Raw genomic sequence first — 288,358 nt, 5'->3', positions numbered from 1 at the left:
CTCACACCGATGAGAACAGACAAGGCTTGGACTTCAAAGACTGATGTTAATGTATATATGATTCATTGGAGACGGGAACCCAAACGAAGGGGGCGGCTGTTGACTGGATCATAGACGCCGTTGCTCTCAGCTCAAAGATAATTCACTTGATATGCATCACCGTCTTATTTCCCGCAGTTCCCCCGTCCTCGTCAGCTCGGCCTAGTTTGACTGTAACAGCAACATTGTTAACCTCTTCATCCCAGTCCATTTCTTCCATTGTCTTGCGCCTCAAGGAATATAGAAATAGGTCGAGCAGTTCAATGGAGTATGTTAAATTGAAGTGAAATATGAGGCTGAAGTACAATCGCCCGCGCCCCGTCAAACAAGTGTTAATGGCAGAGCCATAAAGAGCTGTTTTCAGAGTATGGTGTATTTGCCAAGGCACGGTATTTGTTTGTACTTATTGCTTTTATTGCTGCAGACTCGTTTAACTTCCTTGATTTTCTGTTGAGTTAGACATGGAAGTAATCAGCATTTCATCATTAATATTTACGGTTGTCACATCTAGATGAGACAAAACCAGAAAACACCTCCTCAAATTAGCGTTACGCAATAAAAACAAAAAAAAATCATTGTGGGACCACAACCTATCTAGCCAGTGTCGGCCTGCCTCATTGCTGCATCATGCAGGAACAGGGCCGGCCAATGGGGGGCTCTAGTCATAGTCCAGCAGAGCCCATCCATCTGCTCCAAATTAACAAGCTGTTACCTGCAAAAATACCCTTGAGGCTTGGATGCTGCCTGTCCAACTCTCTTATTGGGCACAGAACAATATCAATCTAATTTGCAGTTATGAGTTTAGATTTCAGCTGCAGGTAACCACATGTAAATGTAGTGCTTTCTGCAGCCCCTGTGGTTGTAGTGTTTGGGGACATGGTGGTGCAGCCCCCTGCCTACTTGTGCTTAAAGCTACACAAAACCAAGAAAAGTATAGGAAAATGTTGAGTTCTTGTGGGAAGGCTTTTTAGTTTGTTAGTGGGCTTTAAAATGTCAAATACAAATACTGACATTCAAAGGTCGTCTGAGCATGTCAGAACATTTGATTTTAATTTAACATACTGCAAGGTCTCTTGATAAGGAGCAGCAACAGCTAGAGCACCATTTAACCATCTTACCTCTATAACAGCATTGTATCACCTGTCTGTCATGTGAGTCAAATGTCTATACAAAACCTGAAAAGGTGGGAGAAGCTCGATGTACAGACTATTCTTTTAATGTAGTAGTGATCGTAAGACAAAGTGAAGTGCGTGAAGATGTGATGCTGTCTGGGAAATGTGCGCTCCCTGTGGTGCTGAGCTTGAGCAGCTTTTCTGACAGATTTGCCTTAACTACTTAAACACTATTGGCTACTACATGGGAAGCCAACTAAATTTAGTACAGAAAGCAAGAGCCTCGGTCACATGATCAGGAATGATGATGGTGTGCAGCGCCGGTGTATGCACAAGCCAATCTGCTGGCACGTAAGTTCCATATGTGCACAGATGTTAAAGCTCCACATGTGGTGCAAAAGGCTTCAGGTGGCATTTAATGATGCTTTTAGAATCGGGCTTAAGCTCCGAAGACAGACGAGTGCAAGTTCTATGTTTTTGACTCGATGTCCCCTCATTTCGTGCTCTCCTGAGGAATTGAATCAACAAATTAAAATGTTGATTAAATGAATCTGTGCATCATCATCAAGGCCTTAACAGATCCTATCTGTAGAAACATTGGAAAAATGTCTTTCTGTGTTTTAACCCCTTAATTATTGCTGACAATACCGCTGTCTTGATACTTTAGTACTACATTGTATTTTTGTTTCTGTTTGGAACATTTAAATAAGGATTTGTCTTAGTTTACAGACACTTGATGACCTTTTGAACTGTGTTTTGGGATAAAATGATGTTCAGGATGATTTTATCAGACATCTCTGAGCAAGACACTGACCCCTAATTGCTCCCTGGGCAAAATGTAAACTACCATGGGTTAAAGTCGCTTGGGATAAAAATATCCGCTAAATGACCTGTAATAATATAAAACCTTTGGTTATATCGTGTAGCTAATGTCCAAATGGGGTGAGTACTTATGCAAGGCACTACTGTACAATGTCAGTGCACGGGATCCATATTGACTCGACTGTACTATTACCACATACATATTGATAATTTGATATATCATCAATTTGCTTCTGTCATTCATAAAAGTGTGTTTTACTGTGATAACACTGTATTGACCTCTGAGGTGACGGTGTTATGAAAATGACATTGACTGACAATGACACTGCTCATCTTCTACCTGCGCTGCATATTCACACAACATATGAAGTAGAGTCTTAATGGATTATCCCTTCCATTACCACCTGTGAAACGGCTCTCCAGCTGGGTATTGCGCAGCACTGCAGTGCTATTGACGTTTCTTTATACAAGTCCATTTGTCTCTTACAACCCCTCGAAAGACTTCAGTAGTCCCCGGGGGACCTCAAGGTCCTGGCTATGAAAGCATTTGCAGTTACATTTGATTGGGAGTATTGATCCGGATGCTATTGTTGTTGCACAACGTTGTATTGTGAACTAGAGTCCAGGTGGTGTAAAATCCATCCAGTGGTTCTCAGTCCAAACAAAGATTTGGCCTTGCACATGTGTATGGATTTGTCATTAGATATCCATCCCTCTTGATGCAGTGTTAAGTTTACTTGTCATTCTCAGCCATACGTATTCTTCTCTTGTCTTTCTTGCATGGCTGTAGCATTCCCTCAGGTTAGCTTGTGAAAGTGAAACCGCCGATACGCTCAGTGCAGACTGAAGCTGACGGGTCCAGAGGCCCACAGAGCCGTTCTTTACTTTTACTGCGTTGCTAAGATGCAGAGGGTTTTTGTTGGGTTGTTGGAAATTCAAATTGAAGCAACAAAAGTAAAGTGCACACAAAGACATAAAAAAAGATTAAAATAATTAGAAATAAACAGTAACAAAACCAAAACCCTGATAAACTCAATGAAACATTATTTGTATTTGTCACCATTTGTATTTGTATGTTTGTAAGATTTTATATATACACAGAAAAAATGATTTATATATATTCAATTCAATTCATTTTATTTTGTGTAACCCAAAAATCACAAATCACAAATTTGCCTCAGATCAGTGTTAATTTCGTCGACGAAAACTATGACAAAAATGTTTCGTTAACGAACCTTTTTTCCCTGACTAAGACGAGACGAAACCAATCTTAAAAAATAAAAACTAAGACTAAATCTATTCTAACTTTCATTAACGAGACGAACATGTTGGTGGTTGACAAAGTCACGATACTTTTTTCCCCCTAAATCCGCACGCAGCTGACAGACAACAGACAGACAAGTACGGCGGATATTAACGCGCCATGATGACGTCATCCACGAACCCAGAACGCTCGTATCGGCGCAGCGGTGGTTCTTGTGCACCGACTACGGACCGCGACGACTATTTTACGCTTCGGCTTCGTTAGTTTAGCTCAGCTGCCTGTTAGCTGCCTGTTAGCTGCCTGTTAGCAGGCTGAAGCCGCGCTGCTTCACAGAAACATGAAGACGCGTTTAAAGACTGTCGGACCTTTATGCTCTGTTCTCTGGCGACGGCAGGCAGCGTTTCCTCGCTGGATGAGACGCTCCGTCACAAACGCCTCTAACGTAATAAACTCATTGCAGGTTCTGAAGCCAAGAAAATAATGTATTGCAGCGATTGTAGGACGTTAAGGTCTCTTTTGTTGGGACAGTGGAAACAATAAAGGACCATGAAGTGTCAAAAGCATTGCAAATAAACAAAGACAACAAAGTGTTGCGTTTAGGTCCCTGGTCCTCATGAAGTTGTTACACCTTTGACAATTTGTTAAATTGCCTTGCAAATAAATACTTTGCTATTTGTTAAAATCCAAATCCTTTCATGTAATGATTTTTCACATGTCATTTATATCAGCTCACACAAACACTTCAACCATTCGTTCTTGGCCCGGCTCCTCCGTCACATTTTACCCATTGTGCCCACGGGTCAAAAAGTTTGCCGACCTGCTATAGACCTGTCCTAGGAGGGACATTTGATGGACCTGTCCTAGGAGGGACATTTGATGGACCTGTCCTAGGAGGGACTTCTATAGGCCTGTCCTAGGAGGGACATCTATAGACCTGTCCTAGGAGGGACATCTGATGGACAACCAAGTACTGCAAGCTAGACTATTATGCAGCTGTAGACACAACACAGGGGGTCCCTGGGCCTGAGGAGGGAAGAAAAGGAGTTTAATATGGCTATTAAATGTGACTAAAACTAATTACATTTTAGTCTAGTTTTCGTCGACTGAAACTAAGAAGGATTAAAATGACTAAATGTGACTAAAACTAATATGCATTAAGACTAAATCAGAAATAGCTGCCAAAATTAACACAGCCTCAGAGAGCTTTACAGTCTGAACACATGCAACATCCTCTGTCCAGAAACCCACACAAAACTCCTTCCATGGCGAAAAAAGGGAAGAAACCGTATTGAGAACACGGAGGATCCGTCTCCTGATGGACAGACTACAATGATGTCATGTGTACAGAATGAACAATGTAAAAGATGTATAATACATTCAGTTCCTATAACAGAAATGATTCAAGTAATTGTGAGTAGTAAGCAGGTGTACGGCAGGACCACTGCAGGGACAACCACCATCACATAGAACCTCCATCACATAGAACCACCATCACATAGAACCTCCATCACATAGAACCACCATCAGATAGAACCACCATCCACAGAAGCCTGTTGGGAGGGACAGCACAAAGACTTTAGGAAAGGGTAATGTCGGTTTATGATGACAGTAATAGTAATATGATTAATATTTAAAATAGTAATAATGATGATCATAGCAGCAGTTGCTATATTGCACAGGTTTCTGTCTTCCGGGAGCAGAGATGGCTGTGCAGCCTGACAGCAGCAGAAAGGAAGGACCGGCAGCTTTGACATATTCTTTAATATCTAAAGGTTACAGTTAAATTAGCTTGTAGTCTGTGCAAGAAAAGAATAAGCAGCAGGTTGCCAGGCAACAGGAGCAGCAGAGGAAAAGCTGATGACGCAAAGCAGGAAGTAAAACTTGGCTAATGCTGACCAGAAGGACAATCTCCCGCCGTGGGATGGGAAATATTATCTTCCAGGCTCAGGATGCAGAAAGAAATTGTGTGGGGACCAATGAGGATGGAGCAATGTTGTGGCAGGTGTGTAAAGATGAAAGGGGGGGGGGAGCACCATTCATGACAAAGACCATTAAACTGCCAATGAGGCAGCAGATTTCAGGATTTGGGGAAGTCTCCCCCAGACTCCAGCCGACAATGAAATAGCTTTTCCTGTGCCGATGTGAGGGTTTCTGGACAGAGGATGTCACATGTGTACAGACTGTAAAGACCTCTGAGGCAAATTTGCGATATTGTGCTATACAAAATAAAATAAAATGAATCTTATAATAAAACAACAAGCCCGACAAAGTTTTGTACACAAGATAACGTAATGCGTGTTGGTAAAATGTAACGGCTCATTTAAGGCCCTGTCACTTTAATCAATCAGATTATATTTCTTTAAATGTGTCTGCTGGCAGGAGGCTTCATGATGATCATCACCCAATGAGAATAATGATCTCAACTCTTTCAGGGTATGTAGACGAAAACAAGCCCAAAGCATCAGATTGATACGAATGAATAGGATCTATGTATCAGCTTATGTATCATATGTATGTAGATGACCACACAGAACTAGTTTATTATGTGTGTGAGAATCATTATACATCCATTGTTCTTAATCAGACATTTGATCAATTGAAGCAGTGAAATGTGGAACATCCAGAAGTTTATTAAGCAACAGAACTTTACGAAGAGCACGACATGCAGCGGCTTTCCAGATGTTCTCTGCATTGGGAAACCAAAAAAGCTGACCTACGCCATCTTATCCTGAAAAGGATCCGGCTAACTCAGTTAGCCACGTTTGAGGAACAGGGCCCTGGTCTGATCCTCTCCATTACAACACTCTGTGGACATCCAAAGAAAACAGACTAGCTTGAGGGATTGAATGTTTTATCTTGTTCTTTGAGTGTGGTTGTTGAGGGCCAATCATGCAATCAGGAATCAGCTATTAAGTCTCTTGTGAATGAAAGTTGTATTTTCTGTTTATTCCTTGCAAGGAAGAAGAAGACTACAACAGCTATACATCGACAGGCAGTGGCAAGCTTCTTCTTAACGTATAAAGATATTTATACATTGAACAGTGTTAACACCTTGGTTTTGTTATGCTAAAGAGTGGAGACAGGCGAGGAGGTCTCAGACCTGAGGGAAAACTCAAGGTGCTAAAGGCTGCTGCATGCTTCTGCGTCTTTACGTCGTGTCGACGCCCTCGTTTCACTTCCTGGTTGTAAAGTCTTGCGTGTGTTGCAGAGCGATTCACCTCCAGAACAACAGGTGGAGTCACGTGTTTTGCTGAAGACGACCTAGAGAGTCACGTCTTTGTGTGTGGAAGTCGTTGGTTGCTGTTACGCCTCCACCCCGGCTCAGGAGAGGAGGAAGGCGTAACTGCCCAAGACCACGCCCACTGGGTGATTCTGAACCTGTGTGCGAAGGCCCCAGCTTGCTACCACAATAAGTAAAGGACACTACTACAATGGATGGCTATGGTGGGTTTATTTCCCCTACAATAACAATACAAACATTTTAACAAACAATTACACCCAAGTACAAAGACACGGGACAGGAGGACTAACAGGTAACAAGGCCTGTGGAGTAGGGCGGAGCCAGCGGTCTGTCAAAGCAAAGAAACAAAACAAAGGACCCTGAGCTTCCCTAACCCTCTAAACCTACCTACCACAATCTAACCTATCACACCACTTACCTCACTGCTACAATACACTGGGTGACAGCCGCTGGCTTCTAATCTAGTGTATCTAACAGAGGTTTTCCCTACGGGTGTATGTAGACCCCAGGGTATCTTACCTAGCCCTGCTCCACAGCGCTCTTGGGGTAAGTACATAAACACAGACCTTAATGTGTACAATAGACCACAGTTTAACAAACAACATAAACCATATATTCTTTCAATATCTAAATCAATGTCACTCTCAATCTCTCCCAAAACACAAGCCCCCCTCTTTTCAAGCTCTCACAAACAAACATTTTAAAGGAGCAGAGCTGAGAGCTGGATTGGCTGGAGGAACAGCTGGCCACGCCTGCATCGTCAGCAGCAACTCACCACACCTGGGAAGAACGACTGAAAACAAAGACATGGGGGAGGAGTCAACACTAATGGAGCAGCCGGACGTAACACCATCTTTAAGGATGTGACACCATGTAGGGTGCTGATATGTTCAGACTCAGCAGCAGTGTTAAGCAGTGTTCTGGATGGTAGGTCTGACAGGGAAGACCTACTGGGAGAATTGATGGGGATATTGCTGGGGTTGGAGAGACAGGGAGTAGAGGTGAGGTTCTGCTGGGTTCCTGCGCATGCTGGAGTGGAGGGTAATGAGGTGGCTGACATGGTGGCAAAGAGTGCTGTAAGGAGGACTGAGGTGGATGTAAGGGTGTCGTTAGGGCGCAGGGAGGTTAAGTCATTGATACGGGAAGCAGGGATTGCGGAGTGGGAGAGACAGTGGGGTGATGGTGGTAAAGGGAGGCACTTCCGGGGTATAAATAGGTCAGTGAAGGAGGTTGGGGGAATGATGGGGTGCAGGAGGGAAGAGGTAGTGTGGAGTAGGTTAAGGTATGGGCACACAGGGTTGAATGGCACGTTGAGAGTGGTGGCAAAACATGACACAGGTTTGTGTGATAGATGTGAGGTGGTGGAAACAGTTGAGCATGTACTGTTTGTCTGTGGGAAGTATGATAAGGAGAGGGTGGTGTTGTATGGTAGTGTCAGGGAGACAAAGCGGGGCTGGGACTTAGGTGGGGTGCTTGGGGGTGGAAAAGGGAAGGAGGCAGTAATGAAGGCAGTATTTATTTTTCTTAGGAACACGGGGCTGTACAACAGGATATAGAAGGGAGGCCGTGACCGGCCTCACACTCCAGTGCAGTAGGTGGCGGTATATGCACCTTTAAGTTGGTGCGATCTGCCAGTAAACAAAAAAGAAGAAGAAGAAGAAGACCATCTTTATTCAAAAACAAATGGCCCTGAATGGCATAGGATGGGCACCAGACTTATCAAGTATAATACAGTTGAGGCAGAATTATAAATGAATAATACGACTTTAATTGAATTGAACTGAACTTTTAATTTAACTCTTTCAAAATTCTGTATAAGTGAGTGGGTGTATATATGAGTCATCCAGTGAAGAAGAATTATGAATGAATAATATTTTAATTGATTTGAACTTTTAATTTAACTCTTTCAAAAATCGTGAGTGTGTGTGTATATATATATATCTGAGCCATCCAGTGATTCATGTAGCTCCAGTTATACAAAAAAAATGGAAACACAATCTTGACTAAATGTCCACGCCTCTGTCGCCACATCACTGGTGAGGTGGAAGCCGATATCATTTAGAACCGTCTTCCTGCATGGAGTGAGGGGGCTGGCTTATCGGGGCGTTGTAAATCCTCCACGTCTTTGCGGCGCGGCTTCAGGTGCTCGGACACGTTCACTTTGATGTTCTCCTCAGTGGCTGTGGGATCGAATTTCATGAGCCCTTCTGCACGAGCAGAAAAAGACAAATGATTATGCAAAGTCAATCTGCAGTCATACACCCAAGTCCCCAGATTTGTAAGCAAAAATATGTTTCCTGTACATCCACTACCAATACTGGATAAATACAAAACCATCAACTAACACTAAGGCCCCTTGCCCTTCAAATTAAATTTGGCCATGAGGCTGTTGGTGAAGAGCCTAAAGAAAAATAAATTTCAATAAATTGAATGTGAACTTATTACAAATGCAATAAATCCTTTACACTAGTTGATCAGTGTCCCCTAGTCTTCTTTTGGAAATTGATCTTGATGCCTTAAGCAAAAAAAATAGGACAAATCCAACTTTTAAGGACCCCAATTTTCTTTATGAATCCTTCCTTAAAATACAGGGGGCATAAGTATACAACCTCTATGGAAATTTAACAAAGAGGCAGGCAGATTAGGATGGGTGTGTAAACTAATGGGCATAACTGTATAAACGTGACCTATTCTGACATGCTCATGTAGATACCCGTCCAACACTTTGTGGGCACAGTTCTTGGTGTTCCGCCCACCAATTCTTGAAATTTGCAGCACCTGTTGAAATACGTCCATAATATAGTTGACTGACACTCCACAGTGTGTGAGTGCACTGTATTATTTTATTTTAGGGTATCCATTACTTCGAGACGTGTAAAACCTACTAGTGTATCAAAGGTCTGTGCGTCAGAGAGGCGTTGCTCCTGTAACTCAAACTCCTCCATGGTGTCAATCCTCTCAATATGGACAGCTGAAGAGGCAGGCTGTGTTTCCTTCAGGCGATTGCGGATATCCACCAGTAGGTTCAGGAATCTTTTCTGGAACACTGAAATAATTAAACACATTTATTGATTATAACCATGTTCCTATTACAATAAAAAGGTTAGCTTGCTTACAATTGTTTTTGTAATCAGCTTCAGTGTTAAAGAAAGAAACAAAAGTCCAAAGAAATATCATCTGACATGATGGAAACTATGAAAAGCAGTTTCTGTGGACAGGGAACAGTGAAGGTGGTACAATTAAAAGGGTTTTCTCCACTGCCAATAGATCAATACTTACCATCCCAAGGCAATGGGAAGGCCCATCTCCCAGTCTCAGTCACTGCATCTGCACCACAAAAAAGTTTTTAAAATCATCCAATGAATTCTAAATTACATGATTTCTTGTTAAAAACCACGTGTGCACTGTGTAATGTGAACAGGCAGCCTGGGTGATAGGATCACCACCTGAATAGCAAAATAATCCTAATTGAGCGTGGTTAAGAATGCAGCCGGGTTAACTCACCATGCCTGTCATAGTGGAGGCTGTTGAGATCACCATGCTGTGCTCTGTCATATCTGGACCTGGCCGGGAGACTGGGGGCATCACCATGGGATCGGTCATCATGTCTGGACCTGTTTCGTGACCCGTCATGTCTGGACCTGACCGTACAAGATACAAGATTGATTTATGTCACATTTGGTTATACAAAGACATATGGTAGTGATATGAAGACTGTGTGCCTCGCACCATCACTGTGCCGTGACCCATCATGGCTGGACCTGGCGGTGTGCCTTGAACTATCACCGTGCCAGGATCTGAGGCTGGATCCACCGCTGGACCTACTGCTAGACCTAGTGACATCAGGGATGTGATTGGCAAAGGTAAAAAAAAGCAGGAAAATATGTGTAGCACGGAGTGACCCCCGCCCCTTCCCCCAGGGTATATGGTTTGAGTACTATAGTGTTGGCTACCGTATGCATTTACATTACCTACACTTCAATACAGTCAATTTATGGGAACTATTGATACATTGACATAATACATATATTGCAAACATAGCATATTACAAAACAGCCTATAAAACTAAACAGACTAACCCCTACTGGTGGTCCAACCACTAGAAGTCAGCCACTACTGACGTTGTGCCCTGTCCTACTTCTTTACCTGGAGCGATAGCCATCCCTCGCATGTCGAGATCCTGAAAAAAACAGAATATTCATGCATTTCAGAAGACCTGACAAAATACAAAAGTAACTGTTTAAAGTGTGGTGTGATAAATACTCCCTGGGTGTCGACTGGTCTCTACTCAGAGGTGCTGTGCATGCATCTTGAGAGTGAAGAAAACAAATAATTTTCTAAGATGTACATTTATTGAAATTAAACAAATCATTCTTGCACTGTTGGACTTACTCATTTGCACCATCACACTCACACAGAGCACCTTACTATGCACAAAGAATCACAAGCTCAGTCCCTGCCTCAGTCATTGCAAGCGCCTCATGATTAATCACCCACTACGTGGTTACTGTTTTTAGGCTTGATTTAGATTGTGTTATTTAGTACAATTTGTATTTTAGTATATTCTCTATATTCTACTGTCCTTATTTCTTAGTTGTCTTTTTTATATTATATACTTTTAATTTTTAACTTTTTTCTGCTGTAAGGGAATGTGTGTGTGATGTCTGTATCCTACTGAGACCTTGAATTTAACTTAATTCAACAGGCAGTGAACCAACACCGTGTCCTAAATGGACTTAAACTTGTACATTGCGAGGGGAAAAGTAAATACTCACTAGGAGTGGACATTTCACTGTCCCAGGGACTGTCCGCACTCTCCACTTGGCCAGACATGGCTCCATCTTCATGGGATGAAACACATGAATGAGCCCGTGACTCATGTTGTACACAACACATTTCATGCTTCTCAAGTTGGCATCAGTACTCACAAGTATTGTGCAACATGTTTGTGTCCTCAATGGGCTGCAGCTTCCTTGGCGCAGTAGGGAAAGTGCTTCACGACGCTTATCTAAAAGTTAGACAATTTATCTTACAAACAAAAAATTAAACAATATTTTTACTGTAAAATGTATTTAATTTTCTATTCATCAACGCAACACTTGCCTGAAGTAATTTTTATCTTTAATAATGAAAATGTCATCCAGTCATCCTGGGGTTTCATTTTGTCCTTTATAGCTTTTTCAGTATTTGTTGCGCTCATTTTACGTGTCCATCTGACGGTCTTCTTTTCTCTATTGATCCAAATGTCAGGAACTACACCCTCCTTCTCTTGGGTACCCTCCCTCCAAACAGCCCGCGTGTACATGACCTGGAAAGGAAAGCACATGAATGTTACTTTAAGTTTTTAACATTTTAGTCCAAAAAAATGTTGCGTTTGGACATGCACAGAAGAGCAATGAGGGTTACATTGGGAGTAGGATATTGTGGCAGGAGGACAGAGAGAGGCCCAGGGAGGTGAGAAAGGACATGCAGGAGTCACTGGAAAAGATAAGGAAAACAAACGGATGGGAACAGGTGATGATGATTCCTGATGGAATTTAGCAAAAAGAGTAAGAAAATTCAACCTTAATATGTGTGTTCCCAACCATGGCGAAGGGGTATGAGGACAAAACCACCAGCTTCTTGTGGGAGGCAGGCTACCTTCCGGAACAGATCCCTTTCTTGCAGTAGTGCGTTTTTGATCCTGACATGACCATTTCCTATGCATGCTATGTTCAGAAGCCCAGAGCTACACGGTTGGTGAAATAATAGTGAAGTGGTGGTGCAGAATTTCACAAGCAAAAGTCCCGCCTGCATTTTTCTGTCAAACAAAAGCAAAGCTGTTGTCCCTATAGCGGCTTATACACAAAAAAAACAATCAAAAGCCGCAGCAGGCTAAGACATGAGGAGATTTATACTCAAGACGCGTCGCACTGAAGTATTTTATCATCATGTTTATTACTTCGTTTCACCAGCAGAAACACGGCAATCACTTACTCGATAGATGTCTTTCATCGGTCAAGAGAGGATCAACAGTGCATAAAACTTCATAATGACAATAATTACCCCAGTGACGGTGACGGTGACGATGACGGTCAATAGAAAGTTTGTTCCCCATGCTCACCCTGCAGCCATGCTCCAAACAATCCGCCGAGCCCCACAGGTGAACAGACACACGCTAATATACACACCACACCCCCTTATGGTGTCGTAGATGCAAATGACGTCACACCACACGTGCACATACCAACAATTTGGAAGGAAAGAAGAAATAATACAAAAGAATAATAAAACCCAATGTATGGCTCCTACAGTCCCTCAAAAGAAACCAACTGTCCTTATTTTTACCAGAGGCAAACACTTTAGGGTGTCTCTGGCTTTTGTCCACTTCTGAATGCTCGATTTCAGCCAAACGTCTGGTAACTTGTTCTAAGGGACTTCTCCCGCTCCTCACATGTTTCTTGACTTGTTGTAGGTAGTTCTCAAATGGAAAACAAGAAATGTCATTCAAGGAACAGTTGAAGTGGCTGGCATCCTCTTGGAGATGAATTAGTCCATGTACATTGTATAAAGGTCTTGCCATACAGGTCAGCACAGCACATGACAAAATGTTTGATTAGCTCATGAGCATATTGGAGATAAGCATTTCGAATCCGCTCATCTGACTCCAGCATCATCGACATGGATACGGTCAAGGACAAGAAATGTTTGTATTTTTCAGGGGACAACACAGTTTTCAAAACCACAGGACCTGTGTACAGCAAAAACTGCCGTAGTTCAGTAGCTTTCCACCTATCACTACTCACAATTACTTGAATCATTTCTGTCATAGGAATTGCATGTATTATACATTGTTCATTCTGTACACATGGCATCCATTGTAGTCTGTCCATCCCGGGAGTGGGATCCTCCTCTGACGTTCTCCCTAAGGTTTCTTCCCTTTTTTCCCTCTTGTAAGGGTTTTTTCATTTTTTGGGGAGTTTTTCCTGTGCCGATGGTGGGTTCCGGGGCAGAGGATGTTGTATGTGTACAGACTGTAAAGCCCTCTGAGGCAAATTTGTAATTTGCGATTATGGGCTATACAAAATAAAATGACTTGACTATCAATTTCATGCATAGGGTTAGGGTTAGCCCTACTTCTGAAAAGTGGGATGCCATCAACGTTTACGCTGAGGTGCACATCATTACTCTCCATCTGACTTAAATAACGGCAGATTCCCTTTTCTAAGCCGTAGTACTTGTACTGACCACCACATTTAGGCTCTGTGGTGTAGCAAGGAATATCCGACAATCCACAGGCAATAGGTGCCCTTGCTTTCTTAATATGGACAACAAACCATTGCACATGGCCAGAGACTTTCATGGACCTAAGTCAAATATACCTCTTTTTCGCCACTGACATGTAATATATGCAAGGTCCAACCTGTAAGCTATTCACGAATGTTGGCCAACATGGAAAAGATATATAACAAAAAGGAGCAGAAACCAGTGTGTGGTGTTAAGTTCATTACTGGAACATAAGAGCATGAATAAATCAATGACACGCCGTTGCGTTGTCCACGTGAGACCCTGTCTTCACTTCACTTATTGCAATTTCCACATAGTCAGAGTCTGGACTAGCATAGCCTAGACTTAACTTTGCCTAAAATAATGAATCACGCTGAAAGCACGCAGGCAAACTTCGCGTTTACACGTGCGTGCATGGCGGTGTTTAAAACATGACTGCCAAAGTCTAAGTAAACATCCAAAGACAGTCATTAGACTTAAAGAGTGTATAACAGAATTAATAACACCACATCGAGCGGTTTGAGACGGAAGACCAGAAATGAATCAATAGTAAAACGACTCGTCCACTAAACTGATTGCCGTTGACCAATTTTCATGGTCGATTACGTTGACTAATTGCAGCAGTGTTTGTATGGGCAGTAGTAAGTTAGAGCTTAACATCAGAAGGCAAACTCAATGTTACACAGCCCACAGAACAGAAGCCAATTTAAAGCAATGACCTTTATTTTATTTAAGTAATGCTCCGTTGCCTTCTTGTTCATCCCGTCGTCGTGGGGGGGAAAACTCACATATGCTCAAACGGTTCATTTCTTTTCTTATATCCTCTTGACGCCTAACGTTAAAACTAAATGTGTTTCTTCCCATTAGTAATCGCCGTGTCTTCCTTTAGCGTAACTTTAGCGTAACAGCTAAAAAGGCTGCCACCCATGTGACGAACTTAACGAACATGAACGCCGGCCTACCCTGTTAGCAAACTAAGAAAATCATAGAAATGCAGGGTTTCCCGCAGCACTGTGCAGCTAAGGCGGCCGTCTTGGCAACATATGGCTCCCGCCTTAACTACGTCGTCGTTGTCCAAAAAACCAAAACATTGCCATATATCGACATAAAGGCTATTGTTGGATGCGCGTGCGCTCAGAATCGGCCCGCCGGCACACTCCATGCAGAATGCTAACTAGCTCGTTATGCGTGCGAGCTGGTGAGCTCAATGAATTGAATTTAGAGCTGCAGGGTAAGGGTAAAGATGTAGTCAACATGATGCTTTCAGTGAACAGGTTTAAAAGCAAGCTACTGCTGATGTCAAGTAGGCTGCAGCGCAACTTGCGCAACTTCTCTCACATGCACGCAGAACTACAACGTCAAGGTGTAACAGAGCTTGACAGTGCACGTTATGAGGAGCATGTTCAGAGCATCTTGTCAGAGTTTGAGAGGCGTTTTACGGACTTTGCATCCATCGAGCCTGTAGCCAGCTATATGTGTTATCCATTTGGTCCAAGTATTGATGTTGGTGACATTGCCGCCAAAGTCAAATCACTTTTCGACTTGGAAAAAATCCGCTCTTGAGGATGAGATTCTGACTTTGGAAAATGACATTGAGATCAAAGCCAGATCAACATCTGCTCAACCTGGAGAGCATGTAGTGTTCTGGAAACTACTGGTGGAGGAGAAGTATCCCAATCTCAGAAGATGTGCCTTGAACCTGACCGCTCTTTTTGGATCAACTTATTTGTGCGAGTCTGCTTTCTCGCACATGAAAATCATCAAGTCCAAGTACAGATCAACAATGACCGATGACCACCTTGCAGCCTGCCCACGCCTTGCAACCAGCTCCTACACTCCTAACTACGAGAAGCTAGCCTCCTCCTCCCAGTGCCAGGTCTCCCACTAAGGCAGAAAGTGATTTCCTTTTTTTCAAACTCCGAGATCAACCTGTTTTGTATCTAGTTCAATTTCTGTTTGGTTCACATTAAGGTCAGTTATGACTATTGCTCATCATGCAGATTGGTGTGTGAGTGTGCATGTGTGAGAGAGAGAGAGAGAGAGAGCGCGCGGGTTTGTGCTACAGCGCATTGTGCAAACTGGCAACTGTGTGAGGAATGGGTCGCTGTGTGTGTGTGTGTTTGAGAGAGGAAGGGGTTTGTGTTGTGATGTCTAGTAGTTGTGTGACAACAAGAAAAATTGTTGTGAGGTTAGTAGGGCAGGCTGGAAACGATGTGTGTGGGTTTGCGATGTTGACACTGGACTGGTGATCTCGGGAGGTTGGCTACTTAAAAAGTAGATCTTGGGTCAAAAAAGGTTGGGCACCCCTGAATTAGGGGTTAGGTGTCTTGCTCAGGGACACGAACCACCAACCTTGAGGTTCCCGGCACACCCTCTCTACCCCCTGCGCCACAACCCTGGGGGCACTATAGGGATTTCTTGATACCCAAATGCGAGACACCTATATTATCAAATTTTTGAATATGATAAAGGCCTCCAAAAGGGAAGATTCCTAAGCGATAATAAGAATTCCATGGAATACAATAGGTTCCTCTACAACTAGTCGTAGCGAGGACCCTAATAACTGACCACTATACAGATGAAAATGTACAGAAGTTAGCTTGATTCTGTAATTAACTGGAAAATAACCGAACACATATATAATTAATGTGGTATGATGTATGATTTGCCTCATTGGATTAAAAAGGTTCTTAAACGGTATTAAAGTGTATTGAATTGTTTTCTCTTATGATGCAAACCATGCCATCGTTGCCCTCGAGCACAGATTTCTTCAACACTATACATGTGCACGTTGTTTACACGTACTTACTGTAACCCTATGCACCAAAACTGAGCTCTTTGTTCATATGCCCAGTGTGTAACTGCTGCCCTGAGCTGCAGTTCATAACGTCCTCGACTCCTATTCAGACGCAGTGTGCTCAGTGTATTTAAGTGCTTTAATAGCTGCCCAGGGTCGGGACCCTTGTCTGTTCTTTTCTCTCCTCATCTTCAACCAGCAGCGCGTGGTGTGACTCATACTAAAACATTGACTGTCATCAGCGGCTTTTTCCGTCCCTGTATAAAAAAAAAGGATTTATTTTTTGAAAACACACACACTCGAACTTTTGGCACGCAAGCCTTCCAGCTTCCTCTATTCAAATGCAAATGTGTTAGAGACATTTTTGAAAGCGTATCACCTTGCAATTATAAGCTCGTCAACCATGTGGCTTAGTACACGCCGGGAAACCGAATGCACAACGTTACACATGTGCATTTTTGCATAGATCATTGCCATACACGTACACTATTTTGTATTTTGTACAAATTACCTTGTCATTGCATCACCTACTATTTACTAGCTGAAATTTAGGCTACCTTTTTCTACATCTGTTTACCCCTGTGCATCCCTAGGCACAATAGGCAGGCCGCAACACCACCCTTTAACGCTTTCTTGTTTGCCTCAGCCTCAGGTTCTATGCCACTCTGGATTCCCCGTAACTTGCATTCCGGATTCCGCCTGCTCACATTGCAACCCCGTGTTCTCTAAAATAAAGACTGTTGAACCTTTTCTTCTCTTGGGTCCAGCACCACAACCAACATGAACCACGTGGACCCAGCAGAACCGGATCAGGAATCCACATTCCAAAGAGCCATTTCAAGCCAAGGAGCTCTATTTGGACAACATCAGCAATATCTGAAGACCCTTTTTGAAAACAGCCAGCCTATGGTAACTCAAATTGCTCAATTGTCAGATCAGGTGACTCTGCTAACCACTCAACTTACCCCTGCAGCCATTTCTGCACAGCCCAGTCCACAGCTCCCTCCACCTTCATCCCCAGTGCCTCCTTCACTCAGAGTCCCATGCTCTGGACCCGGAACTCTACTCTCTACTCTTTTTTGGGCGCTTTAATTTTACATTGACCTATCGGCCTGGCTCCAGAAATGTAAAACCGGATGCCTTTTCTCGCCAGTTAGTCTCAGAAGAGTCTCCGTCCAGTCAGGACACCATCCGTCCTCCAACATGTGTGGTTGCATACAAACCAGGTCAGAATGTATGGCTTTCCTCCAAACATATTCCAATAAAGACTGAATCGAAACTGGCACAACGTTACATTGGTCCTTTCATTGTGGAAGAGATAATTAACCCTACAGCTCTGTGACTGAAACTGCCTCGCACCATGAGGGTCCATCCCACATTCCATGTATCTCAGTCGAAACCGATGTCCACCAGCCCACTGTGCCCTCCGCCAGCTTCCCCGCCTCCCACCTGGATGTACGTCACCGTGGCAGAGGTTACCAGTACTTTGTGGACTGGGAGGGATACGGTCCAGAGGAGAGGTGTAGATCCTGCCTCAGTTTCACTCATCCGGACAAGCCCGGTGGGTCGCCTGGAGGCTCCCGTTGAGGGGGGGGTACTGTCGTAATCTGCGCGGGGCCCCTCCCACCAATTGATCTGCACAGCTGGAGGGCATTCACTAATCAAGCTCCAGGCTTTATATTCTCCAGCCTTCCACTTAGTCATCGCCAGATCGTCAGTTCACCAACCCAGAACTAATGCAATGGCTTAATCGCGCCCCAATCTTGCCACCCTGTAACGCTCTATTTTGCCTCAGGTTCTCTGCCACTCTGGATTCCCCGTAACCTGCAATCGGACTTGGCCTGCTCACAACATTGCAACCCCTGCTTCTCTACAATAAAGACTATTGAACCTTTTCTGCTGTGTTCTGCTCCTGGTCCAGCACCACAACCAACTTGACAGTAACCTCATCTTTTATTTCAGGTCATACCATCAACATATCCTTTTTAGCTTTGGAAATATTATCTACAAACAAGTGTTTTTGAGGGTTCGCTGCAGTCCATAACTATTCGCATTTTGGATCCAACATTTTGGGTTTCTTCAGAGATCTGACTGGACTTGTATTAATTATCATGACGCTTTGGTAGCTCATTCTGAAAAGTTACATTTGCATTCTTTCTACTGACCATAAGGGGTCGACTCCTGGTTCTGTAGAACTCTACTAGGAATCGAGTGTTTGAGGCTCTCAGGCAGACATGTTGAGGTTTTATTAACCTTTTCCCTAAGTCAGTATTGGATGCAGACTTAGCCCAAGGGAATTACCCACAAGTCATTGCAATGTGACGTTTAACAAACGGATAACCTGTGAATGCATGGAGGCGTGTGTAGCCGGGATGGAGCTACCACTGTTGGGTTTCGTCAAGGACGCAAGGACACACGGGTCTACAGGGGCAATGTTTTGTTTTTCCATTTGCAGTGAGCAGGTTTCATTTATTTGTACTGTTGCTCTCCGCTCCTCGGCCTTCAGTCTCTCGCTCTCCAAGTCCTGCTCACTGCTTTCACAGGGGAGACAATCAATCCGGGATTTTGTTCAGCTGTGTTTGGTAATTACCTGCCGGCACCGTTCCCTGGACCGCTCCCCCCTCTGCAGCTGAGCTAACCACACCCGCTACCACAGCGTGATAAAAGGTTACACAAAGAGGACGGCATTTAAAACGTCAAGTATTAAAGCTGGAGAAAAAAATGCATGAAATCAGACAATATTTATTCATTGAGGCAATTTTGACCATAAAATGTATCCCATTATTAATGACCTCATTTCATGAGGAAAGTTCCTGAAAGTGGTTCAGATCAGAGAATGAAAGTATTAAATACCCTCAATTGTAAATCATATTTTTGACGTTGTGATGTCCCATTCATATTTACACAAGTCCTCACAAGTCCTGGAGGGTTCCGGGTTTCTGGGATTGGGCCTCCTCTCTGGATTTGATTTATGCCCTCAATGAACATGAGTTTATGGTCTCAATATCTTGTTTAAAGTATTCTTTAATACATGATGTTCATTTAATAAATTATCATTGGTTTAGAGGTGTGGTTCTCAGCTGCGGGACCACCCGTTTATACCACGCTACCCCCAATAGGGTCCAAAATGGAGCAACTTCCAACAGAAATATTGTGTACTCATCACAAACAAATTATGAATGCTTCACTCCCTTCGAAGCGTTAGTCTTGGCTACAATCCCCATTAATCTGTCAAAAAGATCAATACACAACTATAACAACTATTACGAGTTTGAAAATACAATATGCAAAGAGTCCGCCGAAGCTAAAGGCTAACACGGAAAACAACCTGGAAAATCACAAGCAGAGACCGCGGTGAATCCAGCGATATCTTTAACATCTGACAAACCATGCCGACGTTAGCCACTGGCTTGGAAATTCGATGCCCTAAGGGAGCAGTTTTTCCTCGTCATTGGAATCAGACATTTCAAGAGGGGTTGAACATTCAAGAGCTGGACTGGTAAATCAGGGCTTTTGAATTGTCCCGTTTCTCGGCTGGGAGGCCTTCATAAAAGCCTGTGCTAGAGTAGTCAATCTTTCTTCTCTCTGCTTGGCCCAAATACTCTACACACCAAAGGAACATTGTTATTCCCCACCTACATACAAAGCACAGCATGCAAACGATTTTAACATTTCCTTGTCAGCTTTTGTTAATTGAACACACATCGGCCACGGATGGAGAGAAGCTTGATGCCCGGAAGATGGAGCAGACAGTTTACTGTAGGTCAAACGATGTCACGCACCACAGACCTGCTGCAGGTAGAGAAGACAAACTGATCCAATGTCTGCAAGCTGGGATACAGCAGCACTCTATCACCCTAAGCCTGAAATGGAGTTGCATTTTAAGCCAGCCGAGTCAGTCATAGATTGCAACAACGTTGTGATGAATGGAGATTAAAAAAAAGGGTCCCCGACTCTCAACGCTTTGACTTCATTGAGTGTCCACTAGTGTCATAAGCGATTGGTATAGTTGAGTGGAGGGATGGAGTAAGAAGCAGGAAGGAGAAGGTAAAGCAAAAAAATCAATAAAGTCATCAAACATGCATTGCGCACTGAAATGACTTCTTTACTCCCATCAGGAAAGCGAGCGGGAGGTGAACTGCAGTAGGGAACATGGACGCCGACTTCTATGTGTCCTTCAACCACACTCACTCAATCACTGAGCTAACCTGCTCCCAGCGTGGGGACTTACTCCTCTTTACCTCTAATTTGGACTGAACTAGAGAAATTCATCTAGCGCAGGGGTTCCATCAGTGTGGTGCCGAGCGGCCTCTAGGGCGGGTGCGAGAGGAAACGTGTAATGGTGGTCAAATGGAGTAATAATTCATATTAAATATAATTTGTAAAACATCAGTATGATTTTTATACAAAATAGAGACATGACTTGTACAACTACTCTTGGTAGAATTAAATTAAATGTACAGCTTAATAAATGAATACACTGTAGCTCCTCTTTTTGCGTACACACTAGCTAACGTTAGCCTATTTTGTGCACTTTTGACTTTCAGGTGGACATCTGATGCTATCAGTAGCGAGAGAGGAGACAGAGGGAGGAATCCGAAGAAACGGAGAGTTAATACTGGCTGACGTTAGCTCGCTCTCTCTCTGCATGTGAAATCCTCAGATGGAGCCTCCCTTTTTATTCATATCTGTTTCTGAGACCATGGTTTCATGTGTTTAAGTCCCTACCTCTGATGATCATTCGTGATGTGTAACTACTGTGTAACACTTAGAATTCTAAATAATTTAGCCATGTAATATGATGCAATCTGCCTCTGAGCCTGTGCGAGTGTCCTCGTCTTTCTTATTGCTCCTTTTAAAGTGACGCAAATGGAATATATTGAAACTTTGTTAGTGTTTCAGGGTACTTATGTCGTTTTTTTGTTTGTCCTGATTCAGAATTAATATGATACAGTGTTGCAGTTGCCCCTTTGTTCGTTCTGTGTTCCCACTGCAACATTTAACAGCAGACTAAATATTGAAAACAAACACCACCCTTTAGCAAACTATTCTGTCATTGGTCCAAGTTTAATGCAGCTATATGAATAGACGTTAGAAGTGATAGACGTGTGGGGATATTACGGTGGCCCTGAAGTGCAAAACACAACAACATTAACTTCTTGTGGAAAGGGTAGGGCCTATCTTATGGGGCGCCGTTTGTAAAATGTTGCACGTTCTAAAATCCTGCGCATTTTTGCTACATTTAGCATTATCATATGAACAAAAAAGCACAAACGATGTTTGTCACTTTTTCAAACATTTAGAGAAATTCATGTACATTCATGCAATAACTTTTCCAAGGATAATCTTTGGCAGTAACAAAGTTGTTAAATAATATAAATTTTAAATCGAAATGTTATATCGAAATGTTAAATCTAAATCTAAATGTTAAATCTAAATGTTAAATGTAGAGTGAACATTTTTACCGTAATTATTGTAATGTTGTGTCGCCAAGTCTTAAATGTTAAATGTAGAGCTAAATGTAGACTCTACATTTAACATTTAGATTTAACATTTACATTTAGATTTAACATTTATATTATTTAACAACTTTGTTACTGCCAAACATTATCCTTGGAAAAGTTATTGCATGAATGTACATGAATTTCTCTCTAAATGTTTGAAAAAGTGACATGTGAATATTGTCGTGCTTTTTTGTTCATATGATAATGCTAAATGTAGCTAAACTGCGCAGGATTTTAGAACTATCTTGCCGTTTTAATTTAAATTTAATTTTCCGAGCAAAAGTCTTCCACATAGTTTTAAAAGATGAATATTGAAGAATTAAAACTAAATTGAAGTTTGCTTCATGTATTTTCTAAAGATCAGACACTATAGCGAAAAAATGTAATTCAGCCGTTTCCTCATTGTGAAAAGGTTTATCATTCTGCACCATCACTTCTCTTCTTCTGAGTTCATGTTCTCTGATAAATGCTCTTTGTTCTGCTCAGAGAAACAAACACACTGAATCTTCATATGATCAAAGCAGAGCCCCGACCCGTCAGTCAGAGCTTCAGGCAGACCGACAAGTGTGTCCCACTAACACACACTAACACACACACAAAGGATCAGTGTCATTGTGAGGACAGCGGAGCTCACATTATGCTGACAATGTCTGCTGCATGAAACACACACACACACACACACAGTACACTTTCTTTATTGCATTGAATTATTACAATGAACACATCTCAATGGTTTACAAGTGTTGCCACCCTCTTAATTGATTTGATTCTTTTCTTTTGGAAAGTGACAGACACATTGGTGTTGAGTTTTTAGCCAGGTTTGCACAGCATTGCTGGGATCAATCTAGACAACTATCAGACTGGTTTTGCATTATGTGCAGACATTAATGATCCCCGACAATGAACCATTGTAAATCTTATCCTCTGACCTTTTTAAACTAAAGTACTGCCGATGGTGCTGACTGCTCTTTGCCTCAGCTGAGATGCGTATTGCAACGGTGTGGAGGCCCCCACACAGATCATATGGAACCTTTCATGGTTCCATATGATCTGTGTGGGGGGCCACAGTTTGACCCATTTTCAGTACAGCAGGGAAAACTGATATAATAATTATTTGCAAGACATTCAAAATTGGTTTGTTCGTCATAATTTGAATAACACTAAAGACATATTTTTTTATAATAGAAACAAATATGTTTTATAGATTATTTCTGAACTGCAGCACTTGCTTGTTTAAAGTCAGACTAAAATGCTCTTTGAGCCGGTGCTTTAATGCCGCCAGAACGCTTTGGAGAGAAGCACTTGCCCTCCAGTCTGTTTTTAGCATTATTCCGCTAATCCACACATGTGATGCTGTCGGAAATCAAATGTGTGAGGTTTATCCATGGATGTACCTGACTTCTGATTAACACTGTCAGCATGCACAGCAACACTTTCTGTCCACTGACCTTGACTAACCGGGCTAAGCTAATTAACATTCTACTGGTGCATCATCATGTGCACAAACAAATCAAAGTACTGGCCACAAATATACGTCATATTTTAAAACTATTTATTAACAAATAGACGATGTTGGAATATTTAAGGTGGGCAGCATGGTAAACAATATACCTGCTCGGCAGGAGCATGTTAGCATTGTGGCTATGTCTGCATGCTGATTAAAACATTTAGGTCCGAGCACCACTGTGCCCACAGACCCGGGCTCCGTTCCTTGTACCTGGATAACTGAGTTAGCCAGATCATTTCCATTATATAGGTCAGGCTTTTCGGTTCCAAGAAGAAAGTTTGGAAAAATCACCCTAGCAACACATTTTCCTCCGGAAAAAAGATCTCTTCCTCAATGATGAAGGAGCGTTGTTAGTTTGATTTACATTTTACAGGGAGAGAGTTCTTCGAGATCGCCAAGATCCGTTACCACATCACCGTGACTTCCTGTACGAGCGCTATTCGTCCCGCCAACAAACAATCATTTAGTTGAAAGACCTTCTCGAGCCCTACTTTGTGAACACCACACTCAGAGGTCCTATACAAAGCCTCGAGTTTTGAGCATTTTTTTACAGTGTTGCGATGCGCAGAACATCAGAAAAAGCCGCTGCATGTGCTGCTGTTTGTAAAGTTTATTTGGTGCTGAAGAAACTTCTGGATGTTTTGTTTCACGGCTTTAATTGATTCATTTCTGATTATGAATAATACATATATACTGATCCACCCATACACAGTTAATATTGTTGTTTTTAAACGAAAACTTTTGTGTGTGTATATTACACGTTTATCGGGGGTAAATGTTGAACCTTGGAAACTTTCCACTTTTCACTATTGGTCTGCATGTCCACGGTCTTCATCGGTCGATGCGTTTGAACTCGGGCACTGAGGAAGACAGTGTGTATTTGTTGAAAGGCTTATAACAAGATGGGCCCTGTAGTCAACTGACGAATTTAAAAAAAACTAATTTTGTCATTTATCATTTGTCCAATATTCGCAAAGAAAAGATCCTAATTAAGCTCCTTCCTTGCTGTAACAATTCAATTGTTAGTGTACGGTATAATCCTGGACTGTCATACCAGCACTTTCATCTCGGTACTTGTCCTGGAATAGACTGGGCCCTGACACGGCCATCTCCAGTTCTGCAGTAGTGGCTCATTTACAATTGGGGGCAGTCGTGTGCTTTTGGAACAGGATGTCATACAGATGTCTGACTTCCCACCCGCTTTCTGCAACTCTACTCACATACATGCACGTACAATAGAGCAACCCACACAGGTTGATGCAGACATGCATGCAGAGATACTCGCATACCCACGCACACTGACCCAACAAGAAGCATTTCTTTTCTTACACAACCGTCGGACGCAGTTCCTCGCCAAAGCCTCGGCCTCTCCAGCTGGATGTCTCCAAGCACCTTTGACACTCGAGAGGTTTACAGGGTTGTGGGCAAAGAGACAGAAACGGAGCTCTATGTAGGAGAGGGATCCGGGGGGGCCATGCTCCCTAACCCCCTCAAAGCTTCCCCCTCGCTGAAGGGCCTGTTTACAGGAAGGATCACACTTACTGTGTGTTTTAGACCCGCTCCGCTCCCATTAAGAAAGGACACATTATGTCTCACAGCTCATTCGCAAACACCAGAATGTCAATATGTGGAATAATGAACAAGTGAGGAGCCCAAAGGTTACGACCCAGTTAAAACCTTTAGTGTCTCTTCTATCAAAGCCAGTATAACAGGGCTCCTTCTGAGAGAGCTCCCTGATCTCGCCCTGACAAGAGCCACGTCCCTTTCCCAGTGTGTGTCTTCTTTTCTACTGTTCATTTACTTTTAGAAAAGACAATTGAAATGTTCTTCAATAATTACTTTAATGTCCATATATATTTGAACAGAAATGAGAAATGTCCAACTGCTGCTGCGGCCTCCTCTTGTCCCCTTTCCAGTCGAGGCGCAGCTCATCTCGACAACTGACCAGCTGAAAATCATCTTTGTTACATTTGATTTATTGACTATACACGGCACGTGTCAGGTCGGTATACAACCCTCCTGCTTCTGTCCTGTTAATGAAGATCCCTGGCTATTGGTGTTGTAGTTGCAGGGTAAGAATTTGAGTCTATGACAGATGGAGCTCCTTTATGATTAGAACAAACCTTTCCCAGCCGAGTCGTGGCACAAAAGCTGATGAAGGAGAAATGATAACTACAATAGCCACAAAATGTGTACTTGAGCAGAACATGAAGTCTCTCTCTCCCTCTGTGTTGTTATCAGAGCTTCTGCTTGCTCTGATTGACATATTCATTTATTCTGAATGTATGTGAGGTAGCTCCACTGGGTAGCTCACGGGTTCCAGCTTTGGTTTCACATGCAGCTACTGCACAGTGTAGAAGTCAGTGGTAGTGCTGATCGTGCACAGTTCCCTCTGTAAATGAGTGAAGCACAGTATATTTGAAGATATCTACACCTAAAGTCAAACCTCGGTGGACATTTGGTTACAGGGTCTCTCGCTGTGGTTGGTTGGAGCGCTCAGCCTCAGTTGTTGCATCTCCCAACAGTTGCTTTCACTACACACTGATCAGCAGTTTTACAGCTACTGTGTAATTACACAGAAACGTGGATGTCTGATGTGCCTGAGGCTCATGAAGTCATTCTCACAATTCTCTTGGGGGGGGGGGGTTGTGTTTTGTGTTATTGACAAAAGTCAGTGAGGCGAAAAGAGCTGAAGGACTCAGCTGGACGGCCGCCAGTGTCCATATGTCACTTACATCAAAGCACATATCTATGTCTCCCCAGTAAAACGGTTCACTTCTACTTTGTGGAGATGATAGAATTATATTGATGTTTATTTTATGGAAAGATTCCAGTGTGTCACTTTTAATTTTATCTGGCATATTGGCTTTGCTCCTGAGCTACGTGTAGTTACCTGTTCCTTAAAGTCATCCATCCATCCATAAACCTTATCCGGCACACATGGTCGCGGTTTGACTTCAGCCAACTTCAGGCGATAGACGGGTTCATCCTGGACTGGTCACCAGCCAATCACAGGGCTACACAGAGACACACAACCATTCCCACTCACATTCACACACCTACGGGCAATTTAGAGTCAATTAACCTGATCCCCAGAGCATGTCTTTGGACTGTGGGAGGAAGCCGGAGAACCCGGAGAGAACCATGCAGACACGGGGAGAACATGCAGACTGCACACAGAAAGGCCACTGGGCGGAGTGGAACCCAGGACCTTCTCGCTGTGAGGCGACAGTGATAACCACCACGCCACCGTGCCGCCAGAGACTAACATATCAAGATCAATGAACCATCTATACACTGTTGTCTATGCCCCTGTCATCCATCTTGCCATGCTCAAGTGTTACAAATTGAAAAAAATAACCTGGGTCCGTTCAAAGCGGGCGCCGTGTTGCAGTCTGTCCTGACCAACAGCTCACCAGGGTGTCGCAAAATGGAAAGAGTTGATATGGTGAAATGACATGCCGGTGTGATTATTTGAGCAGTAAATTATTGAATACAAATATTTAATTCAAGGTCGATATACTGACTGATGACAAAAAAACAACGGGCTTGTCAAACCGCTTTACATTTGATGTAATATTTTCAGCAGCTTTGTGCTCATCATGAAGGGGTTTCTAAAATGCTCCTGCCTCATCGATACGAGGTAAAGCCTGGGAGATGACATGCGTTCAGAGAAAAATGGTCTTAGGGCTGGGCTGGATGACATAACATTCAGTCAGATGATGTATGGCAAAGGTTGGGATATTGGTATGAAAAATAATCTCAGCCTTGTGTGACACAAAATTAATTAAGCAAAACATATGGACACAGCTACTTCTAGACAGAATTTGCAGCTGCACCCTGTGGAATGCAGGTCAGCACTGAGTGTCATTACCCATCAATGTGTTGAGGTACAGTCTGTCTGATGATCATCACATTATTTTCAGCCGTCGACTGGCCAATAAACCTTCCAGTTTCAGTGACTGCTGAGCCCCAATCCACTTGGAAATTAAATCAATTTTGCCTTCTTTTAATGAAAGAATCCAAAAATAAGTGTGGTGTAAATTTGTGGATTTAGCCCTTGTGAGAAATCAAAAGTATCTTGAACTTGCTTTGTGATTAAGTATTTACTAAATGGAAAGAGAGAAGAACATGGTATGGGTCAGTCCAGGCACCTGTCTGGAAAACAGGATGTCATCGTGGACTTGGTCAGGTCACGAGTTTCCCAAGAAAGGTCACATACGAGTTCTTGAGACACTCACAATGTGCAGCTCAACAAATTTTCCCTTGACAAGCAATAGTTGCCTCCACTTCAAGCACGGCATGTGTGTGTCAATGTGCTCAGTTCCCTTCCTCGAGCCACGCTTCCAGCATTGCTTGTGGTTCCTATTTGTAGACTATCCACTTCTTTTGACTGGATACTCTGTTGTGGATTTTTGGTTTTTACTCTACCAAATCTAGACATTGCACTTTCACATGGAATTAAAGAAACAAATTGCTTCTGCAGTTCCCAATACAAATCAAAGAAGGCCTCCAGTTAATCTCCAAAGACCTTTCTTTCATCAGTCTATGTGCCAATGGCCCTGTGGGTAATTTTATCCACATCGTTTTTCTTGCTAAAAGGGACAGGAACTCCGAGCGGTGGGCTGTTTTTATCATGTTAGAGATCGTAAACACAGAGTGGTGACAGACGGGCGTCAGAAATCATTCCTTTATGTTATGGAATTGAGCGATTTCACTTGATTTCATTTCAGAAAAAGCAGATTAAAGTTTTCCATGAAAATGTCTATTCCCTGCTGGCTGGTGCTCAGGCGTGTTTTTGTCCTTGTCTTGTCGTGAGCGACTACGACTACGACCACACCGCGAGCTACCAGAGAACGTTTCCTCAGCTCGATCAGTTCTACTGAACAAATGGGACCCAAAAAATTATATAAAGTATAACAGGGACGTTTTTCCACTCACAAAGCATGTAGGCGTCATTTTTATCATAGTTGCTCTTCAACTGTGAGTGACGGAATCTAAAACAAATCCAGAAAATCACATTGTATGATTTTTTTGAAATGATTGCATGACATAAGTATTTGAGTTAGTAAACTGCAAAATATATATTTTTAAATCATACAATGACTCATACAAGTGGGAAAACCTGCAAAATCAAAACTTCTCATTCATTACAAAGCGTGTCCAAGCTTTTGACTGGTGCTGTAAATAGTGGTAGCGGGACAGGCACGCTCTAATATTTCATCTGCACATGACCAATATGTATTAGTGCGTGCGGTCAGGGCCGTTTAAAGGAATTTGGGGGCCCCAAGCAAAATGGACATGGAGGCCCCCCCAAGCCCCGCCGCACGCACGCAAAACCTACAGGAACCACAGCACAGCCATGAAGTTTAAGTTCACCCACACTTTATATAAATAAAAAGGGTTTACAGTGCATAAACATAATGTGCATGAAATTTGAACATTTAACAATTGCACACTACCATAAAATCAAATATACATTAAAGAAGTGCACAATAACTAAATCCAACATACTTAAAAACACACGCACACACTCACAGTAACATTTTTAAGTTCTCACAAACATGTGCAAATGATTTAAAACTGCTGTTTGCGAGCCTTGTTTTGTGCAAAGGCAATCGCAATGTCCTCCATGTCCAAAGACTGGCGAACATCGCGCTCAATTGAAGTAAGTGCCAGTCCTGTGAGCCTTTCTTGGTGGACCTCATGTCATTTTTTATCAGCTTCATAGCTGAAAAGCTCCTCTCACCAGAGGCCTCAGACACAGGGAGAGTCAGGAGTGGATGCAAAGCAATGCTTAAATTACTGTACAAATCCAGTAGCTTCTCACTGTATATGTAATTAAGCATGTCAAATGGGGAAGTGTAGAGAGATGAATTGATTCAAGTGCCAAGTCATCAGCATCAATGTCATGGAGAGTTTGTTCCAATTTTTTGCATCGTTCATGAAGCTTTCCATTCTTTATTGTCTGCTTCATGGTGTCCTTTGAGAACAGAGAGTCATAAAGGTCATAAACACCCTTCTATCTTGTTCCTTATCCTCCTCTTCCTTTTTCTTCTTTCTTTTTTTGCTTCCTGAAGCGTAACTCCGCTTCATGATGCCGGGCTCGGGTTGCCAACTGTCCCGTATAACGCGGGACATCCCGAATTATGGGCATTTTTGATTTGTCCCGACCGTGACAGCTCCAGTTCCGTTTTCCAATCACAGCCTCCTAAGTCAATGACGCGCAAAAAACTCCCGGTTGTTGTAACGCAGTGCCGGCGACCGCTAGCACCCCCCCCAGTCAGCCCGGCAGCCCCTTGAGGGGGGATCCCGATAACGGTGTCATTGCACTTTACTGCATAGACTATCAAAGGGGCGCTCACACAGTTTGTCTCTTAGCCAGTCGTTTTCTTGGGGCCCCTGGCCAGCTCGGGGCCCCAAGCAATTGCTTGGTTTGCCTGTCCTGTCGCGACGGGCCTGCGTGCAGTAAAACCAATCCAATGTTATTGTTTCTACAATGACATTTTGACGGGCCGATGTTATTTGTCGTACACTGATCATTTCATCATAACAGCATTGATTTTTTTTAGCCCGCCGGCCAACTCGCAAAGCTCCCATAAGGTCAAGGGTCAATGGGAAATTAAACTGTTCCATCTTACTCACACTGTAAAGAATGCTGCTATGGAAGTAAATCTGTGTCATCGGATTTTGAAAGAAAAAGGTGATTGAATTTCTAGCACTGAATATTTATGCATTGAAATCATGTATCTGAATGTTTTTCAACATTAAAATATTCAACTGCAAAAATTTCAACTGCAAATAATTCAACGCAAAAATTCAATGCAAAAAAATTCGAACCGCAACATCCAGGAACCTAAGGAAGAGCAATCGATTCTAGATTCAAGATCGGGAGCGTGCGTCAAGCAAAAGGAGCGAGCGCCCCAATACAACTTGGGCTTGTCGACTATGATGACCGGATTTCAGCCATGTCCATTAATAACGGGGCATCGTTGAGTGTTTTAACTTTAACTTCATGCCATCAGTGTGGTTTGTGTCTGTACGATTCAGTAATAGACAGCTGATGCTGGGATGCTTTGATAAGCTATTAGGAGTGATTGGCGGATCACATGATCACATGATTATATACATGATTTCAATGCATAAATATTCAGTGCTAGAAATTCACCTTTTTCTTTCAAAATCCGATGATACAGATGTACTTCCATATGCTGCACCATAAACACAAAAAACTGTAATTCGCATTTACCTGCAGAAACCTGAAAAAGCACAAATCTCCTAAATATAATTAATGAAACGCTGCAGATTGCATCACAGCCCCCTCCATTGTTGTAATCCAGCCCAGGTGCTGCAGAGCTGTCAAGGTCCTCCATAGGGAGTGGCAGTTTAATTAACGTCACATCTGCGTGTGCTGCTGGTGCAGCTACTCGCTCTGCACTAGAGGATGGATGCGTGGGAGCTGTGATTTTTGTGTTTGCTACAGGAAGACTTGCTCAAGCTGCGTTGGTTTAATCAAATAAACATTAAGAGGGAGAAGATGTAGAAGATTCTAAGGAGGAATGGTCACCAAACTTCATTGTTGTATTTCATGAGAAAACGCCATGATGGCTGCCACGGTGCTCTTTGTTTTTTGTTGTTGATTGTTAAATGTTTACTGTTGCGATTCCCAGAGCTCTTTCTCCAGAGATGAGCTCATGAACATCCAGGGGACAACTCCAGCGGAGTTACTTCCAACTTCCTTTTTTCTATGGAATTACTGCACATTCTATTTAAATGTGCGCTCACCTTTCGTTACACGGTGAGACGCCGCAAGGGGAAGAAAACAGGCCGGCTCGGTAGTGAGACTCCGCAAGCGAGGTTGTTGCACTCCGCTGCCGGGCATCTTTCTCTCCAACGTGCGCTCACTGTGCAACAAACTGGACGAACTTCAGCTGCTGGTGAGGAGAGACGGAGACTTCTCTACAAACAGCTGCACCTCCAGTCACTGTCCGTCAAGCTCCTCCATCAAGTTTGCGGGTGATACCACCCTCATTGGACTGATCTGTGGTGGGAGTCTGACCATCTGCTGCAGCCAGAACAACCTGGAGCTCAACGCTCTGAAGACAGTGGAGATGCTTGTGGATTTCAGGAGGAACAGAGCCCCACCCTCCCCCATCAGCCTGTGTGACTCCCCCGTCACTATTGTGGACTCCTTCCGTTTCCTGGGCTCCATCATCACCCAGGACCTCAAGTGAGAGCTGAACATCAGCTCCATCACCAAGAAGGCTCAGCAGAGGTTGTTCTTCCTGAGGCAGGTGAAGAAACTCAACCTGCCAAAGACGATGATGGTCCACTTCTACACGGCCATCATGGAGTCCATCCTCTGCTCCTCCATCACCGTCTAGTACGCTGCAGCCACAGCCAAGGACAAGGGCAGGCTGCAGCGTGTCATCCGCTCTGCAGAGAGGGTGATCGGCTGCAATCTGCCGTCCCTGCAGGACTTGTTCGCTTCCAGGTCTCTGAAGCAGCTAAAAAGATGGTAGCCGACCCCTCTCACCCCGGACAAAACCTGTTTGTGCCCCTTCCATTTGGCAGGAGGCTGAGGTCCATCAGGACTCCGACCACACGAACAGCTCATCAACAGAGCCCAGTCCCCCACTGACTGACTCTGACATCACACCGGTCACTCCCTTCACACATGCACCTGTCACTTTCACTTTCACATACACTCACAACACAGTTGAGGAGTATGGCCATCTGTTGCTGGTGCGCTTCATTTCTAACTTGAGATTTTTACTTTCATTCAAGGAATGAAAGTATGTCCATGTGTGTCCCTGAGAAAGACCCCTAACCCCTAATTGCTCCCTGGGCAAAATGTATGTGTCAAAAATGAAATGTAAGTTTTTTTGGATAAGTGTCAGCTAAATGACCTGTAATATAATGTAAAAACTGCAATAATGTTGTACCCGGAGAGTCTGTGCTCTTCTACATAGAGGCACATGGTGTTCTGGGTCATCTGATAATCAAGATGTTTGTGCGGCAATGTTTATAATCTTGTGGTGCCACAGATGATCGTCTACGTCCGAGGCCGACTACCAGCACCTGGGTTTTGCCCAGAGCCCCCCCCGATTTGCATGGTTATCTTCCAACTATGTATTCCTGCTCCGAAGATGACAACCTTTGAGTTGGTTTTGCGCATGACTTGTATGTGTGTCAACTCTGCTGTTTGCAAACATTAAATGTCCTGATTTGATGATTTTACACCGGTGACATTCAGAACAGTAATGTTCAAAGTTTTGCCTGATTGCTTGGGCAATTACAACCGGCCTGTGAGTCACTCAGTGTAACTATGTAAATAAAGTCAGACTCCTTAGATAATGGTTTTGCTTTGCAGCAACTTTATCTTTCTAAAATAAAAAATAGAAGCTGCTATTCTATTACATTTGGTATGAATCTTAATGTCTGCTGGTTTTGGTGACCCCTTTTTGAGGCAAAACATGTTACATTAGCACAATAGATAGCACATAATCTAGCTATGACCTTCTCTGTGCACATTCAAGCCCTTGGGCAAATAAATTGGACTTGTTTACTTGATATACATACACGTTTGTGTTTGACTTTTTCAGCCACACCTCGAATGTTGTTTTACACATTTCATTGCAATGGGCAGCAGTGACAACACTGCCCTCTAATATGAAGTCTAAGGCTCTGGCCAGATCAATATTTCTCAGCGAGATCATGTAATCACCATCGATAGCTGCATGGACTCATTTACAAATAGTCAGATGGCCTCAGGAAACCAATGTTCCGATACGGAGTTGGTTATTGGCTTTTTTGGTGGCCTGTAGTATACTGGCCCTGTCCTTTGGCGTTATTGAAATACAAATAATGATTCAATTTCAGAACGATTTTTATAAATAAAAAATCCTTAATTCACGCTGAACAAACTAGTACAGGGGTCTTCAACGTTTTTCAGGCCAAGGCCCCCCAAACAAAGGCGCTCTTTAGACATGAGCATGAATGGATGTGATTGGCTGGTGCCTGTGATGTCGTATCAGCATGATGAGTGAACCGGTGTCCAGCTGGAGAGAGCTGCTGTGGGACTGAGAGACAACGTCTTCATCAATGTATCCGTTCGCTATGTGTTTAAAGACAATTCTGATTCTGATTCAGAAGACATTAACATTTTTGGAGAAAAAAATTAGTTGAAAAAAAAAAGTTGCAGTACCTCCGTGGACCCCCTGTTGAAGACCTCTGCTTTACTCAAAGGTTTTGTTTTTTTTCAATCAAAAGCAGTTCCAGTTCTAAGCTATTTTCACTTATTTGGTGGACAATCTTCAGTTGATGGTGAAATGAGCACGAGACGTGATTTCAACGTTGAAATCTGGTTGAAATGAGATCTGAACGGCTACGGGCATGTTCAGACTTGACTCTTGACTTCTTTTATCTAACTAACACATATTAAAAACCAAAGCGCCTGACGCCTTTTGGAGTCCAATTTTCTCAACTTTCCAGAAAAGCGCTGTGATATCAAAAGCCTTTCTGACAGCTGACCAATCAGGAGAGGAGAGTAGGTACATAACCTACTACCTTAGTTACCGGTGTCCCCAAAATATACCAAGATGGAGAAGGTACATGGTACAGGAACAACTCGTGTTTTGGAGTTATAAGACATGAGTCCAACTGGGAACAGATCTTTTATACACCCATAAACAGCGCCTTACAACGGCTGTTCTCGAACCTCCTCAAATGCCAAAGCTAAGTTTTAATTACTACAGCAGCAAGCTAACAATAAGTAGTTGATAACCGACAGATAATCTTTGATACCCATTGAAAAGGTCCTCAAAAAGCAATCAAAAAGAGCAAAAGGAAGTGTTTTTCTCTAAAGAAAAACAAGTGTGAACTAGCCTTTAGACCTCATTTCCACCGGTTCAAACATGTCTCAAAAAACGCCAATTTGTTCATAATGTGTTTCGTTGTAGCGTAAGGTTAAACAAGAGACAATGTTATCATTGAGATTTTCAAATAACTTAATTTAATATATTTATTATTTATATTTCTATTATATTTTTTAAAGATATTTCAAATAAATTGTCAAGTTGCTTCAAGGACATACTAATGCGGGCAATTAGAAACATTACTTTTAAATACGAAAGTGCCCACAGCTTTGACCGGATGCAGCACGAAGACGGAACCAAAGCGACATGAACGAGTTGATTTCACACTGAAAGATACTCAGTATGAAACAACGCCTCTTGCAGCCAGGAAGGATAAAATAGAAGAGATATTATTTTCTCCAACAGTCCGCTTGACCACCAAAGAATAACAGCACTCGTTTGGGAAGGACAAAATGAGGACTTCGATGATTTCATGTCTCCTTTAGAAAACGTTTCCTGGAAACACCAAATCCTTTGCAACTAAAAGGTCTGGCTGGACACACAGGAGTTAGTCACTGCCATGAATGGTAAATAAATAATAAGTAGTTATCAAGTTTTCAGTAGAAATGAGCTACCATTGCATATGTCATCTCAACCATGTGGATGTTCCTGTGGAATAGTTACTGGGCAATTGTTGCAATAGTCCTAGGTAACAGGATTAAAATAGCAAATACAATGCTGTAGATTATGATGTCCACAATAAAGGCGTGAAGTGTGAAAACTTCATTTTCATGTGAATTACAGCTTGACTTCTAAGTAATTCCAGATAGGAATGTGCCCCTCCATTTCCATTCCTGACTACTAGAATTTAAAGATAAGCGCAGAAAGAAATATACATACATGGTCAGCAAATACAAGGTAAATTACTTTGTACTTGAGAAAATCTCCAGCAAACACAATCCGTTTTTTATGCTTCCAAAATGTTAAATGGCATTTTGTGAAGATGCTAATTTCAATTTTGATACGGTGACGTTCTTCTGCCAATCATGCAAAAGATGTGCCGAGAAAAGCAAATTTCAATGGCTATTATCTATTTTCATAGGCCACAAATGAATGCAAACAAGATAATTATGGTCCAAAAATCAACAGTCAGATTTTAGTGTGCAGACCCACCTGAATCTATGTAACAGACAAAGAAAACAGTCTGGTCTCTTCCTCCCCTCGAGTCATCAAACAGCAAAGAGGCTAACCAGCATTATATCAATATCCTTACAGAGAATTTTCCAAAAACTGATTTCAGCCTAGAACTGCTGGTTCCTTTTATTGTATTCATGAGGTGAAACACGTCTCGTTACATAAAATGCTCTGCATAGTTCTCCTCCACCTCCGACTCTGTCCTTTCATGTTAGCCACCTGGCATACAACTGCGGCTTTAACCATTATTTTAAACTATGTGGACTGTGTTCTCCATGGACATGAAAGCCTTGTGAGTGTGTCACTGTTCACCTTACCTTCTTTTGTGGAGGGGGGGAAGGGGGAACCTGGATATACTGAAATCGAAATAGGTTACATCTGACAAGCTGATCCAGCATGGATTTTCTCAGTCGCAGGATGGTAGCTTAAAAGCTACTGTTTTTACCCTTTGCCATCGAAGATTAACCAGAGAGTGGAGAGGACAAAAGCTAAGGCCAGGCTAAACTCCTTTTCTCTCCCGCAAAGACGAGCCAAACCTTCTGTTATTGGGGATTGCCGAGGTATAAGGAAGGGAAACAGCACTGGGTCTCCACATTTAAATTTGCGCAATTACTTTTTATGAAATTTTAGTTTTGTTTAAACAAGAATATTTTTGCTGCAACACATTTGTCCAAGTAATCAGTTGCGATTCTTTTCAATTACTTGCGGGATCATTTAAATGTTTGGACACTTTTTGTCATTGAAATGAATAAGAAAATGTGTCCCAAGTTTTGTCTGTAAAGTCTCGAAATTAATTAAAATGAGAAAGGCCAATACCTACAAGGCACTTGCTGGTGAGGCACCATTGTATCTTAAAGAGCTTGTAACACCTTATTGCCCTACTGCTGCGCTCCATAGATGCTGGTTACTTGTTGTTCCTATGGTTTTAAAAAGTAGGCTGGGGGCCAGAGCCTTCAGTTATCAAGCTCCTCTTTTGTGGAACCAGCTTCCACTTTCAGTCCGGGGGGCAGATTCGGTCAGCTCTTTTAAAGTAAAACTTAAAACTTTCCTCTTTGATTCTGCCTATAGTTAGGGCTGGCTCAGGTTATCCCGGACCAGCCCTTAGTTAAGCTGCTATAGGCTTAGACTACCGGGGGACTTCTTAGGACACACCGAGCTCCTCTTTCCTTCTACAATAATCCATGTTTCATTAATGCACATCACTAATTCTGAGTTTTTTGTGCTTTTTTGCCTCGCAGGTCTCTGTGGATCGTAGTTCCGTCTGGACCCTGGTACTGACTCCTGCGTGGCCCGGCGGACACCTACCGCTTCTAACACCATTGATATTCCCATTTCTATTGCTGTAAACGGAATCACTAATGTTGTTTCTTCCACTGAGTATTTGTGCTTTGTTGCACACACAGGTTTCCATGAGTCATGGTTCTATCTGGACCCTGTTTCCTGCCTCCTACCATAGCCCTACTGAGACCTGCTGCTGCCATCATCATTATTATTAGATTAATATGTAAAAAATAATAATTATTACTATTACTGTCTAATAATCAGATGGTGGTGGTTGTCCCTACAGTGGTCCTGCTATAGGACTTAAATGTATTGTACATATTTTACATTGTTCACTCTGTACACATGACATCCAGTATAGTCCGTCCATCAGGGGAGGGATCCTCCTCTGAATAAGGTTTTTTCCCTTTTTTTCCCCATTTAAGAAGTTTTCATTTTTCGGGGAGTTTTTCCTGTGCCAATGTGTAGGTTTCGGGACAGAGGATGTTGAATGTGTACAGACTGTAAAGCTCTCTGAGGCAAATTTGCTACACAAATGAAATGAATTTAAAGTTAAATGAATTTAACTTTCTCTTCTTATCCTATTTTTCAGTTAATCATAGTTATAGATTTATTTTTCTTGTTTCAAAAGGAAAACTATCCAAACAGGCAGGATATTATTGACAGTGTGTGACAATAAACAACAGACCATAATGAAATTATTAAATAATGCTGATTGCCCCTTTTTAGCTATTAGCTAGCTGTGACTGATGCTCAATACCTCAACACCATGCAATCACAATCTAGTGACAAACCGTGTTTAAAAGCAAGTACAGTTTTTTGGATGTTTACAGTAACCCAATAAATAGACTTACCCTCAGTTACCCTCATTGCTGATGCCATGCACGTTTTGTTTAGTTCACATGCAGTCATCTTAAAGTTTAATTGGGAATTTTATGTCAGGAGGAATATTATTACCCCTGCAACACCTGTCCACCAAGGTCGTCCTAAATAAGGTCCTTTACACAGAACAAGAACGCTGTTTGATTTGCATGCGTAATACATGATGTTAAATGTCTTTCTTCAGAAAACAGTGGTCCAGTTTCTATAGCACAACTGGTATGTTGCATGTACTGCAGTAGCAGTTCTCACAAAGAGACACCTCCTGATTGGGTCTTTTACTGTAGCAGGAGGAGTGGCATGAGGAATGACAATAGCTGGAGTTTGAGTATTAATGAAGGGCTAAACTTTGGACAATGTTCTTGTGACATTTTGGCCTATTGGTAGAGAACGTTGCTCCAGGCAGCATTTTTGAAAATAAAGTTTAGTCACTGTGGTGGAGTAGTTCAGAGAATTAAAGGCCATTTTATCCCTTTGAATGTGACATGTTTTCTCCCGTCTACCTCTCTGAACCTCTCAGGGAGGAAGTTGGAGGAATGACCTTTTCTAGTTTTCTTGAGGCTTTGCTCGAGCCAAATGCCCTTCAATATTTTGCTGCACATCTGAGGTAATTGAATTTAAAAGATTGCGTGTAAACCGAGGCCTGTGGTAATGAGAGTCGAGCTGCCTGCACCCAAAAGGTCTGTCAATTGATAGAAAAGGTGGGCGATCCCTCGGACAATTTGCGTCAGACAGACCCTCCAAAGGGCAAATTCCCATCCTGCCAGATCCTTTGCGGAAGCCAAAAGGGCACTGAGGGACGAGTGGTGAGTTATGGCCTTCAACCCACTGATCATCACAGCCGCCTGTTTTATCAGTCATCATCCTGATATTCCATAAGTCAGAAGCAAAAGAAAGAAAAAAAAAGAAAATAGGAAATTTGTCAAAGTGTCAAAACATATGTTGACATTTTTTCCCAAGAAGGGTTGTGAAACAGTATTTTTTTGTTATCAGGCTGCTCTTGTAAATCTCTTAAGTCTCTCCTCTTTCAGGGTGCTGCAGCACGTGTATTAACAAGAACTAAGAAAAGGGATCATATTACGACAGCAAAAACTGGTATTGTATGGGAAATTGAACAGAACCTTCCAATTCCTTTTTCACCTGATGTTTATTATTTCCGTGTAGGTTTTTGATGATAAGATATACATCAACCTGAGCACTTGGACGGTTCCAGGTCTCTTGCCGTGGTGGGATCCAGATGAAGTTGCAGGGGGTGTGTTGGGAAGGGACATGCTGTGAATGACCAGAGAGCAGGGCCGATAGAAGACTAGATAGCACTGTGGTAAAAGAGAAGAGCTGAGCACTCATACAAGGAAAATGCTACCAATAATCATACCGGTACCTTAAAATTGATAGAGATTCCAATGGCATCCTTCATATAATACCTCTAATGGCGAGCTAATCTCTGCTGCACTACACAGTGCTTATACAGCGGTCACTGCTGAAAAGTTTGTACCCCAATACAGTGCTAGGATAGCCCTTGCAACTGTCTGTCTCGTCCTTTAAGTGTTTCCTCCTGTTTGTAATCACCAGCAACTAGACAGTGTACTTAAACGATGTGTTTCCCCTGTTTCATTGTCGGTTTGTCCGTTACTGTTAACAAATTTGTTCCACTGCGTTCGGACTATTTTGTGGACTCAGCTGCCTTCTTCCTTTGGTTGACTTTTGGATATCTGTTGTTATTACTGGACTATCCTTCTGTTCCTCCTGGTCTATCTGTATGTGGGTCCTCCAGCACGCTTTCTCAAATACAGTACAGCAACCTGTAAAAGAGATGTTGATGCCCCAGCCGGCCACCACTAAAGCAGCACTACCGATGCTCACCCTGATTTTTATTTCACTATGGTTAGATTTTGGTTCTTTTATTTGTACCCGTAGGAAGACTTTGTTTCATCTATCATCAAAGCATCTATCTCGGCGGACATTACAAACAACACAGACAAACATGATAAAAGTTCCCAAGCCAACAAATCAGTCAATAAATAAAATAAGTACACAAATGTTTCTGTAGCAACAAGCATGTATTTGCTTTGACATTGACAGTTAACAGTTTCACACACACAGTACCAGGGGCGGCCTACTGGAGATGGACAACATTGGTTACATTCTGTGAAGCAAAGACATAGTTGATGGTCCACCCCCAAGGCAAGGCAATTTTATTTGTATAGCGCTTTCCATACACAAGGCAGACTCAATGTTCTTCACATCATAACATTTCATACAATAAAGTGAAATAAAATGCAGGAATTAAAAGACAATTAAAAACAGCAAATAAAATTATAAATTAAAATCTTATTTAAATTGTTTAATTAAAGGCACAGGTTAAAAGTGCAATGTAGGTCAAATTTAGCAGAAGGCGAAGCTGAACATAAAAGTTTTCAGTCTTGTTTTAAACGTGGTCAGAGTTGGGGCAAGTCTTAAATCTTCAGGTAGTTTATTCCAGCTGTTTGTTGCGTAGTAACTAAATGATGCTTTGCCATGATTTGTATTTACTTTGGGAATCACTAACAGATTGGTGTCAGATCTTAGTGATCTTGAAGTAGTAGTAGTAGTAGTAGTAGAAGCATATCAGTGATATACTTTGGCCCTAAACCATGTAGTGATTTATATGTGAGCAGTAGGATTTTGAAATTAATTCTCTGACATACTGGGAGCCAATGTAAGGATTTAAGAATTGGTGTAATGTGCTCACATTTTTTGGTCTTTGTTAGAACTCTAGCAGCAGCGTTCTGAACAAGCTGGAGCTGCCTGACAGTTTTTTTTGGAAGACCTGCAAGGAGACCATTACAATAGTCTAGCCTACTAGTTATAAAGGCAGTACAAGTGTTTCTAAGTCTTGAGCTGACATGAGCCCTCTAAGTCGTGCTACATTTTTGAGGTGGTAGTAGGCCGATTTTGTTACTGATTTGATGTGACTCTCCAAGTGTAAATCTGAATCCATAATGACCCCCAGATTTCTGGCTTTATTTGATGTTTTCATCAAAGGGACAGAGAGTGAAGGTGTTGGGTTACTTTAAACCTTTCTTTTTTAGCACCAAATACAATGATCTCAGTTTTGTCTTCATTTAGTTGTAGGAAATTTTGACACATCCAGTCTTTGATTTGCTCAATGCACTGGCACAGAAGATCTATGGGGCGATGCTCGTTTGGTGATAGCGCTACATAGATTTGGGTGTCATCAGCGTAGCAATGATGGTCAATTTTATTTTTTTGCATGATTTGTCCTAGTGGGAGCATGTAGATGTTGAATAAAGTCGGCCCCAAGTCGGCCCCAGGACATTTTGGTTTAAGTAGATGTTATTTCATGCATTCTAGTGGATTTTTGGGTGGTTTGCCTGAACTTATTCTGATTCATGTTCATCTGCTCATGACTTGTGGGGCCTTCTAGACTTGAGCTGAACATTCAACCAGAAAACTATTGCTGTGCCTCAATGACTGTCTATGTTTCACAATATAGCCTGATTAATAGACCTGCGTTTAAGATTTGACCAATTTAGGTTGATTGACATTTTGATTACAATGGTGTTACGTCTCCCTTAGTCTAGGTGTAAGGGAGCGCAACCCCCGCAAACATGAGCCCTGATGAACGCGGCGACCAGAGGTATGGGGTCGTGGTGTGAGTGACGACTACTGGCACAGGCAAACGGTGTAAACAAAATAGGAGGTTTATTCTCTCCTTAAAAGGAAAAACCAAACAAATGTTCAGGGGAAAAGGGGCTGGGCGAGACCAAAGCAAAGAAACAAGCAAAAAGGGTGAACACTTCCCTAACTGACCTAATCCCCCCCCCCCTTTACTCTTACTCGGGCACGGATGAGGCCCGCTAACCAAAAGTACAGGGAGTGGTCCGCCCAGGTCTTGCCTAGTGTATCTAGACAGGCAGTCAGCTACGGGTGGTGTATACCCATGGGTCTCTTCCCTAACAATATCCCCGTTCCCCCCCCCCTGCAACACAGTTAGAAAAATGTTTAACTCAAATAACAAACAGTATACAAAACAAACGTAACATACACACTAACCCAAAGAGCCCACGCTCTGGGACTACCTTTTAACAACCAAACTCTCTCTCTCTCTGAACAAGATACTCACAAACCCCAACGACGGAAATAAACACAGAACCATGAGAGAGGACACCAGCGAGCCACCAGAAGCGCTCTGCCATCAGAGCTGCAGAGCCCCTTCTCTCAAAGATCTACAATGACAGGTCTTTACAGACCTGCACCAGCTGCATCCAATAATGAAGGGGAGGAGTCCAGGTTGGTCGTATCCAATCGGCTACACCTTGGGTGAAGGGTAGCCATCTTGCCTGCAGATTTCCTGTACATGGAGAGACAGGACCCAAACCAACACAAACACCCCCAAAACGTAACAATGGTATTCAACTCATTCTTAACTGAAACCTCACCTATACGGTCAATTGTATTCTTAAGAGCACTTAATCATTGATGTTCAGCAAAAAATGACAAATGCTATGTGAGCAGCCTTAATAAACGATGCTATGATGTTTTGAGCGTGCAGTATACCAAGAGGTTAACACGGTGCTCTCCTGCTGCTTGTTGTGACAGCTGAGTTTACATTCACCACTAAAACTCACACGCACAAACACAACTAATCATTTCTTTCCAGATTTAAAGAGAGTGAGTACTTAATTGAACCACATGTCATTAACGTACCTTAGACTTTGCTCCTGAGTTTCTCCCGTGGTTGTCTGTTTGAAAACCTTCTGTTGCTAACTTGGGGACTCTTTGGGGTAAACAGGATGTCTATGCAGCGAATTGGTTTACAGATGCGCTCCTTAGCGCCATCTATCGTTGGGGAGTTTGAAAAGGAACGAACGCGCTTCGGCCCATCATGGTTCATGGTGTAGCTCAAATTTACTGAGGGTGTTCACACTTCTGGGAGAGACCCAGAAGAAGAAAAAGAAGCAACACGTGGAGATGAGCAGAGACTCCAGGACTGCGTGTGCCATCGGTGTGGAGTATTTTCAGGGATGGACTGAACGGTAGTTGCCTAACGTGCTCGGAGTGTGTGTGAGTCAAGACTCCACGCCACCGTTTGTGTTTTGGTGAGCACAAGGCAATTTCGGTTCTGGTAGCTAGGCCAACGCTGCGGTCCCTGTTGCCAGAGGACGTGTCGCTGCCAGCTGCTGTGGTCGGGACACAGCTGCTCACAACAAGCGAGGGATTCATCAATTGCGGCCTGGCCCTGATGATTCTACCTACCCACGGATATCAGGACCGTCAGGATCCAAACCTGGGTCTCCGTGTAGCAGGCAGATTGCCTACCACTACGTGCTACGAGTAATGATGACTCAGATGCAGAGACACGAGTTGTTGGTAGGGAATCAAAAAAAGGTTTCTTTACTTGAATAGAACAGAGGATTCCATAATTCAATTCATTTTATTTCGTATAGCCCAAAATCAGAAACCCACAAATTTGCCTCAAAGGGCTTTACAGTTTGTACACATACAACATCCTGTCCCGAAACCCACACATCAGCACAGGAAGGGCCCCACAAACCGTTGAGCTAGCTTGGGGGAAGGTCTCACGTTCATAGACGCTCTGTCCCAGACGTAGAGGGGGTGCAGGTCTGCGGTGGCGGTTGGCATGGTGTTGATACTGACAGACAGACCTCTGCAGGGTAGACCGGGCCTTGAGCAATACAATCCTGCACCGTCTGACAAAGCTCTGGGCTGAAGGAACACAAACCTCTGCCTCTTGGTCGGGGAACAGAGGAGGCTGAAACCCAAACGGGCACTGAAGGGATGGAGTCCTGTAGCAGAAGAGCACAAAGTGTTATGGGCATATTCAGCCCAGGTCACATACCTGCTCCAAGACGAAGGATTAGAGGAGGCCAGGCATTGGAGGGTGGTCTCCAGGTCCTGATTAAGTCTACCCGTCTGTCAATTGGACTCTGGATGGTGCCCAGAGGAGAGGCACCGTAGCCCCAATGAGCTTGCAGAAGGCTCTCCCAAACTGAGCCGTGAATTGGGGCCCACGATCCGAGACCACATCAAGGAGAAGACCGAAGACCCTGAAGACGTACTCACACGCCTCAGCAGTCTCAAGAGCCGAAGGGAGTTTGGGCATGGGGAGAAACAGACACGCCTTGGAAAAGGGGTCGACAATAACAGGGTTTCCCTGGGAGTGACCTGTAATAAAGTTCATGGTTATGTGGGACCAGGGTCGTTTGGGGATGGGGGGAATGGGAACTCTTAATTAGCGCAGGCCGCAACAAAAGCCATGTTAATTCCCGGCCACGAGAACCACATCTTGATGAACTGAAGGTTGAGGCGGTAGCGCCAGAACTGGAACGGCTGTACGGTTCTCGTTCATGACGGCTCTCTCGCAGACGGTTGTCGAGACGAATAGTCTGGTCAATCAGGGACTTCAGATCCCCAACATGATCCTTAGCTGCCAGTTCATCTTTGATACCGCTAGCAAGCCCCTTCCGGAACGCTGCCATCAGGGCCTCCTCGTTCCACCTACACTCAGCTGCCAGGGTGCGGAAGAGCACAGCATACTCAGCCACACTAGCGTTGCCTTGACGCAGCTGAAAAAGGCGATTAGCTGCATCGCTACCTCCCAATGGATGGTCAAACACCCGCCGCATATCAACCGTGAAGGTGCTGAAGTCATCACAGGAATGGCCCTGCTGTTCCCAAACAGCTGTTGCCCATGCCCGGGCCTTTCCGGTCAGGAGAGTTATGATGTAGGCTATGTGAGCACGATCAGAATGAAACAAGAAGGCTAGAAGTTCAAAGGTGAGAGAGCATTGGGTTACGAAGGCCGGGCAGTCCCTTGGGTTGCCTAGTCATACCTCTCGGGAGCAGGTAGCCGTGGTTCTGCAGGGGTCCAAGGTGCTGAAGGTGGAAGCGGATTACGTGTTGGTACTGGGACTCCAGAGGGGACCGGTGGTGGCAATCGAGCGGTCAAAGTCTGTTGTAAGCCCTGCAGGACTTGATCTTGGCGAGTGAAGGCAGCCTCATGGAGGGTTAGGCGAGCACCGCCGATGCTGGTGTCCGTGGGTACTGAAATGATGGGGAAGCCTTTGTCTCTGCTAAGTCTGGTTCCATGGCCGAGTCTTGCTATCAAGATCGTCGGGATCCAAATCTGGGTCGCCGCGTAGCAGGCAGATTGCCTACCACTGTGCTACGAGTGATGATGACTCAGATGCAGAGACAGACAGACGAGTTGTTGGTAGGGAATCAAAAAAGGTTTCTTTACTTGAATAGAGCAGAGGATTCAATTAGGTTTGACAGCAACTCAAAAATACTTCCAGACAACTAAAAACAAAGTCTGGGCAATTAACAAGGTAACTAAGGGTGTCCAAAAGAGGCAACAAAATATCTCAAAAACCAAAAACGGATTAACAAAGGTAAAGAATCTAGGCATCTAGGTCCTCTTAGAAACTCACGTGGCTAAGCTCAAGGTGTCAACTTCCCAGACTCGGCAAACACAAAGAAACTCAGGTGGCCTTTTAAAGGCTAGCAAATGAGGCACAGGTGAACACAATGAAAACAATCACGACAACACACATGCGACAGGAATAACTGGAACACTCAGGACCCCACATGGTCCTTCAGGGTACTGCATTCCAAAGACCCTGACAACGGAGATACAATAAGAGGTTTCCATTATGAGCTCCAACAAAATTTCGGCAACGACAATAGACCAAGAGTGCACTCAAAATATACTTTTAGACAGTTGCGAAAAGGAAAAAACTATACCCCGGAGTTCTATATTTTTATTTTCTATATTCTTTCTTTCTCTATTGAGAAAGGTTCGGATGTGTTTTCTGCAGTTGCCAATAGACTTTCTAAGACTGAGATCCTGCGTTGATTTTATTGATTTGTGTCTTATTCTTGAAGCGTTATACAAGAGTTACAGGTCAAGTGTATTACTCTATGGTCTCCAACTTAAAAGTGAGTATCATATAGTACCCTAGACTGATATTTACAATTTGAGATGTGACTTTTACCATAAGACGTTTGATAACAGTTAAGGCTTCATCTTCAAGCATAAGGTGGGTTTTAATACACGAGCCGGTGGTAAAAGGGTTACAGACATATAATTAGTCCATAATTAACGGTTTCCAAGATGACAGTCACTCACTTGACTGTGAATCACCCAAAGAATAGGCCAAATAACGTGTCTGTTCTGTTCCCACTACTTCTACAAGTGTTTTGCTCTGCCTTTTTTTCCGTCCTATTCAGTGCTGCACTTAACACCAGGATGACATCACAAACATTGTCTATGCCCGGGAAACTTTTCACACTTAAAAAGTCTCTACAAAATATATCTTTTTAGGCAACAGGATAGTTAGGTTAGTAGCAGTAGCAGGTTAGTAGCATTACCACTGTTGCTGTAACGCAAGTTCCAGATCTCACGCTATTCTAGTTTATTAATATTCGATCCCCTTATTTTGTTCCGCTCGGACGGGCGGTGTGTTTCCCTTTAAGGCTAGATGTCTTATGGCGAAGTATAGAACGTTCGCACATGGGGCCCATCTGTAGACTGGACAGCTCGCTCATAACATTGTGTATGTCATTTAAATAATCATAACTTGCTCAATTTTCCACAGATTTTTAAACGGTTTGGTTTGTTATAAACAATGTAGTTATGACACTGCATGCTTATGAATAAAGTTCTGTTTAATTTCATTTTCGTACGAAAAACCATGGTTATAGTTATTAACGGACTGAGTTTCCACTTGCATAATATCTTTTTTCGAATTCAACTTCTGATGTGGTTTGACTTAGTTCTGAAGTTTCCTTCTGCAACAATTTTAAAGCAACACAACTTCTTGGTTAGGTTCATGAAACAAAACTTATTAGTAAAGTTGAGGCAACAAAACAATTTTATGTATTTAGGAGTAAAACATGGGATACATTAAGTATGTTCATTTTATAAAGTAAATGTTTGCTACACAACTAGCGTTATTAATGTAACAGCGTGGGTTGAGTAAGTGAATCTTGACATGGTTTTCCACACAAAAGTTCTTTAGAATTATATACTATTCTTTGTAGCATCCAACTCCTAAGCTGACTTTCTCAGTCCTTATAATATGTCAGCTGCGTTGGATCAAAGAATGTCTTTACATTGGACGTTGCGCTATGCATCTTTTGTGGATGTTAAAGAAAGCCCACTCCTAACATCAGCAAGTTAGGAGTGAGAATGGCTTTTCTATGAGACATTATATTGACATGCATGGTATCTTCCCGTTTTTATCTTGTGTTAGCTATCAATTATTATACATTTCAGCAGTTTAATATCCCATTCCATTTTATTTAGAATATGGGATGATATTGTGCAAATGAGTTTGTACTCTACTTGGAAAGTGGAAGCTAATTAGTGTATGTTGCCAAAGATTTCTTTTTTTGCCAGATTCATTCATATTGTTTCATTTAGTCATCAGCAACCTTTTCACACCATGTGCATCCTAGTGTGTGACCGAGCTCACATTAGCGGATTGCTGTAGTAATGGCAAATCATCAACATGTATAAACCCACAGTGATATCAAGAGAGTGCAGAACTTTGTTAAGCTGATACAATACTTTGAAATTCAAAGTGCAAGGAGCATTGGAATGCCTGGATGGGACCCTACACTGGGCGCAACATCTGCCTCTGCAGACATGGTTCTTACATCATTCCACAAATGAATTACATGTTATTACTCCCACAGAAAGTCGTTTAAAAAGTTAGTCTCACTGAGAAAATGTATGACAGTGTGGTAAATGGGGAAAGGCATGCAAAACCATCACAATGATCCTGTGATCCTGGTCTGACCAAGCACAGAAGTCCTCAGCTCACCCGCCCACATGCAGCCATACACACGGGAACAATAGAAGCAAACTGCTCTGTTCCCGCTGATGTCTGGACAATCCAAAAGAAAAACATCTTCGTGCTTGTAATGGGCAGCTCTGTGAGCAGGCAGCTGTGATTAAAATGACATCAGCACCATGGAAACCGAGCACCGTGTCATTCCCTCAAGGAAAATCACAGGCCTATTTACAGCCGTATTTCACCCCAGATAATTCAATTTGAATTTTAGTGCCGCAATTAAGACCTGAAATGTGTTCCACTGAGGGACAAAGGAGGGCAGGCCAGAGCTGCTTAACCTGTAGATAAATACACTACAAGATAGAAAAAAGTCACCATAGATAGACAATCTGCTATTACTTCTGCTGTAGTCATCTTGATATGTATCATCATCGAATAGAAAATAACAAATATATGTAAAAATATGTTGTAGTTTCGACCATTCATCATATTTCTATTTCTTTAATGTTTACTGGCAGATTACAGACATGAGTTGACTGAAACAAACATTCCAATCAATTATGTCAGATGTTAAAACAACACTGATGTTGCGGGAAAAGGCAGCGTGAAAATACAACATTTGATTTGCAACTAGGTCACGTGGGTATCAACTTTCCCTCAGCTCAAAAAAGAGAAAATGCCGGACTGTCGGTCTATTATCTGTGAAAAACACAATATTTTAAGAAAGCGTCAGCATTTGCATGCATTTTGATGGCATTTCTAGCGAGAAGTATGCGTTATATTTTAATAATCTTCTATCAGACAACGTAGAAGAAGACCTTCCGCTTACTAGTTTCTGGTGACGTAGTTGCAAGGTGATGTAAATGAATGGGCCAAATAAAATGTAGTATCACGATTTTGGGGAGAAAGCGTGATACTACCACGTTGGTCCACAACGTGGCTGTTACACGTTTTGCTGTGAGCTGGGTTGGTCTGAGCTATCCAGACCAACCCAGCTCACAGCATTTGAAATGAACTTGTGCTCGGTGGCTTTCCCAGGTGCACTGCAACGCTACCATGCCTTGTGGAAACAACCGAGCTTCAGAGCTCAAATGCTTTACCATCCTCCACCTCCCAGCTCGTAGGCGTCCTCCAACACTCAAATCAACATACTGCCTATTGTTCTTGACCAATTACTCCTCGTCCAACATTTGCTTTGGTACCAGAACTCTTTGTGAAGGCAGGCAGGTTGGATCAGTAAACACCTGGGCTGTGTATCTCTCAGATATGGAGGTAGACTTATTATAATTATGTTACTGCACAATACTCATCATCCCGTACGTCAATTATCTTTCAAGGTCTACATCATTTCTCCCTGATTACATTTGTTTTTAAGGTCCCACAAATATGTTTTTAATCACTATATGCAAACAATCCAACAGGACGTTCACCCAGGGGACCGTTATCTGCGCCGAAAGATAATGAAGATGTTTTGTTTGGAACATTCTTTAAATTGTCTAGGAGAAAATACGTTTCCACTAAGTGTAATCAAGAATGCAGTTTAGTTTGTGGAGGTTAATCTTAAAAAGGCTGGTTTGCAGAGAGCATTTTCTTCCTGCTGTCTGGTTTATAAAATGCAGTCAGCATTGTGACTCTTTCAAGCTCAATGTTACAAACATCCTAAAGCAATTGGAGAATTGGTCAGCCGACAAAAAGATGGATGGTGTATTGATACGGCGCAGCGGACTGATCCCTCGGCCTTGTGCAGCCACGGCTGGGATTTTATCTTTCCTCCGAGTCCCACAGAGATGTTTCCACATAGACTGACCAGACTTTACTTCGGAGCCTGTCACAAGCGGATGCCTCGGGGAATAGACCTGAGGTAGAGTTCAGAAAGGGAAGCAGGAAAGTAGTTTCATAAAAACTAGATCATATCAGTCCGATTAGGTTTTTGCATGGCATTTTGAAAATGAAAAAGGCAGCAATTACATTTGCAGTTTGCGCCGCTTATCACATTGTAATTAGACTCTAAAGCAGCCCAGGAAATTAAGTCAAACACTAGCTGTAGTACTGGTTTGATACGTTGCTGATCTACCTTGATGGTGTAGAAGGCACAGTGATTATTTGAGGAGAGTGGCATGAAAGTCAATAAAATATCAATTTGAAGGTCACAACCTTTTGTTGATCTGAGCAGATGGACTGGTTTGTGATCTGAACCTTTCAGATGGAGGGTCGGTGTGTGTATCTAAACGAGTGGAATACAAAGACAACATGTTCTTTACTTGAAAACAACTAACAACATTTGTCTGTTACACAACGGCGTCTCTCTGGAATTCTATTGACTGACACTGACCACTGCAACAAGAATTTGAAATACATATCAAAATAAATGTTGCTTCTGTACACTAAACCTGATGGATTGGAGCCATTTGTGCGAAGGATAAAATGGGGCATATATATATATATATATAAAATACAGTATATATTATTGTTATATATTGTTTTTTTCTCCAATGTATTTCATAATAATTCTGTAAATGTAGAATATATATATATATATATATATAATACAGTATATATTATTGTTATATATTGTTTTTTTCTCCAATGTATTTCATAATAATTCTGTAAATGTAGAATATATGTATATATATATATATATATATAATACAGTATATATTATTGTTATATATTGTTTTTTTCTCCAATGTATTTCATAATAATTCTGTAAATGTAGAATATATGTATATATCAACCCTCAAGACAGAGTGCTCTGTCATTTGGCAGAAACCCAGACAAAGGCTGGTCTTTTAGTCTCAGTCCAAGTTCATCTGTTACTGTGAATAAGTGAACGCGTAGTTTGTGGCAACGAGCAGAAGCAACTTCAAACAGGAATATCGTGGACGCATTAGGGCTGGCCGATATATCGGTTTAAACGAATATATCGATATATTTTTTTAATGTGATATGGAATTAGACAATTTCGCATACATCGATATATTTCAATTTGCGCTCTGCAAGCAAGCTGCCGACCCGGAGCTCTCTGCACTGCTGCTCGCCCTCGCCTCGCCCATCCTCTTTCCCGCGCAGAGGGGGGAGGGGCAGAGACACACGTCAACAAACATGGAGGAAGCAACAACGTCTGCGCAGCGTGCGGAGGAGGAGGAGGAGGAGGAATTGGTTCGTTAAAAAAAAAGCAGTGATTTAAAGTATCTGATGAGAAACAAAATAACTATATGTAGGGAGGGCCATAAACAGGTTACAGCCAGGGGTGGAAGCACTTCAAATCTTTTTCACCACCTAAAACAACGGCACAAACTGCAATACGAAGAGTGTGTGAAACTGCGCGCTACAGAAGCCGCATGCCAGAAACGACCCGGACAAGCTCCAGCCCCGAAACGAAGCTCGCTGCAAACCTCATTTTCCCGCAGTGTGCCTTATGAAAAGAAAAGTGACAAGTGGTGCACGATGGCGAAAGCGGTGTCCTATCACATTGCTAAAGACATGGTCCCTGTTGCAACTGTTGAACAAGTCGGATTCAAGATGCTCCTGAAAACGATGGACCCGAGATTTGAGCTTCCCACTCCCAAACATGTATACTGAAGTCAGGCAGAGCCTCGCTGATGTGACAACCCATTTCCCATTGACCAGCGATAAGATATTTTTTTTATTTATATGTGCACCTTATGGAGCTTTGTTTCTAAAAAGGATACACCTGTTATACACTTTATGTTTACATATTATTATTTGAACGGCTGAGCATTTGTTTATTGTTTAATTTATTATTTATTCATTTTTATTTATTTGAACTCCTTACTGAAATTACTGGTTTCAAGTAAACGACTAATGACATGTCATATTTGGCTTTGACATTTGCGTTCAGGTTTTCTTCCCTTTAATGTGGAGAAAATATCGGGATATATACCGTATATCAATATCCAACCAAAATATACCGGGATATATCGCCCAGCCCTAAGACGCATCACAAGCAAATATGGTAACGCTTCACACCGTCGAAACAGAGTCCACAATATGCTCTAATCCGTTTGCAAATACTCCAAACACAACTCCAATTTATAAAATATGATATTCTAATTGGTGCAGAAAAGGTGCAAATGGAAGTGCATTTGTAAAATTTCTCTCAGCGAAGCATGAAGCTAACAAAGAAAACGACACCGCTAATCGCTAGCCGAGACTACGCTGATAGAAGCATCACTTCTCTCAGACAAACCAGGCGTTGACCTGAGTAGTAATCCTGACTATCAACGTGAAACTACGTGTTGTTACGTCTCATGAGTTGAGGCGTCGGTGCAAAAAATAAAGACGACAACGATTTCCAACTTAAAGTCCTGTGTTCATCTACGTCGGAGGTCACTAACTGGCGGATTGCGGTCCGCATTGGGACCAACAGCTAACTAAAGACGGTTGTGATCTAAACGTGACTGCGCACTTTTCGAGCGGCGCAGCTTAGGTCGTCTTTACGGTAGTGACTTGAAGCACCGACCAATTACATTCAAGTTAAACCTTCCCATGTGATACTACGCGACCAATCGAGTCCTTGCATTCCAGGCAGGACGCTGTCGTCTCTATGCTGCGGACAGATGAGAGAGATGGAGGTAATTACAAATAAAAAGATGGTAGGAAGAAAAGAAAGATAGCGATTTGAGAAAAAGACGAGTGAGACGGAGAAAGCTAGAGAAAGGGGAACAAATGGCGCTCTCTAAAAAGAGAGAAAGTGGACAAAGAAAGTAGAGCATTTAATCCATAATGGACAGACTCGTTTCTGTTCATACTTCCAACTGCCATCTAAGGCGCAATGAGCTAAAATGTGTTTAGATTTATTATTTATAATTTGCTGAGACTGTCAAGTCCAAACGTGAAGAAGAAAAGGGGAAATTCAAGCTTATCTTCCAGTTATTGTATTTTATAAGCACATACAATAATTTTGACATTTTATTTATATTATTTTTTTAAATGCAGCCCTAATTTTATTTAGTTAATTGCGAGAACATGATTTATATTTGCAGTCAGTTCTTACGTGACATTAGATATTGTCAAAATAGTTTTAGAATCATATTGAATTCATTTAATTTGTTAGTCGTGTATTGATTACATGCAAATGTTGATACAACCATATTCCTCTATTTAATCACACTAAGTAGTCACACTATGAACTTCCAGACCTTTGCTTATAGAATTGTTCTCTAACTGGACCTCTACATTTTAGTTGAAGACCCCTGATTTGCATTATCAAAGGGTAAACTTAATTCCAACAAAAAGAACGTCACAACAAAAAATCCCCATAAATCTCTGGTTTAATCCTCCGTAACATGACGTCACCCTCCTCGTCTTCTCCCACTCTTTTTCTCCCACGTGCCAGCTCCCCTCAGGGTAATCCGCCTCATCTTTTCCAGCTGGGCAGCAGCTTTGGGTCCGGCTGCCCTGCTGACTATGGCAATTGGCGTTTTCCTCCCAGAAGTCATGATGGGTTGTAGTCCCTGCTGCAACCACTGGGAGGGGATGTACCTCCCATTGATGACCACCCCTGGCCATGACATCACAAGGTGTACTGTCCGCACACTGGGCTTTTACTTATCTGTGCTTTTACTCTGTTATCTTCTTGTTTTATAGGACTTAGAGGGCTATTAGTGATTTTGTTTTAGGCGATTTTATTTTTCACCAGTCACATATAAACATTTTTACACAACAGAACGCTCACAGTGGTTCCCCTATATCCTGACAATAATTGTTTGTATGGACAAAGTAGTTATTAAACTTTTTATCATGGTGTGCCAGCCTCAGAGCAGAGGCCAAAACAGCCTCAGAGTGGGACAGGTTTTAAATCCCCTCTCCGGGAAACCATCACCTTATCAAGGTGGAAAGGTTTGTGTGTCCCTATGAACCCAAGGGCTGTGATCATCGATTTTGTAATCGTATAGTCTGATCTGAGGCTGAATGTTTTGGACACTTGGGTAGAGAGAGGGGCAGAGGTGTCAAATGATCACCATCTGGTGGTGAGCTGGGTCAGAGGATGGGGGAAGACTCAGGACAGACCCAGTAAACCCAAGCCTGAACTGAGTAGGTCTGGAAGGGGCCCCCCTCCAAAAGATTTTCCTCTCACACCTTTCTGTGGAGGTAGGGGGCATTGAACCAGAGTGGTGTATGATCAATACTTCCATTGTTGAAGCTGCTGCAGTGGGTTGTGGCCTCAAAGGGGGGGAACCGCGTGGTGGACAGCGGTGGTCAGGGAAGCCGTCCGACTGAAGAAGGAGGCCTCCTGGGGGTTATGATATTTGGTGGGACTCCGGAGGTAGTTGCAGTGTACCGACGGACTGCCGTGAAGGAGGCAAAGCAGCGAGTGTGGGAGAAGTTCAGTGTAACTATGAGAAGGACCAAAGTGTTTCTGGAAGACCATCGGCACCTCAGACGGGGGAAACAGGGAATCATTTCAGGTGCTGAAAGCAATGGGTCTTGGGGGGCTGTCTTGGATGACATGCTTGGAAGTCTGGGACAGTGCAGAGTGGCAGACTTTTTGTTTGGGAGGAGTTTGAAAAAAATGTGTTTTTAACAAAATCCCACGGAAAATCTAGTTCACGGTTTTCTTGCCTACTGTAAGTCAGTAATGCGAACAAGTATAAGTGCTAGGGAGCGCTAGAGAGCCATTTCTTTAAACAGAAATGCACGACCCCAAAATTCCAAAAAAAATTGATCCGCATGTCAAATTACGTATTTGAAAATGGCAAAGGCCTCAAAAGTACAATTGAAGTCACTTATAAACAGTCGAAAAATAATCTGATTTTGCCCGACTTTCATTCGGCTCAGACCCTGAATACAACCAATACAAATGTGTTTAGGTGTTTTCTATGGCACCTTCATCCCACCACATTTCCAGTACATTGGCACAGTGAGTAAATACCAATTAAACCTCAAATGTTGATTGACAAGCGATTTTTGTTGTGGACAAAAATGAGATTGTGAATTCAGTTTGTATAATCTTGAGGCCTTTGAACTAAGACTTTTTTTAATAACCTCACTGTTTAGTGGTGTTTGTAAATCACAGTCAAGGTTGTAGTGAATAGTGGGGAAGTCTTGTGTTGGATTTCAGTAAACAGGGCAACAAACTGAAGCAAATCAATCGCAGACCTGCACCCCTCTACTGATGGAGTCAACCCACTGGATCTCAGTTCAGCCCGAAACATAATGTGCTGTGACAGCCTTGATAAAACTTTTAATTACAGCCCTGTAAGCTTTTCTACAATGCCTGAGACAAATTGACTTTGCGCTAAAAGTCAGATGGTATCAGACATTTTTACTGCAGTCTGCAGCAAATAATCCTTTGTAAATTTGATCTGCACCCCACAAATACCAAGTAAAACACACAGTGAAGCAGATTTTTCCTCCTGTCTGCCCCCAAAGCTCTTTGTTTACACCTATTTATATGTTAGTGAGAGAGCTTAACACGCTGCAACTAAAGAAAAAGTACGTATGTCACATCAACTATAAGGCTGAAATTCAATAAAAACATGTTAATTAAGAGGACATTAAGACAACACATTCAATCATTTCAAAATGCAATTGCGGCTTAAAGAAACTGCAAAAAAAACACTAAATGAATGAAATGAAAAACTAAATGAATGTACTCATACACAAATAAAAGTGTGTACAGTGGGACACATAAGCCACAAAGACAAACACTCAAAATGTGGATTTCATTTTAGACTCCAGTGTTTTAATGATGTTAGAAATATTGGCTTCATACAGAAAAAACCTTGTACATGTACTAACTGACCCTCTCATGGCTGTAAACGTCTGCTGCCATGTTGCAGTTCACGTCAATGTCTGTTGAAAATATAATTTCTATTAGTGTGGCCTGTGAATTATTAATCTATGGCCAAACATTTTAGACCTTTAACCACCAAACTCCAATCAGTTCATCACCAAATTTGGTAAAAAACGAGCCAGAAAAAGGATCATGGAACAAACACAAGAATGCTTCACACAGTTTGGAACATTACATTCTCGGCTACAATACGAACTAACCCGTTCCAACCGCTTAGAAAATAAGATATCCAATTAATTGAGAAATTGTGCACACAAGCTGACTCATTTTGTAATACCAGGGGTTGTTGGTATGTTGAAACCTTTTACATAATAAAAATGGCTGTTCAAAGCAACCATACAAAATAAAGTTCCTACGGTGAACACGCTGGCTTATTTACAAGTCATAACTCTCTAAAAATGTATATATTAATTATAAACTCCTTCCTGTAATTTACAAAGCATTACTTGCCTTGCACTTCAAGATATCAATGATTCATTGCTTGCATAAAAAAAATACACAACTAAGAGGGAGGAGGAATTTTAGATTGAAAGAACCTGCTTTCTGTCAGTGGAAATCCCACAGTGGGAAGATTTCAACAACAGATTCTTATTTTGTTGCATGGAATATTGAGAAATTAAATCTATGTATTAAAATACAAAAAATAGTCGTTCTCCAAGACAATGAAAATCATCACCTGAAATATAAATAATAGGAAACTGAAAATGCTTTAGTTATTATCTATCAACTATGCTAAACCCCAATGGAAATATTCTGTTTAAAGACATCGGGTAGTTTTTATGTTTTAACTCAGCACAGCAAAACACAAAAAGAGAATTTGGAGGGGATTTAGAGACACTTTCAACTGCATTAATTAGATGTAGCCGACACTTTCACGGAAACAATAAGTGCATTCAAAATGTTGTGTGAACATTTAATAAATAATGTGTGAATCAACTTCAAATATATTGGTCTACCGTAAGTGCTAATTTTAGGGGCAATATCAATACATTTTGTTTATGGGCTAAAAAGCAGTCTGAATTTTATTTTATTTTTGAAGAATGGGATTGAAAAAGTTGTGAAAACAGTTGCCATCAATGAAACTTCCTCAATTGTTTTCCCAACTATTGATGGTGCTTTTTGTTACCATATTACATACAACACTAAATGGAATATGGAAACACCTTTGCCGAATACATTCTGACCTTGAACTCACATGACTTCCAAGGTATTCCTATTAAACACAAATGGTTGTCTTTGTCTCGTGATAACACTGACATGAAAGAACGATTGATGTCAAATTAAAACATTTTCCTCTTTCCACTACATTAGAGATTATTTTTTCTGCTAAATTTTTGTCGACCAATCCCAGGTTCTTAGTTCCCGTACAGGCGAGACAAAAAATCAGCATCCTTCCCCAGTTATGTGCTTCAGAATACAAGAATGAATCAAAGAAAAAGATGGAGACAGGTGCTCTTCTCGTCTTTGTTCTTCACCAACACAAATCACATCCTCACATTTTCTGCCAAAAGATTGTTTGCCACTGCAGCTCTATGATCGGTGGCCATTTCATCATTGAGCCCCTTCACAGACCCATTGACTGCTCCTGATTCAACCCACTCACCAGTAAACACTTGCAAATTTTCAGCTGCTTGCATTTTCAGTCCCGGGTGTTTCTATTCAAAGGACTAGAGCAATGCAAACAGAGTCGGAGGGGTTTGACTTTTGAAGATGCAACAAACCGTCACACACCTGTGATTCATCGTAGTCGGTCTCCTGAGCAGAGATACTGCGCTTTGTACTTCACATACTCTCGATGTATTATTCAGCAGTTCACGGTGAGTGGTTGCTCTTTCAACGGCACCAAGAGGTCAATGGCTCGTGGTGCACCATTAGCGTCCCGAGCCAAGGCTGACGGTTTGTGAATATGTGTAAAAGGGAAGTAGGGACAGACAGAGAGAGTAACAGAGACCTCTGCAACAGTCAAATGAAAACATTTTTCAGGTTCTTCCACGGAGAGATTAATTCCATTTTCATGATAAAACCGTGATCCACAGAGGGTCCACCCCCCCCCCCCCCCCCCCTTTATTTACAAGCAAATAAGATGAAATAAATATTTTCTGGTGCACACAATCAAAACCGAGGGTGTGAAACCAAAGTGGTAACCAAGGCCGCAGTATTATGTGTTGAAAATATGGGCTTTTTCTTGAGGGGGTGCTTAATGAAAAGGTGGTGGTGTGAAAAAAATCCAACAGGGTTCTTTCATTGGCTGAAATCAATGTGCTCAGTGAACTGTCTGTAATATCATTTATTCTCCTTACAAAGTGGATGTTTTACACTTTACGGTCACCCTCTTGAGTGGGAAATTGATCACATATTGTCATCTTGTCAATATTTGATCTCATCTATAAATGTGAATGAGCCTGTAAGTTGGCGCTGATGCCCATCGATTACCATGGTAACAAAGAAATAACAATTCTTCTAAAGACTAATGCACGCCTGGATGTCCTGAGTCTCCATATGTGCAACATTACTGTTATCCTGTGTAAACACGGACAAAACAAACAATAATCTTTTTGGATTATGTGGGCTATTACTCCCATTGATACCCATTACTGTGTAAAACGGCCCCACAGCTCTCATGAGAAACTATACCTTCTATAAGGCTGGCCTTTTTTTCCTTATGTGGAGTGAATCTTCTCAGCAACACGCACGACTTACAGGCTTTTGTAGACTTCTTTAATTGAGGGTAGTGGTAGTGCAGAATTACAGCGTCCGCTCTGAATGTTTCAACATAGCCTGGAGGCTCAGCAAAAATATCTTTTATCTGTACGTAAAAAGAAAGTTGTAACTGGGATTTTAACAAACCTTTAACACATTTGACCCTGGATGAGCATTCTTCATGCCAAAAAGACAACATTTGCTAAATGCCTGCATAGTCCCTAGGAGATGAACTATTTTGACTTTAACGACCCCACTACCTTTTCACAGGTGCTATTGAGGATATACATTGTAAACCTTACTAATACTAAAGCCTGAAGAAGAGAACACTCATCAGTATAATATTTTTTGCAATCTTTTATGTGTCAAGATCAAAATGTGGCCTTAGATTGTAGTCTGACCAGAACGGCTGGACACGTTTTGTCACATAAAAAGGATTATGTAGCCTTAAAAGCTGAGGATTTGGAGGTAAGGATGTGAGAGGGAGTATATAGAACCCTGCACTGGAGCAACAGTGCAGATACACACCAAACACTGGATCTAATGGATGTTCACACTCGCATCACCGTCACCCAGCAACAAACTGCAGTTTCACAGCCATAGGGAATAACATCTGAGAAGCTGCTCAGTGGCTACACAGCTACCCCATCACTGACTGACTGAATCCCATCATAGGACACACACACACACACACACACACACACACACACACAAACAGCCTCTGGGGGAACTGCAAGACTGTCTCTTCTACCAACCACCCACATCAGTTTTGACCTCTACAAAGTCCCTGGGGGAGGTTTCGTTTTCATTGATCTCCACACACACACACACACACACACTTGCAATCACACACACCATGGGTTTGATTGCAGATTAGGGGAGGGAATCCACAATCAATACAATACTGTTCTCTGCAGCACACAGACATCTGAGGCAATGGTGTGTTGGGAATCACCAATGGATGAAAAGCTTTAATTTAATTTAAAGTGTGACGTGTTTTTCCAATGACAATAAAGCATTTTGCTTTTGGTGTTTTTGCTCTAAACAAGATAAATAAAACTGAGCTATCGAATTTAAATGTTTACTGAATTTATCCTATGAATCTCAAGCATCTTCATGAGCCACCAACCTGTTACACTCAAATATCTTATGCATACAGAACCGCGATGAACCAACTTCGAACAGGAATATTGTGTACTCATCACGACTGAATATATGAATGCTTCACATTGGAGTCTTGGCTACAATATGCACCAATCCGTTTGAAAATCCTGTAAATTGCTCTATAGTTATAAAATGTGACATGCAAACTAGTCCAGAAAATGTGGCCACGACGGTGGCCGAAGCACCATCGTAACAAAGGAAACGGCACACTGAAGACCAAGCAGACGGTATCATTTCTCTCAGACAAACCTTACCAAAACCAGAGCAAAAATCACAAGCATCCAACCATACAAACCATAAATGCCCCTTTGACGTTTTGAACGAAATTATGAAATGAGTAGAACTACTCAGTGACCAGAAGACTGGTTTAGTAACCTCCCTTTGAGAAAGACTGTATAATAAACAAGATGTGTCAGGGAAAGATTGTGACTGTAATTTTGTTAATAATACAATACAATAATAAAATGTACTCAGGAAGAAGCAGTGAGCTACTGCTGAAGTAACGTACTGGTAATCTAGCCATGGCAGTGCCCCCATCCAAAAATGATAAGCGTGTTAGCAGCTACATTTAATATAAATATGACTAGTAATTTGTGTACACAATACACACGTACACCCACACCTCTCCATCAAGATTAATGAGGGTTCGACCACTAATCATGTGTAAACACTATAGCCATTTGCCTTCAATAAACATTTATGGCAGCTACACGAGTTAATAGACACTACATATCTAATGTGTGAGATTTGAATTTGTTAAGACTTAGTTTTGAACGCATTACACAGAAAGTGGCATTTCTTGTCTTGGGTAAATAAAAGCAATTATTTAATGGCCCACCCTAAGTTACTGATCAATGTGTACTCAAAGAGAATGTTAACAAGGAAATTTACCGTATCAGCATACCCTTCTTTAGAAATAGCTCTTTTAAAAAAAAGGTGCAGCAATGACTCAACCAGAGCCCTATCACTACCAAAAAAATGTATCCGACCAGCGCAATGGGGAGGGGGGCAGCAGTAGCCGGTGGAGCGACCCGTGCCGGCCCCACGACGGACACCTTTCACCCCGGCCCGCTACCCACCGGCGCCCTTCCCAACCCACAGAGAGCTTCTCAAGCGCCGGGGCAGGAATGTTGGAGGTACGGGCAGCCCGGACACCTCCGGAGAGAGTGCCCGTTGATGGAGGTGGGGCAGGTGATTCGGGTTACCGGCGTTCCATCCCCCTGCCCTGGAGCGACGTACCGCGTTCCAGTAAGAGTCCAGGGGGTGGGTATATGCCAGGCGATGGTGGATTCGGGCTGTACGCAGTCTAATCATACACCAGAGCCTGGTTCGGCCCGGGGACGTTCACGAGTATCCCATAGTGTCCGTGGAATTTAGGCATAGGGGAAAAAAGCATAGTGTGAAGGTTGCGGTTAGCTCCGGCCTGACGCACCCCATAATTTGGGGAACAGATTGGCCGGGGTTCAATAAGCTAATGGAGCTGTCCGCAGGGGTGCGTTCACGACCGACAGGGTCATGTGGTATGTGCACTGTGCTCAGAGGTGACGCGAGGTCGTCCGAAGCTGCAGACGGGGAGGGGGAACCAGCGGAGCCTCCCGTGGAGACTCCACCGGTTCCCGGGTTTCACTCCATGGAAGATTTTCCACTCGAGCAAACTCGGGACGATACTCTACGCTCAGCTTACGAAGTGATTAGGATTGATGGTCAGTTGGTGCGCCCTGACGCAGCGCAGTCATATCCACACTTTTCATTGATTAGGGACAGACTGTATAGAGTGACTCTGGCAGGGCAGGAAAACACCCTGATTTTCCAGGCGGTTCACTACAACCCGATGGCGGGGCATATGGGGTACGGGAAAACACTAGACCGGATAATGACCCAATTTTATTGGCCAGGCTGTCCGGAGTGTCAATTAGTGAACCACCCGGCATCTACCGTCGGTGGAGGTCCTGTTCGAACGAATCGGAATGGACCTCATCGGGCCATTTCACCGGGGCAAACGCGGATATCGCTTTGTGTATGGATTATGCAACGCGATATCCGGAAGCAGTGCCATTGCGCAATATCTCTGCTGAGAGCGTCGCGCAGGCTCTGTTTCAGGTCATCTCCCGGGTCGGAATCCTGAAAGTGATTCTGACTGACCAGGGAACCACGTTCATGTTGCGTACACTGAGAGAGCTTTACGGGTTACTTGGTTTAAGTCCATTTGGACTAGCGTGTACCACCCGCAGACCGATGGCCTGGTGAAACGTATGAATAAGACTCTGAAGTCCGAGCCCCGGTAAGAACGAGATCCAGTAAGTCCTGGACCTGCGAGCAAAGCTCCACACACTGGGTAGGATGTCACAGGAGAATTTGCTCCGGGCCCAGGAACGGCTGTATGACAGAGGACACTGCATGAAAAGTGGGATTTTCGGCAGTATGCGGCACTGTAAATTGTCGTGGAATTTCAGGTTTGCGGCTGTTCACGGCAATTTGCGGGCAACGACGAAAACTGCCGTAAATTGTCAGAAATTGTTGTGGGCCTCCCTTGGCAGTTGTCCCCCCATGACCCCCCTCCTCCTAATTCTAGGGGAGGCTTTGACATGTAAATGAAAATGCTGTGAGCTATACAAATGCAAATCAGGGTCGCAGAGGGAGTTTTAGTCCAGGTGACATTTTTTTAAAAGGTAAGAAAATCTCTGGTACAAATAGATCAGGCTCAGTAGCCTAATTATACACTCTTACTTTTTAGCTTGAATTGATTTATTTAATTCAAATATGCTAGATTACCGTATACAACATTAGCAATGGCAAATGTTATGTAAAAAAGATACACAAAATAATTTCATTTTATTTTCATTTCATTTAAAAAAAAGATTTAATCACGGTAAAATGAGCATTCCATGCAAACAACATTTGAATCAGCATGTGGGGTCTGCAGAGATCACAGTCTCCTAGAGCTCAACTACAGTGCATAGTGGCAGGACTACAGTGACCTTTTCTTTGGTCTTACTTAAATGCACAGAGGATGTATTAACCACACATCTTCTAGCAATGCGCTCAACTGGCAGAAATGATGCTGGGTATGACGTGTCTGTTCCCTGCAAGCCCCAAACTTCTATTGGCTTTCCATAAAAATGTCTGTCCGGGTGGAGATGAAACCAGGAAACTTGTGCAAGAACATGTTTAAATGCCGTACCCTTTGACACAACATTAACAACTATAAACTGCTTTATAATGGCCGGTCGCAGTTCTGCTAGAGGGTCAAGGACGGGTTCCTCAAAACTGTTAGTGTTTCCACACCACTTAGCATGAACATATGCTGACCTTTATGCTCTGCATCTATCGATTGAGTAAGTTACATTCATATATGTTACCCGTTTACATGTCATGGCAAAACATTCAACCTCAGTGACACAAGGGTACATGTGATGATACATTGTCAACATTGCATGTCTGTCAGACTCAAGAGTGTCTGGTGGAATGGAGAAAGAGGCACCACTGTACAGTTTTCTAGGGAAAGTCGTTCTGCTGACACCAAAACACTGCTTTACATAAAGCATATCAGCTGTTTCAAAGTCCCAACCATTTGTCTTCCTAAAATACTGGTCCTTCCGTATAACAATAACCTCGTATGTGATTGGAGGACCCTTAGACTCCTCGTCCAATCACGTGTGAGGTCATAGGCATGACTGATACAGCAGTACTTGCAAGACGAGCATACAAACAGTGTGTTACTATATTCAGAAGAACTGTATCTCCAGTTCCTTTGTTTGGTTTTTGCTGCTTTGTGAATAATGGCTGGACGACGTCTCGCGTTCAACTGGCCTTCAACTCCTCTCCGCGGTCACCAACTTTCGGCCAGTCCGCAGACAGACGTGAAGAAGCTGCTGAAAGTTCTCAGTGGATCGTCTCGTCAACTCCAACAACAAACCGCCGATATCAACGAGCGGTTCGCTCCACTGGAGCGTTCGGGACTCTGCGGGTTTCTGTCCATGGAGGAGAGGAACCGACTCAAAGAAGAGGAGACGGGCGCACGATCCCAAGATAGCGGTAAGAATACGTTCGATGACTGCAAGCTAAGCTAAAAGTAGTGTAGCCTCAAGCTAAGCTAAGAGTAGCCTAGTAGCCTTAATGAGCAGAAACAGCTTTATTAAAGTGTATTTTCTTTGCCGTGTCGTTTACAGGAAGTGGTGCGCCGTCTCCACAACTCCGAGACGAATTACAGGCGCTACGAACCGGAGCAAGGGTCAGATTTAAAGAAGATGCTTTAATTCTGCGGTATAAGGAAATATATACATATAGATACCATAGGATGGATACTGATCATAACTGTAAATTTGGTTTTCACAGACTAATCTCGCCTCATAATGAGGCGGTGACCTTGTATTTGCTCTGGGAAAAGTCCAGATTTAGACGACGTCATTGTGTGTAAGTGACACTGTTTCTCCTTCCTTGTTAAATGTTACTGTGACTTGCGTTTGATTTTTTTGTATTCATACCACACTCATTTAATTGTTTTCCAGCCGCCTGTGAGACGTATTTTGAGACGGTACGCAGGAGCTTCAGGTTCAGCCGGAACACTCATTGCGGGCGGAAGCTGCGAAGGATTCAGCGCGGAGTCAAGCGAGAAGAAAGAGGGTAAGAGTTTATTTGCTGACTTTTTTCAGGTGCATTGATCGATGTGTTGTGTCCGTACGCATCGCACAGTACTGATTCATTGTTGTTTTTACAGCTGCTGGAATCGAGACAAAGTGTGCTGGCTGATGACGAGGTGGAACTCTGGAAATCCGCCACCGTAGAGCTCATGTCGGACGAAGAGGATGGCGTTGTTGGCGGGGTCTCGGGGTGGATTGTACGGTCGCCGCCATTGCGTAGTCAGTCCCGGTTAGAGGCGACTCAGAAATACCGAGCAACACACACTAGGCGCCTGCCCAAGTGTGGGCAGATCCTCACTTTGGATATAGTTGTTGTTTGTGTGTTGTTAATAAAGCGCTTTCTTTGCATAAACATGTTCCTGGCAAATGTTCATTTTCTCTATAAATTCATTGATGTCCTGGATGGTATCCTAATAATAGTGTAGTAGTCTACATAGGATAACAATGAAATGAATATACAGCATAATATGAATATATAAATATATATATGAATACAATGAGGTGGGTGACCAATAGCGACAGATCCGCCAACCAATCATGAGTGATTTTATTCAAACAAGTAAAATCACTCATGAGTGGGGAGCCACTTCGTCATACCCCTAACTTCTCTCTCCCCTTTATTCTGCAGACCGACGCGTCGAACAGAGGGCTGGGGGCCGTTTTGTCCCAGGAGGTGGGGGGGGTGGACCGCCCTGTGGTGTACATCAGCCAGAAGCTGTCTGAGAGGGAGGCCAGGTACAGCACAGTGGAGAAGGAGTGCCTGGCCATCCGGTGGGCAGTCGACTCCCTACGCTACTACCTCCTGGGACGCCCTTTCACCCTCTGTTCGGACCACGCCCCGCTCCAATGGCTCCACCGCATGAAAGATGCCAACACCCGGATCACTCGGTGGTATCTGGCTCTACAGGCTTTTAATTTCAAGGAGAAGGAGTGCCTGGCCATCCGGTGGGCAGTCGACTTCCTACGCTACTACCTCCTGGGACGCCCTTTCACCCTCTGTTCGGACCACGCTCCAATGGCTCCACCGCATGAAAGATGCCAACACCCGGATCACTCGGTGGTATCTGGCTCTACAGGCTTTTAATTTCAAGGTGATCCATAGGCCTGGGGCGCAGATGCCTGTGGCTGATTTCCTCTCCCGCTCCTGAAAGGGGGGGGGGGGGGGGGGGGGGGGAGTAGTTTCGGCCAGATGGCTCCCCAGCCTTGTCGGACGGTGGGGGTATGTGGTGGCGGGCATTGTTTGGCTAGGCTGCAGAGGGGACGGAGAAGGAAGTGGCTGGGGGAACGGTGCCAGAAGGAGGCATAATTGGCCTCAGGTGAAACTAATCATGTGTGTGTGTGTGTTCTGCCTCAAGTAGAAGAGAACCGGCGACAGCGAGGAGGCTGGAGCCGGTCGTCTGTTGTTTTTGAGAAACATTTTATAAAGTGTGCATAATGAAACAGACTACTGCATTCTCATCATTCCGAGACCCCCCCATAGGACGAACCTGCCACATACACCTTCATAGATTCCTCTGGTGAGACTCAGAAGATGAGGGGCTTGAGGAATATGCAATCACTGGAGTAAACATCAGCTGGGGATAAACCAGCAGGGTGCATCGCACAGATAGCAATGCGTGAAACTTTCAACCTTTGCTTAGCCAAGTTTCAGAGCTGTATCACCCTGTCGGATAACTCCTGCTAAGCAGAAGGGAGCCATTCTGGTACGAAAGGCATTCCAAGAGACAGATCAAGGACACATGGCACTCTCGGAAGGTCTGAGGGAATATGCAATTCAGCTCTTTGAGGAATACATCTAACTGGGTAAAGTTAAGTTCACTAGAGCACTAACACCTCCAAACTACATCACGAAACCCTGGGAGATCACCTTCTTGGATGGAAGCGAGCACGCCTATGGAGCAGTCATGTACCTGAGGTGTCCAAGGGAGTTCAATTTCCCAAAATTGGGACTGTCCCTTGGACTGTCAAGGTGATTCTGTCAAGGCAGAAGTCTGCGGGGCAGTGTTTACCTCAGACCTGAAGAAATACTTTGAGCTGAACAGTCGGATCCAGGTTGAAGGACAGTTTCATCTAATCAATAGCAAACAGTCCTCGGCGCAATACAGTAAGAAAGCTATGGCTACCAAACCTGATCAGAGAAATTCAGGACAGCACAAGGATCCACAACTGGTGGTGGATCCCAGGTTGCAAAAGAAGGCATTTGTGGCTGCACTGACTCGTGCCAAAGAAAGAAGAGCTAAAACAAGGTTATGACCAGGCGCAGACTGATCAGAGAAGACCACCTGCAGGGTCAGCCAGCAGAGGCCTCGTCGATGTCAAGCGTTTCAGTAGTCTGACCCGACTGGTCAAAACAATTGCATGAATCTGGAGAGCAGGAAAGGCGTTCATTGGACAAGGAAAAGTCCTGAAGTGGGAGGCAGTCTCCTCAAAACAAATTATCTCCAGGAAGTCCAGGAACGAGAAGATGCCCGGAAAGACAGTTTTCTTGCAGCACAAGAGGGCATAACCTTCCCAAGCACCAGAATAGACAGATTGGTGGTCTACAAAGACTCTTTGCACTTGGCCACCGCAAACCAATAGCCAAAGATTCAAAGAGGATCACGTTGGGGTCCCTAGCTTACCTTATGACGCCTGGGTGTCCACATTACTAGCTCGGGAGGCACACAATAAGAATCATGAAGGAGTGGCCGGAACCCTGCTCAAGATGGAAAAGACAGCTTGGGTCATAAAAGGGAGGAGTATTGCCCGAAGAAGTGTAGATAGCTGCAGCATATGCAGGAAGGGAAAAGCACGAAAATGTCAGAACGAACGGAACCCGCCGCCCCATTTGAATTCACCACAGTAGACCTCTTTGGACCGTACCAAGTACAGGATGATGCGAAGAAACAAGTGAGACTGAAAGTCTGGGGTGTGGTCTTTTGCTGTATGGCCAGCAGGGCCATCCACACAGAGTTAGTCAATTCTCTAGCAACCAAAGTTTTCTCATGGCTTACCAAAGGTTTACAGCGATCGGGGGTCATCCCAGGAAAATCTGGTCGGACCCAGGCACTCATTTCAAATGAGCCAGTCTCGGAGGAGCTTTACCGATTCTTGGACAGCCTTGATAAAGCAGGCCTGGCAAAGTTTGCGCCCAATTGACGCTAGAGTACAGAGTCGAGAGGACTGTATTCAATATATAACACACTCCTTCTCGGCCAAGCATCTCAGAGTGAGGACCTCAACTTCTGACTTTTCCGATTACCCCTACAAAAGACTCGTTAGAGCGATAGAGGGAGAGGTGACCAAGTTCTGGAAGCATTGGAGTCAACTCGGGGGGTCCCAACTTGTTTGTCAGAAACAGGCTAAGTGACCAAAATGCGCTGAGAGGCCAATTCAAACTCTGAGTCATCAGTACGAATCCCGACAGCAAAGGCGTTGTGACGGACGTCAACGTCAGGATCTATCCATCTTACAATATTTCAGTTTCAAAAGCACTGAAAAGGGAAATCAGACAATCCAGCGTTGACTGAACAAAGGGGGAAGATCCAAGCCACCATTCTTCACAGGGACGTCCAGCGGTTGGTTGTTCTACTACCTGAGGAGGAACAGACAGCGCCTCAAGGCGACATCTAAAGACGATTGAGGCCGCAGGCCTGTGACCACATAGTTTGCCTTTTCAAACTGACAATCTACCCAGTGATTCCATGGGATCGAGTGGGAGGTGTGAGGTCAAACAAGGTTTTTTCATTTGACTATGTATAGAGAGCAACAGTAGGTAAGTTGATGGGAGGGAACCCAGGTAGAAGGTATGGGGCGGAGCTATTTACCGGGAGGACCTCATAGGGGAGAACGGGCGCGGGGTAAGGAAACAAACAGCTGACAGACAGGAGCCAGCTGATGCACCGCGACATGAGTTAGGTCCCTGAAGGGTAGCTTGTTTTTCACCTGGGACGACACCAGAGACCGAAAGAGTGCTTGGCGCCAGAAAGAAAAATAAAAAAGGATAAAAGAAAAACGTGTTGAGTGAAATCCAGTTTCCAGGGAATCTCAGTTCCCTTTCAAGTGGGGAAACTGCACCAGCGTAAATAGGAGCACGGGGAGAAACTTGAGTCTTTCGTTATTTTCCTCAAAGAACCACAATAGTTAGCAATCATAATTTTCTGGTCTGAAACGGAAGGCTGGGTGAATTACCGGGTGAGAGGCAAAACAGGCAGGGCAAATCAGTCCAAGTGTAAGCGCTGGCATTGAAGCGGAGAACGGTCAAGCAGCTGGTTTGTGTAACACAGGGGTTTAAAAACTGGCAGAAGCAGGTTGAGCAGGTGAGCGCAATGAGCTGTATAACCTTTACTGTGTATATGGATGTGAAATATTGTTGCAACTTTAACTTGCCAAATCTTCCATGGGCACCTCACTTATTCAATTTCATCAGATAGGATTTTTGAAATCCAAATTTCGTTTCGGCTCCGAGGAGAGCTGCTTTTAGGAATTAGAGGTTTAAGAAGACACTTTTGAAATATGTTCAATTCTTTTCATTTTATAAACATTTCTATAAACAGACATATTAGAAAGACCAGGGCTGTAGTGGAGGGTAAACGTACGTAAACGCCGTTTACGCACCTCTGGAATTTTGGAAATAGTGTTTACGCACCTATAAATAGCGTTTACACACCTCAAAGTTCCCTGCGCCTTGTATTCTTCCGTTGGAATAATCCGAAATAAACTTGGTGTAATTTTAAAACAGCTAAGAGTACGTTTCCTATTGTTGAACATATAAACGGCGTAGTCTTAATCATGTTCATCTGCGCTGTATTACGGTCTGTGAGCATCCAATCAGTGCCTTGCGGCTGCAGCAGCGACCAATCAGGATCCAGGAGGTATGTAAACACATAGACAGTGTGGATCAGCCCAGTGGTCCTCACCAGTTTCATGTCAGACAATATTTCGCGGACCGGTCGAGAAGGTCCGACAGGGGGGGGGGGGGGAGTAGTCGTTGCGGGCGGAACGACCGACGGGGGGGGGGGGTACTCGTTGCGGGCGGAACGACCGACCGGAGGGGGGGGGGGGGGGTAGTAGTCGATGCGGACGGAACGACCGACGGGGAGGGGGGGTAGTAGTCGCGCGCTCTGTGTTCGCCGGTCGTGCACGGTAAAAGGACAAGAAAAACGCCTGGTGACGCGTAGATTAGAAAACAAGTCAGTTCTCAATGTGAAAAAAAACCTGCTGTATAGGCTATTTCTGATGACATAGGTAGTACATGAGTGTTCCTTTAACTTATGTTGTCAGTGTAATTGACAGGCTGCTTAACTGGTTGTATTCTTCATGTGAGAGCTCTGCCCATGAGGATCCTTGGGAATATCCATGAGTAGTTTGGGTCTCATTATGGGTACCAAGTCATCCTCGCTCAGCCAGCAGAGAAGCCCAGAGACTTACAGTGCATCCAGAAAGTATTCACAGCGCTTCACTTTTTCCACATTTTGTTATGTTACAGCCTTATTCCAAAATGGATTAAATTCATTATTTTCCTCAACATTCTACACACAACCACCCATAATGACAAAGTGAAAACGGTTTTTTGCAAATCTGCTAAAAATAAAGAACGAAAACATAACAAGTACATAATGTGATGTCACGAGAGGCTGGGTCGTGGAAGGGAGGTACGTTCACCGAAGATGGCTATAACTGGTATGGCTCCATCTGCCGGTGGAGTTAGGAACCCCACTCCGAGCATCCCCCTCACATCTGAAACCCATCAGGGTATGACGACCTGAAGGCCTTCATAAGGGTGGGAGACACACCATTGAGGGGAAGAGAGAGACGAGCTGCAGGTTGGGCCCGATGCAGAAGACCTATACAGGAGGATTCCCGGAGACCGGAGGGACTGAGAAGACGAGGCATTATTTAAGTTTTACCAGCGAAGATCGACCAAAGCCTAAGTTACACATTTTTGACTACTGTTTTCTGTTGAAGCCAAAGGACGTGAATTAAACCTTTTGTTTACATTTTGAACCTGGTGTCCTTGCACTACCCCGGTGAGAGCGGCGCTGCCTCTCATGACATCACAATAAGTATTCACAGCCTTTGCTCAATACTTTGTTGAAGCACCTTTGGCAGCAATTACAGCCTCAAGTCTTCTTGGGTATGATTCCACAAGCGTGGCACACCTATTTCTGGGCACTTTCTCTCATTCTTCTTTGCAGAACCTCTCCAGTTCCATCAGGTTGGATGGGGAGCATCGGTGCACAGCCATTTTCAGATCTCTCCAGAGATGTTCAACCGGGTTCAAGTCAGGGCTCTGGCTGGGCCACTCAAGGACATTCACAGAGTTGTGCCGAAGCCACTCCTTTGTTATCTTGGCTGTGTGCTTCGGGTCGTTGTCCTGTTGGAAGATGAACCGTCGCCCCAGTCGGAGGTCCAGAGCGCTTTGGAGCATGTTTTCATCGAGGATGTCTCTGTACGTAGCAGCATTCATCTTTCCCTCAATCCTGACTAGTCTCCCAGTTCCTCCCGCTGAAAAACATCCCCACAGCAAGATGCTGCTACCACCGTAGGCTTCACTGTAGGGATGGTATTGGCCAGGTGATGAGCAGTGCCTGGTTTCCTCCACATGACGCTTGGCATTCAGGCCAAAGAGTTCAATCTTTGTTTCATCAGACCAGAGAATTTTGTTTCTCATGGTCTGAGAGTCATTCAGGCGGTCATGTGCTTTTTACTGAGGAGTGGCTTCCGTCTGGCCTCTCTACCAAACAGGCCTGATTTGTGGAGTGCTGCAGAGATGGTTGTCCTTCTGGAAGGTTCTTCTCTCTTCATAGAACAACGCTGGAGCTCTGTCAGAGTAACCATCGGGTTCCTGGTCACCTCCCTGACTAAGGCCCTTCTCCCCCGATCGCTCAGTCTGGCTGGGCGGCCAACTCTAGGAAGAGTCCTGGTGGTTCTGAACTTCTTCCATTTCCGGATGATGGAGGCCACTGTGGTCATTGGGACTTTCAATGCAGCAGAAATCTTTCTGTACCCTTCGCCAGATCTGTGCCTCGATACAATTCTGTCTCGGAGGTCTACAGATAATTCCTTGGACTTCATGGCTCGGTTTATGCTCTGATATGTCAGCTGTGATACCTTATATAGACAGTTGTGTGCCTTTCTCAATCCTGTCCAATCAACTGAATTATTGCACAGGTGGACTCCAATCAAGTTGTAGAAACATCTCAAGGATGATCAGTGGAAACAGGAAGCACCTGAGCTACATTTTGAGTGTCATGGCAAAGGCTGTGAATACTTATGTACATGTTATGTTTTCGTTCTTTATTTTTAACAGATTTGCAAAAGACTGTTCACTTTGTCATTATGGTTTGTTGTGTGTAGAATGTTGAGGAAAATAATGAATTTAATCCATTTTGGAATAAGGCTGTAACATAACAAAATGTGGAAAAAGTGAAGCGCTGTGAATACTTTCCGGATGCACTGTATATCATTTGAATGACTTATAATTAGCATTATTACTATGAAAGCTTTTCTGGCACAGCTCCTTTTCCAAGGCTGAACTAGACACACATTGGTATTGACAGCAACATGCCTTACACTGCACAAGTGGACAGGTAATTAGTGAAAGGGTTTACTACTTGTTTTTTTTTTTAAAGTGTGCCACTTGAACATGACCTTAAAAAAAATCCAATAATGTTGAAAACATTTTTTATTCTGACATGCACAATAGGTAAACCTATCTATTTCTCTACAGCCATGGTGTCTCGAATGAACAGGCAACTGATGGCTGAGCTAATATGACTATAGAGCTAAGCACTGTTGTTGATTTATTTTTAATGGGTTTTCCAATTATGCAAGCAATAATTCCCATTAGTAGTTATCCATGAGATTCAGCTGTGGAGTAAGGCTGTGCTGTGTACCTCTTGCTTTCTTCTGCCGCATAGTGAGACTCTTGGGCCTTACTTTTAGACAGAGTCCAGGCTCAACAATGAGAAATGGATTTAGGTGTGGATTAAAGCACATTTTGTTCTGCCATTAGCATACCACTTTCCCTGTTTTCATTGAAAGAAAAGTCCCATGATTTCCAAGCTATTTCAACAACTTCAAAGAAAAGGTGTTTGTTCTTCACAGGGACATTACTCATTTACTGTGTGCAGACACAGATCAATGAGGAAAGGTTTGCGTTCAGCCCCTGCTAGCAACATTTCTCAGAGTGCTGGAGTGACAGGCTGTAAATCAGGGTTTGTTGGTCTGATCAGTGGCAGGTTTGGCGCAGGCAAATTTCATAAACACTTGGTGGGGTGAAAAATACATGATTCAACTTTAATGGAGGAAAGAAACAACTGAAACAATGACAATTCTAGCTATAGGAAACCATTTTATTTTATATAAATCATATTCCTTAAGTTAATTTTTCAGGAAAAATTAAATGTTAGAAAAATTTATATAAGGTTAATTGTAAGTGGTCAGAAGGTCTGAGACCTCTTGAACCGATACACTGTGTTCCTGAGATAAACAGGGGCCGGTTTTTCAAAAGTAATCTGATCGGATTACGGCCATCGGATTGGATCAAATCAAATCTTGAAAATCACGTAATCTAATCTTGTTGTTGATCCGCATCAAACCTTGAGTTTGGGTTTTTTGATCCCAAAAATCAGGATTAAACTGATCCCAGAGGGTGGATTCATGGCGGATATCAGTAATAAAACTAGGTAACTAAAATTGGTTAGTTAAATATTACAACATTTATATCATGCATTTTACAGTATTTATTCATCAATTTCACTTGAATTGTTCAACAAGAAGTACATAAAGTAGGTAGGCTAGCAACCTTTCAGTAAAGCAAATTATAAATATTTCGGCCCCATAAAATAATGTCCCAAACAGCTGTCAATATTGAACTCAAATAATAAATTCTGTCTGTGTCGGTGTGATTAATGTTTAATGAACAATCAGTCATGGACTTATCAAAAATAGTGTAACAATTGCATCTCTTATTGGTCGTCCAGTCGGGCCCTCATTCTGACAGAATGCCGGAGGTTGGTCAGTGTCTCAAGTGCATCAGGGACGTCATCACAGAGCGGGACTTTGCACCTGGTCGCGATGTTGTGTAGGACAATGCAAGCAAGTATTATGTTGCATGCTTTCCGTGGTTTCACTCTCCAGTAGTTAAGGCACGCAAAGCGTCTCTTCAGAACTCCCATTTAAGCGCGCAATGGTGCATCTTGTTTTGCAATGAGCAGTGTTGAAGCGTGCCTGCTCAGGCGTGTTTGCAGCCAGAAAAGGGGTCATCGAGCCATGTTAGAAGAGGGTAGGCACTGTCTCCTAATGTGATACCATTTGGTCGGTTGGTTTGGAGCTCTCCATATAGAGCGCTCTCCCTCAGGATGCGCGCATCATGGACAGACCCAGGCCACCTGACAACGCAGTTTGTGATGAGGAGCTCAGCGTTGCCCACAAGTTGAACATTGATGCTGTGTCTCCCCTTTCGGTTTACAAACTCCTCATTCTCATGAGGTGCTTGTATGTGCACATGGGTGCAGTCGATTGCTCCAATAGTATTGGGCATATTCCTCAAAAAAAAAAAAAATTCTGCTTGGCCTGGATGATCTGGTCATCCTTCGGAAATGAAACAAAATCAGGCTGGCCAATGCAGTTGACACTTTTCAGAACAACAGTCACCCACGACTTGGTAGAAAGTCCCACACGCATAGAAGCGAAGGGCAATGAGGACCTGTTCTTCCACAGACAGACCATGACTCCTTTGGGTTCTGCGTTGGAGGTTGGGCCCAAGAAAGACCCCAATATACTGAATATCAGCTCTTCCGAAGCAAAACCGAGCATACAGCTCAGTATATTTCTGCAGTGGATCTATACGCTCAACATACACCCTTTGACGGTATCTTCTCCTGTGGTGGAGATTGAGACACCTGCCATGTCACTGCCTCTCTGTGACCTCTCTGAATCCTCTGAGGAATACTGGATAATACATATGGCTGTGTAAATTAGTCTTCCCAAACACACCTGTTAGCTTAATTGCGTTGCCTATAAAATGATGCTTGCTACATCAAAGCGGTGGAACCATGGACTCAAAAAGCCCAGATTTTTCTGCTGCTGAAACCCACGCCCTACTGGAGGGTGTTAGGTGCCATTATAGGTCATTGGTAGGATCTTTTAGTTCTTTTAGTACTAGTAGGACAAGTAGTACTAGGGAGGATATTTTAGTTCTGCCAAGGGTGCAGGGTGGGTGGTGAAGTGAGCAGTAAAATGAAGGAAATTTTGTCTGAAATCACACAACATGTGAATGCCATGGGGTTTGGCCAGAAGAGGACTTTGATTTCGCTGGAAGAATCTTAAGGCCAGGGCAACAAAAAAACATGCTGAAGCCAAGAACAGCCAAACAGGCAACAACCCATATAAGAGGGGTGAATACACAGACATAGTCCTTGATATTATTGGAGGTGAAAAGTTGGAAGATCTGCATGGGATCCAAGATGTTGCAGAGGATGGTGAGCCTGTGATGACAGCAGAAAGTGAGCCTTCTTCAGAAACATTTATTCTGAATCTCAGCCCTGTAATAGTGTATTTGTTGTAGGTCTCAGATGAGTGGACTGCCTGTTTCCAAGAAATGGACAATGGTTATATTGTTTGTTTGCTGTTCCGTTCAGTACTATTTTCTGTTCAAATACAGTATATTCGAGTGACCCCACACTATTCTACCTGTTGTTCTTTACATAGTTACATTATGATTTTTGCTTTTGCTTTTTGTAATCCTGAAAAATTTGAATCCGGATCAGAGTAATCCAATCCCACATTGCTTTGAAAAACCAGCATAAAAGTCAAATGCATTACGTAATCCTGGATAGCAGAAAGAGATTTCCTAATCTGGATCAGTTTGATTAAAACCTGGCCCCAGATGTTAAGGATGATTTGTGAACCAAGATCTGGGTATTTTCCCGAGGAACTCATGTTGTGAAGTTTTTTTGACTAGGGGTAGCAGTGGGAGCTGATCAGCTCTCCCCTCCCTTGAGGAGGGGGGCGCATATGTTTGTCACCATGAACTATATAACTCAAAGGCAAAGGAAGAATCCTTTTTAGTCTGCTGGAATCAGGATTTTTATGTGCTTCAACTGCTCCATGCTTGCAAGCAAGTTGTCCAGTTCAATAATTTCAAAATATCAAAATATGTCTCCATCTTTTTAAAATCATACAAAACCAAGGTAAATATTCATTGATTTTTTTTTGTCATTATGCGATGCAAGGGGGCGGCACGGTGGTGTGGTGCTTAGCACTGTCGCCTCACAGCAAGAAGGTCCTGGTTCCACTCCGCCCAGTGGCCTTTCTGTGGGGAGTCTGCATGTTCTGCCCGTGTCTGCGTGGTTCTCTCTGGGTTCTCCGGCTTCATCCCACAGTCCAAAGACATGCACTGGAGATCAGGCTGATTGGTGACTCTAAATTGCCCGTAGGAGTGCGAATGGTTGTATGTCTCTGTGTAGCCCTGCGATTGGCTGGTGACCAGTCCAAGGTGTACCCTGTCTATCTCCTGAAGTTGGCTGGGATGGACTCCAGCAGCAGTGAAGATGGATGGATGCGATGCAAGGTTTCACAACAAAATGTAGTTTTAGACAGTTTTCCAAAAATATACAATAAACCATTGTTATGGTGCATTTCTGTATATTATACAAAGACAAACAGCTGTGACTTTAATGGGACAACATTTTTGTTGATGTATAATATAGTGGAGTCTAACTCCACTCGTCCCACCATAGCCACAACACAGCAGCTGTGAAGGAGTTGTTCCATTCTGTCGACTCCTTCAAATATGACTGCATATGCAGCCTTCCAGACCACTAAAATGAGACAAGGTGTCTATCTTTCACTCCCCAGCGTATGTGGTGCACCTGTTAGTCACACCCACCGTGTTGGCTCAATCACTCTGCCTATCCTGCTGCACCCACGACCTTCACTATTTAAACCCCAGCTTCACACAAACTTACTGCCAGATTGTTTACCGCCAGTCTTTACCCTGAGATTGTTTTCCCTGCATGTTTGGAATTTTCCGCCTTTACGTCTGCCCCGGTAAATCGCTTTAGCCTTTTTTCCCCTGGCACAAGGATTGCTTCACCCGCCTCTTGTTCCTGACCGTCATTTTTCTATTAGCAGATGCTGACTGTGTTTGGATTGTGAGATCTGGCTGTAATGTTGAAACCAATTACTGGTTCCGGCATGCTGCATTTCGGTCCTTAACACCCCCCGTTACAGTACGAGCTGGCCATAACATAACGGCATTCTCTGAGCCTCAGGTTTGTCAGTCGGAACGGTATGCCTAGGACCCCAAGGGCTACAGCGCTTTCCTGACAAACTGTTCCATCCTGTTAGCATTGCAGTCACCTCAGAGGATGCCCAAGTGGCACTTACCATCAATTAACAGATGGGGAGAGCTTGTCCGTGGGGAGCTGCAGAATGGGACCCCTGTACGCCTGCTTGTGCTTCCTTCAGGTCCTTTTCCAACGAGCTGCAAAAACTCTCAATGTGATTGGACGTCACCAATAAGGTCACCAATCTGTGACATATTACGCCATCGAGTTCCGGAGCAAGGCATGAGTAAGCTTGTGGAACATGGCTGCTCAGTGTGACACATATGCTGGGCCTAGCGGATTACGTTAAGGATGAACTAGTCTTCACCCAGCCACCTACATCCTCTCACTCTGGCGGGATCGACACAACCCCTACATAGACTGGACTACTGGGGTTTATGTTTTAAATTAACATAATATTGTAGGCCTTTATTGTGAAATAAAAATATCGCTGACGTTATTCAATGGGGAAACCTAAATCCTTACCATTCACCTCCCTTCCCGTCGGCAGTCGGGCTCATCAACAGAGCCGGTCCCCCACTGACTGACTATAACATTCCACCGGTCACTCCCCCTCATACTGCACATGCCACTTTAACTGCAATTCATCACTTTGTCGTCACTTGTCACTTTGTTACTTGTCTGTTACTTGTTCGTTAGTGCACTTTATGCTTAATATTTTTCTTTTTAACTTTTTTAATATTTAAAATTTTTAACTAACATTAACATTAGCATTTCATTTTACTTTATTTTATTACTTGTGCACTGTTGTCTTGTCTGTCTACTGTCGCGCACTAACCGCCAAGACAAATTCCTTGTATGTTTAGCATATTTTGGCAAATAAATGTTTCCTGATTCCTTGTTTGTGACTGCAGCCAGAGACAGCATTTGGAACACACACTCCCAGATAAGTCCGGTAGGTAGTAGAGGGGGATGCTGATGGAATTAACAAGAGGTCCATTAGAGAGACAACAAGGAGATATCACCCAAAACGGGGATGTGGAGACCAATTCAAGTTGCTTTCCATCTCTTTGACTGGTTTTCCACTAGTTTTGGCTTTAGCTAATGTCATCATAACTACTAGGAGCATGAAGACATTTCTTAACCCTACAGAAGTTGCACAGATCCAACTCCTCCAGAATGGCCAGACCACTGGTGGAGCTCAAATGGCATTTGCTATTAACGACCAACCATCGGCGCCCTGTACTCTTGACAGATGAGAGCAGGTTCACCCTAGGCACTTGTGATTGATGTTAAAGGGTTTGGAGAAGCAAAGAACAACGCTATGCTACCTGCAACATCTTCAGTATGACCGGTTTGGTGGTGGGTCAGTGGTGGTCTGGGGAGGCGTATCCATGGAAGGACGAACAGAACTCTACAGGCTAGAGAACGGCAGTCTGACTGCCTTTAGGTATCGGACTGAATTTAATAAAGCCATGGTTAGACCCTACGCCTCTACAGTAGGTTCAGGGTTCCTCCTGATACATGACAATGTCTAGCCTCATGTGGCAAGAGTATGCGGGCAGTACCTGGAGGATGAATTAATTGATATAATTGAATGGCCGTCACCTTCGCCTGAACTAAACCTGATATATTCCTCTGGGACGTTATGTTTTGGTCCATCAGACGCCACCAGGTTACTTCTCAGAATTTACAGGAGCTCTCTCACTCTATTCCCCTTTAGACAGTAGGCAAATTACATTCATTTCCTAAAATAAAAACAATCTTTTGTTTTTTCTTCAGATGATATTAGTTGCATGACTATTATTATTACTACTACTATATTATTTAGATTCAAAGGATTGGAACTATTATGGCCTCCAAAGATTCCAGTTACCAGTTTTTGATGTTAAATATGTTTGGTCGGGTTAGGGTAAACAATATCTTGTCTAGCATTTGAAACTTTCAGGATAAAATACAATCAGCCTGAACTGACAGTTTTTCTCTGTAGCTGCCCCTCCAGTCACCAGTCCGTCAAGCTCCTGAAGTTTGCGGATGACACCACCCTCATTGGACTGATCTCTGGTGGGGACGAGTCCGCCTACAGGTGGGAGTCTGACCATCTGGTGTCGTGGTGCAGCCAGAACAACCTGGAGCTCAACGCTCCAAAGACAGTGGAGATGGTTGTGGACTTCAGGAGGAACAGAGCCCCACCCTCCCCCATCACCCTGTGTGACTCCCCCGTCACTATTGTGGATTCCTTCGGTTTCCTGGGCTCCATCATCACCCAGGACCTCAAGTGGGAGCTGAACATCAGCTCCATCACCAAGAAGGCTCAGCAGAGGTTGTTCTTCCTGAGGCAGCTGAAGAAATTCAACCTGCCAAAGACGATGATGGTCCACTTCTACACGGCCATCATGGAGTCCGTCCTCTGCTCCTTCATCACCGTCTGGTACGCTGCAGCCACAGCCAAGGACAAGGGCAGGCTGCAGCGTGTCATCCGCTCTGCAGAGAGGCTGATCGGCTGCAATCTGCCGTCCCTGCAGGACTTGTTCGCTTCCAGGTCTCTGAAGCAGCTAAAAAGATCACGGCCGACCCCTCTCACCCCGGACAAAAACTGTTTGTGCCCCTTCCATCTGGCAGGAGGCTGAGGTCCATCAGGACTACGACCTCCCACCACACGAACAGTTTCTTCCCGTCGGCAGTCGGGCTCATCAACAGAGCCGGTCCCCCACTGACTGACTATAACATTCCACCGGTCACTCCCCCTCATACTGCACATCCCACTTTAACTGTCATTTCTCACTCATCACTTTGTCACTTCGATAGTGCACTTTATTTTTTAATATTTTGTAACTTTTTAAATATTTTTAATTAACTTTGACTCTATTCTCTTATTTTATACTAACCCATAGCCTTAGTCTACTAACCCATTGCATTAGCATTTCATTTTACTTTATTTTATTACTTGTGCACTGCTGTCTTGTCTATTGTTACACTGTCTACTGTCACGCACAAACCGCCAAGACAAATTCCTTGTATGTTTGACATATTTTGGCAATAAATGTTTCCTGATCTCGATTCCTGAATTTGACTTGGCGGTTGGTGCATAACAACAGAAAGTACGACAATGGACAACAAGACAACATAGTGTAAGAGGAATAAAATAAAATATAATGCTACGGTTAGTAATATAAGTCTATGTGTCGTCCATGTTTTGTTTCCATCTGTATGACTAGGATCCCTTTAACATTACATACACAAACCGGATGCTGATGTGCTTTAATAACTGCACGAAGACTGATGTTCAGCATGACATAGGGCAAAGCTATACAAATATTTGTGGTTTTTCCTTCTTATCATTTCGTCCATTTGAATTCAGATTATGATAGAGGTTAATCCGCGTAATGTTATTGGCATAGAAAGAAGCTGCTATTTTCAGCTTGTTCCTATTGATTCTGTTTGATGAACACACACGTAGGTCCTGGATAGGATTATGCCTGGGGACAAATGCACATGCAGAGCTATACAGTGAGAAACAGAGCGAGAGATGAGAGCATGTATGTCTGTTCATGCACAATCAGACTAATAGCATGACAGAAATGTACTGAGCTTGTATTTCCGTGTAATTAGATACTGTAAATATAATCTGTAGGAGAGGCCTGTATTAGTCTCATCATGCGGAGATAACGCAGCCAGTGCCTCTACTTTGCATTAATAAGCATGCTCCCTTAACACAGGTACAATAATAACGAGAAGTACAACAAACACATCAGCATACTGCAACACTGCACTGTTATACCTCACAGTATATGTAGACATACTAGACATACTGATTCATGATACATGATTCAAATGGCTGGTGATGAGAAAATAAAAGGGCGGCAATGGGAGCAGGTCTGCTCCTGGTTTGAGGAGTTCCCTTTCATTGGAACCGTTGTTGGTAAAATAAGCTCATGGCTATTCCAGGACGGCCCTGCATCTTGCCTGTCTGACAGGCTTTATATCCCCTGCTATAATAAGCGAGCCAGGTGCTAGGGTGTTTGAGTGTACAAATATGTGAGTTAGGGTTCTTGAACCAGTCTGGCACTGACAATGCAGGATATCTGGATCTGGATGATTTTCATTGTCTACTAATTTGATACTTTAACGTCAAATGTCTCATAGAAAATAAAGACATCCGTAGCATCAATGGCATCTTACAAATATTTGATACCTGGGTTTAGGTTTATTGCTTCCAGTCCATTTCGGGAGAAGAATTTCACAGGGGTATGAGATTGGGCACCCTATTGAGACCGGGATTAGGTCATTATCCATGAACAGCTACCCCCTCAGGTCATGTTTTTCCCTCATAAATTGGGCCTGTGGAGGCCCCATTGCTGATTATTATATTTTCCTGTGTCTTATCACCCCCCCCAGATTGTCTTTGTTCCATGGCAGGTTCTAATCAGGGCTATATTGTCTAGGGAGCAAAAGTTTTATAATTCATATTACCAGGCCAACATATGCTAGCACGTGCTTGTGTGTTTATGTTGCGAAACAAATCAAGTTTTCTCTCAGACGACCTTCTGTCAGAAGTCACGTCTAATCAGTTTACAGCTCGAGTCTCTTATAACTTCCCAACATGGGACTCATAAAATGGAAGATGAAAAAAAACAGATGTCGTCATGAATTAGTGAGGCACCCATGAAAAATTAACAGATGACCTAGGACATGAAGCCAGGGGCCTTATGCTCATTTAATTCATCCTTCAACATGCAATATGCTGCCTGCAGTCATTCTTTTTACTGCCTGTTCCCATCCAGCTGCAGCATGCCTACTTTTATATCTGGCAAATTAGTAGTGACAGAAATTAGTCTGACGAATAAATAACATCATGGGCTCTTGGGTTAACTAGCTCCATCGGGAATGCTGCTAAATAGCTGAAAAGTGGTTCTGGATGTTTTTTGTGGGTAAAATACAGACCACTCGGAGCTCCAGGAATGAGAGGAACTATTTGTATGTACTACATTTGCTTGTGATAAGATGAGATGCCTAAAGAGACGCTTCTTTGGGGTAAACTACAATTATTACTGGTAAGGAAAGTTGAAAGAGACAATCTTGGTATCAGAAGCCTATTTATATTAGTGTATATTGAATACACTCAAAATACAAACCATTTGTGTCGTTAGCTCTGTGTCCTAACGTAGCCGAAAATTCTGCATCTCAGGCTTTTATTGCAAAGCCAACATTCACTACCGAGGCCGAACATATTGTGATTTTATGTAGCTTCAAGTAAAGGTGATGTTTGAGCGTGTAGCAGGAGATTGGAGGTTATATCCTGTTATGTCCAAACATGATCCAAGGTTCATCAGACTTCCAATTGGTTCTGTCTGGGAAAGCAGTACATCCGCAGCAGAAGTTTATCATGGTCAGTTCACGGTCAATGCAGTCACACGCTGCAAAGAAAAAAAAACACTTGTACGATAGATACTTCATGTGTAGAGCAATGAAACCAAAAATGTTTTCATAGCACTTTTCAAAAACCAAATACAAAGTGCATTACAGCAAAATATCTAATGAAAGAGAAACATGATAAATGACCATAATACACTGAAATCAGTTAAACAGTCAGATAATAAAACAATATAACTGAATAACAAACTTAGACAACAAAGGAGTCATTAAATAAGATTGCATTTAAAGTGGCCGGAAACATCTTTAAAGAGCTTCTAAAAAAAAGGATGTGGCACGCCATTCCAGAGAGGTCTTGTTTCAATCTACATCCTGGATTTACGTAGGGCATCAGACTACATTTTGGTTCATATGAGATCAAACAGTTATTAATATAGTCAGTGGCAAGGTTATATAGACTATCGTCTTCTGTTAGAATTTAGTTTTGATTTCTGTAAATTAGGGCTGCACGGTGGTCAAAAATCCATATTATTATTAAGAAAGTTTCCGTCTGTATCTCGGTATTCTAATTCGTTGACCCCGAAAGGGGCCGAGACTGCAGCTGTTCGCTGCTCTCGCAAGCGGCGGGCGAGTTAGCTCTTTAGGATGTTAGCTCGTTGTGGCTGCTAGTGTTGCAGACATTGCAATAGTGTTACACATTGTTTATGTGTCACAACCTGTTGTGTTGTTTTACCCTGTTAAAGAGTGTTTGCTGTGGGTTATTCATTGTTATAAAGTTATGACTCAATCTCAACACACATCAGACAAGTAGCTTTGACCGCCGGGCGCTCCGCGATGACGTTCGAAAAAATAAATTCTGCCGCCTGCTGAAGAGCAACGTGAGTTGTTGAGGCGTAACACCGGTATGAACGGAAAGTGAGAAATTCATACCGTACAGAAACTGGTATTCCGTGCAGCCCTACTGTAAAGATTGCCTTATGCTTGAGTAACTATATTCTATATGATTAATAAATTAATGCATTCATTTCAATTTCCTGAACCACATGTCAGAATGCATGCTTAACTGGGTATAACAAGATTGACACATCATATTTTAAACATATGGGTTGAAATAAAAATTTCATTTAAAAGTGACATAGAAATAATGCAAAATGATGAGATACAGGTGTTTTCATCTCACTGCATTGGGAAAAAAGAGCTGCAAGTAGGCCTGCAAGTAAAAATAAATGCAATATACAACGAGAATGCAAACCAGAATGGTTTGATCACATCATGGCTGCCTCCCTGGACGAGTCAGAGTCTTGTGCATGGCCATGATATAAATAAACTCATGGTTGTGAAACCAAGTTGGACCCTCTTTCAATTCAAGTCAAAATGAGTTGTTTCTCCCGCTGCCACGGGGGGCCGAGGTGGCAGTCCCAGTCATCGTATGAAAACCAGACGAAAGTACACACGCCAAGATTTTAGGATCAACCATACTGTTACTGGGTTTTTGTATACATCACGAACATGCAAGTCCTGTTTGATGCTGTGTATAATGACTGTTATATATCTTTTAGTGTAGCCCCTGTGGGTTGTAAAAAAGTTACTTTTCCCGCACCTTTCCTCGGCAATGAAGATCCTCTTTGCTTTCATTTTTTGTCATTTATCTATTATTTACACAAACAATTAGAATCACTCTGTTTATTAGAAACAGCAACTCGTACGCAAAAAAAAAAAAAAGTTTTAGAGAGAAGGGTTCCCTCAGCCGCACAACAGCAGTGAAGCGATACGATGCCAATCTGATGGTACACAGAGAGAATGCCCCCCTGCGACAAGTCTTGGTCACTGAAACCGAAATGTCTATGGCGCAGGTGAGAAATGAAAGTACCCTGATGACACCAGGCTGCCCAGTGAAAGCAGCAGGGGGCGCGAACCTCTGGGATGACAGGCACAGTAAGAACAGCTGCCGGCTGTTAAGGCCTTTAAGTCCCTGTATCTACCCAACCCTTTACATGAACAAGGATACATGTGGAGCTGTGAAAAAGGTAGAGAGGTGATTTCCAAAATTTGGGGGATGCAGGCTTTGGAAAATACTGACGCTTGATGGTAATTAAAGGCCTTACAGTAAAGTACATAGCCATAGAGAAACTCGCCCATCAGATGGATAGAGCCTGGGGGAAAGGGATAAAAAGTCATATCAAACCAGGGCAACATATAAACAGAACCCCAAATGAGAAGGTAAATATAATTGAAGGCTCCAAACCAAACCTGGACCAATTCTGAAAGTACCAGGCAGCTGGTCAGTTCCAGAGGGACAAAGTTAACAGCAGCTCCTGTCAGATAATTCATTACCATTGCTTGTTAGAAAAAATGAACTTGATGTTTGCATGTTTATTATGACCTATTGATTTATGATTGTTTGCGTGTTTTATTATGATTTACAATTTATTGTGTGTTTTGAGTTGCGTTGTACCGTTGGGGGGGAGCGTACGCTGGGTTATGCCGCTGGCTGCTAGGTTGTGTCACAACTGGGTGGCGGAGGCAGGACTCAGTCGCAGACGTCAGGCACAAACAAAACGCCTTTTTTCTAGTTTATATTGTAACGAATGGACACAAGTGCGGAGCTCTCGATGTTTATTGAGAACGACAGGCAACTGTAGAAACAAGGGACAAGGCAATACGGGAAATTCGGGGACAGGCAGTGGTTGGGAGACACGGGGCAAAGGACGGATCTGATCCAGGGAATAGGCCGGTTCGTAGTCGGGAGAAGGCAGAAGGTCGATACGCGGAGGCTCACTGGTCCTGAAGGAATTCAGGGGCAGAGAAACATACTTGCAATACCTCCCAACAGAAAGACTTTGGGAACCACTGTTCTAAAGTATGTTTTAGAGGTTGATGAAGTGCATAGTGCAAGATATTTGACATTTGTTTGGTTTCAGCTCGCGTGAATAGGACGATGGACTGCTGTTGCCGCACTCTTTTTATTTATAGGTTCATAACTGCTGCTGGTCATCAGCACACTGACTGAAGAGATCAGCAACGAGTGTCAGGGAATTTCATCAGAGTGCCAGTTCATTAATGGCCACTGTCAGGCCTGTGTTGGACAAGGCACAAGTGGAAGCTAATGCTTGTTGATGGTCTAATTAACGGCATGAGGTTAATGCGTCTGGATGGATACTAACGAGGCCACTTTTTCTTCACACTACATTAACACAATACTGAAGGGCGGCGGGGCCGAAAATGAGCCTTTGAACTGAGGAAAATCCAGTGAAGTTGTCGCAGTTCATACAGTTATTAGACCATGAATCAAGAGTTCATTAGTTACACAAGACAACGTGGACATGTGTGACACAGCTGTCCTGACAGGCGTCACTGTTCCAAACAAAGTGATATGAAATCTACAAATGTCAAACTGCCTTTACTTACCAGTCAGACTTAAATAGATGGTGATGACAGTGTGTGTCAAATACAAAGTTACAATGACATCTGTAGTCTCCCACAGATACTTTAGTTTTCCTATTTTTTTACCGTCCTGTTTAAAAAACATAAAAACTTCAGTTAATATCTTTTTTTGGCATTGAATCATACTGGGATGTCTCCTGAAACCGATTGGCTGGCCCTGTTCAGTTTAACTTCTAGATCTAGACGTGACCCAGAAGTCATTAAAGCATCAGGTTTAACCTGTAGACCGTCCGCAGGTGGAGGGTAGGCAGTACGGCGGCAAATCACTGTCAAATCAAACATCCGCCAGCAAAAGTCTGTCTCGGAGATATTTGCTCGCTCGCGGAGCGTGAACTTCCTCGCTCGCCAGGTGAGTCTCTGCTCGCGCTCGAAGGTGTTCTCTACGCGCTCGCTGTTTTTCTTTCTGACAGTGAGGGGGCGGAGCCAGTCACTATGGTCTCTACACCTGATTGGTTACAAACGGCGTCTTTGGATTGGCTGGAGTGATGCGTTCACACAACTATAGAAGCCCATTTCTGCACTAATGTAAGGGGATAAAAAGTCTAAATTATGAGAACAAACGCCCCCCTTCAGTAACCGTAGTGGAGCGTAGATGACAACCAGCTACAAGCATCATTTACCATCATTACCGGCACATTAAGACCGATGCGTCCAGCTCGCAGACCGATTGGTGAAATAAAAAAAAGTCTAAATCTGTGAATATCTTGCCAACTTTCAATACGGATCGACTTTTGGAAAATCAAAATGATGAGATAAGATATGCGCAGGCTCCTCCATAGTTCGGTAAAGCAAGATATTCACAGATTCAGACTTCATTTGACCAATACGGACCGGAGCTTCGAAGGATCAGAAAGCTACCGGACCCTTCATATGGAATGGTGCTAAAGGGGTCATGCTCAGCGCCGAGAGTCTAAAGAGGAGAAGTTTCTATTCTCAGTCGTTGTTGTTACAAAATGTAGTTTGGTAACCCTCAGCCAGCCAGTAGCAGCGAACAACGATATATAATGTACAGCATAAAAATACACAAAAAGGAATAAAACAAGTGAAAAAGTTAAAAAAAGAAAAAATGTGTGCACTTGTTGATGCAAACAAAGTATAAAGTGTCAAGTGATTCAGTGTGGTGAGTACAATTTTCAATTTTAGCAGCTTGATGTGGGAGGTGGTGCAGGGGGGTTCTAGCCGCTTATGACTGAGTCGGGTGGGGTGATGGAGGCTACATCTCTGGGGTAAAAGCTGTTCTTCAGTCTATTTGTGCGTGTGTCTATAGTTGTGTACCTTTTCCCCACTGGCAGGGGGAAAAACAGACCGTAACCTGGGTGGTTTGGGTCCTTGCAGACGTTGCCAGTCTTCTTGTGTAGACGGCTATTATACAACGAACCCAGAGTCGGGACGCCTCATTTGCGTCCCATTTTTTTCGCTTCATTCGCGCCTGAAATGGGCGTGATTATCTCTGTTACGTGTCTCCGTAAAGACAGTTATCGTTTCCACCATGGCAATAAATAACCACAATTTCAACACAACTTTATTTGTTGTGTGAATTACACAAACGTCGGACCCGCAAACGGCGTTGTGTTCGGGTTCATGACGTCATCCGTCGCCGCACACGGCTTGAATGTCACCGACTCCTCCAGCGCTGCTTCAGGCGGACCAGCGTCTCTCGGTTGGACACAAACTAACTTGAGCGGCCGTTTAATTAAGTGTATGTACGGTGATGACGAGTGGAGCATCTCAACGCTGAAAGTTGAAATATTTAAACTTTGGGCGAAAAGAGCGATTCGCTTCGCTCATTTTGCTTTTTCGCTTCATTCGCGCCGCCCTTTAAAATTTGCCTCATTCGCGACCAGACGCGTCTGTGCATTGACTTAAAATGGAATCGAATAATTCGCTTCGCTTTTGGTGTGAGTGCACCAGTAGTGTGATTGGCTAATCGCGGCCTAATCGGTTGCATGTTTGTCGAGGCGGGATGAGAAGGGGGAGCTACGTTAATCCTGGTGTACATAGCTGGGATCAGTGCACGTCCATGGCTTTCTTAAGTTGACCACGGTATCCATCACAGATTTACCGATGCAAAAGTTGTGCACGGCATATTTTTAACCCACTGAGCAGCAACTAATTATGGAAACTTATGGGGAGGTAGGAAAGGTAATAAAGATGTGTTCTGACACTATGGCAAATTTCACCTCAACCAGTAGCTGGAAACCGGCCTCCGGTGCCTAGAGGCCCATAATCCATCAACATGGAGCAACAGGGTTCTTGCACCATTTCAAAAGTAAAATGTAATGCTTTTAAGACCTTTTTAAGACGTCAACAAATATAATTTAAGACCCAAAAATGTCGCAATTTATTGCCTCCTACAATGGAAATCGAAAAAAAAATAAAAACAATAACCCTTCCAACACTATTTGGCCAATATAGATTTAAACAATCAAAGTGATTCCTTTGTGATGCAGAGCCAAACAGAGCCAACATAACACACATACATTTGGATTACACTAAACAACACAATGCATTGCGAATTGGGGAACATGGCAGCAGAGACGCCACGTATGTCATCATTAGATTTAAAGGAATTGTGCCCCGTCACAGTACCTCTGCCTTTTGGGTGTCTGGTGTTGAAATGAAACTTGCCGACTGAGAGGTGGCGTGTGAACTTGTAACGTCGTTAGGTCGTGCTGCAAACAATGCAGGGATTAACCTGGCCCCGCTATGGCTATGGCTAGCTGCTGCAACGTATCGCTGGTGCTTTCCTACTTTCATGTGCGACTCCACGGCTTTGAGCCCCACGGTCGCTAATGAAAAGGTCTTTTTGCATCGTTTGTATATTGCCTCATTGTTGTTTTCAACCGGCGCCAACCACCTCCTAAATGCATCCTCTTCATCCACTTGTTGTTAAATTTGCACTTCCATCTTCTTTGCATTTTCAACATCACATCGACAGCCGCGTGATGGCGACACGCAGCCTGACGTCAGCGTCTGTAGCCGAGTACCGTAAACAGATATTCAATTGCGGAGACTCATTTCGCACAATACTAAATGAATCAACTATTAGATGTTTTACGATGCGCCACTGTGCTTTCTCGCCGTCATTAAGCGCACCGGCAAAAAAAGTAATACTTACAGCAACTTAACATGAAATTTAAGACAATTTAAGACCTTAATTACCCGAATTTTAATTTAAGACATTTTAAGGGGCAAAAACGCACACAGGAACAGGGGGAAAAAAGGCAAGCAGAAACGAGAACCATCCAGGACATTCGACAATGACGCGACAAGTGACAAGAGACACACACTGCTTGAATACACTAGGGAGGTGCAGGTGATTGGACACAGGTGGAAACAATCAGACAATCACAGGGGATGACAGGACAAGGCAGGAAGTGAAGTTACCCAGGGAGACAAGAAGCAAAAACTACAAAATAAGACAGGAAATAAACCACATCCTGACACATCTCAGGGTCCCTTCCAGGAAACTGGCACCACGGTTCGTGGGCCCGTTCCCCGTCAGAGGCCATTGGCCTTGCAGCAGTTCGCCTTTGCCTGCCTCAATCCCTCCGTGTCCACCCTACCTTCCACGTGAGCCAGATCAAACCTGTGAAGGAGAGCCCGATGGTTCCGTCTGTCCACCACCAGAAGTTATAGACGGCGGCCCGGTCTACAAGGTCAAACAGTTGTAGGCAGTACGCAATCGGGGCCGAGGTAGACAATACCTGGTGGACTGGGAAGGATATGAACCGGAGAAGAGACAGTGGGTTCCGTCACGTTTCATTGTAGACCCTAGCCTCATAAGGGATTTTCATAGGGACCACCCTGAACGACCTGGGCCGTCAGAAGTCAGCCCTAGGGGGGGGTAATATTGTCTGACATGTGTTGAGGGAAAATGTTTTTTATTGTCCAACGTATATTCATGTTATCGGATTTAGAGAAATTGGATAATTAGGGATATAACTATATTCATATTTCCCTGTAGATGAGTTACAATTCAACAGAGGGAAGGGAGAAGCTAACAGGAGGCCCATAGACAGATATAGTGAGACGCCAACGTTAAAAAAAGGTTGGGGACTGATCTAAAAAACTGCAATAGTAGAGTTTAAAATCAAACTAGTGACAGCACTCCCACTGTCACTGTCTTGCATACTCATGTCTCACACATTGTCTCTCATACTGTCCTGTCTGTACGGTGTTGCGATGCAGAGAACATCTGGAATCTGATTCAAATTAACATATTATCTCATCATATGTGTTTATGATCATCTGCTGCTCGTCAGGGGAGAAAAAAGATGCTCTGCCTTTAAGTTTATTTGCCGTTATACTGTTAAAAAATCCTGGTTTCGGTGATCGATTCTTCCGCCTTCCAACGTAAGACGATTATCCTGATGATTGACATCTGGTTCAAACTAACGAGACGTTTTCAGCGCTGATCCGCCTTCGAGGAACCGAGATAGCCGGATGTCAATCATCTCTGTAATTTGAGCTGGATAATCGGACATTTGATCGATTGTAGTTGAACCACGAACGAGGAACAGGGCCCAGGATTAATCTTAGCCTGGCTGTTAGCCTGGTCTGAAGCAGGCTGGCTGCAAAGAATAAATCGCCATGGTTACCTGGCTGGTTTAATTCAACCTGCTTTCGTGCAACCAAGTCAAAGCTAAATTCATTCAGGATTACGTGAATATCCCGGCTTAATCCCTTATCCTGGTTTCGTGCAATAGCGCTCTGGTCTCTCCGGTGTTGTGCAGCTAGTAATCACACGGTGGCGCAGTGGGAAAAAAAACGATTTTCTTTTCTCTATCATCTTGTTCAAATGTGGAGAAATGTATGTATTGCCTAGTGCACTGTAGCAAAGCGTTAAGTAATTGTGCTGTGATACTACGGAGTACAGACATTGTGCGATATTCCCACCGCTGATGATATGACTGTTAACAATGATTGGCATTAGGGTCATTGGAATGCGAACGCTGAGTGGGATGCCATCTTTGATTTCACCCTCAAGCTTCCTTAACCAGGCAAGCTCAAAAAGAAAAAAACTAAAATTCTACCAAGTGGTGACGTTAGTCTGCTTTACTAATTATAGGAGTAAAAAATGACCTAATGCTAACTGAGCTTGAGACAAAGCCCCCATTATGTCACAACCGGGTCGGAAGCCACAACACAAGGAGGGACACGACCCCAGAGGTGACAGTTTATTACCGACCACAGAAGTATGAGAAGCAAAGGGAACTGAGGACCAGGGTCTGGTGACAGGCAGCAGATCTGGGATTGAGGGAGGAGGCGGTTATGTAGGCGAAGCCACACCTTCATCCAGGTGCCCTCAATCACACATCCAGGAGCTGCACCTAGACCTTGATATCGAATACGCACACACACAACCATTCACAGCAGGACATACAATTATGTGTAACACTTGTTAGACACAAGATTAATTTGTCACTCGTTAGTCAGTTGTTCGTCAAGCTGCTGTCAATCAAGCGCTTTTCTCATAATAATTTGGTGAATTTACTTTTATTAACATAATTCTTGTGACAATGAAAAGATTACGGCATCATTGTTTAGAGCTCACAGGCACGGAACAATGTTATATCTCAGAGTTGGGAGAGAGGACGTGTTACACGTGGCAACATTCGGTGTACGAAATTAATGTTATTTTGGGTTCCAAGGGTTTCCTGGAGAGCTAGGTTTACAATATTTACTTATTAAATTTTTTTGTTCTTGTTTGGATGTTCAAGTGTGTGTAGAGCTAGCATTTATGTTCTATTGTCTTTGAGCGTAACACATAGTGTGTAACCGATGTCAACTGAAAATAAAAGGATTGAAAGAGACTGGTAGCTTGTTGGGGCTGATGGAAGCTTTTGTTGGCGTGCTTCTGCTACGTAGATAAATGACTGAGGGAGTTGCTGCTTTTACATATCGCCACCTGTATCATGTTAAATCGCGTGTTCTCAAGTAAACAAGATGACTCATGTTATTTTATTATATAGATATGCTTTTATTAGAAATAAGACACATTCATTTTGTGCTCTGAAAACTGTACATTAACAAAGAGGCGACCCCAGTAAATTAAAAAGTGGAGAGGGGGGAAGTGGGAGGGGTATCTGTGTGTGGCGGGATGGGGGAGCAGATCAGTGGGTCAGAGGTCAGAGGTCAGGGTTTCAACAAATACAGATTTGAGAAGGTGACTGGCGGTTATATCAAAACACACACTGTTACATAGCGATACAGAACACTCGTTTAGTCCAGTACCCTGAAAGTACAAGGAGGGAAAGGGAGGATCGGTATCAGAATAATCATGTTCATATTTATAATAATGATAACAGCTATCCCCAAGCACAGTAAGAAAGATATTTATAGGCTAAAATCCATTCTGTAGAACTCTGTTGAAATAATTACAATGCTGTACATCAGGACTCCAAATGAGCCTTGTGCTTTCTGTGTGCAACCACCATCCCTCTAATGAACTGACTGCTCTCTATCATCACCTTTAATCACCATATTTATTTATTTATATATTTATACATTTAGTCTTCTTTTTCTTCTCTTTTTTGAATCGCCTTTATACGTGTACATGGTTCTCCACAGTTCCGACTCAAACAGCATGTGTTTGTTGAATATGGCGTCCTTCTGGATATATGGACGCTGTGCACATGGTGTCCCCCTGTTGGAGGCGTTGAGGTGAAGGGTCCAGTGCAGCACAGGGCCCGGCGGCCCGGTCTCTGCCATCTGCCGAGGTGTCCGTCAATGAGAAGGAAATTGCCCTTTTGGCTCAAAGAAACATTGACTTTTTAAAAATGTTGTACCCCTCCACCGCCCCGTTCCCTGCTCTTGTCACTGCGGGGCCCCGCCGGGAACTCTGGGGATCAGGCAATGGAGGCAGGACTGAGTGAGTTGAAGGGGCGGGGCTACTGCAATGAGCGCCACATGGGTGTACGGCGGGCAGTCGGCCCCGTTCCTTCCTTTTCCCTTTCGAGATTGATGTTGGAGAAAAAAAATGAGTCCAGCGGCATCTCGAGCCGTACACAACAGCGTCCATCATGACAAAGAGAGAGCGGAAAAGTGACAACACGATACTCTCAACAGTGGGAAAAAATCATGGTTATTACACTGTTTTTCATTTCACACGGGGTAAACGTTGCATTAATACCTGTGCCTGTCTGCTAAATACATGGCTATGTGATGCACATGTAGTAGCTGAATCTGCTACCATGACAATCTGAGTCACTAGGTGTCTGAGACCAGATGACCGGTATTTAGTAGACAGACACTCTGTCCAAACATCACATGGAACATCATAGAAAGACCCTCGGCCTCTCGGGACTTGGTTGAATAGATTTCTCTCCCCCTCATGTGGTCGCAGGGGGCTTGGGTGGATATCCAGAGCAGGGCAGTGTGTGCGGTTGTTCGTCTGAGAGGATTGGAAGAAGAAGCAAGTTGTGGGTGTGTTTTGGGGATCTCGGTCACACCTCCGTCTGAAGGTCCATGATCTCCTGGCCCACCAGAGGAATGGTGGCACTGGTCTTCTCCCACTCCACTGTCTGCAGCTCCAGAGGGGACGCCGCCACGGTCTCCAGGTCCTTCCTCACCCAGGAAGGGGGGGAATGGGTCTTCCTTATGCCCTCCCACGCTCTCTTACTGGGGGTCTGCTGCTTGTCCTGGTGGGAAGAAAGACCGTTTGTTTTCTCAGGGATGAGACAATATGTGATGTATTGCAGAAGTTATTGTTCTTTTGGTGGACCTGCTTCACCTCACTCTGAATGTTTTTATTTCCAAAAACATTTCAGTGGGTATGAGCAGCTACATACAGAAATAAGGACTGGGAAGCAACAATGGTTGTGGCTGAGACACATCCTCAAATCACATGTTGAAGACGTCGTTCTCCTTCCACTGATTTGATGAGACATCAAAATGGTCTTTTTCTTTCTCGCCGTAGATGTGATTGCTGCGTGATTCTATGATTGGTCACTGACACTACCTGTGTCAAATAGCTGCACTGTTGCTCTTTGAAGTTGGACCTGGTCCTCAGCCAGACAAGACCTCCCTCCAAAGGTGTGAAACAAACATAGTTTCAGTATAAATAGAAAGGATCGGCTGCCGGAGAATGACTGCAGCTACAAAGCCAACATGGAACCCTTCCTGTACCTACTATTGTTCAGGGACACGTTCCCAGCCAATCCACTCCCATCCAAGTTCTCCATTGTTAATAGGGGGGGGGGGCATTATTTATCAAGCTAATGGTCTCGCCAACCAAGAAAATACCAAACTCCAACGTAGATAATTAGAATGTCTTGAGTGCCAAGAGTAAGTCAAACGTGCAGCTTAGAGTTCTATTTGATTCTGCATAGACAATATTCATTAAGAGTCAGGGGGAGCTTGTTGGACATAAAACTCATATGTTCTTTAACGCTGCCCCTTGATGTCCCCACAGCTAAGACTTAATGCACCTACCAGAAAACAGGAAACTCAACCTAAGTGTAGCGGTTTGTGCTAATAATGGAAGGAAAACAGCATTACATATAGGAGAGGGGTGGGGGTGGGGAGTGGGGGAGGGGGCAGAACAGAATAAAGTTAAACTCTTTACACTCAGGTTGGTCTTGTCGCTGCTGGCAGAGGACACACTCCATCTTTTGGCAGCTTTGGCGTCAACAGGTGGAGATTCTCTATCCTTGTCTGCACTGTGAATCTTCCTGTTCAGGTCCTGAAACATGTCCTGGTGGCGTTTCCGGGTGTGCATAATCTTCTACACAGGGACATTGCACGTTAACGTACAAGGTACACAGCACAAGGTTCCATTAATCCGTTTCACATGTGATGTCTCCAATCCCAACACTACCATCAAGCCCATATGATGAATGTATGCAAGCAGAGAGGTCTGAACAGCTAAGAGACATCAGCGTGTTGCTCTACATCTAAAGAAGCTGTGTAGGAATCAAAGAGACTAATATTACCTCAAAGTCAAGCTCTGCATAGCGTGATTTTCGTCTCTGGGGGGAGATGAGACAGAGAGATTACAGATGTGTCCTGTTTATGTGTGCCTTGTGAGCACGCAAATGCTCCAGTGTTTCCGAACTGTTTCGTTGTGTGTCTCCGCGTCTGCCACTCAACCACATGTGTTTCTGGGATGCGGAGGAGAGCAGTGAGTCACAGGATTTGCTGCTGGTCATTCTGACCCTGTTGGCACATGTTTGTAGTTAACAGATTGTGACCGAATGACCTTTTAAGTCCTCCATCACCGAGTTGTTGAAGGAATAGTTGACCTTCAGGCTGCTCGGTTGCCGTGGCAGCTGCCGCTTCGCACGGCATCATGGAAGTGTGTTTTGGCCCCGAAGTGAGAAAGACACCAGCAGGCAGATGTCACTGTCGTCTCATCCTGCACTATGAGCTACGTGGACACTAACGTTTTCTAGATGCTGTTGATACTTGGGTCCATACAAAAGCTTGGGCAGTTGTTGTGATGCAGTGTTTGTAACCAAGAAGAGAACAGGACTTGTTGTCTTATTTCAGTATCATAAAGGGAAGGATTTCAGCATTTGTTGCTGCAGGTTTACAGCCTTGGAGGTGCGGGGGACGGGGACGGGGGACGGGGGGGGGGGGCAGATGGACAGTCGGACAACAACATTTTACTCCCACCAGTAACTGATTAAATTAATAAATAAATATTACAAGTGGCTCCCTAGCCAATCTGCATGGTTCATTTCCCCGACCGAGGGGGGCTGAAGCCGTGTCGCCGCCTCAGTACACGACAAACAGATGATTCCACAGAAAGAATTAGTGGAGTCCGCATGTTGAGTGGTAATAAAGACATGAGATGAGGAGGGATGTTCACCATCATTATACTGCCATCTTTTCTCAAACAAAGCCTTTTTTCAAATGTTCAATAAGGTTGTAAATAGGGATGTCACGATTAACGCATTAATCTATGCGATTAATGTAGTCTAGATTAATGCAACAAAATATTTTTAAGTAGTTAACGTTTGTTTACTTCCGGTCCCAAAAGTTGACCGCGGAAACGGAACGGCCGCTAGATGCAGTGTTACATCTTCGTCATCATCGTCACTCATCTATAGCAAATTGTAAATTGGCTTATTTGAGGAAATTGCACTTTCTTGTTTCTTGTTCTCCTGAGTTTGTACCCTATGGTTGAATGCACTTATTGTACGTCGCTTTGGATAAAAGCGTCCGCTAAATGACATGTAATGTAATGTTACATCGGAGAGAGGAAAACAGAAGCTCAAGATGGAGAGAGCGTTTTGCATTGGAAGCAAAACGAACAGTGGTGCGACATACAGCAGAGAACTGAGCAGACGAATTAGTCCAAGTGTCAAACAGAAAGCGGGTGAGTCAAACGGACCCCTTAAAGCACCGCTATGGTAAGCTAGCTGCTAGGTTAAGCTAGCTGCTTCCATCTAATCTAACGTTACCCTGCGCTGCACAGTCTACAGACGCCCACCACCGTGTCCCTAAAAGACGGTGGTTTAAAAAGACGTCCTGGCTAAATGTAGGGACATAGTTGGCACTTCAAACACACCCGTTAAATGATGGAGAGTCGAGAACAAAGTACACGAGGACAACAGGAAGAGTCGCTAGTTCAACATGTTCCACCCGGTGGAATTCTGCCTCCAAGATGATCACGCGTGTGGAGTTTTGTGTTTAGAATAACATTTACTGTGTGACAACAGTGTCTAACATACACACTTTCTAAAGTGATCATTCATTACTTTTAAGATTTAGTCCTTAGAAGAAAAACAAACATTATAAATAACATTGTAACAACAACAACACTCATTAAACACCATTAATCGAGATTAATGAATTTCAAAATGTGCGATTAATTAGTTAATTTCTACTATAACTATTGACAGCCCCAGTTGAGAGGTGTGTCCACTACTGACTCCAGCGACATAGCATTAATAGGTTTTTAATCATCAATTGATATCACTTCTGCTTTGACACTGTTTTGATTCTGTCAATCGAACCCACCACTTCCTGCGGATATTTCAAATTAAAAGACTAATTTGACCTTTGTTACGTAACTGTTTTACCTTACTTAGAAGTACTCTTTTTAACCCAAATCACAAAAAAATTCTTAACCTAGCCAAATAGTTTTGTAACTGTAAAAACGAACCAAACCTACATTGTTTTTACAGACTGTGTAAATGTAGCAGGTGTAAATTGTTCGATCTTACAAAGACAGTGTGCATGTAAGGAATGTAAAGTTACAAAAAGTACCTGACAAGAACAAAACTGAAAGTGGAACCTGACACAGCTGCCCAATTTGTCCCTAACCAATGATAGCGCGGCATCTTTTTGTCCTACATAATGTCATCAGGAAAAAAAATGTAAACAAGAAAGAGTTTTCCTCGATTCCAGAGCAACAACCAAACATTTCTGTTGCTTTCTGTTTCAGAGCAAAGAGTTCCTATCGATTGTAAAATTTGTCTGGCTCTGAAAACTTTTTGACTAATTTCTGAATATCTGATTTTACAAGAAATTGCTTGGCTTTTCCTGATAATGATACCTATCCTATTTTGCTTTACGTACCAATCAAAGATATTGTCGATGTTTTGACGTGTGAGAAAAGAGAACGCGAGATCAGCACGGTCGGCATGATGCGATTTTGTTGCTGTAATAGGAATGCGTGAATGGTGATGTTCACAATAGTATGGTGAATTCATTCAGACAACAAAAAACAAGTAAATCAACCAAGCAGAACAGAAAACATAAATGGAATAAAGTACACTTATTACAAATCAAAGACTCACAATAAAGGCGTGGTAGTTGGGGATGTACGGTGAGCAGTAATAACACAATGTTGCCATGCATATCTTCTTTGGAGTACAACGTGTGAGGCAACACTTACCTCCAGTGAGCTCATGGACAGCGTGGAGACGGTCTCACTCTTGGACATCACCCCGGAGTTAGCGGCATCCGGCCCGTCACACATGCTGTTGGCTCCCTGCGAGTCTCTGGGCATGTTGTGGGCATTGTGAGCAGGTGAGTCTCTGTCGGAGCACGACACGCTGATCTGTTCGGCAGGGAGGCTCTTGAGGCCGAAGCCGGGCGCGGGCTCTCCGTTGGCGGGGTTGGCCAGGTGAATGAGCCTGGTCTGAGGCAGCTGCTCAATGCCGATGTTGTACTTGGCCGTGGGCTCCTCTTTGGCCTTGGCCGGCTTCAGGGTGCCTGTGCTGTTGGTCGGTAGGATGACGTAGCCCGGGCATTTGCCGGTGCCCTCGGAGCTGCTGCCCTCGCCATTTCCTCGGGGCAGCTCTCCATCCAGCTGCTTGAAGAGCTCGCCATCGCAGATGTAGATGGATTTGGCGCCCGGCAGCTCTGTGCTGATTCCCTTGGCAGGGCCCTTCTCCCTGCGCAGAGTCAGAGTGTGGCTGGTGTAGTCTGACACATTCTGGAGGTGAACCTTCGCCATGCTGGCCGGCATGGTGTTAAAGTTGGAACCCTTCTGAAGGGTGAGGGTCCCGGACGAGGCCTTCTCCTCTCCCTGGAGAGAGGAGCGCTTCATAGTGCCTGCAGGCAAAGAAAGACAAAGTTGGACCATGTGCGGACTACACCTTAGAGACAACCGAGACGTCAACCCTTTATTTGGCTGAATGGGGCGTACCTCCACCCAGTGACCTGACTTCATTTCACTATAACAACTGCTGGCTTATGGCAGCATGCGTATCCCAGGTCCAGGCTGGCCAACGCTCTATCCGCAACACTTAGTGACTCACAATCTCACGCCGTACTCCCCCTTCTCACTTGACATGAAAAGAACAATAGAAAATCCTCTCTCGCTGTTCTCTTCTGTCTTTTGTCGATCAGGCGTGCCTGTGTCTCAATAGCTTTTCTGCTCCAGATGCTTTCCTTGATATCCTGTCTCGAGAGATAATCAGATTCAGCCAGCGGATATCAGAGCAGAGCCAGTATCTGATGCGCCACTATCGGGAGGGGACTTAATTATACAGCGGCAGTGCAGGAGAGACTCCGACAGCCCCATTTATCTGCAGAGAAGTGCTCAGCGCACGTTCATCAGCCCCGTCTCCGCTGCCTTGTGCAGCAGCAACGCGCCCTATTTCTTGTCAAATCCGCTCCTTGGTGGAAAGGAGGCTGCGGTGTTGTTGATTGTAAGACAAGGGTGCAGAACTGAGGGGGGACTCGCCTGGCATCTGTTCCCACAAGCAGTCAAAATACAAAGAGAAGGGACAGGGAGACACCTGTGGGCCCACAGGGCAAACACTAAATCCAATGCACCAAACCTGGAGCTCACCTGATCTGCAGGCAATGTCCACATCTTTCTCAAAGTCAGTCTGAGGACGGAAAGCAAGACATATTGCAGTCAGCGTGCGCACCCTGCCAACATTGAATAAATGATCCTGAGAGGTAAAAATAGCAGATGCATGATTATACCATGAGCTGAGCGTGGCCATTCTGGAAAGATCCTCCTGAATCTCCATTGGCGTCCTCCTGGCGATCCACCACGCGGCACTTCACCGCCTCCTGAACCTGCAGCGGATCATGAGTGCACAGATCACGGCCGTGGAACCTGTATGATGCATGTTTGTGCTACTGCAGCTCTCGAGGCTCCAACGTTCTTTACACTACGCAGTTTGCTCGTCTTACGAACTGGAGTAGAAGTGGGGAAAGGTCAAAGGTACCATTTTGTCCTGATGGTGGCACGACAAGCTGAAGGTCGCGGGGTCATCCAAATCAAAATGGTTCACCCCATTGAAAGCCCACTGCCCCCCCCGCTACAAATACCAGACCACCATGACCATGTTGCTCAAGGGGAACCGTGAACTGAAACCATTAATCACCCTCTGATCCTGGATTCTGTCTTTGGAATTACTCTGTTGGGCCAACAAAAGTAAATGCAGCCACGACTGACATTCAAATCCGGATCCTTTAAGTGTTTCAACGTGAACCAGCTGCAGGAAGTGGTCCAGAAACGTAACACTGGTCAAAAGAATAAAAACTGGGACGACTCAAAACATCAGGACGGGAAAAGGAGCTGCTCAGCATTTACACTTTGAATTATATATTGTCTTTCCTTCAAAGTAATTACCATTACCATCATTTAATAAATGTTCCCGCTATGCTGAACATTAAGGATGACATTATTCTGTCATTAGGGCAGGGGAGATGTGCCAGATAGATATTATCAGTAAATATGTGGGCGATGGTCATGGCGATGATTTGACTCCCAAAGGGTTCATTCCACTCAGGGTACGAGATAATATATAATAATAAGTAGCCTTTTGCAGACGATATCAGATCAGGGTTTAGAAATAATGGACAGAACGTTTAAAGCTCACAGTGCTCACATCGGTCTATGGACTCTCGTCACCAAATCAACCCACAGCTATTGTGGGTTGATCAAATGGCCGAACCAACTGTCAGTCCCGCCCGTCGGCATAGAAAGCGTGAGGGAGGCAGACTAAGAGCTGGTTTGTGGCCCCGTCGGGGGGGGCGGTACCTCTCTGCGCAGGATGCAGTGCACCATGACGATGACGAAGCCCTCCAGCGAGTCAAACACAGCGAAGAGGATCTGGAAGAGTGCAGAGCGCCGGTCGGTGATGGCCAGGACGGCTGACATCCAGGTGAGAGCCAGCAGGGGCAAAACCACGCAGGAGCTCCACAGTGACGCCCTGCAGGACGGGGGGGGAAGTGCAGTCAGCGCAGGGTTAGACTGCAGAGCTGCTAACACATGATTCCTATTGTCATTATCAAAGAAAACATTTGCTATAAAACAATTCCAAAAGATAAACTGGATCGCTGGTCTTTTGTTACGTAACAAAAAATAACACAGTAGCAAAGGTCGTTCTTAACATACTCTCAAACCAGCTGCCTAACATTGCATTTATATAGAAAACGTAACCATAAATCCTTTTGCTACTACCACAAACCAAAACATACATCCATTATCTGCAGATATATATGTTCATAATTCACATATATTACATGCATGTATGTTTAAGATGGTTCAGTCAAACCATAGAGGATCTAGTGGCGCAGGAGAGAGAAGGGGGGCAGTAGGGGAAAACAAATGCCATGAGTGTGAAACAGAATGCAAAGACAAACAGAGGCAGAGCAGAGGACAGACGGACGGGAAGAGTCCACACTTTGCTCTTCTTTGGCTTTCTATGTGTTGTAACGTGCGCAGCAGGAATGGACATGAACTCTCACTCAGAACCGCCGACCCAACCGACATTCACCATTCGTCTGTTCAAAGTCCAACAGTACGCCAACAGTACTTTGACACGCCGTACATGGAATAATAACTATTATCAGGTAAGTAATGCTTTGAATTCACTATTCAAGCAGCAATAATACGAGGGGCCATGATGTACCATCAGCTGCTCTGACTTCTTCTACATTTCAGTTATTCTCTGAGTGTCAATATCGCCTCATGCAGAAGTTCCACATGGACCTTCAGCTGTAATGTGAGGACACGTTTCACTGACAACCGCAGAGCAGGGAACAAAAAAACCTCAAGCTAAAGTCAAAGTAATTAATAGTACAACATGAAATAATGTCATTGTTGTAGCTGGTGTGACAGCACATTTTCTGCTAATACACTAATAAATAAACTGAAAGCATTCATGGCACAACGTGTGAAAACAGCCACAATACAAACAGCCCAGGAGGGACTATAACTAATGCACCAGGCAGGTGACCTCACCAATCAAGTCCTGGGGACACGATGACCACAGACCCACGGGGACGTCCCACAGCGCACAATCACCCTTCTCATCATTTACTCTCCGTCCAAATAACGTTGCATTTCAAAACATAAATCTGTTCATAAAAAGCCACTGAAGCCTCCGACTCTGAATATGTGATCTGTGTCCAAAACCCCTCACTACTCCGCCACGATATGGTGGACTACGGGTGTGTAGCGTGAATTATTGTTCTAGGGGGAAAACAGTGGACAACGATTTACGTCATAACGCGTTCCGCTGGAGGAGCTGTAGCGCAATAAAACCGTCACAAACTGCTTTGTATTTAATAATATGCTTACGGTGCCGACGGAGACAGTGAGGGACGTCAATATGTCCCTCCAAAAGAACAAAGACCAAACGTCACTCTGCAGCTGATGCAGGACGCTGCTGACGTCCGCCAGCTTGTGCTTCAATACGTGCACGTTGTGCTGCATGTGCGTCCACTGTCCCACTGTCCCACCCTGGAGGACATCCCCGGCCACAGTTTGGCAAAAAAATCGGCAAGTGATGGAAAGGCTGAAATGAGGTCCTCAGCTGTGCGGTTAAACCGGAGCGTAATGATAATCCATCATGTTCTCCATTGGTCCCCCAGTTACGCCCACGTGGCTGCAGACATATTAGTATTATGTAGTAAGATGTTTTCTGTGGCTACAAACCAAACCTCTCAGCAGGAGGACGGCCAATCAAAGCGCTGCTTATTGGATCATGTGTGTTCACTCGTGGCTGACGTGTGTTTGTCAGACCTGTTGCTCATGATGGGATTCATATCTCAACTTTTTAAAACGTGCTCCTAGTGTGTGTGGATTTGTGTTGGCATGACGACGTATTGTGGCAAAGTAACAAGCAGCCTAATAAAAGTAATATTACAATACAACACCCAAAGTACCATGTTTGTTTATGAACGGATTAAACGAAAGGTCATGTGTCTTTCCTACCAGAGCAAGAGATAAACGTATGTACACGTAGCGGTGTACATACTGGTACACGTAGAGGTGTACATACGTAGAGGTGTACATACTGGTACACGTAGCGGTGTACATACTGGTACACGTAGAGGTGTACATACGTAGAGGTGTACATACTGGTACACGTAGCGGTGTACATACTGGTACACGTAGAGGTGTACATACTGGTACACGTAGCGGTGTACATACGTAGAGGTGTACATACGTAGAGGTGTACATACTGGTACACGTAGCGGTGTACATACTGGTACACGTAGAGGTGTACATACTGGTACACGTAGCGGTGTACATACGTAGAGGTGTACATACGTAGAGGTGTACATACTGGTACACGTAGAGGTGTATACTGGTACACGTAGCGGTGTACATACTGGTACACGTAGAGGTGTACATACTGGTACACGTAGCGGTGTACATACTGGTACACGTAGCGGTGTACATACTGGTAACTGTTGAGGCGTACATACTGGTACACGTAGCGGTGTACATACTGGTACACGTAGAGGTGTACATACTGGTACACGTAGCGGTGTACATACTGGTACACGTAGAGGTGTACATACTGGTACACGTAGCGGTGTACATACGTAGAGGTGTACATACGTAGAGGTGTACATACTGGTACACGTAGCGGTGTACATACTGGTACACGTAGAGGTGTACATACTGGTACACGTAGCGGTGTACATACGTAGAGGTGTACATACGTAGAGGTGTACATACTGGTACACGTAGAGGTGTATACTGGTACACGTAGCGGTGTACATACTGGTACACGTAGAGGTGTACATACGTAGCGGTGTACATACTGGTACACGTAGAGGTGTACATACTGGTACACGTAGCGGTGTACATACTGGTACACGTAGCGGTGTACATACTGGTAACTGTTGAGGCGTACATACTGGTACACGTAGCGGTGTACATACTGGTACACGTAGAGGTGTACATACTGGTACACGTAGCGGTGTACATACTGGTACACGTAGAGGTGTACATACTGGTACACGTAGCGGTGTATACTGGTACACGTAGAGGTGTACATACTGGTACACGTAGCGGTGTACATACTGGTACACGTAGCGGTGTACATACTGGTACACGTAGAGGTGTACATACTGGTACACGTGTATATACTGGTACACGTGTACATACTGGTACACGTAGAGGTGTACATACTGGTACACGTAGCGGTGTACATACTGGTACACGTAGCGGTGTACATACTGGTACACGTAGAGGTGTATACTGGTACACGTAGAGGTGTACATACTGGTACACGTAGAGGTGTATACTGGTACACGTAGAGGTGTACATACTGGTAACTGTTGAGGCGTTTCACTGTATCAGTCATTACAGCCACACGGGTCAGCAGTGACACATGACTGACCAGGAGGGAGATGAGTCCATTACTTGTTCACTCACTAATGTTTAAAACATAGAGGAGCCATTTAGAGGCTGTTTGCTGGTTGTGACAGAGAAACAACAGAAAAGATCCACGATGATCTGATTGTAGTCGCACAGCAGCACAAAGGCTGGGCCGGCAGTGATGGGAGTGATCCATCGGAGCACAGTAACACACACACAGACCACGGCCTCCTCAGCACTCGTCCAATCAGCTTTGTGGCTTTGATGATCAAACACACACACACACACACTCATTGTCCTTCAGTCGTCCATCACAAAACCATAATTACTGAACACATTGGACAAAAGCTTCAGGAGACGCTGCCTGCTGGGCGCCAGGGAGAAGGAGAGATGACAGAGGGAGAAGAGGAGGTGAGGAAGAGGAGGGGAGGCATACAGTAGAGGAGGCAAGGAGAGAGATAAGGAAAAATAATTAGCGGGACTAACATGGCGTTACTGGTAGCTGTGGTGGAAACGTCAGCCGAAGAGATAACTCCGCACTTGGCACATTTGAGCGTCATATTGTACAGTGGCACTGTCATCTGACTGCAAAGTCAAATCAACACGCTGTAACATAACAGATACACACACTCACACAGCGAGGCACAGGGTTCCCTCACAGTCTCTCTCTCAGGGCTGCCGTCCAGGGGGGGGGGGGGCTGTGTGTGGCTCTCAGAAGAGGGGTGGGATTCCCTGAAGGCGGCTTTGATTGTCCAGGAGGAACAGAGTCCTCTCAGTGTTCCTGCCTTTCAACCGTTTATCTGCCTGAGGCGTAATGGCCACGCCTGACTTCCAGCACGCCGCTCTGCCCCCCCCCCCCCCCCCCCCCGGTCATCTCGCTTGGTGCTAAGTGCGTTTACGGGCAAAGCAAAGGGGTTTTTCTACACACACAAGCAACGATGGGCTCCGATTACATGATACTCATCAAAGTAATTGTTGAGATCTGAGAACATCACTGGAAAGCAACGAGAGTGTGGAGCTAAAACGTGTTCATCCTCATCTCTTGGAGTTCCAGGAGTCAATCGCAGCCAACATTGGGCAAGAGACGGGGGACAAACCACCATTCCCACTCACATCCACACACCTATGGGCATTTAGAGCCCCAATCCCCCCGATCCCCTCGATCCCCCCGATCGGCCCGATCCCCCGATCCCCCGATCGCCCCGATCCCCCCGATCGCCCCGATCGCCCCGATCCCCCGATCAGCCCGATCCCCCCGATCCCCCCGATCGCCCGATCCCCCGATCGGCCCGATCCCCCCGATCGCCCCGATCCCCCCGATCGCCCCGATCCCCCGATCGGCCCGATCCCCCCGATCGCCCCGATCCCCCCGATCGCCCCAATCCCCCCGATCCCCCGATCCCCTCGATCCCCCCGATCGGCCCGATCCCCCTGATCCCCCCGATCCCCCCGATCCCCCCGATCCCCTAGCAGTGGGAGGAGGAGAACACGCACAGTCCACTCAGAGAGGCGGCATCAAACCCAGGAGCTTCTCGTCTGTGAGGCTACAGTGCTGAATCCATCCATCCATCGTCAAACCACTTATCCTGCACACCTGTTCGCAGGGGGCTGGAGTCTGTCCCAGCCAACTTCAGGCGATAGACGGGTTCACCCTGGACTGGTCACCAGCCAATCACAGGGCTACACAGAGACACACAACCATTCACACTCACACACCTACGGGCAATTTAGAGTCAATGAACCTGATCCCCAGAGCATGTCTTTGGACTGTGGGAGGAAGCCGGAGAACCCGGAGAGAACCCACGCAGACACGGGGAGAACATGCAGACTCCACACAGAAAGGCCACTGGGCGGAGTGGAACCAGGACCTTCTTGCTGTGAGGCGACAGTGATAACCACCACACCACCGTGCCGCCTTGTGCTGAAAGGGTTACACTACTTTAACACTACATTAATACGTCAAACATTTTCCTTTTAGTTGAGAATTCAGCTGCAAACCTAAAGAGGAATGTTTCTGAGTTAAAGGCCACACGTCATGGAGGTCCCTGTAGTAATCTCATCTTCAGCCTTTCTCCTTTTAAAATAAGGTTTGCATCCCTTCTTCCTACCGAAGCGACGCAGACACATGATGCTACTGACGACTTTGTTCGGTGAATATCAACACCGTCACAGAGGGAACAATAACCACAGTACTAGAAACACGTCACTGTGGTACCGAGTCTCCCTTCCCATTAAAGATGACCAGAGAGCTGCTGTTGGGTGCTGCTTTAAGTGACTTTACTGCAGGATGTTGGATCAACATTCCAACAGTATACATCCAAAAACAAGTGACCTCACTTCCAGCTTCACAGAGAACAGTCATCTCTCCATTTTCCTGCCAACACTAAAGCTAAAAGATCACAACAGAATTCCATTGATAAATGTTTGTATCTCGGGGGAAGTTCCTCCGCAGCGATATTGACAAGCAATAACAAACTAATCTGTTACCATATGGCCTCCTGCTAAACATCAATTAAAGCCGAAGAGCCGAGGGAATCGATTCTCATAGCCCTCGGACACCTGGATTAAAAATCACACAATGGAAGGAATTCAATTTCAAGTAAAAGGGCAACGCGGCGGCTAAATGTACGCCGCAGGCAGGGGTATTAAAAAACAATCAGCTCTTTGAAAAACGCCTCCATTTCTGAGGAGCTCTAGATTGAGAGGCGAAAGTCGGTGATGTGGGTTGAAAAGTTACGAAGAGGATCTGGAGTCCACGAACGTAGACCTTGTTCGGCATGCAAGGCACCAAAAGGAAGTACTGAAAACTACAACCACCCCTTTAATCTGAACGCTTAATGTTCTGTTACAACCTGTAAATACACACACTTGATGATTGGAGCGAGTTAGGCATCCGTCCGTTAAGGACAGAACAAGCTACAGTGCTGGTCGCCGTTAAGCTTCTGCTGTCGGTTTTCATTTTCTCAGAGAATTAGCTTGTAATTTCCGGGGGCGAGGACACTCGTCTCTGCGGTGTGAGCAGCTCTGTGCAGCTTAATTGGATGCTGCACAAATAATTAGCTTCTTTAAACATGTTTCACATTTGAATCCTGCAGACCACCACAGGAGAGGAGAGCGGGCGGATCATTGAAAAGCAACGGAGCCTCTTCAGTCGGCCACAGAAACAACTGTGAGGTTGACCCCCACATGAAGACGCAGCGTCCCATCGCGCTCAGACGCCCAACCAACCGGCCTGGTCGGCCTCTACATGTGCAACTGCTGACCACGAACAGACCCAAGGTCACATCTCATCAAATCCAATCAGTGGACAGCTGATGAAAGTATAATTAATGGATAAGTTAGTTATGTTAGGATTAGTTTTGAGATGTAGTTTCATCACCGCAGCAACTACTTCATCAAGATGGACTTAAATGGTAAAACTTTATCGAACCCCAGAAGGGAATTTAGGTTGTTGTTGCAGTTACGCGAGAAAAGAAATGAATACGGACGGAGGAAGTAAATAACATTGGGCTTCATACGTGTGCTGACCATCACCGCTAACCGAGCCACAACCATCTGCAACAAAACACTACCAGGGGAACGGGATTCTTCCCAAAGTAAGGACCAGAGCACGCTGGAGGCGCAGTACCACGGCGTATGGGACATATGGCACAAAGCCTTCATCGTCTCTAGGGGGACCTGTGTGCGATCTGGTCAGCTGGTTCTTTGAGGTAAAGTCGTTGAGCGGTGTTAGCACAACACACCCCGATGTCCCTCAGGGAGGCGCCCGCGTTTCAACCGGGTTCCTCACCTTCTTTTTGTCATACTTCATAGGAATCAAACGCCTAGCTTTGTCATTCGGGTACTTCCACAGTTACAATGGTATATGAGCTGAAGGGCAGTGCAGGGGAGCCCTACGCCATTATGGCCAAACCCACATGGAGGAGTCCCATTTGTAGCTGATACCCCCCCCCCCCCCCCGTCCAGCCTGCACTACTGGATGCCGAATAAGACATTTCATATTTATTTGGTACTAAGGGGACCCAACTAGTAAGCATTTATTGATTTGTTGATACGTGTGATTTATGAAGTGGGGCCATCTTCAGAGACGGCTGATGAGATCAAATATACAGTATTGAAAATATATCAATATTTTATCCAGGAAACTGTCCAACTACGACGGGTCCTCAGTGCGAGGCACAAACTCTCTGTCTCATCAGTTGATCAAATCTGATTGTTTGCCCGACTCCTCGACCAAGGATTTGTGCGTGCCCCCTTTTTGGATTGGTTTGCCTGTTGGACTGATATCCCGGTTCAGACCAACTAGAGAACTTTTCTCTTTCAGTCGTGCTTTTGGGTTCGAGTACCTGTAATCCTTCCACCAAGTGTTCGTCGTGCTTTGTGCGTGAGACATTTTGCTGTCCTCAATTATTTCTATAAAACAATTGTGTAAATGCTTAAATTATTAACCAAAGCACAAAGGTTCAGCATTTAAGTCCACCAAACCTGTGGTAATTAATCTAAAAACGAGACAAAACGGAGGTCTGTATTTTTTCATATTGCAGGATATTTTAGTAAGAAACTAAATGCAAAGTCAAGCGAAGGTTTGTGAGCGTTCATTCAAAGCTCCAACTTGCATCCACGTCCCTTAAGGGACGGCGATCTCACGTTGTCCTTACTGCGAGACGAAGGAAGGCTGAGACCCGAGCGGTCGCTACTGACAAACATCTACTCCATCAGACGCAGAGAGAAGCCATCATGTCATTGCCACACACACACACTGCATTACTGTTGAAAGAGTCAAACTGCTATGAAAGCCTTCCAGAAGCGGTCGGAGCCCGAGGCAGCGATGGGTTGTGTGTAGCGTCAAAGGCAAGGTCGACGGTGAGGTCAATAGGCAGGAAGTCAGAGTAAGCCAATCAGAGGTGCTTGCTAGGGGATTGAGCAGATTGGGTGATGGGCAGCGCTGGCAGCTATACTTCTAACACAGGGGGTGGGCCGGTATTTTTTACCCAATCACTGGTGACATGGAGGGGGGCTTCTGAGACTGATGTGTTCCTGATTGGAGAGCCCTGAGTGAGAGAGAGGGGATTCTGTGCAAACTCAAACATGACATATCAGACAGCAAAACAGTACAGTTGAACAGAGATCATCGAAGGAAGCAAACATTTTCAGAGAGAGAAAGAAAAAAACATTTGAATGCACCAACGATGCCAATGGAGACAGAACAGCCTGCAGGGTAAAGTGGAGCAGGGCGCATGTGTGTGTAGCCAATCACTGACAGGGTTCATGCTGAAACAATGCGTGTGATCCATACATACAAAAGAAACCTGACACGGTGGCCTGTCTGCATGGATACAAAATGGTTTTTTTACATGTCCAACTTGATTATGACCCTCAAATAAACATGCTAGGCTTTGATGCCACTGGAATAAGTAGATGCCTAAAACGCTGCACGATGGCGCCGCTTTGTGAAAAGTCTTACTTCATTCCTCTTTCTGCAGGACGACCAAGAAAGAGCTTCAGGAGCCTTGTTTTCTGCCCCATGTTAACGAACCAACTCTAAGCAGCTCATGCAGGTACAGACAGGGCCACAGCGTTATGGTCAGTCTTTATACTTTCATATGGTTTTTCACATGTTGGAGTGTCCTTTTAGGACTATAGATACCCCAACGCTTTGTCGGGTTAACTAGCGTTTATCTCAGCTGAACTGTTTCATTTATGCAGCTCTGTTCATTGGCTCTGTTTCCATTTGTGATAATAACATTGGAGGATTGCAGCCTGTTTGCTTCAGTGAAGAGAAGCAATCGCAGCATCATTTTGTTGAGCACAATGTTATCCTAAACAACAAAACCAATGGCCAAAGTGACCAAAATCAAACTGTGGATGTGGAGAGCTGTGTTTTTAATTGCATTATTATAGTGTGACCTTGCTGTTTCAAAGCCCTGCTTCCCTCTACTAGAAATAACCAAACAGGAGAAGAGACACAGATGGGTGTACAGAACTTTACATCAATAGCAACACCTGCAAACAAAGAGCAGCTGCAGGGAAATGTGACACATTTGGAACTTAAAAGAAAGCAATGAGATGAGTCATCATCAGTCTGTGCAGGACCGATAACCAGGCAGCCTCCCCCACGCCTCCTTCTGCTTTCTATGGTGTCATCCTGCACTAACTTTGACCCCAGTCTAACATGTGCAAACCACCACTTATGTTGGCCTCTTATTGCATTTTCGAGAAGTCACATTTACCTTCTCTTTTTCTGTCAAAAACTAAGCATCACCATCAAAAGTTTGAAATGACAGCTGGGGATAGTTTCAGCCACTACCCCCCCCCCCAGTAGCTCGGCTAGGCTGGTTATAGGTCACTGTGTAGAATGGATGTGTGGAATAAGGCATACCCCGCCCTCTCCTTTAGTTTCATATCTGTTATGCCGTCTTTGGACACCAGTTTGTTAAAAACGAGAATCCCAATAACCATGTTAACCTGTCGAAGAGAAGAGGCACATGATTAAAGCAGAGCAAAGACACTTCTATCACTTCACAACATGCAGATCTGCTCTGATGGGGATGCTGATGCGCTGGATAGCATTGCACACACACACACACACTTTGTCTGTACTTACTGTAGATATTATATCCTAAATGTTTGTGACAAAATCTATCAGCCACCCAATGAAGCATGAGAGTTAAAAGATGGTTGAAAGGATGAATTGTAGACATATTAACACATTGATCAGTGGCGACAGGGTCTAAATGAAATCTAAGGTGGGGGTGTATTGGACTGCAGTGACTCCCATCTTGTTACAGTTACTACCTCTCGCTCAGAGTGAGCCTAGTGTCCAGTTACTGTCGGAGCTCTTTATGTGTGAAAGGACTCTGAATACCAGAGCTTCTCCTGTAGGTCGGGAGAAGTAATGAAGGAAAGTGGAGCTAATGGGCTGGATGAGCTAAAGCAGGACACTGTCGCTGCACTGAGGGTGTTGGTCGAACACAAGGAGGGTTGAGATGACCATTTATATATAATGTGTGTCTGTTGGATCTGTGTGGTTAATGGAACACTGGCCTCGTTCTCCTTTAAACAGCAGCTGCAGATGGTGGAAACCATGTGCTGACATCTTCTATACGCAACGTTTTATTCATTCATTACTATGAGATAAACCGTTTATGTCGCCAAAATGCAACATCAAACATTAATTCAAGTTTTGAGAAAAGGGAAGGCAAATGAGCAAAGTAAGCGTCAAGGAAGGAAAGGAAGTATTAAACGGTGAAAAGAGGAAGCACAAAGGAAATGTGCTAGTAATAAGAAAGACAAATTAAAAAGTAGGAGAGGAAAGGATGAGGCCGCTAAGCAAAGCAGAGAGAGGAGGAGGCAGGGAACAAAAGAGGGAAGGAGGAGGCAGGGAACCAAAGAAGGAAGGAGGAGGTAGGGAACAAAAAAGGGAACTAAAGAGCGAAGGAGGAGGTAGGGAACTAAAGAGGGAAGGAGGAGGTAGGCAACCAAAGAGGGAAGAAGGAGGTAGGGAACCAAAGAGGGAAGGAGGAGGTAGGGAACCAAAGAGGGAAGGAGGAGCTAGGGAGCTAAAGAAGGAAGGAGGAGGTAGGGAACTAAAGAGGGAACCAAAGAGCGAAGAAGGAGTTAGGGAACAAAAGAGGGAACTAAAGAGCGAAGGAGGAGGTAGGGAACTAAAGAGGGAAGGAGGAGGCAGGGAACAAAAGAGGGAAGGAGGAGGTAGGGAACTAAAGAGCGAAGGAGGAGGTAGGGGACTAAAGAGCGAAGGAGGAGGTAGGGGACTAAAGAAGGAAGGAGGAGGTAGGGAACTAAAGAGGGAACCAAAGAGGGAAGGAGGAGGCAGGGAACTAAAGAGCGAAGAAGGAGTTAGGGAACAAAAGAGGGAACTAAAGAGCGAAGGAGGAGGTAGGGAACTAAAGAGGGAAGGAGAAGGTAGGGAACTAAAGAGGGAAGGAGGAGGTAGGGAACTAAAGAGGGAACTGAAGAGCGAAGGAGGAGGTAGGGAACTAAAGAGGGAAGGAGAAGGTAGGGAACTAAAGAGGGAAGGAGGAGGTAGGGAACTAAAGAGGGAACTGAAGAGCGAAGGAGAAGGTAGGGAACTAAAGAGCGAAATAGGAGGTAGGGAACTAAAGAGGGAAGGAGAAGGCACGCGAGCAAAAGGAACCAAAAGGGGAGGAAAGGAAGATGTTGAACGAAGAAGGAGAAGACAGGGAAGTAAACCACGGTCCCAGCAGGAGACACGGGTTGATCTCATTTGTCTTCTCTTAGAGATGTCATGCTGTCTGATCGTAATATACATTACTATGCAATCAATCCCTGCAGAGTAAATATGTTCATTTCTAGTGTGTAATGTGGATTAAAGGTGTTACGTGTTGCTAATTGGTCATACAGCGGTGTCTCCATTATGACAGAAGTCTTCATGAAGACAGACTGAACACGAAAGAAAAAATACCAAGACAACAGCTGCAGCGGGTCCAACAAATGCATACAGAAGACCTCCTTCCAGAGACAGCCAGCAGCTACAAGAGAGGACAGACGTGGAGAGACATGACGAGAGGAGGGGAGACAGGGGAGGGGATGGAAACGGTCCGAGTTGTGAAAGGTAGTGGACGTGACAAGAATGCCGATGGCAGAAGATGGAGGAGATAGAGAAACACAGGTTAATAATGCTGCCAACATGCCCCCCCTCGCCGGGGGACACGATGTGCACTATGCAGCTACAGGATGCATGCTTACTAGCTTGGTGTTCCGTATCCCTTGGCCTTGGTGAATCCCACTGAGATGGCCACCACCAGTGCAGGGAGACCTGGGAGGAAGATCAGAAGGAACGTCAACATGACCCGGATGGAAGACACCGGCGGAAGGACAGGACGGACACCGGACGGAGCGGCCCACCCCAGCCGAGACACAGGAAGCGCTTGCGTATGATGCGGTTCCTGAGGCGACCCGTCACCGCCATGTACGACTGCCAGGCCTCCGTCAGAACCCAGCAGAACGAGGACAGGAAGAAGAAATGGAGGAATGCGGCGATCAGGGTGCACAAGACCTGGGACAATGGAAACAGGAGGACAGGGAAACAAATATCGAGTGATGTACTCGAAATGAATCAGCAAACACTGGAATGTGCTCTTTGGATTGGTCCTCACCTTATTGCGTGTCTGAGTCTGTCCGATGAGGATGAGAGCATTAGAGGAGATGATGGAAAGGCAGAAGTTAATGAGGATGACTGAGCGCTCAGACCGAATGTATCTGCAGGAAAGAGAAAGAGACCAATCATTCTTACTGTGGTGGAGTCCGACACAAGACACCAAAGGACAAGATGAAGGCTGAATATGTACTACAACTGCTACCCCCGATTGAGGGCTCGTTCCTGCAGTCCAATCATCTTGCACCATGAGAAAGAAACAGCTGGAGGTGTTACTGTACGTATCTCTCATAACGAGATGATGGAACGAGACAGCGGAGGCTGTCAGTAACTTCTTTAACCACAGCATTGGTCTGCTGGTTGGCCTATGAAGACAGCAGCATGCTCTGGATTGGACTTTCCATTTCACACACATGGAGACTCAGTTAGAAGAGGAAGAAGTTATATGTCCTGTATAGAGAGTAGAGATCGTCTGGTACCATCTTGTCCTCCCAGATACCGACCCAATACCAGTGAATTCATATCAGTAACAAAAGATACATGCTGTAAGAGCCAAATATGGACACTGGGTGGCGCTGCACTAAGCACTACTTAGCCCGGTATTTAGGTTGTGGATCCACGGGGTTTGTCAGGTGTTTGACCCCAGAAGGGCAAAGGGTTTCTGACCGCTAGACCAGATGTTTGAATCTACCACGAACTGTTGCATGTTAACCTGGAATAAGTTGACTTTAAACGGCCCCAGTGGACTCGAATGTTTGCCACGACGACGCAAAACCAACAGCAACATGCAGAGAGGACTCATCCTGGAGGTAGAGACACCTCAGCAGCCCAACACACTGACTGCGCTCCTTTAACACATGATGTCTAATAGCAATGTATGTAAGAACGTATTCTCCCTCTTATAAGCCCATGCAACTTCTTTTAGCGCTAGCCGTTAGCTCTGTTATTTAGCCAGGCAGGGCTGTGCATCTCGAATACAATCAATCAGTCAATGATCTGTTGCTAGAAGAGTCTCTCCACCTTTCTCCCCATAACTCCAGCATTCCTCTCACCTCCACACCGACACATAGATGATGATGAGCAGCAACAAGGTAAGCGACGACACTCCGCAGCCCACGATCAGCGTCACGGACGGCAGCTGTGTCTTATCCATGTTCTGGAAAATAAAAGGAGGAGAATCACAGAATGACTGAACGGATGATCTCCGCGTCCTCATCCACCCCACGGCCGATAGGACCGCTGGACGCATCGCCGCGTGCTGCTGAAGTGTGTGTAAAGACTTTGACAGGAGCTGTCAGCGGATGAACACAAAGGCAGGAAAAAGCCCTCGGTGACTCCGTTTGTGAGGCCTCACCTCCTAACTGGGTCACTCGCGGTTCAAATGCTGCCCACTGAATTGTCCTTCCCATCACTTCAGATGCGTTCAGAGGCCGACGTCGCCGGGCGACTCTCACATCTTTGAGGGAAATAAACTGCTGCTGATGTGCAGCAGTCATCCTGGTCCCAGTACGGGGCGGTTTAACTAAACAGACCGACAAAGGTACTTTGTTCACTTCAGGGCTGCACCCACAACTGTTCCCCACATGCCGAAACACATTAGAGATTTAAGACCATTAATAACGCCCCATTTCAGTGCCATCAGTGCAATCTGTCATCTCCATATGTGAACTAGAGGAATATGAACAGATGTGTGCGGAGGTTTTGGATGACCCAGGAGGAAAAGCAGCTCCGCTCTGTAGACTGAAGGAGTCCAGCACCCCCACCGTTCTAAATCAGAATGCCCGTACACACACAACACATTCAGCCCAAAATGTTGAACTGGACCTCAAAGGTCTCTAGTTTGGACCACGCCCTGAAGTCCAGATGTTTGGATCTCAGAGATAAAAGGCTGACAGGACTTGAGCGATAAAGATGCAAAGACTCAACACTGAGACCTAATTCTGTCTCACCAGGACGCCGAGGAAGTATGCAAACATGTTCTGTGCTCCAGAGGCAGCACACATTTACAAAGGTTCTATTGATATTACTGGTATTTATTTCATCTTTTAATCTTTTTTTTACTGCTTACTTTGTTACCTTTTTGTTAATAGTGGGATTGCTAAATGAAAGGACTAAGTAAATACTGTAGAAAAGACAGTAACTACAGTATGTAAAAATGTCCATAACAGGTGGAGATGAGTTCAAAGTGTCCTTAAAACTGGGACACTGTGCAGGTCAGACCTGTTGCGTTGCAGCAGAGACGGCCGGCCTGCTGATGCACGTTACACAGCGGCAAGGTGACAAGTGACACCGTCAGTAGAAGCGCCAACAACATGCTGTGAAAACCTTCATGACCTTCGCGACCTTCTGCCGGCGGCAACGCGCGCCAATCGATGATTCAACATGAAAGCCCCCGAGGTGGTGACTGGGGTCACTGGGGTCACTGGGGCAGTGCGGCCGGCCCAGCTGGCTGTGCACAGCGCAGTGTTTGCGTGGTCGTAAAGGTCGGCGGGGTGACTTCAGCAGGCTGCCAGCGAGGGGCTCTGACGCCATGACGTGGATAAAATGAGCAGTGATGCACGTGCACGCATGCTAGAGAGGAGTTAAAGAGCAAGGTGACTTCAAGGTGATTCATGAACACAACCACACCGCCCCCCCAAACACACACAGACCGATGCATGCATGCATTTCTACCACATACGTGACCATTACATTATCTAAATACAGCACATTGTCTTGGTTGCCATGGCTACTATCTGCAGTGTGTTTATGCCTGTGCTGTGACATTTCAGTTGATCTCTAAAAATAGAACGAGGATGAAGTTTGCGTTTCCGGATGATGACCATTAAAAGTTGTAGTTGGATCTCTTTATGCCAACACGCCTCAGAGCTAAAAACCCATTAAGAAAACAATAGAGCAGATAAAGGAGCATGTGCACGTTATGGAGGCACGTGACACGGCACCCATCGTCTTAAAGCGTTTCTATAGCAACAACAGCACTGCATCCTGCAGACAGCGCACCTTTTATAAAAGTCAAATAAAAACACATTATCTTTTAATCTACTCTGTGCTAAGCCCCGCCCCCCCACTTACAGATTAAACGCCCATGGTTGTTAAACGCATAATTGAAAAGCAACACACCGCTTAATAATCAATCACCAGCCCCTTTGTAACCAGTCTGACATGTTGTTTGCATTGTTGAGAATAGTTTCACTCTGAAGCCGTGACGGGCGGCGGTGGGGGCCGGTGGGGGCCGGTGGGGGCCGGTGGAAGGGGCCCGTGCTTGGTGGTTGGTGCTCGGGGTGCAGAGTGGGAGAGCTACTCCTCCCTTCCAGCAGAAGATAATTAGCTGAGTTTATAGCCTGTCTTGTCTCCAGGTTTGATGTGTGTGCCGGGGCCAACTTAATTAAATCCCTCTGATTAATCTGCACTGCAGTGAGTCCTTTTCCAACAGCAGCGGAGGGAGGCAAAGATTACGAGTGGAAAGACGTCTGCAAAGACACACAAACTTTACCCCCCCACTCGGCTAACGGCAGCGTCCAAACCACAGCGCCCACTGCGTTACTCCACAGCCTCAGCCAGCACCGCCCTTCCCCCAGCGACCAATCACATGGCAGATATCCGACCAGTGGTTACACACAGGAAACACACCAGCGTGTCCACCGTGTGTGTGTGTGTGTGAGAGAGATGACATCAGATAAATACATATTCCAACGTGATCTCCAGAACCTGTTCGTAAAAATGTGTATGAAAATCTTGAACATAGACATTGGTAACAATACATAGGAACTGGCGGGGGTTAACCACGCCCCTTGAGTGAACAACATGGCGGACCATGTCGGATTCCTGAGTGAACGTCTCTCCGCCATGTTGGATTTTTTGAGGGGGTTAGGGTTAGTATTCTATTCTTACAAGTTAACATTGATTTCTCGTTAAAAATACAATCATAACAGTTTATTTTACATGGTTAGACTTCAGGAAGTGTGTTTACGGGGCGCAGGTCCCCGTTCACTTTGAACAGGGTGACGTCATCAGTTGCACTCCCCATTTATTTTGTATGTATCACTACGAATTTGTATCTTCAAGATTTCCGTGTACATTTTTACGAACAGGTTTTGGAGATCAGGCTGCATATTCAGGTTGTTTAACAGAAGAACCATCCTCTGAAGGAAAGGTCACCTAATGGCGCGTTTCCACCGAGCGGTACGGGACGGGACGGGTCGGGTCGGTACCCTTTTATTTGTGTCTCCACTGCCAAAGGTTGAGAATGGTACCAACAATCCGATGCGTACCACTTTGTGGGTACCCTTCCGTTGGGGTACCTGGCACAGTTGTTTGGTACTAAAGGGCGGAGCTAGACTCACTGCAGAGCATTGATTGGTTGAAAGAGTGTCGTCATTTGCGCATGCCGCAAGTGTGTTTTTCCTTGCAGCATGTAGCCTTTGCTCAAACAAAGAGTGTCGTCTCCTTGTGACAAACAGCCACATATCGAGGAGCAGGAACAGGATCGGCTGTACGTCCTCCATTGTTGTTTGCGGTTAGCTTTCAGTGTTCACGCGATCGAATGACGTCAATCTACTTTCCGTCATATACCACGCCCATCAAGTGACGTCATCACTACTTTCTGGAATACACCACGCCTCTTAAGTAAGGGTACTGTTGGCAGTGGAAACGCTCGCCACATCATGGTTAACAGACCCGACCCGTACCGTACCGTACCGTACCGCTCGGTGGAAACGCGCCATTAATGACTTCTGTTGGGATCCGGCGCTAAATAGAAAAAAATAAAACTAGACCAAATGAACCTGACCTTTAAGAGGGGGGGTTATTCATGCACCTTATTAAGAAATCTAATCCACTTTTAAAGTGAAGCTAATTACGTTGAGAAATGCTCCATGGGGTTAAGTGGACATCCAACACCATCCATCATTGGTGGGGTGGAGCAGGGTTTGCTCCACCCCACATCCTGCACGTGGAGTCACACCTACGGCCCCCCAGGGTCTCCCTGTCCTCAGCGCACGGCTCACAGGGCAACTCCACTCAGAAGGAATGGAACCTGGACCAGTGGGCCCTATTGTGACCCCCTTTATTTATAATATTGCTGCTGGCTGTTGATGTTTTCGTAAGTTGAATATCTGCCGATTTTGTTTTAAAGAGTAAAAAGGAATTCAAGTATTTAATGAACAAGGCGACAGACAACGTGATCCACAGAATGATCCATATTGAGACATGGAAACATCTGGAGAACTTCTACAGCCAAAGGTCCATTAATACTTATGAGAGGTCATGCTCTGACCTCCACACAATGAATGTTTTAGATGAGATCTTCAATGTCATTCATCTACTAATTATCTGACAGCATATTATGCCATTTTGTTTGACCAAAGCTAAAACAGTTAATATAGTAACCTATTATACAAATAACAGAAAATTGCTGTCCAACTTTACTTTACTGACGTTCTGTCATACTAATATTCAAATACAAATGAGTGAATTCATGACTAACGTGGAATCCAAAATGTCGGTTCCCCCTGCGTGCTGTTTTTGGTCTTTGCATCGGGGGCCGGGGAGGCTGCTGAAGCTTCGGGGGTGTCAGGTCACAGCTTGTCAGTGACTGACCTCCTGCCACCCTTTGCGCCTGGACTCAGGCAGCGCTCGGATGACTGGGCTGCACGTCAGCGATGGGATGGACACGGATGTTGGGACTGTTCTCAGTACTCAATATTCTCAATGTATTGACAAAACGATCAGAATGTACTACGGACGCGTCTAGATGACTGGCAGGAGTAAACCAAACCATTATTTTCTATACAGCTTTTTCTAATGATACATCGGGTCCAGTTCTGCTGAAACAGATGAATGGTAAATGGTCTGTACTTGTACAGCGCTTTTCTAGTCTTCTGACCACTCAAAGCGCTTTAACACTACATGACATCATTCACCCATTCACACCCATTCACACACTGATGACATCATTCACCAATTCACACCCATTCACACACTGATGACATCATTCACCCATTCACACCCATTCACACACTGATGACATCATTCACCAATTCACACCCATTCACACACTGATGACATCATTCACCAATTCACACCCATTCACACCCTGATGACATCATTCACCCATTCACACCCATTCACACACTGATGACATCATTCACCAATTCACACCCATTCACACACTGATGACATCATTCACCAATTCACACCCATTCACACACTGATGACATCATTCACCCATTCACACCCATTCACACACTGATGACATCATTCACCCATTCACACCCATTCATACACTGATGACAGGAGAACCACACAGTGACACCTGCCATCAGTAACTAACATCCACACACTGTAGTCACAGCTACAGGAGCCATGTTGGGTTAAGTGTCTTGCCCAAGGACACATCGACATGCAGGTTAGCAGGGCCTGGCATCGAACAGACAACCCTCAGACCACTCACCCACAGTGAAAACACACGTTCAATTTAAAGTCCTTTCGCTCAGACCCCACCGGGGACTCCGCCGGGGCCTCCGTCGGGGCCCCCGTCGGGGCCTCCGTCGGGGCCTCCGTCGGGGCCTCCGTCAGGGCCTCCGTCGGGGCCTCCACCGAGCAGTCCGAGCTGCAGTGGGCTCGCTGCTCCACTGGGAACCAACAACTACTCCATCTGCTGGAGACACAGGCCGGACTGCATGAAAGCCCAACAACTGCTCTAAGGTACACAACCCCACCCTCATAGCAGGACACCAAACACCCTGCATCCCGCCTGGGGCAGCGTCTGACAATGACTGTTTACTGAGACTATGAGCGCCAACGTTAAAACAACAGAAGTATTTCATGCACATTGATAACCAGCTGTACCAACTCCAGTTGAAAGGTCGAGATGATCTCATGACTTCAGAGTGCAGCGGAGCAAAAAGACCGGAGGCAGGAAAAAAACAGCTAGCCAACTATTTTGAAGGTAAAAACCACATATTGGGGACAAAAACCGTGTGCATCCTCAGGTGTGCGTTGCCATAGTGACGTTGCTGCTGGGTTCATGAGGCCCGTTGGTAAATGGCCGTGCTCGGCTTCCACAATCAGCCGGGCAGCCGATGGAGCTCTAGCAATCGACTTCCCCGAAAAGCAAACGAACATTTCTGTGTGTTAAACCATTTCTACCCAATAACTGAACCGTGGGCTTCCCGTGTTTATGATATGCTAGCTTAGCCACCACGCCAAAATGCTGCACTGTTCCTTTAAATTGTCACTGACTTGTCAGTCGACCAGTTAATCGATGAACCAATCACTGCAGCACAAATGGAGCACAGCAGGGCACGAGATGCATCACTCAAACCCCTGCAAACATCTGCAACTACAACACCGGCGCCCCGTCTTTAAGAAAGCCTTGGTGCCAGGGCTGTTACCAGGGCTGTTACCAGGGCTGTTACCAGGGCAACTGGTGAACAAAACGGCTTCCCAGGCAATGTGCAGTCTAATAATAACTAATCACGCCCCACGAAGACACGCCCCTTTGCCCAAAGGAACCGGGGCAGGTTTGGGTCAACGGGACACTGCTTTTTTAACCGACATGTTTCATTACCCCCTCCCCCCCCCCCCCCCCCCCCACACACACACACACACACACTGTGTGCAGCTGCAGTCATTCTGTAGTAACCATATTCAAATATGCCTTTTTGTGGAGGACACGTCATGCAGCACCTTCTCCATTGAGGGCTGGTAACCATGGAGACGTCGTTGACAAATAACATGTAGGAATATGCTAATATGTGAACGACAACTGCTGGTGATGGAATAGGGAGGAGAGGAGGAGAGGGGCATGCAGGTGTAACATCTGACTGAAGACCACCATCTTGGTGTGCATGTCCTCCAACACCCCCCCCCCCCACACAAAGGAAACCTCAGGCTATCACAAGCCACCGTTAATAACCTTGCAGCATGGCTTCGGCGTGTGGAGAGGAGACGGAGGAGACGGAGGGGGGAGGGGGGGGAGGATCTGTTGATATGTAATGACAATGACGCCCTTTGGAGCAGAAAAGCCGCCCGAGCAGCAGCTGATGCGTTGACATGTAAAGCAGCGCGTTAGAAGGAGGGACGCGTCCCACTTACCGTCTCCGGGTTGAGCCGCGCTAAGATGGCGAAGGTGGACAGTCGGTCACACACGCACTTGGTTCGAAATGAGTCGACGAGCACGGCTCTGCAGCCCCTGGCAGCCCAGGATCCCAGCAGAGAGGAGCTGCACGGGAGAAGCACACGCACGCACGCACACGCGCGCACACACACACACACACACACACACACACACACACACGCGCGCGCGGGCGCGCGGGGAGAGAGGCGATCGGTGAACAACGAGACAGTCCTGGAATAACGGAACAAAAGAGAGCAGTTCGAATCCCACCGCGTTGCATTTGCGGCTATTTGATCCACTTTACGTGAGCGGCAGCGGGCGGAGGCGCAGCGCGCGAGGGGAAGGCGGGAGGAGGAGGCGGCGTGCGGCACGTGTCCGAGCGGACACGCCACCTTACCGGTATCAGGGGTACGAGTACATGCTGGTACTGGTAACGGATAGTGAGTGGGCCAGTAGGCTACCAACAATAGGTATTACTACATCCATGATATGCATCTGTACGTACGTATATGTATTTATGTACATATGCATGTGTGTATAAATAACATTACGTGTACACTAGTTTCACAGAATGAGTAGCAAACTACAGTTTATGCTACAGACGTGGTCTCTGCATTTATTCTGAAAGCAGACTGAGCCTGAAAACTGACAAATTCTCCCCATTAGTTGTTTCCATGGAAACGACTAATTACACCTGCTGGCAGCTGACAATAGATCATATTATAAAAACAACTTCAACACAGGTGTAATTAATAAAATGAATGCTGCAGCCCGACGGTTCCATCCGGTGACGTATGAGGCACTGAAATGCAGCCCAAGTTATTCATTCCACCCACTTTCAACCCCGATGACAAGCAGGCAGTGGCAACAATGTATGCATGATGTGCTCAGGGTGCTCGGATGCAATTCTGTGCTTTAGAAACCAATGGGACATGTTTAATGACTTGTTTGACCCACCCATGCACGTGGAAATATAAGGAACATATTGATGTTTGGTCAAAATAAATAACCAGGTTGAAATGTAATTGGCACTAAGTTTTGTGATATTGGCTCTCTCTCTTCTGATAACTGGAAGATACAATTCTAGTTGGATTTTGTATTCTTCAATAACTTGAAATGCATGTCAAAGCTTTACGCACTATTTTGTTTTCTATCCTTTTAAATCTCTATTTGGTTTTCCGTTCTGCTGGTTGATCTTCTCTGGTCTGATCTCCAGTACAGGCCGCCTGTTGTTATGGATTGTAAGAAGTCACCGGCGCTGGTGACAGAGTTAAATGATCCACGGCAGACCGACATCCACTCAGTCGGGAGGAGGCTTGTTTTGTGAAAAGCTCACCGGAATCTACAGACTCAATCCAGCCGTTCATTTTGACAAATGAAATAATGCAGATACATCGGGTGGAGTCGTTCTGTGCTGGAGTCTATTCCCCGTTTATTCCACCGGTCTTCATTGGAACGTGTCCTGTACTCCTACATGCTGCTGTATGGTGTAACTATCATGTCAGGCAGCGGTTGCTGGTCCGCCCTCACGTGGACAGCGTAGCCAAATGCAGTGAGCGCTACTATGAGATGTCCTGATGAAATACAAGCCAATAAGGTGCATCTCCATCAGAACAGCCTCGGTCAGGTAAGCCCCCCCCCCCTGGATGAGGATACCGGCGGCGTCTTTGGCCTTCTGGATGATGTCTAATACAAACTAAATTTCACATAGTCGTTCTTTGTGTGACCAATGATCAGTCCCGGACCCTCACACGTCTGCTGCTCTCAGTCCTGACTGGACGGTTTGGTAGCGTGTGTGGGGGTGTGGGAGGCTGCTGCCATCCCCTCTAACAGAAAGCCGATATATTGGGACTGGGTGAGTTTCTGCGTGCGGCTGACGTGATTAGGCCCCTGTGTGAGCCTCACGGGGGCCGCAGACAGTCCCGCCCAGCAGTCTAATGGGATGATTACGGTGGCGGCCCAGCAGCCCTGCATGGAAGAAGGTCCTCTGCCAAGAACAGGCCACATGGATGAACAGCAGTCTGCAGCTCAGAGGACATAATAAGGAGCGCGTGTGAAGACATGACGAGCAGTTTGGGTTTTAATAACGTGTATATTAATTATCTTCAAACCAACGTTAATATCCCAACAGCGTGAATCAAACCATTTTTATCTCTGGGAAATCTTAAAGAATGAATTCGCTGTATTGATTGCCGCGTTAACGTGCACTAAGACTCTTAATGTTTTATGAAATGGTTAATCGAGTTGTGCAATATTTGTTTTGCGGCCACTTCACGGACTTCCTTAACAAGTAAAACGTCAAAGATTTGAGATGAACCAGTTATTTACCGATGAACCAGTTATTTACTGATGTATTTGGATAACGTGGAGGACAACATGAAAATCTGTATCTTATTTCAGGCATCCGCCCAGCAACACAGGATTGAAGGTTTTTGAAACTTGACCCATAAACTAGGGACTCAAAGTGTTTCAGCCTCTGCTGCTTCTATTTGAAATGCACATTTTTACTTTCCCAACTTTACGTTACCAGAATGTTTGAGCGTCGCTGTAAATATCGACGTTTACATTTCAACATAGAAAAGTAGAGAGCAGAGGGAAACCAAGCACGGCATGGCTTGAATTATTTTTTAAATCGAAAGGTTCATATTCCCCAAAATCCGCCATGGCGTACTGTAGATGCATTGTGACCAAATACTGAAGCCAGTCAGATGACGAAGGAACAGCTGGAGAGTAATATATTAGTATAAACATAAACATAATATATACAATATAAACACAGAGGTTTGCGTGCAGTCGGTCTCCGTAATGCAGCCACTATAATATTCAGGAGTGGTAAACAAACATGCCCCCTGCCCACTGAACTCCACGTCCTCCTCTGTAATTGGATTACAACAATTGATGAAAATTCAAGTCCACAGTCGTCCCCAACGACGTATTTGATGAATTGAGGCAGTTCCCCAACATCAGCACGGACTCTGTGAATTAACTGAGACAGCAAGATTGATTTGCATGATGAGAAGGCAGTCTGCTAAACGGTGTCTGGCCCGTGCAGACCCCCCCTGCTTTGCAGCTTGTTTTTGGTTCTCACATGTGGATTATAAAGCCAGTAGCTGGCTGAAATGAGTGGTACTGGTGATCCAGCAGAGCAGTTTATATTCATACAATGTCATTTTAATCTGGTGAATTCATGCATCCTTTGTGCCTTTGGGCAGGATGTGTTCATGGTTCAATAAGCCGGGCTACTCACTGCTGTGCGTCAGGTAAGACTTGACCAAAGTAATAATGTTGGTGAGAGTAACGAAGCCAGACAGACACGGCAGATGTTCTCCTCATTGATTTCAGGGGATTGAAGTGTGGACAGGTGGGGGCCGGCCTGACAAGGACGCCTCCACACGTTCCAATTTCTCTCCCTAATATTAAGTCATTAATCATAGCTGCTGTCTGTGATGGATTTTAATTTTGCGTTAAACAGTCCCCGCGGCAGATCACCCAGCCCCCCCCCCCCCCCGAGATTACACTCTTTGTCCTGGCTAGGTTTGTCATTGTCTCTCCTGCGGTGTTGTCTCCTGACGCTTGGTGGTGGTGACACGACATTGACAGAGGAGGCGAGCTTCATTAGAGGGTCAGCAGATGGTAAATACATCTTATGCACTAGCTGATGAGAAAAACACATTCATGCAATTTGTAAAGTAAACTTCATAGTCACTAAGAACTATCCGGAGAGTATTTTATTAACGTAGGACCTGTGAAGATCTAAATGAGCATTCACTGCTTCACGCCAATGGAAAAAAGTACCAGAAGAGAGAAAGTGGAAAAGTTTAACACATAAAGGTAATCAAGTGTTTATTTTAGGTTGAATATTCATCTGTAAATCTGCAGGTCACATGATGACTGGGTATTAATATTTATATAACATAAAAGAAAATCAAATAATAATAATACTTAATCAAGAAATCCTTCATTTTCTAGACTAAACTCCAATTTGGTGTGAACAGACATAATGAATTGAATTAGTAAAATCAAATAAAGGCCTTGTTCTCTCTCTCTGAGCACGTTTATACCTTTCACTGTTCACTGGCTCACATATCCACCCTGTCCCATGTTGTGCTTTTCGTCTTTGCATCACAAGAGCCCCCCCATCTGAATGCAAATGTCTTTCTTTCTTCTGCACTATTCCCCTGCTCACCACCTCACCACCTCACCATCTCACTACATCACCATCTCACCACATCACCACATCACCACCTCACCATCTCCCCACCTCACCACCTCACCAGCTCACACCTCACCATCTCACCACCTCACCATCTCACCACCTCACCACCTCACTACATCACCATCTCACCACATCACCACCTCACCATCTCCCCACCTCACCATCTCACTACATCACCATCTCACCACATCACCACCTCACCACCTCACCATCTCCCCACCTCACCACCTCCCCAGCTCACACCTCACCATCTCACCACCTCACCACCTCACCACATCACCACCTCACCACATCACCATCTCACCACATCACCACCTCACCATCTCACCACCTCACTACATCACCATCTCACCACATCACCACCTCACCACATCACCGCCTCACCACATCACCACCTCACCGCCTCACCACATCACCACCTCACCATCTCCCCACCTCACCACCTCACCAGCTCACACCTCACCATCTCACCACCTCACCATCTCACTACATCACCATCTCACCACCTCACCACATCACCATCTCACCACATCACCACCTCACCATCTCACCACCTCACTACATCACCATCTCACCACATCACCACCTCACCACATCACCGCCTCACCACATCACCACCTCACCGCCTCACCACATCACCACCTCACCATCTCCCCACCTCACCACCTCACCAGCTCACACCTCACCATCTCACCACCTCACCATCTCACTACATCACCATCTCACCACATCACCACCTCACCATCTCACCAGCTCACCACCTCACTACATCACCACATCACCACCTCACCACATCACCACCTCACCACCTCACCACCTCACTACATCACCATCTCCCCACCTCACCAGCTCACACCTCACCATCTCACCACCTCACCATCTCACTACATCACCATCTCACATCACCACCTCACCATCTCACCACCTCACTACATCACCACATCACCACCTCACCACATCACCACCTCACGATCTCACCACCTCACTACATCACCATCTCACCACCTCACCAGCTCACCATCTCACCAGCTCACCATCTCACCAGCTCACACCTCACCATCTCACCACATCACCACCTCACCGCCTCACCACTTCACCACATCACCACCTCACCACCTCACCATCTCACCACCTCACCACCTCACTACATCACCATCTCACCACATCACCACCTCACCACATCACCACCTCACCATCTCACCACCTCACTACATCACCACATCACCACCTCACCACCTCACCACATCCCCGCCTCACCACCTCACCACCTCACCACATCACCACCTCACCGCCTCACCACTTCACCACATCACCACCTCACCACCTCACCATCTCACCACCTCACCACCTCACTACATCACCATCTCACCACATCACCACCTCACCACATCACCGCCTCACCACATCACCACCTCACCGCCTCACCACATCACCACCTCACCATCTCCCCACCTCACCACCTCACCAGCTCACACCTCACCATCTCACCATCTCACTACATCACCATCTCACCACATCACCACCTCACCACCTCACCATCTCACCAGCTCACACCTCACCATCTCACCACCTCACCATCTCACTACATCACCATCTCACCACATCACCACCTCACCACCTCACCATCTCACCAGCTCACCAGCTCACCACCTCACCACCTCACCACATCACCGCCTCACCCACCGGCCTGCTGTCCAACAAAGACTTCTCCTGTTGGTTTATAAAGCACACGATGGTTTACGTCTGACCTGCTGATACCTTATGAAGCATCCCAACCAGCTCGTCTGGGACGGGTCTACTTCCTGCTCCACCCTCACAACCAAACAAGGACAAGCGGCTTCACTTCTGCTCCACACATCTGGAACAAAGTCCCAGAAAGCTGGAGGCTTAAGACTTTTCTGTTGGCTGCTGCCTTTAATTTATAATGTACTACTTTATTTTCTTTATTTAACGGTATTGCAACTTTTATGCATTGTTTTATCTTATTCATTATTTATTACATTTTAAGGTGTGTTCCAATCAATGTTCTTTTATCTCCCTTTATGAAGTATTACGTGACGTAGAAGTCAATATGGACTTCTCATTTCACCCGGGAAACAAGCACAGGTCATGTCTGACCTGACGCTCCTGGGGGGTCTGACTGGGGGGTCTGGTTCATGTTTATGTTGCTGACATGGACAATATGTGGTTTACTAAACCGGAGGTCCCAATAATGAGCCACAGTTGAACTTGAGATGATGAAGTAAAATGTTTGCTAACGCAGTGGTTTCCACTGGGGGTCAGAAATATAAGTAAAGCAGACCGGTTTGGTTAAACTCTCTTACCCGTCACTCTCGTCCCAGGATAAGCAGGTCTGGTTGGTGGTGCCCTGATGCAGGGGGGCAGAGAGAAGTCACAGGTGATCACCATGCAGGAGCACCAACACACATCATCAGAACCAAATCGCCCACACTCACGTTGTACAGGTGAGAGAACTCCACGACAACCGGAGCAGAGAGGGAAGCCGGGGTGGGCTTGATGGTCACTGAGAGGACCTTGGAGTTGAGGACTGTGCTGTTCCTGCAGGGGGGTGGGAGACCTCGTCAAAATCCTTATATGTCTGACGTATTATGGCAATAAATGTTTCCTGATTCCTGATGAAAAGATTGTTCTATGAAAGCAAAATCTCCCACAACTGAGATTTGAAATGCGTCCAGTTTAGTAACGGCCCCCCACCTTTCACAAAACGCTGGACCACCTCCCTGCAGCAGCTTGAGGGCCTCTGAAAACGCTTGGAAATAAAACATTTTATCCAAGTTGCTCGGAGGGTTTTGTGCCTGATGGTACGAAGCAAACCGAAGCTATGCGCTGTGATGATGATGATGATGTTTCAGCCTTTTCCATTCAACGACATCCCACCATGTGGGAGTGAAGTCCAACGCACACGCTATGATCACTCATCCATTGGTCTTGGGTTCTGGCAGCAGTTGGTTCAGTAGAGGCCTCCTACCAGATGACCACAGCTTGATCGTCATCGCAGCGTGAAGGGTTCAGTGAACCCACCCTGACGTCAGCCGGGGGTCCAGCCCCACGGATTAGCGGCTCATCCGCTTCAGCAGACACCTGCTGACTTTATGGGTTCCTCCAGCATCTGAAGCACTTCACTTTGTCTTTCAACATCTTGGTGGCGTTGATGTTTACGTTCTCCCTGCTCGCTTAGTATTCATTGCAATTTCTGCTGTTCAGGTGCTATCAATCATGCGAGAGGAGACAATCGGGTAAAACAGTGAATCGCTCCTAGAAGTCCCGACACTCAAAGCTTCCAGTCGGCCAAACACGTTGAGCAGGCCATGCCTCGTTCTCCGGCTCCTCGGCGTATCCTCACCATTACACAACACAATCAGTCAACTGAAATGTTTGTGTCGTCTAGTCTGTTGCCTCAAACGCATCTCCTTTTTTTCTCGAAGAGGGGGGATTCAAATGCAGAAAAAGGATGGAAAGAACAGCAGCAGCCATCCAAGAGCCACTGGGAGGACTGGTGAGGTCCCTCTTTGTGTTACCAGTTCATTAGATTCTTTAGGACGTTATTGCAGAAGCATCCGTTCAGCTTTGCACACACACAAATGTATGCTAATGGCTGACTCGCTATCGAGATAAAAGATGAGGCGACGCACTGCTCTGTGCTTCTGTATCTGCATCCGTCCTTGATTTCATGTCACTGCTGTGCTCATCCGTGACACTGGGCTCAGTAGAACCAGGGACGGGCTCCACAGTATCCGCCACATGTTCTATACCAATGCAATGCACACAATACAATGTTGCGTATTCATATATTAACAATGTTTTGATAGAAATATCACCAAAAAAGGAAAAGTTGGAGCGATTTTAGAAAATTCCAACCTGGTTTGAAAATCTCCTTTTAGTACTTCTCTTTACTGGAGAACTTCATGTAAAACAAAGGCCTTGTTCGGATGTGGCTTTGCAATAACTGGCAAATGACTGATAAAAAAACAACGTTTCTGTTTTTTACTGTTTTAAAATCAAAGCTTTTTATTATCAAATAATTGGAAACTGTGCGTTTTTCCTTCAATAGAAAGGAGCCGTTCTGGCTCAATGCAGCCAAATGCAAACGTGCTAATGACGGTAGAAGGAAGCGGGAAAACCGGGATATTTTGCTAATAAACCAACCAGAAGCCAGTGAGAGGGCTGCAGGGGTCCCTGAGAGGGGTCTACCTGGGACTGGTGGACAGAGAGGGACACAACCCTTCACTCTCTACTTCATTACTTCGAAGTTTCCTTTGGAACATTTACTGTACCACTGGTGGCCACATGGCTCCAGTCACTGTCGTATCCGGACCCTGCAACAGTTACTTCACGTGGCCAGGACCACAACCTTCAGACTGTTAGTGTCGTAGTCAAAAACAAAAATGAGGCCCAGAAAGCAAACGTTACAGCTCAATAGGATGAGAATCAAATTCTGACAGCAGTTCATTCTCAGACAAAAGATGTTCAGAGAGGAAACCATAAGGACAGATACAGTCATATGTTAGAATATATGGTGGCTTTGTGTGACATCCCTTCACACCTGAAAAATGAGTAAAGACAATGCACTTATTATTATAGTATGTCTTATTTAGATGTATTGGACGTTAGACGTTGTTGTGTTGTTTGGACTTTTGTCTAACGTGACTTAATGAATATTCATTGAATGAACAGAGATCAATGCGTACCAGGCCTGAATGTAAATGTTAAACACATTACATACAAAATACATTTTTCATTTTCCTTCCCTGACTTCCATATGTGCCCCCCCCCCCCCCGCTCCACGTACAGCACTGTGGAGCTGTGTGTGTGAAGCAGTGAGCAGCCTCACCTCTGAAGAGTCAGAATGCTGCCCAGGTTCCTGAACAAGACGATGCCGGTCACAAACGTCGAGGACTCGTCTGCGTCTGTGGGGGGGCAGAAGACACTGAGCGGGGGGGGCACGGTCAAATGAAGACAGCAGGGTTTTAGGTCTTAGGGGCGTGTTGGGAGAAACTGGATGTGTGGTGCTGTCATTGTGCTGCCTCTCCCACAAACACACAACATCCATATAACAAAAGAAAATCAGACAACCCGTCTCTCGCCCGATGCCCTGCTGACCCCCCCCCCCCCCCCCCCTCCCATCAATAGTGCTCAGTACTTATTTTCCTGGAAATCCTTTATGGCAATGTAATCAGTATCAAAGGAAACTGCAATGTTGAGAGGCAGTTACAGGATGCAAATGAGACAAATGGATAAATAGTTTGAGGAAACGATTGAAAGAGCTTGACTTTAAAGGCCCGCTGGTTTGAGGTGCGAGTAGAAGCTGAGATGAAAGTGACCAGGGTGTCGAGCACATGGGCTGACTGAGGCTCACATCAGATCCACCATGGTGGCGAGGGACAGGGACAAAGACTTGGAGCCTTTGACCTGAGCGCCGTGCTTCGGTGGGTCGTGATCTGCACCGCAGTGTGCTGGAGTTACGTGGATCTACTGCATTTAGGCAAAGTGTACAACTTTTCTCCTCGTGGGGATTTTTTGGTTTCCCTTTTACTTTGCGGCATCAGGGTGTGCTAGTCTGCCCTGTTCGGCTCCCCCTGCAGCATTAAAAGAGCTTCATCAACACTCAATGCTGGACTACTTAAAGTCTGCAGAAAGCCTCTGGGACACCAAGTCTCTGTGTTTCTGGCTGCAGTGTAGAAGGCAAAGCAAACACAACTCCATCTGCCGAGCCATCTGAAGACATCCACCTTTTCTGCTCCAGCAGCACAACATCGGCAGCCCGAGAGCACGCGAGCAGCGCGCCAGGCAGCAGGCGGAGGCTGTAGCTGCCGGGCAGCAGCTGAGCTCGCATGAGCATCGGGGGGGAAGATGTGTGTGAGTGTGTGGGGAGGATGGAGACTTACGTGTCCTGCTCATCCTCGCTTCGGCTGGCCAATCCAACATGCTCAGCCAGATTGTCCGTACCCAACAGGAGCAAGGCAGCAGGGACTTTAACCAGCCGCTCCAGGCGTCATACGTCTGCGTGAGCCAACTGTCTGTGCTGATTCTTTGCGCGTGTTGTGTGTGAGCGTGCACATGCAGCTTCTTCACTCACACGGTGCCGTACGCGTGTCCGAGCTGCATGTCATGACACGAGCACAAAGTTTCCTGCTTTGCCTCTCAGAGGTGAGAGGAAGCGCTTTAAATAGCGAGCGTGCAGATGTGCATAACACTGTCCATTACCTCCAGACAGTTCCACACGTGCAGAGACTGTGGTAAACATCATGCAAGTTTAACTTCCTGTCATGCTGTCAGCTGTTATTTTGACCATGAGCATTTGTGGCATCTTAACGGATCGTGGAGAGAGAAAAGCTACATTTAGTTCACTTTGTCTTTGAAAATGACATAAATTAACCTATTGCATCGGCCGTTAGACCGAACGTTAACATAATGGTTTCAACAATCCTCAGGTTTTTGAAACTGTTAATTTCGGAAGTTATTTTTGGAGTTAACTGAAGCTAACGCTAATTTTCAATTGTTAGCCTAATGGGGCGTGAAAATATATTTAATGTTGACTAAAGGTTAACTGAGCTGGTATGCTTCTACCTGTGGGATTTATTTAACGTAAAGATATCAATAGCTCATTAACTAACACAGGGTTATGCTACTGCATGCCTAGATGTAAACTAACGTTATATAATTACTTAACATACGGTGTGTGAACAATTACAGAAAGACATAAATTGCATTTCCATAAAGGTAGCTGCTATTCCTAAAACGTCCACTGGGAGTCGCACTGTGCGTCGGACCAGGGGGAGCAGGTCGTTCACCCACGCAGGCTGCTCGATGCCTTCCACGGGAAAAAGAAATCCCGTCGGGTGGATCGCCGTGACTTGGATTGAAAAGTTGATGGTACGTTTTCACCGAACGCGTCGCCAGGATTACATACAAAGTCACAGACGCGACGACGCAAATCTGCGAGCAGCGCGTTTTTCACGTGGAGTTTGCGGCGAAGTCGATTCAGATTTTCGGGGCAAACGCGAAAGTTGAGATATTCCATCTTTGGCGCCAAAACGCTGTGACGCTGCGGCGCGATAGCCTAGCAGCGGCGAGATGCTCCCCATCGTCCTGCAGACACCAGTATCCCGAGCTTTACGATACAATAAATACAATAAAATGTGTATTTATTGCGACGGGCCCGGGAAAGATCTCGCACTTTTAACAAACATATGTGCATTTTTACAATATCCCATCACTGCAATGGATATAGTACAACAAAGTGTAGGCTAATTGTATTGTTAAACGACACACTGGTATACTAAATATTAAGTAATATAAAGAATGTTCGCTCAATGATAACGTGTGTGTGGCTCTTAAAAGATTCGTTTGGTTGTGCCTGATGTCTCTCCACGGGACAGTTCCCCCGGCATGGAAGTACGATGTGAAGGCAGTGAAGTCCGGTGGCCGATCCGAACCAACGAGCTATCAAAACGGGCTAACGGCTAGCGCCATGTACCGCTGGAAGCGGCAGTCATCCAGAAGCAGTTCCTGTGGAAGTCGGTGAAAATCACCGTCTGCGCCTACGGACGCTATTTAGTCCAAAAATACGACGGTTTGGTGTTCCGACGTGAGTAGAACTTCCACAACAAGTACAGAGTCACTATGACAAGTACAAGTACAGAGTCGCTATGACAATTACAGAGTCACTATGACAAGTAAAGAGTCACTATGACAAGTACAGAGTCCCTATGACAAGTACAGAGTTTCTATGACAAGTACAGAGTCGCTATGACAATTACAGAGTCTCTATGACAAGTACAGAGTCGCTATGACAATTACAGAGTCTCTATGACAAGTACAGAGTCGCTATGACAATTACAGAGTCTCTATGACAAGTACAGAGTCGCTATGACAATTACAGAGTCTCTATGACAAGTAAAGAGTCTCTATGACAAGTAAAGAGTCTCTATGACAAGTACAGAGTCCCTATGACAAGTACAGAGTCTCTATGACAAGTACAGAGTCCCTATGACAAGTACAGAGTCTCTATGACAAGTACAAGTACAGAGTCACTATGACAAGTACAAGTACAGAGTCGCTATGACAAGTACAAGTACAGAGTCGCTATGACAATTACAGAGTCTCTATGACAAGTACAGAGTCGCTATGACAATTACAGAGTCTCTATGACAAGTACAGAGTCTCTATGACAAGTAAAGAGTCTCTATGACAAGTAAAGAGTCTCTATGACAAGTACAGAGTCCCTATGACAAGTACAGAGTCTCTATGACAAGTACAGAGTCCCTATGACAAGTACAGAGTCTCTATGACAAGTACAAGTACAGAGTCACTATGACAAGTACAAGTACAGAGTCGCTATGACAAGTACAAGTACAGAGTCGCTATGACAATTACAGAGTCTCTATGACAAGTAAAGAGTTGCTATGACAAGTACAGAGTCCCTATGACAAGTACAGAGTCTCTATGACAAGTACAGAGTCCCTATGACAAGTACAGAGTCTCTATGACAAGTACAAGTACAGAGTCACTATGACAAGTACAAGTACAGAGTCTCTATGACAAGTACAAGTACAGAGTCTCTATGACAAGTAAAGAGTCGCTATGACAAGTACAGAGTCCCTATGACAAGTACAGAGTCTCTATGACAAGTACAAGTACAGAGTCGCTATGACAAGTACAGAGTCTCTATGACAAGTACAGAGTCTCTATGACAAGTACAGAGTCGCTATGACAAGTACAGAGTCGCTATGACAAGTACAAGTACAGAGTCTCTATGACAAGTACAGAGTCTCTATGACAAGTACAAGTACAGAGTCTCTATGACAAGTACAGAGTCGCTATGACAAGTACAAGTACAGAGTCTCTATGACAAGTAAAGAGTCGCTATGACAAGTACAGAGTCCCTATGACAAGTACAGAGTCCCTATGACAAGTACAGAGTCTCTATGACAAGTACAAGTACAGAGTCGCTATGACAAGTACAGAGTCTCTATGACAAGTACAGAGTCGCTATGACAAGTACAGAATCTCTATGACAAGTACAAGTACAGAGTCGCTATGACAAGTACAGAGTCTCTATGACAAGTACAAGTACAGAGTCGCTATGACAAGTACAGAGTCGCTATGACAAGTACAGAGTCGCTATGACAAGTACAGGATCGCTATGACAAGTACAGGGTCGCTATGACAAGTACAAGTACAGAGTCTCTATGACAAGTACAAGTACAGAGTCACGGTTGATGTGAGGGAAAAACAATGGCGGAAGTTGATCTGTTTCAGGGTGATAAACCACGCCCCCTCGCGATACACGTAAAAATTATTACTCTATGACAAGTACAGAGTCGCTATGACAATTACAGAGTCTCTATGACAAGTAAAGAGTCTCTATGACAAGTAAAGAGTCTCTATGACAAGTACAGAGTCCCTATGACAAGTACAGAGTCTCTATGACAAGTACAGAGTCCCTATGACAAGTACAGAGTCTCTATGACAAGTACAAGTACAGAGTCACTATGACAAGTACAAGTACAGAGTCGCTATGACAAGTACAAGTACAGAGTCGCTATGACAATTACAGAGTCTCTATGACAAGTAAAGAGTCGCTATGACAAGTACAGAGTCTCTATGACAAGTACAGAGTCCCTATGACAAGTACAGAGTCTCTATGACAAGTACAGAGTCCCTATGACAAGTACAGAGTCTCTATGACAAGTACAAGTACAGAGTCACTATGACAAGTACAAGTACAGAGTCTCTATGACAAGTACAAGTACAGAGTCTCTATGACAAGTAAAGAGTCGCTATGACAAGTACAGAGTCCCTATGACAAGTACAGAGTCCCTATGACAAGTACAGAGTCTCTATGACAAGTACAAGTACAGAGTCGCTATGACAAGTACAGAGTCTCTATGACAAGTACAGAGTCTCTATGACAAGTACAGAGTCGCTATGACAAGTACAGAGTCGCTATGACAAGTACAAGTACAGAGTCTCTATGACAAGTACAGAGTCTCTATGACAAGTACAAGTACAGAGTCTCTATGACAAGTACAGAGTCTCTATGACAAGTACAAGTACAGAGTCTCTATGACAAGTAAAGAGTCGCTATGACAAGTACAGAGTCCCTATGACAAGTACAGAGTCCCTATGACAAGTACAGAGTCTCTATGACAAGTACAAGTACAGAGTCGCTATGACAAGTACAGAGTCTCTATGACAAGTACAGAGTCGCTATGACAAGTACAGAATCTCTATGACAAGTACAAGTACAGAGTCGCTATGACAAGTACAGAGTCTCTATGACAAGTACAAGTACAGAGTCGCTATGACAAGTACAGAGTCGCTATGACAAGTACAGAGTCGCTATGACAAGTACAGGATCGCTATGACAAGTACAGGGTCGCTATGACAAGTACAAGTACAGAGTCTCTATGACAAGTACAAGTACAGAGTCACGGTTGATGTGAGGGAAAAACAATGGCGGAAGTTGATCTGTTTCAGGGTGATAAACCACGCCCCCTCGCGATACACGTGAAAATTAAAAACATTTTATTTATTTATTGTAAATGACCTCTCGCGGCCCACCTGCAGTACCTTCCGGCCCACACGTTGGGAATCGCTGGATTAGACCATTACACCTTTCAACCACAGGGTTCCTCCAGGCAGCAGTACCGCTTGAATATGACCGTTCCATGTGGACCACCCGTGCCCCCCGTCGGCTGGACCACCTGCGCGCACTGAAGGTTGCTTATATGATGAGCCACATTTTACGACTACATAAATTATAGGCACCTTAAAGTAAGTTCCTGATTGTTGTGTATTTACACGTTATTTGATGTAGTGACAACAAGCTGCGGCACTCGCGGAGTGCATTTATCGTCGATCCACGTGTAGGCCTGTCGCGTATTCGCGCCTGACGCGACGGAGAGGGGGCGTGGTTCATTACCCTAAAACAGATCAACTTCCGCCATTGTTTTTCCCTCACATCAACCGTGTCTCTGTACTTGTACTTGTCATAGAGACTCTGTACTTGTTGTGGAAGTTCTACTCTCATCGGAACACCAGTCGTATTTTTCGTCCTAAATAGCATCCGTAGGCGCAGACGGTGAATTTCACGACTTCCACAGGAACTGCTTCTGGATGAATGAAACAGGAAACTGTTTGAATACGACGGTTTCTCAAGGGATAGAACACTAACTCATTTCAACAGTGTCATATGTTACAGCAGGCAACAATAGTAATGGGTTTTAGGTTTTTCTTAAGATAGTTGTAGACATATTCTGATAAAAGTATACATTTATCACACAGTACAAAGTTCAAATGAACACATGTGCGGCTAATGTCAACTGTATCTCTGCACTGGGCATATGCAGAGGACTGGAAGTGTGTTTTTGATGATACGTTTATTAATTGAGCTTTTCTTTTACTCAAGCATAATGGATTTAAAACAAAAATCTAAATGGCCAGAAATGACTAATATAATAAATAATGTGTGATGAATGATGACTCGCTCAGACTTAAGCATGAGCTAAGATTTTTGCAGCTTCATTGAATTCTATTTTGTACATGCTTATAGTGTTGATGAAATCTATGGACAGTTGGCAAGGTCTCTCTTTGACTGGAACAGAATGGTCTTAAAGTACCTGCAGGCCTTTCTGGGTGAGCTTTTGAATCAGAGATTTAGAACCAGAGTTGTGACTTTTTTCTTACACGTCAAAAAAAAGGTCATTTGCAGGCCAGTTGGTGAATGGACTGTACTTGTATAGTGCTCTTCTAGTCTTCAGATCCTCTTATACCCGGACATTTCCTCTTTTCGAGACCTAAAAAATGCGTCCGGGTAAAAGAGGATATCTGGTCACCCGAGCTAAGCTAGGCTAAGGCTAATGGTGTTAGGCTGTATATGGGTGAGCAGTCTGCTACGTGAGGGCGCGTCTCCCCTGATAACTCGCATGTGAGAGCTGTTCAGTCGATGTGTGCAGGCAGCCCGACACGGAGCGGAACAGTGAGTGAGCTCCAATTGCTGCTTTTTTTAAAGTACCGGTACTAAAAATATTCAAAACCGTATTGTTTTCGACGTATGGGTACCGCAGTACCTTTCTAGTAACGGTACACCGTGTAACACTAGTTGTTACACCTTTGCCAATTTGTTAAATTGCCTTGCAAATAAATGCTTTGCTATTTGTTAAAATCCAAATCCTTTCATGTAATGATGTTTCACATGTCATTTATATTGGCTCACACAAACACTTCAACCATTTGTTCTTGGCCCGGCTCCTCCGTCACATTTTACAACCCACTGTGGCCGCGGGTCAAAACGTCTGCCGACCTGCTATAGACCTGTCCTAGGAGGGACATCTATAGACCTGTCCTAGGAGGGACATCTATAGACCTGTCCTAGGAGGGACATCTGATGGACCTGTCCTAGGAGGGACATGTATAGGCCTGTCCTAGGAGGGACATCTATAGATCTGTCCTAGGAGGGACATCTATAGGCCTGTCCTAGGAGGGACATCCATAGACCTGTCCTAGGAGAGACATCTATAGACCTGTCCTATAGGAGGGACATCTGATGGACAACCAAGTACTGCAAGCTAGACTATTATGCAGCTGTAGACACAACACAGGGGGTCCCTGGGCCTGAGAAGGGAAGAAAAGGAGTTTAATATGGCTGTTAAATGTGACTAAAACTAATTACATTTTAGTCTAGTTTTCGTCGACTAAAACTAAAAAGGATTAAATTGACTAAATGTGACTAAAACTAATATGCATTTTTCATCTAAAGACTAAATCCAAAATAGCTGCTGGTGTGATTACTCAGTAATTTAGTCTTTTGAAGAAAAACAAACATTCAAAATAAACAACATTCATTAATCGCCATTGATTGAGATTAATACATTTAAAATGTTGGATTACTTAGTTTTTAATCTATTGACAGCCCTATTAATAATTGGCCTACTAGAAAGTTCTCATAAAACGAGATATGATGTCACCGAAGGCAAATGCAGTCACTTAAATCTCAATTAAATGATCTGTTCCACTATGTAAAAGTCGAGCTTACTTTCCACCATGACTTATATAAATCATGTTTTATTTTACATATGCAGCTGAACCCATTTCATTCATTTTTTTCGTTGACTTAAATTATTTGAAAGCGATTGTTGTTGCATGTTTTCACACTGCAAAGAGGAGGCAATTCATACTCAGCCCGGCTCACTGTTTTATTAAACTTTCAGATGCAGACAAAAGACATTTATCTCCCATTTCTTGTAGTGTGCTACTTGTTCAGGTTTTTACTTTCAGACAAAATATGTGCTTCATAACTTGTAGATGTGAGAAGGGGACCAGTGAATCAGTATAAACAAGTCATCAGGGTGACGTTTTGATCCGTGTGAGCGGCTTCACGCTGTGTGCATGAGGAGGGCTGGCTGCTGCTGTGACTTTGCCTCTAATTGCTCCAGATTGGCTCCTGTTGACTCCTGATTAGGAGTGACGGCCTCATTGGCATGCTAGCTGCACATGGCTGTCTGCGACGCCGCGCTACTGCTACTGGAGACTACTGGTCTCTGCCGTGCAGTCAGCAGACTGTTCACACTGATATCGGGTTCATCCACATTCATTTCAATGGCTGGTCGTCTGTTATTTTTTGCAATCCGTGTGCCTCACTAGAGACATTTTATTTTTATTTTTTTTGGGTAAGTTTACCCGCAGCTGTTGTAGTCTACAATAAACTGTGTAGACAAAATACAGATTCTTATAAGTGCTCAAAATTAAATTGGGAGAATTTCTATTGCTGAAGGTGCCGCCAGCTACTGATCTGAAAACCTGATGTTGGATGATTTCCATTTTAGTGTCTGCAACCAAAAATGTAATACAGCTCATATAAAAACACATATATACATGAAGAATGAAATCAAATATTTGAGTCCAAAAAACTATTTTCAACACCAAAAATGCTTCTTTTCCACATTTTAATACATTATTGTATTTTTGTATGTTTAAGACCAAAACCTTTCACACTTGGTTTTTCAGATGATCAAAACGTCTGACCTGGATTTGGCTTCATAATAGTGCTTTTACTTTAAAGGGGACACATTATGAAAATTCCACTTTGTTAATCTGTGTATCTGGCATGTCTGCCGACCCAAAAACAACCCCTGCGGTTTGTTGTGGTTCTTGTAGGTCAGAAACGTCAGGCTGGAGTGACTGGAATGAACTTCCTCATCGTTCTCTCGTCTCAATGAGATGGTGGCCTCCACCCGCGCCTCCACTCCCTACGGAGACTGTAGCGGCTCCCTCACAACACGGAGGAAAGGCCGTACGCCGAGGAATCCTTTTACTCTGGTTCAGGAACAGTGAGAAGACCCCCGTCTCTATACGCCACTTACTCTGTTGGCTACCTGACTAGCCCACAACACGCAACAGCAACACGCAACAACAACACGCAACATGTTGTAACCCACAACACCCACCTCCCCTGATCTCCCCCAATCACTGGCCGCCACGGGCCTAGCATGCACAGTCACTCCATGACTGGGCGAAGTGAGGGGGATGACGTGACGCACAGAACAGTCGCTACAATACGATATTTGCCAAAGCACAACAATTGGTTTTTGCAAACCTCGGACCAAGTGTAACCTGCTACCTACACGTAGCTAGCAGCAATCAGCCCCCCCTGTGGTGGGCTGCACAGATCGCACAGCGGGGGAGCGGCTCATTAGCATCTAAAGGAACAGGTCACTTCGGAGGGCTGTTTTAGACGGCGTAAAAAGGTGCTGTTTTAAATGATCCTTGTGCTATTTTGACCAAGTATGTTTCATTTCATTAAGACCGAGGAACCATATCAACTTAAAACGGGCACACAATGGGTCCTAATACCCCATTTCTGTGAGTTACTAGCTGTTTGTTTGTAATAAGTAAATGTTAGCATTCATTCTGAGTATTGCTAGCTAACAACTTGACGCAGCAAAGTGAAATCTACTTGGATAGCAGCAGGGGGAATTAGTGCGACCAGACGGAAGAACCTGGTAAGCTGGCAAGTGCAAACATGTATCACATAGAAGAACTTACCAATTATTTACTCTGTAAGCATCTTCTTTGCATTACATTAATTGGCAACTTCAACCCAGCTACACATTGGAGAATGTGTGTCTGTCTGTTGACCTCTGACTCCCACAGAAGAGCATACAAACAAGGAGATCCTAATCATCTATGGAAATACGGGCCTCCCTCACCACAGAAAAAGTGGTCATCGTCATCGAGGAAGAATAGGTTCTTGATGAGGGCAAACGTGTGGCAACGGCTTGCTGTCGGCTTTATCTACGGAACAAACTGGAACAAGAATCGAATTGTAACATTTAGGTGTTCGTACCAGACTGTTGTGAATAGAAGGCAGAGCCTGAAGGTAAAGCTCTTGATTTGACCTTCAATCTAAATTCCCACCCTCGCCCACGGCCACAAGCTTTCAAGAGCGATTGAAATGGTGCTTTGAAAACGAGTGGCTGAAATGAGTTCTTCAGCGAGGCTGATCTCATCGCGAGAGCCTCTCTGGGCCTCTGGAAAGGACGCGTCATGCACCCCGTCCCGTTGGAACGGTCCCAGGCCTGTCCACATGGGACGAGACCCTAGGGCAGACACTATGGAGGGACTACACCATGTATACTGGGCTGCCCAGGAAGAGCTGGTGGAATGTGGTTCCGTCCTTCTGACAGATGAGAGGCTCGTTGTTCATCTCTTCATATCAACTCGTTATGCACTGCCACCGGTTCCCCCCCCGGGTTCAACGGGTTAGTTGAAAAAAAAAAGGTGTGAGCACCCCTGTACTAGATACAATATCTGGCCTCTGATATGAAGTATGCATGTATTTAAATTGAGTTGAGTTGTCTCACTCCCAAACGTTCTGCTGAGCTTTTTTTAAGGATCAACGAAGCACAATGGTTTCCAGAGGGTGACAAAAGAAATCCCATATATTCATTCCAACGACACAAAATGGTGAGCAGTAAATCGTCAGACTTGAACTGGGTTTCCCTGAGAAGCCTTCTCGTCATCCTCGGCCCGTATCGGTTTTATGAACATAAGCATGGAAATGCTCCCTTTTGCAATCCAGCGCCTGCATTAATAAGGCAGATGGGCATTGCATTAACAATGGAAGACCACGTGCACTTTTTAGTTGCGCAGCTTCTGAACACTGGCGGATAAAAAAATGACATTTTTCTGCTGCTTGTTTTATTCTCAACATTATATGCAGCAACTCCTGTACACTATTCCTGCTCCTATCTGTTGACTGCTCCCTCCCAAACTAACACACACACACGTTCAAGTGCACACACTTTGAATCCAGAACCAGAAGGCTGTGATCAGTATGCTATCAAAAGACACGTTCATTAATAATCCAGGAGACTCGTTATTTTTGTCAGTTGTTACATGGATGCCAACAGGCTCAGCTGTTGGGTTGTGTCTCAGTGGGAGGGACACGTGGGACGAGCCACAGCTCTTACCTGGCTTGCCAGTTGACAGGATGTTCTTGGGGATGGTGACTCTGTCCTCGGAGCTGCGGGCCCAGTCCACCATGCCCCTCCAGCCCTTCATGGGGAAGCTGATGTCTGCGTGCCCCACCACCGGACGCTTGTGGACGCTCAAAACTGTAACATAGAAAACAGCGCGACTGAAGGTACCCATATTTGCAATAGCCCACCTTACCCACCCTCCAACAGCCAGGGAAGTGTACTCCCTAAGGCAGCGTCTTGCTACCATTCATGGGCATCAGGGAGCAGTAAAGATGTGCGTTTTTCTGTCGGGTCTAAAGTGGCTGGCCGGAAACACGTGAACCCGTCCCAGTTAATGGACATTTGAATCGTCCTGGCCACCGCGTGCCACTGGTTCACCCAACCACATGATGGGGTTTTTACCCCTTGGAAGCTTCAAAATGCAGTTGGGTTTCTGCTGTCGTACTTTGTGTAGAAAACCTGAAAATCTCTTCATCTTTTTTAGAAAAGCACTTTTTGGGGCATTGAACCTGCTTTTTCCCACCTTTGTCCTGCCATACCTGTGCCTTATTAGTGAATTAGCTCCTGTGTCAGTGTTGGCGCCTGTGTTCCTTGTTTGTGACGCATGGATTTTCCTCGGCCGACTTGCTTAGGATTTGTTTCGGTGGCCTATTGTTCCTTCATCTGTGATCGGCTGTGCGGTGGTGTAGTTAAAGAACATTCACAAATGCACTAAATGTAGGCATAGAACTGGACCTTCACTCTTCTGGACGCCTCCAGGTCAGACAGCATATTTATATTAATAATTTATTTTACAATCTAAATTGTGCATAACAATTAAATCAGTGTAAACCAGCTGACACCATAGCGCCTGGGGCTGTGGGGGACCATGGAGATCGGGGGTCCCAGGACAGTTGCCCTGTTCCAGCCTTAAATGTCAGAAATCACTACCACAAAATGTGAAAGTGGTTTTAGTATTGAGAGATTGTTCTGTTTGAGTGAATAGCATGTGAGCGACAAAGATGACAATGGAGCAGGTGTGTTGATGACAAAAGAGAAGCAACACATCTGAAAAGATGATGTTATGTTTGAATTGAAAAAACAACAAAAAGTGAAATGGTCAAAATATAAAACGACTTTTGAGTATGAGGGTGTATTCCGTCAGACTACTTTGACAAGTCTGGAGGAAGAAGATGTGATCTGAGTATAGGTTGGCGGATGTGGGAGGGAAGAGGAGGTCAGCCGCCCACAGGGAGCCACGCTGCTGCCGTTTGGCTCCAAACAGCCAGGTGGCACCGCTTTAAACAGGACCGCTCACCCGGCCCCAACTCACAGAACTCTGCTCTGCGTCGCTTTCCTCTGGAGGTCACGGGATCAGAGTCTCTGTGAAGACTAAAGCTTTTAAAGTCACTGGGCAATGGAAGGAGACATCGGGCCCCCTGGAGGGGCCAATAATCACCGTGGGTGTGTTGTCTCGGACTGGATGCAGAAAAAGAAGGCCTTAGAGACCGCGCCATGCCTAAAAGGGTTGAACTAACTAAGGACATATGACCCAAAGTGGGACCCAGAGCAGGACTCAAACTGGCACCCAACGCGGGACCCAAAGCGGCACCCAGTTGAAGTCCAGACATCAAAGCAGAAGCCGGTAGCTTGAGGTTTACCAAACAACCTAGAGATGTCAAATAGCAAACATTTGAAAGGTTCAACAAATCTATGTGGACATGTTGAACAACTTATATGTTTAGGACAGCATGCGTCATCACACAGGACCCATCGGCCCGCGAGGTGAAAGTTGCTGGTTTGGGAATGTGCGTGTAACTGACTTGACATTATCATTGTTTACCAGAACACAGCATGAAACGTATGTGTCGTCACTAAGGCAAAGTAAGTCACATGGTTTACAGTTAATGTGACTCGACCAGCAGAAAATAATCCTGGGAATAAAACACAAATACATCAAATTGTGATAAGAAAGGTGAGTGTGGGTAACAATGAGGTTGTGGGTTGTGACATGTCCTCTATGTCCTCAGACTGAGACCTGTCTCACCGCCTTCAGAGGAACTGGAGCCGCCTTTTACCGCTACAACTCCTTTAAAGAAGAAAAAAGGCAGCAATGCTGTGATGTGCGCTGGAGGATGAAGACCCAAAGACGCCGTCTTTAATGCTCTCGGGCAGAAACAATGCAACGGTGATATTATTTCCACTTGACCGTGAACATCTCTGTCATTTCTTTAACTTTGTATAATGTGCTCTTACTTATCAGCACACACACACGCCGGTGTTCATATGCTGTATTTGTGACAAGCGGATAAGAAGAATGGGGACGTGGAGGCCTAGCTGGATGGCTGTCGGTCACCTCGCCCCCTCCTCCCTTTTAGGCGTTGCTATTGGAGATATGAAGATTCCTCTTCAGAGAAATACAAAGAGTATTTGTGTGGATGAGCAGAGATGGCTGTGGAGATGCCATGGATGGAGATAGGGCTGACCTAGGTTATCGGTGACTTCATACATGTCCTGAAAGTCTTTCATCCTCAGGCCAATGACATCCACAAAGTCCTCCAACAGACGGAACAGCTCTTTGATGTTCGGGCCCAGCTGAGGAGAACAGACACATGAAAGTAGAATGAGCAAGAAGGATTACGGATAATACTGATAGCAACACACACACACACACCGTCGTACCAGTCTAGTGCCACCATTTCTCCTGCTCTGCACAGCTATGGCCAACATTAATATTTCATTTAGTGCGCCGCAGCCAACTCTTCATTTGGATGCCGGCAGTGGAAGAAATGAACTGTGTCCTTTTCAAACTGTGGGGATGCGCTCTGAGAGGAATGAGCAGCACATGGTGCACCCAAAGACTGTGTGCCCCCCCAAGGACAGGGTTATGTAAGAGGGGAAAGGTTCAAGTTCAGGTTCAGTTATTATGTGCATTGAGTGACATCTATTCACTGAAATGTGGGCGGGGCCAAGCTCCATTCAAACTCCATCGCCGGGGATCCCAACGTCATTGTTTTACTACAATTGTGATATTGTAACATCCCTAACTTTTTGAAGTGTTTGAAGATCACTGAATGTGTGTCCCGACTTCCAGGCGCTCTTATTTCCATCTGCTGGCTTCCAGTGGTAATTAGGGGGGGCAGCTCACGGTCGTAGACATGGAAATAACGCCATTCTTCCTTTAGCTGGTGTTCCCTCTGGTGTGGAAGGCAATGTCAGAGGGGGTGTTGTGATCCCCTCATAGTGGAGGGCACACAAAGCGCCCCCTCCTTCTCAGGTTGCCTCGTTTGCGGGCAGCTGGGCGGCTGAATGGAAGCGAAGGCGAGTGCGGCAGATGGACGAGTGGGCGAGTGCCTGCGCTCGCTTGCTCGTTAGCAGTAGATATTTCTGTCCGCCTGGAGAGGGGCGGTGGCTCCACCTGGGTCTTTGTCACAGCATCCAACGCCTCAATTCTGCAGCACCAGGCCCGTCATTATTTCTCTGCTATGTAATTACAGACGAGGTGACATGTAAATGCCAGAAAGGGCCAAACCAACCAGTTGGGCTTCCTCCCATCTCTCCCGGTTCTCCTCCATCAGCAGATTGCTGACTGACTGCACAAAGTTCTGAAAGACAAAGACAAGATGAAGGTGGTTACAGAATGAAGCTCTCTGTTTGTGCGTGTTTTATTCCACTGAGCCGTGGAGCTCCATTAAAACACGTGTTTAATGTGCCTGAAAACAGTCAGAAAACCCGTCATATTTTCACAGTGTACTAAGTTATTATTCTCGGGTAGTTCCTGTAAAGGGCTTTTGGAGTCGTGCCCTTTTCTAAAAGGCTTTTAGTGCCTCAAACTGCCCGTTTTACACCTCGTGATACAAACCCCTGCTGATCTCATGTCATATGTTCACTTCACACGTCAAAGGCTCTGATGCCCCATTGTAGAAAAGAGCATCAGACGAGCAGTAATGCAATGCAGCCCCTCACCCTCATGTCGGCACTGCTGGGACTGTAGTAGGCCCTCCTGAAGATCTCCGTCATGTTCTTCAGCACGTCCACGATGGCCAGGAGATCCCCGCTGTAGCTGGTCCCGTCGCTGGATGTCACCTTCAGCTTGTTCATCACGTCTGAAACGCCATCTCCCACCAGGCCACGCTGGGCTTTGGACAGGTGCTCCCGGGTCTAGTGGGCGAAAGGGTTTTCAGTTCGCTTTCAACTCAATATCCTGAAACTGCTTAAAATGTTTCGATACCAGGCGTGTGAAACCAAAATAAATGTCTCGATTGCTCACTGAGGTTTGTATACTACGATAGTCGTTGGAGATGCACTTCATGTAGGTGGGATTCTCCCAGTAGGCGAGGCCCTCTTCATCCAGGGTGCAGCGGCGCAGAATGAGCCCTGTGAGAGCACATATGGGACCCACATCACCAACGGGCGTCTGATCCTACAACCTGCGTCACAGGCACTGAGCTGTGAGCTCACCCACGGCGTTGGGAGGGCAGCGCACGGCAGCTGTGTCCCCCGCTGGAGTCATCTTCCACACCACGTTGGAGAAGTTGTCCTCGCCGCATATTTCATGAGGTTCTGTTGGCAGAGGGAGAGCAGATCTAACGTGTAATCATGTACAATCCGTCCCCGTCTTCATCCCGTCCACTCACCTGGGCATCTCTTTTCATTACAGCTGCGGACCTCCTCTCGCTCTCCAGGACAGGCCTGGCCTCCAAAGAAGGGCCCGTAACAAATCCTGTTCCTCTGCTGGCTCCCCCCGCCGCAGGTTTTAGAGCAGCCAGACCACAGCGACCACGGCTGCCACTTGCCCTCCACTGACAGAGCGCATAGAGGGACGGAGCGTTAGCGGATCTTTAAATGGTCTGAACAGCCCGTGGAAATGTCATCCTGCAGCCTGCTTTGTTCCTTTATCATTTCAAGTATTTAGTGACAAACCGACTCCCCCGATCCCAACACCCCCCTGAAGATGAAGATGAAATCCTCCTTTGTAACCAATCATGTACATTCTTTCATACCCGGACACTCCCCGAGGAAGCAGTCCACCGTCTCCAGCCACTCCCCCCTGCACTCGGAGCCTCCGTACGAGGGGCCGTTACACTCCCTGGTTCTCTGCGTGGTCCCGTTGGAGCAGGAGGCGGAGCAGGAGCTCCAGCCGGACCACTCGTTCCACACGCCATCCACTGAGAAGGGTCAGACAGGCAAGCACAATAGACACGTGGTGCATCAGGTGCATATCTATAGATCTATATATGCGTTCTATACGTGCGATATAGAGAAACCTCAGCGTGCCATTGTCGGGGGAAGTGATGTACAGGGCTGCACAAATGAGACTATGGAAGAGTGATGGTCGCCACCACGGCGCTGTGCGCTCTCCTCTTCCACTGAATTTGAGCAGCTTTTCAGCGGTCGGTTGTATTACGCTCAACCGTCTTGTGTCACTTCTGGTTTGAACAAGATGTCGAATTCATGGCTTGAAAAGCGCGGCCCAATCAGTGGGTGGTGTCTGCTATATCAGATCCTCGGAACATAATGTTCTGCTTTTAGGATTAAGACCCTGATAAACACGGGGAGGATCACGTTATTTGCCCCGTTTGACTTCTTTTTAATGTCATGAACGTGTTCCTTACCTGGACACACAGCTATGTTGCAGAATTTGGTCTGTTGCGCTGGGCCGTCGCAGGCATCTCCCCCAAACTGTGGGGGAGCGCAGGTTCTTGTTCGGGCCCTGAAACCTCGGCCACAGGTCGACGAACACAGGCTCCATGGCGACCACTCGTCCCAAGCGCCGTGCACTGCAAGCAGAGCAGCTAGGGTAGGATTTAAAGACGGACAGCCGGCGCCATTAACAGGGCAGAACGTTACCGACAGCCTCGCTGCTGAGCTCTACTGGGCCCCCCTTCTAAGTGGAGGAGTCCCCCTGCCTGTCTGCATGTAGGGGAGCCTGACAGCCCCTTGGTAGTGGGAGGAATAGCAGGCAAAAGGGAGGGGGGGGCAGAAATCAACTTAGGGGGGCTCAAGGGTTTGCTAAGTGCCTGAGCAGGGGAGCAGGTGGGTCGTACATGGGTGAGGCAGGGTCCAGGAGAGGGCTGGGCGAGCGCAGGGGGGGGGCTTACCTGGACAAACGGCAGAGTTGTTGCAAGGTCTCTGCTCGCGCAGTGGCCCACTACACTGGGTGCTGTAGGAGGAGGACACACAGAAACGAGTGCGACTCTGCCAGCCCTCCCCACACGTGGCAGAACACACACTCCACGCTGACCACTCCTCACCTGAAGCTGAGTCTACTGAGGAGGGTGGGGTGGGTAAAGGACAGGAAGGTGGGAGGGAGAAAAGAGAGGGAGAAGGGAAAAGGAGAGGGCCATAACTAATTACCATGCAGGATGCAGCCTCTGTGGGCAGAAGAGGAAGGGGCGTGGTGTGATAAGGGGTGGATGCTAGCCGTGATCAGCACATTTTAGGGGCCGTCTCCTCTTATATATCCAATCGGGTGGATGAGGCTGTCCCATGTCCAAATGTGGCAGGTGGATGACACCCGCCCAATACTGGTGCTCCTTAACGGGCCTCGGTATTCCAAACCACTGCGCGCTGCTCACTTAAACTGGCAATGAGGCACACATCCTGTGCACGGCTGACTGTAAAGAGAGCAGCAGGTCAGGGGAGGCGGCCCCTGAAACGGACCCCAGCTTCTGTTCAGCTCGTCCTCCATCTGTGTGGGTGTGATGTCATATCCCTTGCATTCACTTCCAGGAGAAGTCAATGCCACTGGCTCAGGATATATCAGTGATGTCTTCAATGGCCATGACTGCCGATTGGATGGGTCACTCGACCCATAACAAGGGGAAATTGGGCAGTCACAGCCGGAGGGAAGCAGGGAGAAGAGGGCTAAACAGGAGGTGGGGAATCGATTAGCAAATTAAAGTGATGCTCCACTCAAGAAGTCTCTCTTTGAATCAGGTCTCAGCACCCTGTAGGCCTGACGGTTTGTATGTGAAGTGTGCGGTCAGCCTCCATGCCTGTCACAATGTCACCATGGACTTGTTCTTCAAAGGTCAAAATATCCATAACAGCTGCTCTAGCAACATAGTCACCGTTTTCTCGGTCCACCCGTATACGGCAACAGAGTGCAGATTTGCGTTCTTTGCCTGAGTTCATTGATAAGTTTGCCACCACTTGCCGGTGCATTAAGTACCAAACTGGGTTCGGGACACAATTAGCCTCATTATGTGTCGGAAAACCTCCGGCCTGCCTTAAACGTTGCTTTGGTAACTAACTGTGACAAATGAGCACACACACATATACACACCTGTATACTGCGTATATGCACTGGGTTGCTGGCTGACACCCGTTGCAAAGGTCTTAGCGGAGCAGCTTAGCCAACAGAAGCAGGATGAGACCTTGCACTGGGAGAAGGCTGCACACTTTTGGGAGCAAATCATTTTCTGCGAAAGAAAACCTTCACTCAAAGGAAAAATCTGTTTTCAAACAACAGCTTTTTGTACAAGCTGAATCCTTGCTCCTTCCTTCAGAGGACTTACTGCTGCGTTCAGGTGGAGTATCACTTTAACAGAGAGGGAGGACTCCATTTGTCTTATTGTTTTACAGACAGGACACCGTGGCCTGGTACGATCTCATAGACAACTTCACTTCAGTCAGGGTCCATGTTGGAATTAGTCACCACTTTGACAGATGTTGATAGATGTGTGCATGATTGCGACTGTGCGGTTTAGTGTTGTGCGCTGTGAGTGTAGCGGTGGTCACCCAAGCTGCCACAGTGACTGATGCATGGGCTCCCTCTGCGTCCCGTTGTCTTACCTGTCTGAGGGCTCTGCGGTCCACTGCGCGCCTTGTCTACGTCCTCACGCTTGCGGCTGTCCACTGAGCGAAGCGATTGGCTGCGGGAGAGATGGCGACCGTTGCCTAAAGGGGGTGAGGCAAGGCCGGGGGGGAGGGTCGGGGGGTTAGCAACCAGAGGTCCTTCATGAATGGCTCATGTTGGGGACACAACCGTGACGCGATTGGTCGCCCAGAACAGCATCAGCCAAACTTGGGACTTTTGTAGTGCCGCCTGTGTTAATGTGCTGTGGATCTGTTGTGTAGTTTTATTTGTTGTAGGTCATGAAGAAACACACAAACACATGACAGTGTACCGTTTGACTGCTAGCTAAACAAAGGAGTCAGCTACTTGGTCAATAACCTTTATGGAACATTTCCTGTGTCCTTTTTATTATTATGTCTCATCGATCAAAGTCCCCTTCCAACATGCACTCCTTAAGTCAAAACACTGACTTACAGAGGATGGACACACAAGCAGATGAAAAACGCGTGAAAAGCAAAAACTATTTAACAAACAGCTGCTGCTCATATTAAACCACGTCCCGGCGTCAGCAGGCGGAGACGGACGAGCTCACCGGTGTTGCAGGGCTGGGAGTTGCAGGGCCGGCCCTCCTCCAACACCCCCTCACACACGTACGACTCCTCCGCCGGCGACTGGCATGTCCGGGTGCGGGTTTGAATCCCTCCTCCGCACTGGCTGCTGCACTGCGCCCACTGACCCCACACACTCCAGCCCCCTGCAGACAAACAGAGGGTCTCAGCACAATGTCACAGAATCACGGGTGCGTGGACAGACATATAGTTTCACGTGGGACATCTTGGTTCACACAACAACTGCCCATCGGTTTGAAGACTTCTGTTTCAAAGCCTCAAGCTTGACATTTTGGCCGTCGCCATCTTTACAAGACGAAGTGACCAGAAAAAGTGACACAGGTCAATGTTTGTGGGTCACCAAAATAAAAGCCCACTGACGGGGTTCAGGTTCAGGTGAACATCAATCATTAGCTAGCTCGTGTTTACAATGGCTTAATTTCATTTTCTCATAGACTTCTACAGGACCAGAGGAGTCGCCCCCTGCTGGTCATTAGATAGAATGCATGTGGGGGTTTTCTTATCCCTTAAACAAGCATCACGAAGATCGTTCGGACCGAATAGAAATTCTGATTGTTGTCAAATGTAGATCGTTGAAACGTATTTATTTGCAGTGTGTTTTTAGAATTTCAAACCTGCTGATGGTTTTGGGCTCTTTCAATTTCACAAAGGATAAATAATGCAAACATGAATAAAACATGTTATTTTGTATACTAAAATTGTGCAGTGTGAATGTATTATATGAATTGAAATAACAGAAACATAAAGTGATGTAGCAGGGGGGAGAATGCCTGTGTGCCGACATGAAGAGCAGGTAGAGAGACGCTCTCTCCGTCATGAATGTTTAATGAAAACAGAGGCCCTTTTGCCCCCACGCATGCACACACGCACACCTTCTTAATTACTCTCAAGTCCTTTTAATTTGGGGCTGGGGGGGCGCGGGACGAGGGGGATGAAGGGTCAGACATGCAACACCCTCAAGAGTGAAAGGGCTCAATGTCACTGGGAGTTAAACTACAGATTGAAAAAAGTGTGAGTTATTTCATTTGAGAAATGAGTTGAGACGAGAACACAGTTAACAACTCTTCATTCAGCACGCGAGTGTAAGCTTGTGACAAATTGGGATGGGCAGCACTGACTGGAGGCCCAACCCCCCCACCCGAACAGCAGCAGCCCTCTGGATGGCCAAGCAGGGCCCCGTTCCCCGATCACTTCCAGGATAAGATCAGTCAGGTCTCCTGATCGCCTAGACGGCGTCACACGAGCGATGATGCCGACAAGGGGCCGTTTATTCGTGTGCACAGAGCGCCTGTATGAAGCCGCTGCATGCCGGGCTGTTAGTAAGGAAAGGTACGGACATGTTCATTACAGCCCCTGGCCGTGTCCGAGGAACTGCAACCCGAGAGGGCTGTTATGGAGTTACAGGTAATTGACCTCAATATAGTAATATCTAAAAAAATTACCAACATTTCACCATTTGATGAAAATGCATTTCATTATTATATAAGATCTCATTGGATGATGATGCATATCATGAAGCCTTCTGCCAGCAGGCACATCTGAAGAAATACAATCTGATTGATTAGTGACGAGGCACTTAACATTCCCCAACACACGCGTTATTCCCTCGCAGCGTGTTCCCTGACCCTCACACCTCCCCCCAAAAGGAAAAAGCCTTTGATAGGGAGAATAAAGGGGAGAAACCTCAGGGAGGCCGACAGAGGAGGATCCCCCCCCGGGATGGACAGACTGTGGACATCAGTTCATACAACAGAAATGAATTAAATGTACATATCATGGTCTTGAACTCCTCATATAGATGAGAAAAAAAGGCTCTTCCTTGTAGTTTATTTGCTGTTGAACCGTTGGACTCTTCCCCTTTTGGAGTCGGACGCATACGAGCGATTATCCTGATGACGTCTGGTCCGAACTAACAAGGCAGTTGGGATCAGCCTTTGGGGAACCGAGAGGATTTCATCCATGGGGTTAATTTGACCTGACCGATTGACATTTGATGGACTTGGTGGAAGCACGTGCGCGGCGCAGGGCCCTGCTCTAAAGACACAACGCTGCCATCAGCTCCTGAGACGCCTGCATGGTGTAATGGAGATGTTCACACCAGGTGGGTTCCTGCTGTGAACATCTTATCCCCGAGAAACCGGTCGGAGGGGAACCTCGTGAACGAGTGTCGTAATGCGGAGACGGATTTGGCAACAAGCTGAGTGGAGGTAGATACTGAGGGCTGCCATGGGGCAGAGGTCGGGTTGAGAGGTTTTAGTGGACAGGTTTTTGTTAGTATTTGTACATGTTAGTATGCAGCAATTGGTCAAAATGAAAATCATTTCTGACCTTGATGTCTGCCAGTCGAATAGACGGATTGCTACAACAAATTCATGCTCCCAGCAGGACAAACCATTACGATTGTAATAACCTTCAGCGCTCCTCAGGACAAACTTTACCCGCCTGCCGGTGTGGCGCTCCAGGGACGGTGGAATGATGGCTGATGGACTCCTCTGTGGTGTTTCACCATATGGGTAAATGTAATCTGGATCAACGTGAGGCTTAATGTGTTATTTATTCAATATGGAGGCACATGTTATCAAGTGTAAATCTGTCTGTCGAAGGTTGCTCACGTTCCTGCAAGTCACCAGACGTACGAGTTGTCGCCGTCATGTTAATAGAGGAGGGAGTTGTGAGCTCACGGCAGATGCCGCCCTTTTCACAGTGTGTACTTGTACTTAAGTGATGAACTTAAAACACGCAGAAACAGTACTGGCAGTGTACTGCTTGAGCCGTGTGGTTTCATCGTTTGAGTCACCAGCCAACAAATACGTGTATGAAAAAGGTTTCTTGAGAGCGTTCACAAAGACGTCCCTCCGGCTCTTTTTAATAATGTTCTCATGGCATCATTGGAAACGTGTTCTTTGTGTGCAGCGTAGACAGTGAACATCTGTCAGCATCTGGACCTTGGATGAAGGTCCTCCTACATCCCATTCTGCTGTATGTGGTGGTGCTTGGCTGTTCTCTCGCCCCGCTGGCCCCCACCTCGGTGCTCAAAGGGTCGTTATTGAATATCAGGCCATGTGCATTGAGTTGTGCATAAACAATTTGGTTCCAGAAATGTCCCTAATGGAGGACGTGGTGTACACAGCTATTAGCAATAGAACAGCCCGTCCCTCCTCCACCCCCCTTCCACACCACCTCCCATGCAGCCGACGTGGAACCGCCGCTCCATTGTGACCCCGAGTCCATCATCCCTATTACTGCCACCGTAGTGCTGCCGGGTGACCTTCAGCTCCATCCTGTTCATTGGCAACAAGTATGCTTTATGAATATAGATGGAGACTAACTGCAGTTTGAAGCAAAGCATCTCCCTCTGTCCATTTACAGATCCATTCGTTGTTGGACAGAGACAAAGACTAAATGACAGGCGCTTGGGCCCAATAAGCAGACGGCGTGGTGCGTTGTCACATTACATCTGTGTGATTTAGGGAGTCGGATCAACGCTGCCAGCGGCCTGATTCCACCTGCACAGGTAGAATCCCAAAACTCAGCCGCTCTACTGTGACCTTCAGCTTCTCCAGAGCACGACACGCACATTCCAATGTCTCCGCGCACGTGTTACACGCGTGTGTAATGTGGCCACTTGCATGTGGGCGGAATCAACTTTCAGAAGGTCACCTTCACTGGGAGACTTCAACACGCACACGCACACACACACACACTGAACCACCCAGACACACACACACACACACACACACACTGAACCACCCAGACACACACACACACACACACACACACTGAACCACCCAGACACACACACACACACACACACACACTGAACCACCCAGACACACACACACACACACACACACTGAACCACCCAGACACACACACACACACACACTGAACCACCCAGACACACACACACACACACACACACACTGAACCACCCAGACACACACACACACACACTGAACCACCCAGACACACACACACACACACACACACACACACACACACACTGAACCACCCAGACACACAAACACCCCCCCCCCCCCCACACACACACACACACACACACACTGAACCACCCAGACACACACACACACACACACACACACACACTGAACCACCCAGACACACAAACACCCCCCCCCCCCCCACACACACACACACACACACACACACACACACACTGAACCACCCAGACACACACACACACTGAACCACCCAGACACACACACACACTGAACCACCCAGACACACACACACACACACTGAACCACCCAGACACACAAACACCCCCCCCCCCCCCCCCACACACACACACACACACACACACACACTGAACCACCCAGACACACACACACACTGAACCACCCAGACACACACACACACACACACACACACTGAACCACCCAGACACACACACACACTGAACCACCCAGACACACACACACACACACACACACACTGAACCACCCAGACACACAAACACCCCCCACACACACACACACACACACACTGAACCACCCAGACACACACACACACACACACACACTGAACCACACGCACATAGTTGTTTCCATCACATGCTTCCTTTAAACATAACCCTAAACCAAATGCCTCCACTAATACTTAATAACTTGATGGACTCACACTTCTTACCCGAGAAGAAGGCAGTTGTTCATAATGTCATTGTGTCATGGTGTGTGTGTGTGTGTGTGTGTGTGTGTGTGTCATGGTGTGTGTGTGTGTGTCATGGTGTGTGTGTGTGTGTGTGTGTCATGGTGTGTGTGTGTGTGTGTGTGTGTGTGTGTGTGTGTGTGTGTGTGTGTGTGTGTCATGGTGTGTGTGTGTGTGTCATGGTGTGTGTGTGTGTGTGTGTGTGTGTGTGTGTCATGGTGTGTGTGTGTGTGTGTGTGTGTGCGCGAGCTGCGATGGGGAGAGGATGGCTGAAATATGATGTTGGAGTTGACACCCATTGTGGGGACGCAGCAGAGGACGGGGAGGAAACGTAATAAAGGGGGAGACGAGAGCACTGAAGGAACGGGGTGATTAGTCGGCGCGGCTGAATGAAGGATAAGGCGAGTGCTGACACCCAGAGGACAGAAGCAGTCAACTGCATGTTGGAGATAACGGGCGGTGAAAGGAGGGGGGGGCAGAGGGAGATGAAGGAAGACAGCAACAGACAGAGGGAAGAAACGTTGGGACAGATAAGAGGAGGGGAAATGAAAAGAAGGGGAAATAGAAGGCTTATCCACAGTGTAACAATTCTACATCGATTACAATGCAGAGAAAATATCTTTCCATTTCATCCCAGCGGCGACATATTTTTTGTGTGGAACAATTAAGACCACAAACACACACACCTGTCGAAAGCTGCTGATATAAATCATATTAATGCAGTACTAATTGTATTTTGCTTGCATGCCAACTGTGCTTGGTGCCGGTCCTTCTCCGTAGTCCAGCTGAATAAATGGATGAGTACCAAAAAAGGGCATCGATCGGCCTCTTCCTGTGGAGCAGGGAGCTTAACCTGAGGGTGAACCCGCCCCACAGCCCCCAATCGGCCCCCCTGCCAGGCGCCTGGTGTCATTGCAGCACATCATGGCACCATTCCGCTGAACGATGGAGCCCTAATCCCCAGAACCCACTGAGTCTGCTGTCCGTAGAAAAGACGCCTTCACCATCCACGCTGCCGCCAGAAAGATCACTACAGGTCCAAGACTCTCTCTGGACGTCCTTATTATCACAATACGAACAATATAAAAATGTACTGAAATATATATTAGACCATAATAAATACTACTACAGAATAATATTATAATATAATAGAGAAAAATGGTTGACGCTGAAGCGTGTTTAAAATCATAAATATAATAGCAATATAAACACAATGTAATTATTACCAATGGGAATGGTTGTCAGCTTTATGGAACCAAGACCTTTGATGAACGCCTTGTCCTTGGTTGAATGAAGGGGGGATTTCCTACGGCACCATGAGACACTGAACCCTCCCACTCCGAGCTGCTGGATGAGGCAGCTTCTCACACAATGTCCCTTAGCTGGAGTCATAGTACATCAGGTGCAATGTAGGATGCTGCTGACAGTACGATACAAGCCAATGAGTGCAGGAGGTATTTCTATGGTTTTACATGCTTTACAGCACAGCTTGTCAAAGTAAAATGAACGAGCTTCTGGGCACATCCAAGACACCATTTGCCCAGATCTGCTTGAGGGACTGAAGCTTGTGTTGGCCAATGATTTCATGTCAGCAGCACAGTTCTGCTTGTAGCACTAACAACTTCACTATCCTACATATCCTAAATGATTACTCAAACAGGAGTATCTGGCCAAGGTAAATCGTGTTATGTTCAAATGTTATGTGAAATTTAGGTTTTGGCAAGAAACCTGAAGCTGAACTTAACTTTTCTAAGAATAACTTTTATTAAAACTATTATTCAGTAATATTATTGAGTATGTGGTACTGCCACATTCAGCTACTGGGACTTCCCTACATGAGGCTATTACATTCAAAGTTGGGTGGGGTTGAAAGTGTCCCCTTTGCTGCTGGGACATTTTTGACACTGACTGACATAAACCATGATTGAATGTACGGTAGGAGGGAGCTTTATTCAAAGTCATTGGTCATTCTTGTGGTGTAAACTGTAACTTTGAGTCCCAGACTCAGCGGACTGCTGAATCAGCATGAATCTGTGTCCCCTCTAGAGCCCGATCAGCCAAGGAGACACAAACCATTACACCTCTCACCTCCCACAGCAACAGCGCTTCTGCAGCGCGCTCACCAAAAGCCCATTGTCTATAAATACAGATCATGGTTCCAGGTGCAGGTCAGCCAGCCAGACATTTCAATTCCCAAGATGAATGCCCTGTTTTAGAGGCAGCGATAAGGAAAAGGCTCAAAAGGTTTCTCACCACGGGGATCAGATGCTTTTCGGTCTTTTTTCTGACTGACAGCCCACAGAATGAAGGCACCTTACTGTTTTCTTGCCCGTCTGCTAAAGCCTCCATGCTCCGACGGCAACGCCTGCGTGCCTTTTCCCTGTCAGAAAACACTTGTGCCATTATTTGGGGAGTGTGCGTCAGCGAGGCTGTTCCAGTCTATCTGGACGTCTGTAACAGTTTAAGAAGCCGGGGCTGCTGGAGGATGTTGTTTGCTCCCAGGAACCCTGATGCATTGGGTATCTGCGTTCCTATGGGAACTGGCACCTCCATTTCTATTTCCTCCATGGACCCCCACCCGCTCCCCCTCCCCCCACAGCTATTAAGACAGAGAATCGCCCCCGCTGTGCTCCGGTGTGTCCTTAACTCACTCCACAGTTGATGAATGCGTCATTGTTTTTTTCTCCAAGTTACTTTGGGAAAGGCAGTTAACTCCTCCATTTAAATCCCATACGGCCTGCTACGGTATGTGAGATATATTCAGAACCGTCCAGGGATCGCTAACCTGTGAGCCTCACATCCACTGGTACACACATAGGGATCTGTGAGCAACGTGGTTTAGCCTTCCCACGCTTTAGAGCGCTCTTATGCATCACAGGCCCTCATCTCCCCACACAGTGTGGGATGCGACTGCATTGTGACTCAGAGACAGAGGCAGCGACTGCGAAACGCAGAGAGGTGCATGAGGAGGCGGGAGATTCATCCTGGTGGGCTACGGAAGAAGGGGCTCACGGGTCAGTGTGGTTGATCAGCATAGGGGGGTTAGGGACGTTTTCAGCTCCCACCTCCACTGTGGTTTGCACCTCTTTCAACTAAACCATTTTAACAAAACCTGATTGACGTAGTTCTACGTGTGCATTCCAGCGCACGCATGGCCAAATGTAGTGTGGAGGAGAGAAGCGCAAAGATGGTTTGAACCCCGTCTGGTCCATGTCCCATGTGGATGTGTCCCTGAGTAGGACACCTCACCCCTAACTAATCTACACTGGATTTAGGTATCCTGATAATTAGCAGTTGTCCATATTAAAAAGAAATCGTGGCACAATATAAAAAAATAAATCCTACCATTAAAAGTAACAAAATCAACACTGTGAAATTAAGTTCAGCAGACCAAACCCAATTTGGTATTGTCAGTAGTGAGAGTACCGTGGGAGAATAAGGAAATAATGGTGGTAATAACTTGATAACTAACTGGACTTACACCGAAAGCTTCCGGGATTCAAGTTCCCCTTTATGTTTTCTTTCAGTTGATTTTGCTTACAATGCAAAACATGGCATAGCAGTTTTTACATGGAGCAGGACTATTTCCACCTGACTGGAAAGTGAAGCTGATGAGGAAGTAGCTTAGCACTGCATCATCTCTACCGACCACCAGGGGGCCAATCCTCTGGCCCTATAGAAGTCTATGCGAAAATGACTCTACTTCTGAATTATTCCCAGTCTCAATCTCTAGTTTCAACTCTTCATGTAGTAAATTGTGGTATATGTAGCGTTAAACCGACAGCAGAGTGCGATTTAGGGCGGGGCTAGTGGGATTGATAGTCTTCAAGCATTTTCCCTTTCAAAATTTGTTTTCACCTCATAAAAGTTAATTCCAACATTTTGGTGAAATAAAACCTTTTTTGGAAATAATAAATATGGGAGGTTATCTTACAGTATATCACCTGCACACAAAACAATTTACAAGCCTTCAGATACTGCAGGGGGGGTACCCTTGATCCAGAAGATTACCGCGTGCTTCCATTTCGAGGAAACAACAGGACTGGTCTGCACAGAGCCAACGCCTGGAGGGTGAACTGTGAGGCAGACCTGATCAGCCATTATCAGCGCTGGACCTCACTACTGCTTTGAGGCTTAAATGGGAGTTGGAACGAGATGAGTAGAGGCTGTGGCAGCACAGTGATGCCCATGGTATTCGACTTTAAACTAACATAAACTCTTATAATGACCATTGCCCTGGTGCCATTAATATGGATAAGCAGCTGAAAATAGTCCTCAACATATTCAGCTCAGTGATGAGCATTGTAATGAATTTGAAAACGTAAAAAAATCCCTAAAGTGGCAATGATTAGCTTAGACCACTCAAACTATATATTCATTCATTCATGTGAAACAACGTGGCTGGGGTTCCCCTCACAAAGCGTTGTGTCTTCTGCATGCAGAGCATTCCCTTTCATTGGTATGAATTGGAAGGTCTCTGACGGAATGTTCCACAGCTGAAATCTGTTATGGCACTAAGCGAAGGCCTTTAAAACTGGTGAGATGAACAGGATATTAGAGGAGTCCGCCAGGTTCTTCATGCCGATTGACCTGGCTTGTGCCCTCCCGTCTCTGTGCTGCAGGGGTCGTTAAAGAGAATTCTGCTAACAGCACCAGAACCAGCCAGGCCTTTTCCTGCTATTAAAGAGTATTTAAAAACAGATGAAGTGCTGCGCTGCCGTCTGGTACTTGACGCTCTAGTGCCACACAGGGACCCACCACAGTGGATGAATATTCATTTCTACTTTTAGCATGGTCTGCATTCAGGTCTTTACTTTCGATGCTAACAGGGCTGTCCAACGATAACCTTCCTGCATGAAGACTGATTGCACAGAAATAATAGATGTATAAAACAAATACCTTTGAGTGTAGGAGCTCAGAAGACGGAGCACATCTTAGATGTCCTTTTCACTGTTTGTATTCAATTTCAGTTTTCATTCTCCAAATAGCGCATTATCTTTTTCAGGGGCTGAAATAAAAAGGCAACCCAGAAGGAAATGAAAAGCAAGCACGGGATCATCTCTAGATGTTGGCTTCTGAGTGGAAAAGTCAACACAACCGTCTCCAATGAGTCCTGGAAACCCACAAAGGGAATACAAAAAAGCAAAATAGTGTTTTGTCCGGAGAAAATGCTGAAAATGAGTGTATGTCTATGGTGATATTTCAGTAAAAACATGCCTGACTGTGTGCAGCCACAGGAGGGGATTTCAATACTTGCATTGTCCGATGGACACGGTATCTTTTCCCTGCTGCAGTGGTACCAGAACCAGTGGGACCCATGAAGGCTGAAGGCCGTCTGTTTGCACGTTTTTGGTCATTTAAAAAGAAAAAGAATTACCAGCGCATTGTCAGCGCTAAAAGGAAAGGGCTGGACCAATGACTGCCGTGACGCGTGTAATGACATGGACGTGTATCGGTGAGCAGAGATGTGCAGGTGAAGGTTCTCAAAAGTAGAACCAATCCCACTTAATGAGTGACTTATCTTTATTGAATAACTGATGCTTTTTACTTCTTGTTGTTCAACTCATCCTTCCCCCACCTTTGCTAGACCTCCTTCACTTGACACAGAACACAGGACGGAATTTGGCTGATATCAGCAACCACAGACTCCAAGGATAGATTTTAACCTTCAACAGTCAAATGATCAGAGCATTAAAATCTCATTTATCTCCCAGGTGGAAAGCAGAAGCACAACATCTCACACAAAGATAATTCATCAGAGATCTCTGTGCCGCACTACACTGAGAGTAGAGGAGGATTAGATGGAGCTAAACCCGACAGAAGAAGGTTTACCATCAGTGGAGCCTCTGGGCGGCTCAGCTGCAATAACAGAATGTGTTCTTTGGAAGAGAATCAAATAATTAATTGTAATTTTCATTTGAGATTAGATTGCGCTTTATTATCTTTAGCTGATTTGAAAGCAATGATAAGATACCAAATCAAGTACATGAATGAGAATGCATGAAGAGGCTCAACCTAATCACGCTGTAATGCTGCGACGAGAAATAAATGAGAGTAAATAAATCAATTCAAAGACTGAGAAGAGACGAGCAGCTCCTGGAAGTTCATTTTGAACTCACTGCACGGTCGAGATGCAGAAATAACGTTTCTAACATCGCTCTACTCTTGTGCGTGATCACGTGATCAACATGATCAGTTGATGTCCTCTTCATGCTTAAAAAAGTATCAACCACAAGTAGTTTCTAATATTCGGGATCAATTCCAACTCTTGGTATAAACTACCACAACCCTTTTAGGCTGACCTCATCCTGTTCTCCTCCAGCTAACGGGGCTCTATGAGTTCATTGTGAGATCCTGCATTCGTACTGAGGCCACTTGGGTCGTCACACGCTGGAGCGATGGATTTACAGGCGTCCTGTAGCATCCACAGCACGGTGTTAAGAAAGATTCTGACCGTATTCTAATTCATTGACCCTGAACGGGGGCCGAGGCCACAGCTGTTCGCCGCTCACTGGCCAAGTGGCGAGTTAGCATGTTAGCTCGTTAGCGTGTTAGTTTGTTTGTGGCTGCTAGTGTTCCCATCAGAGGCTCGACAGACTTGCAATAAATCGTTTTTTGATCCAACTTAACTTACGTTGGATTTTCCAAAACCAAAAACCCTCCAAACAGACTGCGCTCCTCTCGTGGGCACAAGTTGTGTTCTGCATCTCTGGTTTATCGTCGTTCCTCCCGTGTCGCTCTTTTCCGTGTTTTCATGTTGCAACAGAGTTACTTCTTGTTGTGTCCTGTACCCAGCATGCAGTTCGGCGGGGTACAATTATTAGTGTTGGTGTCACAAGCTTTCCTGTTGTGGTGTTTGTTGTGGGTTATTCAGTGTGGTATAAAGTTATAACCATGACTCAATCCCACACACCAGAGTAGCTCCGACCGCTGGCTGCTCCGTGTAAGTAAAGGTACGAACATGCACACACTGCTGTACACCACAAAACTAAAAGACCAGCCCTATTTTTAGTAATATTTAAAACATATAAAGAGAACATTTAAGCAATAAGGTACTTTATCGTCAATAATCCACTGTTCAAGGGTGTTGTTGGCAAACCTTATTGCTTTAGGTTGTCTGTGACATTATTAGTAAGTAAATTGTTGCCTTTCAGCACTAAACAAATCCCCGTACTTGGCTGCTACTGACAAACAACATTGGGAACGTTTGTTAGCTTAGCACCAGAAGGTGGTTGATGATTAGCAAAGAGATCGACATTAATTTGTGCGTGTCATTCATTCACTTTGCTCATGACGTCCACCTGAATGTTCCTCTTTGCCTGAAAGGTGTCTAAATCGGTTGTGAAAGCTCACATTTCCCCAAACTGCTCATTTGCGCCGTTTGCGGGCTGTTTTTAGTCGATGGCCACCGAGCTAAAAACTGAGATGACAACCAACGCTCGCGCAAAACTGTTATTGTGATCACTGCACTGATATGAAGGCTCAGGTCAATGCAACCAGGTAACATTACATTATGGCTCAATTCAACTCTCAACCAATCAGAACGCTTGATTTCATCTGCCCCGTATCATAAAAGAATATACGACAACATAACCGGTAGTCGAAGTGCAGCCAGTTGAATTCATATACTTGTGACTTTGAAAGAGTCAGAGCCTCCGAGCCACCAAGCTCACCGCACGTCACTGGTCCACGCGGCAGAAACACTCCTCACATCGCGTCTCCAACGTCTCACCATTGGTTCATCAATGGTTTACGTGCAGACAGACTGGTTGCCCGTCGGTATACCGGCCGGCCGTAGCGTCCTGTACTGCGCGTTCGACCAGGTTTCCAGCTCCGGCTGAATCCCGGTGAAGCAGGTGGATGGCAGCGCTGCACGGTCCTTACACGGGTGGGCTATGAAAGAGCAGCTTGAATAGCATCAACACCCTTTTCATCTAAATAGTTCTTTATTCATCTGTGAAAAATTAAGATTGTGTTGCAATGACCACTTCCTATTTTAACCGAATGACATGCCTTTGACTTAATATTGTTATTTTGGTGCTTTGTTATGAATAAGTGTTTCCACCTGATGATAACTGCAGCAACAGGTCATAATGACATCTTAGATCCTGCATGTTCTCATCTCGAATCGTAATGACTCCATCTTACTTTCATGTCCCTTGTATCAGTATGCATGAGGTTCCTAAAACCACCTTTAAATAACTAGTAATAACCAGTTTAATGACTTGTTTCCCTAATAAAAGTCTCCTACATACACACCTACATGTTAAACCATCAGAAGCAGAAAATACAGCCGCATGCCAAGAATGTAGTCTGGATAACGTATTGATGAAATTAATCAGGAGCCGACTACACACACACACACACACACACACACACACACGGCGTTTGTTGACACGCCCCATCATTACTGGAACCCAGTAAATCAGAACACAAGTAGCAGAGTACTGCGGCTCGTGAATGCAAACAGCCTACCTCAAAAGAAATGGTTGGTATCGAACAGAAGGAGCCATGAATCCAGCGTTCTGATTGGTTGAGAGTGATTCACGGGGGGTACAATTCTGGATAATGTATAGTTATTGTTCACATTGACCCGAGCGTTCCGTATCGCTGCGCACTCAAGTATCTCAAGTATCAGGTTAGATTTTGCGCGACCGTTAGTTGACGTTTCAGGTTTTAGCTCGGTGCCGATCGCCGAAAAAAGACCAGAAACACCACAAATGATCAGTTTGGTCAATGCGAGCTTTGGCAACCGGACAATTCAGGTGGACGTCTTGAGTGATGTGAATAAATGAGATGGTGTGAGATCTTGCAAGGAGACAATGCTGTTTACATGTACGGGGACTATTTTTCTCTTTTTGGTGAATACAAAAAGGCAGCTATTTACCGTATAACCGCATTATGAAAGCAACAAGGCACTTGAGGCTGTACCTTAGGTAGTACTTTACTACCTTAGTAGTAGTACACAGGTGGGTAATGCGGACCACGGTCGTCCTCCAATCAGAGGGTTGTCGGTTCCATCCCAGGCCCTGCTAACCCGCATGTCGATGTGTCCTTGGGCAAGGCACTGAACCCAACATGGCTCCTGTAGCTGCGACTACAGTGTGTGGATGTTAGTGACTGATGGCAGGTGTCACTGTGTGTGGTTCTCCTGTCATCAGGGTGTGAATGGGTGAATGATGTCATCAGGGTGTGAATGGGTGAATGATGTCATCAGTGTGTGAATGGGTGAATTATGTCATCAGGGTGTGAATGGGTGAATGATGTCATCAGTGTGTGAATGGGTGAAAGATGTCATGTAGTGTTAAAGCGCTTTGAGTGGTCGGACTAGAAAAGCGCTAAACAAGTCCATTTACCATTTACTTTACCTTCATAATGTAACAGCTCGAGGGTTTCCTGACTTGGACAATAAGGTACAGCCTCTCTTGCCGTATTGCTTAGATACACTGCTGCATAGGCTAAACTGACTCACCAGGTGCTTTCTGCTCTCAGCAGCCTACATAGAGGAACTCTAGTCTGGTTAGAACTAGTCCAACCGTCAGCTCCAAATTGATTAAAGAAAAAATCCACATTGTATACTATGACTTGATTCTAATTGTAGGACTTCTCAGGGATCGTTTTTTAAACATGAGCAGACACATGCATGAGCCCATGAACACATTAGCTGTTTAAGTCAAATAATATAAAATAATTCAAATGGATGATTGTAACATTGATGTCAACGGGTACCGCATGCAAATCCCAAAGAACCGACACAAAGGAGTAGAGGAGGTCGCTGCGTGCTCAGCAGAGGCAGCATTAGTAGCATAGGGTGTCTGTGTGTGTGCGTGTGCGTCCTACGTCTTGAGTGGGTGTGTTTTGTGACAGTGTGTCACCTCTGGGTGTCATTTCATGTGATACAGGCCTTTTGAGCAGTCCCACAGAGCGCCGCCTGCTCTTCACAAGGACACGGGGACACTCAGCAAACACAAACAGGATGTAGTGCGTTGTTCTTTGGAGCCATCCAGCTCTGATGCACAGCAGCAATAAGCGCACACATTCCCGCAATTCATCTTCATTGTCCAAGTCATCAAATCTAAAGAAGCGCGGTGAGACAGTCACACAAGGAGACTGCCAGCATGAACACACACACAAGCAGAGACACACCTTCACCCTTCCGAGACGGCCTTTGATAATAGAGCACTTTTCTAAGAGGGGGGAAAAGGGATTCGATTCTCCGAGGCTCTTCTGGACTTTACAAGAAATAAGTGTGTGATGAAGTGTTAAATAGAGAAAGAAAGAGCAGCGGCGAGTAGGCCTGTCAGAACACACTGGGGCCGTTATCTTCGTCCGCCAACCATTCTCCTGCAGTCACACATGACTGATGAGGGAGGGAAAGAAGTTCAACTTGTCTTTTCTCTAATCCTTACACTTTTCTTTATGGCAGGAAATGAACGGCCTCACACTCACACACACACACACACACACACACACACACACTTGTCTGCACGACGTGCTCATCCCGTAGCGCTGCGTTTTATCATCCGCCGTTAGTAGCGGTGGTAAAGTTGCTTAATTAAAGCATGAATGTTTAATAAGGGACCTGAGAGCATTGACAAGGGCGCCTCGAGGAAGGGGACAGAATATTCCTGGACTCCTCTGGAGTTCAAGTGAGTCCTTTGACAGAGAACAGGTGGAGTCGATAAAGGCCAGACACTTTCAAATGTTAACTTGTTCTCTTGTGCAGTGGCTGGGAGTGCCGGCTCCTCAGCTGATGCAGTAACCTTAACCCCAGGCTGCTTTCGCCTGATTGCTTTTGTATACAGACTGGGCCACTAAATGTCTTATAGGCACTGGGATTGGATGATATGTTCCATTTGTTTCAACCAGCCTCCGTCAGTCTGTGCTTGGCGGAGTAAAATGTCAAGGAAGGACATGTTCTTCCACCTATTCAACGTATTAACGAAAAAAATTGCACCCACTCTGATATTAAGTTCCCTTTTCTCATCTGACTTTTTACTGTAACTCATTTTGGAGAACGCTTTATTCAATCTACAAGCATAAATAAAAAGTTACTGAAGTTATTTTTTTCAGAATCAAATGCAGGTCACTGAATGTTAGGCTCTCTCGCTCTCTCAGTGGGTAATCAGCAGATCATGTTTGCCCCAAATCAGCAGACATTTGAAGGTATAATGTCCCCTATGTTCATCTTGACAGGTTGTAAATTGGACCTGATGACGGCCCCAGATGAAAAAATGAAGGGCTCAAAGTTAATAAAATGTATCCTGAAATAAAACCTCACGAACCAGATTAAACGACAATCCGTCCATCCGAGAAGACATCAGTATCATAACTCCAAACGTCAATGTCACGTGGGTATTAAAGGTCAAAGAATAACAAAATCATTTAGGATTTAGTCTCTAGAAACCACACATGGAATCATTTGATAGATGCTAAGATATTTCACTAGATTAGTATACTGGATATCAGTCATGTCAAATTCCACAAATTATTGGGAGAAATCGGAGTCTATCAGGACCAATTGGTAGACCGACCCGACCACCCAGAATGCCCTCTTTGCTAAAGTGGTAGAAACCAAGAAGTTTAGACCCGCCCTAACACCTACACTGCGTTATGCCCTTAACTTTCCTAAATGAACATTGTGATGTATTGGAGAGATCAACTTATGTCATTTTACCATATACATGTACTTCTATACAACCAGATTGTGTCATGGAATCGGCCCTTCCTACTGATTCTCACTTTCTACTTACGTGTGGCAGAACTTTCGTTTCTCACATTGAGTTTGCGGCGAAGTCGTGTGAATTTGAATATTGCGACCGGTCAAGGAAAGACCTCGCACTTTCAACAAACAGCATACAAAGATAGAGGCCTTTCAATAGAAAGAGCCAGTTTCCAGCAGAACATCATGGCCTCAGATTTGGAGGTGCTAAGCCTGATGCCTGCCACTTCACACTCTGTGGCTCCAGTGAATGCTGGAGGTCACTGTCTGATGAGGCGATATCATCTGCAAACAGGCGACAGCAAATCCTGAGACCCCTGAATCTGACGTTCTGTGGCGCCCAGCTGCGCCTAGATACTGTATTCTGTTAGTGAAAGTCACAAACAGGATGATTGATCAACAGCAGCCCTGGTGGAGGAACGTGTCTGAATTATTCCTGATAATACCAACACAACTCCGACTGCAGGCCTACAGGGACCAGATGGCCCGTTGCATTGGGTCTGGCACCCCATACACCTGTAGCACCCTCGACAAAAAACCCGATGGAACCGGTCAAAGGCCTTCTCCAAGTGCACAAAATACATGTAGACTAGTTGGGAGAACTCGCAGGACACCTCCAGTAGTCTTGCGAGGTCAGTCTTGCAGGTGGCTGCTCCATGCTTCCCGGGGTCCGGGCGAGGTGGCTGTGCTAAGTCTGGGATCTCCACTGAGACCCGTTTGCCTTGGGAAACCCTGCTTCTGATGCCACAGACCACATAGTCACAGGACCACTGAGCCACTCAAACTGCTCCCACACGTTAAGGTGGCGATTGATGGAAGAGCATGGATAAAGAAATGCAATATGCTTTTGTGCGTGATTGGCCATGCGTGTCAAGACGGACAGTGGTAAACCGATTCAACGTTTATACTTAAATCATTTACACCTGAAACATTATTATTAACAGGCTTCTGATATGCTGTTATTATTGAAACATGTTTTACAATTCTCCACAGCGTTCCGCTCCAATGTGTAAGAACAAACACACATGTGGCGCACACACAGGGGAGATCACTTCCACCAGTGCCAAACGTGTCCGTCCTCACCCCCCCAAAGCTGTAAACCCAGGGCAACACTGATGTGCATGTTTCTGTGCTCTGGTTTCATTCACTGACCAGCAAAAAATGAAGCAAAGTGCGAACATATCTGAGGTTTGAAGTTGTCATATCACAAGGTTCAGCTACAGAGCTGATTCGTGTGACGTCTTATCCAAAGCAGCCCCTGGAAAACACTTCGAGCTACTAGCACCTTGCTTCTTTCAACTGGTGCGTCAAGCAGTGTTATAGCAGTAGCTAAATCATCCTGTTACCATGAAACAATCCAAACGCTTTCTATTCACATGGCTGAACATTTAGTGAGAATAATAATAATAATGTGTTCATGTCATTTTATTCTGTATAGCCCAAAATTGAAAATTACAAACTTGCCTCAGAGGGCTTTACAGTCTGTACACATACGACATCCTCTGTCCAGAAACCCTCACATCTACACAGGGAAAACTCCAAAACCTCCCATGGGGAACAAAGGGAAGGAACCTCAGGGAGAACATCAGAGGAGGAACCGTCTCCTGATGGACGGACTACTGTTCATTGTTCCCGTAGAACCGATGGATAATCGGCCACAGAGCCTAGGTCAAAATTTAAATAATTCAGCAAATAAATAATACGTTTTGCCTTAACAATAATACAAACAAAAGCAAAAAAATGTAAGCGTGTGGGAAAAATGTTATTGAGCTCCTGTCATTAATCATGATGAAAGAAAGCACAGCAAACGTTTCACTTCATCTTGTCTGAGCATTCCACCAGCTGATTGGCTCACAAGTCAGGAACAGCAGCGCAGCAGTGATTAACTTCGAAGATGAATTGAAATGAACTCAAATCAAATTCCATGAGCTTTGACCAAGTTGGACAGGCCTCCATGAGCTGTGTTCCACTTCAGTGGCGCTGCAGCAGACCAACACAATGTACGTGTGCTGTGTCAGGATGAAGAGGCACACGACCACTCAGGTAAAGTGGGCCGCCGCCTTCTTGTGTGTTTCTAGGCAACCGCCGAATGACAGCTAATTTAACACATACCTCAATGAACAGTACACTTTAAATCCACGAAGACAACATCCCTACTTGGAGTGCTGGCGCTTTGTGATCACGGTGACTACAGCTGGTAGAATCCCAGCGCTCGGCCTAGCAGACAAAGACAAATGGCAGAATGCCGTTGGCCTTGTTTTAGCTGCTGTCGTGTTTCCTCGTCTGTGCCAGTATCAGTATCTGTGGCTACATGCTGTATGCACGCCCTTCCATGGTTAGAACCAGCCGTCTTCTTCTGTGTTTCAGCTACTCAAGAAACACAGCCAGCCAGGCGGGTGTAGTGACGTCATCCGTCTTTTGGAAAGTTTACCCATGGTGCAGTGCTGGACCGGGGCAGAGAAGCAGGCTGCTTTTAATGACGGCCACCCATCAGAGGTGAGGCGGACTTGCCACAAAGAAGAGAATTATTTTCCCTGCCTCGGTTCCAGGAGAACAAGCTCCATCTGGAAGCTGTGCAGTTCTCTCCTGCCCACACGGCGCCCCCTGTGGTGAGCGCCACGCCTCGCTCCCTCCACACCACGCGCTCACAATCACTTATTCTCTCCCTCGGTCAGCCACCCACACTCAGCCACCAGGGACCAGCGTGTGTGTGTGTGTGTGTGTGTGTGTGTGTGTGCGCACAGTGCATGTGCAGAGGAGGGACCTGCTTTAGCATTCCTTAGTGCATCCTTACGGAGGCGGGCTGGAAATCCCAGAGTTTAGCACCATCCTCCAGCAGCCAAGTGGAGGAACAAGTCAGGGGGTTTATGAGCATTCCCTCCTCCTCCTTTCTACACGCTGTTACTTCTTTCCCCTCCATCACAAGCTGTGGAACGATGTATCTCAACACCGCTCTGACTGGACCAGTGGGGTTAAAGCTCAACAGGAGACTAAGGTTTTAAGGACCGTTTCACTTGCTGTCTGTTTATCACACACACACACACACACACACACACACACACAGTTATCATTGGTGTGCGGCTGCTTTGAGGCCAGCTGAGTGTGCAGTTTTAAAAAAAGGTTAAAGACATTTCACAATGAAAAAGGAGGCGCGTCAGTGTTAGAATTGGACCGGCTCTTATCATGGCGGCCGGGTCATTTCATGCAGTTAGGAACCTTTCTAAGCAAAAAGGACTATTTGAATCCAGCCCACCATTCACGTCTTAAAGCTGCAGTCTCTCTGTTGACCACCAGGGGCGACTCCTCATTGCCGGTCCCATGGACGTCTATGGGGAAATGACGCTACTTCTTCTTGATTTATTCCCTCAGTGAACATTGTAAACATCTCTAGACTGAAGCCTTTTTCCATACAGCAGGGTTCTCCATACGTGCTCCAACAGAGCATACAGCAGGGTTCTCCATAAGTGCTCCAACAGAGCAAACAGCAGGGTTCTCCATACGTGCTCCAACAGAGCATACAGCAGGGTTCTCCATACGTGCTCCAACAGAGCATACAGCAGGGTTCTCCATACGTGCTCCAACAGAGCATACAGCAGGGTTCTCCATACGTGCTCCAACAGAGCATACAGCAGGGTTCTCCATACGTGCTCCAACAGAGCATACAGCAGTGTTCTCCATACGTGCTCCAACAGAGCATACAGCAGGGTTCTCCATACGTGCTCCAACAGAGCATACAGCAGGGTTCTCCATACGTGCTCCAACAGAGCATACAGCAGGGTTCTCCATACGTGCTCCAACAGAGCATACAGCAGGGTTCTCCATACGTGCTCCAACAGAGCAGACAGCAGGGTTTCGAGCGAGGCCACCGATTGATTGACAGGTCTCTAGCAAAGTGTGTTTTTGTATTACAGCTTTAAGTCTTTAATGATCACGTACTCCCATTCATAGAGGCACAGAGCGGCCTTCATAAGCCCCTCGGACTGCTTCTGGAGGCAGTTTTGCTGCTGTACCTTGACCTGCACCTTCAGATAGTCCCGCTAAAGACTCACAGCCCAAATAACTACTGCTGCACGGATTTGACACTACATTGTGGACAATGCACAATTAAAGGATGTGCTCACAGGAATATTGAGCACAAGCTGCTTTCAGTAATTTTCCGCAGCCTTACAAATGAACATTACATTTCCATCGCAGACTGACTTTTGTAAATGTGTTTTCTTTTTGACACCACGCCTGTATTTAACTGCTTTAACTGTTTCATTGTAAATGACGGCCAACCACTGCTGAATGTCTACATTATTCATATATTTATGGAAAATATGCTTTCATTATTATCATTAGGCCCCGGTTTTAGTTTTCTTCCCGCTGTGGGATAAACACACTGCGGCTGCAGCCACGGAGTGCAGCTGGATCATTTGCTGTGAGTGTCACCTCCCTGGTGCCAGCGTCTCTGGCTGAACGTCCACTGGAGCAGGAGACAGAGTGAGGCCAAAGACAGCGTTACTGGTAACTGATGAAACGTGATGAGTGCAAAATATTCAAAGAAATGTTACATGCAGCTTCAAATCTAGGATTCATTTGGGGCTTTTAATTGTCGCACACAAAGCAGAGCATGTAAATTGCACACGCATGAGGGTGAAAACAACTGAGCCTCCTCTCTGAGTGCAGGCTGCTTTCAGACTGTGACACTGCGTCGTCGCCTGGGGACTTTCCAAGCTTCAGATATTTCAAAGCCAAACGTGAGGCTGCATGACGTGTGGCCAAGGTCACCCACCCAGATGGTCCCACTCTGCCGGTCATCTCAAAGCTATCACAAACATGAGTCATGTGCCCTCTCATCCCTCCTTTAATCACTCACTGCCCCCCCTGCTGTCCACCGACGGCGTACAAATGAGTCCTCTGCCGCTCCACATGTCGAGACACAATGACACCCGTCCACACACATGCGTCCACCTCAAAGGGGACCTCCGGAGCCCGGACCTCTGGACCGAAGCTGCATTTTCCTCTAAACGCCAAAGAATGTCAGAACATTCCAGAAATAGCCCTAAAATCAGCAGTCCTCTTCCACTTCGAGGTGTTCACACAACTGTAATGACCGCATTAAGGCCCAATCAGGATTTCTTTTCCTCTTGTGGCCTTTCAATAGAGCCTCTCTTTGCAGATGTGATGACATTTGTTTCGAGTTCCTTCCTTCTTGCTATTGAGGGAAACTGCAACTCTTAACTGAAACCAGAGTGGTATTGATAAAATGAGCAACAGAGGCCTTGATGTATCCATTCATCTCTGTAAAGTTGATGAAAAGGTCACATGGAATGAGTGTAGCTTAAGAGCGTCTTATTGATCATCCCATCGACACACAGGGGGACAGAAACCCCTGCACCACATCTGTCCCCCTCACCGGGCAACATTGGATTTTGTATTACTCAAGAGTAGTGGAACACTGAGCGCATCAATCTGTACGTCAATACATGAATCCCACCATTTACCCCACATGCACCCAGGAGACAGAATATATTATCCAAAGGCACTAATATCTTCATATATTGTTGCTGAACCTTTTTGCCAGTAATTATTGACCAAACAGTGGACTGATGAGGCATCACCACTGACTGTTCAGAGGAAAAGAAACCAGAGCTTTATAATCTTTCTCTCTCCTGTGTCATGTCTCTGGAGAGTTTACCTCATGGCATCCATCAGTCAAGTAGTGCAGTAATGGATCCTGAAATCTGTTTGTACTGTATCACAGATCAAAGTCCAGCACAAGGAACCAAATGTAACCGTCACAGAACCCTGATGAATTCACTGAAGACAAATTATCCTTTACCTTTACTGAGTGTCTTTTTCCTTCATAAAGTTCAGATAATGGATTGATCCAAATCTTCTCATTACTAGTTGATCCACTATAACCTGCTTAGAGCTGCTGTTAGCTCACAATTAACTTCCAATATCTATTTCACAACTGGATTTATTCAAGTTTCACCATGTTTAAGAGATTGCACGAGATTACATCCTGATGGTGTCATGATTTGTCATTAATAATTTCACAGAACAGAGCCTGAACGCATCATATTGTAAATTGTCCGTTACAACAGGGAAGGAACCTCAGGGAGAGGTTACAAACTACAATGTACCTTTTGTTTTATTACAGTCAGATTCAAAACAGTTGGAATGACTTTTTTACCATGTAATGGTATTGTGTATTCCTCCTGTGGGCCCTTGGTGTGGTTTTGATATAAATTTCCTATTTAAAAAGGCAATTCTTGCCCCTATTCCAAAAGAGGCAATTTCTTTGTGTTGCTGGAACAAAGAAAATCGCCGTTTCCAAAGACCCGTTTCCATGAACCTTTACGCTTTGGGTAAACAGGACCAGGAGCGTGAGCACTACACAAAGCTCGCACACTGCAGGGAGGCCATGCAGAGCCGGGGTCCTGACATCCGCTCCCGCCCCCCTCTGCTACGGCGGAAGACAGACGTAATCTACAAACGCTTCGTCCACTGAAGGTGTCGACACCAAAGGGGTCCAGCTGGGCATTGTGTGACCTGAGCAACAAGCATGCGTCCTCATCAGAGCAGCTCCACCCACACTACCCCCCCTCTGGGCTGCCTTTTAGTGTACCCCCCCCACAGCGTCAAGCTCGTCTCCGCGTCGTTTTTCCCTCCACTCTTGACGCTCAACACTCACACCACTTTTTCCTCTCATCACTGCACAGTGGGCCGTAACTGCGCGTTTCCCCCCACAAGCTATTAGCACAAAGGACCCATTAGGTCTCCACATTCTCCTTTTCACCCTCATCCACCAATTCAATCCCCCCAGTCGCCCATCCAGCAATACATTCACTGGCTGCTTGCCTCCTCCATCTGAGCTCGTTCACTCGGCAGCAGGATTATCATGGAGACGCTTCGCCGTGTGGGTTGACAGGAAATGTGCCCTTCGCTTTCGCTTTCCATCTCTACACAAGAGTGACACCACAACGGTGGATGGTATCTTTTCTCTTCTTCTCGCACCTTCAGGCACTAACAGCCCACACCCTGCTGTTGAGCACCGTGAGTGGAATTACATAAGCGCCATAACGCGAGAGGAGGCTGGGGCGGCGGGGGGATATTAGCGGCTCTGGAGACTGGAGGAGGATGAGGCAGGAGATACCCACAGCAACATCTCCCCTGCTTGGTTGGCTTCCCACGACTGGCTCAGTGTCAGCCCACTCTCAGCCTGGGGAGGGAGAGGTGGAGAGGATGTCTGAGACTGTGAGACCACAGCGACAGATGAGGCAGACGAAGGAGGGGGAGTTGGAAGGTAGAAAAGTTGGGGGAGGAAAACTGGAGCTGAGAAATGTTGCATCCCCTTTGGCCATAGTCCTGATGAAGCCAGGAGACAGATGTCGAGCCACATCCTGTCTGCCGAGGAGAGGCGGAGAGGGGGCTCCAGCACAAGCAGCAGACAATTAGTCCTGAAGCCACAGGCCCTTCTTGCACCACATTTCTGCCTCTCGCCTACTCCCATCATGTTTTGTCTCTCATTACATACACCCCCCCCACCCTGTCTATCTCCCCCGCCTCCCATCTCAGAGCATCCCCAGAGCTATCCAATATCAGCACTCGATTCTTCTCCATTTCCACAGGCTTCCCGGAGGCCGATCGAATGTCCCTCCCTGGACCGCAGAGGGATGCAAGACGGTGCCGACCTCACAAGGTGACTGAGCTCTCTTCCATCAGATGAAACCCAAAACCTTCCATTTGCCTCCCTCTGTCCCTCGTCCTTACCCCTACTTCGGTCAAGTCACTTCACTTCACGCTTTTGAGCCAATGTCACAATTATCCTCATTTATTCAAAATCATACACGTCAACCAGCTTGATACCGAAGATTCCGTTTCTCTGTCATGTTGCTGACAGCAAATGCCAAGTATGACCTTCTGAGGTCACACAAAATCAGTTTCTCTCATAGTCTCTTCTGTCCTTCTACTTTTACAGGGAAGCAGAGATCATTGTCAATCCCAAAAATCCAATTATTTTAGAGACTGAGCAGTTTATGGATAAAATCTGAAAATACAATTTGTAGATTACATCCACTTAAATGCTGTTCGATGTGTTTCCTACTCACCATTTATCTCAAAGTTCCCCCCCTCCTCTTTCACGCTGGGTAAACAGTTTTCCAGGTAAACTCCATTGTGATAACAGCTATCTCCCTGGCTGAGCTGAGGCGGGGGCTCCCAGCACAAACATGGAGTCTGCATGATTCCACATGGCCGGTTGGAAGTGCTGGAGGTCAGACAGTCCTCCAGCCACTGGCACAGCATCTGACAGGCCGCCATGCTGGGGTTGCGCTTTCCCACCACCAGGTACTCAGTTTTGAAATCCCCATTGCCATCCGGAACGGGCGCACCCGCCCGAGGGGGTCCCTTCCTCATTTGGAGGAACTGCTTCCCTGCCTCCAGGAAGGCCACCGGGGCAGAGGAGTCGCACAGTCTCACCACCTCGTCGAAGCTCTCCATGCCCAGGTAGGTGCGCGTGGTCTCCAGGAAGGACTCGTACTGAAAGGTGCGGAGCTGGGACGGCACGCAGTCCTCTGTGGGTTTTGTCACCTTAATGAAGATAGTGTAGCGCCGCGGGTCAGGGTTCTGCAGGGTCCAGGAGCAAGGCATGGTGGGGAACACAGATGATGACAGGAAGTAGCCAAAAAAGCGGCTCTGGACTAACGTGGAGCAGGAGTCAGACTCTGGGCCTGAGGGGGCTGCGTGGCAACAGCCCTGCATCAGGAGCAACCAGAGCAGCACTGGGATGGGCCGCCGTGGTTGGCCAGGATTCCTCAAATCAAGGCTTGTCATGGTGCGTGGACGGAGGGAAGGAGAAGGTTTCATGGCTTTGGAGCGCTCCTCTTGCAGCAGTGTGGGGCAGAGCTGGAAGCGATGCAGGGGGAGGGAGGAGAGGATAAGGACGCGGGTTGCTTTCAAAGATCCAGCGATGGGCCCATGGCTGCATCAGTCCACCCGGAGATTCACAAGCACCTGTGGAGCGGAGACAAGAGATGAATTAGACTTCATATCGTATCAGACAACAGATTACATTCATCGCCGCCACAAGGAATCAATTTATCCGCCGTAATCGTTTGCTCTGTAAACTGTGTGTGACGGCAGTGACTCGGGCCCCGGAGAACAACAACAGGTTGGACAGAAGCAGATAGAGGGAGGTACTGGAGACACATGTCGGCCACCATATGTGATCTGTCAGCATTTACCCAATTAGAAGAATATTAATTAAGAAAGGCAACACCTGCAGCCATCCATTACTCATTACCCGGACAGCAAAGTCCTCATCAGCAGTCCTTTTAGTATTAAAGTTGATGTTTGGCCTGTAAATATGGTTCATGAGATGTCTTCTATTACACATCTCCTTTAGCGTATATGCAGCCCCCTCTTGAGTAGCTCTGCTCTTTCATTTTGTTGTCAATGTTTCTTTGTTGACCAGCTATGAAGTGTCCAACACTTTTCAGCAGGCTTTAATTATACCCCATTTTTAAAGTGATAAACTTTTTTTTTTACTTAATTCAAAACTGTCCGAACAAAAGAGGTCATTAGGCGGAACAAACAAACAAACAATCTCAGGGACATTGGGCTTTTTTCATAGGAAATGCTGAGCAGTCTGAGCCAGGTCTCGAGTTCTAGTCGAGCTCAAGTTGAAATGACAACAAGGTAAACGTCGCAGAACCTTTGACAACAAAAAACGCCCAATATAGATCCCCAATGCAGCGAAGCTCCGCACTGATCGATCCCAATGCTCTGACACAAACACTGTGCCTCTGTGGCCATGGGATGGACTTAAGGGATGAGATGGGATTTGGTCACAAAAAGTGACATCCAACAGAAAATCCTATTAACGCTGGCCTTTAGGGGGAATCGCACTGTATGGCTTCTTTATGCTCTTTAATCAAACTGCCATCTGGCCTCGTCAACAAAGGCTGATTTCTCCTTATTGATTACGGGGGGTTATTTTGTTGAAGCATACAGTCCGTTTTATTCCGATAACCTGCTCCCTGTAGACTCATGGCAGGGCTGCCACCTTTAGTACAGAACAATAAGGGATGGGGGGAAGGGGGGTTGGTGGAGTTTGATTCTAAACGGGACGCGCTATTTTATTCTCAAATACGAATTCGGTATTTTAAGGGGCAGGTGGCACCACCTCATGGACATGTGGGATTACGTCACATGAAGTCCCAGACTTCCTCAGGGCCATGGAACTGAACTAATCGAAGCTAACGCAGCAGTACACGGACATGAGTAGCCACCATGTCATCACTCATTGCTTTGTGGACTACAGTTCTGTAATCTGGAGCTCTGCATCTTGGCCGTCGCCATCTTGTTTTTTGTTACCAGACGTGTTTTTATTCCACCAAAATGTTGGAGTTAACTTTTATGAGGTGGAAATGAATCGTGAAAGGGAAAAAGCTCAAAGACGATCGATCCCACTAGCCCCGCCCTAAATCACACTCTGCTGTCGGTTTAACGCTAAACGTACCACAATTTACTACATGACCATCATGCTGTGTTGAAGAAGAGTTGAAACTAGGGACTGACATCAATCAGGTTTACAACAGGATGAGGGAATAAATCAAGACAGAAGTCATTTTGTCACAGACTTCTATAGAAGGTGAGGAGCACCGCCCTGGTGGTAAATAGAGAGAATGCAGAATGGCTTCACTGTTCACAGTGGGAGGTTGAGCACAATGCTTCCAATCTGTGAGTCTTCTAAAAAAAAGTAGATTTAAGATCTTGTCAAATTTGAGAAATACTTTGCTTACTTTAGATAGAAATGCTATTGAACTGTTCCCATCATGGAAAAACACTCGAGCTATGTCAAAGAACCTGGATCTAAATCACTCCCAACCAAGTACAGGGATTCAGCCTCACGTCTCAATCTGCCTCTTCCTGCTCGCTTCTCTTCACCCCGCACCAAAAGGATGTCAAGGGAAAACTACCTGGGCCTCTTTCACCAGACAGGCCTGACAGTAATGAAATGAATGGAGCTTTAACAGAGGATGAAGAGCCACTCATTATTGACAGCCCTGCCGCATTGAACAGTGAACGAGGTGATGGAAGTGTGGGGAAATCCTGGAGACACTCTGCTGTTACACGTGGTATTAGGAGTCGGGGTAAGGCTATCAGCTGCAAGATCGCAGCTCACGAAATCACGTCGCACACTTTATAGGCTTTTCCAGACGGAGCACAGATTTCTGGAGAGGTGGCGCTGAGTATTGCATGACTCAATGTTCTTTATCTAGAGTATCAGATACTTAAATAGATACATCTAATTCCCTTCTGATGGTTGCATTCCAAAACCACTGATTCCTACTTATCCCATACAAGGCCTCGACCCACTGTCGGAGAAATAACTACTCCTTTAAAAAACAAAGTTAGACAAGATAACGGGGGCTCAGAGCTGCTCACATCGGTCTACCGAATTCCATTGTTCAATAAACAAAACTAACGGTAAAAGAATCAATGTTGTCTCAGGCTTTAAAGCAGCTCAGCGTATCCCCTCTACGGCACGCTGGATGGCTCGATGGGCTGGAAGGAAGTGCAAGGCAGAACACAGGCGATATTAATAAACTTTCATTCAAAATGTGATCAGCGCCGCACAGGAGGTGTTGCTCCTGGATTCTGGATATACTAACATCACAAGACAACTCTTCTTAGAGCATTTCTCCCCAATGCTGCACTTCCCGGGGCCGGGCAAGGCGCTTTGGATTGGACAACGCATCATGAAACCCGATGAAGCTTCTTCAGCCTCTTGGAGATCTTTGTTTTGGTTTTCCAGCACAGAAGCCATCAAAAGTCAAAGAGAGGCTGTCAGGTGAAAACAAATCATATTTTACATACTGTCACTTCATTGGTGGAAGAAAAAGAGCCAACTTGTGTGTTTGTGTGTGTGTCGCGCTGTTGGTGGTATGAAGGCTCAATACTCCCCTCTGCCTGTAGGTGGCGCTACGCAGCGTAATTAATAGGCAGATTTGCTGAGGCGACAATTTGAAAAAGTGCGATTTAAGGTCTGCGCGTGTTTCTGCGTCGTTGCGTCGACGCACTCGTTTCACTTCATGGTTCTGCGTGTGTTGCAGAGCGATTCACCTCCAGAACAACAGGCGGACTGACGTGTTTTGTTGAAGACGACCTAGAGAGTCACGTCTATTTATTTATTTGTTTGTTTATTTATCATAGACTTTATTGCCCCGTGCATCCACACTGCTGCTTTTCATCGCGGACACATTTGTCCCGTATTTTCCTCCACGACTTTGTTCCTCTCGACCAGCAAACCGGCGTTTGCGGCGATCTCCCTCCGTGAATCCAACCCGCTTCTAAACCCGCCAATGGCGGCTTGTATAAGCGTCATATTTACGCATTTCTTCCGACAGAAGTTCTTAAATCTGCTCCGTTCTCTCGTAAACATTCTTGTGAGACTCCGTAAAGGACGTAGTTAGCGGACCGATCGCAGCCTGCTGCGCTGCGGGAGAAAAATGGCTCGACACGCGCAAGGACGCGGGGAGGTGTGAAAAGCGACGCAAGGGACACGCAAGGGGGTCTTGCGTCTGCGTCGCTGTGAAAACGCAGAAGCATAAGTCAGGCTTAAGAGATACTGGGCATAAAGCCTGCGCCATCTTGGCATTAGGATCATGTTAAGTTTAATAAAACACAACAAACAGAACACGCGTTTCCCTGATTTCTTAGAGTTTATTATGCTCATGCTGAAACTATGTTTGGGATTGATTTCCATATCATTCCGGTTGTTGGTGTGCCGTGAGATGTTTTCTGTGTCTTAAGCGTGCCTTGACGCAAAAAAGGTTGAAAAACACTGATTTATGGGATCTGCGATGAAGTTATTTTTGTCATCAGGGTGATTCTCAGACCAATCAACTCATTTCTTTTAGTTCTGAGACAAGACTGTAAATAATGACTTGATAAGATGTACAGGTAGTTTTCATATATCTAATCAGCGCTGATATCCAACGGGATGCCTGAGCACATTCAGTGAGGACGTTCTTCACTGGGTAGACATTTTAGTATTCTGTTGCGTCGGCTTCCTTCATTCCTTTCTGCCCGTGGCGGGAACAGCAAGCAATTAAAAGAACAAAGGTGTTGCATTAGCCAGCAGCCTGGAAGCATGGATCCATGTAAACACGGCCAACAGGCCGGCGCTGTGAGCGAGGCAGAACAATGGCCCAATCACGGGAAGCAACAGGCCCTCAGACGTAGATGTGGAGGGAGCGAGAGATGGAGACGGAGACAAAGAAGCCACTGATGAGAGAATGATAGAGTCACACGGAGCATCCCTTCTCACATCGGATTACGGCCTGATTAGCGCTGCATTAAACTAGCAGGAACAAAGCGCCGGGGCTCCGAGGCGCAGACGGGTTCCCCGGCATTCTGCGGGATCAAACCTCCTTCACGGCAAAACTCATTCTGCCAGGACGAGGCTACTCGGCCCGTGCATGAGCAATGGGCACGGGACATGAGGGCGCTAGCTTAAAGTCAGAAATCATTATTATTCACAGCAAGACAAACACACACTCACTATGAATTTGGCCGATTATACAAAACCAAATGAAATAAAAACCAGCGTGAATACTGCTGTGTTAAGAGGCTGAGACAGGATAGTGGATTGGAATTTAGCCGCGTGCAGAGGATTTCATCGAGGACAGCGCAGTGAGACGCGTTGCTTCCGAACGCCACATGTTCTTTTTACACTCACTGGTTTGTACAAAGACTTTTTGTAGGCAGCATGCAGACAGCAGCAGGTTAATTACAGCCACAATAAACTATCTGATGCAAAATATTTCTTCTTATTTGCACAAATAGGAGTTTATTTCTATTGTGCTAACAACAATATTTTCTTTTAAAAAGGAGCCACACATTTATTATTCGTATTATATCTTTAAACCTGTACAGCTCTGTTGGGGCAGTGGGGCATGAACATTTGGTTTGAGAACCAATGCTCTACAGGAAGCCGATGGGAATACATCTCGTATTTGCACAAACGTAGTAGTAAAACTGGACAGTTCTAACGTACAGGAGATGGGCAGCAAAGGGAGAACGACCCAAATGCTGACAAGAGACGTATAGCAAAAAATGATTATCATGCTAAAAGAAGGATGGTACACTCCAAGGGTCCAAGGAGCAGAAGGTACAACAGAAGAAACTGATGAGCAGACAATGAAGAAAGGCAGGGAAACTTGAGAAACAGCACGTGAAACCAAACACAGAAGTAACCTTCAAAGTGAAACTGGGACCAGACTAAATGAAACCGCACACCACCGCGAATCGAACACAACTCTGCATCTGTTCAACTAAATCGATGGGTGCTTTTACATTTGATGCTCAAGTTGCTTAAATTGGTGTCCTCTTCTGAACGCTAATGGTTCATAACACACAGGGATGTAGCATCGAGAGCCTCAGTGGTCCCTTGTTAGAAACACATGTTATCCTTTTTGCAACTGAATTTTCTTTAATACCTTAAAAATCAAATGATCAAAATGTTCCCCTATATAAGCCAGACAAGCTGTGTGCAATCTTCAGTTGTTGGAACGTGCTAATTCAAAAGAATGCTGTCCAAATCCAAATCTAGAAACTACACACGTTTCAGACACCTCCAAGAGTTAATTAAGGACACTGGCAGCAAAGAAAACACCAATAGTAGAAATGTACACTTTGTTCAGTGTCACACTTTTTATGTTCATCCAATAGTATCTTCATGTCACTCAAGCAGGTCGAGGTTATCAGTGTTTTCCTTTAATTGTGCCACAAGTCCAATTTGCTGTGTTAATGGTTGGGTTACAGATTAAAGATAGAACACTCCGGTCCAAAAGAGAATATCCATAATGTACGATCAAATGGTAGATTATGAGACAATGGGCGCCAGTATCTCCCACGGCAGCACGTTAACAACCACACAGTGAACCCGTTATCATATTTCACCAACAATGTGTTGGTAAAGTATTATAATGTTGATCTGATCATTAGAACACTAATGTCAAATATGTCAAATGAGTGAAGCATGTGCTAAAAGTATTTATTTGAAACGTTGTCTTCTGGTGTAATTAAGGTTTGCAAATGATTTGGTTAATCAATAACAAACACTTTTAAAACACAGTTCTAGTCATCAGAATGTAATGATTATTATCTCATATTGGCTCTATTTTTTACAAAGTTATAAAGAAATATTTTTGAACACAAAATGATGACTGATAATAAGTCAATATAATTGTGTTATTTGTTAAGAGTAAATGAATTGATCATTAATGACCATCTAACCAGAACACAAATGGACTCGTGGGCTCGGGTTCGGGGGGGTTAATGAAACGGGAGCTGGAGGGAACAGTGCTGCGTCTCTTCAGCTTCAACAAACATAACAGGTCTCCAAAATGAAAGATAATCATCTGTCACTGTTGATGAATGGGTTTTCCATTGAAGTGTCAAAGTCTCTAATGGGCAGAGGAGACACTAAACACGAGCACACAGCTGCTGGGACACAAGTTTCACTACACGTCCCGCAGGGTCAAAGTGGGGACTGTTCAATGGGTCACAATACAGTAAAAAAGGTAAAAGACTGAGGGGAAGGTCTCATGCCGTGGAGCAGACCAAGCATAATGGAGTAACAATTCACGTGAAATATCATTTGTAAAAAATCTATGTTTTTTTCACAAATAGACTTAATTTAAATTTAAAATGTACCATTTATTAAATAGATACACTTCAGCTCTTCCTTTTACGTACACACCAGCTAACGTCAGCTAACACATGACCTTTGGCCGGAGAGGGAGGAATCCGAGGCAATAGAATCTGTGTGTGTGTGTGTGTGAAATCCTCCCTTTTTATTCATATCTGCTTCTGAGACTACGCATGTGCCACTATTTGTTCTTTACGTGGTTTAATGTGTTCAAGTCATTTCAAATTGCCCTACATCGTCGTGATGTGTAACGGTAATAATTTAGCTGCTATGTGTGGTAATTGTAAATGGAAGATGATGCAGTCTGCCTCTGAGCCGGTGTCCTGGTCCTTATTGCTCCTTCAAAGTGACCTAAATGGAATGTATAGAAACTTTGTTCGGTCTGTGTTCACACTGCGACATTTAACAGCAGACTAAACAAACATCACGCGTGAGCAAACTGTTAATGCAGCTATAAATTAGGGCTGTTAAAATTGCTCAAAAATTACGTTTGAATATTTGCCTTAAAAAAACACATATATTTGAATATCTGGTTGTACATTAGACACGTCAATAACAGGACAAATTAGTACAGCAAGACGTAATTTATTTAAGTTTAAACATATTTAACAACATATTACCTACACAAAAATAAGTAAATGAACTAATGGCCAAGACCGCAGACCTCTCTCTGTTTTTAATACTTGTTGCTTTGCATCCACAGAGGCTTTGCATCCACAGAGGCTTTGCATCCACAGAGGCTTTGCATCCACAGAGGCTTTGCATCCAGAGGCTTTGCATCCACAGAGGCTTTGCATAGTGTGTTACGAGAGACGTCACAGCAGCAACGTGTGGGAGGAATGTACAGTTCAGCGTGAACATCGGCAATGCAGCATGGAGACGGCAATAAGCCTCCTCAACAAACGCTATTAAAGCACTTTGAGAAGACTAGAAAGTCTTAAACAAGTACGAGTCTATTTACACTATTCTCGCTTAAAAAAAGATGACGGTCCTTGCTAATTTGTAAAGAATACCTTTCCACACAAAACAACATGAGTTCCTGAAACGTTGGCAGAGCTTTCCAACGTAGGGCTGCACCGCACCATATCGGTTATTGTTGACACATATATGTGTATGTGTTGTATGTTTTAATGCTGTCATATACGGTAGTCTAGTGCGCGTGCGCACATACTGTGTGTTATACGGTAGTTGATGTTACGCCTGTAAAGGGAGACACGGTGATCTATTAAACCAGCGCGGCTAACGAAGAAGCCTCTAATGCATTAATTTACAAATGCCATTTTAAATTCATCTCATAGCACTTGGTTGTTTTTTAGCTGTACTTAGATGGCGTGTATACATTTACTTAACTTGCACTACAACGATGTTAATCATTTAATGAATAAGCTTGTGAACATGGGGGGAGGGGGGGGGGGGGGTGCGTCTGAGTGTAGTAGAGAGAACAAGTTCTGACGTTACAACAAATCCTGTTAAACTTTCTGATTTGTATTTTTCTTTTTATAAATGACAACCTGTACTTACTGAAGTATTTTTGCAACATGTATTTGCAGTTCTGTTTTAGAATAAAGGGTTGGAATTCAAAGCTTTGTAATGCTGTTTTTTAAAATGTATCCGATTCATGGATTATTAATCCATGCAATCAAAGAAATTAATCCATTTCTTCTATTAGAAGAAATAATCGACCGATTAATCAATTATCAAAATAATCGCAGCCCTAGTTTTTGGTTTTGGAAAATCCAATGATCAGAAAACGATTTACTTCTAAGTATGTGGAGCCTCTGGTGGCAACGCTAGCAGCCACAACAAGCTAACGAACCAAAACGCTAACGAGCTAACGAGCCGCCCAGTTGCTGTCAGGGGTGCGGGTAGAAGGCAGGACTCAGATGCAGACTTCTCCGAAACAAAAGACTTTAATAGTTACTAGATCCAAAATCCAAAAGGCCAAGGGGCAAAAACACACAGGCATGAACCTACGGACATCCACAACAGGAGACAAGAACATGCGTGGCGAAAAACAATGACGCGACCAGTGACAACAGACACACGGCTTAAATACACAAGGGAGGTGCAGGTGATTGGACACAGGTGGAAACTATTAGACAATCACAGGGGAAGACATGACAAAGCAGGAAGTGAAGTTACCCGGGGACACGAGTGGCAGAAAACTACAAAATACAACAGGAAGTGAACCACACCGTGACAGTTGCGAGCTACTTGGCCAGCGAGCGGCGAACAGCTGTTTTTGTAGCCGCGGTCCTTTTTCAATGAATTAATGTGTTTACCGTCACATACAGGGATACCGTCACAATCGCTCTAAATACCGTGGTTTGTATTTTTGGCCGTACCGCCCAACGTCTAATGAAGGTCTGATGAAAACCTATCCGTTAGGTGGACTTTGGTCCTGAAGGTGGTGTTAAAATGGACGGCATCCACCCTCCTGGGAGCTCTTAGCGAATCAATAAATATCATCAATAGATTGAAATGAGTTGGCCTGCCAAAGGTGCAACTGAAAACAGACATCCTGCGGCGATGACTCTCGGAGCTCCATGGCCCTGTGCTGAGTGGTCTCCCCTCGGACTGATGTGGGGGACAGACGCCCTGACACGGCCCACAGTGAGGGACGCAGACCGCACGCCGGAGCACTGGAACCACTAAAGCACAACATGTCTATTACCAGGTTTACTGTACACACTAGGTGTGTGCTGGTGGAGCACAGCGTATACACAAAGACACACACAACCATCATTTAGGGCTGCAACCAACGAGCATTTGGATCTTTGAAAGGATCCACTAGGAGTTCTATCTGACATGGTCTGAAAAATAGTCCTTTTCTACACAATTGCATTTCCAGGGAAAAGATGGGTTCTGTATTTACTCCCTGTAAGCTCCCTTTACTCCCTCACTCACACACACTGCAGCTGGGACACATGTGGAATGTTGTGTCCACTGGATCCACTGAGCTCCCGATTGGAAGCCTTGCAGTTTGGACTATGTGCAGGATGGCACCAGTGAACAGTAGTGACCATATTAGCTGCTTTGTGGTTTATCACTGAGACATCCCCATGTCTCATGTCCTGCATAAGATTCACACACATGACAAAATCCATGCAAACTATTGTAATCAATTAGTTTCTGCAGTCCCCCAGAGTGGAGAAGTATTCCACACAACAGCTGCATTTAAGTGGATCTACAGTTTAATGCAGCCTAATTGGCTTTTATCGAGATGAGAGTTTATGTTTAAGTGTTCAGCTTCAGATTACTGTCTCGCCAAATATGGAGAAAACTGCACAAGTTGTTTTACCAACACATTAATGGGCTGATGATGACAAACCCGTGTTTCTGAGTCTCATGGATGCTCCCCCACAGCCAGAGGAAAAGAGTCTTGATGCAGGCGGGGGTGTTATCTCTCCCTCCTAATGCCCATATCGCTCAGAAGGGATGTTGGCTGATGGCGATGTGATGGTCATGTTTTTTTCCCCACTAGCGCCATAAGTCTCTGTGTAATGGCCACTTTGTTCTACGACGTAATCGCATTAATATGAAAGGCAATTGCTCTGGATAGCAAATCAAATCAAGTCAGATCCCATTCAGATGAAAATGAGCTAATCAGAAAAGCTGTGTGTTTGCACAAAGGCAAGAGGATTAATACAGAGAGAGGACATCATACGCAACTGGCTGCTTTCAAATGTCAAACGTACCACTGTAGACTGCAGACCTTTCACACCCACCGATAAGTCAGACCTGCGTCCAACACACTCGGTTTGTATATAACCTAATCCGCTAATCAACTAATCCAGTGTATTCTGCCTCCCACAGCCCACTGATGTATTAGTTCCATACGACTCTATGGGGGATGCAAATACCTCCTGCAGGTAGAAATGAGTGTTTTCAGCTGACTACCAGGATCCCTTGATGAGTTAGTATGTGTTCGTCAGCTCAGATTGAAACCGATTACCATCCGTTTAACAGCAAATACGGGAGGCTTTCACCAGGGGATGAATGTGGCCACAATTCAAGGTCGGGCACAGCAGGGGGGACGATACATGAGAGGACATTTGTTTCATTTGACTGAGAGCGAACAGCTTGCTGCTACAAGCTTAGGAGTATGTGAACTTAGTTCTGCTTGGGGAGTGGACTTTCCTTCCCTGGCCGTGGGACCCCACTGTTTCCCAAAGAAAGATTACTTTTGCACATCTGTGGTTTAACATATAGATGTAACTTTTAGGAGGGTAGATGGAACCGGCACTCACTCTCTTTGATGGACAAAAACAGCAGATCGATCGTTTCTGAAACCGAAAGTGATATCAGTGTAATGATTATGTCGCTTACTGCTGAGGGCCCAGAAGAAACAGACTTTTGATTGAGGAGGGGGGGAGGTTACATGAACACAATGCCAATATGCCAAGTAATACCGACTGAGCCACAATCAAATACTTGACTTTATGTGCCTTCCACCTGCATGACGCGGTTACAACATGAACTGTATGCAGCTCTGTGGGAACCACCATGATTCAGAATCCAAACCCAAGTTTAAATGAAATGTTTTTTGAGGCAGTTGGTCATTGTAAAATAATTTCTTAAAAAAATGATCCCCACTTCAACTGAAAGAGTTTCAATTATATTTATTCTATTAAAGACTTTTGCCAAATTTGCTTCATTTTTACATTTTTATTCATCTAATTCCATTGTAAAGACTCCCTTTTACAACCAAGTGCTTCGTTGCCAACGGTGATGAAGTACTGAAGTGTTGTCGAGTGGAGAGGAGCACGAAAAGGATGGTATCCGTTACACCGTCATCCGCCATGTATGGCAGTAAAAGTACACCAGCAAATGCATGTTGTACATGGCGTCCTGACAGTGTTCAGTGACACACACACACACACACACACACACACACACACACACACACACACACACACACACACATACACACAACACCAATGACTTGTGGAGCAGCCATTTGTTTAACCACCTCAGAGGATGACGAGGCAACTCTTCATCCACACATGACCTCACAGTCGATGAAGACATTCAGCTCTACGCCGCTGCTGTATGGAGCGAACGCCTTGATAGCAAGTTAATCACAATATCATTATTGTTAGTCTGCTCATTTTTAACTGTATTTCCTAGTTATTACGTCTGTTGATAAATCCATTAGACTTTTACGGCCTCAATCCAATAATGCTAAACAGCTTTTGGTGTCTTTGCCAATTCATTTGAGCATTATAGATATAGTTTGATACGGAGTTAAATAAGGATATAATAGTTAAATGGAGCAGCACTCTCAGAAAAGATTTGAAAGTCCTTTTGCGATGTGACTCCAAAGCATTTGCCCAGCGCTGTAGAGGCCAACGCTGGATTGAACGTTCACATATTGATGTTTACGGCACTGAGAAAACTAAAAAAACCTAATCGGAAAATACATTTCATACATGTGTCATCGTGGACAGTGTGAAAAAGAAATGATTCACTGTGATCCCCCTTAAACGGGAAGCCATCCGTGCCACAATTTCAGACACATCAACATCTACGACACATATACTAAAGAATTATGAGTTTTATTTGACCACATCATCTGCATCCATCCCCCTACTTGGCCCAGCGTGTATTTATTCATGGCATGTATTCACCTTCACACAGTGTACCAAGCCAACCATCAGGTGTGCTGGGAGACGCCCACACACTCCCTGCACTCAGGACCTTTGTCCCATTGCTACTCAAACACAGTTAAAAATATTATTATAATGACTATTATGGTTCTAAAACCGGCAACTATGTGCAATTACAAGAGGGCCATTAGTTGTGTGAAACCTTAATTAGAATCAAGATTTATAATCATAGTTTCTTAACACTAAGCATACTTTTCCTCTCAGCTTAGCAAAACACTAATTGTCCAGCACAGATATTGTAACAATTATTATATATTGTGTCACCCATTGCCTCTTATTAAAAAGTTGATTGACAGGAGCCGACGAGGTAAAGGAGGAACATTGAGGAGGCCTCAGCACTAACCAACCCAATGAAATCCAACTATACCAATACTGTCACGGTGTGGTGCACTTCCTGTCTTATTTTGTAGTTTTCTTCACTCGTGTCCCCAGGTAACTTCACCTCCTGCCTGGTCCTGTCATCCCCTGTGATTGTCGGATTGTTTCCACCTGCACCTCCCTAGTGTATTTAGGCAGTGTGTGTTGTTTGTCACTCGTGGCGTCATTGTCTTTTGTCTCGGATGGCCCTGTTTACCGTCTGGATGTTCGTTCCTGCCTGCCTTTTTCCCCCCCGGTTCGTGTGTGTGTTTTTGCCTGTAGGCCTTTTGCTTTGTTGAAGTTTTTGACTATTAAAGTCTCTTTTGCGTTAAAGTCTGTGTTTGAGTCCTGCCTTCCTACCCAACCCTAACAAATACATTCTGTTTGATAATTGACGTCTTTTTGCTTTGAAGTGGTCAATATGACACATTTGAAACTCTATGTGTCAAGGTTTGGGTTCACGTCTTGTTTTATTTTGTAGTTTTCTGCCTCTTGTCTCCCTGGGTAACGTCACTTCCTGCCTTGTCCTGTCTTCCCCTGTGATTGTCTGTCGCGTCATGATTGTTTCCAGCTGTTTCAAATCACCTGCACCCCCCCCAGTGTATTTAAACCATGTGTGTCACTTGTTGCATCATTGTTAGATGTTCGGAAGCTCACGTCCATGTCACAGTGCTTGTCTCCCGTTTCTCGACTACGTTTTGTCTTCTTGGAATTTTGGAGTTTTTGACTATTAAAGTCCTTTTTTGTTTGGAAACTCTGCGTCTGAGTCTTACCTTCCCCGCACCTATGCTGACACTATGAACATTTGTCTTACTCATTGCAGAAGTATGTGGCGTTCCGAGGGCCCGTGCACAGGGGGCCTCTGGAGCTAGTGAGCGAGAGAGCAAGTTCACAGGGAGAGAGTGAGAGCACAATGAAAGAGCTTGTCAAGTGTGTGTTGAGCGAGCAGACGCTGTGGCTTAATTCCTCCTCAGACTATTTCCAGCCATGAAATCTAATTTCACAGGTTGTGTTTCTGTTTTTGTCTATTTTGGGGTTGAGGGTATGAATCAGTGTAATTCCCTGGTAGACGACGGAGAAGCCTGCACACGCTTGGAGATCAGGTTCTGTGACTGCACTTGTTCTCCAGCCTTATCTCCTGAACATACACTATTGCAACACACATTTAACATCAATCTATTGACAGTAACAAAATACTTCTTGGCCCCTGACTATGGACATCATTGGTACATAGTACACAGTCATTCGGATGTCCATCGGGCGGAACTGCCTTGCCCGGCGAGGAGTTGACAGTTGTGGCCCGGTGTTACGTTCCCCAGTTTTCTGTGTTTGGTGGCTTTGTTTTGTGCCTTGATAGGTGATTGATTCCAGGAGCAGCAGTCCCCAGACTGGAGATCTGGCCCCACCCACTCGTCAGTGGCTGCACCTGGATTCCTTCCCTCGCAACACATAAAGTGGTGCCATTTTGTTAGGAAGCTCTCGCTCGTTGGGTGTGACTTGGAGTCTCTGTTAAAGCTTGTTCTGTGTGCTTGTGAAATTTGTCATTTGTGTTTAATCCTGTTTTTTTTGTCTTTTGTTCCCAGGGAAAAGGGGAAGCACCTTGGGAGTGGGTAGGCAAGCTGCCCATGGGTCTACACCACCCGTAGTCATCCTCCTGTCTAGAAACACTAGGCAAGACCTGGGCGGACCACCCCCTGTATTTGGTTAGTGAGCCTTGCTAGTGCTCAAGCTAGGTTAGGGGGGGGGGGGTGTTTCAGGTCAGATAGGCAAGAGGGACTATTTTGTTTTGTTCATTGTTTTGGTTCCGCCCAGCCCCTTTTCCCAAGCAACCCATATTTATATATATATATATATATATATAACACCCGGTGCCAAATGGCCTACGGACCATGATGGGTGCAAACAGCCCACAGCTACAACACATCCAAGTAATCTGAGGAAACCTCAGGTTTTTATTGTTCTGATCAGAAGTCTAAACTGATCTGATTAAGATCATAGATTGCGCCAAAACACGTACAATAAAAATAATAATAATCCAGTATCGGCTGTAACTTCTATTTAGAGTGAAAGGGTCAAGATGTTTTATTGCAAAGACCACAACATCACCTTTTCTCGTCTCACTGGAATCAAAGGAATGCTGGCCGGCCAGTAAATGTTCGGATCGACACGATTCACGTGGATGACATATTTTGATTTAAAAATGGCAAGTTTTGCCATAAAGCGCCATGTGTGCAGGTAGGCTATATATGTTGTCCGTCCATCCATCCATCCATCCATCCATCCATTGTCAAACTACTTATCCTGCACACAGGGTCGCGGGGGGCCCGGAGTCCATCCCAGCCAACTTCGGGCGATAGACAGGGTACATCCTGGATTGGTCGTCAGCCAATCGCAGGGCTACACAGAGACACACAACCATTCACTCTCACATACACACATCTACGGGCAATTTAAAGTCCCCAATCAACCTGATCCCCAGAGCATGTCTTTGGACTGTGGGAGGAAGCCGGAGAACCCGGAGAGAACCCACGCAGACACGGGGAGAACATGCAGACTCCACACAGAAAGGCCACTGGGCGGAATCGAACCCAGGACCTTCTCGCTGTGAGGCAACAGTGCTAACCAGCACGCCACCGTGCCACTGTGCCGCCAATTGCTATATATGTTGTGTGTGACTAATTGACTAATGAATCTCAGGTATGCTACGTAATAGAATCCTGCTGAACGCTCCGATATTGATAATCCTTCATATTCCGCTGGGGAATCAATTCTAAATTCAGAGAAGGATCCATGCATGTATCATCTGCACTCCGAATACAACTGTTTCACTTTGTACTTGTTCAATTAAGGCTTTACTTAAAATACACCAGTGGGGGATTTGTGGAAGGAGACTGAAATAACCGGGAATGCCGTTTTGTTTCTGTCCAGTTTTAATTAAGTTTAAAAAAAGGCAAATGGCATATGAAATATCATATCAAAACGTAGAATGTACTAAAATGTAGGCGATCCGCTCTAGAACGATTGGGTCTCGATTCAGAAAAGTTCATAATGGAAATTTAAAAAATATCTGGCTTATTTAAGTCTCTAACATGAGTGTGGAAGTTACGGTGCTACACAGCGGAAAATAACACACTCAGCTGAGCGCGCTTACAACCGCTAGCACCCCCCCCACCACTCACAGAAGCGCACGCTAGCTATCCACTGACGCTAGCTATCCACTGACGCTAGCCGGGTGCATGTAGCTAGCTAGCACGGCTACATACTCACAGAAGCGCTAGCTAGCTATCCACTGACGCTAGCCGGGTGCATGTTGCTTGCTAGCCCGGCTACATTCCGGCCAGCGGTTGAATGTTTTTAACGGACGTTTAATGGGAACGACGCTTCAGTTATACGTTAGCATGCTGGCCGGTGTGTAAGCATCTTTTATCTGGTGGATGCTCACGGAAACACCAGAGCATGTCGACCAGCTCCTGTTCACAAGAACTCACACCCACCAGTAACTGGAAATTAAGCACCTTTACCATGTTGCCCTTTCACGGTACACTGCCATGATTTAATTTAGCACTGTTATGTTATTCCTGTTTACTTTTGAATGATGAAATGTGTTATGCGCCATAAAGTAGCATAACTTTTTTCTGTCTCAGTGATGTGCTGTTATTACCTATAAGAGAAGGGACATTTTGTGTTTGAAGTCTTATTCTTATCACTGACTAAGAGCCGCTTTTTCTTTAATAATTTAAGAATAATTAATCAGTTTAATATTTTTTACTTAGGCTACTTCCATTTTGTGTTAAAATTCAAGCTGCATTGGTTATTCCATTTTTGATAGAAAGTCACATTTGTGACAATAAAAAAATTATAAATAATTAATTATAAAAAATTGAAGGTAATTAATTTGTTGATTTTGTTTAATTATCAAACAAAGAAGGAAGTGATTAGCAACCTCTGGAGTAGCAAAGTCAAATGTTTTAAAAATCGAGATGCATCGATAATCGTTTTATCGATTTAGAATTGATAATCTGTTTAGAATCGAATCGTTGACCTCTGAATCGAAATTGAATTGTGAGGTGCCAAGAGATTCCCCCCCCGACTAAAATGTTTTAAGTGAAGTAAAAATGAAGACCTGCCTTGACTTTCTAGGAAGGTCCCATCCTTGACTTTGAGACAGTGCCTCCATGGCCCATAGTACCTTACTATTTACTATGGCAAAAAAAAGATGAAGTATGTGTCATTACTAAGTGTATACTAGCTCAGTGGACAGCACGGTCATCCTTCAATCAGAAGATCGGTGTTTGGATCTCTGGCTTCACTAGTGTCCATATTAATGTGTCCTTGGGCACTGAAGACTGAATAGCTGGCGTAGGCGTGACTACGGTGTTTGAACGTTAGTGACTGATGGGTGGGTTGGACTGTGTATGGTAGCTCCTGTCATCAGTGCGTGAATAATGACATGTAATGAAGAGCTTTGAGTGGTCCGAAGACTGTAAAGGAGACATCCAAGTACAGTACATTTACCACTAACATACTATGTCAAATGCAGTGCTTCAGATATACCAGTGGCTTTTCCCTAGGTTTACAACTTCGGGGGTGGGGGCTGTTATACGGGATGGGAAACACTACTACATACAGTTGTAGTTGGTAAACATGCGTTTGTTGCCTACGAAAAAGGTAGAAAGAGAGGAGGGAGAGGAAATGGGGCTGGGCGGGTGGGCTTTGCATAAACGGGACGGGAAGAGTGGGTTAGGGAGGCATTTACGGGAATACCAGAAGAGGCGTGTTAGAGGCGTGGTCCTGCTGCCAAAATTACGCTAATTCGCTTAAAAACTGGAGAAAGTTGAAAAGGTTATTAACTTAAAGGAGCATTTAGCTTTTTTTTCTTTCAGGCATAAGAAACATTGTGAGCAGCTGCAGAGAAAGCTGTAAGGAAATGCCTTCATGTGTCCCAGCATGCATTGCATACACTGGGATCTTTCTGAGGGCATCATACTTGATGATTCAATTATATGTTTGATTCTTTACTTGGCAAAAGCTTGAGCTGTTGACTCTACACCCTGATAGTCACAGCATTGATTTATAGGCACAATAATACAAGTCATCTTTTGTTGTGGAATATGAGTAAAATGCGTCCTCAGCAAAGGACTAGTCGTGTTGTCAGAAAAAAGCTGCCTCTAAATGCTGCACGAAGGGTGGGAAATTGAATGCACCTTGGTGCTGCTGATCATGAACTGCAACGTCCCTGGTTCCACGTCTTTGTTGCACTCCAGGTTCAAACTAAACATGTAATGTTTGCATACATTTTGCACAGAAACAATGACATCCCCAAAAACATGTCTTCAAGTTCCATTGTAATTGTTCCTTTCAGGCATCTGGTCTGTACGTTTCAGGTGGGACCCCTATGCATGTATTTGTTATCTTTTCCACTTCTGTCATAAGGTCTTATATGGTTGCGTTGACCTCAGCCTGGTGACTCAGAGATGCATTCTTCATAGAAGTGCACCCTTGATCACTACGCTAACGCTTTTAGGTCAACACACACATTGGTAGTAAGCAGACGCCGACACATACTCAACTGATTTACTTCCAGTGGATCCTCTTGGGCCGAGCAAAAGTAGGACTTTGGCTTTAGAGAGTACAGCTGCATTGAAGCAGAGCCGGAGACCTGGTTGTAGAGGCTGTGATGAGGATCTGAGTGTGGGAATAGTCTGAATAGACAGACCTGCTCTGTGCTATGTGTGTGGAGGGTTCCCGGGGTTGAAGGGCTCCATTGAGGCCACTCTCCTCTTTTCCTCTCATTGCCATGCCAGCTGCCCACACTCGGCCGTGACGGCTGAAATATTTACCACTCTGTTTACCAGGGACGTCCTGACTGAGACCCTGCCACCGCCACCGCCAAGCTCCTCCTCTTTACCTAAATCTCCATCCGTCCCGTTCTCCGTCCCCCACCACTCCTTCAGCCGCTCTGAGCGTCCGGCACTGCTTCCGTCTGTAATAGGCTCTTTGAGTGGCAGCTTTGAATCCTGTCCCATTCTAATGATTTTTGCACTTCCCTCAATGTTTCACCCGCAATCAAAATGTCACAAGGATATTTACAAGTGCACAAGCTGCCAAACAAAGCTTATTGTAGTGCGGGGCTGCATGGCAGGGAGCAAAATCCATATATACCACCAATCAATGGGGCAATTTATGGCAGGGACATGTGGACTTAGAAGTGTGGACAGACCGCGTATGCACAAAAGAATAAATGGCATGGATGGATTTGAACTATGGATGGATGGATTTGTGTGTGTGTGTGTGCCTTGTCCAGTCTATTGCAGCGGTTTCCTGTACGTGTCATAATGAACCTTTTACGAAAATGTGTTTCAGCATTCGCGGAAGGAGATTATCTTTCTGGTTGATTATGCAGTCTTTTGTTCCTCGTTTAATTAGTTTATTTCCTGGGATTGCCACCAGCAGACTTGTAGCAATGAAGAGGGTTTACAGGTTGTGTATTTATTCTTTTGAAGCATAAATTTAAAAAGGAAACTAGTCTAAAGCAAGAAAATCCATTTATGCATCTTCCGAGCGGCTTATCCTTCATAGAGGGTCGTGGGGGGGCTGCAGTCCCAGCCAGCATCGGGCGAGAGACGGGGGACACCCTGGATTGGTCACAAGCCAATCGCAGGGCTGACACAGAAACAAAGACCCATTCATATGATCAAGGGCAATTTAGAGTCAATTAACTTGATCCCCAGAGCAGGTCTTTGGACTGTGGGAGGAAGCCAGAGAACCCGGAGAGAACCACGCAGACACGGGGAGAACATGCAGACTCACACAGAAAGGCCACTGGGCGGAGTGGAACCAGGACCTTCTTGCTGTGAGGAGACGGTGCTGACCACCACACCACCGTGCCGCAGAGTAAATGGTATACATTTCTATATTATAAAAGCACTCATAAAAGCATGAATCTGTTTGATAGTTAAGATATTTAGATGACAAGGCTTACTGTCAACAACTGTGCAGAAAAAATGGGAATAAGGGCACAGCCTGTTATTGTTTCCTTCCTACATCCACCTTCCTGCTGACAGACTCCCTCTAGTATTGATCTTCTGCTGAATAGCCCTGTAAAAATGACCTGCTTCCTTAAATCTGATAAAAACTACATAGAGAAGCTGTTTCACACAAAATTGCTGTGCTTTTTTTTTGTGAATGACTATATCTCAAAGCGGCAGACTAGCGAGCTCAAACCCCCACACGGGTCCTACTTCTAATGACCACTAGGGGGGCTAATGAGCGCTTCTCCTCAAGTCTGCCTGTATACAGTAAACCTGACGTGACACAAGAGTCTCTTCTTCTATCTGTGCGATCTCCTTTCCACGTCCTATCTATCGCCCTGCAGTTGCCATCTTTGCCATGCTCGCCTGAGGGGTGTGGGTGTGATTCCTCAGTGCAGAAGTACAAATAAATAATAGTTCAGAAAAATAAACACTATATGCCTTTAGGGCACAATTACCCAATGCCAGCCTTTATTACTGTACAATCATTCCCTGAGGGATATGGCCATGGAGCCAACACAGCACCTCCCTGCTCCCCCGAGTAATGGGTTTGTGATATCCCGTTCACCATATGGAGCCGTCGGCCAGACATACATACCCAACCTGACAGCTTCTCTTCACCCACGTGTTCAACCAAAGCTGTCCTAAAGCACGTATGCATTTACCATGCACACCGTTCATGGCCACGGTCATGGCATATAAGGATTATAGGACCCTCTTTACACTGCTGTGTGTCCATGTATGAGGTCTACCATTAAAGTTCGTAATTACTCGTCTGTCTGTTGTTCTTTTATTACAAATTCCACATGAAAGTCTGATTTTGATTGTAAAGATGAAAAAAGTGAGTTTATCAACATTCTCTTATGTAAATTCATGTTTCATTTATTTATTTCAATTCATTTAAATAATCAAATGTCATGGTTAGGCACGCAGAACTACTGGTGGAAAACAAAGGAAGAATGGACAGGACAAACAAAAAGGACGTTTCCCCAGGAGAACGCCGACAGGGTCCCGTTGACTTCTCTTCTTCTTACATTACTTACTTACATTATTTACGGTTTACCACACCTCTCCAAATACTTAAGGTTTGGTTGTCTAAACATAAGAATGTCAGAGAAAAAGGGTCCACAACCACGTCATGTAAGTCAAAGTATTTGTCCGAGGGCCGTTACACTCTCAAATGATGTTATGGGAAACATTACGGTTATCTTGCTTAAGGATTTGATCCATGACAGCTTGAAGACACACACCTTTGGACCATATTTCCATCTGATATGGGGAAATGTGAGCTCTATAAACTGTGTAGAAATGAATTTGAGAAAGTAGCGCATATGATTGTCATCTATGGTAAAAGTGTTTGGAGCGTTTGGTAGTTAGGACGACGACCAGTGTCTCTCCAAAGACATCTCTAAACCTCTGCATATGAACATGGTCTTCCTGAGTGTTTGGGTTGACAGGAAACACATTGAAATGTCTTATTGGAAATCAAGTATGAATGGATGTGTGTGTGTGTGTGGGCGCGCACGCTGTCCTCCTGTGAGAGACAGTGTGTCTTTGGTAGCTGGACATTATGTACATGGCCGATTATACCCATCAACAGGCCTACTTGCGGACCAAGCCCCACCCCTCCCCAACGGCACGTCCACCCCTTCACAAACATTTTGCTCTTTTTCTTGAAGACATATTTTTATCCATATTTTATTTCCACTCAGTAAGCCCACATTAAACTAATGGTCTGTGGCTTCTATATTTCCATTAACGTATGTTTTTCCTGCTCTTACAGTGGTTCAAGCAAAAGTAAAAGCAGTTAATAAAAGTTTGAATATTTCGAGTTCAAAGAACAGTTACTGTGAAGTCTTTACCAAGACAAATCATTGGGTGCACAGCCAGCGAAGCGGCGTGTGTTTCCCCATTTCTTTGGCAGGAAAAGTTAGCACAAGCAGTGTCAGAGCGCAGAATGAAAACAAAGTCAAGCTTCATCAACTTAGAATCGAATCTGTTGAACTGGAAGCTTTGAGAGGGCAGATGGTGGGTACAGTGAATTCCAACACGTTTAGCTTCTTCATTGGACACCGGCGGCCACTTGATTCGGAAATCAGTTTGCGCCAGGGCAAAGCCATTGGTCTGTATTGACCAGCTCCACAAAGGGTTTCCCTGCTGCACTGAGCGGATAACAAACCTGAGGACAAAGTATGACTCACGCAGTTCACGTGCTCCCAGATGTGTCTGAGCTCAGCTGAAAATCTACTGTGAGAGCTGAGATGTTGTAGTTCCAACCTATCCTACAGACTACAACCACAAAAAACGCAGGTATTTATTTGTTTAACCCTTTGAATTCATATAGACATGTATGGTTTTTGTCATAACCCTGTTTGAATTGCAGTTGATAAGCTGGGGAAACATGTCTCAGCCTCTCAGACCATCAGCACCGGTTCCCCCCAAGGCTGCGTTCTCTCCCCTCTGCTCTTCTCCCTGTACACCAACAGCTGCACCTCCAGCCACCAGTCCGTCAAGCTCCTGAAGTTTGTGGATGACACCACCTTCATTGGACTGATCTCTGGTGGGGACGAGTCTGCCTACAGGTGGGAGTCTGACCATCTGGTGTCGTGGTGCAGCCAGAACAACCTGGAGCTCAACGCTCTAAAGACAGTGGAGATGGTTGTGGATTTCCGGCGGAACAGAGCCCCACCCTCCCCCATCACCCTGTGCGACTCCCCCGTCACTATTGTGGATTCCTTCCGTTTCCTGGGCTCCATCATCACCCAGGACCTCAAGTGGGAGCTGAACATCAGCTCCATCACAAGAAGGCTCAGCAGAGGTTGTTCTTCCTGAGGCAGCTGAAGAAATTCAACCTGCCAAAGACGATGATGGTCCACTTCTACACGGCCATCATGGAGTCCATCCTCTGCTCCTCCATCACCGTCTGGTACGCTGCAGCCACAGCCAAGGACAAGGGCAGGCTGCAGCGTGTCCTCCGCTCTGCAGAGAGGCTGATCGGCTGCAATCTGCCGTCCCTGCAGGACTTGTTTGCTTCCAAAAGTACAAGATGGTGCTGGCCAAAGATCTGGACCGGAGGTGTTACGTTAGTACAAAAAGCACAGGGTGGCGCCACGGTTACTTGTTATATGAGGTCTACAGTAATTATGCAGAGAAAGTTGTGTAGGTGCTGGGGGTGTATTTTGTCTTTGTACCCTTTTCATTCAAATTAGCACGCAGACGCAAGAGTCCCTTGCATGTCCCTTGCGTGTCTTTTCACACCTCCTTGCGTGCGTCGACCCATTTTTCTATTTACGGAGTCTCACATTTCTGTTTTCACAGCACAATACGGCCATTATTAAAAGTAAGAATGTTTAGGTGAGAACGGATCAGATTGAAGAGCTTTTGTGGGAAGAAATGCGTAATATGAGCACTTGTACAAGCCGTCATTGGCGGACTATGAGGACGCCGGATGGCCTCTGATTCATGGAGGGAGATCTCCACAAACGAGGGGAACAAAGTCGTGGAGGAAAATACGGGACAAATGTGTCCTTGATGAAAAGCAGCAGTGTGGATGCACGGGGCAATAAAGTCTATGATCAATAAATAAAGCAACCAACGACTTCCACACACAAAGACGTGACTCTCTAGGTCGTCTTCAACAAAACACGTTGCCAGCCTTTAGTGTTCAGAAAAATATTTTTTTCATGTTTGTAGATTTCGAAAACATTCGGATACATATGTGTGTGATATTTTTATAATTTATATTGTTTACAGAAACATTAAACATTTAGTAGAAAAAGACAAAGCAGAATCAAGAAGGGAGTGAGCAGGAGCACACACAACAGGAAAAGAAAGAGAACTGAACTAATGACTAAATAGTATATGTTGATTCTTAGTAGTCCATGACCCCTTTAAAGAGCTTTGGATGACCCGCTTGTTTTTTGCAACTTTACTTTTTTTGGGCTTTAATTTAGGAATAATACATTCTAGATTATCGTTTGCCCTATTCGCTGTTGTTTGCTAGCGTTTGTATTTGTTTACGTTGCTGAACCTAGCAGGGAACGTAACAGACGTGACACATGATTGAATAAAGTGGCGCTTATATCTCAGAGAAAGCACTTTGAGCCAAGTAACGTAATAATGTCTACATGTAGAGATTATTACGTTATCCTGATCATTCATTTCATGTTGCTTCAGGAAAGACTGAAACAATGCCAATGACAGGAGTAGACTGCCGATAGGGGGGGGGGCATTACGCTAACAGCCACAGACTGTGACCGGTGACAGAGAGGCTGCACACGGACCCCCACCATCCATCACACCCTGCCGAGCAGAGGATGACAGCGCAGCACAAGGCGGGAGAGGGCAGTTAAAACGTTGGAATCAGGGAAAAAAGAGCAGCGGAGAGGACATTTGAGAGGGGATCACATGAGAGGTAAAGAAGCAGAGAGCCAGATGGATCGCAGAGGAAAATAAAGAGATAGACAGGAGGAGAAGAGAGCGAGACAAAGAGCTTTAAGAGGACATATTTGCATTGGAGACTACAGAGCAGGAGCTGATGCTGAAGGTGAATGTATGGAAGTAAATAAACAACAAAGGGTCCCTCAAATTGCACTTGCTTGTTTTTGTATTTATTAGTCCACCATTAGTTCCACATGAAGGAGCATAACAGCAAATTAACAAGTGCTCAAGTAGACAAAATATGCCGAGCTCAGTATCCAACTGCAGTGTCATCTAAGCGGAGGAACACAACATTGCAGATGTAATGAGGTGGAACGTGGAGGGGTCATAAATAGATGCCTCACTTCAACAACACAGCTGACAACGGCAGATTGAAAAGTCAGCATCCAGGGCCACATCTTTTCCTTTTCTGGGAGTAAAAAAGTTTACAGAGGCATTTATCTTACGGAAGACAGACTGCCACCAGATGTGTCCTGGATATATGGTCCTCCTTTAGCAGGAATCCAGAGTTATTGTCGTGACAGTGACAGCTAAGCCTGCGCAAACATCTGCTTGGGGAGAAAGTAACTGCAGGAGAAGCATGATGGCCACGTCCTAGATTAGATATTACTGTAGATCAGAGCTACTGATCAACATTCTGAGCAGCAACAACTGGAAGCTCCATCATTCCAATACGTGCTGAGCTGTGGATCGTCTCATTTAACAGATGTCCTCACAGAGACATGGAGGGTTCTTTAGTCTCAACCTGAGCCCTGGACTTGAGACTTTAAATGGACAAAACAATCTTAAGGGGACTTTCTATTTCATGTACAGCTGCTTCACTAAAACAAACCCTGGTGAGAAAGTGATTAGCATCGATACATTTGTGTTAAATCTTTTTGAATGGAGGATCTAAAGACGCTAACAATGCTCAGGCCAACGGTCACCATGCCGCAACCTCCGTACCCCGCGGTGCCCATGAGCAGCGCTCACACAAGCCCTCAGTGACTGATGCATGATCCAGGAGAGGGCGGAGCCTGTGTCAGGTACAAGAGGGAAGAACTGACCACTACACACACTGCTGTACTACAGAGGTTTGCTGCTCTACTGAGATGCTGCCACGCCTCCAATGACTTAAGACATGTCATGTCTCCTGGCATGAGACTTGACTTGATTTTAATTTGACCTCAACTTCAGATGTACCATGACGGATGAAAAAGGACTTGTGCTGCTCTCATCCCCAGTGAAGGAAGCATTTGATGTGTCCAGTTTCACCTTAGATTCCAGTCCAATTACAAGTACGCCAACTGGCTTGAAAACGTGAGCCATCATACAAAGCGTGGCCCATTGACAAGTGTTCAAATGTGCAAAAGTTTAAATGTATATTTTATTCTATGTATAAATGTATAATTGAGCTAAATGACATTCTGGAATATTGTCGACGAATCAGCAAACAGATCAATTAAACCTGCACAATCTGAAAGTAAAGAAAAGGAGCGGACCCCACATCTGGAGGAGTGTGCCCTTCAGTGGGGAGAGGAGTAATAACCGTGATTAGTTCCAGTGCAGATGGCGCTTCCAGGGGCGAGTTGAATAGAGATGGAAATCAGGGCTCAGCTACGGATGATTATCCAGCCACTTCAGATCCAAGATTTCTCTCGGCCTCACCACGGAGGATAAAGAAAAGATCATTTCCCCCGCAGTCTGAAACTACCTGAGCCTGTGATCCAAGGATATTCTGAAAGGAGCAGTGGGAATGTCTTCAGTTCAACAAACCGCCATCAAACAGGGCCTCGGTTTCAGAAGTGGCAACAAACTCCACCTCCGAGATGATTTGAAAAAACAAATTCTTCTGAAAATGTTTATTAGGCCGTGTATGACCACTAAATGCCTTCATCAATAAAGAAGCGATGGGAAGGCAGGAAATGGGAGCAGAACCTATGACCCAGAAGTCATATTTGCAGGCAGAACCAGGGCTGTGGAGGAGGAGCAGAGTGGACCATCTGTAAAAAGCAAGGTGTCTATGCAGCTACAGTCTGTGCGTGGGGGGGGGGGGGGGGGGTAGTGACTAATATCTGTGGTGCCGGGTGCACGAGCTGGCGCGGTTGTGTGGAGAAGTTGGCTCATTGCAGGATTTAGTCAATAGTGTCCACTAATTATGAAGCCTTTCAGCTTAACGTAGAGCGGAGGAACACAAGATCCTAGAGAATCCTCTCGCTTACCATTCAACTCAAATTCAGAATACACTGACTGTGCAAATATGACTAAACATTTTTCTATAAAAGGTCACCCATTAAGTTTTTGACAGGCAATTCTTTTCAGTTTACCTTTTTGAAAGGAAAAGTGCAACAGGCACTGGAGTTCAAATGATCTCATCTTTAGATTTCTCTGCAGAAGAGACATTTTTATTAGTGTGATTTAGAGGCAGCACAACGTCTAAGAAACCCTGCTGAAGATAAAGCAGGCGCTCAGTGTGGTCCCCTCCCACTGTACTGGCGTGTGTTCCTTGAAGGCAGCAGGCCCCCCGGGGTGGGGGTTGCCCCAACTGGAAGCACCTAGGTGAATAGTATGAGAGGAAGACAACGCTGGAGATCCTATATATGGGTTGAGAAACTAAGAGAATCATCAGCACAGGGCTCCTTTAATACCTGTTATGAGTGCAAATCTGTCCCATAAGGTGTTGCGTCACCTTTAACATCTCCTCTTTCAGACTTTCTATCCTACATCAGCTCACATGAATCCGCCGGCTGCCCGGTTTGGCTTTCTTGTGATGTGAGGTTTCCAGAGGTACAGGCTGAGGTGTGAAGGTGTTTCCTCTGCTTCTCTCACACACTCATAACATTAAGATAAAAATAGAGAACCGGTGAGAAAAGCCTGGTAATTGGGGACCTCCGCTCACAGCGATGCGCGTTGGTTCTGCCAGCATTGGGGCTCTGGTATCAAAACACCTGAGAATCTCAATATTAGGTTTTTCATCAACAGTGATTAGTGCACAGATTGGTGTCAGACAAGAATGCAACAATAAAATAATAAAAACTGATTGTATGCATATGTGCTGTTTAGAACAGGTTGTCCAACGGTAGATTTTTATTTTCTTTCTGATCTGTCCCTGAGCTCTGGCTATATGTTTAGGATCATTGTCCTGCTGGAAGTCTCAGGTCTTTTGCAGACTTCTCCTGGTGGCTTTGTGGTTGTGCCGTATGGTTTCTATTTTGGGATGATGCCATGCTGCTCCTGACCCTGCTGTATACATAACTAGGGTTTGGTGAGCTCCTTGGTCTTCATGATGTCCTTTGTTCAGTAAAGCTCGCAGGTCTTTATTTATACAGACCGGTGGACCCTATTTACTAATTATGTCACTTAAAGGCAATCGGTCGCACCAGATCTTTGTTGGGAGTTTTACTGTCGAGGGATGAATGCATATGCACTCCACACTTTTCAGATTCATTCGTAAATCCGCAGACTTCAAGATGATGTACCAATGCAATCCACTGTACTTCCTTCTTCAGGGTTCATGGAAAGCTCAAAAGCATCTCCCCAAAATAGTGATAGTGATAATAGACCCCTAGACGCCTTCATACCTTCAGAAAGGTATCCAGTCAATCCTTTCAGGAGGTGATTTAATTGCGGAAGCAGCAATGATGTTATTTTACGTTTTGCGATATTCCTGTTAACTTTTAAAGTGAATTTGTGAACCAATACATTTACAAAGCATTACAATGCTGTCACCCTACCAGCGTTAAGCTCAGTTTATGCTCGGATGCTCTCTCTCTCTCTCTCTCTGGAGACAGGTGTCTCCAGAACATATAGCAGGGATCTTCAACTAAGATGTGAAGAGGTCCAGTTAGAGAAAAGTTCTAGAAGCAAAGGTCCAGAAGATCATAATGTGACTACTTAGTGGGATAAAATAGGCTAAATAATGACAATAATATCTGTACTGCTGTGATGTTGCTGCTCTTCCTCTTCTCCTCTTACAAATTATTATTATTGTCTCTTTTGGAAGGTTATTCTTTTGTTTCAGTTTTAGTTTATTTAATTTAATTTAATAATTTAATATTTCTATCTTATTATATTGTATATAATGTGTATCTTTTTTATCTTTTTTCTTCCCTATACGTGCTGCTGTGATACCAAAATTTCCCTCTTGAGGGATCAATAAAGTATCTCTCTATCTATCTAGAGGAATAGAGTTGCATGTAATTAATACACAACTAACAAATCAAATAAATTCATTATGATTCTAAAACTCTTGACAATATTTATTGACGCGTAACAAAGACCTGAACATAAATGTGTGACTGCAAATATAAATAATGTTCTCTCAACTAAATAAAAGTAGAGCTGCATTTAAAAAAAATAAAGTGCTTCAGTTCAGAAAGAAAGAAAAAGGAAAAAGCTTGAATTTCCCACTTTCTGCTTCACATTTGCACAGTCAGCAAATTATAAATAATAAATACACATTTTAACAATTGAACAGTTTAATAGAACATATATTCCCCCACTGTTTTAGTAAGTGGGAGCATTAAGATGTAGTTTCTCCTGCCGTGATGTTAGACCTGGTCTTAATGCACCATGGCCTTCTGAGCACACGAGACACTGGTTTAGTGCTGCAGAGGGACGTAGGAGCAGAAACCAGTCAGTCTATTGTGGATTAAATGCTCGTCGACAGCGTCCTGCCTGGAATGCAAGGACTCGATTGGTCGCGTAGTATCACATGGGAAGGTTTAACTTGAATGCAATTGGTCGGTGCTTCAAGTCACTACCGTAAAGACGACCTAAGCTGCGCCGCTCGAAAAGTGCGCCGTCACGTTTAAATCACAACCGTCTCTTGTTAGCTGTTGGTGCGAATCCGGCTGGGACGGCTTCTGGGATGCGATCTGCCAGTTAGTGACCTCTGACACATAGCAACTGACCGAGCTTTTGTACCATAGCAACAGGAATGATTAAGTGCTTTACTACGAATGTCGGCTTCTCCCTCGTGAATACTGGTACTAGGGTCTCAGGTCGAAGGGTCCCTGACAGTCACCGAGCCTCTACTTGATCCCCGGGCAAATATGTGAAAAGCCACGGGTTAATTATGCAATGTAGGCCGCTTTGGATAAAAGGACCTGTAATGTAATGTCATATCATTTGATCGGTTTGGGTTTATTATTCTTGGTCGTCTCAGTGCCCACGTGTTCACGCACTATGTGGCCCCGCCATGATTCCATCTGCTGTTACTCAACCGTCACCGTCAGCGCCCCATATTTAACACTACATCAATAAATTAAACTGAATCTTGAAATAAAACTACAATACACACAAAATCTTGTTATGGAAAATGTCCATCAGCGTTTCCGCGCTAATGCTCGTCTGGTCTCAGCTACGGTTACTGCGTTCGCACCAAAAGCGAAGCGAATTACTCGCCCAACTAGTTGTAGTTATTGCGCTTCATTCACACCTGGAAGGGGGCGTGGCTTACCTCTGCAGCGTATCGGCTCCACCATGGGAATAACTCACCACCACTTCTGCTCTTTATTTGTTGTGTGAGTTAGACAAACGTCTGACCACAAACAGCGTCGTGTTCGGGTTCACGACGTCATCCGTCGCCGCACGCAGCTCGTATGTCACCGACTCCTCCAGGAAGCGCGTCTGGATGACTGCTGCTTCAGGCTGCTTCAGGCGGACCTGTTGCGTCTCTCGGTTACACACTAACTAACTTACAGGCGTTCAGGCTCATCGGTGTGTGTGTTCACGCTGTGGCAGCAGGACGGAGGTGATGGCGAGCCGAGCATCTCAACGCTGATTGGCTTTCGTAAGACAGCGTCGGGCAAAAAAGCGACTTATTTGCTTCACTTCGTTTGGCGTCCCACGCGATTTTCACGCCGCCCGTTTAAAATTCGCCTCATTCACGACCAGACGCATCTGTGCATTTACTTTGCATGGAATCTACTCGCATGAAGAACGCGCTTCGCTGTTGGTGTGGACGCACCATTACAGGCCTAATAAAGAAGTGGCTGGCTATCGGGTGCCCAAACGTACTGCATATTTCTCTAAACCGGTAAGTTAACTGACTGTGTAATGTGAGAGGTGTCACGGGTAGTGACGACCCAAACTAGTCCACACAGCTCTTCTGAACTTCAGGGTCAGAGGTCAGGAATGAAGGTGAACATGGTGGAAGGAATCCCACATGTTACAGGTAGGGGGAACCACAGCATGTCCCATGTTAGAGCTGCACACTTATGGACCTGCCTAGAGCTGCACGGTGCACCGTACGAGATATCCGTACAACACACAACAATCACTCGTTAACAGGGTAAAACACCACAACACAACAGGTTGTGACACATAAACAATGTGTAACACTAATAATTGTGCATTTATAGAAATGACCCAGTCGAACTGCATGCTGGGTAAAGCTCACAACAAGTAACTCTGCTGCTACATGGAAACACGCGAAAGAGCGACACAAGAGGAACAACGAGATGCACCAACACAACTTGTCCCCTACAGAGGAGCCGAGTGTTTTGGTTTTGTAAAATCCAACATGAGTTAAGTTAAACCATTTATTGCAAAGTCTGTCGAGCCTCTGGTGGCAACGCTAGCAGCACCAACACGCTAACAAGCTAACACGCTAGCGTTAGTTGGCCAGCGAGCGGCGAACATATGGCGGCAAATCACTGTCAAAATTCGAGATCAAAAATCAGGTTGATGCGCTCGTAAATCAAACATCCGCCAGCAAATCTCCGTCTCGCACGAGATATTTGCTCGCTCGCGGAGCGTGAACTTCCTCGCTCGCCAGGTGAGTCTCTGCTCGCGCTCGAAGGTGTTCTCTACGCGCTCGCTGTTTTTCTTTTTGACAGTGAGGGGGCGGAGCCAGTCACTATGGTCTCTACACCTGATTGGTTACAAACCCCGTCTTTGGATTGGCTGGAGTGATGCATTCACACAACTATAGAAGCCCGTTTCTGCACTAATGTAAGGGGATAAAAAGTCTAAATTATGAGAACAAACGCCCCCCTTCAGTAACCGTAGTGGAGCGTAGATGACAACCAGCTACAAGCATCATTTACCATCATTACCGGCACATTAAGACCAATGCGTCCAGCTCGCAGACCCAGTGTTCATTTTGGCAGCTATTTCTGATTTAGTCTTAGTCTTTAGGGAAAAATGCATATTGAGTCATTTTAATCCTTTTTAGTTTTAGTCGACGAAAACTAGACTAAAATGTAATTAGTTTTAATCACATTTAACAGCCATATTAAACTCCTTTTCTTCCCTTCTCAGGCCCAGGGACCCCCTGTGTTGTGTCTACAGCTGCATAATAGTCTAGCTTGCAGTACTTGGTTGTCCATCAGATGTCCCTCCTAGGGCAGGTCTATAGATGTCCCTCCTAGGAGAGGTCTATAGATGTCCCTCCTAGGACAGGTCCATCAAATGTCCCTCCTAGGACAGGTCTATAGATGTCCCTCCTAGGACAGGCCTATAGATGTCCCTCCTAGGACAGGCCTATAGATGTCCCTCCTAGGACAGGCCTATAGATGTCCCTCCTAGGACAGGCCTATAGATGTCCCTCCTAGGACAGGCCTATAGATGTCCCTCCTAGGACAGGTCTATAGCAGGTCGGCAAACGTTTTGACTCGGTTGTAAAATGTGACGGAGGAGCCGGGCCAAGAACAAATGGTCGAAGTCAAAAGATTTGGATTTTAACAAATAGCAAAGTATTTATTTGAAAGGCAATTTAACAAATTGGCAAAAGTGTAACAACTTCATGAGGACCAGGGACCTAAACGCAACACTTAGTTGTCTTTGTCTGTTTACTTGCAATGCTTTTGACACTTCATGGTCCTTTATTGTTTCCACTGTCCCAACTAAAGAGACCTTAATGTCCTACAATCGTTGCAATACATTATTTTCTTGGCTGCATCATAAATCATCCATTCTAAACTGGACCCCCACTTTTCATTCAACAGTCTTTTCTTTCTCTTTGTCTCTTTGTTTATGTGTTGGTTTCATGACCAGTTCTTCTCCCTTGTGTCCTGCAGGTTTTCCTCCACCTGCACTGCGCACTTCTATCAAAAGGATCCACCTGTCATGTAAATGGTAAATGGACTGTACTTGTATAGCGCTTTTCTAGTCTTCTGACCACTCAAAGCGCTTTAACACTACATGACACGTGTGTGACGCCTCTATGTTGCTTAGTAACGAACGTACGGTGGCCAAGACGGTTTAACGTCTTCTCACGATGTCGCGCGTGAACTACAGTAGAAATGCGTGAGGCTTCAGAACCTGCAATGAGTTTATTACGTTAGAGGCGTTTGTGACGGAGCGTCTCATCCAGCCGAGGAAACGCTGCCTGCCGTCGCCAGAGAACAGAGCAGAAAGGTCCGACGGTCTTTAAACGCGTCTTCATGTTTCTGTGAAGCAGCGCGGCTTCAGCCCGCTAACAGGCAGCTAACAGGCAGCTAACAGGCAGCTGAGCTAAACTAACGAAGCCGAAGCGTAAAATAGTCGTCGCGGTCCGTAGTCGGTGCACAAGAACCACCGCTGCACCGCTGCGAGCGTTGTGGGTTCGTGGGTGACGTCATCATGGCGCGTTAATATCCGCCGTACTTGTCTGTCTGTTGTCTGTCAGCTGCGTGCGGATTTAGGGGGAAAAAAGTATCGTGACTTTGTCAACCACCAACATGTTCGTCTCGTCTCGTTAACAAAAGTTAGAATAGATTTAGTCTTAGTTTTTATTTTTTAAGATCGGTTTCGTCTCGTCTTAGTCAGGGAAAAAAGGTTCGTTAACGAAACATTTTCGTCATAGTTTTGTGTGCCGGTAATGATGGTAAATGATGCTTGTAGCTGGTTGTCATCTACGCTCCACTACGGTTACTGAAGGGGGGCGTTTGTTCTCATAATTTAGACTTTTTATCCCCTTTCTTTAGTGCGGAAATGGGCTTCTATAGTTGTGTGAATGCATCACTCCAGCTAATCCAAAGACGGGGTTTGTAACCAATCAGGTGTAGAGACCATGGTGACTGGCTCCGCCCCCTTAGGGTCAAAAGAAAAACAGCGAGCGCGTAGAGACTAACGAGCAGAGACTAACCTGGCGAGCGAGGAAGTTCACGCTTCGTGAGCGAGCAAATATGTCGCGCGAGACAAACTTTTGCTTGTGCGAGACGGAGATTTGCTGGCGGATGTTTGATTTACGAGCGCGCATCAACCTGATTTGCGCTCTCGAATTTTGACAGTGATTTGCCGCCATACGAACAGCTGTTCGGGTCAATGAATTAATGTGTTAACTGAAAAAAGCAATACAGGCACATAACAGGATACTGTCTGAATGGTTAATAGCGTGATACGGACTTTTGGCCGTACCGTGCAGCCCTACATCTGCCCATCCTTCACTACCATGTTAAACACGGCCTCAGACAAGCCTTTGTAAAGCTGGGATTGGCTTCTACTATTGTGAAATGAGCTCTAAAAGTCCCTAAAACTAGACATGAAGTGGCTGAGTGGTCCCTGTGGTCTTCAGATATCTCTGAAGCCACTACCTAAAAATGGTCATTATTAGCGTACAGAATGCACGAGCATCAACAAAACGAGTCCACCACAGACCCAATTTAACGTTTGGGCCACAGAACTACTCAGTCCGATAAAGGAAGGAAAGGAAGCTTGCTTTGGTGTAAATTATTCCACATGTATGCTAATAACAACTTTTGATATGACTGATTTGTGGGGCTACAATGTCACAAACAACAGATAGAAACTGACCTCGCTATCTTGCCATGTTTGTTGAATATGGATTAATGTCAGCAAAGTTGATGCTGTTTCATTCAAAGTAAGCCCACCCCCGCTAGGTAGACGACTAGCATAGCAATTAGCTGCTACAGTTTGTCACATATACTTTGCATGACTGCATCATCTCATACAGCATGAGGCACACGTTGACTCAGAGTCAATGGCTGAGGCGTGAACCTTTGAGGCTTTGAGCTGTCTGTTACAGGCCTCTCAGCCAGAGTCCCCGTGTCCCTCCGCACATTGGCCAAGCCTCATTACGCTCCCTTCCCAAGCTCCTCGTTGGCTCCCTAATTAGGCGAGCCAATGGTGTCACTGGATCCCGAACAACTCGGGATCTTCTCCCCACAGCAGAGACGACAAGCCATTAGGAAGTTTCAGGCCACGGGGTATTGCCATGTTTCACCTTCAATGTGCCTACGCTGTGTGTGTGTGTGTGTGTGTGTGTGTGTTGAGTGATTGCCGTGTTGAGCCGGGCGTCACACACAAAGCGCTGTGGAGCTCAGAGGAAGCAGGGTACCACTGTCTATCTCTGTCACGTAGCCCTGTGTCTACAGTCCCTCTCTATCTCGCCTCTAATCCATCTTCTATCATCCTGCCGACCATCTCCTCCACCCATCTATTCATCAGCCCCTCATTCAATGACTCCCTCTGTCCCACCCTCCCCCACGGCCTCCTCTTCCTCCCTCTGATGTCACAAATCCAGATATGAGGTCCAGTGATGGCACATGGCCTCAGACACTGCAGCCTTGTTTGGAGAGGAGTGATCAGAGGGATGAGAGCGGGGGGCTGGGGGGGCAACGGGAGGATGTAAGATGCAGAAACAAAGGAGAACATCTAGGTTAGAAAAGACAACATGCATGAATACCTCTGAAAAGGCGTGTTTGTTAAATGGTTACTCAGAGCCAGCAGTGCCAGTCAGGGATTACTGTCCGGTCCATTTATGTTCTCGCCTCCTGGCAGATAAAACAGTTCACTGCTAATATTCATACCTGGGGGGGGATGATGGGCGCATTCTCAGACTCTGAACTGGCCATTGTCCCAGAAAGGCGTGTGACAAGAGCAGACAATTCCTGTGCGCTTGGCTCTCTTCAGAGCCTCGTGGCAGGTCTCGTCTAGGACGCACTGGGACACAACTGCGGTTTTCTCTTTTGTTGGAACAAATATACGACTTAAATTACAATGAATATTTGTGATTGGGTTTCCTTGGTGGCTTCATGTGTTTAGGTTGACATGGGACAAACATCTGCAGGGCCTTGGTTTGAAAATATGAATGAGGTCAAAAATAGGTTCAAATCCCTCGACTGCAAACGTGAAACGTGAATGAGTTTTCTACATAGACCCAAGAGTGATTTTGTTCTACCAGACTTTTCCAACCTCGTCCTCACCTGTTGAAACCCATCTTCACCCAGAAGGACACACATGGCATCATCTGCGAACCTGAACTCCATTCTTACCAGAAGGTTTGCGTGTGCAGTGCAGCCTCGCTAAGGATTGGACATTAAATGAGTGTTGCTGAGGAGGCTCCTGCACCAGAAGGGGCCACTGGATGACTGCTGGCCCCCAGTGGGGGTTTCTGGCTGAAAGTGCGCCACAGCAGTACATGGGCTGCAATCACCACGGGTTAACCCTCACACCCTGCTCGGAATGCCTTGTTCTTTTCTTTGGTTTGGGGTTCCAGCTCATTGCTCAGCCGGCTAATACGAGAACAACATGCGGACCATTAAAATGTGACAAACTCCGAGAAGTCACGGTTCCTCTTGGATGAAGATCACACAAGTGAACCGCGATGCGTTTAAATGCAGCCATCAGCTGGGGTGAGACACCTGAGAGACACAACTTCACACCCGGGTGGTTCCGTGTGCGCGCTAATCTAATCTAATGAGTTGCGCTTGTTCATTGGAAAATAACGTCTTCGGTCTGCGGCCGAGCGCGCGAGCAGCGCCGCGTTAAGCGGAGTTGATCCCCGGAGGAGCCACGCGGCGACCCGCCGGGGATCGGACCGGTTGGCGCGCGGAGCCACTCGGTGATACACCTCCAGCCCACTGAACGCACGCCGCGTTATTAGAGAGGCGACACGACACAACGCAGGGAATCTCCGCAAAATGTCCCTGTTTCCCCCCCAAACAGAACAGGGCGCAAACCGCGCGGGAGGTCACGGGGAGTCAATGCGGTCCACGTCAGTAGAAGAGAACCGGCGCGTTTACCTGAGTAAGTTAGCGGTCCCTCGGATGCTCCGTCGGTGGTCAAAGGCGCATCCGGAGTCCACGCAACGCCGCTATCTGCCCGCTGCTGTGGCGGTCCGTACGGTCCCGGTGCGTAAAGTGGGTTTAAAAAGCTCCACGGTGTCCACCGACAGTATTTTCTCACATTGTTCCAAAAAGACACGTCCCGCGCTCCTCTTCGGATTTCGAGCAGAAACTCCTTTTTTTTAAATAAATGTTCTCTGTTTGTTATTCCAGAGATTCTAAGGAAAAAGTTCTTCCCGGGATGTGGTGCTCGGTGAGCCGGTCCCGCAGGTGGACGCGATGGAAGGTGGTCGCGCGCGTCTCGGGAGCCGTCGTCCCCAGCTCGCGGCTCTGTGTGTCCGCGCGCAGCAACAGCCGCCTTCCTTATTGGGGAGCCCGGGGCTCGCGCTGCCGTCAAGAGAGTCAAGTTGTAGCGAAATGACTTCCAGCGAAATCTTTCACAATAAAGAAATAGCGTCATGGGAGGAGGCGGAATCTCTGGATTAAAGCAGAATTCAGAAAGCTCAGTTCAGGAATGTGAATAAAAAAATCCCGTTAAACATTTTTATAAAATCTATTTATAATTTTCAAAAGCCGGTCAATCTCTGAAAATGAATTAGTGTATGGGTGCGAGTAGACACGATGCAGGTTTTCTTAACTAGCTTATAGTGAGATATAAGATAGTAAAACACACTGTTGCCACCTCGTTTTATCAGCTAAGTTGGCCTACAGAGAAAGAACCTCTTAATAACATGTTTTATGGTGTTTCACAAAATGTGAGTGTAATTGCTGGTGAAGTACAGCCTTCTACTGTTTTACATTTCTAAAAAAACTATAATGATACAATGTTTAATTAATAGAGGCTTCTCCCTTGAGACTGCTTTTATTTTGAAGGCAAAAGCACTCATGTTTCCTGCCATATTCTACCTCTGCTGTGGTCAGAGCTGAGGGGCTTCCTCTCCTCGCCCATCAGCCCCCTCTTCTGGAGTCAAACAGCTCAAATGGAGCTCAAATGGACGTGTCCGGTCGGCAGCACCGCCTGTGTTCCCCAAACAGAGAGGACTCGTTGGAGACAATGATTTACTAGGTGGAGACACCACCCGCCCGTGTCTCCACCTAGTAAATCCCACAGCGCAGCCAGAAGGAGAAGACCTCGAGGTCATCAGGGGGATTTTAAATGTAGTGGGTTTTGAATGTTGCGTTTTATATTTACAGATCTCAGTGAGTTGTAAATACATCTTAAGATATTTAATCATGCAGAGCACAGCCGACACACGACAGGTGTATATAGCTACTGTCAAATCTGTATATTTTAGCATTGCATTTGTATTTGACCAGGGTCCCCATGAGAAGACGAGGTGTCCTGATGTGAGACATACAAATACAGGAGCGACTCTTATGTAATATGTAGTTACATTTTATTTGATATCATCGTGGGTTCTAGGACATCCTGGTAGTGTGTCTTCGGCCTACGCAAATCTATTCCAACCTTTTATTGAACAAGTGCCGGCATGAAGGTCATTTTCTGCTAAGATTAGCAGTGTTATGCAACATTTATGGTTCCTTCGTCACCTCCCTGATGGACAGGCCGTAGGTCTTCAGATGTGCTTTATTGTCCTCGGGGCTCTGGGGTCCCTCGGGAGAAGTGCTGCCGTGACTTTCTCCAGGACTTCTTGCCCCAGGGCAGCTGAGAGAGCACTGACCCACACGCAAAAAGCATCAGTCAGACACCACCAGAGGAGCAACATCTGCTCTCTGTAAGTTTAACCCTCTCGGCCTGCTAGTATGAAGTGCTAATGCAGTCGCTCAAAGCCGAAGGAGCTTTTTAGTCGCTTGCTAATATCAAGAAGAGAGGAAAAGCAATAATGTGATTATTATGCAACAAATAACTCAACGTTACCTCTGGATTCACACAGGACACAAACAGGGGTCTCCTGGGTAAAAGTCTGTGTAAAAGACTGTTATCCAGTCTATACATACATATATATATATATATAATGTATATACACATATATATAATGTGTATATATATATATAATGTATATATATGCTTTCCTCGACCACAATAATTCCATAAATTAACGCATTAGCTTTGACAGCCCTGATATACGCGCACACATATATATATATATATACACGCGTAGATGTTTGCTTGTCGTTCTGCAGACGTACGTGTGCCTTTCTAAATCATGTCCAATCAGCTGAATATAGCAATCCAGTTGTAGAAACAGCTGGAGGAGGATCAGTGGAAGCGGCTGTGAATACTTATGTACATGCTAGATTTTTATTCACTTTGTCATCATGGGTGTTTGTAGAATATAATTATTAATCGCCAAGATAATTCACAAAATAAATAAATAACAGGGCCCTGCCCCGTGCAAACAGGGACTAATAACCAGACGGAAAATCTAGTCTCATAATTGATATTAACAGTTTAAGTTTGAACACTGGGCCTTTACCACAGCATCTAGGCTCAAAGTACCAAACCAATCAGATCAATGCTGTTTGAAATCAATAAAAGCTGTTTATTGATATTCTATTATTATCAAAATAAAAAATACAGTAAACCTAATGACAAGAACAACGATGAAACGTGCTAATTCAGCTACTGCCCAGACAGACCGACATGGGCTGGACAGGGATGCCGTGTTACAGTTGTTGGTGGCCTCTACAGGCGGTAGAAGAAGCCTTCTTTCTCGCTCAGGCCGCCAGTGAGAAGGTGTCTCTCCCCGAAAAGCTTCAGGTTGCAGAGCGAAGGCGGATTGACCACACAGGTCTGTTAGCATCATCGCAGCGCACTGGGACCCCGGTGGTGTCACATCTCAGTGGCGAGTTTAACACAAAGCTGTGAGAAGCAACTTCTTTGGGGGGGTTTTGTCCCATAGCAGCCTTTGTTCATGCACGGGGCGAGCACTACATTTATTCTCTTTACCAAAACCTTTCATTACTACAATGTAAGAAAAGTAAGCCAAGAATGAATCTCTCTTTATTCCCACCAATTAAACGTGGCGGTCTGGGCTTTGCTCCTCCCACGAACTGACCAGCACAGCTGTAAGGCGTTTGCCAATCACGCTCCAGGCTCGGTGTTGTCCCGCCTTCCACCCGGGGAGTAACGCACGCAGCAGTCCTTCCCCACGCAGTGGAGCACCAGCCCTCCACCTCCTGCGTCCTGCTCTTGGGTCCCGCACCACAACCGACGTGACACTTTCTCTGCTGTGTGAGGAAATTGTTTTATTTGTTGTTGTTTTGAACCCCCATCGACCGGACCATCCGCACCATCCGCACCATCCGCACCATCCGCAGCCCAGTAGTGTGCATTTATTATGCTCCATGAATTCAGAATTTGTTTTTCCTCGTTAACTGTAAAAAAGGTAAAAAATATATTAAATAATGCAAAAAAACCCAAACACAATAAATAAGAGGAAGAGGAAATGTGTTCCTCTATCACTCCTCACATGAGGTTCTATGCGGCGATGATTACAAGTGATCTTCTGGGGACCATGAATACCTGAAGCAGATTCAGTGGTCAGAGCAGCACGATGAGACGATCCAGACACCGGGCAGGGACCCTTCTGATGAGCCACCCAGACAGATCTGAGGGGCTTCTAGAGGCGCCACAACACACAAATGCGTCTTCCCTCCTCGACAGTCATTGTCTCTGCTTCAATCAAATACAAACAGTCATGTACGAGTGCACACGGGGGCAAGTCCATACAAAAATCCATCCCGAGGCCACTTAGCAAACAGCTTGCTCGTACGTACCCCTGACAACAGTGTTTCCCATTTGAATATTTCATGTTGGGGTTGAAGCGTTAATGCCTTCAAACCTTTTCTTTACAATGGAAATGTCTGGTCATGTTTGCAAACATATTTCCTTTTTAAGCGGCGGAATGCGCCAAAGCCTTTCCTCGCCCACTTCCCCCTCTCCTCAGGAAGCAATCACATCCCTGGCACAATCAAAGCCAAATGCAGCCTAGTCATGAATTGCTTTTACAGGAGGCTGCTGGTATATTTTCTGAGGCTCTTTGTATTGGAATTATGTTGAGCTGGAGTACTGAGAGTGCATAAGGGAAAAGCAGCTGTGTTAGCAGCTGAACCATCACGAAAAACATCACGTCTCCTCACTGACGTTTCCAGGAATTAATGAATGAATATTGCCATTCAACACTAGTTAAGGAATAACAAAAGCTTCCCTCAAATCACGCCGGCCATTCCATTGTTGCATATTTCGTAGGCTGTGTCATCACCTTGGTTTCATTTGCTTATGTGTTTGAACCCCTCATCAGATAGCAACCGTTGGTTTGGAAACCCAATGCTGCCGAAGTGCCTTTAATCATCCATTGCCTCAATGTCGCCAGGCTGCAGCCTCCAACAACCACAGGCTGAAGCGAGCGGACTCTCAGATGGGACGGTCTGGCCTGCAGGGGGGCTTCCTACCGGCGTCATCACCTTTACCTCCACTGCTCCCGTTGCCTAGCAACCTGCTGCGCTTGACAGGAAAAGCCTTAAAAGCCCCAAAAAGTACAGATAAAGAAGATAATCTTCTTATTTTGTTTAATTTAGGAAGATGCACTTCTCCTCCGGAGCTTGATGTATTTCAGGCTGAGAGAAGAACTTGTTTTGGTTATTTTAAATTCAAATTAAATCAGTTAGGCCGTGTACTTTCAGCTAAAAGTAATAATGCAATCTCAAGGAAGAGGAGATTCCATCAATACTGTCAATAAAAACCACAACAGCAAACATGTATTTTTTTATGTTGCAATATATTTTAACTGTAACTTATTACAGAATATGTTCAAGCTCCAGCAGCTCAATGTCACCACACACATTGTTCTCCTTCAGCGTGATGCTGCTTCCTCCTGCTCCATAAAACACAACAAAGTAGTTTATAATCACACAAGCAAACAGAAGGGGCAACGCAAGTTCCTTTTCTTTGTGTATTTATTCTGTGACGTTACTGACTTTCAGGTTCATAACTTGTCTACCTGAGCTCACTTTGATGCATTTCTGTCCAGAGTATAAACTATATATAAACCGTCTCAGCCTCAGTAAGATATAAGTTGCAGCGGCTCCCGGTAACGTGAGCTGCTTGTTGTGTATATAAGTGATAAATGTGTGTTGGTACGAGCTTGTTCATAAGAACATGGACCCTGGGGGGTTCAGGTGAGAGTTTTTACGTTATCACTACGAGCAGTACAGCAAGTGAATTCTATTAATCAACGTTACGTTTGAAAGTGAACTCTGAATAAATGAAATCCTCGTCGGACCGCCTGCATGCTGGGACAGATCAGATGTCCAAATGGGCTCCTGGAGGACTGGGTCCCTCGACGGCGTTCGGAGGAGCTGCAGAGGAAGAGACGACTTTGAGACACAGCTACTATGTGGTCGTCCCCAAACCGAAAGCCAGCAACAGCAAGACCACGTCGATCCCAACTTAACCCGGAAAGGTGTGAACCCCCTCGTACTAATTGTTTCATGCTACAGAGAACCTGCTGCTGGTTACTGAGGGACGGTTCTTCGTATATCGTGCTGTATTTACACAAACACTGTTAAATGGTAATGCAGTTACTTTTCACATGCATGTATACAAATCACTTCTTTTTATATTTATGGGTATGGTCTCTACCAAGGCGGGTGGCAACTATCTGTTGATGGAGATTGTGTCTTCTTTGTCGAGTGGAGAAATACTACCAATAAGAATTCTTCACAATAAAACACAATAGGGCTTCGCCCGACTTTCAGTCGGCTCAGGCCTCAATAAAAATGACCCTCCCTCCTCTGAAAGGTTACTACCTGTTGCCTTCGTTAGTTGGGTTGTTGAATCTTAGTCATGAGCCTCAATAGCGTGGAAAATTACTTTACTTTCTTTCTTCTATGTGATTTGCAATTGACATGAACACACGTTCATTCATGCACAGTCATCCTGTTCATCTGCTCATTTACAAAGTTGGTAGCATTTGCTGAATTGCATGTGGGTCACCCTTACCAGCCTACTGCACAAAAGAAAGTGAGGGAAAGGTAGAATAAGAATGCCAGAATGTTGTGTTGTGAGGTCCATTATTAGCAGCAGGCCTAGCCGGGCTAGCAGTTCTGTCTGCCTCCAAACACGTCCTGGAGCTATCCCCGCAAACACAGATGGAATCCAAATTGATTTTTGTTGTGAACAGCTCTTATGACAAACCAGCATATTTCCATCAAATGTTACTGGAATTGCACTTGAAGCTTTCATGTTCCATTATGGTCTTTTTAAAAAGTATTATTACAAAAAAACTCAACCCAATAAACTTCTTTTCTATTTGGTGATTTGGACAAACAGGTTGTGCTGCGGGGCTCAGGAGACTGTCATTTGCACTGCACATCATTATCAGACATGACTAATTCAGCACGTGGCCAAAAGACTCTAAATGTGTAGTTAAATATTTATCACATCTCTCTGGCCATTTCTGTGCAGCGCTTATGCAGAAATTCAGTGGAAGCTCGGGGCTTTAAGCGTACCTGAAAACAGTGTAGCTCTCACGGCGTGCACTTGTCATCTTTGAGAAGACCTCGGTCACGTGTCCTGGGAGATTTAATAAATGCATGTGCACTTCATACACAGAAATGCCACTGTGAACCGTGATGTTTACACACGTAATCGTCCTGGTTTGGCCTCATTTGTTTGTTTTTGTGTGAGCTCTTGTCTCTAATCTGTGTGTAGATGTCATTTGAATGTGTTCAGCTTGTGCTGGATAAGACAGTCAGGGAACTCAAACCCAAATTTGAGAGTGATTTTTTATTCTGCTTTTATCCGAATGACTCAAAGAAAAGACGGCTTCTCTCATTTTGGGGATTTCTCTATAAGTCTGCTCAGTAGCTATTCATAAATTAGCTTTTGTCCCTGCCTAATATATGCCAAATTGTCCAAACCGTACTCTTACACAAGCCTAATAACCTTTTACATTGGGAGGGAGCTACATTCCCTGTGACTTTAATCAGACACCACACAGTGCTATTTTTAAAAGCCACTTTTTGTAAAAGTCTTATTTAAAGTGATCCATTGATTCTTGCTGCCTGGCTACATTTAAGCCCTTGTGTAGTCCAGTGTGCTGAGCTGAGATCTGGCCCCGGTCCACTTCCACTGTGGCTGGGGTGTTAACACTGCGGGGGTGGCAGGGACCATCCAAGGAAGAGAAATCATCGCCACTCACATCACATCCCAAAGCAATGTTTTTTCTGAGAGAGGAAGAAATGGGCGCCAGAGACGTGAATATGTGTCGGCTTATGAAGCATACACTGAATAATGTGATCTTACAAGTGTGTGTGTGTGTCTGCGCTCATGCACTAAATGAGGCCAGGCCTATACATAGATACATGGCGGTGATGGCGGCCAACTCTTGGTGCAACCATTCCTGCAAAGCAGGGGTCTTCAACGTTTTTCAGGCCAAGGCCCCCCAAACTTATGGCGAGAGAGAGCAGGGACCCCCGATTCTACGGAGTTTGGTGCTACATTTTATTTTGGAGCTTTACGCTCTTTAGACGTGAGCATGAATGGATGTGATTGGCTGGTGCCTGTGATGTCGTATCAGCATGATGAGTGAACCGGTGTCCAGCTGCAGAGAGCTGCTGTGGGACTGAAAGACAACGTCTCCATCAATTTATCCGTTTGCTTCAATATGTTGGATTCATGTTAATGTGTATTTTAGGACAATAAATACAATTCTGATTCTGAAGACGTTTAAATTTGTGGTTAAAAATTGTCTTATCAACCAAAAATGACCCCTGTTGAAGGCCTCTGTGATAGAGAACCCGCGTTTACCCAGGGCCTTTGCCATTGTGCTTTGTTCACAATTGATTTCGGTTGGTTCTTTTTCTATCTTGGTGTTTATTTTCTAGATCATTTTTGTTCTTAGTTATAGTATAGGGTTTTTTGTCTTCCGAGAGCAATTTTCATTTGTAGAATTTTGCGATAAACTTTGTTTTTGAACCTTGCCTCTGGAGTCGTGCATCTCGGTTCAGGTCCATTGTCCGGCCGTAACAAATCCCCTCCTGCTTCAAACGCACCACCATCACGCCGGGCACCAAGAAATCCCCCAACATAGGATGATAAATGACTAGAAGCCCAATTGTCCTGACATCTGTGGTGGTCATGAAATCCTTTGAGAAGCTAATGTTTTATTTTTATGGTTATATGGTTATTTTATGGTTATCGGTCAGAACAAACTGCTGAACAAGCTCAACACTGTGGAGATGACAGTGGACAACTCCAGCCTGCCTCAGGTGTCAGGAAATGGGCAGGAAAGATTACTCCAGACCCTACACCCCTTGGACAGAACCTTTTCAGACCCCCCCCCCCCCCCCCTCTGGTAGGTGCTACAGAGCACTGTACACCAGAACCACCAGACACAGTGGTCCTCTCTCAATATGCGTTCTTGTGTGGACAGGTGAAACGTCTGTCGCAGCCCGAGCACTGTGCAATTTCTAAAGTCAGCATCTCGCCGAAAACGCTCATAATACCTGGATGTGATTCCCCCTGCTCATTTTACCGAGAATCAGGAATCAGGAAACATTTATTGCCAAAATATGTCAAACATACAAGGAATTTGTCTTGCCGGTTGGTGCGTGACAGTAGACAGTGTAACAATAGACAAGACAGCAGTGCACAAGTAATAAAATAAAGTAAAATGAAATGATAATGCAATGGGTTAGTAGAATAAGGCTATGGGTTAGTATAAAACAAGAGAATCAAGTTAGAGTTAAAAAATTTTAATATTAAAAAAGTTAAAAAATATTAAGCATAAAGTGCACTAGCGAACAAGTAACAATGACACAAAAGTGACGAGTGACGACAAAGTGAAAAATTACAGTTAAAGTGACATGTGCAGTATGAAGGGGAGTGAAATGTTATAGTCAGTCAGTGGGGGACCGGCTCTGTTGATGAGCCCGACTGCCGACGGGAAGAAACTGTTCGTGTGGCGGGAGGTCGTAGTCCTGATGGACCTCAGCCTCCTGCCAGATGGAAGGGGCACAAACAGGTTTTGTCCGGGGTGGGAGGGGTCGGCTACGATCTTTTTAGCTGCTTCAGAGACCTGGAAGCGAACAAGTCCTGCAGGGACGGCAGATTGCAGCCGATCACCCTCTCTGCAGAGCGGATGACACGCTGCAGCCTGCCCTTGTCCTTGGCTGTGGCTGCAGCGTACCAGACGGTGATGGAGGAGCAGAGGATGGACTCCATGATGGCCGTGTAGAAGTGGACCATCATCGTCTTTGGCAGGTTGAATTTCTTCAGCTGCCTCAGGAAGAACAACCTCTGCTGAGCCTTCTTGGTGATGGAGCTGATGTTCAGCTCCCACTTGAGGTCCTGGGTGATGATGGAGCCCAGGAAACGGAAGGAATCCACAATAGTGACGGGGGAGTCACACAGGGTGATGGGGGAGGGTGGGGCTCTGTTCCGCCGGAAATCCACAACCATCTCCACTGTCTTTAGAGCGTTGAGCTCCAGGTTGTTCTGACTGCACCAAGACACCAGATGGTCAGACTCCACCTGTAGGCGGACTCGTCCCCACCAGAGATCAGTCCAATGAGGGTGGTTTCATCCGCAAACTTCAGGAGCTTGACGGACTGGTGACTGGAGGTGCAGCTGTTGGTGTACAGGGAGAAGAGCAGAGGGGAAAGAACGCAGCCTTGGGGGGAACCGGTGCTGATGGTCCGAGAGGCTGAGACATGTTTCCCCAGCTTCACGTGCTGTTTCCTGTCAGACAGGTGGTCTGTGATCCACTTGCAGGTGGAGTCGGGCACGTTCAGCCGGGAGAGTTTGTCCTGTAGCAGAGACGGGATGATGGTGTTGAAGGCAGAGCTGAAGTCCACAAGCACAAACACACCTCACGTCGATTCTTGTGAGAGCCAAATATCTCTAACCACTGTCTTTTAGGGACACGGTGGTGGTGGTCCTCCGCAGACTGTGTGCCGCGCAGGGTAACGTTAAAGGTTGAGATGGAAGTAGCCTAGCAGCTACCGTAACATAGCAGTGCTTTAAGTCCGTGGTCCCCGACCACTGGTCCGCACCACAGAAAGAATATATATTTTATTTTTAAAATTGACCGGATTCCTAATTACTGTATGTGCGCTTGTCACCAAGCGTTTTTCTTCACGTTTACAATTGTTCTCTTACCGTGCTCGACAGTTTAATAGTTAATGTTATTAATTTCTAAAGTAATTGTTCATTACTTGTAAGATTTAATCATTTCATTTTACATTTCTCATGTCTATATAATAAACTTTAGCTACAGTATAAGGAAAGTAAATGAAAAACATATAGGTATGCTTAAGCATACATGGCCAATAAAGCCAAATCTGATGACATTGGCCAGTTCCTGCACTCTCTACCACCATACCTGCTGGGTCACTTTAGGTTGGCTGTTGATGTCCTTGGGTACTGTTCTCATTTCTGATTTTTATTGCTACATTTTTTCCCATCAGCGTCTGCTTGAAGTGTGGATACTGCAACTTTTGAATAAATGATCCATTTTCCAAGGTGCTTTGAAGGTCTCCTGGAGTGTAAGGTAATTTGCTTTCGTTTCAAGGTCTCTGCTCTCCATCACAAGACCCAAGATTCTATGCATGGTCCTGCTTGTGCATGCATCTGGGTCACCTCTATGTATTCAATTATGCACATACTGTGCATGTCACAGAACACTCTCTAGAAAACAAGGGCTGACACATAAAGACATCCTCCAATTCACCTTTGATTTAATATCTGTAATGGTTCCAACAGTGTTGTCCAAAACTTAAAGATAACATTTTCCGTGGTTCTTTTAAATTATAAGCCATACATACAAACTTTTCCATCGCCTCAATGCATGGCTATTTGAATGTTTGGCGTTGGGGATATGCCTTTATTATATAATTAATTTGTGATGTCTCAGGAGTTTTTACATACAGTCAGGTTCATAAGTATTTGGACATTGACACATCTTTCATCATTTTGGCTCTGTACACCACAACAAGGGAGTTGAAATAAAAAAAAACTTTAATTTGAGGATATTTACATCCAAATCAGATGAACGGTGTAGGAATTACAACAAATGTGGCCACCCTCGCGTTAAGGGACCCAAAGTAATTGGACAATTGGCTGCTCAGCTGTTCCAAGGTCAGTTGTGTGTAATTCCCTCGTTATTTAATTTACAAGGAGTAGATAAAAGGTCTAGAGTTGCTTTCAGGTGTGGTTTTTGTGTTTGGAATCTGTTGCGGTCAACCTTCAATATGAAGTCCAAAGAGCTGTCACTAGCAGTGAGCCATCATTAGGCTGAACAAGCGAAACAAAACCACCAGAGAGATGCAAACACATCAGGTGTGGCCAAATCAACTTTTTTGGTACATTCCTAAGAAAGAATGCACCGGTGAGCTCAGCAACACCAAAAGACCTGGAAGACCACGGAAGACAACTGTGGTGGATGACAGAAGAATCATTTCCCTGGAGGTAGGAGGTGTATCTGTGTCAAAGTCGACAATCAAGACAAGGCTTCACTTTGTGGGTTCACCACAAGATGTAAACCATTGGTGAGCCTCAAAAACAGGAGGACCAGATAGAGTTTGCCAAAAAACATCTAAAAGAGCCTGTGCAGTTCTGGAAGAACGTCCAATGGACAGGAAGATAAACTTGTACCAGAATGATGGGAAGACAAGAGTATGGAGAAAGAAAGGAACTGCTCATGATCCAACGCATACCACCTCATCAGTGAAGCATGCTGGAGGTAGTGTTGTGGCTGAGCATGTGTGGCTGCCAATGGAACTGGTTCCCTTGTATTTATTGATGATGTGACTGCTGATAAAAGCAGCAGGATACATTCTGAAGTGTATTATCTGATCATATTCAGGCAAATGCTTCAGAACTCGTTGGACGGCGCTTCACAGTGCAGATGGACAATGACCCGAAGCATACTGCGAAAGCAACCAAGGAGTTTTTAAAGGCAAATAAGTGGAACGTCAAGTCAATCACCTGACCGGAATCCGATTGAGCATGTATTTGACATGCTGAAGACAAAACTGAAGGGAAAAGAACCGAAGACGGTTGCAGTAGAGGTCTGGCAGAGCATCACCAGGGACGAAACCCAGCGTCTGGTGATGTCTATGAAATCAAGACTTCAGATTGTTGAAAATCCTTTGCAGTCAATGACAAAGTATTACAAGTGACAATTAGATTTATGATTGTCTAATTACTTTTGATCCCTTAAAAACGGGGTGGCCACTTATACATTTGTTGTGATTCATACACCTGATTTGGATATAAATACCCTCAAATTAAAGCTGAACGTCTGCACTTAAAGCACATCTTGTTTTTTTTCATATCAACTCCATTATTGTGGTGTACAGAGCCAAAATAATGAAAAATGTGTCAATGTCCAAATATTTATGCCTGACTGTATTTGTAATGTTACCTTTGCTTAAATTCCCTTTGAATATGGTGAGTTTGTCGGTCAACTTTCCCTACATGCAGATGGTGATTTAAACATTGATCTACTTCATCGCTTCAAAACTGTGGGGGGCCAAGGCCTTAGAAAACAAACAAGTAAATGCCTGAGGATTAGGTCTTGTCAGAAAGGGTTTGACAGGTGAGGAAATGTGGATTTTCACTTTCTTGGTCATGGAGTTCTTTATGCTTAATTTGTTATCAGTGGACAGAATGTGTTTTCAGCCTTGTGGATATGACGTAGTAAGGGCCTACTATACCGTGCTATTCATATTGATGCTTACTGATAAGTGGGTAAGAAAACAATGTAGATATCAGGTTTTGACCGGAGACAGGGAGGACTCAAACACAGAATTTCAAAATAAAACGACAAAGTCTCCTTCAACACGACACCAACATCGACAATAAACTCAGAAAGAGACAAGGGACACACATGGTTTAAATACACTGGGAAGGTGCAGGTGATTGGACACAGGAGGGGACAAGAGAGACAGGAAACTACAAAATAAAACAGGAAAAGTACCCAAACTATTACAGTAGACCTATGTAGCAAAGCAGGAAGTAAGTAGACACAGAATGATGCCTGAAAAAGTCTGCAGAGGGTGGAAGTTAGGTCACGACTCCCAGAAAACCACTATTTGTGTCCTTTTGTAAAATCAAAAAGTCCTCTAGTCTGGGTGGAAAGTGAGCCTGCCACAGTAAACAGGGTATGGACCCAAATTAGACACTGACTTAGGAAATCAAATTACAGACTTACAGCTACATAGGGGCTGCACAAGCAGGAAAATAGGCAAACAGAACCGTAAAAGGAAACATTGACCAATCAGAAATGGACGGAGAAAATTACTATCATAAACAATTGAAATGAGGCTTTCTTTACAGCAGTGTTAATTTTGTCGACGAAAACTACGACAAAAAACTTTCGTTAATGAACCTTTTTTCCATGATACGTGATGAAAACTATCTTAAAAAATAAAAACTATGACTAAATCTATTCTAACTTTTGTTACGAGACGAGACGAACATGTTGGTGGTTGACGAAGTCACGCTACTTTTTTCCCCCCAAATCCGCACGCAGCTGACAGACAACAGACAGACAAAGTACGGCGGATATTAACTCGTCATGATGACGTCATCCACGAACCCAGAACGCTCGTATCGGTGCAGCGGTGGTTCTTGTGCACCGACTACGGACCGCGACGACTATTTTACGCTTCACCGAGTTTGAACGTGGCTTCGTTAGTTTAGCTCAGCTGTCTGGTTTGCTGCCTGTTAGCGGGCTGAAGCCGCGCTGCTTCACAGAAACATGAAGACGCGTTTAAAGACCGTCGGACCTTTCTGCTCTGTTCTCTGGTTCTCTTTTCTTGTTCTGAAGCCAAGAAAATAATGTATTGCACAGATTGTGGGACGTTAAGGTCTCTTTTGTTGGGACAAGCAATTTCACAAAACAATAAACAAGGACCATGACGTTTCCGGTGGCCATGTCAAAAGCATTGCAAGCAAACAGACAAAGACAACAAAGTGTTGCGTTTAGGTCCCTGGTCCTCATGAAGTTGTTACACCTTTGACAATTTGTTAAATTGCCTTGCAAATAAATGCTTTGCTATTTGTTAAAATCCAAATCCTTTCATGTAATGATTTTTCACATGTCATTTATATCAGCTCACACAAACACTTCAACCATTTGTTCTTGGCCCGGCTCCTCCGTCACATTTTACAACCCACTGTGGCCGCGAGTCAAAACGTTTGCCGACCTGCTATAGACCTGTCCTAGGAGGGACATCTATAGACCTGTCCTAGGAGGGACATCTATAGACCTGTCCTAGGAGGGACATCTGATGGACAACCAAGTACTGCAAGCTAGACTATTATGCAGCTGTAGACACAACACAGGGCGTCCCTGGGCCTGAGGAGGGAAGAAAAGGAGTTTAATATGGCTGTTAAATGTGACTAAAACTAATTACATTTTAGTCTAGTTTTCGTCGACTAAAACTAAGAAGGATTAAAATGACTAAATGTGACTAAAACTAATTACATTTTAGTCTAGTTTTCGTCGACTGAAACTAAGAAGGATTAAAATGACTAAATGTGACTAAAACTAATATGCATTTTTCATCTAAAGACTAAGACTAAATCAAAAATAGCTGCCAAAATTAACACTGCTTTACTGGGAGATACTGTGCAGAGGCAGCACTTGCCACTGAAAAATTACCTAAGAAGATTGTTGAATATGAATAGAATAAGGCACGGTTTGGCTTGCAGATTATCTATATGGACTCCAGGGGGATCCATATGGTCCATATTACCCGATGGTCCCTCTAAGGGGAAACTCTTTTTTTTTCCAGACACCAACAGCATAACTAACTGCAGCGTACACTGAGAAAATGAAAGGATTTTGTATTCATTCATTAACAAACCTTACTGCAAGAACTAAAGACATTCAGAACCTTTCGGAGGAGCGTTTAGTCCGTAATCGCCAGTTCCTGTGCCAGGACAGGTGTCCCATGACAGAACTCTCTAAGCTTCCTTCTGGTTCCCTGCTGTTGTATGGCTTCTAGGGAATCTGGAATCAGACCATCAATAGATCCTAACTTCTTGACTACCTACTCATGCCATTTCTTTTCCCAGCTGAAATGCTGCCATATGTAAAAGAGGCCGGCTAAGATGAAATGACCCAAACTTCCTGAGAAAAAGACGGTGGGATATGAGAAGTACTGCCAGAAAGAGATGAAGAGGGATATTAAAGCCATCAGACAAAACCGTACAATGAAGTCAATAACAGAGAGCTGCCAAAGCTCAAGCCAACTGTTCAGCTAATCTTGTGATCATTTGGGAGGCTCTCACACATCAAGCTTATAGACAGAGCTGCCTCCTCAGGCCTGCTTGCACCTGCTCTCTATCTGCTGCAGGCTTTGACAACTCACAGCCTTCCCCTTCACTTGCTGCACCTTGATCCACTAAATGTACGTCAGTGTCCAAACATTACTTTGATTCCTCCGTTATCCATAACCTCCTACCCTATTCAGGGTTTTGGGGGAACTGGATTCATCTAAACTGACACACATCCGAAGGCAGGGTTTACCCTTGACAGGTCGCACATAGACACAGGCAACCATTCATGCTCGCATTCACACCAAAGTTCCAGTCTTTGACAGTCTTCAGGCTCTCTATTAGATGTTGGAGTCCGGCGGCAGTTGTCCGCTCACATTCAGCTACCATCACTAGTAGGTTCAACACTAATGTTGACCGATGTGGTCTAGCTTGCAATTTGTGTTACAGTTCAAGTCGTTGTTGTTAGATGGGCTTTCACTGCAATTCTGTCATTCTGCCCCAAAGTATTTTATGACACTCCAGCCAATGTTTGCGCATTGTGATCTAAGCTGTCCTATTTCCTAAGAGAAATGTAAGACACGGTGTCGGGCAGAACCAGGGTCTGGGCTACGTCTAGACTTTATCCAGCTCATCCATCCTATCATACACCCCAGGCTGAAGTTATCCACCAAACAAGTTGGTTGTAACTTAAAATAGGGAACGTGGTTAGCGATACAAAATAATTTGGTCAACCAAGTTCATACACTTTGTTTATTGGTTCAACAAACTGAAGCTAATGCCTTTCTGCATTAACTCTGGTGCTACCTTCTGGTGAAGAATTCAAACCCATTCTCACTCGTACCCACGGCATCTAATACCCTATTTGCGGCTTTGCAGGATATACTAAAGAGCAAACTTCCTTTTAGTTGCAATTCTCCTTTCTAGAGTCCAGCGTCACTCTCAAAGAGCCCGCAGCACTATCGACAGGATGATCAATCTGGGAATTACTCAAGTTATTACTGGAGTCCTGTGATGTATAACGTAAGGAGTCTACCCTTTAAATGTGGCTACAGCGCTCAGATAAACATCAACTTTAGAGACTTTTGCCGTGTGACCTACATTCTGGTAGTAGGAATTCAGAAGTTATTAGATAATGATCGACAAAAGAGGGTTCTGTGGAAAGAACAAGATCAAGGATGTGGAAAAAACAATGAGTATGTTCCTGTACAAACTGACAGAAACCAATTGAATCTAACTATGAGATAAATGCAGTATCAAGGCTATCATTATCAACATTAACATGAGTATTAAGATCTCCAACAATAATTACTGATAAGAACTCTGAAATTCAGATAGTTCCCGGGGCCCTGTACACTACAACAAAGAGAACTGGCTGAATTGTTTTCCAGGTTGGATGCAAAAGACTGATAACCAGGCTTTCAAATGAGTTATAATCTATTTTAGGTTTAGGGTTTATTAAAAGGCCAAATTCAAAAATAGCTGCTACTTCACCTCCTTGGCCTGTGCCTCGAGGAACATGAGTATTAACATGATAAACACTGCAAAAGCACACACAAACTAGAACATTGATGTTTCAGCCCAGATGAGTTTTTGTTTTCCATCTGAATGATTAGTCTCTTATTATTAAGATTATTATTAATTAATATTAATTTTTTCTCTTTAGTTACATACTTCAGTAACCGAAATGTAGTTTTGGTTAAAATAACAACCAAAGCAGTTTTCGTGCTTAAACCTAAATATGCATTTCACAACATTTTTTTAGCCTAAACCTAACTCAGATGCTTATGTGAATTTAGGGAACGAGTGAAGCGTTTTCATATCATCGTATTATCTGTGCTTGCTGTAGTTTCTATGTTTACCATGCGGTTTGAAAAAGATATCAGCACACAGCTTCTCATTGGACCATTCTCGCTGCCACCAAAGTCCAATTGGCTACCATGGTGATAACGTTGAAAATAACAGGCAAGGGTGGCACACCGCTGTCTAAAAGGACCTTTTAGTTTGTGTGCACAGGAAACACGTCACAATGCCCTCTAGTACACCTCTTTCCTGAGTGTCACAATGAAGGATTAACCATTGTTACATTTCTGCAGGGCCTATGGCTTTTTAGGTAAGCTGTTCCTTCTAGATTGTTCCACCTGACAATAACAGCAATGCACAATTTGAAAGTTACCAATAACACCCATTGTAGTTGGTCTGTTTAATTCACATCTTTGCATTTAGTGAAAGGGCGGTATCCATATACTGTTGGATGTATAGTGTAACCTTGCCACTTTTTACTAACTTGCATATATTAAAGGAAGGACTGAAAGCTACTTGATTGACTCTGCAGACAGTATACTGTCAGAGCTGTAGGAGTCTTGTTTGAAGGTCCCACCACAGTGGAGTACAACTTTTTTGGCTGGTGATTGTGAGCAAATTTGAAAAGCTAATCATTTAATCCTACCCTGATTAAGTAAATACTCCTGAATAACAGACTGGCTTTGCTGTACCTTAATTAGTAAAATTGTTCAAATCAGTAATAATTAACCTGATTCACTCCGTCCGTCATATGCCATGTCAACACACGAGTCCCTCTACATGCAGAGAAGTTTGAATGAATGAAAGCAAACACCATACACATACAGCACAGACATTCTAAGCAGGTACAAATGATTATCACTGATCTTTGCAGAGTACCATTTACTAGTATTGATAAGAGAGTAGTTTTATATATGAGAGATTGTTGATAGGAAGGAAAATTTGTAATTACATTACTTTACAGATGAAGGTGAATATTGCCTTCAAGCTGGTATATTTATTCGTATTGCAATGATGTATGCATTTGTAATGTATGGTGTTCTGAACTGGAAACTGGAGCCCAAATGCAAACAATTTTATACACTCATTTAATCTGTTGTCATCATTACTACTACTAAAGAGTTTCCAATACACAATACTTGCAAGTAATGATGATAATTTAAAGTTTCCATGTTTCCAGCACTGTACATCAAAACCACCAGACACACGAACATCTTCTTCCCCCAGGCCGTCTCTCTTATGAACAATTACAAAGAGACGCCTACCCCATTTGCACCATGCCATTGCATTAGTTGTTGTCCGTGTTGTACAGTTTATGTTCATATATATAATTCTGGGATGTATATTTTCTTGTTTATTTGTATGTATGCGGAGAACAGAGTGGAAACTGGAGTCAAATTCCATGTTTGCATGAGCATTCATAGCAAAGCTGATTCTGATTTTCATTTGTGAGTCCTATGCTAGTGAGCTTTAGGCTTTTTTTCCCCATGTCATATAATGCCAAACCATAGCTGTGAAATAAACATGGTTGTGTTAAGGTTACAAAGCTATTTAGCAATAGCTAAATACGTAAACAGACAACAATATACAAAGTATAATATTTTAGCAAACAACGTAACAGGAGAAGATAACTCAAACGTCACAGACATTACTTACTACAATCACATCCTGGAACACCAGTCTCCAACTAGATTCTCCTGTTTGCAAGCATTAATTGGACCAATTCACCTGCCCTTCCTGCTCATTGTCATCGACCGCAATTACGTGGGTGCATTGCAGCTTGGATGCGGTCACCGCATATCCAATGAAGAGAGATTTACTGTGAGTTAAAGTCGTTTTCAAAAAGTACAGTTGTTCTCAGCTACTGAGTGGTTTCACATTGTGAAGTAAGTGATTGTATGTCAAGTGCTGGAGGGTTTCAAACTGAAGCTGGCCAAGTGATTCATCATCAGCTGTCCTATTAAAGAGGTGTCCTTTCAATGAGAAAAAAACAAGTAAACAAAAATATATATGACTTTCAGTTAAGAGCACCAACTACGCATTGTGAGTACTTCCATTGTTCACCATTTATTTTGTGATTAAAAAATGTGCCAGAACAATTCCTTAAAGTGGTGTCTTCACATCTATGGTTTTAAATGAACAGCTATTTAAAACAAATATTTAATTTCAAATAATATAACAGACCGACAGAAGTTTTTCTTGTCATCAATGACAAACAGTGATGTTGTTGAATTATTATGTTCTGTCCATTAACTAATTGATTCATTGTTTTTGTTCAAAGGTCCATACAAATTATTGCATTAAAAAAATCAGCCTGTGATCATGGTTCATAACACTATGGCATGCCTTTCTTACTGTAATGATTACAGAAGTTATCTGAAGGAAGAGGTTTTTGAGCAGTAACAGCACAAACCCCAAAGTGGTTAAATGCAGAATGGCCTGCGTGTTACTGCATTAAACATTATGTAACCATCATCCTTTAATTGGCATGACACTAAATGAGTGGAGTATTGAGTTATGGATTACTGAGGTATTGATCTGAGCAGCTGTACCTGACAGGAGGCCTTGATCCAACAGCAGGAACCTTCTCGTCTCTCAGTCCGCAGTGTTTTTCTTCCTTCTTATGTTCCCAATCCTCTCACTGATCTTCAGGACTTATATATTCTGGATTCACCTGTAAACAGAAACAGGATATTAATCTCTTTCTATGAATGCTTTGTTCATCAGATTCTAATGCCATGTTGAGCAGCCATCAAATCAGCAATGTATTCCAGTTTGATTACTTATGTAGCAATAAGTGACGTTGGCAAGATTCTTGTGGTCGATTTGTATTTCACAAGCTCAACTCAGAACCCAAACAAAAGAAAGCATCGGAAGGCAGATTTCCCCTCACAGGCTGTGTCTCGTTTTGAGGCACTGATCGATTCTGTCACGTCCGAGTCGGCAGACGATAAAACTGCCTGCTAATTTATCAGCTTTTGCGATGGCAAAAATCAAAACACATGTTGTGAGAAAAAGATTTGCTCACATCCTCTTCATAAAGCCCAGAAGCGACAGGAAATCCATTTATGTCGCATGCAATTACCGGCATGCTTATTCAGGGAAAACACTCCTGCTTTATATTTCATCAAGGCTATAGAGGAGCTGAGGTGGCGCTGAGTACTGGTCTTGGAAGCAGCACACACACTATAGGTAACTACTAAATGTACGGACAGGCCAAGATTTGGCAAAATGCAGAAATATAAAATATGCCTTTGAGACGTACTGTCAATTTAGTTGTACATACAAAAACATTCAACGAATCAAAAAAACTACTAAAATAAAAAAAACAGGATCAGACCATTTCATGTCCAATAAAAATCCATGTAGACACGCAGCATAAACAGTCTCTGTTCAGTAGTTGTGATATTTATTATGAATGTATGTTAGTACATCTATATATGTTCATGAGAAGCAGTACAGAGGGACTTGGGACCCAGGAAGGATTTAGGCGAGGGGAGCCACCTGGGGGGGATCAATTTTGATTGCGTGAACAGAGATACTCGGTGCGGAGTATTGTGTGCTATTATTTACGTGCCCGTGTTTGATTTGCACATAGACCACTACACTGAAAGCCTCTCACAAATGAGAGAGGTCCAGTTTAACAATGCGACTTCAACCGGTTTTAAGTCAAGGAAATATTACCCAATATTGCTCAATATTTTGCCACTCTCAATTGGTTATTAAGACATGAATCAACTACAACATAGTAAAACTATTGTTTCCACTTTTTTACAATTTAACTTACCTTAAATAATACTTCCCGCACTGGCACTCAACATTTATTAGTGGACAGAAATTGTGTTCTGCAGAACGGTCCGACTGGGCTAGTACTTATCTAAAGAATGTTGACACTATTAAACTGGACAGGTGTAATTGAGATGAAATTAATTAAAAAAAGATTCAAAATACAAAAAAGTTTTAGTCTGTGTGTTTGTGTTGTTGTGTGAAAAGGACCAACACTTGGGTTCTGGCTGGCCATCTTGTAGAGAGAGCTTGGAACGTCTTCATGTAGGTGTTTGAAGAAGGATGAGGTCCTGGGAAAAGCTGGAATGTGTGTGCGCGTGTTGTGCATAAGTGAGTAAAATGTGCTTGTGAGAGATGTAGTGGAGAGGTCCAATGTGCGCACGCATGGGTGTATAAGTGCTTTTGTCTGTGTCTTCTAATGTGGAGGTTTTTGCTCTTTGAATTGTTCTAAATAGAAAACTGTTTTTATCCATAATTAACAACCTCTTTGTTTTCCAGTTTTTGTGAAATGCAATAAAATGAAAACTTCATGAGGGTTTCACGCATGAAAGGTTTGCTAATAATAAATAAGTTAAATGCAAACGTTGTGTTGCCTGCTGTTCTATCTCAATCTAAGAGAAGTAACTGCTGAGTTCAACAAAGGGAACAAGGGGAAAATGACTCCTCAGGTCAAGTTTTTCCTATAATGTCTTAAGAAACATTTGCTCCTGGATTTTTTTATTGGCGCTTGGAGTTTTCTGTTAGCAGAAGACTAGATTAAAAAAGAGTTCCCTGTTTCTTCAACCCAAATTACGCGGCTGCCAAAGTAAAAATGATTACACTGACGTGTTGATGTTTGTATCTTACTGGTGAAAATAGTATACACACGCGGCAGAGGCCTTGGAGCCGTTATACCGGTAAACTAACAATAAACTCGGGTTTTACACAGCTCCAATCCATAGCATGCAATCATTTGCCTCATTTACCGACAAAATTCAGAACATTAAACAAGCAGTCAGTCCCTCCACACCAAGCACAGGATACACGTTTTCCCTATCCACAATTTTGTTCAATAAACCATAAAAGACTGAAACAACTCCATGACCACTGATCTTTTACAAATTGTGAACTTATCCCTTCTGAGGCCGTGAAAACTACAGTTATAAAACCACTCATGAAAAAGTATATTTCAGACAATGCAACATTGAAAAATTATAAGTCAAGTAAAATAATTGCAAAAGTGTTTTTTCTACAGCTAAACAACTTGCAAACCCCTAAATATCCGTCAGGATTTTGGACAGTACCAAACTAGTGAAACTTGCACTTCTACACTGTCATTGAGTTTATCCTCTGCTCCTCCATCACTGTCTGGTACGCCGCAGCCACCGCCAAGGACAAGGGCAGGCTGCAGCGTGTCATCCGCTCTGCAGAGAGAGTCCCTCCAGGACCCTGAAGCGAGCTAGAAATTGTAGCAGACCTCTCTCACCCCGGACAAAAACTGTTGGTGCGCCTTTCATCTGGCAGGAGGCTGAGGTCCATCAAGACCAAGACCTCACGCCACACAAACAGTTTCAGAGCCCGGGTCCCCCACTGACCAACTCTGACATCCCTTTTTCCACTGGCCACTCCCCTGCATACGCATTCACATTCCATGTGTTTATTCACTTGTCACTATTTGCCTGTGCACTTTATTAGGGCCTGAGCCAACTGAAAGTTACCCTATTGTGTTTCAAAAATTTCTTATTAGGGTTCTCACCATGACTACTCGTAGAGGAACCTATTGTATTTCAAAGAATTCTTATTCTTATTCTCTCTAACAAATGCTTTGTGGGGGCTTTATCATATTCAAAAAGTTGTTCAATTTGGCATGCATATCAGAACTGGTGAAAAACGTGATAATTTGAGGGTCTCTCATTTGGGTATCAAGAAATGTCCCTAAAGCGCCCCCTATAGTACCGCACAAGGCCAGTTTCTTCCCCCGATTGGCTTGAAATTTGGCACACATGTGCTCTTGGAGATGCTCTACAAAAAAGTCAATCATGGTTTGCAAATGCGCCGAACTAGTCAATTTTGAATTTTGTGAAAAGCACATTTCTGAGATTGAGACAAAATTTTCTGTGGACCATTATTCATGTTTATATCTTATTGTTTTGATATGCGCTAATAAACTTTGCAAGGGGTATGGTTAATCTGAAGAATGAATTGGCCTGCCCTCACCAATATTGTAACATATGTAAGAGATTGAACCCCTGAACACACCCTAATTTTTTCATAATATTTGAAGAATAAGGGGCGCTGCAGTTAATCGTTGAAAATCTGCATTTTTAGCCTATTTTCATCATTTCCTAGACTTGTAAAAGACCGAACTCCTCCCAGTGATTAAACTTGATTCTTTTCAAATTTGTGCAGTGGGATCTTGAGACCCTAGGCTCTAAAAAGTGCATTTTGCCGTAAGAAATGTGTGTAGCATTTTTTTTAAAACACCATTTGCCATATTTCTCATATAGCATGAAATTCTCACCCTGTAGACATCCATATGATCATTTTTAACCTTAGTCATAGAGCCACCTGGTGACAACAGGAAGATCACTGGAAAAAATCTAAATCTTACCAAGTATATTTGTCTAATTTCTAGTCAAAATATCTCATTACACTTAATATAAGACACAAATGCCTACCACATACCATTTCAGCAAGATATAGGGACTTGTTTTAAGACAATACATCTTGAATATCTTGTTAAGTGAAAAGGTCTTGAAAAATATCTTGTTTTGAGTCATATGTCATATGAAACAAGCTTTTTTGACATTTGAAGCTGCTGTGTTGTTTGCAAAAGATCATCTTGTTTCAGGAATTAGACTTATTTGATTTAAGAAAATATATCTTGTTTATAGGAAATCCTTAAGTTTCAACAGATTTGGACAAAAACTCATGCTGATCACAAGACTAGGGATTCCCAGAATGTTGAACTATTCTTTCAATCAAAATTAAAATCTAACAAAATGGAATAAAATACAATGATACACAAATTTATGTTCAGTTACATAAACATCTCATTTAACAAACATGAGTCTATCTGAATATTATTCAAATAATACCACAATACCATAATGTTACTACACTGAAACCCCATTCACACACGAATACAATACATACATGAACTTATAAAAGTATCTTATACACACCGGCCTTATCTAACCGTTCAATGCCGGGATAATTGCACTGTTGAATGTGTCTAACTCCATATGCCCTGAAAGCTATGTCCTAAAGATGCTTTAAAACACATTTGATTTCATATGGGGCAACACCTTCAAGAATAATATGCATGATGTCTTGTGGAGTTTGATTGATTATATCAAAGTGAGGAAATTCTGTTAATTTGCTTCTCCTATTAATACCATATGTCGTCTCCACACACAGTAATAAGCGCCCCAAAAATGGTCTTCTCACCATTTGCAGTGACAACTTTAACACCATCATACAGCTCAATCAAGCCACAATTAATCCTCTCAAGCACCTTATCAATACCACAATCAGAAATATCTTTTGATTTTACCAAGGCAAGCAGACAAATGGCAGCAAGTCTTGATCTGTATTTAGGGTCGATGTTACCTAAGGTGTAATAAATTAATAACAATTGGTTTTTGTTCGCCCGAGATCCAAGAGGATTGCACAATTCAATTTCATCTGTATATTAAATCAATTGCAATGCTGTGGGAACTCTCAAAAACAGTGGTTGTGATGTAAAAATGTCTGCATCAATTAAATGGTGAAAAAAATCCATCCCGGCATGGCTGTGGCCCCTGTTCAATCATTGCAAGAACTCTTGGATGCATTTACAGCTGTTCCAAACTTTTCAACAATGGTATATAATAAAAGTAATGGTGTTTAATGGTAAGGACTCTAGAGTCTCCACTTTTCACATAACATATTGTGTTTTTTGATATAATCGTCTCTGGTTCAACTTGCTGTAACTTTGATTGTCTTATCCTGCAAATATGTAGCGATATGACTGAAAGGGTCATTAAACTGGTCAAATACTCCCATTACATCACTCTTCAGTTGACCAAGGTCCCCAGAATGTGTCTCAATCATGTTACTCATTTGATGTCTTAAGTGCTCCAGTAATGCTGCCTGGTATTGCTGGACTCCGGACACCATCTGGTTAACAGCTCTCTGGAGAAAAAACTAAACAAAAGAACGACAAACGAATGAGAGAAATGTGAACAAGTCTGTAGTTGGAATTGAGGTTATAAATGGAATCATTTATGCTCATTTCCAGCTGTATAATTTTATTCTGAGACTGAGGCCCTTTATGCAGCCCCTCGTCCTCTGTCTGAAACAAGCCCTTTTTGACAGCATTCCAGGAGCCTATGATTACTGTTCTAATGACGTAAGCTTATTGTTATTAAGCTTGCTAGAAAACGACAGAACACATTAAACTAAAAATTACCTGTGTAAGTCGATGGGTTTCTCTGGCTTAAAGAAGAAATGCAGTTGCATATTTGGATAAGTCAACGTTGACACGACCTTCTCCATCTTCTTGAAATCCAGCCTGAAACAGATTAACATCTCTATTAAAACAGGTAAAATGTTGGCATTGCTATCGCCACCACAAAATGTAATAGTAGCCTAGCTAAACAAATAATAATAAAGACTTACCGTTGGAGTGACAATGCTTAAACCCTCTTCAGTCTCTGATGAATGTTGTTGGGTTGGACGGACCTCAGCCACACTGTTCACATTCGTTTGGTTGCTCGTGGCAGATCGTCTTGGAGGAGCAAGGTTCCTAACGTTACGGCAACAAGCCAACACGTTACATCCTGCCCGGGAGAAATTACCGGTAGTTCATAACTTTTACACTTATAATTCATTCACAGAATAATTCATCTGAAATGGGCAACAATTTAGTCAAGCTGTACACAATTGTAACAAATAAAACTAGTTGTTTTTAATTCATTTGAAAATGAATTACTGCCATAAACCCATGTTTTGTAAATGGTAGCAGTCTACGGCTCAGCAGTGGCCAGGCTGTCCTGCTATTTTACGCCTCATTAAAGATTAAACAAAAGAGTGAGGACCCACTCCATGACTATTTCCGACTCTGAAAAAACAACGTGTTTAATTTAGAATCTAAGTGAGCATTATACAGTCACCCGTCACTCCTTTAAAGGAGTGAGACGTCTCACTTGTTGCAGCATTAACTAAGTGGTTTTGGAACAGATATGTTAGCCTGTAGGTGTGTTCAATTGTTCTATCATGTTTATTTACATTTTTTGTTGATGAAGTAAGTTTATTAATTTTCTGCTTGTTTAGTAATTATTTATATGTAACACCACAAGGTAATAACCGAACCTACCTTTAATAGGTACGTATAAAAGGAGAATATTGAGACAAACTATTTATGATTATTGCTATATCCTTAGTGGAGTTGTCAATGCTGCATCACAATTTATGTTGAGACAGTATAAATTAAAAGTTGCTTTTACGAATACTTAATTATCTTTTATTTTACAGGAAACTGTAGACTCAAAATCAACGAGCAGTACTTTGAATTGAAGTACTATGAATGGGTCACCCCTACCTCAGACATCCACTCCAGTAAAAAGATGTCCTGCAAAGCACACAACACCTGAAAAGGTTGTGAAGTTATCCTTCCCAGAATATGTATTGCACACTGACACCGAACTAGAGCAATGCCGAAAACAATATTTTGAGTTGGCGAAGACCGGTGAAGAGAGAAACTGCCAAATGTCAAAGGACCTCAGATGTCGGCTCATCCGAAACACCATGACCAGTATGATCGCAATCCTGAGGGCAACGGGGGACGGAGACAGATACCCGTCAAAGCCAGAATGAAGAATGAAAATGAATGCACTACTTTGTTAATAGGTTTAATTGACCTAGTGAAGACCTAAAAAGACTGGCCTAGCCCAACAAATGTAAATACATTTATATAGATTCAAATACAGTGTGTTAAGCAACACAATTTTTACAGTAGACCCACAGACACATTTTGATATTCTTTATATATGTGGTTCTAAAGGTTCTTAGACAGTGTACCACCTCAGTAAATATTGGACTCCTCAAGTACCTCTAAATCACTTTTGTAAAAGAAAAATCCAGAGGGGGAGCTATGGTTTTCCCATCACAGCACTTGAACGTGACTACATATCTGGTTTACTTAGCGCAATTGCTTCCATACCACCATAGGGAGCTCCTTTGTATGATTTCAGTCTTGTGGAAGGCTTGATTGTATGTGAACAGGAAATGCATTGGGAACCGTTAAATCTGTGTTTTTCAACCTTTTTTGCGTCAAGGCACACTTAAGACACAGAAAAAATCTCACGGCACACCAACAACCGGAAATGATATGAAAATCAATCCCAAACATAGTTTCAGCATGAGCATAATATACTCTAAGAAATCAGGGAAACGTGTGTTCTGTTTTATTAAATTTAACATCATCCTAATGCCAAGATGGCACAGGCTTTATGCCCAGGTACAGATCATTTTGGACAGGCTGCACGCGACAATACATTTATTATGAAATGACATAGTACTCACTTAATGCGAAATCTGGGCCTGTTTAGATTCACACAAACGTGGTATCCGGGCAGGAATTGATGAGAGGCACACACGTAATTCCTCATCAAGGGATCGCAGACGTTCTCTATCGCTGTTGAACTTGAAAATCCCAGCTCGCATAAGTATGTTGTGGAGAAGGGGAGCAATGTTGAGACAGCCCTGTTTGCCACAATTGGGTATTCCTTGGCAGCAGTCACCCAAAGGTTATCCATAGGTACATCAGCATGGAGCAGTTTTAATGTGCGGTCTTCTTTGAGTTCAATCAATTGTTCTTGCTCCTGCAAAGTCAAATTTGTGTCATCCAACACTGCCCTGTATGGGTCCCTGACCCAGTCAAAATCGTTGTAGGCTGAGGGGAAATAAAAGGAAAGTTTCTCCTCAAGTGTCGTCAGGTGTTTCTCGATCACTTCGCACAAAGCCGCGGTGTTGACTTTTTCTTGCCATTTTTGAGTGAGGGGAAACATCTGAAGAGTACCCCTTCCGAGGTGTTGTCGCCAGAGGGAGACAATTGAACGAAATCCATTTATTTTGGATTTATTCGTGCTTGTGAGTAGGTTTTCGTCACAGCCTTGCATTCTTGAGTTAAGGTCATTGAGATATCCGAAAATGTCTGGCAGGTACGCAAGTCTTGCGCACCACTCGTCACTTCCAAGCAGCTTGGCACCATCGAACTTCTCATCTGTCAAAATTTTTTTCAGTTCCTCCCTCAGTTTGTAAACGCGAGCTACAACTTTTTCCCGTGACAACCATCGGACCTCTGTAAGGAGCAATAAGGCACTATGCTCTGCTCCCATCTCCTCACATAAAATAGAAAACAGGCATCTTTTTAGTGGTCTTGTTTTAATGTAGTTAACCATGCTCACAACTCTTTCCAACACACCGGTTAGCATCTGGGCCTAGCATGACATTCACAATGGCTTTGGAGGCGGGTAATATCAATGATTTCCCCACAGTGTGTGGCTTTTTTGACTTACCTACAAGTTCCGCTACTAAATAGCTAGCTTCCAGGGCTCTCTCGGACACCTTTGTCATCATAGTAGCCTGTTTCATAGTGTTGTCACGCAAACAAACAAAATAGTTTGGATCCTTGTCTTGGAGCGCAGGGTGTTTAGTTTGCAAGTGGCGTTTAAGCTTGCTAGGGACCATGGCACTGTTAGCTAGCTTTTCCCCACACACAACGCACAACGGACTCGGTGTGGTGGGAACCCCAGTGAAGGAAAATGCAAATGAAAGATACTCATCACAAACTGTCTTGAGCTCACCGTTTTAGCCTTCTTTTGACACCCACTTGTACTGGGCTCATCATCTGGATCTGGATGAGGTGTGGGGGGGATCTTTCTTTTCAGAAATTTCTCCATTAGACTTTTATGCGTGTACTGTAACTATCTCTTAATCTCTCTTTTAAATTGTCGCCTCAGCAAATCTGCTTATTAGTTACGCTGCGTAGCGCCACCCACAGGCAGAGGGGAGTATTGAGCCTTCATACCACCAACAGCGCGACGACACACACACAAACACGCAGGTTGGCTCATTTTTTTTTCACCAATGAAGTGACAGTATGTTAAAAAATGATTTTTTTTCACGCCACACCTGACAGCCTCTCACACTGGTTGAAAAACACTGTGTTAAAGTACCGACTTCAGCTGTAACTTAATACTGCACCTTTCATTTTGCTTTAGAAGGTTATTTGATTGTAAGAAGGGCTTAGTTTAAAAAATATGGAATTGATCATTTAAACAAAAGTGCTTTATCCTGTTGGAAAGATGTCCATATTATGTGTTTAAGGAAAAAGAAGACCCCAATGACTATTTCAAGAAACGCCGTCTCTCCTCATTAACGTGAGTTTGTCCAACTGCCTCGTGGCTGTAGGAGATGTGCCGATAACTATGCTCACAAAAGACAAGGTTACCGAGGGTGTTTTATACCTTTATTTTATACCTATACTATTATGCTCTACACCTTACTTACCCCAGGTGCGTAGCCATTCTGCTTTCTGTCATACAAACAGGTTCTCTTGGACACAATCCATGAGCGAGACCTCACAATCTTTCAAGAAGGGCATGGCTGACTGGAAAGCTTTTGTTGGATAAAAGTAAAGCTGTTTCCATTCTTATTTGTTATTTAGCGAATGTTGCCCAATGTTAAGGTTGCAATAATAACAATGTTGTTGATGTATTGAGGGACACGGTAGTCAAATATTTATGTTAATGTTAGCCCAAGACCCTTAACTTGCAATAATAAGCACATGTAAGTGTATTGAGGAGACAGATGTCAGATGATGATGTCTGACTGTAATCCATGTGTTACACATATATGGCATGTTTTGCTATGTTTTTTTTTTTACTATTATTAGTATTTTATTACAGTGCCATACCCAGTCAGTGTGTTTACATGATGGTATAATTGGAATCTTTGCTTAGTCGGACTATGCTATCTTTCGGGGGGAGGTGCTTTTATCCCAATATACATGGCAGTGAATAAATTGAATCATTGGCCGAAAGCACGTCATATCCGATACGATAGGTGGCGCTGTTTTCATTACAACTAGTTGTGATACAGCCATTTACGCTTGACCTTTTCACCACTACCAACAACAACAACATCAACATTACCAGAAAGATGGTGAACGGAGAGCAAGGTGAAGCTACATCCCTCTACTATTTGTGCATGATGTTAATAGCAGTACAGCGAATGCGAATGGCGCTATTGGCTGATTTGATAACGGAGAGAAGACGCCGTCGGGATCTCAAGCATGCGCAAAGACGCAAAGTCCAGTTCCTCATCCGATTCACCGTTACATGCCGCAATAGTCGAACTATCAACTGGATCGGATCGAGTTATCCAGGGGTGTTATTCGCTATTGTTATTTATTTCATTGAAGTATGCGCTTGTCTTAAATTTAGAACAGTATCACTATTGTAGAGCTAACATTAAGTTAAATGCACTTGAATTGAGATTAATTGTGCCTAATTATGATACAAAAGCACTTATGAGTAAAACAATGCACAATGAGTATTTCCAGCTACCTTCATGACATATTTTATCCTAAAATGCTTAAATAATCACTTTCTAATCTTATTTCAAGTTGGTGGTGGTCTAAAATCTAGGACAATGCCACTATTTTAGAACTTTAAATGAGTTAAATACACTTGAAATAAGGTGAATGCCATGAACAGTGAAAAAACAAAAAGCTACTTTTGAGCATGACAAGCTTATTATGATAAGATACTAATACTAGTGAAATATAGCTCAACATAAGTTTTCCTAGCCAATTTCAAGATCCTAAATATTACATCTTATTTCAAGAATTCTTGACAAGCCGATTTTCACTAGTTCCATTGGCAGATGTTGGCTCATGCATGACATTTTGAGTAGCTTTGACTTTGAAATGGTGCATCATTTTTCAGAATAGTTAAACATAGGTGCAGTCATTTGCTGAGTTTTTGCTTGTTTTCTCCAATTTCCATCGGATTTACAAACGAACAAAGTCTTCCGAGAGTTTAAACCCAATCAATTTAAAATTCGGGCAAATTAATCCTGTGTGAACCTGTGTTGTCAAAACAAGATTGAGTTTTTGTGCAACTACCTGGACGTGGCCAGGCATCCATTTTGGTAGATTTTCTTGAAAATATAAAATATTATTACTTCAAGGAACATTTTTAATTTTTGTCCAAAATGTCTTATTCATAATGTTAGTGCAGGCCTTAAAGTATTCCCATGCAGTGCTTTTCAAAAGATTGTAGTACCACGGAAGTTTGCATGCAGTTGATGTGCTAATCCTAGTCGTTAATGTCGTCGACCTTTAAATGTCGACTCAGACATCGATGAGAGAGACAGACAGACTTAATCAGGCAAGGTCAAAACTAAAAAAAAGAATCCACGGATGCCCTCCTGGTTTTGACCTTGCCTGATTAAGTAAATCCATCTCGGCCTGCCCCTTAGAACCAGGATGGCAATAAGGCAGGCAAAAATATCCAAAAAGGAGCAGGCAGGGAATCCGTGGCCAGGCAGTCCAGGTCGGAACCGATGCATAGCGGGCTAACTGAGAAACACTAAAAAACTTGGCAAACACACAAGACAATCTGGCAGGCAACAACAGATGGTGACAGGCTTAAAGGGTGAGTGGCTGATGAGGGGATGTGCTGCAGGTGAGAAGGGCAAGGAGAACCAGGTGAGGGTAGTGAGCTGATATGTGGGAGGATCTGAAATGACAAGAGAGTTCGTAAACATGCAGGTGAGATGAAAACAAACTAATGTGTGATAAGTAAGTAACCATTTTTAAATAATATCGTATAATATAATGCATTAAAATCTGCAGCTTAGCAGCCCGTTCTCATCCAACTCTTAGAACGGAGTCAAATTGATACTTTGTGTTCAAGTCAGTGGATGCAAAAACTACTTCTGGCAGTTCAATCATGAATATTCTAGCCAGATGCAGCATGCATCCGTTGGTTACAAAGCATTGTGTATGTGTTTGATAAGCGTCACTAAGCATGCTTATTGGGGGATCAGTCAGTGATCAGTCAGTAAGTTGGGAGCCCCCACAAACTCCCATGTTCAACTGAAAATACAAAGTCTGCCGGAGGAGGTAGAAGTGCTTAAGTGCACCACGGAGCCTTAATCCAGCAGTGTGGTTTTCGTGTACTTTGTGGAACAACAAGTCACAGCTGGGTTTTTTGTATTAGCCTACATACCTTTTAGAAACAAACAAACAATGTGTCCCTTTTAATTCCTACTTGCTTCAACTTACATACGAATGCAGTTATTGTCATTTTGCCCCATGAAATTTGTTTTGTCCTTTTTTTTCATCATCAAACAAATGCATTTGCGTTTTGTGGGAACAATCATTGCATTCTGCACGACAGCCCCAAAACTCAACATCTGTTTATCTTTTCTTTTGTCCGTTATCAGTTAGACAGTACCGTCAAAACATCCTGAAAGAACACACTGTAGGCTTAGAGCTCCCAAGGCTACGAAAGAGATTGATAAATGTAACTGCCTCAATGGAAGTTAAACAAATCACTTCAGAATGCTACCCCTGTGGAAGAAAAACAAAGTGCCCATATTTATAATATTGCTATTTTTTATTTCTTGTAACAGCTGCTAGGCCTTGGAACTTTTTAATCAAAGCCAATGTGTGGGATTTTAATGTCTTGGCAGCAAAGGTTAATCTGAAAGCACATCATATTTTCTAAAAGTATCTCTGCGAGTAAGGAACAAGCACCAGGGCCTCGTTCCTCGCACGTGGCTAACTGAGTTAGCCGGATAATTGTTAGGATAAGATGACGTAGATCAGGCTTTTCGGTTCCCCGAAGCGAGTTTAGCTAAATCACCATAGCAACACATCGAAAAACTTGAACCTGGAGCTGCTGGTTTAGTTCGCTACTACGGAAAAAAGGGCAGCTCACTTCCTCATTGATGAAGGAGCGACATCAGTTAGATTAACGTTTTATAGGGAGACACTTCTCCGAGATCACAAAGACCCGTTATGATATGACGAAGGCGTCCCGAACGAGCGTTATCGATGCTGAAGACAAAGAATCATTTATTTACAAGAAGACCTCCTGGAGCCGTGACGTTACGTGATGAACACGACCCACTGTGGATGCTGCATCCGAGCATCCACGTTCCGACCGCAGACTGTTTCACACGCTGTCTCTTATACTGTCTCACACACACATATATACTGACTCACCCATACACAGGTTCACAGTTCTATATTCAATTCATTTTATTTTGCATAGCCCAAAATCGCAAATCACGAGTTAGCCTCAGAGGTCTTTACAGTCACATGCGACATCCTCTGTCCAGAAACCCTCACATTGGCACAGGAAAAACTCAGAAAAATGAAAAAAGCATTCGATGGGGAGAATAAAGGGGAAAAACCTTAAGAGAGACAGAGGAGGATCCTCCCTGGGACGGACAGACTGCGTTGGTCGTACAGAATGAACAACGTGAAAGATGTACAATACGTTCAATTTATCCGACCGAAACAAGACGATTTGAGCGTACCAAGGAACCAAGATAGCTCGATGTCAATCATCTCGTTAATTTGAGCCGGATAATGGGACATTTGATCGACTAAAGGCTCTTTACGCACCGTCGCGTCGACGCACCCGTTTCAATTCATGGTGTCCCTCCATAAATCAGAGGCCATCCGCGCGTCCTTATAGTCCGCCAATGACGGCTTGTAGAAGTGCGTCAATCATGCGCCATATTTACTAATTTCTTCCGACAAAAGCTCTTGTGGATCACACTGGATTTACTTAATTGCAGCACCCAAGCAAGTAAGTACAAATAGGATCAGACAAGTGCTGCTAGGCGACAGACCCTGTCACACATCACACAGATATTTTCAATGATTGTAACTTAGCTTCAAGATGTTACTTCACAGAAACTGTAGACAACACTAGCTAGCTAACTAAGCTTATGGAGCTATAATATTAAACTGAATAAGAAGTTGCAAATAATTCACAGAATTTACTCCTGTTAACATGTCATGTCTTACAACACAGGGGGGTACATTAAACATGTTTCACATACAGTAGAGGCGGAGTGTCGTCACTACCTGACGTCATTGCTTGCTGACTTTGGACCCGTTGCATCACCTTTGCAAGTTTCGTTGCTAAAACGCTGGAAGACTCGTGGGGAGAAGGGGGGGAGCTGTGATTGGTTGAAATGAGGGCGACATCTGATTGGCTACAGACAGGTCCATGTTGAAAAAAACGCATTTGTGGATCTGCGACGTCAGCAGAGTCTCAAAAAACCCACACACAATCCGCTTCACATTTGTAAATGCAGTGTGATCCGCAGATATGATTTGTAATCCGCAAATAAATGCAGTGCCATCAGCAAATATAAATCGTAATTTATTGATCTGTGCTCTCTTTTCGTCACAACGGTGCGGTAAAGCGAGTGCAATACCACCCCCGCTGCTCCGATTCTCCGGCCAAACTCACACTCCATCTTCCCCTCACTCGTGAACAAGCCCCCGAGGTACTTGAACTTCTTCACTTGGGGTAAGGACACATTCCCTACCTGGAGTAGGCAATCCATCAGTTTCCTGCTGAGAACCATGGCCTCAGATTTAGAGGTGCTAATCCTCATCCCGACCGCTTCACACTCGACTGCGAAACGCTCCAGTGAGAGTTGGAGGTCACAGACGGAAGATGCCATCAGGACCACATATCTGCAAAAACCAACGATGAGATACGCAGCCCCCCGAACTGTAGACCCTCCTTACCCCGACTACACCTCAATATCCTGTCCATGAAGACCACAAACAAGATTGGTGACAAGGCGCAGCCCTGGCAAAGGCCGACCCCCACCGGAAACGGCTTCGACTTACTGCCGAGCACCCGAACACAGCTCTCGCTTTGGGATTGGATTGCCCCAAGCAAGGACCCCCCCTCACCCCGTACTCTCGCAGCACCTCCCACAGTTTATCCCTTGAGAGGGATACCACCATCCCGGTCTGCTACTCTTTTGGCACTGTCCCAGACTTCCATGCAATGTTGAAGAGGCGTGTCATCCAAGACACCCCCCTAACACCCATTGCTTTCAGCATCTCTGGACGGATCTCATCAATCCCCGGGGCTTTGCCACTGCAGAGTTGTTTGACTACCTCAGTGACCTCCACCAGGCAAATTGACAACGATCCCTCCTCCGCCTCTACCAAAGAGGGCGTAGTAGTTGGATTCAGGAGTTCCTCAAAGTGTTCCTTCCACCGCCGATAACCTCCTCAGTCGCGGTCAACAGGGTCCCATCCTTACTGTACACAGCTTGGACGGTTCCCCGTTTCCTCCTCCTGAGGTGCCGGATGGTCTTCCAGAAGCACTTTGGTGCCGACTGAAAGTCCTTCTTCATAGTTACCCCGTTCTCCTCCCATTCTCCTCCCATATTAGCTGCTTTGCCTCCATCGTCGGTACACTGCAACTGCCTCCGGAGTCCCACGTATTTCCTAACCCGGAAGGCCAACTTCTTCAGTGGGACGGCTTCCCTGACCAACTGTGTCCACCACGGGGTTCGAGGGTTACCGCCCCTTGAATAGAGTCCATCCCCTATCCAGGAGTGGGGTTCCAGAGCCGAGGCTGTGTGTAGAGGTAAGCCCCACCAGATCCAACTGATAACGCTCAAGCTCCAGCTCCCCCCCCCCCCCCCCCCCAGAGAGGTTACATTCCACATTCCACTTGTCCCCCTCCCTAATACAAAGAGGTGGTTTGCATTCCTGAGATCCAGCTTTGTGAATACGGTTGCTCCTTGTAATGCAGAGGAAATTAAAGGGAGGGGGTACCTGTTCTTGGTGGTTATTTCGTTAAAATCCCTGTATTCTACACTGCATGAAAAGTGAGATTTTCGTCCCCGTAAACGCCCGGAAAGCTCCCTAATTTCCGACAATTTGCAACCCGCGCACGTCGCGTTTGTCTGTGCCACAAATTGTCGGAAACGAAACATGACGTATGTGGAGAGCTGGCGGAGGTGCGAATGGCCCGAAATTAGCATATGAATGCAGCAAAACTGCGGGTGGCCGAGTCGAGCGGGCTTGAATATCTGGCTTGTTATCCCACTAACAAATAAAATCACTCGCGATTGGCAGCAAAACCAAACCCGGGCAGACCAGGCTTGAGTTCCCTTGTTCATGATTGGATGAAACCACAACTTTCAATCACTCGTGATTGGTTGGCAGATCTGTCGCTATTGGTCACCCGCCTCATTTTATTTATATATATTTATATATTCATATTATGCTGTATATTAATTTCATGGTTATCCTATGTAGGCTACTACACTATTATTAGGATACCAACCAGGACATCAATGAATTTATAGAGAAAATGAACATTTGCCACATGTTTATGCAAAGAAAGAGCTTTAATAACAACACACAATCAACAACTACATACAAAGTGAGGATCTACCCACACTTGGGTAACGGCGGTTTAAAAAACTACAGCTCAGTAAACTGTCCGTTTGCCTCCTCGGGGTTGTAGACCGTCACTGGCGCCGTGTTTTCCGAGGCAGGTCTGTTGTGCAGGCGCCTAGTGTGCGTGGCTCTGTATTTCTGAGTCGCCTCTAACCGGGACTGACTCAGAAATGGCGGGGACCGTACAATCCACCCCGAGACCCCGCCAACAACGCCATCCTCTCTGTCCGACGTGAGCTCTACGGTGGCAGATTTCGCCACCTCGTCATCAGCCAGCACACTTTGTCTCGATTCCAGCAGCTGTAAAAACAACAATGAATCAGTACTGTGCGATGCGTACGGACACAACACATCTATCAATGCACCTGAAAAAAGTCAGCAAATAAACTCTTACCCTCTTTCTTCTCGCTTGACTCCGCGCTGAATCCTTCGCAGCTTCCGCCCGCAATGAGTGTTCCGGCTGAACCTGAAGCTCCTGCGTACCGTCTCAAAATACGTCTCACAGGCGGCTGGAAAACAATTAAATGAGTGTGGTGTAAATACAAAAAAAATCAAACGCAAGTCACAGTAACATTTAACAAGGAAGGAGAAACAGTGTCACTTACACACAATGACGTCGTCTAAATCTGGACTTTTCCCGGAGCAAATACGAGGTCACCGCCTCATTATGAGGCGAGATTAGTCTGTGAAAACAAAATGTACAGTTATGACCGGTATCCATATGTATATATTTCCTTATAGCGCAGAATGAAAGCATATTCTTTAAATCTGACCCTTGCTCCGTTTCGTAGCGCCTGTAGTTCGTCTCGGAGTTGTGGAGACGGCGCACCGCTTCCTGTAAACGACCCGGCAAAGAAAATACGCTTTAATAAAGCTGTTTCTGCTCACTTGTAAGGCTACTAGGCTACTCTTAGCTTAGCTTGAGGCTACGCTACTTTTAGCTTAGCTTGCAGTCATCGAACGAATTCTTACCGCTATCGTGGGATTGTGCTCCCGTCTCCTCTTCTTTGAGTCGGTTCCTCTCCTCCATGGACAGAAACCCGCAGAGTCCCGAACGCTCCAGTGGAGCGAACCGCTCGTTGATATCGGCAGTTTGTAGTTGGAGTTGACGAGACGATCCACTGAGAGCTTTCAGCAGCTTCTTCTCGTCTGTCTGCGGACTGGCCGAAAGTTGGTGACCGCGGAGAGGAGTTGAAGGCGAGTTGAACGCGAGACGTCGTCCAGCCATTATTCACAAAGCAGCAAAAACCAAACAAAGGAACTGGAGATACAGTTCTTCTGAATATAGTAACACACTGTTTGTATGCTCGTCTTGCAAGTACTGCTGTATCAGTCATGCCTATGACCTCACACGTGATTGGACGAGGAGTCTAAGGGTCCTCCAATCACATACGAGGTTATTGTTATACGGAAGGACCAGTATTTTAGGAAGACAAATGGTTGGGACTTTGAAACAGCTGATATGCTTTATGTAAAGCAGTGTTTTGGTGTCAGCAGAACGACTTTCCCTAGAAATCTGTACAGTGGTGCCTCTTTCTCCATTCCACCAGACACTCTAGAGTCTGACAGACATGCAATGTTGACAATGTATCATCACATGTACCCTTGTGTCACTGAGGTTGAATGTTTTGCCATGACATGTAAACGGGTAACATATATGAATGTAACTTACTCAATCGATAGATGCAGAGCATAAAGGTCAGCATATGTTCATGCTAAGTGGTGTGGAAACACTAACAGTTTTGAGGAACCCGTCCTTGACCCTCTAGCAGAACTACGACCAGCCATTATAAAGCAGTTTATAGTTGTTAATGTTGTTTAAAAGGGTACGGCATAAAAATAATAAGATAAAACTCCCTCTGCGACCCTGATTTGCATTTGTATAGCTCACAGCATTTTCATTTACATGTCAAAGCCTCCCCTAGAATTAGGAGGAGGGGGGTCGTGAGGGGACAACTGCCAAGGGAGGCCCACGTCAATTTCTGACAATTTACGGCAGTTTTCGGCGTTGCCCGCAAATTGCCGTGAACAGCCGCAAACCTGAAATTCCGCGACAATTTACAGTGCCGCATACTGCCGAAAATCCCACTTTTCATGCAGTGCTATACATGAGTGCAGGGACTTGTCCTTCTTCCCAACGAAAAAGACCCCTGCTCCAGCTGGACAGGACGACAGCTGGTACCGGCTAATGATACCGGCAGCCAGAGAGCTCTAGATGTAGGTCTCCATGGCCCCTCGCTCTGAGGTGAGGTGCCCGGTAGGAAGTTAATAGCACAAGGTGGAGGTGGCGCGGGACTTGTTGAAGACCTCCTTTAAGTCCATGAAGGCAGGGGGAACAGGAGATATGTCTAGAAACTCTGAAACAATGTCAATAGGTTTGGGAGAGGCTGAAGCAGAGATTAGAAAGACTGCATGGCAGTGATTTCCCCGACCCAAAATTAATCCAGAAGACCAGTCAATATGGGGGTTGTGCTCCTTTTAACCAAGGATGCCCCAGAATCAGGACAGCTTGTGGTGATATGATATCTGTTCAGAATGATTACCTAATAGTAGAAGGCCCATGGGCTGGGTGCAGTGAGTAACACGGAACAGTAATCTACCATCACATTCACCTGTGTTTCTTCCTGCACCATGGCATGCCCATTTCTGAACGTGCCCCCCCAACAAATGTGCCTTCTTCTTAACTGCTAAAATCAGTTTAGATATGTGAGCTGGCATCTTAGGCAATTTCTACATACCATTTGGAAACTGTTAAGGCACTTACAAAAATGTTTTTATATTTTATCTCGGCCTGTTGCCAGGATCATTTGTTCTGTATGAACATTAATTGTAGAAAGATATTTAGAATTAAACACTTGTAGTGATTTGTGCATATGGTTGTAAATTAGCCTTTAGGGTAAAAGCTCACTTTTAAGGCAAAGTAGGCTAAATAGTAATACATTTGATTTATATAGTGCTGACAAGTGGCTAAAACAGTCAGAGGAAAATCTGTCATGTATTTAGTTTTCTTTTTTGTTGCTCTGCATGTGAAAAATATGCTGTGCGCGTCTCCATTTCTGCATCAGTAAATCTGATCAATAGCGTGGTCTACTTAAGAAAGCCGTGAGCGTGCACTTATCCCAGCGATGTACACCTGGATTGACTTAGCTGCCCCTTCTCATCCGATGATGGTTATCTACAAAAAAAAGTGAATCACGTTTTCCAATAAAAGATGTTTGGAGACTCCTAAGCAAATCTGAGAAGCTGGGTGACAAAGGCATAGGTAAGAGTAGTGACTGCTGGAGCTCCAGGGATCCTTTGTGGAAGTCACAGAAGGAAAACTACCATTGCAACGTTACACTATTTGTCACAGTGTGGGTTTATTTCCTTTCTCATTTTGTAGTTTTCTCCCTCTTGTCTCCCTCGGTAACTTCAGTTCCTGCCTTGTCCTGTCATCCCCTGTGATTGTCTGATTGTTTCCACCTGTGTCCCATCACCTGCACATCCCTAGTGTATTTAAGCCCTCTGTGTCTCTTGTCGCGTCATTGTCAAATGTTTTTGATGTTCCTGGTTCCCGTCTGCATTTTTTGCCCCTTGGCCCTTTTGGATTTGGACTAATAAAGTCTCTTTGTTTTTGAAGTCTGCGTTTTGAGTCCTACCTTCTGCCCGCATCTCACTATAAGAGACGGTAACGCATGCGCCACCACTTCCAGACGTACCCTCTACAACTAATGAACGGTATTGTTGTGAGATGGCCCCCAAATCAGTGGAATTACCATTACTCAAAGGAGGTGAACATGTTTCAGTACAGTCTCGTATAATCGTTTCTATTGCATTTAAAGAGAAGTTATTATTTTTATGCATTTACCTATGCATGTCTAGCAACATGAGAGATCAGTGCACCTCTGCAAACCCCTGTGATGTGTAGGTCAAATCAAATTCTACCAAATACACTGGTAAGAGTAGCTCTATTCCAATAGGGCTTAATCATGGGTTCATTTTCACAGTTGCAATTAGTGTCTGAGAAGTAAAAGTTTAATATTGTACCTGGTTATCATCAGGGTGAGAAATATTTTTTCCTTTGAAGAGTGTGAATGGCACACGTGCCTGATTATGGACACAGTAATTTCAATGATGTATACAAATAGGTGCTGCCCACATGATTACAGGCAGTCAGACAGCTATCATGGAGAAATGTGTGAGTTCCATCAAATGACTTTGCTGCAGTTTCAAATTCACCTCTGTGAAACCTTTTCACTTTATGGCCCTCATTTTGGAGAGTACGCACCCTCCATTCACTTTATTAGGCTGCCTGAGTGGGTTCACACGCAGAACCACACTATAAAGCGTGCATGAGCTCCTTCACATGGAGAGCAGCCGTCCGCCAAAAACCTGAAATAGCTACAAGCATGTAAATGCAGTGTTGGCATGCTATCAGCCTTTATTCTGAATAGCTTACTGTAAGGCACACTTACAGTAAGCTATTCAATTTGTATATATGCAAGAACACCTTTGGTCCAGATTTCATCACTTTCTTGGTAAAACACCTATCAATATCTTAATAAACATGTCTTTATTTGTATGTTTTTTTTCTACCAATAATTTTTAATAATCTTTTTTCAATGATCGATCACTGCCTGGTTAAGCCATACATCCTAATGTAATTGTACTAATTTTAAGACAAAGTTTGACACTTATCACATGCTTAGGTATCCACTCTACTGTGGCATCTTTGGTCCAGGCCGTCTCACCGTGATTCATCAAACACCCTTTCATTTTCACGCTCCCCTGTGTAAAGGCCTACATCGGCGCTACTTCCTAAAAACAATGAAACTGTAACGAGTAAGAATGAATAAAAGAGGAGTGAGAGAGAATAATCACGATGATCGAACTGTGATGAACAGGATTTTTCACAAGGATTTGAGGTGCAATAGTTGAAAAAAGCAGCCAGCTCCCGGCCCCATATAAAGCTGTTGGGGATAAAAGCCAAAGTTCATGATGACATTTTTTTATCATAAACACTGTGTTGGAGCCATTCTGAATACGGCAATGAGATGGCGCTGTTTTTGCCACCAGCCTATTTAACGCCAGGGCTAATTAGTGCAGGTGTGGCGCACAGCGAGGCAGATAACTTTTGAACGTGAGGCACGGCGGATTGGGAATTGAATTGTTTGTTATTTTTGTTATAAATAAATGGATTGACATATCCGATGTTAAGTTCAGAAGTTTTTGAAAGTAAGTTATTTTTATTTTAAGACACAAACAATTCGCCGGAAAACACGAGTACAAAACAACTTAAATGTGCGGCAACAATTAGTCAAAAGCTTGGCTCAGTATGAGAAAAAGACCGATCAAGTTTAGACGGCACGATCCTTGTGCTGTTTGAGCACCTTGTCTTCGACGGCGATCGGCTGAATGGAAACGCTGTCGCGTGCTTTGGATATAGCGTTAGTCGTATTCTACGGGCGCAGCGCGTCTCACATTGGACAGTGGAGCAAACCACGCAGCCACGGGCGGAGATCGGTGACCGGTAGCGGGGATCGGCGGCGGAGGACGGTGAAACTACGCCGGAGCCTCACAGTGGATAGTGAGGCAGTCCGAACTCGGTCACGACGGAGGTTGGTGAGCGTTCTCACATTGGTCAGTGAGGATTGGACACTACGTCACCAAGTGAAGAAAAGTTGGTTGGACCTGGAACGAGCCGCGAGGTATGAGCAGTTAACACACACGAGTAAGAAGGAATGAAGCAGAGCTGCCTGCAGTTATTAAAGTGTAAACGGCAGGACTAACGAGAACACAATGGATGGACATTTGGTTTATCGACATTGACATTTTCCAACGAGGACTTGAAATAAGAGACATTTGGGTTTGCAAGAAAATGAAAGTGTTAATGGTTTGTTTTTTATTCTGATGCTCGTTTTCATGATATTGTGAAATATTGCTGTTTTCTGGGTGGTTGACTGGAAAACAAGGTAAAATGGATGAAGATCATCAAGGTACTGAGGTAGCAAATGTGTCAGCTGACTTACAAAAGGTTAATGAGGATGAAGCCTCTGTGGAAAAGAGACACTTCGAGACACTAAGGAAATCCAAGTTAAGTAAAGCTGCCAATATAAAACAAACTGTTCAAGGGTTAATGTGTCAGTCTGGTTATGAAGCTGAAATAAAAGGTAGCTTCAGCAAATATCAAGCCTTGATTAAAGACGCAAAAGTTGCACATAACCAACTGCTTGAGTTGCTACCCGTAGATGAAAAGGAAAGGCATGAAACCTGGTTCAAAGCAAAGCTGTTAAGTGTGAACGAATTTTGCCATTGCGTAGAAAATCGTTTTAAGAGTGCAAACAATGGTACTACTGAAACCGTTGCCCTTGAGGATGATATAAAGCCAACGGATAGTGTATCAAATGTTGGCACATCATCATGCACTAAAAGCCGTACCAGTGAAAGATCAAGTCGATCAAGCAAAGCTGCATTGGAAGTTGCACACGCGCAAGCAAAGGCCAGGAAAGCTGCACTCATAGCACGTGCAGCAGCGTTAAAAAAGAAACATGAATTGGAAAGGGAGGTGGAATCAATAAGGAAAAAACTGGAACAGGTGGAAATGGATGCTGAGATTGAAGCCTCAGATGCAGAATTGGCAGTACTGCAAACATTTTCAGATCAGGATGGTATGGAGTCGTACATTGAGAAGCAAAAATCAAAAGAAAGCCCTAACATTTCTGAGGCGAAGTTGGAAAAATCTACAAGATTGATGAGTAATAAAGGTTTATCTACTGCTAATGTTGCACATGCAGTTGATGACAATTCTACACAACAGATTCTGCAAAGGCAAAATGAAATATCCGAGCTGCTCTTACAACAACACAAAGCAAGCCAACTGCCACCTAGACAACTACCTGTTTTCGAAGGTGACCCATTGAAGTTCAAAATGTTCATGCAAGCTTTTAAGCATTGTGTGGAGGAGAAAGCTGCATCTAAAGGGGATTGCATGTATTTTTTGGAAAGGTACACCAGGGGGCGTCCTCACGACCTTGTGCAAAGCTGTTTACATATGAGTGCGGAGAGAGGTTTTGAAACAGCTAAAGCTCTCCTACGGGAACACTTCGGCAATGAAACAAAGATTACAGCAGCATATATGGAAAAGGTTCTCAACTGGCCTGTGGTGAAGCCTGAAGGTGTTTTGTTTCTACAGGACTATGCATTATTTCTACGTGGATGCTATAATGCAATGTCAGATTTGGAGGACATGAAAGAGCTGGACTTGCCGGCTAACCTCAAAATTATTGTTTCAAAACTTCCTTTTAAGTTGAGGGAAAAATTTAGAAGTTCTGCTTGCGGTATTCGGGAGCGACAACTCCGCAAACCTAACTTTAAAGACGTTGTACACTTTGTGGAATATGAAGTAAAAATCTTGTCTGATCCTATTTTTGGTGATATTCAATCTACTGAAAGAGAGAGGCAGGTTAAAAGGGATGTGTATACAGCCAAGCCTAGGTCGAAGCAAGGTAACTTTGCTACAAACGTCTGTGCTGTTAGCAAAGTGCAACGCAGGGACACACAAGAAGGTAAACACAGGGAGAGCAACATCGGCATCAATTGTTTATTCTGTTTGCAAGATCACAGTCTGGATGAATGTCAACAACTTGCAAAAAACAAACATCGTGAAAAGATCAACTTCTTAAAGGAAAAGGGAGTATGTTTTGGGTGTCTCAACATTGGGCATTTGAGCAAAAATTGCGATAAGCGGAAAACCTGTGAAAAATGCAAACAGAGCCATCCAACAGCTTTACACATTCACGTCAAACAAGTGGACAAATCGATGAACAGCAGTGGCATCTATCCCAAGGAACCTAAACCAGCTGTAAACCATACGCTTGTGTCAGCTCAGACATTTGGGAGCCAGACCGGGGCCGGTGGTAGTGGAATGCTCTCCATCCTGCCAGTTCAGGTAAAAGCACAAAAGGGCAACAAGGTCATTCAGACTTATGCTTTTCTGGACAATGGCTCGACATCCACATTCTGCTCTGAAGTTCTTATGCGTAGACTTAATCTTACTGGAACAAAGTCCAAAATAGGTTTGTTAACGATGAGCCCAAAGACATCAGTGTCAACATACATTGTGAATGGACTTGAAGTAGCTAGCCTTAATGGAACAAGGTACTACAGTCTTCCAAATGTTTACACACAGAAAAAGATGCCAGTTGACACCGCAAACATCATAAAACCAGAAGACATATCACAGTGGCCTTACCTTGATCACATTGAAATCCCTGAAATTGATGCTACCGTGGAGTTATTAATAGGTACTAATGCTTCAAAGTTGCTAGAACCATGGGAAATTGTGAATAGCCAAGGTGAGGGTCCTTTTGCTGTTAAAACCATATTAGGGTGGGTGATCAATGGCTTAGGAAAGGATTCCAAAGACAATAGGAATGGCATTGGCTATCCTTCTGTTTCTGTAAACAGATTATCTGTAGAATCACTTCAGCTGTTATTGGAGAAGCAGTACCAAAGTGACTTCAATGAGAAAATCGCCGACAATGAAGAAATGTCAAGGCAAGAGGCAAGATTCATTAAAATAATGGATCAATCTGTAAAGTTAAAGGATGGACATTACAGTTTAAAGCTGCCATTTAAAGCCCAAGAGGTAACTTTGCCAAACAACCGTTGTATTGCTCAACAGCGCCTCATTGGACTAAGAAGGAAAATGGAAAGAAATGAGAAATTCCACCAAGAATACACGAGCTTTCTTGAAAATGTCATCAGTAGTGGCTATGCAGAAATGGTACCACAGGATGAATTGCGTTGTGGAGAAGATAACCTGTTCTATATACCTCATCATGGAGTATATCACCCACGGAAGGGCAAGTTGCGAGTTGTCTTCGACTGTGGAGCTAAGTTTAAAGGAACTTCTTTGAACGAACAACTTCTGCAGGGTCCGAACCTTACAAGTTCCTTAATAGGAGTGTTTCTACGATTCAGACAAGAACCAGTTGCTTTTATGTCTGATGTGAAGTCTATGTTCTATCAAGTTAGAGTGGCCGACAAAGACAAAGACTTTCTAAGGGTCCTGTGGTGGCCTAATGGAGATCTGCACAAGCAAGTTGAAGAATATAGAATGACTGTACATCTCTTTGGAGCAGTGTCGTCGCCTAGTTGTGCATGTTATGCTCTAAGGAAGACAGCAGAGGACAGTCGGAATGGGTTTTCGGAGGAGGATGATCCAGAGGTCAAAGTGGAAATCTCCACAAACGCAATAACCATTCAAGAGGATAATGCAACCAGCCAACTCATCACCTATTTCTCTGACTGGAAAAGGTTGAAAGTCGCAGTTGCATGGTTGCTGTTGGTCAAAGGGACTCTATTGGAGTTGAGTCAAAGAAGGAAGCAACTTGTGAAAGATGGAATGGCTAATCTTGATGTTGACAGAAAAATGTTGGAAGCCAGAAGGTCGTTCAAACGAGAACGTGTATCAACGGAGGATCTATTAGCAGCAGAAAACGCTATCCTTCAATTCTGTCAGAGGGAAAGATTTGACACTGAGATTTGTGCACTAAAGACAGGAAAACCTGTAAAAGGGTGTAGCACTATCTACAAGCTGAATCCTGTCTTAGAGGAAGGACTGGTAAGAGTTGGTGGAAGATTGTCCAGGACTGCAATGCCCGAAGAGAGCAAACATCCAGTCATCCTGTGTAAAGATCAGCACATCTCCATGTTAATTCTTAAAAATATTCATGAACAGACAAGACACGGTGGGAGAAATTACATCCTTTCCAAATTGAGAGAGAAGTTCTGGGTCACTCATGCCAATGCAGCAGCAAGGAAAATCTTGTCAAATTGTCCTTTTTGCAGACGTCACCAAGGAAAATTGTGTGATCAAAAGATGTCGGATCTTCCCAAAGAGAGGATTACTCCAGACTTCCCTCCATTTACTAACGTGGGCGTGGACTATTTTGGGCCTATTGAGGTAAAACAAGGACGTTCTTATGTGAAACGTTATGGAGTTATCTTTACATGCATGGCCAGCAGGGCAATTCATTTAGAAGTGGCACACTCGTTAGACACAGACTCCTGCATCAGTGCTATTCGTCGATTCATATGCCGAAGAGGACCCGTGGCACACTTTCGCTCAGATAATGGCACAAATTTCACAGGTGCAGAAAAGGAACTAAAAAGAGCAATTGCAGATTTAAACCACAGATCAATTGAGAAGGCTTTAATTCATGACAATATCAAGTGGACGTTCAACCCACCTGCAGCTTCCCATCATGGCGGTGCTTGGGAAAGCATGATCAGACTGGTCAGGAAGGTCTTGGTATCTGTTTTACATCTACAGACTCTAACTGATGAAACATTAGTCACAGTCTTATGCGAAGCCGAAGCAATCTTGAATGACCGACCAATTACGAGAGTTTCTGAGGATCCTAATGATTTAGAGCCACTAACACCTAATCATCTTCTTACTTTGAAAAGAATACCAGTTTTGCCTCCAGGTCTGTTTGATCAAAAGGACCAGTACGTAAGACGAAGATGGAAACAGGCTCAGTATCTTTCAGATTTGTTCTGGAAAAGGTGGACGAAAGAGTATCTTGCAACGCTACAGGAAAGACAAAAGTGGAACAAAACACAACGTAATCTTATGGAAGGAGATATTGTTTTGATTGCAGATGCTACAGCACCACGAAATTCTTGGATGATTGGAAGGATTATTAAATCCTTTCCAGACAAATCAGGCATAGTTAGATCTGTGCAAATCAAAACCAAAACAAATGTAATTGAAAGACCAGTGACAAAACTAGGACTATTGGTAGAGCAGTCAATGTAAAAGTAAAACAAATGCACCAAAAGAGGGTTGATTTTGCTTTTGTTTATTATTTTTGTTTGCAAACGTTGTTTTTGTTGTATGAATGTCTCCATACATGAATTGTTTGTAATTGTCATGTCTTGAAGTGCCATGAACAATTAGGGGCCGGTTGTGTTGGAGCCATTCTGAATACGGCAATGGGATGGCGCTGTTTTTGCCACCAGCCTATTTAACGCCAGGGCTAATTAGTGCAGGTGTGGCGCACAGCGAGGCAGATAACTTTTGAACGTGAGGCACGGCGGATTGGGAATTGAATTGTTTGTTATTTTTGTTATAAATAAATGGATTGACATATCCGATGTTAAGTTCAGAAGTTTTTGAAAGTAAGTTATTTTTATTTTAAGACACAAACAATTCGCCGGAAAACACGAGTACAAAACAACTTAAATGTGCGCCAACACACTGACCATTAGTACATTGCCTGTACAGAACTAATGCATACCCAATTCAAAAAATCGAGAGAACTTTTAACTAGATGACCTGCTTTCCATTATTTGGAACTTGCATGTTTTCAGTTTGCTATTTTCTTTTTACATAGTTTATGTACATTACTTATTTCGAGCCCAACCGGGATATTTTTAATATGTGATTTTTATCATTGAATCAAAACAACAGTTTGGTTTTTAGTCACGTTAACCCAGTGATTGCAAGCGCTCAACGTGCTGTTGGCAACACAGTGCGTTAAATTGTGGTGGAGAGGGTACTGACCGAGCGCCAGCGTGTAATCAGTTGTCTTGTCAGTTTAAGGCACTCAAGCCAGTGCAGAGGGTCTTTAGCCGTGGCAGTGTCAATTCAGACAAAAACTCAAACAATGGGACCGTCAGGCCAAATGTTTGACGACGACGAAAATGCGTTGTCCCAAAAAGGCGAGTTGGCTGACTGGGAAAGCGCCCGCTCTGCCAGATGGTCAGCGAATCATTGGCCAACACTCTGAACCCTAAGCTGCTCTGATGGGAAGGTTGCACAGCAATGAGTTGTACATTTCTAATATTTTATTAAAATATGAATATATTATTCTAACTTTTTGGGGGTTTTATATACTTTTTTTGTTAATAATATGGGCTCGGCAACATGTTTTTTTTCATGTGCTTTGCAACTGCACCATGAGACCACGTTTGGGCGCCAACTGTTAAGGGTTCAGAAAGCCCTTGAGGGAGGCCTCACTCCTTTGTTCTCGTCCCGGCCGGAAACAAAGAATTAAAAGAGTCAACTTGCTCAAATTTAAAAATCAAAAAGTATCTAATAACTATACAAAGTGAAAAACAATCAGTAAAATATTTCGCAAAATAGAGAATTCTCTGAGCAAGTGACTCATCAAAGCGGCTGCAGGAGAATTGTAACAGTCCTTTCCCCGCTTTGGTAATTTGAAAACTCTTGAGGTGGGTCTTCTTGGGTGCATTTGAATGTTATTGGCTTCTCCTCTAAACGTGTCTCCTCCTGGATTGTCCCCTTCACATCCAGGTGTGAAGCTGCAGCTGTGACCTGAAACATCTGTCATATCTGTCCCTCACATTCCAACACATTCAATGTAGATACAGTTGGCTTCATGTCTCAATGAGTGAATATAACAAAGCATACATAGTCTTCATCTTATAACTAGTACACTAACCCTAATTACAACACATCATAAATGATCACACTACATCATAAGATCTAATACAGTTCATGTGGTCCAATACTCAAGATATTTGCCTCAATCGGCTGTCTTACATTCAGTTGCCCATCTACAACTGACAGGAGAAAAAACTCCCAAAAAATTGGGAGAAATCCATAAAGGACGGCAATTGGCATCCGTCCCCAGGTTTTAACATCACATTGTGACAGAATGTTAATGTGTACAGTGTTTATATGATTAACATGACTATACATTGTGTTTGATCCATATTGCATTCACTTCATCTAACATGCTAATGTAGTAACTAATATCTAACAACACACAAACTACAATTCTTAAATTAAACATTATTACACGTATTCTAATTTCCACCACTAGTGGTGCACTTCTTGCTTAAATCCCTAACAGATGTCAAGACTATACATCCAAAGACGTCTTCTGGCATTTCTTATATTTTGGTATGGGCGATTCATCATTCCAGGAACCAAATCAGCAACCCTCAAGTTGTAATCCGGCTTCTATAACGCTGTTAAAAGAAGAAATAAAACACATAATGCAAGTATTAGCGAGAATCAGGTTGAAAATACAAGATTTATACCACAGTCACATGAAGGTACGATGCACTGTGAGTGGATATTCAAGAACAGAAGTCCTGTAGGGAATACTGATGCATGCTTCATGTTCCCCTTAATTCAGACAATTTCAGGAGGATGAACAACAGTGCATCAAAGTGAAGTGAATTGCTAAATTAACCTGAGGGATTGTGTTTGCTATAGACACAGTAGGCTGATGAACAATGGATCAGCATGCGTGAAGTGAGCTATGTATTTGAGCGTGTGCGTGGTGACACTGAAAAGCCCTGACAGACTTGTCCTCTGTCAGCAGATGGAGGCATGCATAATTCAATCTGGAGGCAGTTTCATGCTGTTTCTCTTCCTGTCTCATCACTGTTCCCAAAGACAGACAAAGCAGGACTTGGCTACAGCGGAAAGGTAAGGGTTACAAGGTGTCTTCCCTAACTGCCCCATCAGTCTGCCTCCCACAAACACTGGCAACCCTTCAATTACAAACACCCAGAACAGGCATATGGAGAATGCCAGCTCCACAGCAATAAAATCATGCATTTAACTAAATTGTATTTTAAATGACAGTATATTAGGTTAGAAGACCTCCCCTTCTTTTACAACATTGGCATCCAAAAGGAATGTGTGCAGGGTCCTCTGCTCTATTCCTTCCTCACCTAAAACATCAAGATTGCAGAAGACAAGGTGTGTCAGTCAAACCTCCGGGGCTCATTGAGGTAGAGTGGCTGGTGTGTTCCTGCTTCCTCCTCCCAGAAAAACTGTCTGGGGTCCTTGAGCAAGACACTAAATACCTAACCACTTATGCAAGATAAGTTTGGTAGCCTTTGCATTTAGTTTATTTATATCTCTGCGTCATTAGGTATTTGTTTTAGTGTTTTATTGAAATGTTCTACCCGGTCGTCCATCTATGGATGGTACACTGAGGTCCTTATTTGGGAATCAGGAATCAGGAAACATTTATTAGCCAAAATATGTCAAACATACAAGGAATATGTCTTGGCGGTTAGTGCGCGACAGTAGACAGACAAGACAACAGTGCACAAGTAATAAAATAAAGTGGAATGAAATGCTAATGCAATGGGTTAGTAAGAATAAGGCTAAGGCTATGGGTTAGTATAAAACAAGGGAATAAAGTTTAAAAAATTTAAATATTAAAAAGAAAAATATTAAGCATTAAGTGCACTAACAAACAAGTAACAGACAAGAGACAAAGTGACAAGTGACAAAGTGATGAATTGCAGTTAAAGTGGCATGTGCAGTATGAGGGGGAGTGACCGGTGGAGTGTTATAGTCAGGCAGTGGGGTCCCAGATGGAAGGGGCACAAACAGTTTTTGTCCGGGGTGAGAGGGGTCGGCCGCGATCTTTTTAGCTCGCTTCAGAGACCTGGAAGCGAACAAGTCCTGCAGGGACGGCAGATTGCAGCCGATCACCCTCTCTGCAGAGCGGATGACACGCTGAAGCCTGCCCTTGTCCTTGGCTGTGGCTGCAGCGTACCAGACGGTGATGGAGGAGCAGAGGATGGACTTGATGATGGCCATGTAGAAGTGGACCATCATCGTCTTTGGCAGGTTGAGTTTCTTCAGCTGCCTCAGGAAGAACAACCTCTGCTGAGCCTTCTTGGTGATGGAGCTGATGTTCAGCTCCCACTTGAGGTCCTGGGTGATGATGGAGCCCAGGAAACGGAAGGAATCCACAATAGTGACGGGGGAGTCACACAGGGTGATGGGGGAGGGTGGGGCTCTGTTCCGCCGGAAATCCACAACCATCTCCACTGTCTTTAGAGCGTTGAGCTCCAGGTTGTTCTGGCTGCACCACGACACCAGATGGTCAGACTCCCACCTGTAGGCGGACTCGTCCCCACCAGAGATTAGTCCAACGAGGGTGGTGTCATCCGCAAACTTCAGGAGCTTGACGGACTGGTGACTGGTGAATGCAGCCTTGGGGGGAACCGGTGCTGATGGTCCGAGAGGCTGAGACATGTTTCCCCAGCTTCACGTGCTGCTTCCTGTCAGATAGGAAGTCTGTGATCCACTTGCAGGTGGAGTCGGGCACGTGCAGCTGGGAGAGTTTGTCCTGCAGCAGAGACGGGATGATACTGTTGAAAGCAGAGCTGAAGTCCACAAACAGGATCCTGGCGTAGGTTCCTGGGGAGTCCAGATGCTGGAGGATGTAGTGGAGGGCCATGTTGACAGCATCGTCCACAGACCTGTTGGCTCTGTAGGCGAACTGCAGGGGGTCACCTTTAACAGTTTGCACATCTCCTTCATCACCTGAGACATGGAGCAGGTTCCCTGATCAGTTAGGACTTCCCTTACGATGCCAACCTGACTAAAGAGAAGGAATAATTCCCTCGCCACTGCTTTGGCACATGCATTGTGTAACAGGATTGCTTCTAGGTAACGGGTGGCATAATCCATAATTACCAGGATTTAACGCTGCCCCCTACTGGTAGGTAGGTCTCCTACATTACATGTCATTTAGCTGACGCTTTCATCCAAAGCGACTTACAATAAGTGCATTCAACCATAGGGGTACACACTCAGAAAAACAAGAAAGTGCAATTTCCTCAAATAAGCCAATTTACAATTTGCTAAAGATGAGTGGCGTTACAAGTACAATTTAAGTGCTACAATTTGTAAGTCTTTTAGCCGAGGTAGAGTCTGAAGAGGTGTGTCTTTCGTTTGCGGCGGAAGATGTGAAGGATCCTACTATATCCATGGCCACCTTCTAGAAGGGAATGTCAAATACAGGTAACGGAATCAAGGGATTCTCATATTGTACCTTTTTGGAGTTGTCTTATGGCATTCCAGGCATATTTTGCAGTAATCCTATACTTCCCTCTTCACCTCTGGCCAGTAGAAGGATTCTGTTGGAGGTCTTCTTTACCCCAAGATGAGCTCTCAAAAGGTGTGAGTGAGCTAAGTACAACACTTTTGGAATGTGGCGCTTAGGGGCTTGCAGTTGTTCCGTCAGGGTAGCTACCCTATATAGGAGGAAATCTTTTATTGCAGAATTGCAAAAGTGGTAACACTCACCCCTTCCACAGGTTTCCCCTCGACCACCATCAGCCTCGGTGCACCATCAGAGCCGGCCCCTTTAAAACACATCATCACCTGGAGAGAACCCACGCAGACACGGGGAGAACATGCAGACTCCACACAGAAAGGCCACTGGGCGGAGTGGAACCAGGACCTTCTTGCTGTGAGGCGACAGTGCTAACCACCACACCACCATGCCGCGTCTTGGAATGTGAATAGTTCTCTTAACTGGGCTATTTAAACCAAAGTAATGTAAAAAAAAATAAGAAGGGAAAATCACACAATTATATTTCAACAGGAAACGCACTTACCCAATACTGAACACAAACAAATTAAATAATTTGGATAAACAGTGCATCCGGAAAGTATTCACAGCGCTTCACTTTTTCCACATTGTTGTTACAGCCTTATTCTAATATGCATTAAATTCATTATTTTCCTCAACATTCTACACACAACAACCCATAATGACAACGTGAAAACTGTTTTTTGCAAATGTTTGCAAATCTGTTAAAAATAAAGAACGAAAACATAACATGTACATAAGTATTCACAGCCTTTGCCATGACACTCAAAATTTAGCTCAAATGCATCCTGTTTCCACTGATCATCCTTGAGATGTTTCTACAACTTGATTGGAGTCCACCTGTGCTAAATTCAGTTGATTGGACAGGATTGAGAAAGGCACACACCTGTCTATATAAGGTATCACAGTTGACAGTGCATATCAGAGCATAAACCGAGCCAAGGAATTATCTGTAGACCTCCGAGACAGAATTGTATCGAGGCACAGATCTGGCGAAGGGTACAGAAAGATTTCTGCAGCATTGAAAGTCCCAATGAGCACAGTGGCCTCCATCATCCGGAAATGGAAGAAGTTTGGAACCACCAGGACTCTTCCTAGAGTTGGCCGCCCAGCCAGACTGAGTGATCGGGGGAGAAGGGCCTTATGGTGCGTTTCCACCGAGCGGTACGGTACGGGTCGGGTCGTACCACTTTTTGGGTACCCTTCCGTTGGGGTACCTGGCACAGTTGTTTGGTACTAAAGGGTGGAGCTAGACTCACTGCAGAACGTTGATTGGTTGATTGGACTTGAACCCGATTGAACATCTCTGGAGAGATCTGAAAATGGCTGTGCACTGACGCTCCCCATCCAACCTGATGGAACTTCTGGTTCTGCAAAGGAGAATGAGAGAAAGTGCCCAAAAATAGGTGTGCCACGCTTGTGGAATCACACCCAAGAAGACTTGAGGCTGTAATTGCTGCCAAAGGTGCTTCAACAAAGTGTTGAGCAAAGGCTGTGAATACGTATGTACATGTTATGTTTTCGTTCTTTATTTTTAACAGATTTGCAAAAATGTGCAAAAAATAGTTTTCACTTTGTCATTATGGGTTGTTTTGTGTAGAATGTTGAGGAAAATAATGAATTTAATCCATTTTGGAATAAGGCTGTAACAGAACAAAAATTGGAGCGCTGTGAATACTTTCCGGATACTAACTAAACCATTAACTTTGACTTGGTTAAGGAGATCGTACAGTGACGGTGAAGGTGAATATGTTCTGGTGCAAGGCAAAATCAAAAACACATTGACCACACTTATCTGTGTTTACTGACCCCCGCAAAGCGACCAAAGTTTTATGAAAAAAAATACTTGATTTGAGCTCTTTAGAATCAAAAGGCACACTAATATGTGCAGGTGACTTTAACACAGTGACGGGAAAGTGTGCCCACAGTCCAAATAGCTGAGAAAAGGTATGGAGGAGATGGGCTTGCTTGATGTTTGCAGGGATCTTCACCCATCAGAAAAATATTCCACTTTCTACTCTGCACCTCAGTTTTCTCAAGACTAGACTATATTTTTATGTTTCAGAATGATAGACATAGGATCCGGAACTGCAATATAGAGATCGCTCTGATAACTCTCAAGTGTGTGTGTGTGTGTGTGTGTGGGGGGGGGTATAGTACTCAATCTAAACGGTAGACCAAAGAAAAACATCTGGAGACTTTAAATCTTTTCTTGATCTTAACAACAATGGGGAAGTAAACCCAAATATCTTATAGCACACCTTAAAGGCAGTTATCAAGAGGAAAACAATATCTCTCAGCTCAGCTGAGAGATGTTTTCAGTTTGCTATTTTCTTTTTACATAGTTTATGTACATTACTTATTTCGAGCCCAACCGGGATATTTTTAATATGTGATTTTTATCATTGAATCAAAACAACAGTTTGGTTTTTAGTCACGTTAACCCAGTGATTGCAAGCGCTCAACGTGCTGTTGGCAACACAGTGCGTTAAATTGTGGTGGAGAGGGTACTGACCGAGCGCCAGCGTGTAATCAGTTGTCTTGTCAGTTTAAGGCACTCAAGCCAGTGCAGAGGGTCTTTAGCCGTGGCAGTGTCAATTCAGACAAAAACTCAAACAATGGGACCGTCAGGCCAAATGTTTGACGACGACGAAAATGCGTTGTCCCAAAAAGGCGAGTTGGCTGACTGGGAAAGCGCCCGCTCTGCCAGATGGTCAGCGAATCATTGGCCAACACTCTGAACCCTAAGCTGCTCTGATGGGAAGGTTGCACAGCAATGAGTTGTACATTTCTAATATTTTATTAAAATATGAATATATTATTCTAACTTTTTGGGGGTTTTATATACTTTTTTTGTTAATAATATGGGCTCGGCAACATGTTTTTTTTCATGTGCTTTGCAACTGCACCATGAGACCACGTTTGGGCGCCAACTGTTAAGGGTTCAGAAAGCCCTTGAGGGAGGCCTCACTCCTTTGTTCTCGTCCCGGCCGGAAACAAAGAATTAAAAGAGTCAACTTGCTCAAATTTAAAAATCAAAAAGTATCTAATAACTATACAAAGTGAAAAACAATCAGTAAAATATTTCGCAAAATAGAGAATTCTCTGAGCAAGTGACTCATCAAAGCGGCTGCAGGAGAATTGTAACAGTCCTTTCCCCGCTTTGGTAATTTGAAAACTCTTGAGGTGGGTCTTCTTGGGTGCATTTGAATGTTATTGGCTTCTCCTCTAAACGTGTCTCCTCCTGGATTGTCCCCTTCACATCCAGGTGTGAAGCTGCAGCTGTGACCTGAAACATCTGTCATATCTGTCCCTCACATTCCAACACATTCAATGTAGATACAGTTGGCTTCATGTCTCAATGAGTGAATATAACAAAGCATACATAGTCTTCATCTTATAACTAGTACACTAACCCTAATTACAACACATCATAAATGATCACACTACATCATAAGATCTAATACAGTTCATGTGGTCCAATACTCAAGATATTTGCCTCAATCGGCTGTCTTACATTCAGTTGCCCATCTACAACTGACAGGAGAAAAAACTCCCAAAAAATTGGGAGAAATCCATAAAGGACGGCAATTGGCATCCGTCCCCAGGTTTTAACATCACATTGTGACAGAATGTTAATGTGTACAGTGTTTATATGATTAACATGACTATACATTGTGTTTGATCCATATTGCATTCACTTCATCTAACATGCTAATGTAGTAACTAATATCTAACAACACACAAACTACAATTCTTAAATTAAACATTATTACACGTATTCTAATTTCCACCACTAGTGGTGCACTTCTTGCTTAAATCCCTAACAGATGTCAAGACTATACATCCAAAGACGTCTTCTGGCATTTCTTATATTTTGGTATGGGCGATTCATCATTCCAGGAACCAAATCAGCAACCCTCAAGTTGTAATCCGGCTTCTATAACGCTGTTAAAAGAAGAAATAAAACACATAATGCAAGTATTAGCGAGAATCAGGTTGAAAATACAAGATTTATACCACAGTCACATGAAGGTACGATGCACTGTGAGTGGATATTCAAGAACAGAAGTCCTGTAGGGAATACTGATGCATGCTTCATGTTCCCCTTAATTCAGACAATTTCAGGAGGATGAACAACAGTGCATCAAAGTGAAGTGAATTGCTAAATTAACCTGAGGGATTGTGTTTGCTATAGACACAGTAGGCTGATGAACAATGGATCAGCATGCGTGAAGTGAGCTATGTATTTGAGCGTGTGCGTGGTGACACTGAAAAGCCCTGACAGACTTGTCCTCTGTCAGCAGATGGAGGCATGCATAATTCAATCTGGAGGCAGTTTCATGCTGTTTCTCTTCCTGTCTCATCACTGTTCCCAAAGACAGACAAAGCAGGACTTGGCTACAGCGGAAAGGTAAGGGTTACAAGGTGTCTTCCCTAACTGCCCCATCAGTCTGCCTCCCACAAACACTGGCAACCCTTCAATTACAAACACCCAGAACAGGCATATGGAGAATGCCAGCTCCACAGCAATAAAATCATGCATTTAACTAAATTGTATTTTAAATGACAGTATATTAGGTTAGAAGACCTCCCCTTCTTTTACAACATTGGCATCCAAAAGGAATGTGTGCAGGGTCCTCTGCTCTATTCCTTCCTCACCTAAAACATCAAGATTGCAGAAGACAAGGTGTGTCAGTCAAACCTCCGGGGCTCATTGAGGTAGAGTGGCTGGTGTGTTCCTGCTTCCTCCTCCCAGAAAAACTGTCTGGGGTCCTTGAGCAAGACACTAAATACCTAACCACTTATGCAAGATAAGTTTGGTAGCCTTTGCATTTAGTTTATTTATATCTCTGCGTCATTAGGTATTTGTTTTAGTGTTTTATTGAAATGTTCTACCCGGTCGTCCATCTATGGATGGTACACTGAGGTCCTTATTTGGGAATCAGGAATCAGGAAACATTTATTAGCCAAAATATGTCAAACATACAAGGAATTTGTCTTGGCGGTTAGTGCGCGACAGTAGACAGACAAGACAACAGTGCACAAGTAATAAAATAAAGTGGAATGAAATGCTAATGCAATGGGTTAGTAAGAATAAGGCTAAGGCTATGGGTTAGTATAAAACAAGGGAATAAAGTTTAAAAAATTTAAATATTAAAAAGAAAAATATTAAGCATTAAGTGCACTAACAAACAAGTAACAGACAAGAGACAAAGTGACAAGTGACAAAGTGATGAATTGCAGTTAAAGTGGCATGTGCAGTATGAGGGGGAGTGACCGGTGGAGTGTTATAGTCAGGCAGTGGGGTCCCAGATGGAAGGGGCACAAACAGTTTTTGTCCGGGGTGAGAGGGGTCGGCCGCGATCTTTTTAGCTCGCTTCAGAGACCTGGAAGCGAACAAGTCCTGCAGGGACGGCAGATTGCAGCCGATCACCCTCTCTGCAGAGCGGATGACACGCTGAAGCCTGCCCTTGTCCTTGGCTGTGGCTGCAGCGTACCAGACGGTGATGGAGGAGCAGAGGATGGACTTGATGATGGCCATGTAGAAGTGGACCATCATCGTCTTTGGCAGGTTGAGTTTCTTCAGCTGCCTCAGGAAGAACAACCTCTGCTGAGCCTTCTTGGTGATGGAGCTGATGTTCAGCTCCCACTTGAGGTCCTGGGTGATGATGGAGCCCAGGAAACGGAAGGAATCCACAATAGTGACGGGGGAGTCACACAGGGTGATGGGGGAGGGTGGGGCTCTGTTCCGCCGGAAATCCACAACCATCTCCACTGTCTTTAGAGCGTTGAGCTCCAGGTTGTTCTGGCTGCACCACGACACCAGATGGTCAGACTCCCACCTGTAGGCGGACTCGTCCCCACCAGAGATTAGTCCAACGAGGGTGGTGTCATCCGCAAACTTCAGGAGCTTGACGGACTGGTGACTGGTGAATGCAGCCTTGGGGGGAACCGGTGCTGATGGTCCGAGAGGCTGAGACATGTTTCCCCAGCTTCACGTGCTGCTTCCTGTCAGATAGGAAGTCTGTGATCCACTTGCAGGTGGAGTCGGGCACGTGCAGCTGGGAGAGTTTGTCCTGCAGCAGAGACGGGATGATACTGTTGAAAGCAGAGCTGAAGTCCACAAACAGGATCCTGGCGTAGGTTCCTGGGGAGTCCAGATGCTGGAGGATGTAGTGGAGGGCCATGTTGACAGCATCGTCCACAGACCTGTTGGCTCTGTAGGCGAACTGCAGGGGGTCACCTTTAACAGTTTGCACATCTCCTTCATCACCTGAGACATGGAGCAGGTTCCCTGATCAGTTAGGACTTCCCTTACGATGCCAACCTGACTAAAGAGAAGGAATAATTCCCTCGCCACTGCTTTGGCACATGCATTGTGTAACAGGATTGCTTCTAGGTAACGGGTGGCATAATCCATAATTACCAGGATTTAACGCTGCCCCCTACTGGTAGGTAGGTCTCCTACATTACATGTCATTTAGCTGACGCTTTCATCCAAAGCGACTTACAATAAGTGCATTCAACCATAGGGGTACACACTCAGAAAAACAAGAAAGTGCAATTTCCTCAAATAAGCCAATTTACAATTTGCTAAAGATGAGTGGCGTTACAAGTACAATTTAAGTGCTACAATTTGTAAGTCTTTTAGCCGAGGTAGAGTCTGAAGAGGTGTGTCTTTCGTTTGCGGCGGAAGATGTGAAGGATCCTACTATATCCATGGCCACCTTCTAGAAGGGAATGTCAAATACAGGTAACGGAATCAAGGGATTCTCATATTGTACCTTTTTGGAGTTGTCTTATGGCATTCCAGGCATATTTTGCAGTAATCCTATACTTCCCTCTTCACCTCTGGCCAGTAGAAGGATTCTGTTGGAGGTCTTCTTTACCCCAAGATGAGCTCTCAAAAGGTGTGAGTGAGCTAAGTACAACACTTTTGGAATGTGGCGCTTAGGGGCTTGCAGTTGTTCCGTCAGGGTAGCTACCCTATATAGGAGGAAATCTTTTATTGCAGAATTGCAAAAGTGGTAACACTCACCCCTTCCACAGGTTTCCCCTCGACCACCATCAGCCTCGGTGCACCATCAGAGCCGGCCCCTTTAAAACACATCATCACCTGGAGAGAACCCACGCAGACACGGGGAGAACATGCAGACTCCACACAGAAAGGCCACTGGGCGGAGTGGAACCAGGACCTTCTTGCTGTGAGGCGACAGTGCTAACCACCACACCACCATGCCGCGTCTTGGAATGTGAATAGTTCTCTTAACTGGGCTATTTAAACCAAAGTAATGTAAAAAAAAATAAGAAGGGAAAATCACACAATTATATTTCAACAGGAAACGCACTTACCCAATACTGAACACAAACAAATTAAATAATTTGGATAAACAGTGCATCCGGAAAGTATTCACAGCGCTTCACTTTTTCCACATTGTTGTTACAGCCTTATTCTAATATGCATTAAATTCATTATTTTCCTCAACATTCTACACACAACAACCCATAATGACAACGTGAAAACTGTTTTTTGCAAATGTTTGCAAATCTGTTAAAAATAAAGAACGAAAACATAACATGTACATAAGTATTCACAGCCTTTGCCATGACACTCAAAATTTAGCTCAAATGCATCCTGTTTCCACTGATCATCCTTGAGATGTTTCTACAACTTGATTGGAGTCCACCTGTGCTAAATTCAGTTGATTGGACAGGATTGAGAAAGGCACACACCTGTCTATATAAGGTATCACAGTTGACAGTGCATATCAGAGCATAAACCGAGCCAAGGAATTATCTGTAGACCTCCGAGACAGAATTGTATCGAGGCACAGATCTGGCGAAGGGTACAGAAAGATTTCTGCAGCATTGAAAGTCCCAATGAGCACAGTGGCCTCCATCATCCGGAAATGGAAGAAGTTTGGAACCACCAGGACTCTTCCTAGAGTTGGCCGCCCAGCCAGACTGAGTGATCGGGGGAGAAGGGCCTTATGGTGCGTTTCCACCGAGCGGTACGGTACGGGTCGGGTCGTACCACTTTTTGGGTACCCTTCCGTTGGGGTACCTGGCACAGTTGTTTGGTACTAAAGGGTGGAGCTAGACTCACTGCAGAACGTTGATTGGTTGATTGGACTTGAACCCGATTGAACATCTCTGGAGAGATCTGAAAATGGCTGTGCACTGACGCTCCCCATCCAACCTGATGGAACTTCTGGTTCTGCAAAGGAGAATGAGAGAAAGTGCCCAAAAATAGGTGTGCCACGCTTGTGGAATCACACCCAAGAAGACTTGAGGCTGTAATTGCTGCCAAAGGTGCTTCAACAAAGTGTTGAGCAAAGGCTGTGAATACGTATGTACATGTTATGTTTTCGTTCTTTATTTTTAACAGATTTGCAAAAATGTGCAAAAAATAGTTTTCACTTTGTCATTATGGGTTGTTTTGTGTAGAATGTTGAGGAAAATAATGAATTTAATCCATTTTGGAATAAGGCTGTAACAGAACAAAAATTGGAGCGCTGTGAATACTTTCCGGATACTAACTAAACCATTAACTTTGACTTGGTTAAGGAGATCGTACAGTGACGGTGAAGGTGAATATGTTCTGGTGCAAGGCAAAATCAAAAACACATTGACCACACTTATCTGTGTTTACTGACCCCCGCAAAGCGACCAAAGTTTTATGAAAAAAAATACTTGATTTGAGCTCTTTAGAATCAAAAGGCACACTAATATGTGCAGGTGACTTTAACACAGTGACGGGAAAGTGTGCCCACAGTCCAAATAGCTGAGAAAAGGTATGGAGGAGATGGGCTTGCTTGATGTTTGCAGGGATCTTCACCCATCAGAAAAATATTCCACTTTCTACTCTGCACCTCAGTTTTCTCAAGACTAGACTATATTTTTATGTTTCAGAATGATAGACATAGGATCCGGAACTGCAATATAGAGATCGCTCTGATAACTCTCAAGTGTGTGTGTGTGTGTGTGTGTGGGGGGGGGTATAGTACTCAATCTAAACGGTAGACCAAAGAAAAACATCTGGAGACTTTAAATCTTTTCTTGATCTTAACAACAATGGGGAAGTAAACCCAAATATCTTATAGCACACCTTAAAGGCAGTTATCAAGAGGAAAACAATATCTCTCAGCTCAGCTATCAAAAAAGCGGAAAAAAAAGAAACTTGAACAACTGGAAAGTGTCACGGTTTGTTTTATTTTGTAGTTTCATGCCTCTGGTGCTCCTGGGTTACTTCACTTCCTGCCTTGTCATCCCCTGTGATTGTCTGCCGTGTCCCTGATTGTTTCCTCCTGTGTCCAATCACCTGCACCTTCCCAGTGTATTTAAGCCGTGTGTGTCTCCTGTTCCTTGTTGCGTCATTGATGGTTCAACCCTTCATGTTATGCCTGGAACATCTACCCTGAACCTTGTTCCTGTGTGATGTAAATCCCTGTTCCCCGTCTGTGCTTTTTTGTGTCTTCGTTTGTTTCCCCCTGGCGTTTTGGATTTGGGATTTTATTAAAGTATCGTTTTTGTCATAAACTCTGCGTTTGAGCCCTACTTCCGCCTATGCTGGCTGTCCCGAGATACAGGTATTCTGGGAAAATACCTGTAGAACTATGCAGCATATCCTCGGGGACCGGATCTTATCAACATACAAGTTACTCTATTTAGAAAATCTACCAGAATAAATAACAGGAAATGATAGATACCTCCTAAAAATACAGAACAGTAGCAGCAAAGAAAGCAATTACCCGTAAATGGTTACAACGTCAGTCACCATGGTAACTAAAGCTCAGGGTCAGTCACCATGGTAACTGAGCCTGTGAACATCACCTGGACTGGAGCAGGTTTTCTTTCTCCTTTCACAGGCTCCTCCCTCTGACAGCAGCCCAGCCAATCACACAGCGCGCTTTCATTTCCTCATTACTCTATCAGTCGGATTTTAGCGCAGTTTACACAACAAAATAAGATTAAGACTGAAGAGTTTTTTCGAACATGACACGTCCTTTTCTGGACGATCTTGTTGATGAAGCGTTTTTACTTCGCAGGGTGTTAAACACGTTGGGGGAGAATATTGAGGCCCGATTAGATACATTGTCATTTCCAGATAACTACTTGTTTAAACGGTATCGTTTTTCTTCACAGTCCATCAAATATGTACATAACCTCACCCGTCCTCATAAGTAACGTCCCCCATAGTGGACATACTCTCACATACAAGCAGGTTCTTTGTGTAGTAATACGTTTTTCTGCAAACGGCAGTTTCCTTTACAACATTCTAATATTAGTAAAGCTGCTGTATGCAGAGCCGTGAGAAACGTGTGCATCACTCTGAAATGTTTTAGTTCCCTGGACACCAGTGAAGCCATTAAAGAGGAGTTCCACAGGATGCACCTGAATAAAATACATTAGGTTCAATAACATTGTACCAGTTTTTACCAGCGATTATCCTTGTGATTAAATATGAACATGGGTGTGTATTCCAAGCCTGTGTGTAGTGCATTCTAATGGAGTGTAAAAAATGTAATTTTCCCACTGGGAATTAGTAAAACGTATGGATTATGATTAGTGTGTGTGCATTAAATATTAACGGACAACATTATATTGGAACTTACAGCACGTTTCTCCCACAGTTTCTCTTTCCTTTGCTGCAGTAGCCGTGTTGCTTTTCTCTCTAATTACAGGTTCATACTCGGCGTTCGTTGCACTAATATTTCCAGCTCAGTAGGAGTGACGTACGCCGACCGATTGCTTGTGGTGGTTGTCATGGTAACTCGTAGTATCATGGTTCCATTCATGCTGCCTTCATACTGTGGTGGTGCACACGCTCAACTCTGAGTCAACCTACTCCGAGTTGATGGAACCAACTCTAAACAGCTGTTCTGAAACCCAAAACTCAACTTCCCACCTCAGGGTAAATCAACTCAGAGTTTAGGGTTTGACTCAGTTTGTTAAACCTCCTACTTGAAACGGACCCCTGGTCCGCGTCTGCTCTCATAGAGTTGTTCACTTTCTTCAAAAGTAACACTACACCTAACCAAGATCCAATGTTCTGCATCTACTTATGCATGTAGCCCTTGAACCAAAGTGTTACGGCTGCCGTCGGCAACCTCATGAGTGTAAGTTAAATATATGCAAAGCAGGCTGTGACATCCCCCACTCGAGAGTGGAGGATCGAGAAGACCCGCCCAGCAGTCCCGGCCAATCGGAGGATCGCCATCGCCGGTCCGCCAGCTCAAAAGGCCTGACTGAACGCAGCTGAGGGCGGCTGTCAGACCGGATTGGGAGAGCGGCTGGAGTGCGAGAAAGCGGGCCTAGGATAAGAATCCAAAATACTGATACCACCGGTTGCACTTAACATAAGCTTGTTGTTCAGTCTCACTAGGTTCAGAGGTGCTGTGAGTAGCCTATTGTATCTTTGGTTATTCGTTAAGTTAGTGAGGACTTTTCTGTTTAACCGTTTGTGTTCTAGATATCAAGAATAATCTTCCTTTTGAGGATCTCCTTTTGTTGTATTCTGTTTGAGTTCCACAGCACCCATTTGCCCCATTCTCTTTGTTTTTGTAAGCTGGGTTCAGTTCTGCCCAATTCCTAAATACATTTTTTTTTCTTCTTTTTAAATACCGATTACACCTGGTTTATGTTTATGTCCGTCTACCCCTAGCCACCGGACTGAAAGTATGACAGGTTATTACATCACAGGTCATTTAGCAGACGCTTTTATCCAAAGCGACTTACATTACACTTTTAACCCATGGCTCTTACATTTGGCGCAGGGAGCGGTTAGGGGTTAGGGGTCTCAGGGACACTTCGACTTGAGACATGGGGCAGCTGGGACTCGAACCACCAACTCTGTTCCCAGCACACCCGCTCTACCCCCTGCGCCACAACGACCCCCGGTTTTGACTAGAAGAGCGGAATAAAACTACAATCTGTCCGTTGGACAAATAGAACATTGATCTGACTGACATTGTTTGTGTGTTGCAAAAACTTTGTCAGGTGTGTATTTTTTTGTTGTTGTAGCACTTCCAGGTAATGGCTTATTGTTTGTTGTGTCTTCTCCTCTGCCAGGAGCCTGACCCTTTGTTGTTTGTTTCCTTTTGTCTTTACTTTCCCTTTCTTTGTTTCCCCCCCATGAAGTATTTTTTTCCCTTGAGAAAAAATCTGCATCATGAAAATTGATCATGGAAAAAAAACAAATCTCTCAGTCAGAAGGCGGCGCAAGTACTGATTCAGGTGCTTGTCATCTCCCGCCTGGACTACTGCAGGTCTCCCTGCTACCGCCATCCGACCTCTGCAGCTCATCAATTCAATTCATTTTATTTTGCACAGCCCAAAATCGCAAATTACAAATTTGCCTCAGAGGGCTTTAGTCTGTACACATGCAACATCCTCTGTCCCAAAACCCTCACATCTGATTGTACCTTGAGCAGCAGCACAATAAATCCCCCCAGGGGCTCGAGACCTGGTGGTGGTGTTGCCTGATGAGGCTGCTAAAATGATGAGTTGATGAAGATGATGAATCTGATGAAGATATAGGGAGGTGGAGGGATACTAAATGGCAGCATGAACATACTGAAGTATGGGAGACATCCATATTTAAAAGAGCAGTAAGAAGATCTAAGGCTAACGATGCAATTGGTTTGTTGTGCTTATCGGATTGACCAGCTGATGTCCTGATTGACAGCTTAAACAATGACTGCGAGGAAATAATGAGTGAGCCCACGTGAGGAGTGATTGACAGATGCACTACAGGCTTAGAAATGCAAAAATGTTTTCTGTCTGAACTAGAGCTTCATTAAATTAAATTTATTTTGTATAACCCAAAATCCGAACTTGCAAACGTTCCTCAGAGGGCTACAGTTTGTACACATGCAACATCCTCTGTCCTGAAACCCTCACATCGGCACAAACTCCCCCGAGCAAAACCTTCAACAGAGGTAAAAAAATGGCAAAAAGAAAAGGGCAGAGGAGGATCCCCCTCCCAGAATGGACCGTGCAATGGATGTCATGTGCAGAGAATGAACAGCATAAAAGATGTACAATACATCAATGCGCATGACAGAAATGATTAGTATAATGAATAGTAAACCACATAATTATATAAATGTAAATAATTAGCTGTAATGGATGTAGTATTCTAACAATGATAACAAAGGAAGTAATGACTTCCTATAATAATGACTGCCGGGCAGGACGCCTGCAGGAACAACCGCCGTCCAGATAGAACTGCAACGCACAGAAGAAACGGCACAAAGACTCCAGGGAAGAAGCCAGCCAGTAATGTGCGTTTATGAGGACAGTAACAGCAATGTCACTAATAACTACAGTAATAACGATAGTAGCAGCAGGTCAGCAGGGCAATGGCAGGAGGCACGATCCAGATAGAACCATGGAAACCTGGGAGGAGAGAAAAGAGTGGACATTTGGAAGGGATATTTCCACGGCCAGTACAGACAATAGGAATGTTCCCAGCAACCAATAGAGAGTGTCTCTCTGTACCTCTCATGGGAGGTTTTTAACTACGTTGTCTGTGTAATGTAGTAACACATGATGTTGTCCAGGAGAGGTGGCTGCTGCATGAATGCACTAATGACAAATCTAGTAAATCAGTACATCAATAATACTTTATCATTATTAGCGCTGGGTTAGATGCTTAAATTCTTTTAGTTTACAGTCTAACACACATTTCTCAAAACATTAAGGAGATTCTCAAAGCTGCACACAATTGAAAACCAGTGACCCCTTTGCTAAATGACTGTCATCAAATCTCTTGACTTCACAAAATGGAACTTGTGTTTTCATTTGTAGCACACAGCCGTATTTTCAAATGACACACATTCCATTCATTGAGTACAAATAAGCATTTGCTGCACACTACCAAACATTTACAGCATACTGAAGTGTAAAATTGACACACCATATGAATGACAATGACTCGGGCGAATGAGCCCTTTCTCCTTTTCGCGTCCAGGGACAAGAGACACAATGGGAAGGGGCAGGTGATTGGACACAGGTGGAAACAATCATAGACACGGCATGACAGGACAAGGCAGGAAGTGAATCTAACCCAGGGACACAAGAGGCATGGAACTACAAAATAAGACAGGATGTGAACCCAAACCGCGACACAACTAAATATTTTCCTATTCTTGAGAGTCTTGCTGAATTAAAAGAAAATAAATAGTCACATAGAACTGTTTTTGTAAAACACATACTTTCGGCATTTCTGAATTAGTACTTGCACAGTTGTTTCCTTCAGTCCTCCTTGGAACTCCTTGGATGTCCTGTGCAGCGTTGACTGTGGTAATGAAGCATCTGTCCGGTTAAATGTCCGTCTGTTGCTGTGTGCACTGCCACTTCCTAACGCTGCTGCTCCATGTTCATGCATTTTGTGTGTGGCATGAACTGCCATGACTCTCCACCCTGTTCGCCAATGCAAGGTTAGTCAGTCCTCTTCTATCTTCTATTCCGCTTATCCTTTAGAGTCGATGCCAGCCAACATTAGGCGAGGAACGGGGGTCACCCTGGACTGGTCGCCGGTCAATCGCAGGGCAGCCATAAAGACACATGGGTCACCAATGAACGTTGGACCGTGGAAGGAAAATCCACGAGGAGAACTCCACTCCTCCGCAAACTCCTCAGAAGGGCCACTGGTTGGTTTTGGATGCAGTATAGTTAACAATAATTATAATACTTTAGTTTTATATAGCGCTTTTCTAGATTCCCAAAGATGCTTTACATAGAGCAAGGACAGAGACAACAAAAAGAGAGCAAACCAAAAAGCAACTGGGGCCTTATGCACAAAGGGTGCGTACGCACAAACAAGTGGCGAACGCACTTTCACGTCAACGATCAGATGTATCAAGAGCAAAATGACAGTGGAAATGTGCGGCTCGTCTCTCTCTGCGCGTTAAATGAACGACAACAATAATCAAATGCTGAGTGCTGATCAAGAGTTTTGTCCAAGCAAGGTCGTGATTCTTGTTTCAAAGATGTCAGGCTTCATTCGGTGATTGAAACTGAACGTTTTACAGTACCGACATTGAACGCTGTGAGCGAGCTGTGCTGTAAACACAGAACTTTTCCTTTGGCATGAAACGGCAAATAATCAAAGCAGTGCATGAACCTGTTTTAGCATAGTTGTTTTTAGTGGTGCAATGCACACTATTAAAACAATGGCTGCTACTAGAAGACACTGCAAATGGTGCAATAAGGAGAGAGCGCATATTTAGAGACAGAGAGGATTTGCTTGCACATGAGGACAACTGGCTCATCAGTCGCTTTAGGTTCCCGCGGACAATCCTCCTCGAACTATGTGCAGAGCTTTCTATCGTTTCTGATCATGCAGAGGGGAATCGCAGGTGCAGGCCTCATTTAAATATGGTTTGCATATTTAAGTAGGGGCGTGGACAGGGAGGAGGCGGGTACTCCGACATGTGCGCTCACTTCCACGTTGGTTGGGATGTACAAAGGAAATGCCCTTGGATTCATGCGTTCGCACACATTGATCCGGATATTTTTGGGAGGCGTTCAGGTTTGATCGTACGCCGTGTTTCAGTAAGAAATCCACGCTAGTCTTTGTACATGAGGCCCCTGGAGAATGTGTGGAACGAGTCATGAGGTGGGTTTGAGGGCTTGTTTGACCCATGATGGGGAGGGCGATGGGGAGGGCGGTGCTGAGCACCACACCACTGTGCTGCCCTGCCATCCTGAGGTATTGTAGGTAACTGTCTTAGAATTGTCCCAAACAGATTTTGATTGTCCGTCTTCTTAGGATCACTGAATAATGCCAGTTATTATATATGTGATGTTTTTGTACCTCTCATGGGAGGTTTTTAACTACGTTGTCTGTGTAATGTAGTAACACATGATGTTGTCCAGGAGAGGTGGCTGCTGCATGAATGCACTAATGACAAATCTACTAAATCAGTACATCAATAATACTTTATCATTATTAGCGCTGGGTCAGATGCTTAAAAACTTAAATTCTTTTAGTTTACAGTCTAACACACATTTCTCAAAACATTAAGGAGATTCTCAAAGCTGCACACAACTGAAAACTAGTGACCCCTTTGCTAAATGACTCTGCCATCAAATCTCTTGACTTCACAAAATGGAACTTGTGTTTTCATTTTTTAGCACACAGCCGTATTTTCAAATGACACACATTCCATTCATTGAGTACGAATAAGCATTTGCTGCACACTACCAAACATTTACAGTGTAAAATTGAAAACACATAGAAATGGAACACACCATATGAATGACAATGACTGGTGACTGAGTCATTTCTCCTTTTGCTTCAGTGTAGGTTTACTTTTTTCAGTCAAACATCAGAAAAGTTTTATTTCGGTGAACCAAGAGAAGAGTGCTCAACCACCCGCAACGATTGCGAATAATAACTTTATTACGGTCTTATTCTGTTAACCACTTAACTCTCTGCCCCAGAGCGGAGTTCAGTTTACCATCGCCCCAATCACCCACTCATCCATCCCAGGTTATCCATCGTCCTACCCCCAGTTGTAGGTTCAGTGTTCCTAGTGATTGTTTTTTTTCTCCCTCTCCAGCGTGTGAAGTCCTCTTGTGCTACTTGGTTTGGTTAGTAAAGTTGACTTTTTCAGTAAAGATCTCGAACGTGGAAAGTATTTGTTTAATTCCTCTACGCTTGAGTCTCAGTCCTGATCCCTTTCACCCCCCCACAGTCCCCTTTTCAGAAATAAATCTGGTCTGCCCTGCTCCTCGTACGTGGTTCAACCAAGTCGATGTCCGATTATCCAGCTCAAATTACCGAGATGATTGACATCAGGCTATCTCGGTTCCTCGAAGAAGGATCTGCGCTCAAACCGTCTCGTTAGTTTGAACCAGTTGTCAATCATCAGGATAATCGCGCGTCTTACGTTAGAAGGCGGAAGAGTCGATCACCGAAACCAGGATTTAACAGTGTAATGGCAAATAAACATAAAGGAAGAGCTGTCAGACCTGGACTTAAATCAGGACTCAGGGGCAGAAGGGTGAACAGATTAGGCTGTTTTACGCTGCGATAAAATAAGCAGCCATATTAAAAAAAAACTGTATGAAACCTATTAAGAAAATCTGAAAGAAACTATCTATAAACAGAAAATCACTTCACAGAGGAATACCTAGAAAACTCAATCGCTCCATTAGGAGGAAAACCAAAAATACCATAAAAAGGTCGAGGTCATTCTTAAGAACACTGATAAACAAAAATTCCCTCGTTAGGAGGCGAGACGAGGCTCACTGCATCTGTGGTGGCAGGTTTGGGTAGACGAATGGTCGAAACACTCCGGCACAAGACAAAGGGAGACGCAGACTATAAATGTGTATTTGAATCATTGAACGTATTGTACATCGCTCACATTGTTCATTCTGTACGTCCATCGCAGTCTGTCCGTCCCAGGGACGATAATCCTGTGTCTCTCTAAAGGTTTATTTCCTTTATTCTTCCCATCAAATACTTTCTCATTGTTTGGGGAGTTTTTCCTGTCCGATGTGAGGATTTCTGGACAGAGGAAGACCTGAGGCTAATTTGCGATAATGGGAGATACAAAATTAAATTAAATCAAATCATGGCAAAAACTGACACCGCCCCCCTGCGAGGCTACAAGCCCGACGAAGTATCGCAGACAAGTTAACGTTATGTGTGTTGGTAAAATGTAACGGCTCATTTTAAGTGCCTCATCACTTTAATCAGATTAGATTTCTTTAAATGTGCCTGCTCGCCGAAGGCTTCATGCATGATCATCATCCAACAAGAATAATGATCTCAACTCTTTATAATAAGTATTAAAAAGCCCAAAGAGTCTAATTCATATTTAAGAATAGTTGATACATGTACTGTTCGTCCGGCCTAGGGGAGCCAGAGCGCAACATACCAAAGAGTCTCCCCATCTCCCAAATTAGGACCAATGCTGCAGGGTTATTGTTTAACAACTGTTATTTATTGTGAGCACGGGGTCATGAGCTCCCTTCAGGATGAGCGCAGCCCAAAACAATCTGTGCAGGTCACCTAACTTCCCTGGACCACACAAAGTACCTTACCTATCCCTCTATCCAGAAACAGGAGAAAACACAGTCAAACAAAAAGGGCTTCTCACCCCTACCACTGCCGACCCCCTCGCTAACCCCACCACCCAAAGATCTGTGCGATGCAGCATGGCCCGGTTGGAAGCTGGAGAGACAGGAAAGAAGGGCCCGGCTGGCTCCCACAGGATCCTTCTTATACCCCAACGGCCAATCACCTGCAAAGAAAAAGAGGCGCAAAGCAAGGCAAAATATAACAGCACCCCCCCCCTCAGGCAAGGAGGTGAAACGCAACTTACACATGACGCTCTGAGTCATTACATGTAATAATAACACGGTATCAGCTTATGTATTGTGTGTGTGTGTGTTGATGACCATATAGAACTAGGAGTTTTAATATATGTGTGTGTGTGTGTGTGTGTGTGTGTGAATGTGTCTGGGCAAAAATCAGTACATGAATTATTCATAATCAGACATTTGATCAATTGAAGCAGTGAAATGTGGAACATCCAGAAGTTTATTAAACGACAAATAAGTGATGAACTAATCCATCAGCTCAGATGAACCTGCGCCGGAGCAGGTTCAAGTTTTGGGATGTGTTGCTGTGGTGATTTAGACAAACCTGCTTCGGGGAACCGAAAAGCCTGATCTACGTCATCTCATCCTGAAGATTACCCGGCTAACTCAGTTAGCCACGTACGAGGAACAGGGCCATGAATGTTTAGAGATTTTAATATTTTTGTGTTGCAGGTTGATGCTTTGAGATTTTAATTAAAGGTGTGTGCAACAACTGAACATTGTGTGTAGTGTTTAGCAACACGGTGATGTGTATGTGACATCACAGTGTACAGAAGAGTGTGCTAAATTGGGACGAGCATGAAGTAAAAGGTTGTGATAATTGTGGCGAATTTTCACTTTTTGTGTGTTAACATTTGTGAAAAAATGAAGTAAAATGTTCTTCCATTGAAATAGTTTTTCAGTGGGTTTTGTGGTTGTTTCTACAAAGAGCTGTTAAATTGTTTAACTAAAAGTTTTTGCTGCTATTACTCAAATAAAATGATTAGCCAAATTGACAACCTCTATGGAAGCAGTTCATGATCGTACAGAGAGAAGGAGAAAGGACAAAAAACCTCCCGTTTTCCTGGTGAGTTTTAAGATCGGAGGAGGCTGAGCTGCCACACCAATAAGCCTTGGATTCATTAGGAGATCGGTTCTGTGAAAATGTCCATATTGTCTAGGGTGAAACAAGATTGATGTCAGCAGATAGACTGAACCAACACAGTATTTGGTCCATTTGGTTCATCAATAGTATTGCAATCTGTTTGCCTGTGTACTTTATATCTCATTTTCTTTTCTATTGTTAATCTTACTGTATACTTTGCACTTGGTGGGTTGTGTTTGCTGTGCACTCACCCGGGCACCTAGCCACGTTTTTTGCTCAGCCCTGAATCCTAAGAACCTGCACCTGATATTCCGGACCACCATCACCACCCTGTCACTGCTTTTCCATTATTGCCCCCCCAAGAAAAAAATTAATCCTTTGTTGTTCACTTTACTCTGTTCCGGTGGGGGATACCTGACAGAAAAGCACAAGTGATACTATTACTACTACTACAAAAGCCTTTTCCAGTGGCTGCAATTGTACTTTTGAAAGAAAACGTTGCCTCTGCATCATCTTGCACACCTCAAAGCCAAACTCTAGTTACAGTGCATCCGGAAAGTATTCACAGCGCTTCACTTTTCCCACATTTTGTTATGTTACATCCTTATTCTAAAATGGATTAAATTCATTATTTTCCTCAACATTCTACACACAACAATCCATAATGACAAAGTGAAAACTCTTTTTTGCTAATTTTTGCAAATCTGTTAAAAATAAAGAACGAGAACATAGCATGTACATAAGTATTCACAGCCTTTACCACGACACTCAAAATGTAGCTCAGGTGCTTCCTGTTTCCACTGATCATCCTTGAGATGTTTCTACAACTTGATTGGAGTCCACCTGTGCTAAATTCAGTTGATTGGACATGATTGAGAAAGGCACACACCTGTCGATATAAGGTATCACAGTTGACAGTGCATATCAGAGCATAAACCGAGCCATGAAGTCCAAGGAATTATCTGTAGACCTCCGAGACAGAATTGTATCGAGGCACAGATCTGGCGAAGGGTACAGAAAGATTTCTGCAGCATTGAAAGTCCCAATGAGCACAGTGGCCTCCATCATCCGTAAATGGAAGAAGTTTGGAACCACCAGGACTCTTCCTAGAGTTGGCCGCCCAGCCAGACTGAGCGATCGGGGGAGAAGGGCCTTAGTCAGGGAGGTGACCAGGAACCCGATGGTCACTCTGACAGAGCTCCAGCGTTATTCTATGAGGAGAGAACCTTCCAGAAGGACAACCATCTCTGCAGCACTCCACAAATCACGCCTGTTCGGTAGTGGCCAGACAGAAGCCACTCCTCAGTAAAAAGCACATGACCGCCTGAAGGACTCTCAGACCATGAGAAACAAAATTCTCTGGTCTGATGAAACAAAGATTGAACTCTTTGGCCTGAATGCCAAGCGTCATGTGGAGGAAACCAGGCACTGCTCATCACCTGGCCAATACCATCCCTACAGTGAAGCATGGTGGTGGTGGCAGCATCATGCTGTGGGGATGTTTTTCAGCAGGAGGAACTGGGAGACTAGTCAGGATTGAGGGAAAGATGAATGCTGCTACGTACAGAGACATCCTCGATGAAAACATGCTTCAAAGCGCTCTGGACCTCAGACTGGGGCGACGGTTCATCTTCCAACAGGACAACGACCCGAAGCACACAGCCAAGACAACAAAGGAGTGGCTTCGGCACAACTCTGTGAATGTCCTAGAGTGGCTCAGCCAGAGCCCTGACTTGAACCCGATTGAACATCTCTGGAGTGTTCTGAAAATGGCTGCGCACCGACGCTCCTCATCCAACCTGGTGGAACTTGAGAGGTTCTGCAAAGGAGAATGAGAGAAAGTGCCCAGAAATAGGTGTGCCACGCTTGTGGAATCATACCCAAGAAGACTTGAGGCTGTAATTGCTGCCAAAGGTGCTTCAACAAAGTATTGAGCAAAGGCTGTGAATACTGTACATGTTATGTTTTCGTTCTTTATTTTTAACAGATGTGCAAAAAACAGTTTTCACTTTGTCATTATGTGTTGTTGTGTGTAGAATGTTGAGGAAAATAATGAATTTAATCCATTTTGGAATAAGGCTGTAACATAACAAAACGTGGAAAAAGTGAAGCGCTGGGAATACTTTCCGGATGCACTGTACTACTGTAACTACTTTACACAATGAAACACAAACATGAAAAGGTTAAAAAAACGTCCTTCACATAGCAAACAAACATACTTTCACAAAAAACGCAATTGTCCTTAAGCGCCAACCACGCCTACGTGTTTTCCCACAAGCAACTAAACCAAGCACAAAAATGTTGGAAGTTTATTTTGTGCAAACTTCACAAGGGTTTGATGAGCTGGGAATGATAAAATGTTGATTTGATGTATTGTCAAAATGAAACATTTGATTCTTTACATCATTTTTGCATCTTTCCTCCAATGGGCAGCTGACAAAGAAAGGAAGCATGCTTCTACATTTACCCTAATTACACATACAGGTTCAGAAATTGAAAAAAAATAAGAATTGTAAAATGAAGCGGTATTTTTAGATTTTTTTTGTAAAATCTTTAACGTACTGTTAAATATTCATCCATTCCAGGTAAATTAACAGTAGTGAACATCAATATCATATTATAGTGCCTGTAATGACGAGAATTGTATTAATCAAACCACTCAACTAATTTGAGTGAAAAGACTGTTACCTAAAACTTCTGAGATGAGATCCTAATTACATTAGGTTAATAAAAATGTCATGCTTCTGGCAAATGTGTGTTTACTTATTATCGTGAGGGAGGGGGACCAGATATCAGCGGTATGTGTTCAAAATGAGCATTCAGTATTAAAGTAAATATGGAATTAATTTGTATTGCTTTCTTAGCTTTTCGCTAATTAAATGCATCAGTATAGAAGCTTGTATTACATATTTTTCAATGAACAATAATAGTGTTCTCCTGGTCTCATTAAAAAATCCTTGGCCGAAGACGGCCTCTGTCAAACTTCAGGGTCAGAGGTTAACGTGTCTTTGAGGCGGAGCCTGTCTCACACACTGAAGAGGACAAAGGTAATCTTGCATCACCACATTAACGTACAGTAAAGCACTGACTGGCACAGATCCAAAAGAAGTCATTAACAGCTTGAATACACGATATATCAGCCTCACAGTGAAGGGGACAGCTGGCCGTGGTCTCTGCAGTTTTCCTTGCCATAAAGGGTTGAAAGATCAGGCAGCGGGTGGGGGTGGGGGGCTATGAAGGTCACTTTGGTGTCAGTGAGGCAGATGTCTGCGTGGACGCACTACCCCTGAAGATAAGACATAAGATGGACAGATTTGTGACTGGTCTCAAATAAGATGCAGTATCGCCACAACAATAACACAATAGAAGGTAAAAGAACAAAAATATAACAAGTATAGGCCTGCTACAACAAATTGATGCAATTTGTTTATTAATAGAGTTGCCAAAAACTGTTATTATTGATTTGTTGTGCCGCGCGATCATTATGCAAATGATTGCCGGATTATTTTCTGCATGGACTAGATGCTCTGCACAAAAGGTTTTGAGAGGATTCTTCTGGTACAATCCGAATGTGTGATGTAAGACACAGACTGTATCTACTCATTTACTACCCATAATGGTTGTAATCCGACACTAGTAAACAATTCTACATTTATTAGCGGTATAAATGAATGAATAAATAATTAATTAGCAATGTTGTAAAATTACAAACTACCTTTTCAATAGTCTCCTTAACCATCTTTTGGTTCAGGGATGATAATGAGGACTCACATTGAGCTAGTACTTTTTTCTGTGGTGGAAATGTGTGAGAGCCTCACCCTACGCAGGTTCAACAATTCTCCCCCAACATTTTCCTCCTAACAGTTTTGCATCCATGAGCTGGCTTCCTATTGCCTGAGCTGGCGTGGAGGGATTCTGCAGGGTTCTCTTCCTTTGGACACCTTCTATGTGGCTGTAACAGCAGAGGAGATGAAATACACCTTTGAGTTCCTTCAGAAAGTCATCATGAACATAAAACCGGACTGAAGCTCAGCAGAAACACATGGGCTCAGAAACAAACTGCTTAGATAAAGCCTGTCCAAAAGGTCAAACACATCTCACATTGGGTTTTTTCTACCATGTACTGTTCTGAAATGTAGAGTAGTTATGTTAACATATAAAACCTTTTGTGAGGGACTAACTTAAAAAAAAGATTATAGAAATGTTTAGGAAATTGTATTAACATGAGTTAAGTTGTGTTTTTATGAAGTTATCTTTATGTACCTGAAATGAACCATTTGTTATCTGTCATTTGTCAATGTAGAAAACCACCATCAGACCCCAACCCCACCTACTGTCAGTCTCCACTTGTGTGTGTGGGAACAATGTTAAACACATGCAGCTATGTGGATGTGTTGTAATGCACCTGTACCCATTGTTAAAGCCTGTGTATTCAGTCAAGTCACCATTGTTTGTAAGTTGAAACAAATTGAGGTGCGCCCACCTTTTGACGAGAATGTCCACACGGTAAAACATTTCAAGCTAGTTCAACTTGCAGACGAAAGTTCAGCTGCTGCCTTCAAAAATCTAGTTGACTCAACTTGAAATTTCCTTTTGATTTGAAATGGGGAAAAAAAGCTCAACGTGTTGTCAATTGTTTCAAGTTGTTAGAGATGAGTGAATTTTTTTGTCCCTTGTTGTTTGTACATAAATTAAAACAAACATTGTTATTACATTATAAGTTCAAAAAAAACTTTCCATACCTAGTCAAACAAACAGGTTTCTGCTTTATTGTAACTCAGTTTAAGTTAAAATATTGACAGCACGTGTGTACAACTTTATATTTCAACTTCAGCAGAGGCTGTTCATTCTGAGGCAGCTGAAGACGATGATGGTGCACTTCTACACGGCCATCATGGAGTCCATCCTCTGCTCCTCCATCACCGTCTGGTACGCTGCAGCCACAGCCAAGGACAAGGGCAGGCTGCAGCGTGTCCTCCGCTCTGCAGAGAGGCTGACCGGCTGCAATCTGCCGTCCCTGCAGGACTTGTTCGCTTCCAGGTCTCTGAAGCGAGCTAAAAAGATCGTGGCCGACCCCTCTCACCCCGGACAAAACCTGTTTGTGCCCCTTCCATCTGGCAGGAGGCTGAGGTCCATCAGGACTAAGACCTCCCGCCACACCAACAGTTTCTTCCCGTCGGCAGTCGGGCTCATCAACAGAGCCCGGTCCCCCACTGACTGACTCTGACGTTACACCGGTCACTTTCTTACACACGTACATATATTCGTCACTTTCACAAAGACTCACTACACAATTGTGTAGAGTATGGTTATCTGTTTGCGTGTGGACTTATTTTAAAAAATGTTAATCTTTTGTTTTATTCCATATTCCTTCTGTTCATAGCCTTGTAGGTGGTGTGGTGGTTAGCACCGTCGCCTCACAGCAAGAAGGTCCTGGGTTCGATTCCGCCCATCGGCCTTTCTGTGTGCAGTCTGCATGTTCTCCCCGTGTCTGCGTGGGTTCTCTCCGGGTTCTCCGGCTTCATCCCACAGTCCAAAGACATGCTCTGGGGATCAGGCTGATTGGGGACTCTAAATTGCCCGTAGATGTGTGAATGTGAGTGTGAATGGTTGTGTGTCTCTGTGTAGCCCTGTGATTGGCTGGTGACCAGTCCAGGTTGTACCCTGTCTCTCGCCCAAAGTTGGCTGGGATAGACTCCAGCCCCCTGCGACCCTGTGTGCAGGATAAGCGGTTTGCATATGGATGAATAGCCTTCTATTTTATACTGTAGATTTAAATGTGTAAAATGAACATGTCCATTTTCTCATTGTCTTATTGTCCATTGTTATGCAAAAATTGTCTAAAATACTATGTTTCAAATTTCTGATTAGATACTGTTGGATCAAAATATCTTTGATATTCAGATGGCTAATTGTCATT

General features: G+C 44.5%; 1 protein-coding gene and 1 long non-coding RNA gene across 12 annotated transcripts; one reads left to right on the top strand and one right to left on the bottom strand.

The window, feature by feature from the left end:
• Positions 1-63,607: 63,607 nt before the first annotated feature.
• Positions 63,608-64,059, top strand: LOC144389449 (uncharacterized). Its single transcript, XR_013453515.1, has 2 exons — positions 63,608-63,889; positions 63,984-64,059. It is a non-coding gene; the product is annotated as an uncharacterized LOC144389449 (long non-coding RNA).
• A 26,901-nt stretch (positions 64,060-90,960) lies between these two features.
• adgrb1a (adhesion G protein-coupled receptor B1a) lies at positions 90,961-211,451 on the bottom strand. 11 transcript variants are annotated; one of them, XM_078094118.1, is made up of 32 exons: positions 210,968-211,451; positions 173,910-174,813; positions 149,384-149,545; positions 148,788-148,892; positions 147,092-147,259; positions 146,606-146,785; positions 145,994-146,158; positions 145,628-145,792; positions 145,452-145,553; positions 145,261-145,367; positions 144,957-145,151; positions 144,527-144,595; positions 143,477-143,585; positions 141,003-141,146; positions 129,359-129,434; positions 126,963-127,065; positions 126,831-126,874; positions 120,269-120,395; positions 113,224-113,327; positions 112,173-112,275; positions 111,922-112,072; positions 111,763-111,832; positions 111,479-111,545; positions 109,415-109,500; positions 108,027-108,086; positions 99,457-99,628; positions 98,391-98,486; positions 98,251-98,290; positions 96,847-97,508; positions 93,935-93,970; positions 93,568-93,726; positions 90,961-92,641 (listed from the first exon to the last, which is right to left on the bottom strand). In XM_078094118.1, the coding sequence occupies exons 2-32, from the start codon at positions 174,664-174,666 to the stop codon at positions 92,447-92,449; spliced, it is 4,779 nt and encodes a 1,592-aa protein (XP_077950244.1). In that variant the 5' UTR covers positions 174,667-174,813; positions 210,968-211,451; the 3' UTR covers positions 90,961-92,446. The 11 variants fall into 11 exon arrangements, with proteins under 11 accessions (XP_077950244.1, XP_077950239.1, XP_077950241.1 ...); XM_078094113.1 differs by lacking the exon at positions 108,027-108,086 and adding an exon at positions 103,522-103,620; XM_078094115.1 differs by lacking the exon at positions 108,027-108,086 and adding an exon at positions 103,522-103,620 and having other exon boundaries at positions 146,606-146,770.
• Between the last annotated feature and the right edge of the window lie 76,907 nt (positions 211,452-288,358).

Source organism: Gasterosteus aculeatus, chromosome 20 (genome assembly GCF_964276395.1).
Source record: "Gasterosteus aculeatus chromosome 20, fGasAcu3.hap1.1, whole genome shotgun sequence".
Lineage (NCBI taxonomy): Eukaryota > Metazoa > Chordata > Actinopteri > Perciformes > Gasterosteidae > Gasterosteus > Gasterosteus aculeatus.
Note: the sequence above shows the minus strand (reverse complement) of the source record. Positions and strands in the feature narration are given on the sequence as shown.

Bases quoted from the DNA above. Each gene is read 5' to 3' on its own strand.
- adgrb1a (XM_078094113.1), bottom strand. From the start codon at position 174,666: ATGAAACCTTCTCCTTCCCTCCGTCCACGCACCATGACAAGCCTTGAT. The intron at 146,159-146,605 runs GTAAGGAACACG...GACCCTTCTCAG, and splicing joins CAACATAGCTGTGTGTCCAG to TGGATGGCGTGTGGAACGAG. The intron at 98,291-98,390 runs GTATAATCATGC...TTCCGTCCTCAG, and splicing joins ATGGCCACGCTCAGCTCATG to ACTGACTTTGAGAAAGATGT.